The sequence below is a fragment of the Carassius auratus genome, chromosome 36, assembly GCF_003368295.1.
Source record: "Carassius auratus strain Wakin chromosome 36, ASM336829v1, whole genome shotgun sequence".
NCBI classification, from domain to species: Eukaryota; Metazoa; Chordata; class Actinopteri; order Cypriniformes; family Cyprinidae; genus Carassius; species Carassius auratus.
In genome coordinates, this window is record NC_039278.1 from 7,861,383 (window position 1) to 8,131,138 (window position 269,756).

The 269,756-nt window shown below is 37.8% G+C and overlaps 1 pseudogene; it reads right to left on the minus strand.

Moving 5' to 3' along the window:
• Window positions 1-78,303: 78,303 nt before the first annotated feature.
• Window positions 78,304-243,535, minus strand: LOC113055632 (bis(5'-adenosyl)-triphosphatase-like; annotated as a pseudogene).
• Between the last annotated feature and the right edge of the window lie 26,221 nt (window positions 243,536-269,756).

Below are 269,756 nucleotides of genomic sequence, written 5' to 3' on the forward strand. Positions count from 1 at the left end.
GAGGGGAACAGAATTAGATATTCTAAAGGCAGAATGGGATTTACATATGGTCTGTGACAGTCAGTGTTTGGAATAACGCCGTTTAAAAGAACGGCGTTAGGTAACAACGTTATTTTTTCTGTAATGGGGTAATCTAACTAATTACTTTTCCTGGATGTTAAATGCAGTTAAATGCAGTGCGTTACTATGCATTGATTTAATAAACTATGTAATCCGAACGCACCCCTGGCTCACACAGCGACTAAGGAGGTGGGTTAATAACGAGATAAGCAATTATTACTCTGCTAAGGCAGAGTCATTTGTTTCATGGTAACCAATCAGAGCCAGTGTTTATACGCCAGCGGCACCAAACACACACACACACACACATGCACGAACGCAACAGCTAAACAGATGCGCAGCAGCAGCAGAGATGGTGAGTCAGGCAAGAGATGAAATGTTGGCATTTTCAAGGTGGAGATATAAGCACTACTTCAAATACATTGCAGTCAAAGGCAAGAAAGTGCATGTAATGTGTACATGTAATGTGATACACACGCATCTACAAAGCTAGTGGCTAAAAAAAAAAAACTAAAAAAAAAACTAAAAAAGATAATACTTGAAGCGCAGGATAAAACTCTTGTTGTCTTGTTGACGTACAATAAATATCGAAAGTTATGTACGAACACCTGTCTGTTCTACTCATTTTAGCTGACTTGTGAAAACTGCAAAAAAAAAAAAAATTCTTTGACATATAGCAGCTTTTATTTTTTTTTATTTTTTTACAGTAACGCAAATAGTTACTTTCCCTGGTAACCAGTTACTTTTATTATAGAGTATTTCAGTTACTAACTCAGTTACTTTTTGGAACAAGTAGTGAGTAACTATAACTAATTACTTTTTTAAAGTAATGTTCCCAACAGTGGTGACAGTATCTTTTGATAAAATGTACTGCGAGAAAATACCCTCTCCGCTCTGAGGTCAAGCACACACATTATGGAAGCAATCATTCTAGTCCAGATGATAGAAATGTGTGAAAATAAATGTTTTATTTCGGTTACATTTGTATATGATGTAAAGGCAATTTTAAAGTGTATTTTTTATCACCCTTATTACGCCAGTTATTTTCAAAGTCTCAGAATAAAATGTGCTGTACAGTTTTGAGCTCACTCCAAGGTACTACAAAATATCTATTATGAAAGAATAAAATGATATTATGCCATCATTATGATGACTGCACAGAGACAAACGGATCAAATTAGAGTGAAATAATAAGAATAGAAAAGAAACTGGTCTGAAAGGGAAAGGAGTAAGTGAAGGAAGGAAGACAGGAAAGAGGGAGGGAGGGAAGGAAGGAAGGACACTGAATGGAGGATGCACAGGAAGGACAGGCATTTAAGGATAGAAGAAAGAAATTACATTATAAAGGACAGAAACTGAAAGGAAGAAGTAGTAAGGGGAGAAAGGACATTATAAAGGAAATACACTGAAAGGAAGGAAGTAGTAAGGGGAGGAAGGACATTAAAATTAGGGACAGAAGGAAGGGTATTATACAGAAAAGATAGAGGTTGATGGAAGGAAAATTAAGGAAAGAAGAAAGAACATTGAAATAAAGAATGGAAAAATACATTGAAATGTAAAAGGATATAATGAATAATTCTGGAAAGAGGACCTTATAATAGAATGGTGGAAGGAAGAAAGGACATTGAAAGAAAGGAAATAATGACACTGAAAAAGGAATTGAAATTAATAAACTAAATGATAAAGGATTCATGAAAAGACAATGATGGGATATTAAAAGGAGTGAAGGACAGTATAAATTAAAAGTACACAACAGAAGTACATCATCCTCATCAACAACACACCCAACATACAAAAAGAAGGAGGGAAAGTCAAGTCAAGTCACCTTTATTTATATAGCGCTTTAAACAAAATACATTGCGTCAAAGCAACTGAACAACATTCATTAGGATAACAGTGTGCCAATAATGCAAAGTGACAGTTAAAGGCAGTTTATCATTGAATTCAGTGATGTCATTTCTGTTCAGTGTCTGTACAGTGTCTGTGCATTTATTTGCAATCAAGTCAATCAACTAAGCAAGCCAGAGGCGGCGGCGGCAAGGAACCGAAACTCCATTGGTAACAGAATGGAGAAAAAAACTTTGGGAGAATCCAGGCTCAGTTGGGAGGGGCAGTTCTCCAGCAGTTTAATTCCAGGCTGCAGCAAAGTCAGATTGTGCAGAAGAATCATCTGTTTCCTGGTGGTCATCTGAGACAAGGTCTTTAAAGGGGATCTGTATCTGGGGCTCTAGTTGTCCTGGTCTCTGCTGTCTTTCAGGGATTTAGAGGTCCTTTCTAGGTGCCAATCCACTATCTGGTCTGTATACGTACTGGACTGCAGTGACCCTTTGATCTGGATACAGACTGGATCTGGTGGCTACGGTGACCTCGGAATAAGAGAGAAACAGACTAAAATTAGGATGCCATTCTTCTAATGATGTGAAAGTGAAGTGACATTCAGCCAAGTATGGTGACCCATACTCAGAATTTAACCCATCCGAAATGCACAAACACAGAGCAGTGAACACACACACACACACACTGTGAGCACACACCCGGAGCAGTGGGCAGCCATTTATGCTGCGGCGCCCGGGGAGCAGTTGGGGGTTCGATGCCTTGCTCAAGGGCACCTAAGTCGTGGTATTGAAGGTGGAGAGGGAGCTGTTAATGCACTACCCCCTACCCCCAATTCCATCCGGCCCGAGACTAGAACTCACAACCCTTCGATTGGGAGTCCAACCCTCTAACCATTAGGCCACGACAATGGTTAGAGGGTTGGCAAGTACATCATGTGTTATGGGAAGTATTCCTCGTTCTTGTTTACCTATTAAATGTAGCCTAAAAATCCTTTAACGGATTTGGAAATTAAAAGCATATTAGTATATTATGTGTAAGCCAGGTTAAAGAGATGGGTCTTTATTCTAGATTTAAACTGCAAGAGTGTGTCTGCCTCCCGAACAGTGTTAGGTAGGTTATTCCAGAGTTTAGGCGCCAAATAGGAAAAGGATATGCCGCCCGCAGTTGATTTTGATATTCTAGGTATTATCAAATTGCCTGAATATTGAGAACGTAGTGGACGTGGAGGATTATAATGTAACAAGAGCTCATTCAAATACTGAGGCGCTAAACCATTCAGGGCTTTGTAAGTAATAAGCAATATTTTAAAATCTATACGATATTTGGTAGAGAGCTAGTGGAGTGTTGACAGGACTGGGCTAATATGGTCATACTTCCTGGTTCTAGTAAGAACTCTTGCTGCTGCATTTTGGACTAGCTGTAGTTTGTTTACTAAGTGTGCAGAACAACCACCCAAAAGTATATAACACACTCACACAGTGCACCCTAATTGTTTTTTGAAATTAAAATTGGCCTTCCAACTTCTTCTTGTTTCACTGCTGTAAAAGATCAACTGCAGTTCCGGCCATTGGCTTTCTTGACAGCTCTTCCTGTCTTGTCAATGTCAGGAAACAAAAAAGCAATGTGGTGGTGATCATGGCTCGTTGTTTTAACTATTCCTCCCTTCAGTGCTTCCTTATATGGCATTGTAAACAGCTTGCTGCAAACATAGAGTAAAATATTGTCATGACTTGCCTCAGACTAGTGTTTCAATCTCACCACATTGATAACAATGATAAATGCAACCATTAGGCCATTAATAGAAAGTTCAGAATGCTTTCCATCTCCACAAGATAATTGACCTGGTATGCAATGCAGAGGTAAAATGGAATCAATGCATCAATGCATTATTAATCAGAGTCCTCTGTTTCTTTAAAAAAGAACAAATGACCTTTATGCAACATCTAACTGATCATCACAATATGAGCCCAATATGAGAGAATAAATATACTTCAATCTACAGTATAAACCCTGTGGGTTAAATGATCACTGGTCTCTGACCTCCAAATAGGGTGTCAAATTCTGCTCCTGGAGCAGGGATGTCCAATTTGTTCCTGAAGCACCACTGTTTTGTGAGTTTAGCTCTAACCCTTATTAAAAACATCTGAACCAGCTAACCAAGGTCACTGGAAATGTCTCAGGTTACATATGTAACCATCGTTCCCTGAGTAGGGAACTAGACACTACATCCTCTAGGGGTCGCTATGGGGAATGCCTCGTCATGACCTGTGTCTGAAGCATACATTGAAAAACACCAACAAGATGTTGGCCGGCAACAGCCCATGAGGTCACTACCAGTGCAACTATTGTATAAATAGGTGCCGAGAGAACACATCATCCACTTCTTTGTTTGAAGCTTGCGTCCGAAGTATGGCAGTAAGCTAGACAACGCAGTGTCTAATTCCTTACACAGGGAACCATGGTTACATAAGATACCTGAGACATTCCCTTTCAAGGGAACTTCGAACTGCGTTCTCTAGGGTCACTATATGGAATGGTAAATCCATGCCACCATGCGGAGGGGAGTGCAGGCCAGAACCATGGCGAGCACTAAGTACCAAATCTACCATTTCCATGGGAGTTGCCACTGGGACGTTAGACGGCTGTCCGTGGCATTATCCCAAAGGCCTAGGCTACATACTCAAACTTACCTGTTAGGGCCAGACTCATACTAAGTCTTGGCCTGTCACACAGGGGCTACTGCTTGCTCACGCATAAGCTTGCTGAAGGAACTGTCTCAACAGATCCTTAATAGCAACACCATGTTCAAGCAGGTATCCTGAGGTGGAGTGGCGCCCAAGATGAACGGGGCTTACCAGCTCAAGAAAGGGCATAAAGCAACCACACGAAGCCCTCACCATATAGGATTTTAGAAAAGAATGCAGAGTACTAGTGTGCAAACTAGGGTTGTAACGATATGAGATTTTCACGGTATGATAATTGTCTCCAAAAATATCACGGTTTCACGGTTTCATGGTATACGATATTAAACTATCATTATTATTATAATCATCAACAACAACAATGACCCTTGAAATGAAAACAGATATGGTTTTTTGTTGAACATGGTTTATTGTTACAAACTTTTTTTTTATGAAAATAAGAAAACTTTGTGGATGTATGAATCTACCCTTTGGAAGAAAAATAAAAATAAAGCTGTACATCTCCCATTTGAACAAATTACGTAATAGGTTCTTTCTCTTTATATTAGACAACAATAAACCAAACTGTCCTTCCTCTTTAATATGGGAGAGAAAAATGTGCAGGGTCATGTTTGTTAATATTTTCCTTAGATTATCATAGCAGCATTCATTTCTCTGCTTTTTTTTCAAGTCAGGTTATGATGAAGAAATGTAAGCATGTTGAGATTTTCAGGGCTCATTCTTGACCCCTGAGGTGAGAGAATGTGTCCACTTGTACTAAACATCCTCTCCGAAGGTACACTCGTGGCAGGGACACAAAGATAGTTTCTGGCCACATTTGCCAGAAGAGGCATTTCATCAGCATGCATTTTCCACCATGCAAGTGGGTCAGTGTCCATGCTGATGCTTGGAAGAGACTTGTACATTGTCATTTCCGACAGCACCTTATCACTGACATTCTCATTTCCTGAGGTTGCCTTGTTCTGCCTAGATGAAGTGATTCGCTGTAGCAAACCAGATAGACTTTTATCTTTCTTTTTAGTGGTGGTGGTAGTACTGCTGCTTCCCGCTTCTGCCCAATTTTCTCCTCTTTCTGCTTGAAGATGTTCTCTATCCAAAGGAACTACTGTTGCAAGATTCACAGCTTCTTCCACACATGCCTCAACTGTGTCATCTAGGTTTTTACAGAAGCTTCCCTTAAATCGTGCATCCACAAAGCTGGAGATTTGTAGCACTCGTTCCACCTACTTTGTGTATCAGTGAGGTCATAGAGTGGTTGAAGGAGCTGATTGATATTCTCAAGAGTGGCAATGTCATTATCTTTTGGCATGAAATGCCATGTACTCCTGTCACTAGCCAGGACTGCACAGACAGCCTGTTGTTGCTCCAGGAACCTGGAGATCATCTCATAAGTTGATCCCCACCTTGTTACCACGTCATGGATGAGGGCATGCTCAGGGAGTTCCAGGTCTGCCTGTTTTTTTTTTTTTTTAATTCTCTTTTCATTTTCCAACTCCGAGAAAATCCTTGAATCAAGTGTCTGCATGCCCTTACTGCAGATTCAACCCTTTGGATCTTCAATGCTTTGCTAATGGCCAGATTTAAATTGTGACCAAAACAAGTGAGCCAAACACAAGGGAACTCTGCAAAGGCCTTCTTCATATTGGTTGCATTGTCTGTGGTAATTCCGCACAGATTTTCTTTTGAAATCTTCCATTCCTGGAGCATATTATCAAACATCTCAGAGATGAGACTCCAAACAATGGCACTTAAGCTGCCAATCTGAGGAGAGGTAGTTGACTGTAAAACTTATGAATGGCTCCCCACCTCCACTACTGCTGGTCCACAGGTCTGTGGTGGCTGAAATCCACGCAGCTTCCTTCAGCTGTTCTTCAACACTGGCCCTTACCTCTTTGTACATGCGAGGGATTTCATTGGTGGAAAAGTATGTTTTTGAAGGTACCTTGTACATTGGGACTGCCTTCTTCATCAGGTGAAGAAAGCCAGGTTTTTCCACTACTCTAAAGGGCATAATGTCTTTAGCAATGAAATAAGCTGCAGCATGATTCAATTCTATCGCTTGTTTGGATATGGGATCTAACTTGATTGCTTTTGCAAGTGACTGTGTGACAGTTGGCTGAGCTGGATCAGGAAGCGTCTTTGCAGAGGTAGTTTGACCCTGAAGAATTAACAGAATTATGAACATGATTAGCATGTAAAAACTTCGCATGCTACTACATATAACCACATAATGAACCAACAACATGGATTTAAATAGGAACTGAAATGTGGCTATAACTTTGATGGGGCAGATTAATTCAAAATGTTAAAATACTGAAATATGTCTAATAAATTGTATTAAAAAAACATATTTTTAATTTATTAAGTATTATTTAAGAACAATAGAGTCTTTATGAAATGTATTTTACTTCCTCATAAATTCTGGGTTGTCTGATATAATTGGTCTGGGTTCTTTGATTGAATACAAAATAAATTATTGAAAATGCAATCAGATATAATGTAAAAACTTTTGTTTGTCTACACAAGAGAGGTTTACTAAATTAAAACATGGACAAAAAACACTATACACAATAGTAATATATTTCATTATTTCTTCAGGCTAAACCAAACTTTTTTGACAAGTTGTATTGATCACTTATGAGTTTCAGTCAGTGTTATTTGATGATTATTCTTTTAAATAAAATTATAAAACGCTCATTAAGTGTTCTCTCAGAGTAGCTCTGGATTTGTTCATCAGAATCAGAATCAGAATCAGAAAGAGCTTTATTGCCAAGTATGTTTGCGCATTCAAGGAATTTGTTTTAGTGACATAAGCTTCCAGTACACAGAGACACCAACACACAGACAAAAAAAAAAAAAAAAAAAAAAAAAAAAAGGAGCCAAATAAATAAGTGTATAAACAATTGTGCTATAAATGATAATGGGATAGGATTGAAAAAGATGCAGGGATGTACTAGGATGGGGAGGGGTAACAAATACATATAAGGATGTTGCACTTTTGTTTGCATAAGCATAAGTGGGGAACATTTAACTGTTCATGAGGTAGATTGCCTGGGGGAAGAAACTGTTTTTGTGCCTTGCTGTTCTGGTATTTGCGGCTCTGAGACGCCGGCCAGATGGCAAAAGTTCAAAAATGGGGTGACTTGGATGTGAGGGATCCAGATTGATTTTATGAGCCCTTTTCCTCACTCTGGATGTATACAGTTCTTGAAGGGTGGGCAGGGGAGCACCAATAATCCTTTCAGCAGTCCGAACAGTTCTCTGTAGTCTTCTGATGTCCGATTTTGTTGCTGAGCCAAACCAGACAGTTATAGAAGTACACAGTACAGACTCAATGACGGCTGAGTAGAACTGTTTCAGCAGCTCCTGTGGCAAGTTAAACTTCCTCAGCTGGCGAAGGAAATACAACCTTTGTTGGGCCTTTTTTACAATGGAGTCAATGTGATTGTCCCACTTCAGGTCCTGAGAGATGGTGGTTCCCAGGAATCTGAATGACTCCACTGCAGTCACAGTGCTGTTCATGATGGTGAGTGGGGAAAGTGCAGGTGGGTTTCTCCTGAAGTCCACGATCATCTCCACTGTTTTGAGTGTGTTCAGCTCCAGGTTGTTAAGACTGCACCAGACAGCCAGCTGCTCAACCTCTTGTCTGTAAGCAGACTCATCACCGTCCTGGATGAGGCCGATGACTGTAGTGTCATCTGCAAACTTCAGGAGCTTGACAGAGGGGTCTTTAGAGGTGCAGTCGTTGGTGTAAAGGGAGAAGAGCAGAGGGGAGAGAACACATCCCTGAGGGGCGCCAGTGTTGGTGGAGCAGCTGTTTGATGTGAATTTCCCCAGTCTCACTAACTGTTGCCTATCTGTCAGAAAGCTGGTGATCCACCGACAGATAGAGCTAGGAACAGAGAGCTGGGTCAGTTTGGTCTGAAGGGCTGTTGGGATGATGGTGTTGAAAGCCGAACTAAAGTCCACAAATAGGATCCTCACATAAGTCCCTGTTTTGTCCAGATGTTGCAGGATGAAGTGCAATCCTATGTTGATTGCGTCATCCACAGACCTGTTTGCTCGGTAAGCAAACTGCAGGGGGTCCAGTAAGGGTCCAGTGATGTCCTTCAGATAACCCAGAACCAGTTTTTCAAACGACTTCATGACGACAGACATTAGAGCCACAGGTCTGTAGTCGTTAAGTCCTGTTATCTTGGGTTTCTTTGGGATGGGGATGATGGTGGAGCGTTTGAAGCAGGAAGGTACTTCACACAACTCCAGGGATCTGTTGAAGATCTGTGAAAAGATGGGGGCCTGCTGGTCAGCACAGATTTTCAGACAGGCTGGTGTAACACCATCTGGGCCTGGTGCTTTTCTTCTTTTGTTCTTCTTGAAGACCTGGCGCACATCATCTTCACAGATTTCAAGAGCAGTAGGTGTGGAACGGGGGATTGCAGGAGGTGTTAATGGTTGTGCAGGGAGATGGTCAGAATGGGTGTTGGGGGTTTCAAATCTGCAATAAAACTCATTCATGTCGTTAGCAAGCCGTTGATTAGCCTCAGTGCAAGGGGATGGTGTCTTGTAGTTTGTGATGGCCCTCAGTCCTCTCCAAACTGAAGTTGAGTCGTTGGAAGAAAACTGGTCTTCCAACTTTTTAGCGTAGGTCTTTTTAGCCGCTCTGATCTCTTTGTTCAGTGTCTTCCTGGCCTGATTGTACAAAACCCTGTCCCCATTTCTGTAGGCATCCTCTTTGGCCTGACGAAGATGTCTGAGTTTTACTGTAAACCATGGCTTTTTTTTTTGGTTGTTGAATGTTAAATAAGTCCTGGTAGGAATGCAAACATCCTCACAGAAACTAATATAGGATGTTACAGTCTCTGTGAGTTCATCCAGATCGGTGGCAGCAGCTTCAAAAACACTCCAATCAGTGAGGTCAAAACAAGATTGTAAATCCTGCTCCGTTTCGCTGGTCCATCTCTTCACAGTCCTTACTACAGGTTTAGCAGATTTAAGTTTCTGTTTGTAGGATGGTATAAGATGAATCAGACAGTCATCAGAATTTCCCAAAGCTGCTCGTGGAACAGAGTGATATGCGTCCTTTATTGTGGTGTAGCAGTGATCCAATATATTACTGTCTCTGGTGGGACATGTAACATGCTGTCTGTATTTTGGCAGTTCACGGGAGAGATTGGCTTTATTAAAGTCCCCCAGAATGATTAAAACAGAGTCCGGGTGTTGTTGTTCTGTCTCTGTGATCTGATCAGCAAGTTTCTGTAAAGCTGAGCTCACGTGCGCTTGCGGATGGATGTAAACACTAACCAGAATGAACGAGTGAAACTCCCACGACGAATAGAACGACTTGCAGTTGACAAACTGCATTTCTAGATCAGGACAGCACATCTTCTTTAACACAGTTACATCTCTACACCACCGCTCATTGATGTAAAAGCATGTCCCGCCGCCGCGCGATTTCCCCGTGGATTCTGATTCGCGATCCGCTCTGAACAGCTGAAAGCCCGGCAGATGGAGCGCGCTGTCCGGTATGGCGTCATTCAGCCAGGTTTCCGTGAAACACAGAGCAGCAGAGTGAGAGAAATCTTTATTTGTCCGAGAGAGCAGAAGGAGTTCGTCTGTATTGTTAGGTAGAGAGCGGAGATTTGCCAGATGGATGCTAGGCAACGGCGTTCGAAATCCGCGCTTCCTGAGTCTGACGAGCGCTCCCGCTCGCTTCCCCCGTCTGCGCGTCCTGAAGCGTTTGATCAGCGCCGCCGCTCCTCCGATAACAACGTTCAGTAAAACGTCTGAATAATTTAAATCTGGTAAAAGATCTTGTGGTGTGTTCTGCCGAATGTTCAGCAGTTCATCCCTGGTGAAACTGATAGTGTTTGTTAAACAAAAAACAGGAAAAACGAACAAAAACAGTACAAACACTGGAGAGCCAAGCACTGAAGCAGCCATGCGCGGCGCCATCGAGTACATGAGACTCATGTGTTCACGTCTTCACATACATTGAGACAACAGGCGCTTTAAAAACCATGCGCATCATGCGTACTTGAGTGTGTACTACATCTACTAGATGAAATGGCGCTGCTCATTCAGAATACAGAGACACGCTGAATGTAGAATTAAGGGAGTCGCACAACAGTCTTTTTGCGCTGTATATTCACAGACATGCACATCGCGATTTGATTTACTGCACAGCTATATTTTAATTTATTAATCCATCTATCTATCAAACATTTTACGTGACAGTGTAATGACAGTGCATGACAGAAATAATATGGCCTTAAGTTATAAATGGAATTTACCTTTATCTTCACGGAGGGATGATGTTCCCGAATATGGGAGAACATGTTCGACGTGTTTTCTCCTTTTGAAGCCAATCGTCGTCCACATATCTTGCAAACTGGATATCCATCTTCAAGGAGAACCCCACGATCGTTTTTCGGATATCCAAAATATTCCCATACTGCAGATTAAAAAAAAAAATTCACCGGGGGATAGAGATTCGCAGTTTCTGTCTCTGACATTTTCAGCGCTGTACAGGTATGGGTGGAGTCTAAGCAGTCAAGCTGAAAGACGTTGCATATATGGGGCAGCGTGGGTGAAATCTGGTTTCTTTTTTTCACAATAAACAGCCATACCGGTATACCGTTACAACCCTAGTGCAAACTTAACACAGTGTGGATTTTAGAAAGTGCACAACATGGATTTTAGGGAAACCATTCTAAGTGGCTCTTGTGGCACTCTGAAAGAGAAGTTCATAGATGCAATGGTACATCCCAAAACCAATATGTTTGAGAGTCATCAACTCGATCTATTGTATAATGCTGGAGTGGCTAGCAGTAAATATCTAGCTGAGGGGAGGGGCAAACATCCAGTTCTCAAATCTCGACCTACCACATGTTCCAACGCTGGAACAGCTAGCAGTAATTTACTTAGCTGAGGGAGTAACACACCCAGTTCTCAAGAAGAGAGGGGGCACAACCTACATAATGTTCCAATACTGGAATGGCTAGCAGTAGGTTACCTAGCAGTGGGAGCATAAAGCCAGCTCTCAGCGGGAGAGGGGGCTTGACCTGCATGAATTTTAGAATCAGAAGGGTAAGCGTACTGAAAGCTAGCCAAAAACTCAGCGCATCAGAGAGGTGGATGAAGGACCTAGTTCACCTGATGCTGCTGGTTCCAGGTGCTTTGGAAAAAGAGAGAACTCAACTCTCATGTGAGAAGAGACCTCCAAATTCAGAAAGGAGTAGCACGTTCTTAGGCCACCTTTTTGGTAAAGGGGAGCACTGCTCAACTACCAAGAGAACACCCCATGGAGCAAGAAATTCAAATCCTCAGAAAGAGAGAGAACTTGAGCGCCCAAAAGAAGTGTAGTGATGCTTCAAAGTGTGTTAATAGACACACTGGTTGAGTGGAGCCCAAGGTACCGGGGTCTAACCAACTCAGAGAAAGGAAATGAAGCTAATATGCATAACCCTTAATGTACAGGATTTCAGAAAACGCACAAAGTCTTGCGTGCACACTTACCACTTATGTGGATTTTATAAATTGCACAAAGTGTTCAACGTGCACACTTACCACCATGTGGATTTCAAAAAGTACACAGAGCTTAGCATGTGTACTTAAAGCTTCCCCAGCATCTGTTCATAGATACCCAGAGGTACTGAACTGAACGGGAGAGGCAAGCTCAATACAACCCTCTAAGGTGAGGGGGGCACTGCCTGAGACAGCATCACACAAGAAGGTTCTTCGCAAATGCCACCTATATTTCATGCTCGATGCTTCAGCAAGAAGGGGTATCCTGGTGACCAGGAAGCCCCTCAGAACAACCTAGCCGAACATCCAGGACATTTTGTAGTGCCATTCCTGGGGCGTGATGATCAAGAAGGCTCCTGCAGAAGCATATGACCTGGCCACATGATCCATGAAGCATGAAGCTGGCTGGACACAATATTGACAAGTGAAGTAACTGCAAGTCGAGCGCCCGGTTTCTGAATCCAGCAAAGAGGGGTGCTCACAGAGAACCTACCTTAAAAAGGACAGAAACCCACAGGTCCTGGAAAAACACTGCAAATAAATCTCACAGAAGGAGTATACAAACTTAACCATCCACACACACACACACATATATTTATATATTGTGTGTTGAGTATCCCGGTTTAAAAACAGCATCGCCCTGGAAACGCCTCTCACACACTGATCACACAGTCACAACACATGTGCGTGATGAGTGGCGCACCTTGAGCTCGTTCCCGCCAGCTACAAAAGACAGAAGAAGAGGCTTTCAAGGGAGTTGCACTGAAGCTCCAGAAGGCTCTAACGCATCTCTTTTTTGCTCACTTACAGACACAGACAGCACCTCAGGAGAGCAACATTCACCACAGCACCGCAGCCCAGAGTGGACCACTTACCAGCAGTACTGAGTCTGTGTTCTCATTCACCCTGCAACAATATATATACCGTAATTCCTCAAATAAAAGCCGGGGCCTTTATTTTATTTACCTGAACTGCAGAAGGTAACAGGCTTTTATTTGAAGCAGGCTTTTATTAGAGGCAGGCCTTTATTTCTAATTCCATCTGTTTGATAAGTAATTGTTTTAAATAACCTGTTTTAAATTAAAAGCGATAGCGTTCCAGTGGACAGAGATCATAAAATTAGCACAAAATCAGTTCAGAATCAATGACCAAAAGAATCAGTTCGGTTCAGATGTGCTCTGTGTCAGTCTGCTTCACGCTGAATCACTCATGAGCAGTATCATCAGCTCCTCGGTTCTCGAATCGGACGCGACCAACAGAAACGCTTCTTGGTTCAGTGTACTGGTGATCCGGATACCGATGCAACCAGATCTTGACTCGAGTCGAGAACTAGAAACACTCCGGCAGTGGGCGTGTACGTTCATTATCTGGCTCTGCTTCACAAATTTTCCCCCGGCCTTTATTTGTCTGTGTTGACCATGCCCCTGGCCACTATAAGAGGCCCGGCATTTATTTCACTACCGTTTTTTATTTGTGGAATTACAGTATATATACAGTGCCCTCCATAAGTATTAGAACAGAAAAAACTAAATTGTTCTGTTTGCTGTTACGGTCAATAAATCTGTAAATATTATTAAAAGATGAATATGAGACCAAACTACAAAATGTTACATTTTATTATTGGGTAATTCAACAAAAATATGTTTTACCAGCTAAGAAGCACTTTTAGAGTTTCATATCCCTATCAGATGTGAGCATAAGTATTGGAACAGTTGCCTCACAAGTCTTTTTAAGTGTTCAGCTGTGTCCTGTTGCAGTAATTCTTCAGATATTAAAAGCAGTCTTATCAGTTACATCCATTGCTTCTGCATTCTAAGTCTTGCATTTGACGATGACTTAAGGAAATAAAAGGAAATAAATTAGAACTATAGGAAAAACAAAGGGCATGGATAAATCAAGAGTTGTAAACTACCGGCAACATCAGCAACCAACTGAGAAAAACAACATGGTTGATGACAGACAAATCATAAAAGCTGTGAAAATGAAAATACTTGTCTGTACCCTAAAATACATGTCTGTAAAATCACCAACAACTTCCAGAAAGCTGGGGTAATGCTCTGTCAATCTACAATCCACAGGAGAATTTTATTTGACACAGCAAGCTACACAGCAAGATGCAAACGGCACCAAAAATATATCAGCACCAAAAATATAAAGGCAATTCTTCACAAATGTGAGCCAGTAGAGTTTTGGAACTGAGCTGATGGACAGATGAGACATCAGAGAGAAGTTCCTTTATTTAATTGATGGGAGAGCAACTGCAAAATATTCTAAGTATAGAACCTTATCTGTAAAGCTTGGTGGAGGTGGTGTCATTGCATGGGCATGCATTGCTGTCTCTAGAACAGGACCTCTTAATTTTAATGATGAGTTAATGCATGATGGCATTTGGAGAATAAATTTGGAAGGGTAAGAAATCATCTTGGCTTCCAATATTTAAGAAAATGCCACCAAACTCATTAGAAAGCACTTCATATTGGATCAGGACAATGACCCAAAACACCTTGCCAGTTCAGTTAAGGACTTTATCAGGGCAAAGAAATGTAAAGTCTTAGACTGCCCAAATCAATCTCCAGATTTAAATCCGTTTGAACATTAATTTCACCAGCTGAAGAGGAGACTAAAGACAGAAACTCCCCAAAACAAGCAACAGTTGGAAATGACTGCATTAAAGGCTGGGGAAAAGCATTTCAAAGCATAAGACCAAGATTCTGGTAATGTGTATGGGTTGCAGACTCACTGCTCTGATTGCATGCAAGGGATCTGCAACTAAATATTAGCTTTTAATATTTTACATCTGCCTTAAATTCAACTGTACCAATACTTATGCTCACATCAAATAGTGCTCTAAAAGTGCTGTCCTTTTAATTTGGTAAAACATGTATTTGTCGAAAGACCTAATAATAAAATGTGACATTCTTTAGTTTTTTTTTGCATATTGAAATTTTAATCATATTTGCAAATATCTTGACTCCACAGCAGAGAAAGCAGTTTTGTCTTTACTGTTCCAATACTTATGGAAGGCACTGTATATATACAAAATGTATTTTAAAATAAAATACCAAATATCTTAATTTGTATCTATAGCAACAGCTTTTCTCTGTCCTAATCTAAATCTGACATATGCACCAGTTAACAGGTCGATATTTACATATCACTATGATCTCTCAGATAAAGGTTAAAGTAAACATCAGTTTAAAGGGGTCGTATGATGCTTTTTTTAAAGATCATTATCTTGTGTATTTAGTTTAACAGAATTAGAGGTCGACTGATATATCGCCAAGGCCGCTATTTGGAATTTTTCAAATATTGGCAGTTTTTCTGCTTGGCCGATATGTTCGAGGCGTGACTTTTATTTTGAAGGCATTGAGAAGAGCAGTGCCTGAGCACACAAGTGCTCACATTCTCCCTTTTATTCACTGTCAACATTAACAGTTTTGTCTAATGTGGAAAGAAGTCTGTCTAATAATCAGATAGAATGGTTGGCCAGTTGACCCATTTCGTTGTGATTGGCCAAACACTGCAAGCAATCAGGAAATGTAACTTTTCATAATTGCGAGATTCATCTTTCAAAATAAATGTAAATACAGTTGATAATTTCCTTCGTTTTACCATCAGTTTAAGCCTGAAAGGGGAACAGAGTCGCGTGACAGATAGTGTTGAAGATCGTATGTGTTTGCAGTAAACAAGCCATGGATGATTCCACTGTGTAACCCTTTCTCTCTCTCCCACACACGCACACACACACACACACACACACAAACACACACAAACGATGCACAAAATTTAGCAATTGAACATTCAATAGCAAATACTTAAACTAATAACAAAACATGCGTTGTTTTTTTGTTGTAAGTAATCTTACAGATTCCTAAATGCATCTACTTTCAGAAGACCAAATAAAGTGCTTTTGCTTTCTCCTAGATACACACAGCATCTCCCTGACATGGCTACTTCAACACTACTGAGGTTACTGAATCCACGGCTTCTTTCTTTGCATGAACATTTGGGCGGCATTAAGCAAATATTTCAAGATAGTGATGTAGACATGTGGGGGTGTGTATGAATGAATCAATGTAGGGGGGCATGGCAGAGTCTTAACTTTGATAACGAATATATATTTGGATTTGAGACTTTTTAACTTTACAGATCTTCTTTATGCACCAAGAGCTTGTAACACTCCAAAGAGAAAGGAAAAAACCCCTTTAACGTTTAACAGTTTGCAGAGGATTCATAATTGTATACTAATTTATGCCCCTTCCACACAAAAAGTGTTTAGCTGTATACGCATACATTTTGAATCATATAGGCGTTTCGTCCACACGGATCCGGCACTTGAAAAGTGTAACGGTTAATTTTTTTAAACAGGGACCCAGAGTGGATAAATCTGAAAACGATGCCTTTACGTTTTTATGTGGACAGCGAATCTGTATATTTTCTGAAACAATGACGTCATCAGCCCACATCTCACCCTTACTCAGACACGCTACATCACATAACAGCAACAAAAACGAACACTGAACAATTGACTTTACGGACCCACTTTATATTAAGTGGACTTAACTGCTATGTACTTACATTTTAATTCATAATTTTGTACAATGTACTTATTGTGTACATACATGTTTTTACATTGTACATATATTTAAAAAAAATGACATGTAATTACATCTGTATCTAATTTCTGTAATTACATTTATAATTACACTGTTGACCCATACTTTACACCTACTTAACCCACCCTTAAACTTACCCATACCTGCAACCCTCTCCCTAACCTTACCCCTATCCGACCTCAATAGCAGCAAAAGTGTTTTACAATACAATATGAACACAATAAGTACACTGACTTATTCTTTAATGTAAGTACATAGTAGTTAAGGCCACCTAATATAAAGTGGGACCGACTTTACATTAACTAACATTAATACAGATTAATAAATATATTGTTCCATGTTCGTTTGTATACCACGCGCAAGGTTTATGTACATAGTTCAAGTCTTCTTCTCTGTTTTTAGTCTATTTATGTGGCAGAATTACAGCGCCATATACTGGTTTGGCATGTATACTGCATCGTTTTGTGTCAGTTTTGTGGTTTCATGTGGACACAGGTATTTCTTGAAATGAGGGGGAAAAAAATCCGATAGGGAAAGCTCTGGCTTCGTGTTACTTGGTGCCTTTAGTTCATTGGTGTTTACTTGATGTTTGGTAGCGAAGTGCCTACTTTGCATCAGCAACACTGATTTAATGACAAACAAGTCATTTATGAGAAGACTGATTGCACCTGAATTCATAGCCACCGTTTCTAACCAATCAATTATTTGAATGTTAATCTTAAATAATATACCATGTGTCAGGTATGCAATGGTATGCAAAATCATGATCCTACTAATTAGCTACTTCAATTAGGGTACAATATTCAGCAATTTATCAGTCATTGGACACCTATTTGGAAGTTGAAACCAAATATTTTAGCTTTTAAACAATTATTAAATGATCAGTATGTTTTTTTAAATGTAGCCAGAAACGTCATCAGAAAGTAGGAACAGAACTTGTCAAGGAGTGTTAACCCAACTCCATCCACTGAATCTATTGAGAGCCACAGAAGTATAGAGGGCACATACACATTAATAGTGTAGTAAGAACATTTACTTATAATCCAAAAGAGAATACTACAGAGCAGGTATTCCAAAACATTTTAAACATTCTAACAGAAACAGCCAAACTAATTTGTGAGAAAGTAAATTTGAATGTGTGTGAGGGAGGGAATATATTGAATGAGTGTGTGTAGCCTGTGGACTACATTGTAGAGGTCTCGATCAGTCCAGCAAAGGGAAAAAAGCACTCTGCTGGATCTCAGGATGGGATGATCTTGTTAAATCTCACAAAAATGTACTTGGGGAAACCCCCCCAAAGATGTCAAATCCCTCCTTTTGTCAGTCATTGAGATCTTGGAAAAGAACACAACTGACTGCAACTGAGATCTCCTAAAGGAACAAAATTGACCATCATTGAAATCTCATACCAAACTATAACCAATTTAGATCTTGTAACTGAACAAAACCAACCATCACTGAAATCTTATAATGGAACAAAACTGATCAGAAAAAAAAAAAAAAGATTCATCTAAGAACAGAGGACACAAATTAATAGTGTAGTAAGAACATTTACTTATCCAAAAAAAGAGAGAGTGAGAGAGTGTGTGTGTGTGTGTGTGAAGAGAGTGTGTGTGAGTGTATTGATTGAGGGTGTATAGCCTGTGGACTACATTGTAGAGGTCTTTTTTTTAGCTACTGATTCATTCAAAAAAGTGTAGCATTTAGGCATTGTCAATGGGGCCGGTTGATCAGTCCAGCAAAGGAAAATAAATGCTCTACTGGAGCTAAGGATTGGATGATTGTGTTAAACCTCACAAAAAGGTGCTTGATTAGGGGATATTGCTCCACAGATGCCAAATCCCTCCTTTGATCCTCAAAGCAGTGCTAACACTCCAGCTCTGCCTCGCTCCGAGTTGGCTTTTGGCTTGGTATGATAGTTTTCAAAAACATTATGTAAATTGGTAAACTATTTAGCCTAGACTACTAAAATGAACACAACATCTAACATGAACTGTTAAAAATTATAGCAATTTATAAAAAAAAAAAAAAAAAAAATGATGGAAAGTTGGCATCCTGCATTTCTTACCTTGACCACCTTCCATATGCATACATTTTCTGTTCTGATCTCTACTCTGTTCTGAAGTCTGGGCAAACTAGCACATTAATTAGGCACCAATCAGAGGCTGCATTTTTATGATGTCATCATGTAGACTTCTTGCTAAGTATTTTACTGAATTTTAGCCATTTTCATCAACCCTATAAGATACAAATTGCAATCTACTATTTTGTATTTGAAATAAATATTTGAAATACATGTATCATAAATACAGCCCATCCTTGGCTATAATAATACATAAATTAACATATTTCACATTTATATGCATTTCTCATTGAGAGTGATTTTATTGTTAGTCAGGGCCACTGATTAGGGGGAGCAATTGAACCTTTTGTACTGGGCTAGAGGAGGATCCTGGAAAGAGATTTTAACCATAGAGTCCATGATGAGGGTATTGTACTGGGCCCAAGGATTTCTAAGGGAAGAAGAGCATCCGATTGTATTAGCATTAAGATCCACTGTCTATACTCCCATTGGTAGTCATTACACTAATTTGCAAAATAATAATAATAAAAATAATAATTAATTCTGCTCAGCCAACATTTGTTGTTGCTTATGGTGCCTTAAATTTCCAGCACTTATTGAAGATGAATAAGTAATGGTCACTTTGTTCCTGCAAAAACGAAGTGTGACTGCAACGGCATTAAAATGCATTTGCTTCAATGGCTGTTTTTGGGAACCTGTGGGTGTGAATAGCCGCCTTGACTCTTGTGAAACAGATTAAAACTCAGCAGTGCCCTGCCTTTCATCCTTGTCCTTTTCCTGCTGGAGAATCACTCACGACTGCACTTCACACCTCTAGTGAAAGCAAATCTGGATTTAGGCAGATCAAATCCATAAGTCAATTTCACATGGATAATTATTAAAGTTCAATTATTTTTGTTTATACACTGAATTTGAAATTTGGGTCAAGAAGTTTGCATCACATCTCACAGCTTTGACCAGCCACTGCAGAAATGAACCAAATGATGTACCTTTGCAAACCCAAGTGTCATATTTGGGAAAGATTCAACAGGTATGAATGTGAAATGCTCAGCACATACATTCAAGGGGAAAGCTATATCTGAAAATCCCCATTTCAGTCTTTCATTTTAAACCAAATCAGCTGCGGAAGCACAAACAAGAGAATAACACAATAATGCAATGCATGGTGTTGCCTCAAAGTAAAGGAGGAAATGGCTCACAATCCCGGCCACCATCTGAAGATCAGCCAGCATCCCACATCACACAGGTGCAAAGCAACAAATGCTCCCCTACATTTATATCTGTATGAAAAATCAGCCCTCTGCTTTTATTGCAAAGGCGCCCTCAGCGAGGTGTGAATGTTAGTGTTTTTATTTGAGTGATTTCCACATTTTTTAAATTTTTTTTATGCATCTGTCTTTCATACATGGTGAGATTCTAATTGTTTAATCACAGCAAGTGTGATTAATGCAAATTCCAGGATGTGAAATCATAACAAGAGTTTCAACACTATAACTAGGAAACTAATTAAATAAGTAAATTAACATTAACAAATTACTGTCCACTGTCATTTTTAACAGAAAATAATGCAACGAGGGAAATAGGAAGCTTCCAATAGCATGTGAAGAAGTGCTTGCTCAGCACAGTGGAGTGCATTGTTTGTTAACTTTGTGGTTTATTATTTTGAGTCATATGGGATGTGGTAACGCAGCCCTCTCACAATATACTGCTTTACACATCTATCACTTTAGCCGCTCAAAAATATTCACGTAATCATACAGCACCTATCAGAAGATCTGCGTTCCGGCGCGGTTAGAGCTCACACTCACTGATCTATATATAACTGAACCGTGCTCTGGCTCACTTCTTTCAACTGAGCCAGGGACTGCTAAATGGATGTGGGGGTTAAGATTGCCTAGTGTGAGCACACCCTAATTATTCTCACACATCCCGCACATACAAGTCTCTACTTCCCCATCAAGTGTTGTCCCGCGTGGCACTCTGCTGTTATGGGTCCCGCGATCGTGCAGGTCTGTATTCAGAAGATGCCTGTTACAATGTTATGTTTGAGGCTCTGGACTCTGAGCATAACTTGTTTTTCTATAACAAACTATAAAATATTTTCTATCAAAACATTAATGTCCTGGCAGTGACAAAAGCTTGTTTATATTTAATTGAATTACATTAATGTTACAAGTTAATATTTACAAGAAATATTTTAACTGCTTCAATGTAAAATGAATACTGCTGTAAAAAAGCACCTCATTTGTTTAAAGTGTTTGCAAACCAAATGTTACTGCACTTGTGTTCATTTAGCAGTACTTTTAAATGAAACAAGTGCACAATACACAACTTTTGAAAGCATTATTAGTTTTGTGCATAGCAATGTGATTAATTGCAGACAATCACGCAGTTAATTGCGAAAATAAATAAATAAATAAATAAATAAAAACTATCGTTGCCCAGCACTTTTTGTGCATTCAATAGATATGTGTGACAATACAAATCCTTGATGATCCAATGAGGTATCATACTGAATATCATAATTAATCTCTTTTGCATCCAATATAAACAGAATATGAAATGAACAGTGTGTTGTGTGTATGTCCTTTGGTATATAATTCACTTTGCAAAGCTCATTCTATTTATCGATACATGATATAACCAATGCAGAGAAATTAGTCCCGCAGAGTCTTCTAACCTCTGTTAAACTAAACACACTGTAAATAACTAATTATTTATTTTTTGATACGTAAACTAACAGAATTTTTATTATTAACTCTTTGGATAAGTAAATGACTACCTAGACAAACATACAAACAAAATATTAAATCGATAAATACTAGGGCTGTCAAAAATAGCATGTTAACGACGTTACTTAGCTGTTTGTTGTTATTTACGTCAAATTTTTTTACGCATTTCACGCATGCGCAGTGTGACAAATTATTCAGGTCAGGAAAGTCTCGTCGGTCTCTGAATTCTCAAGATAGTAAAAAACAGCGGCGAGTGCCGGGACGAAAGAAGCTTAAGGTTTGACCCCAGTTACTCTCAAATACATTAATGCCAAGCTCGATAAACAGAGACGACTTTGCTAGTTGATACGCTGGAGCTTCTTCCTGTTATAGCGTCCTGTGTTTCACAATGTGTGTGCGCAGAACGCCTACATGCAATGCAGCGAAAATTACAGCTGTTCGGAAAAGCATATGCATTTTTACTTGGTTTTACTGGCACTTGAAGCCTTCAGAACGTGAAAATATCGATCCTAAAGTATTGTGGCAGAGCAAATGAACACCTTCCAAAAACAAGAGTACCCAGAGTTTCTCTATGCATAATTTCATAGATATGTGGCTATATTTAGCCACTGGTTCACCTAAAACTCTTACACTATCTGTAGTTAAATGGCATGGTTTGATATAGTGCTCAGGTAAATTTGATCTAAGTAAATGTTAAACTTTTGAAATTCAGAAAAAAAAGAACCACATATTGATGAATCAATACATGAAAATTATGTATCTGTGTCCTGTTATTTATCTTTTGGTATGCATTTCAGAAAAAAAAAAAAAATGGTTAGGATTCAGGTGTAATTGCAAATAGTGATTAATCCTGATTAATCCACTGAAAATTCTGATTAATTTGATTAACATTTTTAATCATTTGACAGCCCTAATAAATACATTATAAATGCATTATACATCAGTCATCTATAGACTATATTTGCAGTTAATTTTAATTCCATTATTATGGCGACTTGGTATTAGAGGCCTGTCCCTGCACTACACAAGAAGAGCCATACACATTACTGATGGATAACTCTCTTTGATGTGTGGCTGGAATTCTCCCCTGACATGCTTTATTTTTCACATTTTGAAAGATTGTGAATTTATCCCTTCAGCACACATTCGTTGGCCAGCAGAAACAAAATAATGAAAAATGTGCTTAAGGTTCAGCGGCGTCAGAGTTGGCTGCGCTAGGTGGGGCAGATATAAACCAGCCTGTGTGCATGCCTGTCCAGCACCTATTTATGGAAAATAAATGAGTTTGACACTGTCCTCCAGCCAAATCCTACAATCTTTCACAAAGTCCTTTTAAGGAGCCACATGGAGAGCTGCTTGAAGTGGAACAAACCGGAAATACGCAGCCATCTGTGCAGAAACCCAAAGGCCCTCGTGTGATAAATGAATCAGTGGTATAAGCCAGGTCCAGACCATATTCTCACTTTCCATGTGCTTCGGACACATAGAAGCACAAAATTACCCACAGTCAGCGTATACACTTCTCAAAAGTGTTTCCCGAGGCAAATCACAGATGATATTTCATTGTAAGTGTATTCTACTGCCTGAGCCCTCACGATGCAGGAGATCTCCATGGCCTGTGGTGAGAACTCCAGTCCATACTTTATGCAGAGAAGCATCTGACGTACTCTGCTTCCTGGCAACTACTGAAATTAATGAATGCGGGGAATTACAATGGAGGAGTTGTGCTCTGCAGTGCTCAACCGGCAGAATCAAAGGCAGAGTTGCCTTGTCCACTTCATTGAGGCCCCAGACTTCCTGAAGTCACAACCTGATTGGGTAATCCCTCTTTTTTCCCTCTCTCTCTCTCTCTCTCTCTCTCCTCGCCTCCTGCTGGAAAACAGGTGAAGCTTATTTCACAAGAGACCTTTGCACATTTTGAAACGAACACATGCAGAAGGTCACATGTGTGAGAGGTTTGAACTCACTGACTACGTTTACATGCACAGATTTGGTTCATTCAGACTGAATTAATTCCGACTGATAAATCTGACTGTAGTGTAGTGTAATGTAGTGTTTACATGAAAGCTAAAACAGTGATTGGGTTGATGTTCTCGTTTATAAGTCACAAACTCCAAATGTGTTTTTTTGTTTTGTTTTTTTTTTCTCACAGTTTGCACATAATAACCACTATCTTCAACACCGTCATACGTCATTGTTCTAGCAGCGTTGGAACTGAAGTTTGCAGAATGGTGGGTGTCCAGGTGCAGGGTTGGATATCCCCATTTTATTTGATATAAGGCGAAAATAGACAAAACCTGTCTTGAAAAGATAAAAATAATAATAATTCTGTCATCATTTACCAACACATCCCATTCCAAATCTAGACTCACGTAGACAGAACTTCAGACTGATGGCAGAAAGTCTGGGAGCCATGGCTGCTTTGAATGGCCAGTCATATAACTGTAAGGTAAAGCCACCAATCAAGTTTTGTATTGTGCCATGTCATGTTTAGGGGCGTGAAAATGTCCAACTTTTTGAAGACGACTTTGAATCTGCTGAAGTGTTTCCAGCTAAGTGTGCCATATGCATCAGTGATGACTGAAGCTGATACTATTCCAAACCTGCATGCCTGCCTTTCTTCTTCAGAACACATAAGATATTAGTAACCAAGCAGCTTTGGTGACCTTTGACTTCCACTGTGTGGATAAAAGAAAATAAAAAATGAGACATTGCTCAACATATCTTCTTGCTGTTCAACAGAAGCAAGTTAGCCATAAAGGTTTACATGACATTTCAAAACTAGTATACTATTCTTTCATCTGCAGGACACAAAAGGTGATATTTGAAGATATTTTAGCTGGTTTTGTTCATAAAGTTGAAGTCACTGGGGTCCATCAGTTTTAAGCTCCAGAAATAGACATACACGTAACCTAAAAGTAATCTGTACAACTCTGTGAGGCTTCAGAAAGCAATACAATCACTTTGTATGATGAACAGACAAAAATTTAAGTGGTGATTCACTCACAAATCATATCAATGATCCACTCAAATTCGAATCAAATATGGTGATGCATCAGTAACATCAAACTTCATTGGTTCTTGCATATCATGTGAGACAGCATCATGGCATCATGACACAAATGTATTGTTTTGGAATTAATAGTGTGGCAAGGGGGCATGGTTTAGCGAAGTCTGCAGCGGGAGAAAGAGTCGGAGACGAACGGAGAGTGGGTGGGTTAAACACAAATAACCAACACCTGTGTCTCGTTTCAGTAATTGGCGTGGCGAGAGTATATAACACCAGGAGAAACAGGAGTGAGTGAGAGAGAGAAGGACTGCTGACGAGAAGCATCGCTGAAGAAGAAACCTCCAGTATGTGAAAATGGTGTATGTTTGGTGTAGTTCACATCGCCTGCAGAGAAAGAGTGAATTGTCCTAATAAAAGCTCGTCAGCTGTCAAAGTCGACCCGTCTTCTTCCTTTCCACACAAGAACTCATTACAAATAGGTTGCAAAATTTGATAATATTTGACAATGATACATTTTATCATGAGAACATTTTATAGACATTAAAAAAGGACTTCACAATGCATGTCGTAAAATGTCACAAACTTCCATATTGTGACATATTGGGAATCTGAATATGAAGAGGATAAAGGGAGCTTTATTAATTGCAATTCATTGCAATTTCATTATTTTAAATATGAATGTTTAGTTTTCATTATATTTATATCTGTGTTTCTCTTTAATGTTACTTTATATATTTCTTATCTTTAATTAATAATATTATTTTTAGGGCAGGGACTTTAACGCGTTAATTGAGATCAATTAATTACACAAAAAATAATGCGTTAACTAAGATTAAAATAATTACAGAAAAAAAAAATCCCGCATTTTTTATAACGTATTTTTGCACCGCAGAACGTTTCTCACTGGATGAGTTTCGGCGGACCGATTATACTGGAGCACCAACTAGCGTTCGCATATCACCGCAGCAGCACATCCGAGCCTCAAGTATCACCTCAACACAAAACATATAGCAGCAAGCGTGGACTTTACACTTTATGTTGAACTATGTATTATTTTGTTGATGCAACAGTTTATGTTGAACTCTTTATTGTTTTGGCCAAGGTTATTGAGAGTTGGACTTAGTATGTTATGGCCTCTGAAGCAACAGAGAGATGTTTTCTAATAGTCAGTGTTTCCAATGTTCTGAATGTAATTGACAGTATTGTGTTTTACTTAAAAAAATTAAAAAAAAAAAACACTTTACAGAAGGTTCCAGCACCTATAAGCTTCCTGAATTTCTGAAATGTACTATTTCTAAATTGTTTCTAAATATGCTATTGCTACACTTCATGGCAAAACATTGCACTGGTCTGCTAGACTTGGTTGAAACAAAAATAAACAATATTTTGTTGCTTAAGCTTATGTATTCAGTCATTATTCAATGTTATACTATAAATCCATGTGAAAAAAATTACTTCTCACTGTTCTCAGGTCAAAAATTTATATGCGATTAAAATGCGATTAATTTCGATTAATTAATTACAAAGCCTCTAATTAATTAGATTAATTTTTTTAATCGAGTCCTGGCCCTAATTATTTTAGTCTTCAACTTTAGATTACTGCCAAAGCAACATAATTTCACTTACCTGTGTATATTTTACAATTTTGGTTTGTCTTCAAATAGTCATTATTTTAGCCAAACAATTTAATATTTGGGGGTTAGCAAAACTATGTACTATACAGTTGGTCAAATAATAATAATAATAAAACTGATATGACACATTTGATTGTACATAATTTTGGCAGAAGTCATATTCAACTTTTTCCATGCGTACAACTTTTAAATGAGGACAAAATTACTGAGTACAGAAATATTATTAATATTATTATTTTTTCTGCCCACATGGCCTTGAACAGATGAGCTGAAAAGTAATTTCAGAAAGTCATTACATTTTGATTAAATTTTTGTTTTGCAAACTGTTGTGCACTGATGAATCTTACACAGCAACACCACATCCATATATTTAAAAAGTAAATAAAACACTTTCTTTGAATATATGAGCTTAACTTTTTAATATTTAATGTCATATAATTTGATGCTAAAGACATTTTGGGAGTACAAAAGAAAAAAAAATACAATAACTGAAGGCAACCCCTAAGGCTTCCTGTGGGAGAGCAGCACACTTCCTCACAAAACAAAACAGTGTTGTGGAGCTCTTTCCCACCATATGCTGCTGAAGAGGCACATTTACAGTGTACGTGAGACTTTGGGCACATCCATAAGTTTAGCTATTTTATTTTTTTTCTTCGCCTTTTCCTCCCATTAGTACCTGAGGTACTCAATGCAGAGATCAAAATGACATTTAAAATGCCCTGCAGACAGCCATGGGCAGGGAGACGTCACAAAGCTGCGAAAGAATGACACAGATACAGAATAAAACGAATGAGGGAGACAGACCAGGAAAGAAAAGAAAGGTCGATGTAAGGGTGTGATGTTGGGTTTTGGGTCCTATTGGTCTCTTGAATCTGTAAAAGCAGTGGTGTTAGGATACGTCCTTATTTATTAATTTATTTATTATTACATTTAGATATTCAGGATGGTGGAGAGACCAAATGTCCTGTTTTATTAATTGGTCACTGAAAAAACTGTTGATTGTACATTTGTTGATCCGAATATCCATAAATCAGCTGTGGATATGCATTGTTCTTAATTTATTTTCTATGTGCTAACTGTCATCATTTCCTCACCCTCTTGTCGTTGTAAAACCACTATGATTATTTTCTTATAACTCTTCAATAGAAAACAAAAGGATAAAAAAATAAATATATAAAAAAAAAATCGAGTTATATTTAATATATAGTGTTAAATATCTCTACTGTTAAATATATATTTAACAGTTGAAACAAATGTCCTCTCCTCAGCTGGTTATGACCTTGTATTGTTTTGAATCAGTGACTGAGTGATGGCAAGGAAATGCTTCAGATCATTTCCTGAAATGTATTTTCAACTGGCGTTACAAATTTATTTCATAATCTTGATTGAAAAGAGGTGAATCACACTGCTAGTGCTCATGCACTCCCATTCCAATCATGTTTGTCTCTTAATCACAAATGTTCTTTTCCCCAGTTCGTTCTGCTGTGCAGCAGTAGAACCTGGTCTACTTTAAAACGAACAGTTTTTCCTGAATATTTCAGCAATGCTACACTCAAATACAGTATAACCGACGGGCATAAGGTTGACATGTTACTGACATCATCTCTCACAGGCGTCTCCACTCAGGGAGGTTTAAATGCTCTGGGCTTCTTAGAGAAACCTTGTATAATCATTTCATTTCATTAGCCACAAGCTAAGCCCATTCTAACCCTCTCTGGGTCCACTCCATTAGCATAATGTGCTTTTAATTGGATTCAAAAAATATTATTGTAAAAAGCAGTCAACGATTACAGATACCTTAGCAGACTAAACCACATTTTTTAGGAGAGTGTAGTTATGATCATCAAGACGCCAACAAATTGCAACTTTTATTGTTTGGAACATACACGTATACAGAGGGAGAGAGAAAGAGTAATATTGATAGTTATCCAATGCATTCGCATGAAAAATATAATGGGAGTGTAATGTTATATTACGTGCAATCATATGAAATGGCACTTCCATTAATAACATTCTCTTTTAGCACAGAGATGCTTATGTGGGGAAGCGTCCTCTAAACCAGGGGCGGACTGGCCATCTGTGTGATCTGGAGAATCACAGAACAGCTGGTACTCCAGGACGGCCGGCGGGCCGGCCCACCACCCGCCTCGCATGTACATTATCTCGCATATACATATCGCGGCCACGGTTGAAAAAAAAACGGAAAGAAAAGGGTGGGGCTGAGTCGAGATAAAAAAAATTAGAGAGAAAAAAAATTGCGGAATTTAGATTTAGATACTGAAGCCGCTAAATGTCCAAAATTAACTGAAATATTTAGCAGCATTGTCAGCAGCAGTACCTCGCAGTTAAATATTAGCAGCAGTGAAGTGAGCCAGATAGCTATCCAGCAACATGCCACCAGTGATGATGATGAGGGACAGAAAGATGACCGGGTTCCACAGGCAGATCCTGATCCAAGTATGGAGCATGAGAGGAGAAAGACAGTTACTTGTTGTTAAGAAGTGATATTCAGGTTGCTACATTTTTAATGATCACAGTAGTTAAAACAGCTAAATTTCAACATTGTAGCTGTAAAATGTCACATGCAGTAGCTATTATTAAGAAATATGATGTGCTTTTACTTTTAAAAATGTTGGTAATGTTACAGTTAATGCTTACAAACTTTGAAGATTTTGAATACAGAAATGACATTTGCTATGGTGTATTTTCATTTAGATGTGGTGTTATTATTTGTGCAGTAAGATTAATTACTGCATAAATTAAGAATATTAAGTACTACATTTATTTTAAGACAGCATGGAATAGATTGTATAATATGCTATTATAACAGCATATTATATAATCTATTCCATGCTATCTTGGAATAAAACCTGTTTTTTTTTTTTTATCAATTCCATCATTTGTTTATTCAGGTTGAGCTTAGACCAAGAGCAGAGAAAGACACCCATTCCAGCTCAACATCTAGTCAACATCAGTGCTATTGCTATCATTTGGATGGCATAGTATCATGAGGTATAATTAAAGCCTTGTGACACTCATGCCAGGCGTTATTGTTGTTGTTGTCATCGAGTTTACACGCACCGGTTGCTTTGGGCAGGGCCGAAGTCCAGGGCCGTTTTTTATTCCCAGTCTGTCCCTGCTCTAAACTGTAATGTTATAAACAATCAAGTGCACAAGGTTCTAATTAAGAAATGACGAGGAGAAAAGAAAAAAGGGAGAAGCTCCGCCTCACTTCTTCTTCTTCTTCTTCTTCTTCAAAGAGGAAAAAAAAAAAACAGAACTACATGGGAGTGATTATGTAATAAAAATGAATATACCCAAATGCAGTTCAAATGTCTGAGGTCAGTAAGACATATTTAGACATACAGGTGCATCTCAATAAATTAGAACGTTGTGGAAAAATCCTTTATTTCAGTAATTCAACTCAAATTGTGAAACTCCTGTATTAAATAAATCCAATGCACACAGACTGAAGTAGTTTAAGGCCCCGTCCACATGGAGATGTGTTTTGCTGTATACGTTTTGTATAGTATAGGCATTTCGTCCACATGGATCCGGCGTTTTGGGAGAGTGAAACCGATATTTTTTTGTAACTGGGTCCCAGAGTGGATAAATTTGAAATGTCGCCTTTGCGTTTACGTGTGGACAGCGAATACGTATATTTTCTGAAACGATGACGTAATCAGCCTCGCTCCTAGTCAGACACCTCTACATCATGTAACAGCAACAAAAACATGAACACACACTGAACGATTGTCTTTTTATTTATCTTTTCAAAGATGTCTTTCCACTCGTGTGATTCTGGATGTGGTCGCATCCTGGCTCTGAAACAAAGCCCTAAATGTTTTAGCACCTCAGTATGTGAATGAGCTCTCATGACATCCTGCCTTTCCAGGAGAATGGTAACTCCACCCCGAGACTGTCCAGCTGATCTGGAGACACTATGGGGACACTCAGGTAGACCTGTTTGCCATCCCACTGCCAGCTGTTCTATGCAAGTATGCGTTTCCCCCAGTGAGCCTTCTCGCACAGACGGAGCAGGTCCTCTTAGTAGCGCCATACTGGCCCAGTCTGACTTGCTACCCAGAACTGATGCTCCTTGTGACGTCCCCTCTTTGGTGTATTCCTCTAAGGTAGGATCTCCTTTCTCAGAGATGGGGAAACCTATGGCACCTGCGCCTAGACCTGTGGAATCTCCATGTGTGGTCTCTCGATGGGACACGGATGTTCCAGGTGGTAACCTCCAGCGGTAGTAAACACTATTACTTCAGCTAGAGTGCCCTCTACGAGGCACACCTACGCGCTGAAGTGGAACCTGTTTGCCGATTGGTGTTCTTCCCGCTAGGGAGACCCCGTAGATGCCTGATCGCGGTTGTGCTCTCCTTTCTGCAAAATGGGCTGGAGGACTGTCTCCAAACAAAAACTTGCCCACTGGATAGTGGAGGCTATAGTCTTAGAATATCAAGCTTGTTGCTTACTGTGCCCCCTTGGAGTATGAGCACACTCTACAAGAGCTGTGGCTTCCTCCTGGGCTTTGGTACGGGGTGCCTCAATAGCAGACATCTGTAGAGCTGCCAGCTTTTATCAGGCTTTTATCTCCCTGTAGAGCCTATGTCCTGTCGCATACTCGCCTCAGATAGCCTGTAATGCTGGACCAGCTTGGTATCAGTCACGCTTGCTGCGCCATTCCCCTCTACGGACCGGATACATGCGCTTAAGTGCTTCTCAGTTCAGTTTCCCTCTTGGCGAACCCTGTAGAAGTTCCTCCCGCACCCTCAGTAGTCAGGCGTGGCGGAGTGCCAGACGCCAGGTCCAGCACTTGTGTGTATGCCCGAGCTCAGTCCTTGTGCTGGGCTAGGTGCCTGTGTGTAGTGATTGCCCCTTTGGGGTGATCCCACATGTGTATTCTTCCCTCAGGGTGAGCCTGTGTCTTTCCCTGGCAGAGATATCTCTGCCATCTCTGCTGTGTAGTGATCTCACCCCAGGTGGGCTGAGTCTACCACAGGGACTTCCATATGTAGCACTGCCCTATGGCCAGTCCATTTGTGTAATTTCCACATGTTATCTCCTATGCGCAGGATGTGGTTCCATAGCGTTCCCCTACTTGGGTACGCTTTCCCAGTGTAATCCAATTATCACTGTATGGAACAGCAGTGTGGGTTCCTCTGCCTAGTCCCTGTCCTAACTGGTGTGGGGGGACTTGCCGGCTTTCGCAGGGCACTAGAGGGGGTCAGCAATATTGGTGATTTCCATACGGATCCCAATTTCGTCAGTCACTGACGTAACATTGAACTTGACCGACTGAAATGAAACGTCTCGGTTACGTATGTAACCCCTCGTTCCCTGAAGGACAGAACGGAGATGTTGCGTTCCATCACAACAGTTGCTGTAACACCACTGTATGGCCGGGGCACAACGCCTCGACTCCTCAGCGAAAAACTGAATGTACAACAGCATGCAATCTCCTTTTATAAACTCGCTGTGGGACGGGGTGCATGATGCAAATCTCGCATGCCAATATTCATTGGCTTGTTTTGTTAACAATCGAAGGCGAATCGTCTCTCTATCGAGATGCAATTTTGTCATTCACTGATGTAACATACGTAACCAAGATGTTTTCAATTAATTAATTCATTAAAAATGCATTTTATTTATTTAATTATTTTTGCAGTAAAATAGTTATTTTTGCAGACTAAAATTTTATGAAATCTTTTTTCTTTAAGAACATCTGTAAAAACAACAATCTTTTTTTTCTTCTTTTTTTGACACCCCCATTGCAGTAGAAACAGAAACTGTCTTCAAGTGTCCTCTAAACATCATAATCCATGTTAATGAACAAGTCAGTCATAGTGTCCCTTTTAATATCTGGAAAAGAACAACTTAAAGGAAAAGAAAAAGAAACTAATGATCGTTCAGAAAACCGACTGTTTTCCCATTGTGAAATTTCTGAATATCTCTAACCTGAGACCTTTGTTACTCTCGCACAGATGGTTTGAAGCACTTTAAATAGCCTGCTAAGGTGACCACTTGCTCAAAAAGGGCAATAATGGGTATGTGTTTCACCACCCCACCACCTCCAACCCATTACATTCCCATCTGCAAAATGACAACGCTAATGATTAAAACAGGGGGTGCAGAGGAGGGAACATCACACCCTGACCCTCTCCACTCCTCCCAAAGCACAAATACTGACACACACCATCCATTTACCAAAACCAGCGAGGGGGTCTGCTGAGAGTCCATTAGCAGCAAATAATGTTGGTAATATATTCCTGCACCACACACAAAATGAGCTTTATTATCTTAATGCAGCATTGCACAAATGAACCTTTAGAGATGCCGATAAATCACAGGTGACACCAATGCAAAATGTAACCCCCTTGCATTTAAAAAAGAAGCCATATCCTTGGCCTTTTATTCATTATTGGCTTAATGCATTAAAATGTAACATATAACTTGGCTATTTTATTAACACATTGTGTGTGTTGAATACAATTCAGGTTATTCCAGGCTTTTGCCTTCTTAATTGTGCAAACAAATGTCTTAAACTGTGTCTTTTAATGCTGTGTACTTAGATCTTTTGACTAGGTATTTTAACATGTAACAAATACCTTATTTTTAAAAGAGCTCTTAGCTTAGTCTTTTTTTCTTTCTTTTTTCCTCTAAAGAACCAAAAGGCTAAGCTAAATAAGCAAACTGATTGTGACTGAGCTAATTGTAGACATTTGCACGGAACACTCAAAAACTGCTGATCTACTGTGATTTTCACGCACAAGCATCTCTGGAGTTTACGGAGAATGATCCGAAAAATAGAAAATATCCAGTCCGCGGCAGTTGTGTGGACAAAAATGCCTTGTTAATGTCAGAGAAGAAAGGGTTACAGATGATAGAAAGGCAACAGTAACTCAAATAACCTCTCGTTACAACCAAGGTATGCAGAATACCATCTCTGAACACACATCATGTCAAACACTGAAGCAGATGGGCTATAGCAGCAGAAGACCACACCGGGTGCCACTCATGTCAGCTTAACAGGAAACCGAGGTCACAATTCACACAGGCTCACCAAAATTGTACAATAGAAGATTATCAAAACGTTGCCTGGTCTGATGAGTCTCAATTTCTACTGCAACATTCAGATGGTAAGGTCAGAAATTGGTGTAAAGAGCATGAAAGTCTGGATCCATCCTGCCTTGTGTCAAGAGTTCAGGCTGGTTCTGGTTGTGTAATGGTGTGGGGGATACTTTCTTAGCCCTTTAGTACCAACTGAGCATTGTGTAAATGCCACAGCCTACCTGAGTACTGTTTCTGACCATGTCCATCCATTTACATTTACATTTACATTTATTCATTTAGCAGACACTTTTATCCAAAGCGACTTACAAATGAAAACAGTGGAAGCAATCAAAAAGAACAAAAAGAGCAATTATATATAAGTGCTATAACAAGTCTCAGTTAGGTTAACACAGTACACGTACACTGTAAAAAATTGCTGTAGTTTCTACAGCAAAATTTTACAGAATTTTACTGTATAAACATTTTACAAGATGCAGCTGTAATTCGCAATGCATTATGGGTCAAATAAGGTTTTACAGTTGTTAACAGTATATTTCCACGTCAACTGTAATTCATTTACAAGAAGCAAACTTACTGTAGTGTGGAATTATGGGATTGCGCGCGCATCATTCAAATTCAGAAACCCAGCCGACTGGAGCAGCCCGAGAACGATTGAAGATAAGAAGATTTATTCATAATTCCTGGTAAGTTCACTTAATTATACTTAAGAAATATAACCTTTTATATTTATTTAAATTAATCTATAAGCAATTTCATGTCACAATAGCCTCCTATGCTGACATTCAGTGGCCTTGGTAACTTCTGTGCAGTAAATTGGCAATTGCTACTACATAGTTACGCCAACTGTTTGATTTTTGGAAGTAAAATGTTCTTATTGAGAGCATTTAAAAGTAGTGTTTACCTAATGCGAACGATTGTCATAGTAACTAACGTTAATATCTATCTAAATAACTGACAAACAGCAACATTTGAAATTTCATTCGTTTAACGTATATGTGTTCAACTATCCCATATTGACTCGACGCCTTACTATAATAAGTGAAAGACATCTTTATATGCCCGACTGGACAAGTTAGCCTGATTTAAAAAAAAAAAAAAAAAAAAAAAAGGAAAGGAAAGAAAAGACTGAGGAAGCATCGAAACGCAAGACTGATTCTGATTATATTAACGTTTCATTCAACATCAAAACAAGCTTAACCGCACACATAAACTCACAGAAAATGCATGAGGTACATGTTCAACTGTTGAGTTTATTCATAACATATGATATAAGAAGCATCACAAGTGAGCTGTTTTGCTGAGTATCACGATTGCAAATACATAGTTCAATAAACAATTAGTTAACAAGTTACTTACTTTTTTAGACACAATATTAACTGTTGTTGTATTTCACCAACGAATACAGTTCCAAACAAAGACCAAAGCAAAACTATTTTGCTCATTCTCAAATCAAAACTCTCCAAACTTGAGCTAAATGATTCATCTTTTTTAACGGATCGGTTCAATGAATGACTCAGTTGATTCCCTCATTAAGTTATTTACTGCCACCTAATGGCAGATTAGTTTCAGGTTTAATAAGTAGCATTGCATTTTTCCAACATTTATTAATTGTATTTTCAAATTTAATATAATTCTGCACTCTTAATTATTTAATTTGATTGGTGGTACAGTTCTACAATCTAATATTACAATTTATAATTAGAAATTATATAATTTATAATAGTTTGTTTATCCTAAAATATATGCCTTTTGGGGTGTTAATTTTGGTCTCATTTACAGTACATAATGCTTTAAAGAAATCACAAGATTATTTTCTTTATGTCTTGTAGGTGCAAATAATAGCAGCTGATGTGGAGAAATGTTCGATGCTTCAAGACTTTGAAGCTGATTTTATTAGGTAATATATTATTTAAATAATTTGATAAACTTGTAATTTAGATTATATTTTATATTGAAATACTACATTGTAGGTTACATTATTGCTTATATTTATTCATTTCAGGTCCACCCAGTGGCTTTTGAGTATTTGAGGGTCAGATGGTTGTGAATTCATACCTCAACATTGTGCGTCCCGGGAGCAGGCATCTTTTGCACACATTAATTTTTTCAAAGGTAACAAGTTTTACTTAAGTAATTTCATTCGCGAAAAAGGTTACTTATTCAAAATGAAATGTAGTCATTCATCACTTTTAACTGTTAATGTCATTCCAAACCCGTAAAAGCTATGTTCATCTTCGGAACACAATTTTAGATATTTCAGATGAGAAGCGGGAGGCTTGCGTCTGTCCCACTGACAGCCAAACAATTAACAATGTCTAAGCCCAGAAAAGTATGAAAAGGATTGTCAGAATAGTCCATCTGCCATCAGTGGTTCAACTGTAATTTTACGAAGCTACAATCATTTTTTTATGTAAAGAAAACAAAAAGAACAACTTTATTCAACAAAGTTGTAATTTTTTATAATGTCAGCCGCACCACACGGATATGCTGTTTTCGTTCAAATCAAAGGGTAAATAAACATAGAAAGCATGTCCATGTGACCCAGCTGACACAGAACAGGCTATGTAGTCTGTGTCCAACAGATACTCTCCAAAAATGGCAATACACTGACACAGAGGAGACTAATTGTTGAATAAATCCTTATTTTAGTTTTCTTTGCATACAAAAAATATTGTCGTCGCTTCATAACGTTACAGTTGAACCACTGAGGGACTTTTCTGATGATGTCTTTCATACTTTTCTGGGCCTTGACAGTGGTATTTACTGGAGAGTCTATGGGTCAGTCATGATCTTCCCAGTTGCATTCAGAATATCTTAAATTGTGTTCCGAAGACGAACGAAGCTTTTACGGGTTTGGAACGACATGGAGGTAAGTGATTAATGGCAAGATTTTCATTTTGGGGTGGAGTAACCTTTTTAAGTACTGGTAAATGCTGATTGTATTGTATAAGTGGCATTTTGACATTTATTTTATTGAGCTAGTTTCATTTGATACTTAACTTTATCCTGATGCTTTTGCTTGTTTTTATGTGCAGATGTTTTCTTGGAATCACTACACTCACTGGATACAAGACGGACACATAGAGGCAAAACAAGTGGAAAAGTCTCACGTGTGTGCTCATCTCAGAAAGTTGATGGACTTTCAGTATGTATTTATTAAATTGTCTTTTGCAGGAATATTCTTAATTTAATAGAACATAAGCTCAAACAACAGAATTTGTGATTTAATGTTGATTCCAGCATTTTATTTGAATCATTTTCTTTAAAACATATATTTTTTTTAATTGTAACATTTTTTAAAAATTATACAAATTCTGTTGATTGACCTTCATTTTTATAGAAAGTTAATGTTCTACCCTGAATATGGCATTTTTTAAACAGTTATCCGTGATGCTATGCTATTTTTATGATAAGATTTAACTGTTGAAAGACTGAAAATTGTACTTTACCAGTAAAAGCCTTGCAATGTCTTTCTGCCAGTTTTAATAAATACTTATTTGCATCATCATTGACTTGGTTTTTATTCATTTGTAAATGTATTAAGATAGAGCTCATGATAATGCATTTATATCAGTAATTTATAGTTTACTGTTAAAATTATTCTTTAATGCAGTTTCATTGTAAAATTATTACAACATTATATTGTATTTAGGGGTATTTACATGATTTTATTGGCATTTTTTGTTGCCAGTTAAATACTGTTATTTAATGAAATTACAAAAAAAAAATGTTGTAAAATATATTTACAGGACTTTATTGGCAACTTTTTTGCCAGGTAAATACTGTACTTTAGTGAATTTACAGAATATTGCTGTAAAATAGACTACTTGTAAAATGCAATGTTACTGTAAAAAATACTACAAACTACTGTATTTCACATACAGCAATTAACTGTTATTTGCTTTGCAGTAATGTCCTGTAATCCATTTTACAGCAATTAACATCATTTTTACAGGATTTTATTGGCAACTTTTTGCCAGTAAAATCCTGTAAATTCTACAGTACATTTTTTTACAGTGTAGCATGGGATTTTAACTAATATAATAAATGAAAAGAAAACAGATAAAAAAAAAAAAGTTAGAGGTCTTTACACACACACACAATTGCATAATAGATGAAAAGAAAATAGAATACAAGAAGATTAGAAAGGTAGTTTAAATTTTTTTTAAGAATAGAATTAGAATAGTGAGTGTTAAAGTTAGAGGGTCAAATAAAGATGGAAGAGATGGGTTTTAAGCCGATTCTTGAAGATGGCTAAGTACTCGGCTATGCAAAAAATAAAATAAAAATAAAACTGAGCTCACAAAGTGATTTTAAATGTTTACGGCTTTTAAAACGTGTGTGGTCTAACAGGCACAAGCAAGTCTTTTAAAAAACAGCAACAAACATAAAATACTAATACACAAAATAAAGTAATTTTATGCAAATCCAGAGCCTTTTTATCTACAGATCAAGCATTATAATATGAGTATATAATTTTGAAGAGTTTTACCATGCATCCTTCTGTAAATGGACGAGGTGCGCGCTATTTGAATACTGAATGGAGAATGATTGACAGCCGTAGAGGAGGGAAAACAAGGTTTCCGTAAAATTTAATTTAATGATGTAAATAGTCTTCCTGTCCATAACATTAAGCTACGGAATTGCTTCAGATGAATTAGAAAAATTATAATCAGACCCAAGTCACCCAAACTGATGAGAAGAAAAAAAAAACGGGAGGTGCCGAAAAGTGCAATGTTTGCATCCCTGAATATGATAAAGTTCCTAAGTGTTTGGTTGTGCGGCACCCATGTAGAACGTTGCGTCACGTTAGTTCCGCTTTTGGCACTCGTGTGTAAAATCACATTCCCTTTTTTTTTCTCAACACGGGGGTGGCCACAGGGGTGGCCAGGGACATGTCTACAGAGACACGGGCCTTCCTAGGCCTCCGTGTAGAACCGCCACTGGGAGAGACCCATTTAAACCAGTTACAACCAGCTTAACCAGCATTTTCAGTAGATAAATTAGGCCCTCTGCATGCCTTTGCTTTTGGTTCTGTTTTGCAAGTTGTGTTAGATTCCTCAAATGTTCAAACTATTATACAAATTTCCTAAAAGAATCCCTTATTGACAATAATACTGTTTAAAATTTGTGGGCCTTTTTACAACGTAATTACTCTGAAAGGACTAGAGGCTGGTACACATTACCCTGTCAGAATTGTATTTCTTTTTCCAGATGAATAAGGGTCCAGTCAAGACCATTTTATTTCTACATTGATAAACTGATAAAAATCCTAATAGTTTCCAGCACCGGAACTGCTGGTAGACTAACTAAAGCCACACTCCAACATCAATGGCTTATTTGTCGCAAACACAACATCTCTGTTTATTTTCCACCATTATTATAGGTGGAAATATATAATAATATTGTACTATTATTATATATTGTATAATAATAATAAATACATTATTATATAGTGTCAGTTTTCAATATAGACTCAGCTGCTCGGATTGAGTTGGGAAGGTCATTCCACCAGGAGGGAACATTTAATTTAAAAGTCTGTAAAAGTGTGCTTCTTTGGGATGGCAAAATCAAGCGACGTTCACTTGCAGAATGCCAGTTTCTAGAGGGCAACTTGGTTATTGGATTGGTTAGGAGACTAGTTTAAACCAGATAAAACCAACATATCAATTATGATTGAACAATCAGCTGCTAGGCATAGATGGTTGAAAATGTTAACCAAAGTGTGCATCACATGTCCTGAAAAGTGCTGCAAAAACATTTGGATCAACCCACCACCTTCTGCTGTATGACATATTTTCAGAAGCTTTAAGGCTGATTTCCTAGAATTAGCAGAGTAGCGTTAATATCATTGGTAAAAGCACTGCTTTTATTTATTTTGGAGTCTTTTGCCACTTTATTAGAACTATAAGAGAAAAATGACAGAATCATGGACTGACAGGAACTGATATCAAGCCTACATCTGCCGCACAAGCTTAGCACCAATTCCAAAAAAAAAAAAAAAAAAAAAAAAAAGCCTTCTGCTCCATGTTAATGTCAAGCCTAATCACTCTTTCATAGACTGGACGGATGAGATGATGGGAACAGGACTCAAAAGGGATAGATTTTGGAGAGAACTGCTGAAGGAAATGTTTGATGAATATCTCATTCTATGTGGGACTGTGGGTGAAGGCCTGCATAACCATGTAAAAAGAATCAAAGAATAGTCCCGTGATAGGGCTCTCATGTTTGAGGACCTGAGCTGAAACAATTCCTGAAACATGCTTACATTATTAAGAAATAATTTTAAATCTGCCTGAGGACAACAAATAATACTGGAAAATGTATGTCCTTATACATCTGTAAACTCCACAGAGGTACAAACTATAATTAATATTGTCATTCTGACATTAATTTGTTGCATGAACATTACAGCTAACTCATTGACAAATTAGTTAATAACAACCCTATCAAAAACGAATTCAGATTTGATGTCCATGCTGCACTTTTCAATGGCTATTTGTATCATGCTTGAGGATTATAAGATTATTATTTACAATAATAAGCAATCTGAAGAAGAGGATTGTTAGCTGGCTTTATACTAGGTTTACCTAAAAAATAGCCTAAATTTAGCTTTCCGTACATTTGGAAGCATTTTGCCCCTGCAGCTAATATTTTGGATATTTTGGAAGCCTTTGTAAAACCAGTATTAGCTGTTGGTTTTGAGGGTTTTCTGTGCGCTTGTCATCTTGACCAGGCGAAGAGTCCGACTTAAACCAGTTACAACCAGCTTAACCAGCATTTTCAGTAGATCAATTAGGCCCTCTAGAGTGAAATAGTAACAACAAACTTCATGGGTAATGCATGCCTTTGCTTTTGGTTCTGTTTTGCAAGTTGTGATAGATTCCTCGAATGTTCAAACTATTATACAAATTTCCTAAAAGAATCCCTTATGGACAATAATACTGTTTAAAATTTGTGGGCCTTTTTACAACTTGGTTACTCTGAAAGGGCTAGAGGCTGGTACACATTACCCTGTCAGAATTGTATTTCTTTTTCCAGATGAATAAGGGACCAGTCAATACCATTTTATTTCTACATTGATAAACTGATAAAAATCCTAATAGTTTCCAGCATCGGAACTGCTGGTAGACTAACTAAAGCCACACTCCAACATCAATGGCTTATTTTTCGCAAACACAACATCTCTGTATTATTTTATATTATTCTAGGTACTCTATTGAGGTCACTTCAGCTTGTTGCGTCAGTTTTCAATATATGCATTAGTAGATTTCTTTGAAAGCAGTTTCTGGCAATTCAGGCATCAAGGCCAACATCTATTGTTTCATTAGCTGTATGGACGTCTGTAAAAGCTTGGGACTCATACAGGCAGAGCGTTTCAACGTTTTTAGTTTACCTAAGCGTGTTCTTGCAAGCACTAAACTGGTTTAAATTTACTTTATAGAACAGTAGACATACTACTACTACTACTACTACTACTACTACTACTAATAATAATAATATAGAATTAAATTTTTTTATAAAAAAATCATATAAAGGGTAGGATTTATGTACTGTATGTATGTATGTATTTGCAAACTAGCTTTTCAAACTGTTGGATGTTGGCAAAATGTTCTTTCCCCCTTCACTGGCAGTAATGTAGTGTTCTAGTGTCTTAAAAGTGTCACAACACAACAGCCATATTTTTATCCTCAGTTTTAATGCATATCATGTTATTTACTTGCAGTTATGCATTTTAGTATTATACGTTTTCTGAAAAGTAATATGCCAATGTGATATCTAAATACAAATCCACTAATATTTCCAGAACATCATGTTGGATAAAGACAGTTTTTTTTTTTTTTTTTTTTTTTCATTTTCTTGAATTTTCTTGAAATGAAATTATTTATTTATTTATTTATTTATTTATTTATTTATTTATTTATTTATTTATTTATTTTTGCATGCTTTGTTTTGGAAGCAAACTAGCCCAAAATGTCAAAACTGACCAGTGCTTTGTCTATAGTGGTTTGCCTTTATTTATATAGTGCTTTTAACAATACAGGCCTAATGGTTAGAGGGTAGGACTCCCAATCGAAGGGTTGTGAGTTCTAGTCTCGGGCCGGACGGAATTGTGGGTGGGGATAGTGGATGTACAGCTCTCTCTCCACCTTCAATACCACTACTTAGGTGCCCTTGAGCAAGGCATCGAACCCCCAACTGTTCCCCGGGCGCCGCAGCATAAATGGCTGCCCACTGCTCACAGTGTGTGTGTGTGTGTTCACTGCTCTGTGTGTGTGCATTTCGGATGGGTTAAATGCAGAGCACAAATTCTGAGTATGGGTCACCATACTTGGCTGAATGTCACTTCACTTTCACTTTCACTTTCACAAATAGGAAAATAGCATGTCAGTAATGCAAAAAGGCAGTTCGTCATTGAATTCAGTGATCATCAAGCTCAGTTCAGTTTAAATAGTATCTGTGCAATCAAGTAGATGGTATTGCTGGAAATTAAATGTCCCCAACTAAGCAAGCCAGAGGTGATGGCAGCAAGGAGCCAAAACTCCATCTGTGACAGAATGGACAAAAAACCTTGGGAGAAATAATCCATCATCTGGGCTGGATATGTACTGGATCGGGGTGACTGCAGTAACCATTAGATCTGGATACAGACTGGATCTAGTGGCTAATGTGACCTCAGAATAAGAGAGAAACAGACTAATATTAGCGTAGATGCCATTCTTCTAATGATGTAGCAAGTACATAGGGTGTTATGGAAAGTGTTCCTGGTTCCGGTTTTCCTAATTAATACAGCCTAAAATTCCTGAATGTATTTGTATATTAGAAGTGTATTAGTGTGTTATGTGTAAACCAGGTTAAAGAGATGGGTCTTTAATCTAGATTTAAACTGACAGAGTATGTCTGCCTCCCGAACAATATGAGGTAGGCTATTCCACAGTTTGGGGGCTAAAAAGGAAAAAGATTTGGCACCCGCAGTTGATTTAGATTTTCTAGGTATTATCAAAGAATCAAAAGTTTTGAGAAAGCAGCGGACGTGGACTATAGTGCAATAAGAGCTTGTTCAAAAACTAAGATGCTAAACTATTCAGGGCTTTATAAGTAATAAGCAATATTAAAAAATCTATACGATGTTCAATAGGGAGCCAGTGCAGTGTTGACAGGACCAGGCTTATATGTTCATACTTCCTGGTTCTAGTAAAAACTCTAACTGCTGCATTTTGAGCTAGCTGGAGTTTGCTTATTGCTTATTTTTTATTTATTTATTTTTTTTTTAATTGTGGTGAAGAAAAAAAAAATAATATATATATATTTTTTTTTTTTGCGTTTTTGCACAACAACCACCCGATAAAGAATTAGAATAATCTAACCCTGAGGTCATGAATGCATGAATCATCATTTCTGCATTAGACATTGACAGCAGAGATCGTCATTTAGCAGTTTTACAAATGCTAGAAAAATTCTAGAAATTGCTATAATTTCTCATACCAAGGTTCCTAACTGATGACAGAGAATAGACATAGAAGCCATCAAGTCTTAGACAGTGTTCTAGGTTATTACACACAGAGATTTTAGGGTCCTATAATTAATTAAGACCTCAGTTCTTTTTTTTTTTTTTTCAGATTTTAGCAGTAAGAAATTACTCCTCATCAAGGTGTTTATATCGACTATGCATTCCATTAATTTTTCAAATGTGTATGTTTCTCCGGGCTGCAAAGAAATATAGACTGAGTATCATCAGCATAACAGTGAAAGATAAAAAAAGATGATTCCATTGAAAGCATGAAAAGTAACTCTAATGAGAGCAGTCTCAGTACTATGATACAGTCTATTTGGTGTGAAAGCGCTACCAAATTAGGGGGTTAAATGTGACTGAATTACGCTGAATTACATGTCATCAGTGACTGGATGCTCCTACTAAAAGAAAATTCCCGTCTACTACTAATAATAAACTATCCAGAGTAAAAGATAATAATAATAATAAAAATAATAATAATAATAATTGAGTGCTCTAAACCTTTTAAATTGTTTAGATGTCGTACGGTATATAACCTGCATTGGGTAAAATTTGTACAATTCCCAGAGTTTAATCCCAAGTCATTTGAAAATCCTGAGTAGTAATACATAGGCCTTGTTTGAAAAGACAAACACATCTGTGTTAGAGCTTTGTGTGTGTCAGAGTTAATTAGCCGGATGCTCTCTGCTTGTCTACATTTGTTTTCCATCCTAAAGACAAACACAGTGTGCGCTAAGAAGTAATTTTTTTCATTCCATCAAATTGCATCACAGCGCCTTGAGGTTCCCCTTGAGGTTATCTCAATCTGTCCATAAGATGAACTTTGGGGTGGAATGTACTTTCCTATTTGTTTTCAAGGCTTGTAAAACTAAAAGGAAAAGCGTTTCTCTGATCTGAGTGATTCAGAGCGACATTTCAAGAGTAGATGCTCGTCAGTATCACATTTTTGCCCAGAGAAGAGAACAGAGGGGAGGGAAGTTCCTGGAAAAGAGCCGGAAATTCAGAATAGATCACGTAACATGTAATGTTGTTTCACAAATAGCATTTAACACCACTGGTTTATAAAACTTATTTTATATACGTGTCCAGAAATCCAGTCGCTTAGAAAAATATTAGCACACCTCTCAACAAAGTGATATGATTTGAGGTAGCATCCTGTAGTATTGCATCAAAAACATTACATATTCCATCTATAAAGCCATTCATATTGATATTTAGTGATATTAATGTGGTGAATGACAGTCTAGAATTTAGAGCAAATAAATGGCATTCATCTTCAAAAATGATTAGCTAGCTATCAAAGTTCTTTTGATCACATATTCAAAGAATGAAAAGGATTAGATAAGAAACAACAGTTGATTTTAAGCAGATTTTTAGGCTATGATTATAGGATGCTGAATTTGATCACCTGATTATTGTGGAAAACCACAAAGTTTATTTTATATTGTTGTTGCCATCTTCTACTTTAAATGGATAAATGAATGAATAAAAACTCTGTCACTCACCCTCAAGATGTTCCAAGTGGTATATATGTTTTTCTTCTGCTATATAGATATTTTGAAGAATGTTAGTAGCTAAAAAGTTTACAGTAGCCATTGTATGGAGCCGTATTTATAATACATTATAAGGGTATTCTTAAGGCATTATAATGAATGCATAATGCATTATATATAAAAATAAAAAAGTAAAATATGTAATATAAACTCACGAATAATCATAACAACAATTATAATACACTATAATACTTGAGTATTTGTGGTTATAAGTTTAAGAGTATGATTGTTTATAACACACAATGAACACCATATTAAATCTTCTTCATTTACAGTATACTTGACTGTGTCATATCTTGAGATTGTTTATTTCAGATCTGCACAGTATCTTACTGTATTGAGTGTTATTTGAGTGTTTTCGGTAGAGCTAACATTAGTTAATTGATGTGAGCTTAATATTCCAACTGAAAAAAAAAAAAGAAATGTTTTATACGGTTACATTTTATTTTGATGGATCCCTTAATCAATTGACTATAAGCAACTTTGGTTGAATCTAGTTTGGTAAAATAAGTTGACGTACTTGCAAAGACACTTATAGTCAGTTTATCTGTTGGTTGACTATCAAAATAAAGTCTTAGTACACTGTATATTTACAGTAGCATGCATACTACTAATACTCCCACTAGTTGACATGTAATTGCAGAGTTACTTATCAACAGTTGTCTAAAGGGTACCATCAAAACAATAAAACTGATATTTCAATAAGAATAGTTCAAATCAAATGTGTATATTACACATTCATCTGGTATGATATCTGATCTTATGTCTGTTTGAGAGAAAAAAAAATACTTATTACTACTTTTTGAGCGCTTTAAGTAAATAGGCATCAGAAAAATGGCATGATATAAGACTTATAATACATTACAACTATGATAAATATAATAAATTGTAAAAGTGGATGCAACGTGTTAAAAAATCATACTCTTAAAAGCTTTAACCACAAATTAGTAAATATTATAATATATTAATACTGTTATTATGAATATTCTTGAGATGATACAACATATTATAAGGTTTTTTATAATGCATTATGTATTCATTAAATTGCCTTAAGAATACACTTATAATCGTACATATATAACATCTCATTTTTGGATAAACTATCCCTTTAATATCCAGCATAGGTTGTTTTTGCATAAGCAGCTTGCCATATGGCAAATCTGCAAGGCCCTTCAGCTCTTCAGCAGACAGAAGACCAGCGTGTTCTTCAGACCATGTGAATATGGCGGTTTTATCTCGGCAGGGACCAGCTAGATCTGCATGGCTTCACACGAACAGCTGTATAGATGTCTAAACAACTGCTTTCCCGTTTACCCTGAAGGCATATGTGAAGCTCAATAATGCAGCTTCCTGCCGAGGGGACGGATTCCCTCACCGCCTCATCCAATACACTTCAGGAGCAGAAAGGGCCTTTGTACAAAACACACGAAGTTCGCCACCTAGTGTAAGAAAACAAATGGCAGATGTTGAGGCCTCCCCTTAGGCTCATGCTAATGTATGAATTTATGTGCTCATTAAAAGACACACATTAATGCAGAATGCGGAAACATAATGGTTTTGTGGCCACTTCTTGACATTTAACACAGCGAAGCAATAAAGGGTTTACATCTTGACTATCTGGCTGGCTCTTGACATCGGGACCTTGAGTCGCATTCAGCGGCTTATGAACGTGACACAGAAGGTCACCATATAATTATACAGCAGAACAAAAAGAAATTCAGAGGACAATCTTTTGTTCTCGGTTCAGGAAGAGGAGGCAAATTAAATAATTGATTATATAAAATGTGCTTATCTGTTCACTTTTAAGGATTTTCTTTTTTCCTTTTTTTTTTTTGGCATTAAGGGAAGTTATCAACATATTACGCTGAAACAAGACAACGAACAAAGAAATGTAGTTGGGTGAATGTCACAAATCACTAGCAGGTCATATTATAACATTATTATAACATTATAACATTATTTTCACAATAATTTAGAAATATTTTCCCCAAAATAATACTGTAAGGCATCTAAATGTATTTTAGGGAATTTTGCAATTATCATTATAGGCAAGCAGAGAGATAACTATGATTACAAACAAACAAACAAATTAACTAACTGTTAGGAAAACATTTTTAACAGTTACCTTTTTTTTTAAATTGGTTAATAAATATAATAAACAATGTCTTGCTTATTTTATTATATTTGCATTATGGTAAATCTTGGAATGGCATGGGATGATTTCTGTTCAGAAGTATTATATTTTCAAATGTATGCATTTTATAAATTCCATGAATTGATACAATAATACATAATATGATTGCTTTTCAATTAGATTTTATTGGACATGTGGGTGGGTAATTAAAATTAGAATATGGTACAAAATAAATAAATGAATTATACGTTCCCCTTACTATGCTTGTGGGAAGCTGGCTACACTTTTCTTTGTATATCAAATAATGTTGCTAAATGTTAAAAAGTGATTCAAAACAATGACAGCTGAGATGCATACAGTGTTACAAGGGCTGAATGTAAGTGATATAAAGCTGTTTTCTACTTTGATATGATCTTTCTTTGAAAAGATATAAAAGTATTTCATAAAGGGAGATGTCAGTGTGTTGTCAATCGTGAAATTAAATGTGGACCCCTGCACTTCTTAGATGCTTGACAAGTCATAATTACCAGCGTTCAGAGACCAGAAAGGTGTAGGGCATAAAAAGTGCATATACACTTCATCATTCTTTCAGTCTATAATCAACAAAGAAATGTTCAGCTGGCAGGTTTGTAATTCATAACTTAGAAACAAAGGTAGCATAAGTTAGACCATCTATTTTTACCAGACCTTTCTTTAACAGAGCTGACAGCACTGACAGTTGTAGTGAGCAAAAGCAGGAAATAAGTACTTCCCAAATGTTTCCGCCTGCTTTTCAGGGACAGTGTGACATTGGACGTTCATCAAAGTCCCCTGGAATCCTGCTCTTTCTCATATGGTCACTGCACACTGACACATCTCTGTGCAGTGCAGCCGCACAGGAACAGGTGTAAGAGACATTGTACTTCCGACTCACATTCTGTGTGACTTCCGATGGAAGCTATTTTGATGGCATCTAAATACATTTTAGCAGCTGGTATTGTAATTACCAGGCATAATTTATATTCACCAGATTGTGAGGAAAACATCCCTCGGTTGAAAACTTGTCAAAGCATATCTGTTAATTCAGCAATAAAGTAATTTAGGCTAATTAAGTAAAATACCAGAAGGAAACATATACTGTAACTCTAATTTCCTCACATTTTTGCTATGCCTTGTATTGTGTTATACAGTTTATGGAATTATTATTATTATTATTATTATTATTATTATTATTATTATTAAAAAAGTAATTAAGAAATTAAATATCTCAAGTTTAATATTTTTATTTTATTATTGTCACAGCCACACCTTCTACACTCCCGGAATCGGACACTTACGCCACACCCACTCGTCCCCAATCACCAGGAATTCTGAACACCTGTGCATCATCACCAGTGCCACATATAAAGCCATCCGTCACCATCACCCAGTGTCTGGTTTTGCACCGATCTCCTCACCCTTACCGAACCGCCTATCGGCTAACCTACCTGATCCTCTGAACCCTCGTCTTCATCATCTGTGTTCCTGTGCCCATCGTCTTCGTCTGAGTCATCATCTGTGTCACCATCACCTAAGGAAAGTTGTATTATCACTGTGTCATCTTCGTGTCACTGAATCCTCTGCGTCCTCGTCTGTGTCTGACAATTATTATATCTATTCTTAAATAAATGTATCATATTTTATTATTAAATATTAACACTTTTAATGACTTTTGTTAAATTTGTAACATTAAGCACATCAATTCTTTGAAATAAAGTTGATTTTACTTATAAAACAGGTGATAATACATTACCTTGATACTGATAAACTGGACCACATCTAACAAATACATGCATATTTAATTAATTGTATTGACAATTATACTGACTATATTTTACCATTCAGTGAAATATTAGCATTGGGTGTCAATTAGGGTCAGTAGGGGGGGTGGGCAAAGTGTGAATTCCTATAAGGCACGGAGCATGCCTTACACCATGCCTACACGAAATGTGAGCAACAAAACAAAATACTATAGAACCACTGATCTATAAACAAGATTCTTTACATATATATATACATATCAGTGTATGGAACTCATTATAATCAGTGATGCTGTCTATACGGGATGTGCTGTGGTGTGACAAGACAAATCCCAGATGGTAAACGGTTGCAACGTTCTATTTATGACGTGCTGACACAAATTTCAAATGATTTTCAGTGGTTGCTTTGTCAAGTCCAGTGTAGACAGACTTTTAGCTTATGCAGTGCGGCACGACAGGACAACTGTCACGTCCGGTGTAGATGTGGTGTAACCTGTGCCTGTTACATTACAGTACATAAACTTTCACTCACAACATAAACAGAGTAGGGAGAGATGACCAGGGTTGGGGAAAGTTACTTTTAAAAGTAATGCATTACAATATTGCGTTACTCCCTAAAAAAGTAAATAATTACATTACTTAGTTACTTTTTTATGGAAAGTAGTATGTTACATTACTTTTGGTTTACTTTCGCGTTACTTTCACCTTACTTTTGAGTTGCTTTTTAAATATGAGCAGGGCTTGATTGTTTTTAATATAAGAAGTTATATTTATAGCAAACGTTAAAGTCCTTTCACACCAAAAAGTGTAATGAATAAACCTCAGGCTGAAGGAAATGTAAATTCACGCCTGTACAGTAGAACATATTAGAAGAAGGACTGAAAAGAACACTCTACAGCAATAAAAAAAAAAAACAATGAAGCACAATTGTTAGTTTATCTAGTCATTTTTGCTTAATTAGTATGGTTGAACAGGTTCATCAAAGGTCAGCAGCAAAAAAATAGTTAATAAAATGGGATTAGATACATTTGTGTTATTTAACATTTAATTATTGCAGTTTTGCATCTTATTCCAAGTTTGTGGTTTTAATTCATTTTGATGAATACTAAATCTGTTCATCATCTGAGGATGATGGTGAATCATTTACAGATCTTGAGCACCACTGACAAATATCTAATCTTGTAAAATGTGTTGTAAGTACTGCTACTTCATATTATACATAGAGTAACTTTAATTGTGATCTGTGCATCTTGAAAGTGAAAGTAAAACTAAAATGCGAAAGCAGTTTCAATGCCAGGTGTAATAGCATTCCCTGATGCCTAAAATACAGATGTAGTATAATTACCCAATTTTATAACTGAGAGGGAAAATACTGAAATATATATTTTCATGTCATGATGTCTATCAGCCATCGGCCTTAACTGTCATAAAATATTACTTGCTCACTTTAAAAGAATGCCTCTTCTGTAAAGTGACCAAAATGTATTTTTATATAACTACATGCAGAATACTTCCAGTGAAGATTAATGAGACAGGAAGTAATCAAACCTCTAGGGAGTAGTACTACCGTATTTTTCGGACTGTAAGTCACACCTAAGTACAAGTCGCAACAGTCCAACAATACGTTATGACGAGAAAAAAAACAAAAAACATATAGAAGTCGCACTGGACTATAAGTCACATTTATTTAGAAACAAGAACCAAGCGCCCTCTTGCGGCTGTAGACGGTATTGTTTTCTCTTGGTTCATGTCAAATTAATTTTGATAAATAAGTCACAGCTGACTATAAGTCACAGGACCAGCCAAAGTATGAAAAGAAGTGCGACTTATAGTATAATAATAATAAATAAATAAATAAATAAATAAATAAAGGCATTTGAACAGCCCCATATTGAAACTGGATCTATCAGGGAGACAAAAGTCCTTCTCCAAAGTCAGGTCAGAGAATGGATATCACCGTATAAGGGCTTTTGCACCGGAGGAACCTTTCATAATTCCTAGAACTTTTGGAGGAAGTGCCCGCTTTTTGACATGTTCGCAATGCAGGAGCTAGAAACAGTTGTAGTTCTAACTCCGTTTGGAGGAACTAAATTAACTCCTACTTCAGAGTAGGGTGTGAAACAGTTCTATAGGAACTACCAGTGATGTACAGGAAGTGTACACTGATTTGCCAAATGCATATGAAACACCAGCTACCCGGCATTTTTAAAAAGCCAAGTACAAATACTTATTCTTTGAACATGAAAAGCATTGAGAATGGCATTTACCTGTTGTCTGCAGTTTTGTGTTCTGTTCTCAGCCTCGATATGCAACAGTAAAATATGTCATAGGAGATTTCATCTCTTAGTCTTAACTTTTTGCTCTTTTAGTCACATAAATGTGCATTTACATTCCATCTCCGTTATCATGAAATCCAGAACACATAACAAAAACACCTCCGATCATGGTGTTCTCCATTCACCGGTTGTTGATGTTTGTAAATGCCGCAAATAAAGACGCCATTGTCAGCTGCTTCAAAGTTCCTGCTGCTGGTGCAAATGCAACCAGGAAAATGGCCCAAGGGAGAAACTGATTCTCTAGGAGCCACCCTGCTGGCTAGTTCCTAGAACTAAGTTCCTAGAACTACAATGCGAAAGCTCCAACTGAGAGAGGAAATTGGACATGATTAACCCAATGCAACCCCATTTTCTTCTCTGGTGACTTTGTGTCACAGCACATTGAAAGATCATCTGACCCCCTCGATGGTCACTGTGTAATTTGCACCCTGATCATGACCCCCTGAAGTAAAAAAATAAAAATAAAATAAAAAACTTCCCTGTGTTTAGCACTGATTCCAGTGATTAAAACTAACTGAACAGTTCCTCAGATAACCGGAGATCAATGCTGCTATAAGTTTTTGAATAAAGTGACCTTTCCCTTGGTCTCTATGAAATTAACAGCTATTAATCAAATGTGAATAGACACAAATTAACCACAAAAAAATTTGGAAAACTAATTAAATCTTACAATGGTAAATTATTTTCTAATAACTACACTGCCTAATGCATTAGTTTGAAGAGTCACGAAGTAACCTTCAAGAATCAGACAATTCCTTTAAATCTGCTATTGTGGAGTTTCACCTTCTAGTGGAGTAGAGACTGACTTTCATTTCAATGCATTAAGACATTAAGTAACCTTTGACAATTTGGACAATCAATACAACGTCAAATCAAACAATTCCTTAAAATCTACAATAATAAAGTTGCATTTTCTCAAATAAATGTAACAAGACTACCAATTTTCTGATTTAAGTGTGAAGTCACAAATAACCTCCCAACATCAAGTTTTTCCATTTACAATTGTGAAGTTATGCCTTTTGATGTAGCCACACAATGCTGTCCAACCTGATCTCGTAGGTGTCACAATTTAGTCCAACAATGATGAAGAAGATTCAAATAAAATTCTTTTTTATAAAAGCAAAGTTAACTCAGGCATTTCGCATACAGGTAGGTACAAGACAAAGAGCATAGCACAAACAGTACTGGACCTTGACTGTGAGAAATACAATATCAGACAAACTCAGTTTTGCTCTAATTAGAAACATAATGAATAACCATGATAACTGAAGAATGAGATGCAAACAGGAATATAGGCAGACAGAACCCAAGAGAAACATAATGATAGTCCATGAAAACAAAACTAAAGTTAAACTTAACATAATGGTGAACTTTGTTCTTGTAAATTCATTCAAATATAGTTTGATTTGAAAAAAATATATAGTTTTGATTTTAAAAAAAAATTAGATGGATGGGTGGATTAAATGGATGAATCTTTTTTTATTTTTTAAGAGGACAAATATGGAACGTACCACACAGACTAACCTTCAAGAAAAGGATGGCTGGTCAAATCAACAACTGTTAAATTTGCCTAATGATTAAAAATGTGTCTAATTATAAAAAAAAAAAAAAAAAAAAAAAAAAAAAACATTAAATCAGATAAACTTTCTGGTGTAATTGTAAGAGGCTATCAATTTTTTTTTTTTTAAACACAAGGTCTCTTTGCAAAAAAACAACAACAAAAACAATGATGCGATAAATCTACAATCGTTAAGTTACATTTCTTAATATAGCTGTGAGAGGATGCCTCTGTCTGAGTCAAATTAATTTTGACGGGCCAGGTTTGAAATGCAGACGCCGCCACTTTCAATTACACACGAGTCACGTATGTGGAAGTCTCTGTTCTGAGGGAATGTAACAGACTCTTAAGAGCTCAACACTGGCAACTAAAAACAAACATACCCCAGGACGCATCATTAACATTTCACTACAGTTGTTCTTCCTCGCTCCTTTAATCTCTCATTATTTATCCTTTGTTATTCAAAGGCAAACACTGAATAATGATGACAGCGCTGCAGACAATAATCTATGACACAATAAAATGTATGATAGCTTATCTCAGGGAGACTAAAAGTTGAGATTCTAATATGACCTTTCAAACAATAAAAATGTGCATGAGTCTAAATAAACAGGATAATTCAAATACCAGCTAACTTTATAAGGATATCATGTGATTATAGGAATCACATAAGAAAATATGTTGAACTTTTAATCTTAATCGACGTCCATAAAACAGAATCTCAAAAATCTTTGTTACTAATTCATATCCATTTGGGATTTTCCTTTTTGATTAAAGGAAGAGAATCTGTATGCCATAACAGATGAATAATTGAGCTGGCGTGGCCCTTTTGACACAGGGTGTCTGTTATCACCATTTCAGTTATGTAAACCATTTTTTTTGGCCCTGCGGTGACACTGTGATATGCTTGCAACTGCATAATGGGAGTTGAAAGAAACTCTGTTATGCGGGGGTTGATAATATAATAATATAATTATCCAGGGTCAAACACACACACACATTGTGATTGTGGCATGGTACTGTGTAAAACTCTGCTTCATGAGTGTGACTTTATTCAAGTGTGTGCCGCAGTCAATACTTGTATGTCAGAGCAGTAATTGACCTGAATTGAGGCGGGCAGAGCCTTAAGGACCCATCAAGATTAATTACATTCTCACACATGCAAATCAATGCATTGAGTTGGAAGGCTGTTCTGTACATCTCTAGTCACCCTTGTTTTAGAGAGCAATAATTTATGTTGGGTCTGGAGAAAACTACTCTGTATTTTAATTATGTTGTTCTCAACCCAAACAGGCTGTTCTCTTCCAGCCTGGTCATAGCTGTTTTTTGGTCTTAGAAGGGCCAATACTGGCCAGTCTAAGATACCAGCGATTCAGAACAGCTTAGTAATCACCTATCAACAAAGCTAAGTTCGACTTATATCTCTGCCTGACATTGTTGAATGAAGAGCATGATAGTGAGGTGAGTGCCTTTTTGTTTTATTCATTGTCTCCTGGTTATGTTAGTAGGGAGGAAAGCATACGCATTTATTTTGTTCTCTTGTCTGGTTTCTTGGCTAGTTTTTATTTTTTATTAGTTAGCCTAATTATCTATACCTTAATATATTTCAGATATTTAGGAAACATCTTTGCTTCTCTGAAAACCAATGCTACGGCCAATTATTCTAATTTGAAATGTGTCTTCAGTGTCGGAATGTATGTTTTTGTTTTGGTCTTGGTGTGTGTGATTTCACCACTGCCAGTTCATTCAAAGTATTTTGACATCCTGGGTTACCTGTTGGCAGAAAACACAGCATACTGCAGCCATGGAAGCCAATGAACGAACTAGGTCAGAAATTGCAGGTTGTACTGACCTAAAAAGCCTCGGCATCCATCTACAGGTGCAATCTCAATAAATTAGAAGTTCATTTATTTCAGTCTTTGATTAGAATATGGTGACATGCCAATCAGCTTATCAACTCAAAACACCTGAAAAGGTTTCCTGAGCCTTCAAAATGATCTCTCAGTTTGGTTCACTAGGCTACACAATCACCGTCGGGCCAGAAGCTCTGTGCTTCACTTAAACCCGTCCTTTACACGGCTCTCAAAAACCATTTCATGCAACCTCATCATTTCACTAACAAAGAGAAGTTATCAGACACCAAATAAGAAATAAGTCACTGGAAATAGTGTGATCACAAAACGAACACTATAAAAGCGGACGTTTGTTTGCATGCTTTGTTTAAATCCAAAATAATAAACTGTTTTACTATAATAAGTGATACATTTATCATAATTAATTAATTTATCAGGATTGAAACTCTTGAGACGAGACTTATGACAGATAAAATATTTTCCTAAATAAATACACAACTGTGATAGAAAATCACAGTTCATTGCGAATCAAATAAGTCATTGCGATTGATCTGATTCATTTAAACGGTTCATTCATTCAGGAACGAAACACTATCATTTCGCTCAGAGATGCAAAACAGTAGATGTGTTTGGAATGATTTTTGTTTTTAAGAAATAGAGCAAAAAACAGGGAATATGTTGTCTAAAACGTAAGTCTCTTGATATTAAATTTGTGCTTATTAAACTGTTGTATAAGTCTCTTGATATTAAATTTGTGCTTATTAAACTGTTGTATAATATCAATATCACATTTGTAATTATGCTGACTTTTGGAGAAAAATGTCACTATTCGTGTGAAAGTAACTATATGAAATATATAAATTATAAAATGTAACATTTTCTGCCCTAAATATTGAAAAATGTGATCATTCTAAATTTCCAGTGAAAGAACGCACTATAAATGCATATGCGAATTAGTCTACTCTATCACGTGATGTATGCGCACACTCTGTGTTTTGTTTGGATGGGGGAGGGTGAGGGGGAGGGCAGCTACTCTTGTGGCGCCAATCTGCAATCTTTTTTTGGTGGCTGCTTTCACTTCTTAAACTATTGTGAATTTACATTCTGCATTTAAATTAATATAACCCACTTCAAATCATCCTGGTGTGGTCACGGGGGTGCCCCTGCGTGCAAAGTCCTATTTTCAGATGAGAGCAAGCTTTGTATTTAATTTGGAAACCAAGGTCCTAGATTCTGGAGGAAGGGTGGAGAAGCTCATAGTCCAAGTAACTTGAAGTCCAGTGCTATTTTTCCACAGTCTGTGATGATTTGGGGTGCAATGTCATCTGCTGGTGTTGGTCCATTGCGTTTTTTGGAAACCAAAGTCACTGCACCCGTTTACCAAGACATTTTGGAGCACTTTATGCTTCCTTCTGCTGACCAGCTTTTGGAAGATGCTGATTTCATTTTCCAGCAGGATTTGGCACCTGCCCACACTGTGGTGTAAAAAAAAATAAAAATAAAAATACCCTCTCTAATATTTTGCATTTGGACTGCAGTTCCCATTTCAAACACTAGTTTAAGTGCACTATGGAATATTGACTAGATGTCAATATTACATACTGCACCTTTAAGCAAATGCTTCACAACAATAGCCTAGAAACTTCTTCATAAACCTTAGCAATAATTTAGACAATATGGGATCAAACCTCATGCAGATGATTTTTATTCCCTACAAATGTGAGAATCTTGCTGTTCTGTTAACATGAAATAAAAAGTATGTTTTAATGTGTGAGAATGACTTTGACATGTGCAGCCATGGTTTGGGATTAATGTTTCATCTGGACTAGAAATCCTCAGGCTTGGCGCAGACAAGACGACGAGGCTGAAGCCTTACCGGAAAACTGACCTTCCTTTTCATCCGTCCCATTTCTCATTCCTTATTAGCTTTCTTCTTCTCTCGAGTAACCTTTAGCCTTCAGATGCCCTCTCACCCTCTCTCATTTTCTTTCTCTTCTTTTCTTGTGTAACAGTAATGATTTCCTTCTCACAACACTGTCACAAAGTGCCATTTCTCTTCACAGTAAAGCCACTTACCAGAGGGACTGGATTATACTGACAGACAGCAGCGTACCTCATTTGGCCCCTCAGGGCTGCTTCTCACCACGACTGCTGGTTTTTCAGACGTAACACGTCTCATCTCATTATCGGCATCAATGGTTGTTTGCCAGTCGCAGGTAATTAAAAGAATATTTGGAATTAAAGGGCTGAAATAATAATAATAATAACAACAATAATAATAACATTTTATTTTTGGGCACCTTACATGACACTCATAGACCCGTTCGCATACAGATAAGTCAAATAAAACAGTTACCAAGCAACAATAAAAGTCACAACCCAATCAGCTGAAGAAATCTCCTTGTCGAAACAATCAAAAGCAGACTGATAAAAAGCGACATTGTTTAACTTTTAATTGTTTGACTTTTAAGTTTCTTGACAACTGCTGTTGGACAGTGAAACAATGATTTCTCAGACCATCAAGAGAGACAAAAAAAAAAGTTTTAAAAGTTTTATTTATATAGCGCCTTTCCAGAGCTCAAATATATATATATATATATATATATATATATATATATATATATATATATATATATATATATATATATATATATATATCTTTAATGTGCGCTAGTACTGTGGGGAACCTGCACCATTACTGAATCAAAAGTTTGGAGATAAAGCCAAACAGCTGAAAACTAAAATAGCTAAGTAGCCCTCAGATGGTATATTTGTTATTTACAGAAAAAATCTTACACTAAATTGGTCTTGAACTGATTAATAGGAAGCAGTAATTAATCCACTACCTGTGTTACATAATTAACAACAGATCTATAGTATTAAACAATAGATATGTGACAAAGATACTATAGTTTCTGCGATGGATTATGGTTTCTCATTTGATGTCATTGCCATAAAACCTGTTATATAGTTTCTTGGAACAGCAATTTCTGAAATTGTAATGAGCATGGTTTTTGATGCTTACATTGCAAGTGTATGCATAGTGTGGATTAACCATATGGGCAATTGGCAAGTGCCTGGAGCACCATTCCAGGGGGGCACCAGGCAAATAAAAGTTCTGCATTAAAACAAGCAATGCAATATCTAGCCATGGCCTATACATAGGCTACCCTTTCATTAGGACATACTAAGTTCTCTGAACTTTATATTAAAAGTTTTTTTTCTTTTTTTTGTTTTGTTATGACAACAGTGTGAAACGTGTAACAGTGGATGTATGATCTATCGACAGATTCACACATAGACTAGCCTACTGCTTGAACCTGTGCACTTTTGTTTCGCATGATGTCACGCAACTTGCATCTCTTCAACTGAAATCCCTCACTCATGAATGTTTGAATCCACTAAGGAGCGTCAGCCTGGTGCTTTCCTGTTGTACTTTGCAGCCATTGGCAATCAAGAAAGGGGCAAAGTGTAAACAAGTGATTTTGTACGTTTTATTTTCAGTTCAAATCCTCACAAAACTATATGTAGCTATATACAGTGCTTAATTAATTTATTAGACAGCACGTCAAAAAACCTGTTAAAAATAATACATTGGTTATTATGTGTGATTAAATACTATATATATATATATATATATATATATATATATATATATATATATAGCATATTTTATTTTTATTTTGTATGGCCTCCATTGGCCTCGATAAAAGCTTACATTCTTGCTGGCATAATATTTATGCACTTTATCCACAGTCTCTGTTACTACTGACTTCCAAATAGTTAAGGTGTTCCCAAAAACTTGCTTTTGATTAAACTTTTGCACAATCTATCTTAGAATCATTCAATCCCAACAATAATTATATTTTAGAATTAGAAACACTACTGTAACTTAAAGATCTTACACATAGGTTACTGGTGTATTAAGTTAACCGTTATAGAAACATAACGATGGTAATTTTGGTAATCACCAATACTTAGTTTGGGCAGACGTGGAACAAACCTATTGGTTGGTGGCCTAATAAATGTGTTAAGCACTTTATATGTAATTGGAAACTATACCATGCACTCATTGTTGCATTTTTGAAAACACTCTTTTTACACAAGAGAGTTAAACATTAGAAAATGTTTTTTGTAAATTAAATGAATGAAAAATGAACTGACGGCAACAAAGACTCTAAATGATTATCCCCTCTTTCTTTCTTTCTTTCTTTCTTTCTTTCTTTCTTTCTTTCTTTCTTTCTTTCTTTCTTTCTTTTTTTGTTTTTTTTTATAGAGTCTGAAGTGATTAACAGATTGGATTATTGTTATACCTGTAACACTTGGCTTCACTAGTTATAACATGTTTCAATTTGCTGCAAACAGTTCAGATTTAAAAGTAGCATCCTGATTTTGTAAGGATTTTTGGATTTTGGGGGGCAGGTGTTGAATAATCAGAGGGTAGATGAACGGTTACTGAATTTTCAATTTTGGTTGAAATATCCCTTTAAATCAGGGAATCTTTTGCCAATACAGGTGGCAGCCAAACCTTCTAAAGTTTAAAGAAAACCAAGTGTGTGTGTGTGTGTGTTTGTGTGTGTGTGTGCACGCGTGCTTGTATCATCCCTGGACATGCCCACAGGCTGATGACAGGATATCTCAATGGACTATAGGACAATCTGCTGTGTGTCACAACATCCAGACGCTTTCTTGCCCAATGGAGACTAATTACTCAGCATGACAACATGTCTCCTGTCTTCCTCTCATCTTTCCTTTCTCCCAGAACGCACCAAACACCTACACTGGACAAATACTCACAGAAGGAGGGAAAAAGAGTTACTGACAGCCTGTTTCATTTGTATCTTCTGTTCAATTTCACTGTCAATTCAACACTGCTGACTTCTTGAGCAGCCGACATGATTGGGCTAAACTTAGTTGTTATAAACAGACATTTCCTAAGTGTGAATTCTCAAGGAAATGAAAGAATATATGTGTATCATGCTGATACACATCAGATAATTTTTTAGAGTAGTCGAACACATTTTTGCAATATTTGCTAATGCATTGTTTCACAAATGGTAAGACTTATTTCTCTAATAAAACTTAAATAAAATAGCTATTTTCATTTGTATTTTTATTTATTTATGCTAATTTCATTTCTTCATTAGGGTGATAGGGTGACACCACCAAAGTGTGGAAGGAAAGGATATTTTTTTCTATCACATTCAACCGCAGTGTTATGCTAGCTGTCATTGTAGACTGTTTGTTCTGCCTCTGGATATATAGTCCAATTAGCATCAAGTCACATTATGTGGAGTTACCGCCCCTTTTAGGGCTTTTTCTCTCTGGCTGAGAATCAGTGTTTTTTTGTTTTGTTTTCAAACTGCAGGGACTGCAAATCAATCTCTATAGCTATGTCCCAATTCAAAGGCTACACATTTTTAAGGACGATTGCATCACCATGGCTAAATGCGGCCTCCAAATATAAACCCTTTGTTTCTTGTGAAACGAAGGATACAACAGATGTATCCATTGTGGCCTACCATAACCCAGAATTCTCTGTGTGGTCCTGTTTGGTATTACAGCTTGGCTTGTAGTTATATGCTGTACATATATAAAAGGTCTTAACACATGTGACAATTTTTTTTTTTTTCTCACAGTTTCTGCTGTTGCACTGTATACAAAAATTGCAAACTGTGAAAAAAAAATTATCTTGAAAAAACCTTTGCAGAAAATATAGTTTTGTGAGAATCATCCTCAAACTTAATCTTGGTTAATTATCTTAATAATTATCTTTATTTAAAATGTTTAAAATATAATATATATCTTTATTATTATTATTATTATTATTATTATTATTATTATACTGTCATGTTTGCTAAAATTGCTTTGAAAATTTTGCACCAGCAGTAGCAGTTACTTTATTAGAATGTGATTTTAACTATTTCAGTATTGACATTTAGCCCCAGATGTTTAGTAAAGTACTGAAAATCATTTAGCAAGCAAATAATCTCTCCACTCAACATCTTCAACATTAATGGAATGTAGATGGAGTTCTCTAAAGCCACAGTCATTGGAGGGGCATCATGGAACTAAATGTTTCCATTAACCTTTTCATTGGCATTTAAAAGCCATGAAAGGACATCGGACAACACAGTATTGTCAATGAAAGACCATATACGAGTCCCGAATGGCAGACACATCATTCTCGAGGGCTAATCCAAACAGCCATGCCCTTGCCAGCTGCAAATGAATTACCAATAATTTGTTTCTAATCGAGCAAAATCCCAAGACTGGCACAGATTACAATGATTATGAGGAAAACTAAGCAGCACTATTAGGAGTGACATTTAAGTTTAGCCGTTAATTTTCTAATAACATGCCTGAACAACCATTAAGATCGATGCCTCAGGATAAACACCAGATGTCCAGACAGATGAGAAACCTTGGGAAGGGATCACAGAATATCCATGGATAGAAATGCTCTCCCACACACAAACACTTTGGATGTAATTGATGCTACAGGAGAGGAGAGCAGATCTCTAAGGGGGGTTTGAGTAGCAACAGAAGGCCTTTAATCATAGCACTGGAATAGAGACTCAAGAGCCTCAAAAGCTGTCGATAATTGAGAAAATCATGGAAAACAAACCCTCAGAACTCACTCATATGAGAAACCAAATTATATCGGACTCCCATGACGTGTATCGGAATGCAAGGGAAGTGCAAAACACAGTTTTATAAATTATCACAGACCACGGATGCCGCATGGCGAGAGCTGATATTTACCAGAAACAGAATGAGGGAAAACATGATGCATAAATAGTGGAAATATATGTGTTGATATTCAGGAGACATGTTTGCATAAAGACCTTCCATGTGGTGATGTAAAAGTCAAGTATGCACAACGCAGGTGGGTTTGCAGCGCACACCTCTTATCCCTGAACTCACGATGCCCACTCATAATTCCCATCATTCCTTGCAGCAGTAAATATGTAATGCTGTGTCGAGTGATGGAGTCAGAAAGGTCATGTGACAGCGCTTAAAATAAACCAGACGGTACTTACGCAGCTCTCACTGGCTACAGCTCATGAATATAAAGGGGACTGACATTTCTAAATTAAACATGAGGAAATCTGTCAACACTGTATTCACACACAATGGGGGACCGTCTGAACACCTTTGTCTGAGTAATTAAGTTGTTATAACTACTTTTCGTTGCTAGATTTGGATTTCACGCACAAATGCAGAGCACTGAAAAGTGAGCGGGTTTGAAAAAAACATTTGTCCCAAATTTATTATTAAAAAATTATAATAATAATTGCAAGGGGTGCTTTTGAAGATATTATTTGTTTAATCATTAACTGTGAGTGATTGTTGAGCTCGCTAATTTGAGAAATTTGAGAAAACAATTTAGAACTAAAAGCTTTCATCCTGTGCAAAACATCCATTAAAACAAAGAGACAGATGAATCAAATAATGTGATTAATGACACACATCAAAAGACATAAGATGATAAAAGACAGACATCTGTATCCGATGAACTCTGGAATGTCCTGGATTGGCTAATTTCAAAGGAATAGACAATTCACTCAAAATAATAAAAATTATAATAATTAAAAATAAATAATGATCATTTGTTTGTGTATGTCACATTACACGGGGTGAGGAGCAAGGAGACACAGGAGATTTCTTCATCATGGAATTTTAATTCAGAGATGTTGAAAACACAGGAACTCACGGAAGACATTTAAGACATTTAACAGCGGACAGAGAACTAGGAACTGAGAATACTTTAAATACACAGACACTGATGGGATACACCTGGAAGCAAATTAACAAAATGGGGAACACCTGGAATTTATAGAACTGAGGACAGGAAAAGGAAAACAAAATGGGTTGGGAGGGTGGGGGGGCTGACATGGAACAGGAGTCTGACATGACGCCCCCCTCCTGAGGGCGTGACATCAAACCACATAACATCCAAAGGGATGTCTGGAAGGCGCTTACGAGGAGCAGGCACTGGAGTGAGTTTTGGGGCTGGCAGGCTTGCCGCATTTATATTAGTTGGGTTTGCCATATTATTGTTCTTTTGGCTTGCCACATTAATGTCCTTTTGATCCATAGATGGTGGCGGGCCTGACTTGGTGGTAGCCGGCAGATAGTTCCCGGATCGGGATTGGAGGCTCTTCAGGCACCAGATGACTGCCTCCTTCCACCCAAACTAAAATCAGCACGAGTATGAGCAGCAAAACTTATACCTGGCCAGCACTGATTTATTATTTTCACACATAATATCTTGAAAAACAACTCAGCACACTTTCAGCAAACATGTTTTATCATGCTAATAGCTGCTACTTTCAGAAGACTCCTCTTCAGTGCTGATATGCTTCCAGTAATCCTGAACGACTCCCAGTTAATAGGCATAATAAATTAATCAATATTTGATTAATGAAGGTCTGGAGAGCTGTAGATCATCTGCTCAGACTTGAAACTGTCCAAAAACACAATAAAAATCAAATATCAATCTCTGTGGGCTCTAGCGAGAATGTTAATTGTGAATAATTGTGCCAGCAGGCTACTCAAGAGTGTGTGTCTGGTGTGGGTGGTTTGTTGGTGTCAGTCTCAATAAGCCACTTACGTTCTCAAAGCTCATTTCTCTCTGGGGGTGGTTTTAATATTCCTCATTCAATCTTTTGATCTCTGCACCGAGCACAACAGGAATAATACACTTTTATTCTGCTGTTTAAGTTCAGAGAGGCATAAAAAAAAATAAAGGCGTTTTCTCACTTTTGACTATGGCAAGGAACAAAGTGAGGACGTGTTTGTTTGCAAAGATGTGACAAACTGAAACACTGGTCTGAAAGTTTGCCAGTGTCTGGAGATCATAAACACCTACAGAGCATTGTAAATGTAACTGTTGATAAAAATAATTATGTACTGTATTTAATAATGTCCCCTGATGTGCAAGCATTTAATGTAAATAATGTGATTTTTATCAATTGGTAAATAAATGAATGAATGAATGAATGACTTGTTGAACAATATAGTTTTTTTATGGTTTTAGCTTTAGTTAATTATAATAACTAACATGTAATAATAATAATAATAATAATAATAATAATAATAATAATAATAATAATAATAATAATAATAATAACTAATACTGTTTTTTGTTATTATTATTATTATTATTATTATTATTATTATTATTATTTTTATTATTAATACTAATACTAATAATACAATTTGTTTTAGATTTTTATGCAGTTTCCTTAGTAACTATACTTTTGCCTATAGCTAAACTTTCCAGTAAGTCTTTGACTGACTAGGCATCAAGGTTTGGGCATGGCATAAATCATGCAAAACTGTTTTCAGCATAGAAACAAATCCAGAATCTGTGATAGTGTGAGAGAGGGCTTTGACTCAAATCTGAGCTGTCAGAGCGGCAATGACTACATTTAAGGGATGTTGTTTACTTATTAAGTGCCATTGATTTTTTAGTCACAATCACATGCTGGAGGCAATTTGGATTACATTCACTTCATTTATTCTGTCTCTCTCCATCTCCATTCATGGATTTGTTGTGACCTTGCTTTTTGTATGTGTGTCACTTGTCAGAACAAACGTACCGAACAGACATCGATCTTCAATCTGCAGAACAACGACCACACAAACAAAACTGTCATTCAAATACAGAAGTGAATTCGCTTACAGTAATGAGCATTTAAAACTTAATTGTAAGAATATTCTACAAAGTACACATATCACTCCTGTTATGCAGAACATTTGGAACTAGGGAGGAAAAAACGACAACACTATTACTAAGATCAACAAGCTTCCAATTGGCCAATAAGAGGAATTTATCATATACATAATACAATCTCCATGGGGATTTTACAACAAATATACTTCTAAAATATTTTATCAAATAAAAAATGTTTGAAAACCACTGCAATGACCACCAACCTAGAAAATCTATTGCAGAAATCTATATTATATGTGCTACTCAACAGTTTTCTTGACTTTATTTTATTATTATTTTTATTTTTTTATACATTAAGTGAAGTGTAATAGTAAACCTTGAGGGAGGATGTGAATCACGTTCCTCCAACCTCAGCTTCTCTCTGAGCTTCAGGATCTCTGCTGGATCTTCACTTGAGATGAAGGCTTCGGTATTGTGCACTCTTATCTCAAGGTATTATGTAAGGAGTCATGGTGTCTCTAAACATATATTCTCACCCATTTATCAGCTTGGCTAATAATCTAACAAACCAGGAATCTACAGAATCAGCAAAATGCACATAGAATGTAAATGTGTCGGTCAATCGAAGCAGTTAATTCAAACTGAATCAGAGCTGCTGTAAGCAAGTTTTGTACTACTAACAGCATCGAACCAAACTGCAACAATAATAGGCTCTAAACTAGTAAGTGTGAACACTTCCCCAAAGTCTTACATTATATAGACAAACTGGTATTTCCTGTCACAAACTCATGCCACTGGTTGAGGTTGGCAGAGGGCTGTGGTCAGTGTTTTTGGCTAATTCATACACAGAGAGTTGACTCAACACATAGCAGTACAACACATCCATATCACAACCTTTGTCAACATAAATGCCCTATACAGCAGTCCCACACGCTCACTTTTTTAATCCAATGTTTGCTGTTAGGTTTAGCGTAGATGGTGCATATTTTTAAATGTGATAGATAGCCTTATACTGTAGCATCACTCACTGATTTAATTTCCAATCTGCCACAAGACGTGCAACAACCAACATGAATAAAACATCTTAAGATTCACATTTCATCACACTGCCCTTCTACTTGATAGACAGAAACCTGTGAAAGTTATACTCTATTGGAAACCTCTGAGCTACTGACAAATAGTGATACAACTTTTAGCAGCTAGCAAAATAAACCTGTGTTTACTGGTCGAATTTGATTAGACTCTTCTTGTGATCCTCTTGCCCTAAACATCCCTTCCTTCACAACCTCATATACCTCCATCTTCAGTGACACAAGAGACACCTCCACTTTTAAATTACATTTTTTATTAGCTAATTTACTCTGTCAGCTGGTGATAGCGACATGCAAACTGATAGCAGCTAATTAGCATGCTAATTCATGGACTGTATTGATGAAGGGATTGAGTTGGTTTGTGGCACTGTCACCTGTTCAATACACCTGGCAGAAAGACACACTAGCCAAGTCATTTCATTTTGCTGTTTGGATGTTTTAGTCACTGAATAGTATATTTTAAGCTCCATTTTCATTCATACATGGAAGTATGACACCCTCTCTGCTGAAGGACGTTGATCTCTGTCGTAGCTGATTATTGTGGCCAGACTTGTGAGGAAGAAGAAAAAAAAATGCAGTAGGCTGCAATGCTGCCCTCTGTGGAAGTCATTTAAAAAGGTAAATGTTACTTTGTCTCAGATATAAATTTGCAGTTCTGACTTTTACTCGCAGTTGTGTTTACATCTCACAATTTTGAAAAAAAGTCACAAGTTTGCATAATGCATAATATAATATATAACAAATTATTTTTATTCAGTGCCAGAAACAAGCTTCCACAGCCATTCACTGCATCTCTTGTATTTGTCTAGCAAAGTATAGGGAATCAATCAATGACACTGGCACATGTATTTGATGCTCTGAAAAGAGAATAGTAAAAACAGTAAAACAACAACAACAACAACAAAAGACTAACACATCCCAAACAAATGAAAAAAATTATAATAAAAATCTGGTGTTGAAAATGCCTAAAAACAGAAATACACTCAAAGGATACATGCCCAGAACAAAGCAGATCTTTTTTGTCAGGGATTGGACAAAATAAAAGGCCAGTGGTGCCCTTGGCAAGGGTGGAGCTTTGCACCACGTCCCCATTGTGAAATCATCAGCCAGAGTTGTGTTGGGCTGGCCTTGGGCAGGAAGAGAGACCGCTACTTCTGCTGAAGCAGAACCAGAGAAGGCGTTAGGGGAGTTCACTGGCATCGGCTGATGCCCATATTAACATGCCTGGCTCTGGGGTGGCGGCCAGGGTGGGCAGAATGATGCTGACAGCACCATGCTGGCACTAAAGGCATGTCAGGGCAGGTGTCGGAAACAGTTAGGGCTGGGAAGAGATTTCACTCAGTGGGAAGAGACTTCGGCGAGGACCACATAAAGGGGCGGGAGAATGACATGCCGGCTGACACCCATTAAGAGTTCTCTGTGCTTTCCGTGCTCCCATCAAAATATAGCATATAATTACATTTCACTAGCCTTAATTCATAACTGTTTTTCTCAACATCAAACTGAACATTAAGAAGTAAAATATAAGGGTTAGGGTTATGATGTATGTTAATGGATGTATGTAAACATCTCATGGTAATTCATCAGATGGATGGATGGACGGATGGATAGATAGATTTATTACTAGACATATTGACTGTATAAGAACTATATTAAAGAATCACAGTGCAGCCCCCATAAATTCATTGTCATTTAAAATCTTTGTCATTGCCAGTCTTTGCCAATATCATTTAAACCACTCAGCTTTACACATTCTAAGCATGTTTTTAATCATTTGAAATATGGTCAAATTATGCATGATCACTTATTCTGTTACCATCCGAGTATCCATCACCCCCAATATAAATTAGTGGTCAAGCAGTATGAGTTATTCAATGACTAGGCCTATTATCCCAAGTCCTTAACTTGTGCCTACAAAAGACCAAAACTACAAGTGTATCATTGCTACCTCTAAAAGTACTACTTTACATCACAATGTTTAGAATGTATTCATCTTATACAGCATATAGTTTATCATTTGAATAGATTTTTCAGTCACTCTGTTGGTATCACTCAGTTTCGGCGTGCTCTGTTATAAATCACACATTATAACCGAGAACAACATTAATAACCCATGGCATTAAAAATATATTTACAACCAATACTTTCTTTTAGCTAAGCAAATATTACTGCACCATATTTTTGTTATTATCTTTGTGCATTCCCATAACCTTGTTGAACTATTGAGCGTGACAGTGTAAACATACTGTAATAAAACACTCATTAGGAAAGACATATTTTTGAGTACACATATTGCTGTGCAGTTTGGAAGCATTTTGTTCTGATTTCAATAAAAGCAACATTTAGGCATAAATTAATTGTGTTTTGCCAAGTAACCAAGTAAAATATTTTAAGACTTTGAATCAGAACATGAATATTGTCTTATAGTCCGATGAACACACACATACGCACACTCAAAAATAAATGTTTTAGCAGATGCACTGCAGTTACTACATTATGTAAAAGTACTACATTATTAGCATTTGATAACATTAGTGTACCACCACAATACTCAATCAGCACAATAGACAGGCCGCTAGAATGATTGGGGGAAAATCTCCTCTATTCTTTGCAAAACTTTAATCTAAATGTGCCCTAAAATTACGCACTTTTGGTAGAGATAGCACCTTCCCCATTATGAAGTCCTAATTGAAGGTTGGCTACATATGAGGAGTGCGATGAGAAAGCGGATCTGATAACAGCTCCGGCATCTTCATGCCTCTCTGTGCATAGCATTTAAAACTCTCCCTAAGTGGCCAGACCTTTGGCTCTCCTGCCACGCAGGTTTAAACACTTAATCATCTTTAATTACACCATTTCGGGAGGAAAATTAGTATGGGAGTAATACATCTAACAGTCCAGGAGAGGAGACTAATTATTTCTTTATTTATAAAAATGAAAAAAAAAGGAGAGAGTGCCTTTTTTGCTCACTGATCATTATGCTTAGCTAGAGTTTCTTTTGGATGGCGTTGCACATCTCCAGAGTGCCCTTTCTGTAGGCTAACACAAGTGACCCACGGGTTTAAAAATGCCTCTGAGCCGGTGCCATCATCCCAGAACAAAGCCAAGTTGGAGAAACGCTGCGCTTGGCAGAAGGGATGTCAAAAGTCAGGTGATTAGAATACTTCCACCTGTCCACCGCAGGTGTTTTTGTGGAGGAGGATAATGCTGCTCTTTTTTTTTAGGCTTTCTCCACCTCATTTCAATAAATCAGAATCAGCTCCAACACTCTTTAACACTTGACCTATACGTTTTCTCTACTTCAGCATATGCGGATTTTACAAATTAACATATTCATGAATTTAACAGGCAATTATGTTGTGGGTAAGGTCCTCATAGTGCAATTCATCTTAAGTACTAGCTTTTGGGATTAAAAGGTGGTTGAGTGAAATAGGTGAGAGAATAAATTATAACCAAAACTCTTCATCAAGTCAACTACAAAACATCCTTTGTAATCAGCATTCTTGATAAAATAATTTTAAAGAATGATTCTAATATAAATTTTTGTTGCTGAATTAATGTTTTTATATTTATTATTATTATTATTATTATTATTATTATTATTATTATTATTATTATTATTATTATTATTATTATTTATATAATTGGTTGACTGAATAATTCAATGAGCCATAAAGACAGTTTGTATGTAACAAATTGCATACATAGTAGGCATATCAGCTGATAAAGGATGATCCTTACGACGATTAAAAAAGTGTTATATAAAGTATAAATTTGTATAATATGGACTTTGCATGTGACTGAAAGACACATAGCAATGAGCAGTAAACACACATACACCATGAGCACACACCTGGAGCAGTGGGCAGCCATTTGCTGTGACACTCAGGGAGCCACTGGAGGTTGAGTGCCTTACACAAGGGCACCTCAGTCAAGGGTTTTGAAGGTGGAAGAGAGCAGAACCCATGACCTGTGGGTTACAAGTCCGACTCCCTAACCATTAGGCGACAACTGCCCCTAAACTGCCCTATTCACAGTAATTACGCTGGGATAGTAAAATGCCCACTGAACATTTATGTAATCTTGCTGAAAGTAGTATGTTTTTCATTGCCTGTTAATTAATTTGGACATGCTATTTTCACATACTGTTTTTCATCTACTAATAAATAAATAAATAATTACATAAAAAATTTAATTCAGGGGAGATGGTGTCGTCAATTTCTTTGGTGGGGAAGGGTCCTGTAGCTAGTTTTACCAAACGATTACAAAATTTGTCTCACTTTTAAACAGATTTTTATTTAACGAAAAAGTAGCTTTATTATTTATAAGCTATTTTCCTTCTGGGGGCTGACATTTTTGGTCAACGTTGGTCAAAAATAGCTCTACGCTATTGTATAAAATGAATAGCATAACTGTGCTCGCGCCCACATGCTGATATTCAGAAAAGTACGTTTTACATTATAAAAAATGTTAATAATCTAAACGGGATGGAAAGTGGAGATGGTGGTTGTACAGAGGCGATGCTTTTGTTTTTTGTTTGTTTGTTTTTTTAACCAGGGGATGCCATCCAGCAAGACTGTAAAAGCACATGGAGTGTGCCATTTGGTACTTGATGCAACCTACTGGTGTAACTATTTAACCTGCACAAAAGACTCATACCCACCACTCATTCACGGATTGACAGCCTGTATGGAACACGGCTACACAGGCCAGTGAGACAAAAAGTGAAAAGTCTATGTGCTGTTGAACTGTTACATCAGCATTTACTGAGAGTGGCAAGACCAGCTTCAAGGAGAGAAACTCCCTGTTCTATAGGCCCCCAAAATATATATAATGTAAGAGTCTCTTGAATCAGCTTTCTATTTAAATAGCCAGTGCGTCCTACCCATACTTGAATTATTTGATTTCAAGAGGGGACCTGGGCTTCATTTGCATGCTCTCTGTATAATTGAGCCACATGAGAATATATTTTTAGAACAGTGTTGAGTTACAGATCTACGTAAATGCTCAATAGCATATTTTTGAAAATGTTGTATGTTTTGTGATTTCTACCCCCGAAACTATTCCCATGCCAGTAGGGAGACACTATTGCAATAGGAAAAGCTATAAATATCTTTGTATAAAATAAATAAATAAATAAATAAATAAATCAAATGTTGCATAGACTTGTCGAACATAAAAGGGACCATAAGGATCCATTGATAAATGTATTTCAGTAGTTCCCTGTAGAAATTAAGAGGTAGATATGCTTATACGTGACCGCAGAATTTCCCACCGGACCCTGTAAACAAACCCACCTGCTCAGTTCATTATACATTCCTGCCAAAAGTCAAAGCATCTCATATCAGAAGGAAAAAAATAATAAAATAAAATAAAATAAACTAGGTATTTCAAAGAGAAACAGACGGGCGACTTTTTGTCTTGGACCGTGGAGTTTTCCGGAATCAAATTACAGTTATGCGGCCGGCACCGCAGGGAACGGCCTTTGCTGGATGCATCATGCAGCTCTCCCCAGGCAGATCTGCGAGCAGTGGACACAGCTGAGGAAAATGAAAAATGATTTCTGCCAAAGGTTAGCTGCTATCGTCCTCTCGGCCCATCTCTGCTGGCGCCTGTCACTCTCAATACAGCAGCTAACCTGATTCACAGCAAATAAAGACAGAACATATACTGTCTGATTTGGACAGACTGTGCTAAAGGTAAAAATCTAGAGGTAGATTGAGGTAGGCAAACTATATTGCTTTTAAATGTTGTTTATATAGTCCATGCCTTTCCTGCACCCTCATAAACCATACAACAGTACAACTGCCTTTTATTTCTGTTTTTATTTAAAGAATCTGTATATTAAGCCTCTTCTGATAAACATACGTTAAGTGGGAGAAATTTAACAAATCTGATTCTCCTTAAAGGGGTCATATGATGCGATTTCATGTTTTTCTTTCTCTTTTGGAGTGTTATGAGCTATTGGTGCATAAAGAAGATCTGTGAAGTTTCAAAGACTAAAGTCTCAAACCCAAAGAGATATTCTTTCTAAATGATAAGACTTGTCCAACCCCTCCTAAAATGCTTTGTTTAAAAACGGACCCACATGTCTACATCAATATTTGCATAACGCCACCCAAATGTCCACGTAAAGAAAGGTGTAACTTTTATTCTCGCTCGACCGATATTGGTTTTAGGCCGATATCTTGGAAAGCAGGGGGCCGATAGCTGATATAAAGCAGATATGTATGTGTGTGTGTGTGTGTGTGTGTATAAGACTGTAAAAGCACATGTGTATATATATATATATATATATATATATATATATATATATATATATATATATATATATTTGGGCCATATTTACTATTTACCACATGGGCCACCTTGTTGTTATATGACATGGGTTATATTCAGATTACACATTGCTGTGAACACCACATCTTTGCCTACAGTGGCCCACATGTGATTTGATCAATTTGGGCCATTTTTGCTGTTACATGTGGGCTACTTCAGGCTTACATCCATTTTGTACGGGCAATAAAAAGGCCACCAGTGTCGCATAATTGCCTTAAGGCAAGAAAGCACAAATACCAAAGAGGTCATTTTCCAAGGTGGGAGGTTTTAAAAGGAAAGTTTGCAGTCTAGCGACCAAGAGGGAAGTCAGACTTGACAGACAGATATTTGTTACTAATATCCTCTGTTCTGCCAGACACAGTTCTCTATTCTCTTAGATCAACACCTGGCACTGGGAAAGAAAGAGCAAAGGAAACAAGGCTGTCTCCATCTGTGTGATTACTTATGAATAAAACTCATCCTGCATTATAAATGTCTGTTTGCTACACAGAAGAAATCCAGTCTCTGAATTGCTTCCTCTGGATATAATTTTTCACGCTTGTTTCCTTCACTTATATGTAAGGGATTATTGCATTTTTCTAAAATATCTCCAGCATCCTTGGCTGACTCTTACAAATACAACCCACAATAAAGTACATATATTTTATTTTAGAACCAATTACCACAACAAGTAGCTACCAGTAATTTGTACACACTGGTGTAAAAATATATTTTAAATAGGAAAAAGCTATTATAAGCTTTCTCTCTATTATTATTATTATTTTATTATTTACTATTTGCAAGGATATTATTGAGAGAACAGGGATGAAGAAATGGAGCAGGACTGATTTTTATTCCTTAAAGTGCACCAATATTTGCATGCCATCCTACTGTTTTTAAGCTCCAGGGTTAATAACAAGATGTTCACTTTGTTGGTGTGGATCTATTAAAGTATCAACATACAGTACCTCTTCTATAATAAGCATGTTTAAGTTCTGAATTAAAACTGAATTTAAAACATGAATAAATTAGGCCTTTTATCTATTTATTTATTTGTATTAAATATTGATTCATGTGTGTACATAAGGATGATAATTCTATTTATTACTAGCAAGGGTGGGAGAGAGTGAGGAAAGAAAGAAAGAAAGAAAGAAAGAAAGAAAGAAAGAAAGAAAGAAAGAAAGAAAGAAAGAAAGAAAGAAAGAAAGAAAGAAAGAAAGAAAGAAAGAAAGAATGTTTTTTGTATCTGCACCTGATTTGAGTAAACCCGGACACAGACAGAGCTTAATCTGAAAGTTTGTACAGATTAAATGAACGCACAATTTTAAATGAAACTCTGCTCCCCATACAGCAAATATGCCTTTTATAATTAATAAAACTATTGATTTTATTACAAAAATGTCTTTTATTTTATTACAATATATACACGGAACAAAATTATGAACGCAACACTTTTGTTTTTGGCCCCATTTTTCATGAGCTGAACTCTTGTACACAAAAGGTCAATTTCTATCAAATATTGTTCACAAATCTGTCTAAATCTGTGTTAGTGAGCACTTCTCGTTTGCCTAGATAATCCATCCACCTCACAGGTGTGGCATATCAAGATGCTGATTAGACAGCATTATTATTGCACATGTGTGCCTTAGGCTGGCCACAATAAAAGGCCACTCTAAAATGGGCAGTTTTACTGTATTGAGGGGTCCGAAAACTAGTCAGTATCCGGTGTGACCACCATTTGCCTCACTCAGTGCAACACGTCTCATTTGCATAGAGTTGCAAGAACTTGGATGTTTTCAGGTTCCAAGAACTGTGTACATGTTTTGCTGGTTCCGGTTCAGATGTGTTTATTTGGTGGTTGGAGTTAAAGTCTACAGGACACCGGCCCTCCAGGATCAGGACTGAAATCCCCTGATATACTGCCTTCACTGCACACTCCTAATAGACACTGGCATCATGAGCACTCAATCACAGAAGGGTTTTTTTCACATTTACTGGTGCAAATCTAGTCACCAGAAAAGTCTTTTTAAAGTCTCAAACATAAGAAAGGGAGACACATCCACTGAGTGCCACGGTCACTCACAAATGCAAGTACTGCGCTGTAAAACAAAGCTTAAGTTCAGTACAGCATTCTCTGTCTAAATCCTGTTACAGTCAGTGGTACAAGAGCTATGAGGGGGTAAAAATATGAAAGCGACCACTGGCTCTAATGTTTTTCATTCTCTCGAGGAACAGCAGCCATGTTTCTGATTCTTCATCTTTATCTAAACTATTAGCGGAGACTTAAACTCTCATCTGGAGGAAGGGGGTAAAAAATGACGAGTCCTGGCCCTCTGATAAAAATGTTAACTGGGTGAGTGTCAGTGAGATGGATTGTGCGCTGTCAGGGAGAGCAGGAACATGAGAATACATTGATATTTCTCATTATGTTTCCATCTCCCCTGTCTTTGTTTTTCCTCTTAAGCTCTGGCGCGGAGGAAGGAGGTCCCGATGATAAATCACGCCCCAAATAACAACCGAGCCGCCCCTGCCCCCAACCGCTATGCCAAATATGATCGCCTACTCACTGTTCCGCCATACTTAGCAAGAAAGAGCCATCGATAATGATATAATGAACAAAGCTATCAAATGACATTGGTGTAAAAAAAGTATAGAGAGTAGAAAAGAGAGAAAGCATGAGACACTTGATTTCAAAGTGTCTAAGCTCCTCATCCTATAAAATGATAATCTCATCGAAATTGAGAGAAGTAGATAATGAAATGAAGGGGGAAATCTGTGAGATAAAAACACATTCAGAGATATATATATAAGTGTTCAGTGGCATATTCAGAGCAGAAGAGCTTTGGACCGAATATATGTAGACTTAATGTCTGAAACTTTGAAATGAACACTTTTGACTAAAACTAGTGACGCCACATGAACCAATATGTGTCTTAATTAGGAATTTACACATTTTTGATGCCAATGTCCCCAAATATGACAACCCTCTTTCTGAAATTTAGTAAATGTTGGTCCAAAGTATGTTATATAAAGTTAACTTTGAGCTACCTTATTTTCGGGACTATAAGTCCTACTTTTTTTTCATTGTTTGGCTGGTCCTGCGACTTATAGTCAGGTGCGATTTATTTATCAAAATTAATTTGACATGAACCAAGAAAAATGAACCAAGAGAAAACATTACCGTCTACAGCCACGAGAGGGCGCTGAAAACATAGAGAGAAATCAATAAGAACCTTATTTACTTTCCTTTAGCATGGAATTGGCTGTTTGACAAATTAATATTTGGTTAACCTGTTCGGAAAGCTGTCTGTTTTATTTCAATTATGTTTGTTGCCACTAGTGGGCATAATTTCCAATCTTTTCATAATTAGGTTCCCCTTCCCTCCTTTTTCTGAGCAATAGATTTAATTTAGATTTCTAGAGATACCTGTGCAGAATCCAACTGTCCTCTGCTAGATTGGCAGGCGTGTGATTATAATCCTCACTTTGACGGTTTAATATCTCCTCATTAAGTAGCCCCGTGGAGAGTGCTTATTCTGTTCCCTAGACATGTGGCTCTGCTCTTGACAGCAAAACCATTAAAAGTAAGTAGTCAAAAAAAAAATTGCAGAAGGCTGTTTTTACTGTACAGATTTAAAATGGCTTTATTTTCACAATCATTGCAGTGCAGCCAGAATATTATGAATCTAAATGATGACTGAATGCTAATTTATCAAATTAGATTTTAGATTTGAAACTGGAGTTTAATGTAACAATAAACAGGTAAAATTAAAAAGCTTACTCTTATTAAATAATTTGTTAAGTATCGTCATCTGTTAAATTTTGTGACATTGATGTGATGTTGATTTGAAACCCAAAAGACAAAAAAATAGTATTCCACTGATCAGTAAATGGTTCATAACCTTTTAAGAACCCTAAAAACGGTGGAAAATTATGATTTCAAAGCCTAAACTCTCATGGTCCTCTTTCAGATTTACAACTGTTAAAGTGCAATGCTTTTGTCTGTCTTCTCATGATTAAAAAAGGTCACAACACTCATTTCTGAAAACCACTGACCTTTATGCAGAGGATGATTTTTTGTTGTTGTTTGTTTTGGTTTTTTTCTTCATGAGCATGGTGGCATCTTTTAACACACCATTTAGCAAATTACCATGCAATGCATTAGGGATGAGAAATGAGAGACAGCAAACAAATAAAGTCCTGTTTCTTAGAATCAGTCCAGCATCAACATCCAGCGTTCTCAATGATCAGGTTGCAGCAGTTAACAGCTTATTGGAGGGGAAGATTATTAAAGAATAACTTAAAACTATTGCTCCTTACCCAAAGCTATTTGATGACTTTAGAAAATGTGGAATATAAGAGCATTCGAGAGTCGAATATAATTTTATGATGGATGAATAGTGTCCTGTGTCTGCTTGGAAACTTTAAAGCTTCAGTCTCTATTCACTTTGACTGCATTTAAAAGAGTGACCAGCATAGCTCTTTAAAATTTCGAAGCAAGAATATGGATTGGGAATAATTTGTGTGTGACTAAATAATGCTAGGATTTTAGTTTTCAGTAAACTATCCCTTTAAGTGGTTTGAAATGAGAATAAACTGCTTTCTACTGCCATTTGATTGATTGACAAGAAAAGTAAAAGAGAAAAATATAAAGATTGCAATAAAGAAATAAAGGGAAGAAGTGAAGGGAAGAAAAAAAATCACAACAACACAAGTGTGATAAGCAGTGATAGCCTTTTCTTTGGCAAGGTGACACTGCAAAGGAAAATGGAAATGTCATAAAGTACATCAGACAGAGCGGGAGCACAAGAGCTTCAGTAAAGACTGTATCTTTCACACAGGAGCTGTCAGGCTCTTTATGACCGCACTGTGCATCTACTATAGCACGTCACATTGTTTCACTAAAGTGACAAATAAAACCGCACACTGGAGTCCCATTGTTAGCCGTGCTGGATAAACAACCCTAACTGTTATGGCTGAAGTTGTGCTGCTTGTGTTTGGGAAAAGGCCTGTGCAGAACCGAAGGAATAGGAAGCTGTAAGGGCTGAAGGAAAAATGTCAAATTATCCATAGTTCAAGCATAGATGTTAAAGCTGAAGTGTGCAGCTTCGGCAGAATTACAAACATAATAGTCACGTTCCTGAATTCTCCCCACATCTAAGCCTAGATATATTCCACAGCATATCACCAAAACTCCATTTAGTTGTTCTTGTAGCATGCATGCAAAATCAACACTGACCAGTGTAATCTGATACAGAAACCAATGGTTGTGATGAGCAGTCTGATCAATCCTTTTGTGTGTGTGTGTGTGTGTGTGTGAGACTATTCCAAGCAGGTTAGTAGCACGGCTACTTTTAGTTTGTTAATCCACAACCCCCAACACTGATTTCTTATGCAGACTCTTGAGAAATGCTCCAAGACAAGCGATTCATCCTAAGGAGATCATTCTACATACATAGGAGCGAGGATTCAGATTAATGCTCTCTATCTTTATGCAAAAGATGTTCCCATTTTGGGAGGGTGGGGTGGGGTGGGGGGGGTTGTCATGTTGGTCATACCATATGGTTAAAATATATTGTACAGTAAAGTCATTGAACCCAGATTTCCTAAATCCATCAAATAAATAAATCTTAAAATAGGGGTTATGGCATTTGTAGATATCAGTGTTTAGTGTTTTCCTGTTAGCAATCAATTTAAATATTTTTGATTATTATTTGTGCGGTTTTGATTGTTTCCACTTTGAATACGCATTATAATTTGTGATTTAAGTATGCACTTTCAAAACAATGCCAAATGCTATTCACCTAATTGTATTTCCATAAGAGCAGGAGTGGCCATTTGTAAAAAATACTGGCATCCAGAATTATCTGCTTACAGCAATTTTTAGCTTTACAGAAAAACACATTCTGTTGCTTGATATTGCAAACTGGTGTCTTACATCCACTCTCCTGCCACTTACTAATACAACAGCAAGAAACATGGCCTGGCAGGGACCTGCTTGAAAACATTTCTTCGCTAATCTTCAGTAGCAGTGGGATGCTAAAATCCTGTCGCCTCTTAAATAGGCTTTATGAGAGAGCAAATGAATCTAGTTTAGCTTATGAAACATTTAACAGGGTAAGGTAAGTGGAGACAACCCTCACTTATTATTTATAGGAAGACAAAAACAGCCTAGAGGGGGAAAAATCTTACTCATTTACAGTGCAGGTCACTGAACATACAGCCAAAACTCCACAATAACCCTCATGACTACTTGCAAATTAAAAAAACAAGCTAATTTATCATGCACCAGTCAAGCACTGTTGACGAGGCCCTTCATTTCTCTCCAAGCACTTCTGGGAGAGATAAAAAGCAAGGCTTATAAATGGGTTGAGTGGAATATTCATATGAACCTTTTAGTAAAAATTATCATAGTAAGCCTGTTTCAGTCAATGCAGTCTGAGCCGGAAAGAGAATCGATTAGTTTGTCTCATGAGTCTTCAGGTTTTTCGAGTCGGTCATTCATCATGTGACAGACCCATAAGCTTTAACCTATGCAGTCTGAAAGAGAGTCAGAAAGAGACTTCATAATAATAATAATAATAACCAACTCTTTATTACCTTTGTTACAACATTCAGTGTATGAAAAATAAACATCAGATATTCACACATTTATAAACTGTTAGAAGTAAAGCTACAATTTGAGACTAGAAACATGAAACTAGAAACGACTTACACCTGAAAACTTGTCAGATAAGAGGTAAGAGGTGAGCTAATAAACTGAAGACCCAGGTAAATAACGAATTGATATTTTCTGTTTCTGATAGCATTATAGTTTTGTATTGTTTATAGCATGATCAGCGTTTGCATAAGTACTAGCAGTAACACATAACATTTTAATTATATTTGATTATAAACATACTTGATGAACAAAATTAATGAAACGACTCAAAAAAAAGATTCATTCATTTTGCTGAATGAGCCTCAAAGTTCACAGTCGGTAAAATGATCTGAACTTCTCATCACTACTGCATTGCTGTTTTGGACTTTATTGACTATTGTCATTTTTAGTTAAAAACATTTAAACTATCCATCAAAATATCGTCTTTTGCGTCACACAGAAAACAGAAACCCATTCATGTTTGGAATTACAGTACGTAATGTTAAGTTTTGGGGTGAGCTAAACCATAAAAATGTTACTTGCATTATCACAATATATAGTTAATTGCACTGTCAGAAAGTGTGATAATTTGTAGTACATGAACTGGAAGATGTAGGACACTTGAACATCACCTCATCATAGATGCTGTCATTCTTCTTAAAGTCTCCAGCCTTCCTCAGATGCACGTGAACGTGGACATGCTGTAACAACAAGGAGAAGAGAGAAACGGCTTATTTAAAAACTTTCATTCAGCAAAGCTGAGGTCACTGTCAGAGAAAGTAAGGACTGGTATGATCTACCACTTCCTTTTTTACAACACTGTCTTCTGTCTTCTTTTAAATCAGGCAAGAGTTACTGTAAATTCCAGCAAGTGTGCATCCATAAACCTACAAGACTACTACTTTTTAGGCTCTTAAAACTTTAATTAACTTTGTCAGATGTCCTAGACAAATTCCCTTCTGCATTATGTTTTCACAAACTTCGCCATCTGCTTGGTTAGTTTGTAAAATTGTGTTTTTCTTGGGTGCACATTAGCAACATCATTTGAGTCCCGGAAGAACACAGTCTGTTTTAATGAACAAAACATTTGGTTGTGTGTACACAGTGCCTACCTGTCAGCCTACTCTGCAGTGTCTGCACTTTTTTTTTTTTTTTATTGTTTTATTTATTTATTTTATTTTGGAGGGCTGGGTGCAGTGTATTGGGCAACAAGATTATGTATATTTGATTTAATTTGATTTATTTTGTCTAGAACAAAACTTAGTAAAGTAATGTGGTGTGATCAACAATGTCAAGTTATGTAACAAATATCAAAAGGAAATTACATCATAGAGGGGACCCTTGAAAAAATACTTAACTTGAAAAATATAATAAAAAAAATAAAAAATTTTGATGTGAACATTCACATGTATTAAAACTGTAACAGAAAAATATGTACAGAAATATTTTTTTACTTGATGCAGTTCCACATGGCATTTTTAGAAACGGAGGCTCCTCAGAAAAACATGCTTCTACTAACATGTTTATTAAAACAACAACAACAAAAACATATACATACAATTCACTGCACTTCCATCTGAAATCAACACTAGGGAGTAAAATTGCTGCAAATTTAATTTTTTTTATTTTTATTACTCAAATAAGGATTGGGGGCAAATCATTGAATAAAGGGTAATTTTGTGTGCACTGTACTGTTATGACCTCAAAGTACTTTTGCCATAGTGCGTGATTCGTAAAATAATGAATTGTGATGTTTCCATCACATAACCAGCTTCAAATGTAAATGTATTCAAATTTAGGGTTTAGTGAGGGTTGCATGTTATTTTTAAATTATTAACCTCACAGCAATTTTTCATTTTCCTTCACAAAACATACTTTGATGTTAATTCAACTAATTTAAAAGATTCATTCATTCATTTTTGCACAGTTCTTTCAGAAAGGGTTTTCAAAGTCTTTCTCTACCTCACTGAAACCTAAAAAATTACATATATATATATATATATATATATATATATATATATATATATATATATATATATATATATATATATATATATATATATATATAATCCATTTTTGTTTCACATTTGATGATCAAAAATGTAAAGGAACTGGTTTCAATGGAATTTCTATTGATGTAAAACTGTCGCTGTTCTCTGAAGTTCTCATATATATGTATATATATATATATATATATATATATATATATATATATATATATATATATAGTGACGGAGTGAAGAAGCACACAACACGAGGGTCAAGGTAAGTTCCACGAAGGGTGGATTTTATTAAGGTGGTGTAGGGAAAAATAGCCAACGTGAGGGGTTTTCCGGTGCTCAGTGCTCAGCCTTCTCTTCCTCCTTTGGTGGGCAGTGCTGTGTGGGTCCGTGAGGTCCGTGTCTTTAGCGGGCTGGTGGTCACACGCTGCTGTTTGGATGGGAAACACAGATAATTGTTAGGTGAGTCTTCTGGAGACATTTCTCCCCTCTGTGTTAGACAACGCTGCTTATAAAGCCTGGTTCTGATGGGTTGCAGGTGTGACCGCTCAGCACGTAATGAGCAGGTGCAGGTGTGTCTGCTCTGTTTCCAGGGCGACACTGATGAGAGCTTGGGCCACGCATCACAATATATATATATATATATATATATATATATATATATTAATGTTACACAGTAAAATGGATGCCTGTCGCCATCTTCCCCAAGTAGTTTTTAATGTATTATCATTTGCTATTATTGTTTTCGAGCGTTCTGCATGAAGACAAGTGACATGACAGTGTAATGTGGACAGCATACATAAAAACCTGGAAAAAGAAAAGAGCAGGTGCAGAGTGTCAGGGTGCGTACTAGACAGAGGACTCAGAAGCAGAGTAGAGAAAAGGAGAATCTTTATTCTCACCACAAAACACAAAATAACATAAACAATAATAACATGCTCTGGCGCACACAAAGATCTCCGAGCTGGCCGGCACACTGCGGACCACTCGCGCTGCCGGATCTCCGAACTGCGGATCCTTAGACGGGAAAACTGAAGGTGAGACTGAGACTTGGAACCATATAAAACATGGGCAAAGACAAAACAATCTACTCACGACGACAGACAGAAAAGCAGACACATATAAGGGAGTGGGGGAACGAGTGACAGGTGGGGAAGAATCAGCTAGTGATCTGCACAACCCCGCCACGATCAGTGCTGATTGCCCAGACCACAAGCTACCAAACAGACAGGACAACACAGACGGCAGGGGAAGCTGAGACGGCACCCTGCACCATGACATAGAGAAGATATGATTTGTGATATGATATCTCCTTAAAAATGTATGTAAAGTTTAAATGAACATGATTTCATGTCAAAGCCTATTGTAATTACTTTGTCTAGTCAGCAAGACTCTGTCTTTAGCCCGACATAAACCAAAACTACAGGTAAACAAACAAACAATATTATCATGTGTCATCCAAACCGTCAATGATTTGGTGTTTTTTGCACGGTGCTGAACTTTACCAGGGTAAAATAACCTAATTACAGTGCTTTTTAATCCATTTTTCATTAGTCTGTTGTGATAAACAGCTCAGGCTTGGTGAATAAGTATTTCTAAATGTTACAAACAACATAACATGTTTGGAGTCATCTGCTTTGTTGCAATGCATTTTCTATTTAATGAGACTATTTGCATAATGTCTGCATTATTAAACTCATCTACCCTGAGGAAAGTATGAAGAAACAGCACACACACACACACACACACACAAAACCATTTCATCAAGAAGACTGTTTAGAGGGCACTTAACATGGAGAAGGATAGCTCAGACCAGAGCGAGATGCAAAGGGCCACCAACTGAATAGTGGCAAACAGTGGAAAGATAATATGGGCAATTTTAAGAGCAACGTGACAAGCTGCAGTGAAATACAGACAAGACTTTGGGTTCAGATTCTGACATTTAATTTATCTAAGTAACTGAACATCAAAAATTAGTTAGACCACATATAAAGTTTAAAATTCACCCACAGTTTAAAATCTTGTCACCATTTACCTAAAATCATGTCATTTTAAAATTTGTTTGTGGAAGTTTTTATACAGGCCAATGTTTCCCATATGACTGATGTGAAAGGGGATGAAGCGGCAATACAATACATAACTAAATACATAAATAAGTCTACAATTATGCATATCCAGTATATGAAGTAATTTGAATACAGCATAGGAAATGGAAGATATGAGAAAAATTTAGCAGAGACTACCAGTAATTTAAGTTGGGATTCAGCGAATCAATATGGTTTTTTGGTCAAATAAATGCAGCCATCATGAAGAGACTTCTTTTTTTTTATTTTTTTATAAAACATCAATAATTTTACTGATCCAAAACTTTTGAATGACAGTATGTAATATTGAAATTATAAATAAATAATATTCATAAATATGTTATATATTTATTATTAAATATATTTCACGTATTTAAATGATCATTTTAACAGAATGACAGCTCCAGTATAGACAAGATATTTATTAAATAAATAAACAAATAAACAAACACTTGTTTTGTCATATGGTGTGAGTAAATAATGCATATGTGTGTGTGTTTGTGTGTGTGTGCGCGCGTTTTTGTGACATATCAGGACACAACTCTGTATAATGACATGGGTATGACACAGGTATTACAAGGAGAGGGTGACTTATGAGGACATAACCCATGTCTCCATGTTTCCAAACGCTTATAAACCATACAGAATCAGTTTTTTTTTTTGAGAAAGTAAAAATGCAAAAAGTTTCCTGTGAGGGTTACGGTTAGGTGTAACGTTGGTGTATGGCCATAGAATATACAGTTTGTACAGTATAAAAACCATTACGCCTATGGGTTGTCCCCACTTTTCACAAAAACAAACATGTGTGTGTGTGTGTGTGTGTGTGTGTGTGCGAGCGTGTGCGTGTGTGTGTGTGTGCGTGCGTGTGTGTGTGTGTGTGTGCGTGTGTGTAATATCCATTTAAATGCTGCAGGATTGTGAATTCCATAATATAAAATGTGCAGTATATACTGTGAATATGCCTAACAACAGCCTTTGGCTGTTTATTCCATTGTGAATAAAACATGTGGAATTTAATAAAGTAATAAATGTGCAAAACATAAAAATGTATCTAAAAAAAAAAAAAAAAAAAAAAGAAAAACAAAACACATATTGTGTTGTGCTTTAAAGAAGAACACTTATTTTGATGTGTGTACACTTTGACTAGTGTACTAAAGCAAATGTAAAGTATTTATAATTGTGTCTGGAGTACTACATTTAAACTATAATATATGACATTTTGAATGTACAAAAATGCAACTTGATTATTACCAATGTGTAATTACAAATATATCTAAATTGTTAGGTAGCACCCCCATTATGGGACTCACAGCTACATAATTTAAAATTGCAACAGTTCCTTACTTCAGTGTGTTACACAAATAATTTGAGAAAATAATAAGAAAGAAGACCCTTTGGACTTTGAAAACATTTTACCACACTGAATTGTTTTGAATTTAATAATTTTATATAAAAATGCATAAAATCAGCCCTGGAGCAATCTAGAAAAGTAATAGGTTGAAAAGTCAGTTTCTATTTCAAATCTGAAATCTGATTCCTGCAACCATTTTCACGAGACTATGTCTTGGCCCCCACCCCCCAAATATAAAAAAATATATATTTACCAACTGTATTGAAGGGTCTTACAAGCTATTTTAGTCATTAAACATACCACTGCATAGTTTTTTTTTTTTTTTTCAATTATACAACAATAGACAGAAACCATCATATAAGTGATTTATTTGAGCACTAGAAATATACAAAAATAATAATTTGAGTAAGAAAAAAATAAAATAAAAAAGGTTTAACTTTGTATGCCAATTACAGTACATCCTGAGATTGCTAGAAATGCAGCATTTACAATGAATTCCAGTTATAATAACTCAATTATCACGTGCTGATGTGCTGATGGCCAGTTATAGAGATGGTACTAATACAAATGCGCCATAAAGTCAATAAATCACACTCTATTAATAAAGCTGGCATTCACATACTGCGATTACACCGTAATAGCAAACCGATTTGTGCTCAAACAGATGGTAATCATGCAGATACAGTCACATTCAACATAAACACAATCACACATATATGAGAACTGTTGAAAAATAAAACAGATCGCTACTTCCATCAGATGACAGGTGCGTCACAGCGCTCGTCACGAGCCATCACAAGAGACCGCCGGAATTCAAATAAACAATCTTTCACTTTTTTTTCAGTGGATGATCTCATTCTGTTTGTGACACTGTACAAAACCATGCCGTTACTACCAAGACGCAGTTTCTGAGCATGAGTTATTCCATAACAGACACAAACAATACTGTCCCTGAAAAAATGTAAACATAAACAAAGGAATTACCATCCATATTACAACGTTATTGCTTAGTTGGACTAAACATGCTCCATGAGATTTTTTTTTTGTGAACCGTTACCTTCCTAACTAAACCAAGATTTACAGCTGTGGATATGTTTGTAGTGGTATACAAATCTGGTATGTACTGCATTTTCATTTAGTCCTAATTTTGAGGATGGTCCCCGAGCGAATTTCACAGCCTTCGTGGAGTGGACACTGGTGATCTCCATATCCCACCAGTTCCCAGGGACTGATCCCCAGTGACACTCCTGACCCAGAGCCCAGCCCTCCATCTCCACACGGTTTTGAGCATAAACCCATAGATGACGGAGAGCCAGAGCCCCACCCATCAGACCCTGTGCGACAGCCAGCTAAAATGCCCACCACAAGGTAGAGAGTTGCAGACGTTGTGAGTGCGAAGTAGACTCCGCCTCCTGCAACACGTCTGAGGGTGAGCCGAGTATGGAGCACCAAAAGGTCCAAAATGAGGAGGGGGTCTTTTAAATTGGGAATCTAAACCTGGAGGTTGAACTGTCCTCTCCTCTCTCCATTGTCTCTGCTGGTCCCATTCAGCCCTCCTTCATCCTTGGCTTCCTCATCAAGCCCTGAGGGGCTTCCGATCATCCAGTGCCTGTTCCTAGAAAGTGTCCTCGAGTGCCTGCTCCTAGAAAGTTTCCTCCATTGCATTTTGCTAGAAAATATCCTCCAGTGCCTGCTCCTAGAAAGTGTCCTCCAGTGCCCACTCCTCGAAAATGCCACCCACCTACCTGCTCCATCCTCCTCCACCACTTTCATCTGGCTGCCCCTCTACTCACCCTCAGCCCACCATCTATGCAGTGCGAGCCCCGCAGGGTGGCCATCCTCCAGCATCGCCGTGGTCTGAGTCTCCCTCATCTCCACCTCCAGCCTCTGAGGCCCACTGTAGCCTCTGGACTCTTCTACACTGGCTACACCTAGTTGCTTCATTCCACCTGCTCCATTGTTCTCCTTCCTCGCACCAGATACACCTTGGTCCTCAGTCGCTCTGGCTCTGACACAGATCTCTGGATCTCCGCTTTGGTCACCAGAGCCCTCGGCTCCACCCTGGCCCCCCGGATCCTCGACATCTTGTGGCTCATTGGCTCTCTGTCTCTGCTCTGGTTCCTCCTCCACCTGCTCCAGCCTTCTCCCAAGCTCCCACCTATGCCGCCTCTTGTTGTAGCCTATGGTGCAAGAACGCACCTTCTGGGAAGGGGGCGAAATGTCATGATTATGGACCTGTCTGTGTGTTTTTGCTCCATGTGACCTAGTTTCTGTCTCCAGTGGTTATGTTAATGTGATGCCAGGTGTGTCTTGTTTCTTCCCCATGTGTTCCATGTCCTTGTTGATTTAGTCATTCCATACACCTGTGTTTTATCCTGCCTTTAAAACCCCTAGTCCTGTTGTCCATGTTGGATTTATTCCGGTGTTGGATTAATATAGACATTATAGTTGTGCTTGGCTCCGTGTTCCTTCCAGCAGCGGAGTGTAGAAGCATTTATGTTTACCATAAATGTTTGTAGTATATTCAGCAGTACAGCATTACATTCTTTAGCATTTAAGTATATGAAATTTGTAAACACTATACAATATTATGATAACATTTTAATATTTTAAAGATGATGTATGTAAAAAGTTATATTTTTAAAAGTGTAAACTTTAAAATATATACATTTATGTTTTAATTGTATATTTTCACAAGGGTGTACACTTTGAAATTTAGTATAATATGTCTTATTGTGATTTTTATTATTTTTAATAAAAAATTTCTCTATGGTTCAAGACATACAGTTCTTTCAATTTCAGAAGTTTTTATCCTCACAGCTCATCAAGTTGTAAATTTTGATTTGAACTAAACTTAGAATACGGTTCGTCATGCTTAATTTCCAAAATAAATAAATAAAACGTTCTACAAATTCAACCAACTTTTACTGATAAAAAATGCCTGCTCTTCTAATTAAAACAGATGTCTTTTAATAAGCTTCTGACGATGAACAAATGTGCAAAATAGCCACACTGCTATTTATATTGTTTAGGTTAAATCCAGTCAGACAAGTAGACAAATGTATTTTGTCACCAACAGCTGGCCTCCAATTAAGATATAAGGTCAAAAGCAATGGAGGCTCACAGCCCAAACTACCTATTAGAGGAACAGACATCTTTCTCAGTCATCCACCAGCATTACATTGGCTCAAATCTTAGTATACTGCCTTGCTGGAAATCATTTTAGGTCATTATAGGTATGCTGTCAACACAAATACCATCTCAAAATTATAGGTACTGAATGTGATGCCGTCTAATATGACTAATTTTTGGCCAAAATGTAAGGCAATCTCAGAAAACACTGGACAAGAGCTCAGTCAAAAATAAAAATAAAATAAAAATAAAAAGACTAATTCAGTTCATCTTGGGGGTTTATGGACATATTTTAAAACTGGTGGCCTTCTCATGAGGTGCTGCTTAAGAAACATATCTTACTATTACAAATGTTAAAAGCGTTTGCCATTCATATTGAATTTAATGTGTGTGTGTGACAATGACTAAATTAATGCATTAATTATTATTATTAGTGGTGGTAGCATAAGAGCAGCACTATGGAACCTTGTTTTCGCAAAGGAATAAAGCAAATGAATGGAATTGAAAGATTTCAGCTCAGAAGTGTGTTGGAGGAAAAAGTCAGAACTGTGAGATAAAAATTCACAGTTAGATGTTATATATTGAATTGTATTCATGTGGCAGAAATGGACTTCCACACAGCACACTTTGGTTCTTACATGAGAATTTTTAATTAAATAAAATAAAATATTAAATAAAATAAAAACATTCAGTAAAGGCATTTGGTAAACATTCTGCATTTAGCAAGGCTGTCTGTTGGCACATGATAATGGTCCTATACTAGGATCCGAAAAGCAAACAACACTTCTGAACCAGAAATCTTTAGAACAGACATCCTAACTCACAAATGATGATGTAACAAGTTAGAAATCCATCATAAATGGCAAGCCCTTGTTTAGAACAGTCCAAACACAACTCAGTTATGCTGGTAATGATGAATATGCTCAGGAGTTTTTAACTCAGAAGCATCACACACTGCAGGCAAGATAAATAACCATGTGAAGCAAGACAAATGACTAAAGTGGTGTGGTGTTAGCGCAGTGGATAAGACACACGTCTGTGGTGTGGGAGACCCGCGTTCGAATCCACTGTGAGACACCAATGTGTCCCTGAGCAAGACACTTAACCCCTAGTTGCTCCAGAGGTGTGCGACCTCTGACATATATATAGCAACTGTAAGTCGCTTTGGATAAAAGCGTCAGCTAAATGAATAAATGTAAATGTAAATGTAAAGTCACTCCTCAGTTTGCTGTTAGAGTATACAGAAACCCAATTTCACCATATGAATACTTAGATCTATCTTCTGTCTTCATATAGCCACAGGCAAAGAGGTTAGTAAAAATGTATTCGTTTCTATAGAGTGCTGCTCCTTTATTCAATCATAGATCCTGTGTTTGTGTATTTTTTTTTTTATACTGCTGGAATTGAGCTACAGATTGAAATAATATGAGTGATAAATGGAGATAATGCTTTAGCATAGTGTATGTGCTATAAGAAAGCCATAATCTGTTTTCATAAAAGAACTAGGCAAGGTTCTAATTTTGAGTAACTTAATGTTGGAAATTAGTTTATAAATTATGGAAAGTGTGCTACTTGTGTGTGATTTTTTTTTTTTAGGTCCATAGATTCGTACAGTTTTAATAAGAACTGACTTTAGCTTTGTCCAAAATCACTTCCTAGCACCCATATACTGTAGTCTGTTACATAAAGTTTGCCTGAACTTTAGTGAATGATTGTATTCCGTATGGCCTCCATTTCACAGTTTTAAACCCATAATGCCTGATGATTTATAGTATTTTATATCTCGCTGAACAGTATATTGTCCATAATTCAATGTGGAGAGGAGCTAAATGAGAACCAAACTAAACAAATAAATATAAATAGGAAACAGTTTGCAGTATCTTTTGTTCCCTGTCTTTATTTGCAAAAACTATACCTTTTGTACAAAAGTTTGGAATAATGTTGATTCATTTATTATGAAAAAAGTAAATATTGTTACTTTTTTTTTTTTTTTTTTTTTGTTATGGGATGCAAAACTGACTTTTCAGCATCATTACTTCAGTCTTCACTGTCACATGATCCTTCAGAAATCATGCAGTTCTTTTGAACCTTCTATTTATAAAGGAATTCAGAAAGAAATAAAAAATCATCCATGTTTGGGGAGGGAAATAATCTGATACCATCAGTTATTAAAATGGAACATTCAAAAAAAAAAAAAAAAAAAAAAAAAAAGGATTAAAAGAGGCTCCACAGAGGCTTTTTTTTTTTTTTTTTTGTTCACCTGAACACAAGTTCTGTTTGGGGGCATTTTTTTCAAGGCACATCAAATCAGCCTCTAAACTGTCCTGACTGCGAGACTTTGGGGCAATCAATAATTCATGGTGCTTATTTTATACATGACTTAGAAACTGCCAGGCAAGATGGCAGCTGGCCTCTGAGCTGAATTAAAATCCTCACCGTCTGCTTCAAATGAACGATCTTCATCCCAGATCGACTGTAACAGACAAACTTAACCACACTAGAGCTCGGAAAACCTTGGCCAAACTAAAGAACCTGAATTCCATTCTGCAGTGGCGTTGTGGGCAGAGGTAGTGATTTAGAGTGGGTCTTTGGCGGCGAGCTGGAACTCGAGCATTGCCATTAATCGAATGACAGCAATGCTGTTTTTTCTCTGCTGGGGAGGATTGATGTTCCCAGCGTGCTGTGTGGGGCTAATGAGCATGAGGGAGATGAGACGGAGGAGAAAAAGCAACATTAACAACACCAACAAATAGACAAGGAGGACCAACAGCTTCCAAACCCATCCATTAAACACTAGTGAATATTTATGGTGCTTCCCAACATCTTTTCCCCCGTTTTTGCTCTTTTATTCCCCATTTTTGTGCTTAAAAACAGCCTTTTCAAACCAACTGAATTTAGAATTTTATGGCAAGACTCTCAATGAATGTAAACTCTAAAATGCCAAATCTACAATAACTAACAAATTAATGGTTGGATGGATGGATGAATGATCCCATTTAGTTTGCTCTAATAATAGCTGCTAATGGCTGCAACTTCATTTTATCCAATTAATTCTGAATTCTGTTTACACAAACCTACCCTGCCAAGTCATGTGACCTCGAGTAAACCAATATGATGACTTCAGTCATACCAATTTGCACAGATGAATGTGGGTAAGTGAGAAGTTCAAGGAAATGTAATTAGCAAGTTGTTGTTGTTTCCTTTTCCTGTAAATTGTTTTTTTTTGTTTTTTGTTTTTTTCTGAAATAACTTCAGCTCAACTTTGCAATATATTTTCTGTCAGAATTATTTGTAAGTTATTAATATTATTATTATTATTATTATTATTATTATTATTATTATTATTATTTTGTTTATTTATTCATTTATTCATTCATTCATTTTTTTGTTTTTTGTTTTTACCCAGAATGTCTGTTTTTGTTTGATAGTGTTTGATTCCACCCAATACCAATTTACTCAATAGAATTTTAACACCCCGGGTTGCCAGTTGGTGATGAACACAGCATATTGCAGCCATAAAAGCTTTAAAACTTACTGGTTCAGAGATTGCAGATTCAACCCAGTCTAAAAGCCTTAGTATCCATCTAAATATCTCTATGGTGAATAAATCAACTCATCAACTTACAGTATATGACTAATCACCTTCTATTGTCAGTAAATCATGTTAAGAATGTCATAAATTTTTTGAAAGACATTCATTGATGATGGAAATGGGAGTGAATGTCTGATTTTGTAGCTTAAATGTGGTCACATTAACCATAGTTTGGCAAATTTTCAACAGTTTTGCAGAAGGGCAAAAAAATCCCCCAAATTCGTATGTCTATTTCCCGCATTGACCAGCAGAAAGCTGCTTGGTTTGATAATGACTTTCCCTTGATGTATGGCTTATTAGGATCGGACAATATTTGGCCAAGATACAACTATTTGAAAATCTGTGGGTGCAAAAAAAATTAAATACTGAGAAAATTGCCTTTGAAGTTGTACAAATGAATTCTTAGCAATGCATATAACTAATCAAAATTTAAGTTTTGATATATTAACAATAGGACATTTACAAAATGTCTTCATGGAACATGATCTTTACTTAATATCCTAATGATTTTTGTCATATAAGAAAAATCTATCATTTCGACCCATTCAATGTTTTTTTGGCTATTGCCCCAAAAATATACCTCAGCGATTTAAGACTGTTTTGTGGTCCAGGATCATATATAAGATAGTTAAGTAATTTGCTAGGACACACAAGCAGTGTGTTCCCCAAAAGTTGCAATAAAAACAACACTATCTCACAACCAATTTCGTACGTATTTTACGAGATGGCTTATTCGTATGAATTTGTACGATCTCATCTGAAGGGACTTTTCTGGTGTTTGCTGCTGTAACTTTCCCTCTTTAAATATAACCTTAACCTTAAATTGTCAGCCTGCAATGAATGCTGATTATAGTTGCTGTGATAATAGCCTTCAGTGGCCAGTCCATACTGCAAAACCTTACCTATAATTAAAAACACTAGGCCCTTACACATAGCAAATACTGATGAATATCAGTGTAAATATAAGCCTGCACTTTTAAATGGATGCCTATCAGCGAAGTGCTATGCTATTGACTTAAACCTGCTTGTTAAGGATGAGAAATTCTATCAGCTCTTTTATTTTCTGAAGAGCTGGTTCTCAGACTGAGGAAAACATGCCAACAATTTATTTTAAGTCCTCTATTATAACACTCGAATGAAAAGACATTTTTAGCTGTGATTGAAGTGACACATTTCAAAAGAAGAAATTTGAAAGATGTTTTTAACAGAGGAGATATGCTGATGGAGTTTCTCTCTTTAAATGTGATTTTTAAGCCAACTAATTTGCTCTACTGTTCGTAGGAGAAAAGGTTGCTCATGTTCCAGAATCCAACAAGAGTCATTGGTGTTCTGTCAAGAGCCATTGGAATTCAGTCCAGTCCCACCGCAATTAACATAATTAACACTACTGCCATTTTAATACAGCTCCACACCTCAGGCCACAGCCAGACTGCTCTAGCGGAAGCTGCTATACATGCATAATTAATACGCCTTACCACATGCAATTAAATAGGACTTCACACATGACAGACAATGTAACTGATGTATTCAATTAGATAATTTGCACAAACTAGTACAGCAAATGTGGAAAGGCCACAAAAATCACTCAAAATCACCAGCAGAGCTGCTTGGGCTGTATGGGGAAAGACAAAAGGTTGTAGTAATTTGTTTTGTTCTTAATAAACCTCCCTGGAGTTACTGTGCATGACTCAGTGCACATTATTAATTGCAAAAAGTCTGTCTTTGTAATATTGCTTGTCATCAAAGTATACAATTTTACTCTGACTCTGAAACAACTTTCTTTTCTCAGCCCTACAAAAATGTCCCATCTTACTTTTTCTGTTGTTGTTGTTGAATATTTCACTCCGAAAAATGTCAAATGGAAGTTAAAGCTTCAGTCGGTAACTTTTGACGCTCTAGCGGTTCATAAACAGAACTGTTTGCGTGTTGCGGAAGGACATTGTAGCCGGAGCTACTTCTCTCGGTTTATGCTTAAAAGTTATGGACCACAGCTCTGATTGGTTGTTTCTCTTACCGCTCCCGGTAAGAAACAACCAATCAGAGCTGTGGTCCGTAACTTTTTTTTGTGTGTTCAAAGTATACAGAATGTATATAATAAGCAAGTACACAATGAATCCATTTTCCAAACTGTGTTTTTAGTCTGTCCTGAGTCCCTAGGATATACCTATAATAAGTGTTTATATTCAGACTATTTTAAATTGCTTCAGGGGTACCGCGGCGGAGTAACCCAGTACCTTTTTGATTCTTCATAGACATAAACAGAGAGAAGTAGCTCCAGCTACAATGTCCTTCCGCAACACGCAAACAGTTCTGTTTATTAACCGCTAGAGCATCAAAAGTTACCGACTGCAGCTTTAATGGAGTTGAAAACACTTTTGATTTATTTTATACTGAACATAAATAAATTGTTGTACTTCACCTATACAAGCTTTTCTGTAGATTTTATAAAATTGTATCTAAAACAGTTTGCTGGCATATTAAAGTCTGTATAATGTCAGTATATTATGTACGATGTTTGAGTTATAATACAAACATAACTAAAAACTAAAAAAGTACATAAACAACCGTTTTTATAAAATTTACAAAAATATACAACAAAATGAGCATCAATATGATGCTGCTAAAAGAACATTATTTTGTGTATTTGGTGTAATGAAATGTGTTGATGTGGTTTAAGGTTCAAAAAGGCATTGTTTTCCATATACTGTACATTATTGTTTCTCCTCTATGTTATGCCCCTTAACATATTGTGATGTCCCTTTCCAGCCGGAGTGACTATACATAAACATTAACCCCCATTATAAACGTGATCTAAACATGATTTATAGTTGTGTCCTCTTTAGGAATGCCAAATAAAGTAGTTTTGCTTTCTCAACGAAACAGCGTCAAATACCGTGGCCTAGAGTTAGTGGAGGCCAGCTTGAGTGAGCGGAGGCTGTCTTGAGTGAACAGAGAATGGCGCGGCTGGTGGATTTTAAGGAGCTGGCGGCAAACACATGACGACTCCGTGCTTGGAATCCTCTTCGTCCACAGTGAAAGCTGATCCGGAAATCCACAGTGCGAAGTTGATGTATTTCCTAAACAACCAGCACGGATCAGCTCCAGACATCACAAAGTGGATATCGTCCTCTTTTGGAAGGCCAAACTTGGTAGTTTTGTCTTTCACAGTGAAACACATAACATCTGTACGACATGGCGGCGGCAACAAAAATACAACAATGAGAATAAAAGGTTTGCCTTCTTTCTTTCGTTTGCCTTCTTTCTTTCGTCAACATCTGGGCGACATTATGCAAATCTTCCTACATAGTGATGTAGAAATGTGGGGCCGTGTTAGAACAAGTTGTTTTAGGGAATAATATCTATTTTGATTTGAGACTTTAGTCAAGTCAAGCCACCTTTATTTATATAGTGCTTTAAACAAAATACATTCAGTTGCTTTGACACAACATTCATTAGGAAAAAATTGTGTCAATAATGCAAAATGACAGTTAAAGGCACTTCATCATTGAATTCAGTGATGTCACCTCTGTTCAGTTTAAATAATGCATGTGCATTCCTTTGCAATCAAGTCAACAATATCGCTGCAGATGAAGTGAACCCAACTAAGCAAGCCAGAGGCGACAGCGGCAAGGAACCAAAACTGCATCGGTGACAGAATGGAGAAAAAAACCTTGGGAGAAACTAGGCTCAGTTGGGGGCGTGAAGAGTAGCTGCCTTAGTACTGAGCCTTGAGGTACTCCATATTGCACTTGTGATCGATATGATACCTCTTCATTCACTGCTACGAATTTATGTTGGTCATATAAGTACGATTTAAACCATGCTTATGCACTTCCATTAATGCCAACAAAGTGTTCAAGTCAAATGCAAAAATCTATTGTGGTCAATTGTGTCAAACGCAGCACTAAGATACAATAGAACTAATAGAGAGATACAACAATGATCAGATGATAAGAGCAGGTCATTTGTAACTCTAAGGAGAGCAGTTCCAGTACTATGATACGGTCTAAATCCTGACTGGAAATCCTCACAGATACCATTTTTCTCTTAGAAGGAATATAATTGTGAGGATACCACCTTTTCTGGTATCTTGGACAGAAAATGGAGATTCGAGATCGGTCTATAATTAACAAGTTCTTTGGGGTCAAGTTTTTTTTTTTTTTTTTTTTTTTTTGGACGAGAGGCTTAATAACAGCCAGTTTGAAGGTTTTGTTTAGCTTTAGTTTTTGAAACTGTAACAGCTTGTAACACTCTGAAGAGAAAGGAAAACAAATATCTCATAAAATGACCCCTTTAACTAAAATAATAATAAAAAAACATTAAATAAACAAATAAAATATAATTCAAAATGTAAAGAAATTATTTGAAAGCACATACTGGACAAAAGGAAATCCAGATTAGATCTCCAGACTTCACTAATGACCACAAGCACAGCTCTGGGCAAAGAACTTTCTGAACATGCAGTCAGTCGTCACGGTGCCCACAAGATATGGACAAAGCATTTTAAATCAGTCTCATCCATAATTGACATGCTCAAAGGGTTTAGGACTGTAAATGAAATACAATTATTATTTAATACGAGATAAGTGTCACAGAAGCCTCATGATAAATTTAGAGGGAGTGCTTATTATGACCCTACCTACACCATCTGCCCTGCCTCAGGTCCGTCCTATTGGGAACAGAAGCAGATAATTAGTTGGGAATTCAAGAATACCTCTGTCAATAATTTAGTACTATTTTAATTTAAAATGAATCGCTGCACTTACATGTGACAATGTGAGTGTCAAGGTGCTTTTATTGAACACATTTCTCCTGCTTTTGAGCAAAGTGATACTTAAATTATGCTTTAAATTTAAATATGTAAAATTGTTAGGATTAAAGATGTTTCAGAAGTACAAATGGTGTGAATATGCTTTGAATATAAATAAATAGTAAATAAATAACAGTAATTATTTGTCAGTCACACTTTAAGGGTCCAATTCTCAATATTAACTAACCATTAACTATGACTTTTGCATCAATTATCTCCTTATTTGCTGCTTATTAATAGTTTATAAGGTAGTTGTTAAGTTAAAGCTATTGGATAGGATTATGGATGTCATGCATTATATGTACTTTATAAGCACTAATAAACAGCCAATATGTTAATAATAGACATGCTAATAAGCAACTAGTTATTAGTGTGAATTGGACCCTATACTAAAGTGTTACATGTAGGGTGACTACCCGTCCAGCATTGCGCGTGCGCGCACAGCGTTTGAAGCCCAATTCATGGGTCCCGCAAATTGAGACACGCGTAATCAATGCTTGCTCAAAAAAAGTTGGTCGCTCATCTATATCTGGAGTCATCAACCCGTCGATCAAAATCTGAGAAAAAAAGGTGCGAGCCTCCGGTGCGAGTTGGGAGGTGCAAGCCTCTGCTGACTGCGCACGCACCTCCTGAAACAGACGAGACATTTATACTTGATGCAACTGTTTTAGACTGAAAACCAGACCATACAACTGATTTAGACGCGGGTGCCAGTGTGATGAGATGAACTAATATCCGTCTGCTCGGGCATGATTGTTTTAGGCCTGTAATTGATTGATTGTTGAGGTAATAATATACCATGTAAGGTGGTATGTGCTAGAAATTGGTAAACCACTATCAGTGAGTCTGCCCATGGGGTGGGGGCACCACCGCGCAGGGCAGTGTCCCACATTGTCCCTCAGAAACATACCCCTTGTCCCCCCTTGGGCTTATTAGCAGGTGGTCACCCTACCTATATGTCATTATAGAACTTTATACACTGTACTATAATATATGCTGAATTAAAGTATACATATAATTTAGCATTATGCCATGCAAATTAAAAAAAAGAAAAACAAAAAGAGAAACACAACTGAAGAATAATTATCTTAAACATCACTTTCTTCATGGCAAAAATAGCATGCCAATTACATTGGCAGTCTTAAACATCCAAATAAAATGTAAAAAAATTAAATAAAACACCTCAGATGCATCACCTTTTTGGAAAAAGTTTTATCTGTAGAGCAGACATTCACTATTTCATGAAAGCAAGTAAATCTAATCTCATATCATCTCCTGCATCAAAGGACATTGATTACATTCTTTTGTCTGATAAATAAAATGATTTCCTTGTTGGATTGTGTTTTGAAATAGCTAACCCTTTGAAATAAGCAGACAAAATGTATCTGTTACAGTGTCATACTGAGCAGGAAAGAAAAAGCACTTTTGAAAATAAATAAATAAATAAATATTTAGTAAGTCGCAGATTAAAAAAAAAATAATAATAATAAATATAAAAAAGTCACTTTTGATAGCTGTAAGAAACAGTGTCCAAAAAAGTTTTAGCAAACATTTACTCATGAATGAATGCCTCTGCATTGTACTTTAAACTACTATTTAGCCAAATATGAAACCGAGAGCCATTATTTTTAGGGTGTACAGTCTGACATATGAAATAACAGTCAGTTTGCATATGTGTTTTTTTGTTGAGTATCACATACATCAGGCTTTTGTAGCTTAAATAGTATGATGTATTGCAAATATGGACCTTATACTCAAAGCTCAATTTATTTAACTAAATGGATTTGTATAAGATGAATCTCATCATACCTGTATGGTGATAGTTAGGGAGGATGCCTGGTAGTGTTTCTCAATCAGGTTGGCTATTTTCTGTGTAGTCATGAACAGATCTGTCACCTCATCAGGATGAAGATCTCGAAATCTCTCGTCTATGCAAAGAGGACAAACTAGGACCTCTGTAGGGGGAGTTTGTCAAAGGGAAAAAAAAACATTGTAATTGAGAAAAATGCAAATAAATATATCAACAAAACATGACTTGAACATTATGGGTTACATACAATTCAAGCTCAATTAATTAACAGTGACATGCTGTTGAATAACAGAGTATGAACAAAAAGACAAAAATGTGAGCTTCAAATTTCTGCTTTTATCTGCAATTATTCCTCCAGAATTTCTTGCCCCATAGATTTTCCTTGAGAAGGCATTACTTTAAGTAAATGTTAATGGAACAGTCTGTAAACACTAGTTGTATTTGCAGTAAGACAGAACTTTCCCCTAAATTCTTTGTAATAAATTCACCTTTAACCGACAATGTGATGCTGTCAGACACAGACGAGGACACAGAGGATTCAGTGATATAGTGTTTAATGTGAATCAGAGGTTTCAGACACAGGTGAATCTTGACACGTAGATGACACAGAGAATAACACAACTTTCCTTCAGGTGAATGGTGATACAGGTGGCGACACAGACGAAGACGATGGGAACAGGAATACAGACGAGGATGAAGAGGGTTCATTAGATCAGGTAGGTTACACGAATGGCGTTCAGGTAAGTGAGGAGATGTGGCACTGGTGATGATGCACAGGTGTTCAGAATTCAGGTGATTGGGGATGAGTGGGTGTGGCGTAAGTGTCCGATTCCGGGGGTGTAGAAGGTGTGGCTGTGACAGTACCCCCTCCTCCACGGGCGGCTCCTGGCGGCTGGGATCTTGTGAGACGACGGGGTCTACCTTGGCCACGGGGAGCGGGGCGGTCTGGATGGTCTCGGTGAAAGTCAGTGAGAAGGTTGGGGTCCAGGATGTCGTTACGATTAACCCAGCAACGCTCCTCCGGGCCGTAGCTCTCCCAGTCTACAAGGTACTCCAATTAAGGACCCCGTCGTCGAGAGTCGAGGATAGCTCTAACCCGGAAGATGTCGTTATCCTCTTCGATGGCTGGAGGAGGAGGTACGGCATCATCACCAGGCTCTGTGGATGGAGGAGACAAAGGTTCAGTGAAGGGTTTGAGGAGTGAAACATGGAATGAAGGTGAGATACGGTACTGTGCTGGTAGCTGGAGTCTATAGGTCACTTCGTTCAGTTGCCGTTCAATAGTGAATGGTCCGATGTATCGAGGACTCAGCTTACGTCAGGGCAGCCGGAGCCAGCTTGATGGCCAGTAGTTCACGGTTACCAATGTCATAATTCTGCTCCGCCGGGGATAGCTTCTTCGAGAAGAAGGCACATGGATGGAGTCTTGGAGAATCCCCCTGCCGCTGGGAGAGTACTGCTCCAACCCCAGTTGATGAGGCGTCCACTTCCACAATGAACTGTTGGTTGGGATCAGGGTGGACTAGGATCGGAGCGGTCTTGAAGGCTTGTTTAAGTAGGTGGAAAGCCTCAGTGGCCTCGGGGTTCCAGGACAGAGACTTGGGCCGGTTCCGGAGGAGAGAAGTTAGAGGGGAACTGAGTAAACTGTAATCCTTGATGAATCTTCTATAAAAGTTGGCAAAGCCCAGGAAGCGTTGGAGTTCTTTAATGGAACCAGGTTGAGGCCAGTGTGTGATGGCGTTCACTTTCCCCTGGTCCATCTTCACGCCACGTGGGTCGATGATGTATCCCAGGAACTGGACTGAGGGCGTGTGGAACTCACACTTTTCAGATTTAAGGTATAGGTGGTGTTCCCGGAGTTTTCGGAGTACGAGTATGACATGTTGGATGTGTTCCTGCTTGGATGTGGAGTAAATGAGGATGTCGTCAATGTAGACAATTACGAACTGGTTAAGGTATTCTCTGAAGACTTCATTCATATAGTTTTGGAAGACAGATGGACTGTTGGATAACCCATACGGCATGACCCTGTATTCATAGTGGCCGGAAGGAGTGATGAAAGCAGTCTTCCATTCGTCCCCCTTCCGGATGTGGATCAGGTTGTAGGCACTCCTCAAGTCCAGTTTAGTGAATATTTTGGCTCCGCGTAGTTGTTCTAACGCCGCTGGGACCAGGGGAAGAGGATAACTGAATTTGACGGTCTGAGAGTTGAGATGGCGATAGCCGATGCACGGCCTCAAGCCTCCGTCCTTCTTGGCCACGAAGAAAAAGCTGGAAGCGGCAGGGGAAGTAGATGGTCGGATGAACTCCTGAGTGAGGGCTTCCTGTATGTACTCCTCCATGGCCTTCTGCTCCGGGATGAACAGTGGATAGACTCGTCCTTTTGGAAGGGTTGCTCCAGGCAGGAGGTCAATGGCGCAGTCCCATGGCCTATGAGGTGGAAGTTTCCTTGCCAACCGCTTACTGAACACATCCTGGAACGCCCGATATTCAGGAGGGATGATATGATCCACCTTAGTGTCGGGGCTTTCCACTGATGTGGACTGGACCGGTAGGGATGACTTCTTTATGGAAGGAACGACCATGGGAATTTTAACTGGGGGAGTGATGCAGGTATGATGACAGGACTTTCCCCATTTCAGGATCCCACCGGTGGGCCAATGGATGTGAGGTTGGTGTTGGTTAAGCCAGGGGCGTCCCAGGATGATGTCTGCGGTGGATTCCTCCAGCACCATAAAATGTGATGTCTTCCTCATGCAGGAGTCCCACGCGGAGGATGATTGTGGGGGAGAAATAGTGGACACGACCCTTGCCCAGCGGCTTCTCTGTATCGTTGTTATTTTGAGTTCGACGGGGCTTCGATGAGGCTTGGCACTTAGACGAGTTAAGGTTTGCCGGTTGATGAAGTTCCCCGCCGAACCGGAGTTGATGAGGGCTTGTACTGAAACAGAAGAATGGAGATGTCTTAGAGTAACCCAGGTTTAAGTCAGAGGAGCAGTTAGAGGAGGTATATGGATGGTACTCACCTCTGGGCGTGGGGGCCGAACTTGACAGGATGGTAAGAGGTGTCCATTTCCCCCACAATAGAGACACACCCCGGTGTTAATCCTCCGCTGATGTTCCGATGTGGACAGATGGTTAGAATCCACTTGCATGGGCTCAGGTGCTGGAGGAGCGACAGATGGTATAGCGGGCGAAGGAAGTACAGCGGGAGTGAGCAGATGACAGGCAGTGAGTCTCTGGGCAACTCTAATAGATTTCTGGATGAGACACTCAAGTTCCAGTGAGTCTTCGTACACCACAATCAAACCTTGTATTTTGTCACACAATCAGTGGCGATATGCTGTAATTAAGGCAGTTTCATTCCAGCCGCTTATGTAAGCGAGTGTACGGAAGCGTATGGCATAATCACTCACAGATTCATCTTTCTGTTGGCGAATTGTAAATAATTGATCATGGACAGACAATGCAGAAGTTTGTTGACCAAAGACGGATTTTAACTGAGAACAGAAGTTAGTGACTGAACCAAGGGCAGATGAGTTCGAATCCCAGAGAGATTGAGCTCATTGGAGAGCTTTACCTGAGAGCAGGTTGATGATGAATGCGACTCGACTGCGTTCAGTGGTGAATAAATGAGCGTTGGATTCCATGTAGAGGGAACACTGTAGCAGGAACCCGCTGCAATCATCCACGTGCCGCTGTATGTCGCTGGTTTGGCCATGGGACTCGCAGGGGCAACTGAAGAAGTGACCGGAGTTGTAGCGGTGTTTGAACTGTTGACAGCCGGTGAGGAAAGTTGAGTTTGTTGCATTAGTGAGGACCGTACAGCGTGAACCAGTTCAGTGAAGGGATCCGCGGTGCGGTCCTCGCCTGTATCTGAAGAGCTCTGCATGAGGTCTGGTCTTCTGTCAGACACAGACGAGGACACAGAGGATTCAGTGATATAGTGTTTAATGTGAATCAGAGGTTTCAGACACAGGTGAATCTTGACAAGTAGATGACACAGAGAATAACACAACTTTCCTTCAGGTGAATGGTGATACAGGTGGCGACTCAGACGAAGACGATGGGAACAGGAATACAGACGAGGATGAAGAGGGTTCAGTAGATCAGGTAGGTTACACGAATGGCGTTCAGGTAAGTGAGGAGATCGGTGCTAGACCAGACACTGGGTGATGGTGACTGATGGCTTTATATGTGGCACTGGTGATGATGCACAGGTGTTCAGAATTCAGGTAATTGGGGACGAGTGGGTGTGGCGTAAGTGTCCGATTCCGGGGGTGTAGAAGGTGTGGCTGTGACAGATGCAATGGAAAGATATTGCAGAATTCAAGTAGAACAAAACTTTTACCACACCTGATTTGAAGACAAACATTACGGAGTGGCCAATATCACCTAACTTAATCTGTACAAATGGAAAACTCTATAATAACCACAGGAAGACAAAACAGGAACAGGCTAAACCTATGAAAGGAGAAAAGAGCTACAAAACCATATTCGTTTCTGTCCCTGCTCTGAATACTAATAACATGATATATACAGCACACACACACACATACAAGGACACTGATGTAAACCTACACAAAAACCCACATCCTTCTATACAAGCAAAATAGAGCAGACCCTCCATGCCAGACAAATTATTGGAATATCAATGGTTTTGATGTGGGAGAGATAGGCCCAATTTGGATTGGAAATGGATGAATGAATCTGAAGCGAAAGCTCAGGGAGAAGATTCCTCCTTCACAATTGCCCTGTTTGACTCCAAACAGCTTTTATTAGAAAAGATTCATATCACCCAACAATTTTTCGATTGTGGTTTTCTTCTTGCCAAACACTTTTTCTATTCTATTCTTCCTGTCCTCTGTCCTCTTCATAACAAATTACTAAGTATCATAAATGCAAAAAAATGGAGTGATACACAGAATTAAACACCTCTTAATACTCTTTGCCAATTAATATGGCCACAGTGCACAAAGCAAGGTCCATAAAGGCATGGATTTGTGAGTTTGGTTTTTAAGAAATTGACTTGCTGACACAAAGCCACTGGACACCTTTTAGGATGAATTGGAATGGAGATTGCAAGCCAGGCCTTCTTGTCCAACATCTGTGCCTGACTTCAAAAATGTACTATACGAAAGGGCAAAAATTCCCATAGAAACATTCCAAAATCCTGTGGAAAGCCTTCCCAGAAGAATAGAAGCTGTCATAGCTGCAAATGAGGGAGCAAATCTTTATTGACGTCTATGCATTATGCAATGTCTGTTGGTGCAATAGTCAGGTATCCCAATACTTCTGCCCATATTGTGTATCTCCAGTGTGAAGACTTTCACTCATACTTCATTACACAAATAATAAACAGCTACTTTTTCTGAAATACAGAATACACAGAACAGTTTTGACTGTATATGGATTTTATGTTGCTATGGGTGTTGAGTAGTGATACACAGATCATTTGATGAAGCAATCAGAGCAATGCCTTATTGTAATTAAATTAAACACAGCTATTGACTAATTAGTACTAATGGCCAGAACTATATGTTTTATAATTCCATTAAATTCCATCAGCTTTTGTGAATTCCACAGGGCACAAATTTGCAAAGTCAGTGAGGTCACTAAACAATTTGTTCAAAGAAGTCTGACAACTCATAAATTCTTTGAAATGGTGGATGGAAAAATAATCAAAGCCCATACCTATTGCAGGAAAAACGAGGGTTGCAGGTGGTACCCTAACTTCCCTCTTTCTGTCACGGCATGGTAGGATGCGCAGGAAGAAACAGGGTTTGGGTCCAAATGCAGGGAAGAAATTTCTTTAATATAAATGAAGAACTGTGTGCAGACGTCATCGCCGCCTCAGGGGAACGGAGAGCGGACGCCGCACCGGGGTAACTGAGAGCGGACGCCGCCTCGGGGGAACTGAGAGCATAACGGAAGTGGATCGGGGGAGGGCCAGGCCAGTGTAGTGGAAGAGCCTGGAGAACGATGTATAAAGGTTCGCCCCAGGGGCACCGACAGCGGATGCCGCTGCGTTGGGGGAACTGTGAGTGGACGCCGCCGCCGCCTCGGGGGAACTGTGAGCGGATGCCTCAGCCTCCGCCTCGTGGGAACTGTGAGCAGACGCCTCAGTCGCCGCCTTGGGGGAACTGTGTGCGGACACGGGCGCCTCGTGGGAACGGTGAGCGGACACCGCCGCCTCGGGGGAATCCTGAGCAGTCACTGCCGCCTCGTGGTAATCCTGACCGGACACCGCCGCCTCGTGGGAATCCTGAGCGGACACCGCCACCTCGTGGGAATCCTGAGCGGACACCGCCGCCTCGTGGGAATCCTGAGCGGCCACTGCCACCTCGGGGGAATCGTGAGCAGCCACTGTTGCCGCCTTGCGGGGAACATCCTGCAGAGCCAGGTTGATATAGTCCTCCAGAGTCTCCTCGGGGTGCCAGAATGGTATAAGGGACCTGAAGGGCTCGGCTAGGCCTCCCCAAAAGCACACCATAAGGCAGGTCCTCTCCGTAGCCGACAACCCAGCTGCCCACACAAAGTCTCTGGAGTAATTCTTGATGGCCCGATCTCCCTGGTGGACATCGAGAAACCTCCCTGCTGGACCCATGTTTGCTGGCTGTATTCTGTCACAGCGCGGTAGGACGTGCAGTAAGAAACAGGGTCTGGGTCAAAATGCAGGGAAGAAATTTCTTTAATATAAATGAAGAACTGTGAGCAGACGTCGTCGCCGCCCCGGGGGAACTGAAAGCGGACGCCGCGGTCGCCGCCTCTGGGGAACTGAGAGCGGACGCCGCAACGGGGTAACTGAGAGCGGATGACGCCTCGGGGGAACTGAGAGCATAACGGAAGTGGATCGGGGGAGGGCCAGGCCAGTGTAGTGGAAGAGCCTGGAGAACGAGGTATAAAGTTTCGCCCCAGGGGCACCAGGGGGGATGCCGCTGCGTCGGGGGAACTGTGAGTGGACGCCGCCACCGCCTCGGGGGAACTGTGAGCGGATGCCTCAGCCTCCGCCTCGTGGGAACTGTGAGCAGACGCCTCAGTCGCCACCTTGGGGGAACTGTGAGCAGACACCGGCGCCTCGTGGGAACGGTGAGCGGACATCGCCGCCTCGGGGGAATCCTGAGCAGTCACTGCCGCCTCATGGGAATCCTGAGCAGACAACGCTGCCTCTGGAGCTCTCTGAGCGGCCACTGCCACCTGGGGGAATCGTGAGCGGCCACTGTTGCTGCCTTGCAGGGAACATCCTGCAGAGCCAGGTTAGTCCTCCAGAGTCTCCTCGGGGTGCCAGAATGGTATAAGGGACCTGAAGGGCTCGGCTAGGCCTCCCCAAAAGCACACCATAAGGCAGGTCCTCTCCGTAGCCGACAACCCAGCCGCCCCCACAAAGTCTCTGGCGTAATCGTTGATGGCCCGATCTCCCTGGTGGACATCGAAAAACCTCCCCTGCTGGACCCATGTTTGCTGGCTGTATTCTGTCACGGCACGGTAGGACGTGCAGTAAGAAACAGGGTCTGGGTCCAAATGTAGGGAAGAAATTACTTTAACATAAATTAAACAAAAAGCAAACAAGACAAAAACAAAACCAAACAGATATCCAGGACAAGATCAGAATAAGAAGCAACCGCAATACACGAGAAACATTAACATACAATACAGCCAGACAGGGGGTGTGTGAGACAAGAATATATAGTCCATGACAATGAGCAACAGCTGTGTGTGTGATTGAGAGACAGGTGTGCAGAGTGAAGGTAAATGAGTCCGGGAGCAAGGGAGGAACACAGGTGGAGCAACTGAACAGTAATGAGGTGACAAGGTGGGCGGGGTCAGAATAAGACAGGAGAGAGCACATGGCACCAAACAAACACAACACTCACAGAAGACAGTGACAGAAAGACAGAAGACTGTAACTCTCTCTCTCTCTCTCTCTCTCTCTCTCTCTCTCAGTTCATGAGATCAATATCCATATGGTTTTCCACAAACGGTCAAATATTGTTAAAAAACAGTTTTAATTAACTCTGTAAGCTGCTGAAATTCAGGTTCAGAGTTGAAAGAAAAACGTATTAGAAGCAATATTAAACATGATGTTGTGAATACTGCACTAAGTAGATGCAGAATTAATACTTCAAACACATTTTTCATACATTCATACTGTATACCAGCACAGAGTCTGCAAGTTGCATACCCACAAAATGGGTACATAAATCTTAAAACTCTCACTGTGTATATTAGACCACTCACAGGATAATGGTCACATCAGAGCTGAATTCATCACAGGATCTGTTTCCTTTGTGTGTGTGTGTGTGTGTTTATAGACTATCATCAAGGTGTTAGCTGATACAGTTTAACACAGTCGGTGCTGGTCCCACACTTCTGAGGACCCTAAGCAAAAAATGTGTCAGGGGCCACTACGTTTACATGTACATTTATTCATTTGGCAGATGCTTTTATCAAAAGTGACTTACAGTTGAGGAACACAAAAAGCGATGTACCATAAGATGGCGATAAACAGGAGAAGTGTAAATGTTACACGTTCTCAGTCATCATTCAAAATAGTAAAAAGCCTGGATGATAGTAACGAGAGAACAGAAAAAGTGAATGTATATAATTAATATATATATGTTTTAATTATTAAATTATTAGGGACAATTAAATGGTCATGGAAAAGATGAGTTTTCAGTTGTTTCTTGAATATTGTGAGGGATTTGGCTGTTCAGATGGTGTTAGGTGGGTCAGTCCACCAACAGGGTACAGTGAAAGAAAACATCCTTGAGAGTGATTTGAGATTTTGTTCCTCTCTGCAATGGTACCATGATGCACTAATCATTTACCGACTGCAGGCTTCTGAAGGGGTTGTAGATGCATATAGGAGAGAGTGGAGGTAGGAGGGTGTGGCAGTTCTGTAGACAAGCATCAATATTTTGAACTTGATGTGAGCCACAGCTGGAAGCCAGTGCAGAGAGATGAGAAGCAGTGTGAGTCCTGGGTTTATTGAAAACAAGAAGTGCTACTGTATTCTAAATCATTTGCAGAGGTTTGATTACAATAGTCCAACCTAGAAATGACAAGGGCCTGGGCGATGCTCTTTTAGGAAGGATCTGATTGTTTCTGATGTTGTGTAGTGCAAACCTGCAATGTGATCTTTAAAGGTCAGCTGGTCATCAAAGGATTGCATGTCTGAGATCTGATCAGGTAGCATTGAATCATCTGGTTGAAATGAGAGGCAGAGCTGCGTGCCATCAGCATAGCAATGATAGGAAACCTATGCACCTGAATTATGGGTCCTATGATGTAGTTTACATAGAGAAGAAGAAATGCCCAAGAACTGATCCTTGAGGAACCCCAGTGACCAGTTGATGTGATTTGGATACCTTTCCTCCCCAAGCCAACCTTAAGTACTTACTTGTGAGGAAAGACTCAAACCAGTGGAGTGCAGTTCCCAGCGATAAGAGGCTGGACAGAAGGATTTGTTGAATGACAGTATCGAATCGAGCAGATAGACACTATACGCAACAAAGCCCGATAATTGGAATTTTGTGTCAGTATGTCATAGAGAGAACGAGCCAGAAGTTTACTGTCTGGGATTTCTTGTGTCATGCCGGGACATTTAGTGTAGACAGAATCACTGATTATAATGCATTCTACAGTAGGCTATTTTTTTTTGCGTCGTGCCGTTCAAGTACGGTGTAGACACAGTGTTAGGCTCACCTCAAATGCTCTCATTGGTTAAGATGCATGCTGTTGCCCATCCCAAACCAGACTGATCAACATTCAACCCCTTCTGTGACCTCATGATGTGTCGGTATCTGTATTCAGAGCCAGTGAGCAACGGACTTTCAAAATAATAATAAATAAAACTGCACAATAAAATAATTTTCTGTGTTAATTAATTAATACGTTAACACAATAATAATGTGTTAACTTGCCCAGCCCTACTATATATATATACAGTGGGGATCGAAAGTTTGGGCACCTTTGCAGAATCTGTGAAAATGCAAGTAATTTTCAAAAAATAAGAGAGACCATACTAAATGCATGTTATATTTTATTTAGTACTGTCCTGAGTAAGATATTGTACATAAAATATATTAACATTTAGTCCACAAGACAAAAAAAATGCTGAAATTATTAAAATAACCCCACTCAAAAGTTTGGGAACCCTTGGTTCTTAGTACTGTGTTCTGTTACCTGATGATTCTCGACTGTCTTTCTGTTTTGTGATGGTTGTGCATGAGTCCCTTGTTTGTTCTGAACAGTTAAACTGAGCAGTGTTCTTCAGAAAAATATTTAAGGTCCTGCAGATTGTTCAGTTTTCCAGCATCTTTGCATATTTGAACTCTTTCAAGCAGTGATTTTATGATTTTGAGATGCATCTTTTCAGACTGAGGACATTTGAGGGACTCAAACACAACTATTTAAAAAGATTCAAACATTCACTGATGCTCCAGAAGGAAACAAGATGCATTAAGAGCTGGGGGTGAAAACTTTTGAACACGATGAAGATGGCCAAATTTGTCTTATTTTGTTGAAATATATTTTTTTTCCATTTAGTTCTGCCCTTCGTAAGCAACAGAAGATACTTGTATGTTTCCCGGTATACAAATTAAGTACAATTTACCTTGATCTTCAAATTCCAAAAGTTTTCACCCCCCAGCTCTTAATGCATCTTATTTCCTTCTGGAGCATCAGTGAATGTTTGAATCTTTTTAAATAATTGTGTTTGAGTCCCTCAAATGTCCTCAGTCTGAAAAGAAGCATCTCAAAATCATACAGTCACTGCTGGAAAGGGTTCAAATATGCAAAGATGCTGGAAAACTGAACAATCTGCAGGACCTTAAATATTTTTCTGAAGAACGCTGCTCAGTTTAACTGTTCAGAACATACAAGGGACTCATGCACAACCATCACAAAACAGAAAGACAGTCAAGGATCATCAGGTAACAGAACACAGTATTAAGAAATAAGGGTTCCCAAACTTTTGAGTGGGGTTATTTTAATAATTTCAGCAATTTTTTGTCTTGTGGACTAAATGTTGATATCTTTTATGTACAATTTCTTACTCAGGACAGTACTAAATAAAAAATAACATGCATTTAGTATGATCTCTCTTGTTTTTTGAAAATTACTCATATTTTCACAGATTCTGCAAGGGGTGCCCAAACTTTCGAGCCCCACTGTATATATATACCACTAACTATATATGTAGCACTAATAATGCAGACGCCTCAATTTAAGGGGATAAGTGTAATGTTTCTAAATCTATTACAGTTTTTTTCAATCGCTAACAAGCGCTTAACCATACTTCAGATACTTTTTCTAAACTCTTAACACAGACTCTCACCTACAAAACACAATAGGCCAAATGGATAATTTTCTTCTCAAAAACACATTTTGTTAAATATATACTAAATCTTCATTTCAAAATAGAACACATCTTTATCTGCACACACCAACTTTACCAAAATACTGGAAATCTGACTCAAAATTAAATTATTCTGTCAAAGAATAACACTTGTTTTCACCTCACAAGGTACATACAGTCAATCAAAGTACACCGGGTTTCAAAATACTGGCTATTGTTGACATTACTAAAACTGCATTGACTTTTATGTTTCAGTTTTACAGGTATTTGCATGCAAAACATATAATTCACTGTTTTACACTAAATTTCTTGGTTTGGAACTGTATGCCCAAATGTACAGTAATGTTCACATTCAGAAGCATTCCAGTAAAAAGCTATTTTTCCCTTTACTGTTTACTGCAGGAGGCAGTACAGTAGAAACACGGTATGATAGAACAGAACAGGTTCGACAGTATTGCTTACAGTGAACAAAATATCAATGAAACACATAAGAGCATTCTGAACATAAAACAACAACAGCAAAAAGCCCAGATTACAGTTTTTTTCAATCGCTAACAAGCGCTTAACCATACTTCAGATACTTTTTCTAAACTCTTAACACAGACTCACACCTACAAAACACAATTGGCCAAATGGATAATTTTCTTCTCAAAAACACATTTTGTTAAATATATACTAAATCTTCATTTCAAAATAGAACACATCTTTATCTGCACACACCAACTTTACCAAAACACTGGAAATCTGACTCAAAATCAAATTATTCTGTCAAAGAATAACACTTGTTTTCACCTCACAAGGTACATACAGTCAATCAAAGTACACCAGGTTTCAAAATACTGGCTATTGTTGACATTACTAAAACTGCATTGACTTTTATGTTTCAGTTTTACAGGTATTTGCATGCAAAACATGCAATTCACTGTTTTACACTAAATTTAATGGTTTGGAACTGTATGTCCAAATGTACAGTAATGTTCACATTCAAAAGCATTCCAGTAAAAAGCTATTTTTCCCTTTACTGTTTACTGCAGCAGGCAGTACAGTAGAAACACGGTATGATAGAACAGAACAGGCTCGACAGTATTGCTTACAGTGAACAAAATATCAATGAAACACATAAGAGCATTCTGAACAAAAAAACAACAACAGCAAAAAGCCCAGATAAAAGGGAGTCTGTAAAAACAATCTCTCACTGCTCCTGCTCCTCTTACTGCTCCTCTCACTGCTCCTGCTCCTCTCACTGCTCCTGCTCCTCTCACTGCATCTATAATTTCTCCTGCTCCTCTCACTTCTCCTGCTTCTCTCACTTCTCCTGCTCCTCTCAATGCTCCTGCTTCTCTCACTTCTCCTGCTTCTCTCACTTCTCCTGCTCCTCTCACTGCTCCTCGCACTGCTCCTGCTCCTCTCACTGCTCCTCTCACTGCATCTCTCACTGCTCATGCTCCTCTCACTGCTCCTGCTCCTCTCAGTTCTCCTGCTCCTCTCACTGCATCTATCACTGCTCCTGCTCCTCTCACTGCATCTCTCACTGCTCATGCTCCTCTCACTGCTCCTGCTCCTCTCAGTTCTCCTGCTCCTCTCACTGCATCTATCACTGCTCCTGCTCCTCTCACTGCATCTCTCACTGCTCATGCTCCTCTCACTGCTCCTGCTCCTCTCAGTTCTCCTGCTCCTCTCACTGCATCTATCACTGCTCCTGCTCCTCTCACTGCTCCTGCTCCTCTCACTGCTCCTGCTCCTCTCACTGCATCTATCACTTCTCCTGCTCCTCTCATTGCATCTCTCACTGCTCCTGCTCCTCTCACTGCTCCTCTCACTGCTCCTGCTCCTCTCACTGCATCTATCACTGCTCCTGCTCCTCTCACTGCATCTCTCACTGCTCATGCTCCTCTCACTGCATCTCTCACTGCTCATGCTCCTCTCACTGCATCTCTCACTGCTCATGCTCCTCTCACTGCATCTATCACTGCTCCTGCTCCACTCACTGCATCTCTCACTGCTCATGCTCCTCTCACTGCATCTCTCACTGCCCATGCTCCTCTCACTGCATCTCTCACTGCTCCTGCTCCTCTCACTTTTCCTGCTCTTCTCACTGCATCTCTCACTGCTCTTGCTCCTCTCACTGCTCCTGCTCTTCTCCCTGGGCCCCTTGCTCTTACTCTTCCTCGTCCATACATTACAGTGTTTCTCTTTTTCTGTTTCTGTTTCCAAAAACATCACTCTTCAAAGTCCTCCTTTTATTGTATAAGTTTATTGTTTAAAAAATAAGCCCTGCCATTGAGTCTAAGCCAGATTGGAATCAGTTGTGGTTGGCCCAATTTACACAACATAAATCAGCTAAGATATATTGTTTTTGAAACTGATATCATTGCAGAAGCAGAGGTTTTTATACTGTATCTAAGGTTTGGAACATTGTTTTTGCTATTGTGGGATGTTGTGTGTTAACATTTGTAAATACTACAAAAACGATCCATAATTTTGTTGGGAGGTATAGCTTGTCTGTTCAGAATATGTAAGCATTGTGGAAATGTGTTCAATGACTCCATATTGTGTGAAAACGACATGAAATGTGTGAATGGTATGGCCACAATAGATAGATGCTGTGCTAATTGTGTTTAGAGTTTTGAAAATGTGACAACTGCTTGGACAAATGCTTGTTAGCGACTGAAAAAAACTGTAAAAGGGGGGGGGGGGTGTTAAAATAAAAACAATCTCTCACTGCTCCTGCTCCTCTCACTGCTCCTGCTCCTCTCACTGCTCCTGCTCTTCTCACTTCTCCTGCTCCTCTCACTGCTCCTGCTCCTCTCACTGCTCCTCTCACTGCTCCTCTCACTGCATCTCTCACTGCTCCTCTCACTGCTCCTCTCACTGCTCCTGCTCCTCTCACTGCTCCTGCTCTTCTCACTTCTCCTGCTCCTCTCACTGCTCCTGCTCCTCTCACTGCTCCTGCTCCTCTCACTGCTCCTGCTCCTCTCACTGCTCCTGCTCTTCTCACTTCTCCTGCTCCTCTCACTGCTCCTGCTCCTCTCACTGCTCCTCTCACTGCATCTCTCACTGCTCCTCTCACTGCTCCTCTCACTGCTCCTGCTCCTCTCACTGCTCCTGCTCTTCTCACTTCTCCTGCTCCTCTCACTGCTCCTCTCACTGCTCCTCTCACTGCTCCTCTCACTGCATCTCTCACTGCTCCTCTCACTGCTCCTCTCACTGCATCTCTCACTGCTCCACTCACTGCTCCTGCTCCTCTCACTGCTCCTCTCACTTCTCCTGCTCCTCTCACTGCTCCTCTCACTGCTCCTCTCACTGCATCTCTCACTGCTCCTCTCACTGCTCCTGCTCCTCTCACTGCTCCTCTCACTTCTCCTGCTCCTCTCACTGCTCCTCTCACTGCTCCTGCTCCTCTCACTGCTCCTCTCACTGCATCTCTCACTGCTCCTCTCTCTGCTCCTGCTCCTCTCACTGCTCCTCTCACTGACCCTGCTCCTCTCACTGCATCTCTCACTGCTCCTGCTCCTCTCACTGCTCCTCTCACTGCTCCTGCTCCTCTCACTGCTCCTCTCACTGCTCCTGCTCCTCTCACTGCTCCTGCTCCTCTCACTGCATCTCTCACTGCTCCTCTCTCTGCTCCTGCTCCTCTCACTTCTCCTGCTCCTCTCACTGCTCCTGCTCCTCTCACTGCTCCTCTCACTGCTCCTGCTCCTCTCACTGCTCCTCTCACTGCATCTCTCACTGCTCCTCTCTCTGCTCCTGCTCCTCTCACTGCTCCTCTCACTGACCCTGCTCCTCTCACTGCATCTCTCACTGCTCCTGCTCCTCTCACTGCTCCTCTCACTGCTCCTGCTCCTCTCACTGCTCCTCTCACTGCTCCTGCTCCTCTCACTGCATCTCTCACTGCTCCTCTCTCTGCTCCTGCTCCTCTCACTTCTCCTGCTCCTCTCACTGCTCCTGCTCCTCTCACTGCTCCTCTCACTGCATCTCTCACTGCTCCTCTCTCTGCTCCTGCTCCTCTCACTTCTCCTGCTCCTCTCACTGCTCCTGCTCTTCTCCCTGGGCCCCTTGCTCTTACTCTTCCTCGTCCATACATTACAGTGTTTCTCTTTTTCTGTTTCTGTTTCCAAAAACATCACTCTTCAAAGTCCTCCTTTTATTGTATAAGTTTATTGTCTAAAAAATAAGCCCTGCCATTGAGTCTAAGCCAGATTGGAATCAGTTGTGGTTGGCCCAATTTACACATCATAAATCAGCTAAGATATATTGTTTTTGAACTGATATCATTGCAGAAGCAGAGGTTTTTATACTGTATCTAAGGTTTGGAACATTGTTTTTGCTATTGTGGGATGTTGTGTGTTAACATTTGTAAATACTACAAAAACGATCCATAATTTTGTTGGGAGGTATAGCTTGTCTGTTCAGAATATGTAAGCATTGTGGAAATGTGTTCAATGACTCCATATTGTGTGAAAACGATATGAAACGTGTGAATGGTATGGCCACAATAGATAGATGCTGTGCTAATTGTGTTTAGAGTTTTGAAAATGTGACAACTGCTTGGACAAATGCTTGTTAGTGACTGAAAAAAACTGTAACTCGAAACATTAAGAAAAATTACAAAAATATATATAAAAATATACAAAAATAAATAATAAAATTAGTGAATTTTGTTTATAGAAAAAAAAGTTTGATGTCTTCTGATTATTATTATTATTATTATTATTATTATTATTATTATTATTATTATTATTATAATTATTATTATTGTTGTTGTTGTTGAGGTACAAATGCTATTATTTGTGTCTGAATTGTTCACATAATAACAAATTTTATTTCTTGTCTACACTATGTTAAGTTGTTTTTTTGCGGCAACATCAGGTCAATAACGTTATTCTCAGGCATTGTGGTCATTTGACTGCTTTACAGGTTTACAGTCCTTTGCTGATGTGTCCCTTCAAACATTTACCCTTGAACTGTACAGTAACATTGACAGATCTCTGCTTACCCTTACAACTGTGTGGGCAAACTGAGCACCTGGGCACTGCGACTGGACAATATCCACATAAAGAGGAAGGCAAGTTAATAAAAAAAGTAAAAATTGGAATCACCGTTGGATTGCAAATCCCCAATTAGCCCTCAAAATCACATTCTAAGCAGCTTGCAGAAAATTTACATGGCAATAGCCATGGCAGCCAACAGGGTGCAATTTAATGTGACAATTAGCACTTAGCGCAGGGAACGGGACCTCTCTGATAAACTATGACTGTGAGCTCAGGATCCAGTTATGTGTACTGAAAAGCAGCTCAGGAAGTCAATACAGTGCTAAAAGTGACCAAGTAGGAACACATGGAATCCCCACCTCATCATTATAAAGGGACTCAGCAGCATTTGACTTCGCTTGCGGTGATCTTCTGTCCTTATGCCAAGTATTTTTTTTTTACTCATGTGATTGGTTTCCTTTTTTTCTTTCTCTGAAAATAAGGAAAAAAGATAATAAAAAATAAGGATGTAAAGGTGTAAAAGGTAAGAAAGAATGAATTTCTCTCTCTCTCTTTTTCCTTTTTTTTCTCCTTCTAACTCAAGTTTTGACACTTAATAGGGCTATTTTGGACACAAAAAAAGCAGGACTCGAATGAGCAATACAGACAGTCTTCTAGCCTGTGATGAACCCAGCGGGGGAAAAATGAATCAAACTGCCTTTATTCGCTTCACACCCTAACTACAAGACTGTCAGAACAAAGAGATCTCGCACACAGCTACGAATCCAGCCTGTCTGCCTTATTACAGGCCGCCTCAGCCGGCCAAAACATGCCAGCCGCCTGCTAGAGTGACAGAACTGCTGGAAAAGGGCTTTTTTTAGCAAACCATATTTCCAGAATTTCAAAGATGCCCGGAAAAAAAAACCATGGTAAGATGTAAATGTCACTATTTTATTTACCAACCCGCCAAACCTGCTTTTCGACATGCCAGTAGAACTTACCATCATTTCCTGTTGTCCTCATAGAAAAAAAAAAAAAAGGTCATTGCAGACAAATGGATTTTTAATTGCCGTAAGAATCCCTGTAATCACTAGCACCTAACTTTTACGGCGTCAATCATCTAAACATTTTAATATGAGCACTGACTAATTCAAAAGCCTGGCGTGGTCATTATATTTTATGTGCCATTCGCACCATACAGTTCTGTCCACCCTCTGCACAGATGCAAACAGAAGCACACAAACAGTAATTACACCTATCAAAAAGAGCCAGCGCAATTAAACAGCATGCCAGGCAAAAGAGAGAGACAGTTCATGTTCTGGCAGGGGCGTAGATTGCATTTCAACTTTATGGGTGGGACAACAAACAGGAAATTTGTTTTATAGTTTTGATTACAGTATTGACAATTTGATGTTTTTCTGAAATTGGGAGGAAGCTGTCTGTCTACCAAAATTATGAAAATTTGTCAGTATGCCATTATCACAAAATAAATCAGGACCTTCATTTCAAAATAATGGCTGCCTACATCTACATTTTATGGGTTAAATTAAACTATTTTATTATGTATGTAAAAATAATAATAATAATAATTATTATTATTATTATAATTGTAATTAGGTAATAAATAGTAAAAAAATATAGTAAAATATGAAAATTTTACATAACATTAAATTAGATTTTAAAAAATATATAAAATTATAAAAGTAACCATACAATACAAATTTATATATATATATATATATATATATATATATATATATATATATATATATATATATATATATATATATATATATATATATTACATCATGGGTTGAAACATGATGTGTATTTAAGGAGAGAGACTTTCACAAATACACACAATCTACAGTACAACCCAAGAGATATAAAACAAGACTAACAAAATTGTTCCAGCCTTTATCTATTCTTGGGCATTTTGATATATACTTCAGTCAAAGACACTATAGCAAGAGTAAATAGGTAAATTCTGCTGGGTCTAACCTGGGTGGGTGTCTGCCATAAAGTCTTAAGGTCATAAGGAACTTTTTTTTTTTTTTTTTTAAGCTACAACATGCATTATACCTTAACTAACAAATATTGTGGAACTATAAACAAAATGGCCTTAACCTGTAAAGAAAATGATTTCCTGTTCTGATAGCTAATCCAAAAGGAACCATCATTCAATGTCAAAAACGAACTCCCAATATGCCACTTCAGAAGGGAAGAGAGCCGTGTAAATCTCATTTGTGAGAGCACATATGGGACATATCTAAAAATACAGAGATTATTAGACAAACAGGTGACAAAAGCTCACTAGCATTCAGCCATCAGAGAGTAGGAAACACAGCTCGCCTGAAAATGCAGCATCCTAATTCCAAGGTGGATTTTTTTGAGGCTCTGATCCATGAATTGCTCATCATCACTCTACACACCTTGCTGCACCTTCAGGTTAATGGCAGTATTCACACACAGGTACATCCACGTGTCTCTGTCCTATTACGCTGTGACAGACGGTCTCTCTGCGGCCTGCAGAATCATCCTTCACACTTGATTAGCAAGACAAATAGACAGGAACGGAAGCATATTGTAGGAGAAAGACTTCACAAGTGACACCTTGAAATGGACGCCACCAACACAAGGGAGAGTTTAACATCAACAAAACCCATTTTCCTGTGACACGTAGGATGACAGGAAAACAAGAATTAGGAAGGGATATCAATGGGATGACAGAAAATCTCAACAGTGCTAAGGCAATTGAGAATGGTTAGCAGTACCTGCATGGAATTGTTACCGACTGGTTATTGATACAAAAATGTTCATGACAAAAGGAGTATCCCACATGACTGGCCGTAAATGATAGGGAAATTAATGTCTAATCAATTATAGCATATCATATCAATAAAGCTGACAATCATGAAACTGTTGCTTCAGGTAACACATACTTTGGCAAAACTGACTCAATTTTCAACAGTGGATATCAACTTAAAAAAGTAAACAAATACTTGAAATAGAAATATTTTGGATCATAAATATCTTTATTGTCACTTTTGATATGTTTGATGCATCCTTACTGAATAAAAATATAAAAAATCTTAAAGATCCAAAATTATGTAATGGTACTGTGTTAACCAATTAAACAATGACAAAACTGAAGATTATAGATAAAATATTTGGTGCAGCTGATTAAAACATTTTCATATATACTCATATTTCAACATATATAACATCTGGTATTTATATTAATGTGGTTTATTATGAACAGTTAAGCATTATATATATATATATATATATATATATATATATATATATATATATATATATATATATATATATATATATATATATATATATATATATATATACATACAACTTGTGACTTATATGATGTTGAAATACATTTGAAATCAAATAAAAATATCAGGTGAAAGTTTTAAACTTGCCAAACTTAAACCTAATGTATAACTAGAAAGTAATGGAAAAATAGTAAATAAATGGAAGAAATACAATTAATAAAACTAAAAGTTAAATAAAAATGAAAGATAAATGAAAAAAAAAAATGAAAAAAAAAACAACAACAAAAAACAACTAAGAACAAGTTATACAAACACAACAAATGTAGGAAAACATAAAATGAACACTTAATATTTGTAATCAGACGCTGATAACATAAATAAATAAATAAATAACTTTCACAAGGCTGTGTGAATGTTAGCTAAAGCAAGTCTGCTATAGTGTTTGTTTCTACATAGTTCCGTTTAGATGTAAAAATCCCCAACAATTCAAAAATCAAGCATGAAAATGTATCATCAGTGTCTGAAACAGGATTTAGGACAAGGATTAAAAAAATAATAATAATAATAAAAATACTTGCAAAATATCCACACAATTAAATATTTTATGCTTGACATAACTATAAACATGCATATTCATTATAAAACTACCCATGCAGTAATAAAATTGTATTAATTTACAAGATTTCCCCAGATCGAGAAATCACTCCTAGGCTTCCTTATATATTCAGTTGTTGAGTGGGTGAATTGAAATAAGAATCATCTAGATTTTTTATTGTTTTGGCTTATTTTAAACAATGTTGAGTCCCCTCTGGACGTTTGCTGAGGCTCCCTGGTAGAGAATTATTGACTTAATAAGTTGCAAATTAATCTACTTAAACAACTAATGATGAAAAATGTACAAAGGTTGTTTTTGCTCATACCGTTCTGTTTTTTTTTTTTTTTCTCTCTTACCATCTATAGTTTTGACTTCACAGTGGGCTCAAACCTGAATTCCCATCAGCATCAGAGTGGCAGTGAAACAGTGGGTGCTGGCGTGATGAAGACTGGCATCAGTGGGCCAGTTAGCGCTGATAAACCGACAGCCGAGGCAGGACAATACGGAAGACGCACAGACTCCTTTCAGAGGAACAAAGCCATGCTTTAGCATCCCCGGCTGTGAGGCAGGAACAAAACGTCGAACCGTTTTAACATCCAGCCTGGCTCATACATCATCTGGAGATGTACAGAAGGAACGGCGAGGCCCAGGGAAAATCATGCATCTCATTTTGACAGATTCAGTCGTTTGTAAGGCATTTAAAAGCATCTGCTTTCCATTTGAGAGATTCCAAAGAGGACGCTTGCGTGTTTCCACAAGGGCACGGATCCATGTCCTTTCATTTCTCCAGGAGAACAGCTCTTTGACTGACTGATCTCATTTCACTTAAAAAAAAATATATATATAATTATAAATAAAGGCTTGCACAATGAATGATCTATCAAAGTGGCAACATTTTCCATGAATGGTGGAAAACAAGCAAACAATTAGAAGGTGATTTATTTTCTTTCTAAATCAATCACAGCTAGCCGGTATAACGCTGCCTAGAATTAGGACATTGTGATGAAATATTCAAGAGAGACGTTTCCACGCCGTGATATAGCAAAGAATATCACTCACACAAACGCACACCTGAAGGATAAATAAACAGATGGGCAATGGTTGAAATTATGTGTGCATGACTTCATATTTATTCCATAAACCTGACATGAGCTCAATGGTACAAGTTTACAGCTGGCTTTCCAACAGAGCATCTAGCGCAGAACCTTTCATCGAGTAACACACCCCAGGTGTTTCTATTGTAAACCTCTCCTATGACGCTTTCCTAGAAGTCCTGCCTGAATGCTGACACTTTTATTTTTGGCCTTTTTGCTATTTTATTTATGAGGATCATGATTGAAAGGGCATGAAATGGTGCCGGGAAGAGGGCAACATGGCATTGGAAAAGTGGCGCAAGTTGAATTCAAACCTACATGGCCCACAAAAATGCAATGGCTAAACATGTTGTGGCATCTGTGCTAATCACTAGGCTTTGTCTTCGACAGAACTTGTTTTAGATCCATTATAAAAGACTGTGTAAGCATGCAGTTTGTTGGTCAAAATCGATGAATAATAATAATAATAATAATAATAATAATAATTAAAGCTGCAAGCAGCATTTACGGGGTTCAAGCACATTAAGGCCTCTGAGGTGGTCTGAGCCAACCTGGATGTACGGATGACAGTTAAACACATCCAAAACAGAGAATAGGCTGACAGACAGACACACGCACTGAAATTAAATGATTAAACTAGTTTTAAGAGTTTGGATGTCATTTTCAGGTTTCACTGTAATCATAATGTGGCAAAATTTTAAAAACTGGTAAGTCTGTATGAACAAAATGGAAAACTTTAACTCAGTGAGATTTAAAATGTTGTAACAGTGTTTTTTTTTTATTGTTTAGGCATGAATTCATAAATCTTCTCAAAAGTACTGTTTCAATTTGCTGAATGAGCCCATTAGTGGTCTTCCGCTGCCATCTAGTGGTTGCATTTACTCAAACAACACTGTTTTTAAACTGTTATAGTGTAAAGTTTTTTGCCCAATCTCTCTTAAATTTTGCATGCTTGTTTAGAATGAAATTAGGCTTTATTTTACACAGTTTTGATAGTTTGTGGGCTTTCTGTTTGTATAAATAGGCCTTTGTGTACACTGTGAAAAGAACATATTATACAATCACTGGTTTATAGTTGTCCAAATGCAATTTTTCAACATGTTTTTCATTATTATTGACCTTCAGAGTCTAGAGAATTGTACTTCAGTAGTTTTATTGATTTTCAGCTTAAAGCCTTGGACTACTTTGCCAAAGTAACTTTTTTAAATAATCTTCAATATTTAATTAACAGCTTTATTGACAACATTGGTCCCAAAAGTTGTTCAGAATGAGGAGATCTATCATATGATATGAAGATCTAGTGTTTATGTGAATATATGAGCATTTTCAGACAATTTGAGGCCATTTACCATATCAATCTTATGTTTTGAGACCTTTTCTACTGTCATAGCGCCACCTGTGGTCCGATCTCCATGAAAATTTGCATGCTTGTTAAGAGTCACCTGTTACATGTTTTCTTCAAGTTTCATAAAGTTTTGCGTTTTCGTTTATGGTTTTATATGCTTTTGGGTATTTTGGTCACGCCCCTTTTCTAATTTAGCCAGTTAAAGCTAACCAAAGGACAAAATTCAACATTTTTTTGATAATTATTGATCTAGAGAGTCCAGAGAAAATTACTGCAGTTGTTTGGTTTCGATCGGGTAAAAAATCTGGGACTAGTTCGCAAAAGTACGTTTTTAACATATTTGTGAATAACAATTGAACGATTTGATTGACATCTTCGCTCCTTGAGGCAAAGTTGTTCACAAAGAGGAGATCTATCATATGATATGAAGATCTAGTGTTTGTGTGAATGTATGAACATGTCCTACAAATTGTGATCATTTTCTATTGAAAATGTTTGTTTTTGAGGCTTTTTCAACTGTTATAGCGCCACCTATGATCCGATCTCCATGAAACTTTGCATGCTTGTTAAGAGTCACCTGATACATGATTCCACGAAGTTTCATAAAGTTTTGAGTTTTCCTTTAGGTTTTATAGGCTTTGGGGTATGTTTGGCCACACCCCTTTTACTAAACTACCCCTTTACAGCTAACCAAAGGACAAAATTCAACATTTTTTTGATAATTATTGATCTAGAGAGTCCACAGAATATTACTGCAGTGGTTTGGTTCCGATCGGACAAAAAACCTAGGACTAGTTCGTAAAAGTAGGTTTTTAACATATTTGTGAATAACATTTGAACAATTTGATTGACAGCAATGGTTCTTGAGGCAAAGTTGTGCATTATGAGGAGATCTATCAAATGATATGCATATTTCGTTGATATGTGAAACACCACGTGATTACAGAGCCATAAAACTCGTTAGCGCCAACTAGTGGCCGATTTCTTTCAAAATTCTTACAGACCTTAAGGTTCATGAGTTGAACGTACCCAGCGAGTTTTGTTCCGATCAACATCCGTTAACCCTTTCAAATAGGTGCTTAAAATTGTTTGGCCAATGGCGGCCATGTTTTTTTGAGATATGCAAATGTCCTCATAGGTACTTGTGCCCCTTCAGACCAAGACACTGCATACCAATTTTCAAGTCGATCGAGCCAACGGTTGCCTAGTTATAGCCATTTATGTGTTTTTTCGATCTTATAGCGCCCCCAAGTGGCAGAGATGCGCATTTTTTTTTGTATGACCAAAGATTGAGCTCATACATATGTGTACCAAGTTTGGTGAAGATATCTCATTCCGTTCAAGAGTTATAGCTAAAATAGCATTTGGCTAACGTTAGCATAGACGCTTTTTGGTGTACTGTTTCGCGTAAGAATTGAAATTTCAACTTTTTTTTGATAATTATTGATATTGAGTGTCCAGGGAATATTTCTGAAGTGGTTTGATTCCGATTGGTTAAAAATCCTAAGACTAGTTCGCAAAAGTAGGTTTCGGATATAGCTCGATTTTGCGAGAAAACGGTGCGTCGTAGAGCAAAAAATGCAGCTGTGCACTTTTGTTCGGGCTAACCCAAGGATTGCAACGATGCCTTGTTTTTGAGTCTACGGCTAACGGTTTACGATCTGCGGCCAAAAATGTCCAAAATTTTAGTTTTTTGCGCTGTAGCGCCCCCGTTAGGCCGATTGGGCTAAGACTTTGATAAGTTCTCCCCAAAATGAGCTCTACGATCTGTCCAAATTTCAGCTCTCTAGGCCTTACGGTTTGGGCTGCACGTTCAGTTCTAGGGCGGAAGAATAATAATAATAATAAAAATCCTAACAATTACAAGAGGGTTTCAGCACTGCGTGCTTGAACCCCTAATAATAATCTGGTGATGCAAAGGAGGACACACACTTCAATGCAGAGTATAAGATGAACACTAGACAAGTATGACCTTCATGTTGGGGCATCCCGCCAAATGCCACTCTTGACCAAGAACATCATAAAAGTCCAACTTGAACATGTTAAAATTCATTTGGGTAGACCTGTGGAGTTCTGAAAAAAAAAATAAAAAAATATGGAGAAACGTTACCAAACTGGAACTTTTGGATTCTTGGATCAGGGGTATGTCTGGTGCAGAATAGGAAAGGCTTATAAATAGAAGAACATGGCCTCCATGGTCAAACATGGAAGAGGACCAGTCTTGTTATGGGGGTGTTTTACTGTTGCAGGAAATAGAAATCATGACTGCATGAAGGACATTGTAGACTCTTTGAAGAATCAGGGCATTTTAGCAGGAATTGTGATGCCTTTGTTCGAAAAGATGGAAGCAGATGATCAGTGGACTTTCCTGCAGGACAGCCATCCCAAAGCATACATCCAAATCTACTTCTGGTCTTATCAGGGGTAAGTCGTAGAATGTTCTCGAGTGGCCTGTTCTTTCTCCAGATTTAACTCTCATTGAAAATATTTGGCTGAATTTAAGAAATGTTCTCTAATAGATCACTGATGCCCTTGTTGAATTGTTTCCTTAAAATGTTGTTCTCTGCAACAAAATGGTCACGGGGGTTGAAAAATTTTAATTGCAACTATACGTAAATTCAATATATATACACACACACACACTTTATTTTAGGGTCCCTTAGTTGCTTATTAGCATGCACATTACTGGAATATTAGCAGAACAGAAACTCTAATAAAAAAAAAAAAATGAATTATCTCATAGTGTGAAGGTTTTTTTTCTCACGCTCTAAATGGAGAGTTTGCTTCTAGTTCAGTTCGATGACGGGCGCTTCACTTATTTGATAGTGAGTGTCTTGGGTGAAGTTCTCCAGTGCAATTATCATTAAACTGTCAGGTAGGATTAGGGCCTCATATGCTTTGGTGAGCGATCAGCAGTAGAAGCCCTGAAGAGATTCAGATGAATTCCAAGGCCTTATACTATATGGCTGAAATGAGGAGGTGAGTTAAAGCCCTGAGACCTGCTGGGATTGTGAATACAACCTTTCCTTTACAAAACCTTTCTCCTAAGAATCACCATAAGCTTCCAGGATACAAAGTACGGATGTAAGGGCTTTAATAATCCCATTAAAAAGTTCCATCTCTGACAGGAAAGAGGGCAGTACGTCATTGCAAAGATGTCTATTTGGTTATTGGTTAAATTTGTTGGATATTGCATAATACTTTGGACATTTTGGGATATTTTGGGATATTCTTTTTACACAAATAATAATACCTAGAATATCAAAATCAACTGCGGGCGGCAGATCCTTTTCCTATTTGGCGCCTAAACTCTGGAATAACCTACCTAACATTGTTCGGGAGGCAGACACACTCTTGCAGTTTATATCTAGATTAAAGACCCATCTCTTTAACCTGGCATACACATAACATACTAATATGCTTTTAATATCCAAATCCGTTAAAGGATTTTTAGGCTGCATTAATTAGGTAAACTGGAACCGGAACACTTCACATAACACCGTACTTTCTACATCATTAGAAGAATGGCATCTACGCTAATATTTGTCTGTTTCTCTCTTGTTCCGAGGTCACCGTGGCCACCAGATCCAGTCTGTGTCCAGATCAGAGGGTCACTGCAGTCACCCGGATCCAGTACGTATCCAGACCAGATGGTGGATCAGCACCTAGAAAGGACCTTTACTGCCCTGAAAGACAGCGGAGACCAGGACAACTAGAGCCCAGATACAGATCCCCTGTAAAGACCTTGTCTCAGAGGACCACCAGGACAAGACCACAGGAAACAGATGATTCTTCTACACAATCTGACTTTGCTGCAGCCTGGAATTGAACTACTGGTTTCGTCTGGTCAGAGGAGAACTGGCCCCCCAACTGAGCCTGGTTTCTCCCAAGTTTTTTTTTCTCCATTCTGTCACCGATGGAGTTTCGGTTCCTTGCCGCTGTCGCCTCTGGCTTGCTTAGTTGGGGTCACTTCATCTACAGCGATATCATTGACTTGATTGCAAAATAAAACAGACACTATTTCAACTGAACAGAGATGACATAACTGAATTCAGTGATGAACTGCCTTTGACTGTCGTTTTGCATTATTGGGACACTGTTTTCCAAATGAATGTTGTTCAGTGCTTTGGCACAATGTATTTTGTTTAAAGCACTATATAAATAAAGGTGATTGATTGATTGAAACTCATAGCTTGCTTCAGAAGGACTTTTTACCCTCCGGAGCTGTGTAGAATACTTTATTTTTTATATTTATGATGGCTGGATGCACGCACTTTTTTTGGGCTTCAAAATCTTAACCCCCATTAACGTCCATTTTAAGGTTTGAAACAGCCAGGATACACACACACACACACACACACACATATATATACATTACTGACCATTACTGATCTGTATTCTGTGGTATATTACCATCAAAAACAAAATTACTCTACTGAGTCCTCAGTGGCTCTGTTTTTGAGAGTAAAAGGAGACTCTTATGCCTATTTCACTCCGCAAGTGTGAGCTTCACGTCAGCGTAACGTCATCGTCACTGCACCTGCAGACTCGTGATCAGTGTTGGGGGTAACGCATTGCTAAAACTGCCCGGTCCTGCAGATTTGCTTTATACAACATTAGGAAGATCAGGCCCTTTCTTTCAGATCATGCAACCCAACTCCTTGTTCAAGCTATTGTTCTATCCAAGCTGGACTATTGCAATGCCCTCTTGGCAGGTCTTCCAGCCACTTCTATTAAACCTCTAAATTCCATCCAAAATGCCAATGCAAGATAAATTTTTAATGAGCTGAAAAAAAATAAAACAGACGTCAAATCTCTGTCAGTCATTTTGAACTGGCTACCAGTAGCTGCTAGCATAAAATTAATGGCATTAATGTTTGCCTACAAAGCCACCACTGACTCTTTACCCCTTTACCTAAATTCATTACTTTGGAGTTATGTGCCCTGTGGATGCTTGGGTTCTGCAAGAGAATGATGCACTATCGTGCCATCTCAAAGAGGCACAAAGTTACTTTAACTGACTTTTTCAATAACTGTTCCTTCCCGGTGGAATGACCTGCCCAACTCAGTCAGAGCAGAAATGACTAAAAACACATCTGTTCCATTTTTATTTGACTCTCTCACTCAAGCACTTTTTATTCTATTTTAATTCTACTTTATCTATTTACCTTCTTTCTTTAAAGGAGGGGTACAATGGTGTTTTGTGTATTCAGAATCAGAATCAGAATCAGAATGAGCTTTATTGCCAGGTATGTTTACACATAAGAGGAATTTGTTTTCGTGACAGAAGCTCCGCAGTACAACAGAATGACAGCGACAGAACATAAAACACATAATAAAAGAATAAAAAATACAAATAAGTAGATAGTGAATGACAATATACAAAATGACAATTGTAGGCAGGTATATTACAAAATGCAGTTATGTATGTACATGTGTATTATGTGCAAAATTTAAGTGTATACTAAGTATGTGTGTTAGATAAATAAGTGTATGTGTGTATAAATATAAAGTGTAGTGTGTTCGCAGTTATTATCAGCTGTTCATAAGATGGATTGCCTGAGGGAAGAAACTGGTCCTGTGTCTGGTCGTTCTAGTGCTCAGTGCTTTGTAGCGTCGGCCAGATGGCAACAGTTCAAAGAGGGAGTGTGCTGGATGTGAGGGGTCCAGAGTGATTTTGACAGCCCTTTTTCTCACTCTGGATAAGTACAGTTCTTGAATAGAAGGGAGGGTTGTACCGATGATTCACTCAGCAGTCCGGACTACCCTCTGTAGTCTTCTGTGGTCAGATTTAGAAGCTGAGTTCAGAGTGTATTCAGTTGTTCACAGTGTTAAAGAGATTGATTCTCATGCTAAACATGGCCAATGTGCCAAAGAAGCTCTTCTGATTGGCTGAAATTCTCTAATCTCTAAACAGTCCCGCCCACTACCTCTACAGATGCACAAATCACTTTTGAACCAAATATCTCGGTGCAAAAGGGAGAGCGCGAAACTTGTCACTTGAAAGCGAAAAACAGTGTTTGAGATTCATCGCAGCATATTCAAGCAGCTGTAGTTATGTACTTTGTGTTTGTGTTAGAAAAATATACAAGACATTTCTGAGAAAATATTCTACAAGTGTGCATCTCTCATTTGATGAATTCACGTACTGATTTGCGGATGTTCAACATTTCTCCACAACTTCACATCTCTTGATGCGGGTGTGTAAATGCGTTTTGCACCACATTCACTGCAGCAATTGTTTCAAAAATGTGAGCGTACAAGTTTCTAAATGTGTAATTTGTAGAATAGGATTTGTGCACCTGCAATGAAGAATTTGAGAAGGTGTAACTGTTGTGTTGTGTTTGTGGGAGAGAAAAAAAGGCTACAGGTTTGCAACTCTTAAAACATTTCTCTCTGTGACTTCAAATTTACTGATACACATATGTGGCTTTTCTCTACAACTACAAATCGCACTGCCACAGATGTTCAGTTTTTTTGAATCAAAAATAACTTCATACAGTTATCGCGAGACTAGTGACAGAGCTCAGATTGGGAATGTTTTTTTTATTATTATTATTTTATTAATAACGCAGGTTAAAATATGTGAGATTTACGGGAAAATACTAACACGGGAGGACGACGGGAAAGAAGGGTAAAATACGTGACTTTTTTTCCGGCCAAAACGGGATACTTGACAGGTTTGCCCCATTCACGTAAGTACAATTGCATCAGATTTCTGTCTTTAGTTGGAAATCAGCACATAAGTGAATGTATGTTAATGGAAACAACACAAAACATCAGTATTATAGCTCTGCTCACGGCACGCCTCCAGGAGCTTGGCTTTTTCCGCAAACAATCGTAAAAGCTGTATTTTTCTTTTATAAATATGATCAAACTAAAGACTTTTTGGATATATGAAGTATGCAGTTCTATTCTATAGGTACTCAAGATTAACAGGAGATTAGGTGAAACTGTGTATGTTATGTACCCTTTAAAAAAAGAAGAAAAAGGAAACACTAGCTTTCTATTTTTTCTGTTATTTCTACTTCTTTCTTTCTCTCTCTCTCTCTCTCTCTCTCTCTCTCTCTCTCTCTCTCTCTCTCTCTCTATATATATATATATATATATATATATATATATATATATATATATATATTAGTGCTGTCAATCGATTAAAAAAAAATAACTAATTAATCGCACAATTTTTAAAAATTAATAGCGATTAATCGCAATTAAAAGACTGAAACTTTTTGGATATGAAAATGTAAAACGTAAATAATTAATGTAAACTCAAGACAAAGAAACTATTTAAATTCAAAATATGATTGTTTATTGGAATTTTTGTTTAACTTGTAACACAGATGTTGAATTCTAAGTTGACTGCAAAAAAATTTCCAAAGTATAGTCATTGCAAATATGGAAATTGGAAAATAATAATAATAAAGGAATGAATACAAACAATTGTACTCATTGTAACGTTGTATTGCTGAGAGTTGAGAACATTAATTATAAAGTAGAAACTATTTTGCTTAGTCCTCCTTTACATTCAGCCAGTTGCTGAGACAGACCAGTCTGTTGACATTATCAGGGGACAATGTGGCCCTTTTCTTTTGAATGATGTGACCTGAGAGTGAGAACAGTCTACCACAAGGCACCGTTGTAGCAGGGGTTGACAGATACTTGCATGCTATTGGTGCCAGCCTTGCATGTGTTGCTTCTCTCTTTTTCCACCACTGTAGTGGACAACCCTCCATGTGCAATTTGGGCTCTGCTTTGTAGCGGTTAAGACACTGTTCTATGGACTCTTCCTCTTCATCTGACTCTGAATCAGAAGAAACCAGCAAGACGGAGATCCTTCTCTTCTTTGGTGGCTGTTAGTCTGTTGTCTCTTTAGACTCTTGTTTTCCAGGACTCTGTGCCATTAACAGCTTGCTTAGTGAAGCCCACACCTCATTCCTTTCATCTTTGGGAAGACACTTTAGGTCTTTAAACCTTGGGTCAATTGCAGTAGCGATCTTCAGCCATGTGAGATTAGTGCTGTCCTTCCTTTTAGATAGGTCTGAAGTAAAATCATTTTTGAATTTAACTACATAGGCTGGATCATCCTCTGTGGACTCCATAATTTTGAACAAGTGGCACAAGGCTGGCAATACCACTGAGCAGGAGATGTACTGCTCTCCTCCCAGCAGTTCAGTTACATATCTGCAATGGAAAGCACAAGATGTTGCTATTAAATGCAAAGAAACTAATTTTGTGCCAGTATGTAACATGTACACTTACACTCTCACACTCACTCATTCTCTCTCTCTCTCTCTCTCTCTCTCTCTCTCTCTCTCTCTCTCTCTCACACACAAACACACACACACACACAATTGTATTTTATTTACATTACATTGTTCAACACCATATTTATTTCTTCTTCACCTTTTTAATAATGTTTTACACTAGTCTTAACTTATTTTTATTTTTGTTTTACGCAGCATGCCTTGGCAGCGGGCACACACGCACACACAGATTGGGGGATAGTGAAAACAGACAAGAGACGGAGAAAATAATATTAATCTACCTGCAAGGTTCAAGTAGTTCCTCCAGCTTTTGCAGTTTGGCGAGCTCCTGTGTAGTCAACATGGCAACATTGCTCTTTTGCTGAGCCAGGGTAGTGGTCAGTGGAGATTTGTTTCGCTGAATTCGCTTGACCATCTCTAGGGTAGAATTCCATCTAGTCGTAACGTCCTGAACGAGAGATTCTTGTTTCTGTCCACATGCAACTTGCTGTTCCATTAGTTTGTGAGCGTTGGATGGACTATGCTTAAAGTGCCCAACAATCTTGCGACATTTAGCTAGGACACTTTCAAATCCACTGCCGTGAATGGAAACTGTGACAGTTCGTTGCAAAATGTGGGCCGTGCAGGGCAGGTGTTCAAATGGAAGTAGTCTCGCGGCAGCAACCATATTACGAGCACTGTCAGTGCCAAGTGTGCTTAACTTGTCCTCGATTTTCCATTCTCTTGCCACATCGAGAAAATGATCCGCACATGCCTCAGCGTACTGTCGTTCCTCAGTTTTAGACACGGTTAGTGCGAATGAATGCAATTTCCATTCTTTATCAACGAAGTGCGCTGTGATGCCTAAGTAGTTGTCATTACTCACAGAAGTCCAGTGGTCCCCTGTCAGTGCGATGTGTGTCGCTTGCTGTAACGTGTTCATCCTCCGTGCCTTCTCATCGTCATACAAAGTGTGTATTTTTGACATGATGGTTCCTCTTGAGGGCAAATTGTATGAGGCGTCTCCGGATGCAGTTCTAATTATGTCCCGCAGTCCATCGTCATCTACTATGTTAATGGGTCGGCAGTTTTTAGCTATCCAAATAACCAAAGCATTCATTACCTTATCACTTACAGATCTTGTCATTTTACCACGAACGCACTCCTGCAATTTACATTGGCGAGGCCCCGTAGAGATGGTTTCGGTGGGGTGTTTTGCTTTTAAGTGATATGCCAAATACGAATTACTTCTGTGGTAATTAAATTCGGCTTTGCAAAATGCACAGATTACTTTTCTTTTATCCACAGAACCATCCGGCAGAGTTTTATACTTAAACTTTCCGTCTAAAAGTCCTTCCTTGGTCTTATCCATATTTCTTTGCACGTTGAACACACATGGGCCACAACCGGAAATAAAAAAAAAAAAACTGCAACCGCGTTAATTGCGTTAATTTTTTTTAACGCATTAAATATTTCAAATTAATCAAATGCGTTAACGCGCTAATTTTGACAGCACTAATATATATATATATATATATATATATATATATATATATATATATATATATATATATACCTTGCAAGGTGTGTGGCATTAGGCTGACATTCTTGTCATTTGCACTTACATATTGCTTTTTGCTAGTTTTGATTGCTTCTATTGTCCACATTTGTAAGTTGCTTTGGATAAAAGCATCTGCTAAATGACTAAATGTAAATGTTAAGATTCACTTGGGCTCTCAAAAACACATTGATTCTGCCATGTTCATTTAAATTCTCTACAGGTGCTCCATTAAAACATTCATCCTCAAAAACAAGTCCACAGACAGGAATTGATAGTTTTGTCTGACTCAATCAATACCATCAATCTGGAGCCATCTTAAAAATCTGATATGATTAAACAAGAAGGAGATGGGGGGTGGGGGGGTTGACGTGCACCTAAATCGATAAACTGTGGTAAATGCTTCCAAGGTTCGTAGCCATGAGATGAAATCAAAGCACCCTCACACTCTCTCCTCTGAATAGCACCACTCTACAAAAGAGCAGCTTGTAGACCCTGTTTGTGGATCAAAGGGTAAAGGGGGAACGCACAAGAAGGGACCATTGAGACAGAGCGATGTCAAAGCATTAAGACTATGACATCTCTAATAGGATTTCTCTAAGATGGCCTTCCTCCACAGCCCAAAGAAAGGGTCAGTCAAAATAATCTGCAGACATGGAATGGACGGCAAACCAGAGGTACATACACATTATTGTCTTTGTTACTTTGTCAGTTTGTGTTGCATATATTAGCTTTGGTGAGCTGTCTAGCTAGGCTGCATTTAAAATCAAGGTCATAACCTTTTTTTGTCACATATATAATATTATGTGTATATGTATTGTACATGTTAATTTGGACAGTTATGGTCAAAAGTGATTGTTGTTATGTTTTTGAAAGAAGTCTCTTTCAATCAAGGTTCCATTTATTTGATCAAAAAATCAGTAATGTCAAAATCTCCAGCTGGAGTCCCTATACAAATGTAAAACCTGGTTCTACACACACCAATGGCTCAGTATTGTTTAGGCTTTGTTTTGCCCTAGTTCCTGTGTTCCTTTTCTTGTCTTGCCTTGTTTTTTGACCCTGGACTTCTATATTGTGTATTCTGATTGTGTTGCTGCCTGTCCTGGCTGTTGCTTGTTTTTGTTTTTTTTGATTACTCTTTTGTTTTCACTGGATTATACCTGTTCACTGCTGTTTGACCATGCCTGTTTTTAGCATTCTTGCAATAAAGCCTGCACTTGGATCCTCAAATGCATTGTCACGCTCCCTACATTACAAGTAAAAACAACAACATTACTACATATTATAATAACCTTAAATATTGAATATACTACATTTAATATATATATATATATATATATATATATATATATATATATATATATATATATATATATATATATATATATATATATATATATATATATTTATTTGATATTTAGTTGTAATTTTCAAGTTTTTTATTTATTTATTTATTTTTGGAGATATGCTTATACATTAATTAGTATTAATAATTTTATAAAATTTTTAAAAATATTTTATTTTTAGTACAACAACCTAAACTAGTTTAAAATGATACATTTCGTCTTTCCATGTAGCTGAAATAAAAAGTGCTTTATTTTATTGTATTTAAGTTTGTTTTATTTCAAGTAGATTTTTATATTTTTACATTGTATATTGCTGTTTTTTTATTTTTATTTTTATTTTTATTTGCACTGTTAGTTTAAAAACATAAAAAAAACACTACTATTGAAATGAAAATAAACGAGTTAAAAGGAAATAACTGATTGCATACAATAAATAACACAATGTAAATATTTACCTGACCACAAAGTATTATATTCTGCTTGACAAATCATTGTTTGTGCATTAATGGAAGTAAAATTAAAGATTTTTAATGTGTTTTTGCCACTGCTTCACTATAAGCTTAGAACCATGCTAACAACAAACTCTATTGCATTCAGTTGTGATTCAAGTTTCCTGCATGCTTAACTTCACACAGAGTTGCTGTATAGGAAGAACGTTCTACATGATCCGCTTTTACATTCAGTCATGGTTAACAAACTGCGTGGCAGCCCCAAATGTATGCAACACAGAGCAAAGCAGCTCACTTCGAACACACGCAACAAAGCTAATGTGTTTTCCATACTAATTATAAGCACTGGGTACACATAAAGTCATAGAAGAAAGAGATGATAAGATTATTAGACTGTTAGGCAGCTGAGGTGAGGCGAGACCTTGAGCTGTGTTTAACAGATCCCTGAAGGCAAGCCTCCAGGTATGAGACCGCCACTGAAGTTGTTTGTTCTTAAAAGCTTTGTTAGAAAAGCAGAGCCGCACAGTAAGATTACGGCACTGTCTATCCCGACTACATGGAAAAACATTCCCTGCCAATTTTGCGTTTGAAGTCAGAAGGTAATAGCCTGTCGAGACAATGTTTGTGTTTGTTTTTGATAACAGTTGAGAAGCATTACAAAATGTTCTTTGTGTATTGTGTCTTTGGCCACCTCGTCCAGAGCCGCGTGAGGAGAAATCGGGTAATATCAGTTTGCATGTATAACAAAAAGCACCAACATCTAATTTCCAATTTGTCTTCTCAGCAGCTCTTTGAACCTGCAACCCAAGTCGATCAGTTGGCATTCATATTTGTCTCATTTTGCGACAGCAATGTCTGAATATCACTGCAATTAAATGTTTTCGTACTGCTATATTTCACTTATATGCTGAAAGCACTAAGTTAAAAGCCACTGTGTACTCAGATAACTTTTTATAGAGTTTGTATCCCTTATGACAACACTGTGTTTTTATTGCACTGCCAATCCTTTAATGGATACTCCCTGACTGCTTTCGAAAAAACAACAACATTCAGTTCTGACACAAATAAAAGATGTAGCACTGCCCGGTTATTTAGTTTCTTTGAGATCCACCTTCTATACAGCCTGAAAAACGATCTGACAATTACAGGGATAAAAGAACGGTTTGTAAATGTTTATGAGAAGCAAATACGTGACTTTTAATGAATTTACACTATACATCTTCAATTCAGTGGAGCTTTTTAAAAGGTTACAAAATGGAAAATGTGCAATAATATAAAGAGCTGTGACTATTTCTAAACACTGAAGAGTCTGAATGCATAACATAAATACAAAAATAAAAAATAGTATATATATATATATATATATATATAATATAAAGAAATCTTTGAACAATCCACAGCAGATTATTTTTAACATTTTAGCAGTTTTTATTTCTGTCTGACACATTTAAAGGACAATTCTGTAAAACTTATTTTGACACTTAACATAAATATAACTGATTTTACACCCAATATTTGTGTTTTGTGTATTGTGCTTTTTAGACTGTTGCATTGCAACTTGCTAAAGCTCACTCTGTTCTTCTCTTACCAGTGGCAGCTTGTGGGTTTTAAAATAGAGGAGGCACACTAATTGTATTGGTCTGAGGATCCCTGCCGATTGTTATTATTATTGTTATTTGCTTAAGCACTTTAAAATGGCTTTCCGGTGGCTTTAAGTCAGAAAATGTAAAGAAACTGACACACAAACATTAAGATAATATAAATTAACTTACCTGTCCTATCACTTAAAACAATCATGCATCCATTCTTAAAAGTCTGTGGTAAAAGAGAGTTGCCTGTTGTGTTGTTTAATTAGGCTTACTTCTCTAGCCTATAGTTCTAGGTCCCTTCATTTTTAATTTGTATGTATACTTTCTGAATGACAGCTGTTGGAGATCAAATTTTCAATATCGCTACTTATCATAAATTCTTGGTAAATTATCAGCCCAGTCGCTATGGGAGATGTTCAAACTAATAGCATGTGATTTACGTCTCTATGATGATTGGTTGATAAACCAGAAGGGAGGCTAGCCTCCTCTATGATGTTCCTTTTCTCAACACTCCTCAGCACTTAAATTTAACTCTTGATGCTGATTGCCAATTTTTTTTTTCTCATCTCTTCCCCAACCTGATACCCCCCCCCCACCCCTTCTCTATCACTTACATATTTGCTACATTTGCGATGGTATTACAATGGTGCAACTGTGGAGAGAGTGAGCAGCACCAAGTACCCGGGTGTGCAATCACAGAGGCCCTCTCCTGGACTGACAACATTGCAGCACTGGCCAAGAAATCACAGCTGCATCTCTACTTCCTCCACAAACTGAAAAGAGCCAGAGCCCCGGCCCCCATCATGTGCACATTCTACAGAGGCACCATGGAGAGCATCCTGACTAGCTGCATCACTACACTGTGTGGTATGGTGTCTTCAATGCGTCCTGCCGGAAGACTCTGCAATGCATGGTGAGAGCAGCTGAGAAGATCATTGGTGTCTCTCTCCCCTCCGTCCAGGACATTTATGGAACCGTCTCACCAGCAAAGCCCTCTGTATAGCAGGTGATCCCACCCACCTGTCATGGTAGATTTCACTTATTACAGAATTTGATTACAAAAACAACTGTTTTAAACATGGTAATGGATTAAAACATACGTAACAGGCTTGATGTACATTACATCTTAACACCTATTAAAAAAAAAATACAAAAATAACAGATCATAGATCATATATTTTTTTAGCAACCCTTACGAAAATTAACCATGGTTTTACTACAAATAAAACCAAAAAACATGGTTGCTATAGTTAAACCATGGTAACCACAAAATAACCACGGTTTTGCTTTAACCATATTTTAACCATGGTATTTGTAGTAAATCTGTGGTTATACAAATGGTGGTCAACACGCCAAAAAACCATGGGTTACTACAGTTTTACTATAATAAAACCATTGTTATTTTTCATAAGGGAATCCATTAAATGACATGAGACTCGACTCAGACTCGTGACCAAAGACTCGAGATTTGACTCAGACTCCAGTAACTTAATTCCTACCATATATCCGATATTATCTATTAAACTAATTTGACTAATCTGACCATTCTATTTAAATTTAATTTACTAGTCTACAGCACGTTAGCATTCATTAGCCAGTTAGCTTGACGTTCACATTTCCATCCACATTTCTTTTTACGTCTATTATTGTTTCCTTTTTTTCTTTTTTTGCCTCGTTTCTCTTCTCTCTCATGCCTATTCATTGTTCAGTTCTGGCTTCAGCCCCTTTGCAGCAGGGCAACTGGGTGACTGTGAGTCAGCATAGTCGCAGGTCAAAACACCACTCTTCAGTTTCGATCAAAACATTTAACAGGTTCTCCCTATTCAGTGACGCACTCGCTGAGAAACCTGATGAATCTAGTTATTGGCGATTCTGTTGTACAGAACCTGAAAATAGACACCAGCCACCAAAGCCCACTGTTTACTGGGATCCAGAGTGCCTGACATCTTGGCAAATTTAAAAGTGCTGGCTTATGCTAAACATAAAGTAAGATTGTTATTCATGCCGGTGCTAATGATGTTTGACTTCAAAAGTTGGAGATCACTAAAAAATAAAATTAAAGGTGTGTGAAAACAGATATGGATAAACAAATGATAAAGCTTGGATTATTGAATAAATTATTAATTATTAAACTAGCAAATTATTAAAGAATTTGCTGGTTTTATATACACGAGTTAACACTGGCTGCGGATAATGTCTTGATTGTTGAGTATTTGAGTGAGGTCTTATTGAACTGTAGTACTCCACATCCACTTCATTCTCAAAACTCTGGCAATTTGGAAACTTTGGAATAACCTAGCTAACACTCTGTCAGTTTAAATCTAGATTAAAGACCCATCTCTTTAACCTGGTTTACACATAACACACGGACACATTTCTAATATTTAAATCTGTTAAAACATACTTAGACTGTATTAATTAGGACAACCGGAACCGGGAACGCTTCCCATAACACCCTATGTACTTGCTACATTGTAAGAAGAATGGCATCAACACTAATATTAGTCTGTTTCTCTCTTATTCCGAGGTCACCGTAGCCACCAGATCCAGTCTGTATCCAGATCAGATGGTCACTGCAGTCACCCGGATCCAGTACATATCCAGCCCAGATGGTGGATCAGCACCTAGAAAGGACTTCTGCAGCCCTGAATGTCAGCGGAGACCAGAACTACTAGATAAGCCCCACAGACAGATCCACAATTAAGACTTTGTCTCCTAGACGGCCACCGGGACAAGACCACAGGAAACAGATGATTCTTCTGCACAATTTAACTCTGCTGCAGCCTGCCTGGAATTGAACTGCTGGTTTCGTCTGGCCAGACTACGAACAGTCTAAAAACAATTAGAACTCCACTTCTGTGGTTGCTACACATAATAGGGTAACAGATTTGCATAATGCCTGTCTGTGTTCTATGTTGACCAGCCTCCACACAATGTATCTTGTTTCTGTTGTTAACATCACGTCGAGAAGATGCTGTGAAAGTACATTAATTTTATGTTCACTTCCAAAATATGAGGCTGCAAAGAATCAGTGGTTAAAATTTATTTTTTTAACTCTGTCATAGCAGTATAACCCTAATCTTTTCTTGTGTTCATGTCATTTTACTTAAGACAACTTCCCTAATCTCGGGGAGTTCAATATGCGATTCACAAAACACTTGCTCTTGAAAGATGGCCCAGTACACAGTTTATTTGGATCAGCTAGCTCCACTGAATCACAACCTGTAAGTTTGAGAAACAAATTATGTCAATATATATTCAAAATATAGATCTAGGGCAATTGGCATAATGTTTCTGACATATGTGAAATGGTAGACCAGACAAAACAGACTGGGCTATCTGACCAATCATAGCAGAGTAGGCTCATGGAATTTTTCTGATGGAAAGTGTTACCAAATGTATTACTCATATAATATCCACACATGCTTCTCTTGGTTATCTGAATATCACTGACATTTTTTAAATAATAAACTTCAGTCAAATGTTTTGCTTGTCAGGCTGACCAAAGCCAAGCATTGAGGTATGTCATGATGAGATGCATAATTAAATGTATGCTTGATAAATTTTGAATATCAGTTAAATTAAAAGACAGAAGTGTTGCCATGACTTCCTTTAGAATGAAAACAATTTATTTTTTGCAGGTAAGTGGTTGAACTATGTATGGATAGCAAAAATCCATTAACGTTTGCTACAGAAATGTTCTTCTCATCAAGGGATCTCAACCTCTGATTCAAATAAACCACTTCAGCTCATATTTTATTCAAACCAAAATTCCATCTACAAATTAATTAATCTGCGCAAGTCGGTAAATTGAAGGGTTGGGGAAAAGATGGCAAGGTGAAAAAATAACAATGAACGTTCTGTATGTTGAAAAAAAAAATGTTTAATATAGCTAGGAACAGCACTTCATTGTTTGAATCATTTCTATTAAGCAGTAATAACATCAAAGAAGGGTAGAAAGAGAGAAACTTTTTTTTTTCACTATGTGTGCATAAAAGCATCCAATAAGAATAAATAGTTCCGCATTCATTAACCAAAACAGTCCGTCTTATCTCCGATTTTTTTATTATTATTTTTATTTATTTATTTATATCTTTGTCTAGAAATGAAACAATTGCAGTTGAACACATGCACAAATTCAAGCTGCCATATCCTTTCTCTTCATCTTTTGTAAAGATTTCTTGTGAATCCACTTTCTATAATAATGCGTAAAACAAACTCAATGAATAACTAAAAAAATACAATTATATATGAATTTTGGTTTAATTTTGCACTTATGAAATAAACTTTTAAGTAAAAATTTGAGTAAAACATTATATATATATATATATATATATATATATATATATATATATTATTATTATTATTATTTTTTTTTTCACACAGAAAAGGATACATGAATGGACCTCACCTAAAGGGGGCATGTTTACAATTATACTTATTGTAATTTTAGGCCACTAAGTAGGTTGTGGAATAAAACTAAAGTGCATATGTACATAAGGTAGGAGAGGAGGACAGAGAAATGTGGATATGTGTGACCATTCAGCAGGCTTACTAAAGCCACAGTTGGGTGAATACGGACTGACGCTTATCTGCCACATCCCTCACCTGGGGAATGCTGGCACAGCGCTGGACCACCCCTGATAACAGCTTATCAGTCTCGGCTATTTAAGGACAACCCCTATGCGGACAGGATTTTTAATTTGCCATGTAATCATGTACACCGTTAAATTGGAGCACAGGGCTAGATTACATTTAAAAGTCAAATTATTTGAAGAGGACAAAGTTTGTGTGTTGTGATTTGTGAGATGATGATGATGATTGATTTTATGCATTCCTTCATTGCCAACTCTGCAAACTTTTTTGGGAAATTGCTGTCCTGCAACTTTGTAGATTGGCTTGACATCGGCACAGTGGGCGGCACTTCAATCAAGACAAACATGATGTTGTCACTGTAACGAATGTTCTGAAAAGACCCTCTCTATATTAGCATAACAACAGATGCAATTGTTTGAGACCTGTCTGCTCTAATTGGTAATGGTAATACAAGTATAAAAAAAAAGAAATAAAAAAAAAACACTTAATGAATAAACCATTAAGACATATCCATTTCTTATTTGCCTTCTTGTGAGTCTGTCTAAAGTGGTTTTACAGCCAGAATGCAGTTTTCAATCTTGTTTATATCAGTGTTAATTTTGACACGAAATTTTAATTTAGTTTTAGTCTTAGTCTTTTGACTATAATTCTTTTTAGTTTTAGTCAAGTTTTAGTCATCTGATTTGTTTTAATTTTAGTCCTATTTTAGTCGACTAAAATTGCTTGGTATTTTAGTCGACTAAAATTGCTTGGTATTTTAGTCGACTAAAATAAGACTAAAATCAATAACAGATTTACTAGACAATTTTTTACAGCTGGTATAGGAAACAAACTTAACCAAAATATATAAAACACAAATTCAAATTTATTTCAACACAACTGTGTCTTTATTTCGATTCAAAAGCTTTTATGCAGCAACAAACACTGTCATGATAATGTAAACAATAACTAGCTGCCAATTGACCATCAATAAAAGAAAAATAAAGTTAGGTCCAGGACCTTAAAGCTTACAGCTGAGCTGAACAAGGAGTGCATACATTTAAAGTATATATTTAATAAGTTGGCAGCTAGGTGGATAAAAAAAAGTAACAAGATTTTATAAGGTATTCATTTGTCTAGCAATATTGTATGTTTTAAATACTACAATATTGCTAGATTTGTATGTATAATGATAGGATGTGAACATTCATGTTTCACATGACTAATATAGAAATATTTGTGATATTGTCAACAAGTAGAACATTATAAAATATACTAAACATTAGTATTAATCAAATGTATTTTTCATGATATTACGTATTAGTATTGTGCTCTCATCTAACTTGAAGAAGGGGCTATTTTACAGTACTTTTCAGTTCGTAATATTTAATGCTACAACATCTACGCACTGCACTATTCCAATTTTGCTTAGCTCAATAAACAAAAGAACATCGTTGTGAAATTACATTTGAGAAAATGTCCGGGTGGCTCGTCTGTAAATGTCTTTTCAAATTGGTTGTGTTCTTGCCACGAATGAGCGCTCCGCGTGCTTTACACTTTGTTTTGTTTTGTTCGTTGTCAAACGTGAAGTGAGCTGTGGACATTTAGTCGCTTTTTTAGACATCACCTCTTCGAATGCCGTCTTCCCGGGAGCTCATTTAAAAAACTGAAAATCTTCGCTTCACGTCTCAATAAGTCAGGCTCGGATTGGTTCTCTTCTCTCATGCAGTCTCACCTGTTCCGTTTTGCTGGTTCTTTTGTTCATTCCTCGCATCTCTCCCGTCTGCTGATTTGATTTTCGTCACAGTCTATTTTTGTCTCGTCCTTTATTCGTTGACGATAATGTCAATCAATTTAGTCATAGTTTTAGTCTCTATCAGTGCCTTCTATTTTAGTTTTCGTTTCGTTTTCGTCTGCAAAAATATATTCGTGACGAAAATAATGACGAAAATATTTAGTCAACGAAATTAACACTGGTTTAATATCCATGAAATTAGCAGCTAAATGTGGATATTAATTCCAGTGGAAAAGTGAAACTCTGAATATCAGCTCTGAGAAAAAAAATAAAAAAAAATAAAAAATAAATAAATAATATATATATATATATATATATATATATATATATATATATATATATATATATATATATATATATATATATATATATATATATATATATATGGGGAAAGTGGAGTTAAATCTATTCCTGGAAATTATATGGATATTTTGTGGAGGATTACTGGGAAGTTACTGTACAGAAAGCTGAATGTGGCTTCCATCTGTTAAATATGTGCCAGAGGAACAGAAAGAAGACCGGTCATTCTCTGTCACATGCCTGATAACAGGAGAGAAAACTGCAACACTTACATCAGTCATATTAGAAGCCTTAGAAAGATATTATTCCACAAAATCATCTGTTGATGATAATTGCTTTGACAATTTTGTGATGCTGCATCCACACTGCTGTAGGTGTCAATACAAAATCTAAGTCCACTATGGTATTAACCAATAAAATTAAAAAAATGTTGTGTACAGTAGGTAGACAGCCTAAATGGGCATTACCGCCGTGCGTACCGCGGCCGTAACTGTAATACCGTAAAACTGTAATGTTGTGTGTTAAAATCATTCACAAACCTACCGCCAGAGGGATGGATTGCGAAATGAATGTAATTGTAAAATGAGATAAAAGGAGGAAGTAAAACAACAATAACATTATGATATAACATTGTAAAATCTTTAAAACATTTACAGTGAGTTCATTTCAAAACGTAGGATAGTCTTAGGCTACAGTCTACTCCAAATAAGACCTTTAAACAAAGGATCATATGAATGCTATTGTTATTAAACAGTAAATAAATATAAGGCCTATGCATGTGATGTGTGTGTGTGTGTGTGTGTGTGTGTGTGTGTGTGTGTGTGTGTGTGTGTGTGTGTATATATGCAGACAAAAAAGCTAAATGTTTTCATTTCATTTCGGTTTATAATTGGTGTTTAAAAAAAAATCTTCAGTTTCCATATGCAGAGTGAAATGAGAACGGTGCAGCATTTAGCAATAATTATTATTAACTCTGTTATTATTGTTGATTTTTTCAAACTACTAAAACTTAGCATTTTTGAATTATGCCTTATGTGTGACCAAAAATGTAGTATTTTCTGTTGCAATTGTTTGATCGTGCTTGTGCCTCGCACAAATATTCACTGGAAACACCATTAGCAGCGGTCAACTTACTCCACATATTGTTCATTATGATTTTTTTTTTCCATCGATACTGAAACACACTTGAACTACAAAGCCTCATGAATAATAGTTAAGCTTCAAATGGGCAACATCTCCAATATGGAAACATTTGGATTTCTCACGAGTAAATAAATAAATAAATAATAAAATGTCATAAAAAATACCATTGGCCTGAGTAAATTTGACCATTATCGAATTGTTACTTTAAAGGTTAGGGATTTAGGTGGTGAAAATACTGTGAAATTACAAATGGCATTGGATTTTAGAGCATAACAACTTAAGGTTTATGATATTTTAGCCAATAAAGCATTTTTTTTTTAAACAATGGAACTTAAAGTTGTGAACTAAAATATAATTTCAACCATACAGCATGTGAATAAATAAAATGCATACTTTTCATTACATTTCATTATTCATAAAATGCATAACGTTTCTGGTGTTTGGATTTGTACTTCAATATAATGAGCTATCTCCCTCTCTCTCTTTATCTCTCTCTCTCTCTCTCTCTCTCTCTCTATTTAACAGCATTAGCTCAATGAAATATGTCTTCCTGCCATTAGAATGAATGTTTTACTGCCTTGCTAAATGTTGGGATCATGATCAATAAGTTGTATTCGCCTCAATCTGATTTAGTAAAGTCAAACCGCAGACAGTGAAGCTGCGTCAGTTATAGCGGAATCCCGTGCGCTGAGAGGGGAGCAGCTGATGAGGATTACGCTTGGTCTTAAAGCCTTCCGCAACACCCACGATCACATATAACAATGATATTCAGAAAATAATTATTAGTAATTAATTGATCATTTGTTATTATCATTATGGTCTTGTGAAAATAATAATATGGGCTGCAAGAAAATAATGAATACAAAGAGTAGTGCTGCTGAGTGCAGGCATGTTTCAGCCCAGTAACACACCATTCATCAGAGCCAAAACACAGACCGAATTCAGTTCAGCTAGAGGGGGTTGGATTTTTAGGGGGTAGTTATGTATGGCTTGTGGAGGTCAAGATAAAGGTGTGAATCTCTTGCTCTTTCATATGGACAGTGTCTTATGAGGCTTTCACTTGCTGAACTGGTTTATATAGGACTGTTAGTTTGGTTATATACCAAAAAATGGTCTGCCCCCACATAAGATTTGTCTAGTTCTAGTCGTTCATTTGTTATATTCAACTAATCAGAGGTTTATATTAAATTTACATAATCAAGTCTTAATATATTCTGCGCTCAAGCACATGCATTAAGTTTGCCACAAAGCACATGCAGAAGTAGCCTAATAATTGTGAAAAATTTTAATTATTAATAAACAAAGGTTTTCTTGTCGGCTGAAAGATGAAATTCACAATGCTGGCTCTCTACAACGAGAGAAAAATGCAACATTCGCAGACTGTTATATGTTGAATATTAGTGCGCCCTGTCATTAATGTGCATTAATATTTTTTGCACAAACACTTGAATATTAATATTAATTCACATTTTGCCTATGCATTACGTATTTTTTTTTTTTCATGTAATTATCCAAAATAAAAACAAACAAGATTTGTAATTAAGATAAAACAAATAAGAATACATTCTGCACATCTACACAGTAAAAAACGTTTGGTTGTTGTTGTTTTTTTACCCAACCGTTGGGTTACACATATTGGGTCAATGTGTTGGGTTATCTTAAAATTTCGTCGTTGGGTTATTTTTAGTTATAACCCAACTGTTGGGTTAAATATGTTTCCCGCTTCACTCCGGTTAAAATTTTAACGGTCCAGTCAGCGACTCAGCGCAGACATCAGCGGCAGCCTGCATGATTATGAAGGTACATAACTGTTAATATAATCGTATGATGTATATAACTGTTATAATCTTATAATAGCATCTGATACGTGAATTATTATTTTTTTATACGTTAAAAACGTTTTTATTCCATTTAGTCCGTTTGTTTTCCACAGAGAGGAATCATATTCCTGTTTGTTCGCCAGTATTAATACATTAAAAGATTAGCTGCAAAACTTTTTAGACAAGTATTACTTAAAGTTGATAAAAATGTCTGGTGAAATGTAAAAGTTTGATGAAATCATTAGAATTAAGCTAGAAAAGCCACACGGACCATTTATCGGATCGGACCAGTGAAAGAAGCTTCTTGAGTGACCTTTGAACTCACACATCAGTCATGCAACAGACAACAGACTCTGCGAGAATCGTTTGAATGAACCTGCAATTTTCTGTTTTAAAAGTTCAAAACCCAGACGAAAGAAAAGCGCGCAGTCTTGAGGCAATCCGCTCTTTCAGCGGAAATTTATACCAGTGCCCCAAATTTACATAATGTTAACATTATTCTTACAAACAACGTTTAAGAGGGGAGCATAAAACAGAAGCCATATTCGTCTTAGCGCACCAGCACTAATTAAATGTACAGTAATAGTGTTTTTATGGTTTACTCATACTGAATATTGTTATGCATCAATCAGAATACCCTATAATTACAGAAATTTTTCTTATGAAGCTAGATTGATTGACATGTCTTTTTAATGTGTTGTACTAAATGTGTTTATACTTATGTTTTAGACTTTTTCGTAAAGGAAAAATTGCAACAATAGAATTTCTGCCTGTTAATTGAAACATTTCAAGGAAAGTAACCTATTTAAATTAATGGTACATAAGTTTTCAATTTTACTTAGACCTATGACTTCAAAAAATTATGAAAAAGGACAAATGAGGTGAAATAAGTGTATTGGTTGCATTCCTTCCAACAAAGCTTCCTTTCATTTACAGTGTACTTTTGTTCCTCCCTACAAGTCCAAATCAGTCAAAGGGTAAAGGCTGGTAAAATTTACTCACATTAGCCGCAAATATTGCCTCAAATTTTCTGGAGGGAGTGAAAACTGGTTTAGTCTGTCTCTTAGTGCAAATGATAGTAGATCCCCACAAAGACTGTTAAAATTTAAACTTTAAGCTTAGTTATATATATATATATATATATATATATATATATATATATATATATATATATATATATATATATATATATATATATATATATATATATATATACTTGTGCTTTCTCTGTACTTTTGTCATTTAAAGGCCATCGTGCAAAAATTGTCTTTAAAACCCTTCCTGACATCTGCACCATACCACACAAATGGAAAATGGTGTACACATCATACACGGAAATCAAGCGGTCCTTCATTGACATTCAACCTGTAAGTAAAAGCAACACTTAAAATTACAGTGCCCTGTAACTTTATTTATTTTGTATAAAACACACGTTGTAATACAAATCGTTCCAAGAAGATATATTGAAAAAAAATGATGACAGAATTTTAACTTATGGGTGAATTATCACTTTAACCAAATTAAATTTGCTATAACTTTTAACTCAGTTGTAAAGTGAGTGTATGAATGAAATATCATCACAATGAATGTTAACTGAACTTTTTTTAAGGTTGGCACTAATTAGTGCTGTACTTGAATCATGAGACAAGCCAGAATCCACATGTCCTGGTGCTTGGTGACAAGGAAAACACCTCCCAAGATTTTATTATTTTAAACGGGGAGGCGATGGAACAAAAGACTACATTACTACAAGCAGTCGATCTGTGTTTCAAACTTTCCTTTATATATGACATCTACTACCCAAAGTGTGTTTTGTAACACACAGTATTTAATAGTTTCTTCTGCACACTGTCTCATCCTTAAAAACGTTGTATTTTGTAATCAGTAAAAAAAAATTTTATTTTATTGATCATCAGTAAGTCAGGCAACTGGTATATTTGTATTATTATTACTTGATTTTATGATTTTTTTATTTTTTTATTTTTTTTTATTATTATTATTATATGTTGGGTTCATTTTATTTGTAAGTCATAATATTTGCCAAGTATGGTAACCCATATTCGGAATTGGTGCTCTGCATTTAACCCATCCAAGTGCACACACACACACACACAGCAGTGAGAAGTGAACACACACCCAGAGCAGTGGGCAGCCATTTCCAGGGCCAGGGAGCAACTGGGGGTTCAGTGCAATGCTCAAGTGCACTTCAGCCATGAGTATTGAGGGTAGAAGAGAGTGCTGTTCATTCACTCCCTCCACCTACAACTCCTGCCAGCACAGAGACTAAAACCTGCGACCTTCGGGTTACATGTCCAACTCTCTAAACATTAGGTTACAGCTGTGAACTGTATTTGCACGTTTGTGTGTTTTGATATGAATATGAATTGACACATTTGTACATCTTGAAAATGTCAGGGTTTTTTTACACATTCTTGTACATTTTAATAAAATATTTTAAAATATATTTGTAAATGTGTTATTTGCATATTAAAATAAAATTAGTAATTTACAACAAAGTAGTTTCAAAATATGATTGTATTAAGTCATTTTTAATAAAAATCTGATGTTAATTAATATAAAAAAGGTAACTTTTAACCCAACAGGATATTAACCCAATAGGTTGGGTTGAAATAACTCATAGATGGGAAGGTGCTATACCAACCCATAGTTGGGTTCCAGGTTGGGTGCAGTGCAACGTGCAGTGCAAATCTTGCACATATTTTACACAACTGCATTTGTTTTTAAAATTAAATTATATGAAAGCAAGTAGGGCAACGACGCACCACTCAGGGCTCCTGTAGTTCCGAGTGGGTCAACCCTCCCCGCCAGTCTGAGCAGAGGATGATCTGAGTGGTGTGATTCTGACTGGAGCGAGGAGCGGTTATTAAGAGTCTGAGCGTCGTGGTCGTGGTTCACTTGCTTCAAGAGCCTCCATCACGAGTACAATTCGTGCCAACAGCCCGTAATATAACTGCATATTCAGCAAGAATTCATGTTAAACATATTTACCTATGGCTTGATCCAGTTATAATGACTGCAAGAGTCGAGCGGGATGTTAAAGGCTAAGGAGTTTGTCTGTTTGTCTGTGTACAGATATTTAATAAAAACATTAAAAACAAGCAGGGCTGTAACATAACCCATTAAAAACGCACGCCAGGTCTACACCGGACACAAGTGGTGTGATCTGACAAAAGACAACAGAACACAGTGATGGATAGGCTACACTGGACACGATCCCCATCAGTGAATGATTTGTTCTGTTTATGACAAAATGTTCTGACACTGTGTTCTGATGATTTGACACTATAGTGTGATGTCATCAAGTTTAGACACACTTTTAGCCCAGCGGGGCACGGATGACAACTCTCACGTCCGGTTTAGACACAGGCAGTGACTGCTCTATTTACAAATAAGTTATATATATATTGTGGCGAGTGGGGCGGGGCCGAGAGGCGTGGGAACGAGGAGTGAGGCCAGGTGTAGTGATTGGAGATGAGCTACACCTGAGCCCCACCGCTAGTATCGAGTCCCACGTAGGAGATGGAAGGATATAAAACTGGAGCGACGACCGTGAAGGACGAGAGAGGACCAGGCCTGGGATATTATTTTATGTTTTGGCTTTTATTTGTGCGCACCAGTCGTCCGTGAGGGGCTGGTGCGCCGTTTTGTATTTATTTTTGATTATTAAAATGAGTTTTTGATTGTGCGCCGGTTCCCGCCTCCTTCTTCCCGATGAATATGGAGATTTGTTCGTTACATATATATATATATATATATATATATATATATATATATATATATATATATATAAACTAAAACAGCAGCATAACGAGATGGAAATATAGACTAGAAAATATATTTCCACTTACTATGTCCTCCGTCCATGAAACTTACTCACTGCAGAGCTGCAGTTTGAATCTGAACAGGTCTTCACAATGAGTGGATTTTAATTTGATTTGATTTGATTTATTTAATTATATCAAGAAAGCCTTACGGTAAACATAAAACAAAAAGGCATCAGATACAATCGAGGATAAAAACACAATAAAGTCCAGGACATATTTCCATTGTGGTCATCAACACATAACATCAGGACAAGACAATTGCATATTGTGTAATAATCAGTGACATAACATACTGTACAAACATTTTCCTTAAATAAGCAAAAATATAGACATTAACTGGCCCCTGGTCCTATTCCGCTACCCTCTCTAATAACCAGTCCTTAGTCCTCTTTTTAAAAGAGTTAATACTTGAAATCACTTTAATTTGCCAATCTAACTTGTTCCACTCAACTGCCCCTATATAGGCATATGTTTCTTTCCCTAGCATTGTCTTGAATGCATGAGGACAAAGGTCTGATATACTGCTATGAGTGTAAATAGTGTGTGTGTCCTTCACCTTATTAATAAGACACAACAAATAATTTGGGACATTACCGTACAATATTTTATGGGTCATGGTCAGTCTTGACATAATAACACGCCACTCAACAGGAAGCCAGTTAAGCTCAAAAAATTGTGACCTACCTATATGAGACCTATGGCCCATGTTTAAAATTACTCTTATTAATTTATTTTGTGCTGCTTGCAACCTCCCTTTAAGTCGTTTTGTTAGGCCTTCAAACCAGGAAGTGCATGCATATTCAAACTGGTTTAAAATTAAAGCGTTAGCTAAAATTATCATTGTTGACCTATCTAAAAATGTAGAATTTCTGGCTAAAAACTTTGTAAGCCCAGTGACTTTACTCAGAACCTTATTGGCCATCTTTCTGCCATCCAAGTTGTTTTCTAGGATGCAACCCAGATATTTTACTGACGTTTTTATACTGACCTCAACATTATTCAAAATAACCCTACATTTCGAGCATCTATTTAATTTATATTTTGAGCCAAACAAAATGGCCTCAGACTTTTCAAAATGTAGAGACAGCATATTATCAATCAGCCAGTTGTTTACAGAAGATAACTCAGAGCTCAGGTTACTCTCTAGAGTGGATTGTTGTTTATGAGACATTAAAAGTGCAGAGTCATCCGCGTAAAGAAATAATTCACATGAACATATCATTAATATATGTTAAAAATAAGGACGGTCCAAGAATACTTCCTTGTGGAACTCCACATTCAACTGTACAAGGGTCTGACAATACTCCCCCTAAGACCACTAATTGTTCCCTCCCTGATAGGTAAGATCTAAACCATCATTTATAACAGGCAGTTAACAATCACTGCCTTAAAGGCTACTGTAGATACTCAACACGTTACATGGGCGTAGGTTTAGGGGAGGGACGCTAGGTACTAGTCCCTATCAATATTTTGAACTGATATTTGGATCTTTACACTGCTATTTGGATCAATTCTAACGGCCAGGAGGACGACAGTACAAGAAACGCCGTAATTTGATTGGCGGTGGGGTATCTGACATCCTACACGCGCGGGCCGGGACTACTTTTGTGCGTGCACTAGCAGCGAACGGGTGGTTTGTGTGCGCGCGCATGTTGACGATGCCGACGGTAAGTTACAAGGGATGTCTCTCTGCCACATACAAAGGCCATAGTAAAAACTTTTTTTTTTTTTTTTGCCCCTTTTTGTACTTTGTAGATGCCACCCAATAATAAGAAAGGGGACATAATAAGCTTTTTCATAAAGCAGAGTCAGAGTGTAAGTAGGCAAAATAACTAGTTAGCCACAAGCTAGCAGTAGTGACTGACCAGGCTTTCAAATGCATATTCTGTGGAAAATAGTATTAACTGGTGATAGTATTACCCAGATAGAATGCTACGTTAGCAAGTAACTGAATGTCAATTAGCCTGTAAGTTACCTTAACTTAGAATCTTACTGTCAACATAAACGTGAGTGTCCTGGAGGGTAAATAGTGTTTATAATAGAAAAAGGTTATTATATTTATTTATTTAGATTTGTTTCCTTGTGGCATAATATTTTTTGTTAGTGTAAATACTAATGCACATGATAATTTATCTTAATAAAATGTTTGGTTGTTCAGCATTACACAGTCTCAGATTTTTATTTTTTGAGAGTGCATTTTTGAGATTATACAGTTATACTAAATCACCATTAAATCACTGGTATCTTACAACAAAATAATTCCTCATGGGGGTGTCCCCACCAAAGCTGAGGCCAAACCTACGCCCATGGCCCATGACACGTTATATATTTCTGCCCTTTCTATTCACATTCCTAACACATTCCTAAAAGACTGTGCTTACATGTGTCTCAGTGCATTTACCTGCAGACCACAGTTTCAATTTATTTAGCCATGGTCCATGGTTCCTCCCCCTCATTTAATTTTTTTTATTGTCTGTATTGAGACGTGAGTACACAATTCATAGGTCCAATTTGTCTCTGTGCAAGCTTCTATAATTTCAGGAAACCAAGTTTTTGCAAGAGGATGCACATTATCAACTTGAAGAATCGCTGAACTAATGGACCTTAATTTTATTTAATTACCAAGTTCATTAAGAGGGGCAAATTAAAACATGTTCAGCAAGAGAGCTAGTCATTCCTTCTCTGAGTTACTCACTACTTAGTGTGATTTGGTTAATATCGAAAGAGAGATCATATGTTTGTGTGGGTACTTAGATTGAATTTGACACCAGGGGCCCAGTTCAATAATAAGGTTCAACTAACTCTGATTTAAAACTTGAACTCTGATTTTACTTACTCTGAGAAGTCTGAGTTTTCAGGTTCATAACAGCTGAATTTTGTAAATTCAGTCAACTCTGAGTAGGCTGACTCTGAGTTTAGCACGTGCACCATGACTATGAAAAGCCATGATCAAAACAGCTCCGAAATGAGGATTCACCATGGCAACAGCTCCCGCCAAAAACAATGCTATTTTCACTTATAGTGAAAATCGTGATGTATTCTATTTACCATGTAAAAGTAGCAGTTATTTTCAATAAGTGTAAATAATAATTAGATGCTATTTATATTTATACTGGTACATACTATTTGCACCTCAAAATGTTGTACAGTAACTGGATGTAATAATAACAGAATGTAAATAACTATATTTATTAAAATGATAAAAAGTGTATTATTATTAAACACTTGTTAGGCACTTCCACTTTTTGGAAAATGTTCTTCATTTTTACTGAAAATAAATTCTAAAGTGATGGGAAAAGTGAGAAGAATGATCCTGTTATACAAACTTGTCCTATTTAACCTTGTGTGACATTGGAGGGCAGAGCTACTGTAAATTTGCACTTAGACACTCCAAATAATCTTGTTTTCCATTTGCATTAATATTATTTTTTATTACCGAACTGGTAGATAATTTTACTTTATATATATTTATAAATAATATATATATATATATATATATATATATATATATATATATATATATATATATATATATATATATATATATATATATATATATATATATATATATATATTTATAAATAAAATATATATATATATATATATATATATATATATATATATATATATATAACGCTCATTGTAAAATGAATAAAACTGCTGCGCTCTTATGAAAACTCTGGAAGCGGGCTTATTCATTGTTGAGAGCCAAATGAATACGACGTATACATAATTTTGATGAAATTAAACAATTTCATAAAGAATGATGATGGAGATGAGATCGTTCAGATTTAACGATTCTGAGGACAAAAATGCTATTGGTGTCATGGTCTTGTCATGATCCTGTCTCTATCTCTCTCTTTTTCTCTCTCTGTCTCCCCCTGTTGGTTTATCCCCTCCTGTCTCCCTCGCTCTTCGCTTCTGTGTCACAGCTGTCTTCACTTCTCATTAAGATAATTTCCCCTCCACCTGGTTCTCATCTTGCCTCGTTATTTGGGCTACTTCTACCCTCTCGTTCCCGTGTCTCTTTGTCAGGTTGTTACTTCCGAATGAAGCCGTTGCCTTTGGCGTCTACGTTAGCAATTTGTCCTGTCCTGTCCTGTCCTGTCCTGTCCTGTCCTGTCCTGTCTAGTCGGGGGAAGTTAGTTTTCTGCTATCATTACCTGTACATCTCTGTGCTCACCCATTGCACCCCACAGAACCTTACCTGCTGTTCTACGCCGCGACCGCCCCGCTCTGCGAGCTCTGATCCCCGGTTCTCCCCTGAGCCCGGTCAAGCCTCCACCTCGCCAGCCTTCTGGTCGTTCCAGCCACAGAGGTTTCCTGTGTTAGTTAAACCCAGCCTTCGGGTCTTCCTTGGTTCTCATATTTTGTACTCCTTAGTTGGATTTTCCTGTGGCTTTCCTTTGTTTAATTAAAGACTGTCATTTTGCCCTCGCATTTGAGTCCTCTCTCTTCAATATCCATCACAATTGGAAGTTTTCCAATGGACGCTTAACTTTAACAGTTTTCCTTAAGTTTTATGGACTGGATTCTTCTTGCGATCACTGTTTTATGATGAATATATAATGTCTTGTTTTGATAACTTTCCACATTGATTACTTTATAACTGCTGCTGAAGCATTTCTATTATAAAACAGAGAGCAGATACTTACACTAAACCCATAGAACTCTTAAAGCATGTATAATTTGTCAACATTCACAAAATTAGTGAACAGTTGTCTACAGTATATAGCGAATGTGAACAAAGGTAAATCAAGTCAATTCTGTTTTATTGTATGGACGTGTTGGATGGTCTTCTCTGTCAACACGGAGACTTGAACACTGGTATGTTTTTATATATAAGGCTATTTTAGGTCTTCTTCCATCCTACCTTCTGACCTACATCAGTGTAAAAAGTACTGGGATTTACAATCGTCGGTCCCAGGATCTTGTTCTTCTGTCTGTACCAAATTTTAGAACTGAGCTGGGGAAAAAGGCGTTTAACTTTGCTGCTCCCTTTGCATGGAACAAGTTACAGAAAAATTTGAAACATAATAATCTCGTCTCATTGGTTACTTTTAAAAGGATATTAACTGACTTGGAAGCAGCCACATCTGGCTGTAGTTGTTCTGCATGATATGCTAAGGATTTGTGGTTGTTGTATCTGCTATTTTAGTTGTCTTATGTTATTGTGTATTCTGTGTTGTATGTATGGTTGTACTGCCTATCTTGGACAGGATACTCTTGAAAAAGAGATTTTTAATCTCAACGAGTACTTTCCTGGTTAAATAAAGGTAATATATATTGTCAATTCTTCCACATGTACAGCACATACAGTACATACAGATAATTGAAACTGCATTACTCTCAGACCCTTGGTGCATACAGATAACACTAACAGTAGAGCATAACATACAGATAGATACAGATTAAATATAAAATACAACTATACAAATAAGGGCATGTTAAAAGAGTGCAAACCAGTGAAGTACACAAAAAGTACAGAGACAAGTATTATAAAATTATTGTAGTGCAAAAGAGCGTATTCAGACTGATTTAAATTGACAAAAAGCTCAGAGAGCAGTTTTTTATTTAAACTGACTGAAGAGGTAGTTAATTAAGGTAGTGAGCAGACCAATACTGCACAAAATGTCTGGTGCAGGTCAGAGTTTGTTAGTGGGAGGGGGGATTGGAAGGACCCGGGGATGTGGGAGCTGGGTGTGGTGGGGGTTCAGAGTTCAGTGGTGGCTGGGGCAAAAGAGGGGAGGGGAGGCAAGGTAGGGAGGGAGTTCAGCCTCCTTACAGCCTGATGAATGAAGCTGTCCTTCAGTCTGCTGGTCCTTGCCTGGAGATTCCACAGTCTCCTCCCTGATGGCAGCAGACTAAAGAAGCTGTGTGACGGGTGGGTGGGGTCACCTGCAATGCAGAGGGCTGCAGGTGAGACGGGTACCATAAATGTCCTGGAGGGAGGGGAGAGAGACACCACCAATCATCTCAGCTGCTTTCACTTTGCGTTGAAGTGACTTGCGGCAGGACGCATTGCAGGCACCATACCACACAGTGATGCAGCTTGTCAGGATGCTCTCGATGGTGCCCCTGTAGAAGGTGCACATGAGGGGGCCCAGGGCTCTGGCTCTCCTCAGTTTACAGAGGAAGTAGAGACGCTGTTGCGATTTCCTGGCCAGTGCTGCTGTATTGTCAGTCCAGGAGAGGTCATCTGTGATATGCATACCCAGGAACTTGGTGCTGCTCACTCTCTCCACAGTCAGACTGTTGATGTTCAGAGAAACAAGTTGAGTGTGCATTTTCCTGAAGTAAACAACAATCTCTTTCATCTTGTCCACATTCAGAGAAAGATTGTTGTCACTGCATCACCCGAGCAGGCGGCTCACCTTGCTCCTGCAGTTTGTCTCATCTCTTTTGCTAATGAGACCCACTACAATTGTGTCATCCGCAAACTGAATGAAGAGATTGGAGTTGTGTGATGGTTGCACACAACTCATGTGTAAACAATGGAGTGTAAACAAAGTGATGCCGTGTCCACTGGCGAGGATCAAGCACGTCAATACATTAAGAGAGGGAGTGCAAAGAAGTTTCAGATTAAGTACATGGTCAAGTAGACACAGGCTTCCCTCCTGATCCAGGGCTCTTTAGCTTCTTTTAGCAAAAAAGTGTTCTGTGTACACTGTTAAAACATATTCCATCCTGTTGCACTCTAAACATAAAAAATGGAGGGAAAAGAAGGGAAGCAGTCCTTTTCACAGCCGTTATTATCATGCCTCTCAAATTAACATAACAAAGTCCCCAGGAAGGTATAGCGTAGAAACAAAAAGTGTGTAGGGTCTTTGCTCTTCTTAGGAATCTTGAATATCAGGGAGTGCAAAGAAGGATTTTATATAAGGGTCCAGCGGTCATATATACAGGGTGGCAGCTTCTTTGTAAGCATCTCAGTACCTTAAGGTCTTTTGAAGAACAATGGGTATGGCAACCCTACTTCCTTGCCCAGCAGTGTGTTTAGATTTCACTGGTGCAGGATTCACTCTCTTTGGGAACCTTTTATGTATGACAAGGCATCGCTCTCTTTGGGTGCACTTCATCACACATCAACACTTCAACACACCAGTGCTGTTAACTCGCGGCACCCCTCCTCTTTTGTGCCAGTACCAGTTTGGAGCCTGGCCGCAGGGTGGCAATTGAAAGGATGGGAAAGCACTCTGTGATAATGAACCCAGAGAAAGGAAACAGAGGGGCCCCATCGAGGGCTAATGAAACCAAGCAAAACTCAACCCTTAGGCTTGGAACAGCAGTGAGAGACCCCCAGTGCAATGTGGGATTCTAAAAGCAGAGTACTTGCAGAGTATCCTCTAAGATCACAAATGAATTTCAACAGTGAATCATTTTCTTTTTTCATATGTGCTAGGATGATATCTTTAGCTTGTAAATAGATGGATGATCAATAAATATATATAAAAAAAATAAAAATAAAAAACATTATTTGGAAATATATGAGCTGGAGGGTAAAGAAACACTCTTCATAACACACAGGACAAAAAGAAACCAAGGTTCATGAAAAATCTAAAAATGGAAAGTTCACTCCCCAAGGCCTATTCTCTTCTGCCATGCAATATTCTACAGATCTAAAAGCAAGGTTTTATTGGAACATTTATAATACAGAAATAAAGTAGGGGACAAAACCTATTATATTTGAGAATCAGAATTTTCCCCAACATGAGACAAAGAAGCAACTAAACCGAACACACACACACGTTTGTTTTTTGTGAAAAGTGGGGGCATCCCATAGGCGTAATGGTTTTTATACTGTACAAACTGTATATTCTATGGCCCTACACCAACCCTACACCTAACCCTAACCCTCACAGGAAACTTTGTGCATTATTACTTTCTCAAAAAAAAAAAAAAAAAAAAAAACTAATTCTGTATGTGTTCTATAAGCGTTTTGAAAAATGGGGACATGGGTTATGTCCTCATAAGTCACCTTCTCCTTGTAATACCTGTGTCATACCCATGTCATTATACAGAGTTGTGTCATGATATGTCACAAAAACAAGAGCACAAACACACACACACGCACACACACACACACACACACAAAACACACTACTCCAGAGTTGCCATCTGAGATGAGTCCACCTCAGACAAGTCCATCTCTATTTTAGTAAACTAATGAAATGTAAATCACTTTAGGAGCACTTTTAGATTAGGGTAACCTGTCTCAAAGGTACGAACCTCAATTTCAGGCTTTTTTAATGTCCTACAGATTTCAAATTTACACTTCTAGATCTTTGGTCCTGCTGGCATCACATTTACACAAATGTAATCTCATACATGTGTGCAATGATAACAATATTGCATTTAACTGTTGTCACCAAAAAAACAAATATAATAATAATAATTAGATATTTCTTCCTTCCACCTTTTCAACCCGACTAGGATGACACCTCAGCACTTGGCTGTGTTAATAGTGACTTTCACTGCTGAATCACCAAAAGAAAAATATATTAATTGTATTTTTCATTTAAAAATATTATTTTTCACCACCCGAAATAGACCCAACCTCATAGGCTGTTTCGAAGCATTAGAGAAAATTATGTTTCTTCTCCATTTGTATTATTAGAGCTGTGAAACATCAGCCAAATAAATAATTTATTATTACATTCATCAAACAGTGATTCAAAAGAAATGTAATCAAGTTTCGGATTCATATGATTTGGACAATCAGTACAGTTGCGCTTTGGTGCAACATCAACTTAAATATGCAATAAGAATCTTAACTTGTGCACCCAACTGTAATTGTAGATATTTATGTCCACTCACACCTGAGTTCACTAACTATCTCATCCAGTTCGGTCAAATCATAAGTTTAGCTTCCTCTTGAAGAGTTAAAGTTTTGCAGTGAGTTCACTACACTACACTCTTGCCATAAAAAGTGACTCACCGAGTCGAGACCTTCTCGCTGCGCCTTATGAATTCCATGCTTCATACTACACGGCTGTCCTCCCCGGACTGTAAATTAACCTCATGGTGAGGCCAGGCGGTCTCTCAAATCTAGAACTGCACTCCATGATAAGTGTGACGGTAATTGAGATTTCTGCTTCAACAAGGGTGAGTTACTCTTAGGGGTCAGGTGGTCAAGGCCCAATATTTGAGCTTGAACTTTACTGTTCCTCTTGCTTTCATCCCTTTGTTCGTCCTACTTTCTCTCTGGCACCAGAACCCCACAGCCACCATCCTCAGAATGAGTAGGACATGATAAAGATCAAATATTTTCTTAAAACAGGAGCCTGTTCTTTAAGGCATTGATAATTTCATGTGCAAACCTTACTAACCAATCTGCATTAGTGATTTATTAGGTTGGGGACAAAATGTATGCATCATGATTCTTTCACAAAATATCCTGCAGATTTGAATTTAGAATCAAATTATTAAATTAATTCTTAATTATTGGTTGATTGAAAAAGCATAACATTTATTCTTTTAGCAGATGCTTTTATTTAAAATAAATTGTTAATTTCTATCAGTATGTGTTGAGATATCAAAAACAAAAGATATCCACGCCCCAAAATTTAAGCCAAAATTTAAGGTAATTCTAAAATAGAATTTTATTTAAACAATAGGATGAATATTTGTAAATAAATAAATACTTAAAGATATTCGCCACACTGCATTAAAAATAACTTTAATTTTGACATTTTGAGACTCCCACTATTATGAGAAACAAACATAGCTTCAAACCAACACATATATAGATAATTATTTTCTTAAAATAACTGAAAATTTCACATATGGAAATTCCTGTGACATTATAAATGCTAATTAAAAAAAAATTGTTTTGTAAAGATGTTTTGCCTCAGAGTCAGTTTATGTTGTCAGTCAGTCAAGTGGTTCCTTAAGAACAGAGACATCTGTAATATTCAGACTTTCTTTGCTGGACCGTATCACCACAAACCCAGGTGAAACAGATCCGAGTCCCTCAATAGCGGCATTTGAATGTAAAGAAAAAACCCTCATGAATAAAGTAAAATTAGAATAATCCTCTTGCTGCACAGTGCCACTAAACATTCACTTCAATAAGCCGACATTTGAGTACTTCAATCTGTCCTCTTTATGTCTCTGAAGGAGTCCAAAAGGAGACGAGACCTCATGTGAGAAAGGAGGAGATTGACGGCTAAGCTGAAACAAAAAAACAATAATGACCACTTCCTGTTATGGCTCATTAACATGTTGAGAAAAGAATGTCTAATTAATTTAGCCATTAATGAAGAAACCTCCAACATTTTACAGTGGGTTGTATCAAATCCCGCCGGTCAGACTTCATAAATTAATGTTTTGATGAGGTCAACTGCAGAGGAGGAAGAAAGCAAATCTCATCAGATTTTATGTGTGGCCTCTTCAGGACTCTACACATAACATTTGAAATACTCTTCTTCAAAACACAACACAGATCGGTCCAAAAGTAAGAAAAGGAGAAAATCTTTTAAAGTCTAGTCTTGGTCACCACATCACTGATACTATAAAGTAAATCTCAACTGCTTGATCATTATATAGTTAAAAACTTTTCTCACATCACAACTTATTTAAAGTTGCATATATAGTACATCCCGTGTTACCTATGTACATACAGTACACTCACATGAAGCAATATATACTTTGAAGTCATCCGCAAATCTCGGATACGTGTTTTTACTGACATAAATTATTGCATAGCTCTATATATTAAGTTGAATGTATATCCAAATTTGTTCGCTTACATACAGTACTCTCACATAAACCTAATTATGAGCAAACCTCATTAAGACTGATTGGGTTTGTAAAATCAAACAAAGAGTACATTTATGGCAATGCACTTCATGAGGCATTTCAGAAAGTTTAAAACCAAAAATTGTGCCATGGTCCACAGATTTCAGTTACATGATTTTACAAAAAAGAAAGTCAGAAGTGCAATCCATACAACTTTTGAATCCAGAACATTGTTTAATAGGCGGCTGCATATATGAAAAAAAAAAAAAAACACCTAACCCTAAAAAAATTCTTACAAAAGGTGTCATAATAACATACTAAAAGTTTACCAAAGTTTGACCACTAGAAAGGTTTAATTTTCAAGATGGTGTCCAAGATGGGCAATGGAGCCCTTAAAATATCCTAACTCTTTCATTATTTGAACTCCAATGTTTTCTGGGTCTGTGAATCCAATGGACTTGTCTAAATTACACTGACATGATTACATACTTATGGAATACATGATTTTGTGAGAATACTGTAAGGTTTTATCATTGTTTGGGGTGAACCAGACATGTAAACAATTTAGTCTATGTCATGTAACTCCTACTCAGTACATGTTTTTTGCTAAAACACAGACTTTACATTCAATGTAAAAGTTATTGCACCCAAAAGTAACTTAAATTGAAGTTGTATAACTTTGATCAAAACAACCCTGAATTAGCCCGAACAGAGGCCTGTGTGTGAAACCTCTAAAATGGTCACTCATTTCAATTTTAATAAGGTAATGCATACATAATGCATCCTCTATAGATGTTCTTTATTTTGTTGTAATTTAATTTAAAAAAGTAAATGTTTGTATATTCTAGATTCATTGCACACAAACAGAAATATTTCAAGAGCTTTTTTTTGTTTGTTTTTTTATTCTGTTTGTTACGACTTACAGCTTAGGAGGAAAAAAAATCAGTATCTCAAAAAAATAGAATATTCCATTTTGAGCTTGATTAGTTTTATTAATTATGAGTATAAATACTGGGTACCTCCTAGGCTAGTTCAGAACATGCAACCACAATTATGGGGAAGACTAACAACTTGACAGTTGTCCAGAAGACAATCATCAACCCCTTCCACAAGGAGGGTAAGCCTCAGAAGGTCATTGCTGAAAGGGCTGGCTGTTCACAGAGTGATGTATCAAAATATATTTATAGAAAGTTGACTGGAAGGGAAAAGTGTGGTAGGAAAAGGTGCACAAGCAGCAGGGATGACCACAGCCTTGGGAAGATTGTCAGGAAAATCAGATTCAAGAACTTGGGAGAACTTCACAAGGAGTGGACTGAAGCAGTGCATCAAGAGCCACAACACACAGACGTCTTCAGGAAATGGGATACAGCTTTCCTTACCTGGGGTAAGGAGAAAAGAACTGGACTGTTTCTCAGTGGTCCACAGTCCTCTTTTCAGATGAAAGTAAATTTTGCATTTTATTCGGAAATCATGGTCTGGAGGAAGACTGGAGAGACACAGAATCCAAAGTCCAATGTGAAGTTTCCAAAGTCAGTGTTGATTTTAGTGCTGTGACGTCTGCTGGTGTTGGTTCATTTTGATTTATCAAGTCCAAAATCAATGCAGCCATTTACCAGGAGATTTTGGAGCACTTTATGCTTCCATCTGCTGACAAGCTTAATGGAGATGCTGATTTAATTTTGCAGCCAAGTCTAGTCCAGTCACCTTTATTTATATAGCGCTTTAAACAAAATACATTGCGTCAAGCAACTGAACAACATTCATTAGGAAAACAGTGTGTCAATAATGCAAAATGATAAAGGCAGTTCATCATTGAGTTCAGTGATGTCATCTCTGTTCATTTAAGTAGTGTCTGTGCATGTATTTGCAATCAAGTCAATGATATCGCTGTAGATGAAGTGACCCCAACTAAGCAAGCCAGAGGCAACAGCGACAAGGAACCGAAACTCCATCGGTGACAGAATGGAGAAAAAAACCTTGGGAGAAACCAGGCTCAGTTGGGGGGCCAGTTCTCCTCTGACCAGATGAAACCAGTAGTTCAATTCCAGGCTGCAGCAAAGTCAGTCTGTGCAGAAGAATCATCTGTTTCCTGTGGTCTTGTCCTGGTGGTCCTCTGAGACATGGTCTTTACAGGGGATCTGTATCTGGGGCTCTAGTTTTCCTGGTCTCCGCTGTCTTTCAAGGCAGTAAAGGTCCTTTCTAGGTGCTGATCCACCAACTGGTCTGGATACGTACTGGATCCGGGTGACTGCAGTGACCCTCTGATCTGGATACAGACTGGATCTGGTGGCCACGGTGACCTTGGAACAAGAGAGAAACAGACAAATATTAGCGTAGATGCCATTCTTCTAATGATGTAGAAAGTACGGTGTTATGGGAAGTGTTCCCGGTTCCGGTTTACCTAATTAATGCAGCCTAAAAATCCTTTAACGGATTTGGATATTAAAAACATAGTATGTTATGTGTATGCCAGGTTAAAGAGATGGGTCTTTAATCTAGATATAAACTGCAAGAGTGTGTCTGCCTCCCGAACAATGTTAGGTAGGTTATTCCAGAGTTTAGGCGCCAAATAGGAAAAGGATCTGCTACCCGCAGTTGATTTTGATATTCTAGGTATTATCAAATTGCCTGAGTTTTGAGAACTTAGCGGACATAGAGGATTATAATGTAAAAGGAGCTCATTCAAATAGGTGGTAAACCATTCAGGGCTTTATAAGTAATAAGCAATATTTTAAAAATCAATACGATGTTTGATAAGGAGCCAGTGCAGTGTTCACAGAACCGGGCTAATATGGTCATATTCCTGGTTCTAGTAAGAACTCTTGCTGCTGCATTTTGGACTAGCTGTAGTTTGTTTACTAAGCGTGCAGAACAAACACCCAATAAAGCATTACAATAATCTAACCTTGAGGTCATAAATGCATGGATTAACATTTCTGCATTTGACATTGAGAGCATAGGCCGTAATTTAGATATATTTTTGAGATGGAAAAATGCAGTTTTACAAATGCTAGAAACGTAGCTTTCTAAGGAAAGATTGCAATCAAATAGCACACCTAGGTTCCTAGGTTCCTGCAGCAGGAATTTAGCACCTGCCCACAGTTCCAAAACCACTTCCAAGTGGTTATGCTGATCATGATATTACTGTGCTTGATTGGCCAGCGAACTCACCTGACCTGAACTTCACAGAGAATCTATTGGGTATTGTGAAGAGGAAGATAAGTAACATCTGAAAAACAATACAGAGGAGCTGAAGACCACTCTCAAACCCACCTGCAGTGCCACAGACAGTAATTGCAAAAGGAGCCCCTGCCAAGTATTGAGTGCATTTTTAAACCTACTTTGGAGATCTTGAACATTTCTGCTTTGTAAATCTCTTTTTGATTGATCTTTGAGAAGATATTCAAATTTTTTGAGATCCTGAAGCTGAAAGTCGTAACCATCAGAACTCAAACAAAAAACTCTTTAAATATTTCAGTTTGTGTGCAATGAATCTACAATATATTTTTTTTTATTTATTTTTTTAAATTACAAAAAAATAAAGAACTTTTCCATGATATTCTAATTTATTTACATGTACCTGTACTTAAGGGAAATTGTACTTATTTTTCCCATAAATATAATTGTAACAAATTGCTTTAATATATAATTGGATTTGTAATCACTTATCTATCATGCAAATATGTTAATTAGAATATTACATGGCCAAAACATGTATCAGGCACCAATATTTCTGGTCTAGGAGGAATACAAAGGAGCAATGGTCATTTTAAGGACCTGGCGGCTGCCATTTTGAAAACGGGGCCTTTCTTGCAGTCAAACTTTAGTAAACTTTAAGTATGTTTTTAAGTACATTTGATACTACTGTTCACCACTGAGAAACCTTTTGTTAGAAATTTTTTGGGGTCAAGACCTATTTGCAGCTGACTATAAAGAATCATCCCTGTTTAATGCCCTATTAACTGACATCGTTACACTGCACCAGTACCAATAACATGTTTGGCCCAGATGGGTTAAGTATGGGTTCCGTGGTTACTGTGTGGGCACGGGCTTTGGCTGGGTGAAATCAGCGGGTCCCATGTAGGTTTTGTATTATGAGTCCCACATACGAAGCCCATATGAGCTGATTACATGGGCCCCATAAGGGACAGGCATGGGCCAATTGGGCATGGGTTTGAACTGAGAACACATATATGGGACCTGCATAGCATATTTATGGGCCAAGTAGGCATGGGATTTGAACTGGAAATGCATATATGGGTCCAGCATAGAATTTTTATGAGCCAAGTGGGCATGTGTTTGAACTGGGAACACATATATGGGTCCTGCATGGTTTATTTATGGGCCAAGTGGCCATGGGTTTGAACTGGGAACACATATATGGGTCCTGCATGGCATATTTATGGGCTGAGTGGGGATGGCCGGATGGGTTTGGTCTGGGAACGCTTATGAGTCCTGCATGGCATATTTATGTGCTAAGTTGGGTTTGAACTGGGAACACATGGGTCCTGCATCGCAGAGGCGCAAAGTAACTATGTTGGCCTATTGAGTAATTACTTACTGTACAATTTTTGGTAACTTGTAGTAACTCTACATGTAGGCTAATCAAGCATGTTGAGATTGTGTAATTGTAACTCAATACATTTTAAGTCACGCTAGTCACCAAAGAACAAACATTACATACATGTAGATATTTTGCCAAAACAATCCATCAGTCATTTTTGCTAGTCGTGCAGAAAATGAAAAATGTAACTTCCCAAAAAAAAAACAAAAAAAAAAAACATCAAAATAGGTCAAATTTTATGCTGTGTTGAATTATGCTGATTAATGGACTCTCAGAAAGGTCGCAGGCCTACCGTAACACTTCAAATAATAGTCCAGTCCCAGACACCTGTCCCTTGGGGCAGAAACACATATTTGGACAACTAGGGATGTTCAATATTATCTGGCAATATTGGCTTTAAAATTCTATATCGGTAAATATGGGTTTAAAGATCCTTACAGAGCCATATTTAAGCCCTTGGGGCATTCATGGTTGAATCCTGGTGCAAGGCCACTTTTCCTTTTTTTTTTTTTTTTTTTTTTTTTTTGCCTAAGACCTCTGGACCAAATTTCCTCAGTGTACTGAATGTATTTAAGACCGTAATCAAGAAACACATACTACAGGGCCATGAGATAAGACTGTGATTAAATCCATGATGGTTTTAGAAATGGTTTTAGAGTAATGGCAAAACATAATAAATGCAAATATATTCATAGACAATCTTCCTAAATGTTCTGTAATTTACTGCAGTACTATACACATGTGCCACTAGCTCACTGGCCTCCATGGTAGTAAAACTCGGGGAGCAAGTGTGTTTGAGCAAAACAATGTGTCAATCTTAAGTGTCTTAAATTGAGCAGTCAAATTCAGAGAGTTGCAGTGGATGTGGTGGGTAATGGGTGTTTGAAATGCAGAATGCACACATAGCGCTTCAGCTCCAGATGGGACGAAGAGTGTTAGCTGAACATCTATCAAATGCTTATGTTACCACAATTATGAAAAACTAACTGGAAACTTTTCATTTTGTACAAACTCATGTTCCAAATAACAATCTAACTTCAGATAAAATAGACTAGAAAAAAAATAAAAATAAATAAAAATAGTTTTTTTTAATGGTTTAAAATAATTACACTGCTAGGTTTATTTTATCCCAAATCGAGACTGATATTAAATCTACAGATCTTGTTGATTTAAAAATCACTTTTACACACACAGAATGACTATCAAAAGGTAAATACTTACTTAAAGCAAGAGAAAACTGTCAAAAGTAACATGCAAAAAATGCAGAAAAGTATGGCATCAACAGCTAAGGAGTTTATAAATTAAGCATTTAACATTTGTTGAATATAACTTTTCAGGTGAAATTTAACCTTTCTATATAGCGTGCAAAAAAAATAAAAAAAATAATATATATATATATATATATATATATATATATATATATATATATATATATATATATATATATATATATATATATATATATATATATATATATATATATAGTTGTACAATTCGTTAATACTTCTTTACAAATTATTCTCACATGACAGTAAATAAACCACAACATTAACACTGATTTTGTGAAAATCCCAGTCTATGTTCCCCTGTCTTGGTTTTGTGGACTCTAATTTTGAAATGTTCTCATTCGCCATTGTTTCTGCGTTCCCTTGTTACTTTGCCCATATTGTTGGTTTTAATATAATTAATTATCTCCTCCCTCCTTGTTAGCTCTTTATCCTGTCAGTATATAACTCAGTCTCACACCACCATTTACTGCTGAGTATTGTTTAACCCATGTTGTCTCACATCCTGCCTTGGCTTACCCTTGTGTTTTGTTCTTGGATTGTCTATCTGGTTTTTGATTTTGGCTTTTGTATTTCTGGATTACCCTGTCTGAATATTGTTTGCTGGAGATCGAACACATCTGTTTTTGGGTTATTATCTAGTCCAGTGGTTCCCAACCTTTTTCAACTCGCGGCCCACACAACCAAACACATATGTTTGCGCGGCCCACTTCAAAAAGATTAACTGACCCCGCTATTGTTGGGTTAATAACTTAGTACTCCGAAGCTAGATTTTAAACTGTATTTATTGAATAAACTAGGGCTGTGCGATATGGACAAAAAAAAAAAAAAAAAAAAAAAAACTATCGCGATTTTTTTTATCAATTTTGCAATTGTGACACACATCGATATGCTTTTACAGTCATAAATGCATTCAGGATTAATTTGAAACATATTTCCAAAAGAAAAGCAATCAAGCTTTATCAAAAAGTCATCTCTAGAACAGACATAAGTCGAAATTATCACTATAGTGAAGATGTAAAAAAATGTATAGACTTGTGGCAAAAAAAAAAAAAAAAAAAAAAAAAAAAATCCTGTATACAGGGACTTTTTTTTTCTTTTTTTGCCATGAATTGTTCATAGAGCTAATTAATTGTAGCGGTGCCTCAGGTGTTTGCAGTGAATGCGGTCAGCAGTGAGAGCGCATAAATATAACGCGAAAGCACATTAAAATAATGCACGAGTGCGAATCTATCTGTTCGCAGCAGATTTCCTTTGCTCTGTCACAAAACCGGTCGTGCTTGCTCAGATACACGCTGCTTTGCGAGGAGAGAGTGTGCACACTTAAAACGTGTCTCCTCTCACTTAAACTGCATCCTGTTCACTAACAAATTCACTCTATGCTCATGTGTTAGACATGAATTATCGCACGTTTTTATTTCTAGCCTTTTACCGCAGTGAGAACGCTCTGATCCGTCAACATTGGCTCAGAAAAAAGGCGCATCACAGACAGTGTGTGAACCTGGAGTTAGGCATATGTCCAGTCTCTGTTCTCGCGCTAGGCGCAATGCATTCTGATGGGATCGGATACGGGAGGTCAGGGCCGTGGAAAATTGTGGTATAAAGCGATTTAGAAATCCCGCACACTCAAATCGTGATTTTAGGACGTTTTCTTTTAATCGCACAGCCCTAGAATGGACTGGAAATGAACAAAAAATAATTGGCGGCCCACCTGCAATACCACAGGTTGAAAACCACTGCTCTAGTCTCACCCATACCATACCTGTCTGCCATTGTTTCGACCCTGCCTATGTTTTTGACTATGTCTAAAAATAGAAGCTTGCACTTGGGTGAAATTTCCATTGCAATTAAAATTATTCATGGCGCAATTACGTAAATGTTCAAAGCGCCAATTCATTGTTTAAAGTTCACTTAGGTTTTTCTGCGTACTTAAGATGTTTTTTTCTCTACATGTTATATTAGCGGTTTTCCCCATTATTTAAATTTTAGTTTTAGTACAACACTATAATGCCATGCATTTATTATTATTATTATTATTATTATTATTTATTTATTTAAAGAAGAAACCAATCTGAGGTATTTGAGGTTTAATACTATAGAAAAGCACACTGTTCTTCAGTTAGTGTTTTCAGGTTGTTTATTTGCATACAAAAATACGGCATGCAGTTGCATCAAATAATGGTATAAACATCTTTCATTGTAAATTGTGATAACCATAATTAGTAATCACAATTAAAATTTCAAGGGAATAATCAACCTTTTTTTTTTTATAATCATGTCGCCTATGTCTCTGGCTTTCAACATCTACAGAAATATGCATTTACTCTTAGTCAAAAAAATAAATAAATAAATAATGATGGAAGTTTATATACTATAGTACTGTTTCAGTTATCATTAAAATATGTCAGGTTTGTATGTAATGGCAAAGTGATTATATTTAGTTTCTTTTTTTAAGTTAATTTTGAAATAACATTTGAAGCATTTTTTGTTTGTTAAATATAAGTACTTTATTTTTTTTTATGTTTTTAAAGTAACGACCAAGTGGCCAGCAGCAGACAGATAGCTCTGTATGTTTGAACAATTTAGCCTAATCAAATCATCACGACTTGCCTAAAATAAAATCCAGAGATATAAAACAGTTCAAGCAACTAACAATGTTTAAACGTTAAACCTATAGTTAAATTAGGCTATATCTAATAGATCGTGCATGTTCACTTGCATTTTTTTCAGTGGATACAAAGTCCTTTTTGCTCATAAATGTAAGAGTAATACATCATTCGTAACTGAAAAAGGTCTATTCTTTTATTTGTGTGCTCTCGCAATATCAACAAAATGTTGTGCTTTTATAAAATAAAAAGAAAGTCTAAAACAGGCATCCGAACTATGACGTGAAAATTGTCGTGAAGCCCAGCTTGAGGGGCGTCAGAAAGTCAGAGCCTGTCAGGCTCTGGCTGATATGCAGGGCTCTACTGTCTGTTGTTGAACCACAGGGAGACTTTCAGAGTCGCTGAGACTTTTTTTTTCTTCGAATGGCTGGTCGCACTCTAGAGCCCTGGATCTGCAACTAAATATTAGCTCTACTCTTTTACGTCTGCCTTAAATTCAACTGTTCCAATACTAATGCTCACATCAAATAGTGGGATGAACTCTAAAAGTGCTGTCCTTTTTTGGTAAAACATGTATGTGTCGAAAGGCCTAATAATAAAATGTGACCTTCTGTAGTTTTGTCACATATTAATCTTTTAATCATATTTGCAAATGCCTTAACTCCACAGCAGAGAAAGCAATTTTGTCTTTACTGTTCCAATAATTATGGAGGGCACTGTATATGGACTACCTTACAACAAAGTAGTCTTTTTTTTACCCAACTTTATGCTCTCATAGTACCTATCTTATTAGTTGGACACTGAGATATGTTTGATTCCATGTCATATTTTCATGAATGACTTTTTGGACCTCACCTTGTCTGTCAAACAAAGATGCTCTCACAGCAGCAAAAAAGTTGCTAGTCAACCGTTGGAATCCTCCTCACACAATGGACAGATGGACCTGAACTGTGAATTTGATGGAACTCTCGATGGAACTTTCAACTTCTCGTATATATGGATCTAATGTAAAAACTGTAAATGTATGGCTTTCAGCTTTTAATGTTGTGTCAACTTTTCTGAAATCTTTGTAAAAATATTTTGTTATTTATGTATTATTATTACTTTATTTTTATTATTATTTATTTATTTTTATTATTTTTTTACCAGGGGGTGGGACGGGTCGGGATGGGTTCTAAATTTCTTTTTTGTTCTATACTACTCCTCCCAGAAGAAAATTTCACACATTCAGTTTAACCGCAAAAAAGAAGATGACAAATTAACATTACATTAATTAACAAAATTAACTAATTAACTCTTAAGGCCTCAAAATATTTTATATTGTAAAATATTATGTAAATATGACATAAGACACTCACTGACATATTAAAAGCACCTCTTCCGTTCAGTTAAAGAGGCCGTTAAAACAATTTCTGAGGCGAAATCAGTGTCCAAGTTTTTTCATCATAAGCTCTTTGCCTGCCTTCCATGAAATCTCAAAATACTACCAAACTCAAACTACATTTTTAATATTTACTTACCATAAACCGTATTTCACTCGCTGAGAAAATGACAGCTTCTCGCACAGGTGTCATGTGAATTTAACGGGATTTGTGTGTTCACGTTTCATTTTATATATATATATATATATATATATATATTTTTTTTTTTTTTTTTTTTTTTTTTTCACTGAAGCAGTGCTTTAGCAGCATTTTTTATGATGCTAATACACTGCTCCTTTCAATCAAGAGGACGTTTATTATCACCTTCCTCTGAACAGATCAAGTGGTGTAAAGGTGCCCATAATGATCCAGACACTGACTGTATTAACAAGAAATGAAAAAAACAATACTAAGATACAGCATCTTTGACAAACTATTCCTTCAACATGCTCCGCATCAAAAAGCAATGCATTGTGAGTGTTTGCTTTTAAATAAATAAATAAATCTGATCCTCACTCAAGTTCAGACCTGTAAATAGCATGCATAATTCAAAAGAAAACACCTGTAGGTTGAATTTGTCACACAGCTGGATTTCCCCAGGGAGATTGGGCCTACAGAATCGGGCTCCCCACCAATCCCAAGAGAAGATTTACAGAGTCTCTTGAGCCATAGTTTCTTGCTAGTCTCATTCTCCGACTATACTGCTTCATTAGCATTTCAGTCATTCTCTTTCCACCAGACTTCATTAAAATCCCTCATAAGGGCGCAATGCCCTCGTGCTCATTTCTGCCCATCAGTGTGATGCAGTTTGGCGTCTGCAGCTAACAGAGTTAATTCCAGACAGCATGCAGAAGGTTTTAATTGTGCTCATATCATGTGGTGTACGGCTGACATGCTCATACATGCACACCACCGCAGCTTTGAGGAGGAGCACAGAAAACATTTGGTCTAACAGGCTATTTTCATATCAAATTCACTAAAATGTTATCTTCATTTACATCAACAAAACTACAGATGTTCAAATGCTGGTTGAGCACTCATAATAATGTCAGCCTCTTCCCTGTGGCTCCGCATCAGTGTTGGCTAGCTCTTTCTCTCTTATTACATGGCAATGACCTCTTCATGGGCACCAGTGAAACTCGGAGAGGTGGCTCCTAACCATCCACCCTTAAAAAAATATATACATTTAAACTGCAACAGCGCTCAGAAAGAGCTCCTGTCCAACCAAGGTCAAAGGTCATTCTCAGCATGCATTGCGATTTCTGGAGAAAGAGAGTGACACTGCTTTCCATTCGAAAGGGTTCATCCCTATGCCCTAATCCCTTCACATGGTTTACCGTCCGGAGTGAGAGCTTTAAGGATGTAGGGGACCAAGCAACTGTTTCTTGAAGTGCCCTTCTGTGTCATAATCATGTGCCCACATGGAGGCATCCTGCAAAGAATCTGCACAAAGGATTATGAGAGCAGGAAGTGTCTATCAATATGGCGGCCATGATTGTTTTCATTTAGAAGTGCCCTTGCTTCTCGATGATTTTGTCCGCACTGCCACCTGTTTTATTGCAACATTATCTGTGAAGCATACATTGCATATCTGTTGTATGCGTCAAGCATAAAGGTGGATAATTTGTCATCTCTCTCTCCCTTCTTCTTTCATTCTCTGCCATTCTGATCTGTATGCATGATCCCATTACGTCTTTGATCAAGGCCCTCAACACAAGTATCCAAAGGGGGATTACGATAGAGATACGCGGTTGCTCTTGATCAGAGGTAATCAAATGAACCAGGTCTTGCGTCTCCCATGGTTTTCACCAGGCTAGAACTCTGATAGATCAAACAGAGCTGGGCCTTGATCAATAGCAAAATCATCGTTGAAAGCACTCCTCAAAACACAACCTGCTGCAACAGATGATGAGTCCCTTAATTCACATCATCATTCAGTCCAATAACACATAAAAGGAAGCTGCCAAGTGAACATCTCACTGATATCAGCTGTGTTAATATTGTCAAATGATTAAGGCTTGTGCAGAAATTAGAGCTCATTTTTTATGCATAAGAAAATTAACATGTTTGACTAATAACTTGCGGGATGTAAGTCCTTCAAGCAAGAAAATGTGTGCGAGTCCAACAACATTTGGCTCGGCTATCTAGTATAGTACCGTTTCTCAACAGGGATGTTCAATCAGCTTTTCTGTAGAGCAGCTGCCGAACTTCACTGAAAACAGCAGCTAGAATTCAGGCATGATAAAGCACAGTATGCTTTTTTTCTTGTTCTTATTTGGAAAAATTAACTTGAATGCTTCTTGTTTGTTGACTGGCTGCAGTGGGTTTGAATGCCACATTTCTAAAGAGTTTATTTAAGCAAAGTGACAAGTAGCCAAGTATGTTGTCCCATACTTGGAATTTGTGCTCTGCACATCTAAGTACACACACACAGCAGTGAGTAGTGAACACCCCCCCCCCCCCCACACACACACACACACACACTAGGAGCAGTAGGGTCTGTGTATCATCCAATCAATCAATTATTCCATTCAATCTGGTAACTTAAAAACTGTAAAATCTGTCAAAATAAAATTTTTCCATTTTTTTCTTTATGAACCAAGATTTAAAAGCTGACTTTATGTGGAGGAATACACTTGAGAAATGGAAAGATGGCTAATTGTTTCGATTTGTTTAAGAAATGGAACATTTGATTTTGTTTATTGTTTACAAATTTGTTTATGGCTTAAATCATTCACACGTGTGTTGTGCTGAAACACCTCTTTCATTTGATGTTCTGTACTGCATTACAGAATCAGTAAAGTACTGCCAATATTTAAAAAAAAATTCAAATACTGTCACACACCACCAATCACTGTTAAGTGTGCATGCAATTTTAAGATGAAATATGTTGCTGGGCACAATTACATCAAGATAAAGTCGATAACAGTGACGTACAGAATTATTACGGTCCATTATTTTTGGTGCACAAACGAACCATGTGCAAATGCTCTTTGTGCATCAAACGCTATACCAGTCATCAAAAGTTATCTTGCGGGTGTTTTATAATGGATGCTGGCTAAAGGAGCATGTTTTACAGTATGGGTCGTAGTTATGCAATCAAGGTAGGCCAGTAGGTGTATTGGTCCTTTGCCATCTCCCTGTGGTCCTGTTTGGTATTTTACTATTTAGTGTCCAATGTCCCGTGCGAGCGGGAATCACAACAAGAAGACCAGTCACTGTTGTCGTAGCACTACCCACTTAGTGAGATTGGATAACACTGGCAAAATGTCTCTTTTGCCCTTGGAACAGGGAAATTGCGGAAGCCCCATCCTTCGCGAAGGAGGTTTCGGAAGCAAATACCGGCCTTCCAACGATTCTCAAGGATTCTTCGAGTGAAGGCCTGGCTCCGGACGTTCCACTGCGTCTGGCTGCCGAGGGGAAGAAGTAGCTCGACAGGGTCTATAATAATGACTCTCTGGAGCAGTTATAGCACGCTGATTGTAACCTGGGCCTCTCAATGTCTCTACCCATTGTGGCGAGAACACAGGAGGATACTGGCTCCACACAAAGGCTATAGAATCTTATATAAATATAAATAAATATATTTAGCAACTCTATTGAAGGGTTCTACAAATTTTAGTCATTAAACATAAAAATGGATAGTTTTTCAATTAAAAAATAATAGACGAGCTTAGACGTCATATAAGGAATTTATCTGAGCACTAGAAAAATAAAATAAGAATAATTTGAGCAAAAATAATAAAAATAAATAAGAAAGTAAAAATAACTACGTATGTCAATTACAGTACATCGTGAGCATAAATTACAGAGGATTAGTGTTCTGACAGTAGAAAATGGTTAGCAACCCTCTGTAGTAATCAAACACTTTCACTAAAAAAACAGTAAAGCTGAAATCTTGACGAATTTACTGGCCTCATGAAAATCATTCATTGTTTGCTGGAATACAAATCAAACATTCTGACATCTCTACCATCTATTGTAGGCTAAACTCTACACCTCTGAATATGAAGGTGATATGAACAGCACCAATGCCTCTCTATTAAATTCTCAGATCTGTAACATCCAACAAATCATATGTTGATAGTCCAGTCACGTGTGTCACAGATCTCGCATCTCCTTTTTTTTTTTTTTTTTTCACCCCTCAGAAGATTCACTTTGATTGGCTTGATTTCCCTCAGTACCTTTATTCAATTTAGTCAAATGGAGGGAACGTTACAGTACAGATTGAATATTTCTGGTTTCAATTACCAAATGCAGAGGTCACACTACCTATGTAGACAATACTCTAGAGGTGCGTCTATTTCCACGAAACGCTAATGCTATGAAGCAAGATACTCTCACCCACACAAGAGGACTGAGCTATGTTTACATACCACAAATTGCCATTGATTGAACGACTGAAATAGTTTCTGCGTGACTCTGTTTACCACCTTACTACCATCGATTTTAAGAGTTTTATGAGAAAGACAGCTGTCTTCCGAGAGGTTTGTGACATCACAGTGAAGAGAACTCAACATACCAGTAAAAAATTAAAATAAAAAGTATGTTCTTCAGCACAACAAAACACTAATTGAGCTGTGCCGTTTCCTATGGATGATTGGTCAGGTAAGTTTGGGATTTTTCGTCTCCTTTGGGAGCCAACTAAGTAACTTTCATGCATGGTATTCAAGTACTCCTTGGCAGCTGCCTGTTTACCTCAGAAAAACCAAGAGAAATCCGCCAGGAAAAAGATAGCAAGTCATTATTGGTTAAAGACAATTCACTTGACAGTTGTTGCGGTTGGAGTAAGGATAATTAAGGAAGCCAGTTAATGGTCGTGCATAATTTTCAGATAAAGAAACAGTGCCTACATCACTGTCTTCACAGAGGACAACAAAAGTCATCAAACTCCCTCAAAAGTAATGGCGGACCAGTTAATTATCTTTTCTGAAATGGTATTTACCAAGAAGCTAACTGAGCTTTTGTCATTAAATCCCAATATGCATTAGTAAATAAATTCAGACATTAACTTAAAGATAAAGTGACGAACAGTAAATTAAAGAAAAGAATAATGCATTCAAATTAAATGGGCCTATTTTTCCAATACAAAGAAAGTAAGTATTCAAAGCACAAAGTAACAAATCTCTGTCTCTGGTTTTAAAGTTTTTGTGGATTCAGTCCCAAACGTGGTACTTGATAACTGGTGGCCACCTGCCACCCAGAAGCAAATATGGCTCCAATTCATGTGTGTAACACTGCTATATCTGCTGCTGCATTAAAACACACTCCATGCCTTTCTGTGATTTATCATGGGAGGCTGAGCGAACCATATGGTCTAATCTACCTCTCACTCACAAAAAAAAAAACATTGATCATACAATTGCAACTATAGTTTTTGGAGCTCTTTGGGTGGTGCTGTGTAACTCAAATTTAGTACTTGATGGATATTTTTAGATTTGGTTTACTGCTGCTTTAATTGTATGTTGGATGCTGACGGGAAGTCGTGTGTCATATAGCTTGCGATGCAGTGTTCAGGTGCATTTCATGCATAAAAACTGCTAATCTATCTCTTTTGCCTTCGAGGAAAGAAAAATACAGCCGATGGAAATGTGCTAAGAGCAAATCTACATTTAATTGCATATGCCATTAGGCTTTGTTGTTTGCTGTAATGTAAAGTGCTTAAGACAGCTAGAATGTTTTTCAAAAAAAAAAAAAGAGAGAGAGAGAGAGGAAAACACAAATAAACAAGGGTTAAATTTGCATTGGTTAATTCAGGGTTGCGTGAAGCCTTGTTATCATTTTGGTTACTGACCACTGTTATCAGTTGAAATTGGATGTTTAATTTTTCTATAATTCCCCAGACTCTGATTTTTAGATTTAGATTACTTTTGCTGTCAAATAAAAATGCTTATAAAAAAAAAAAAAAAAAAAAAAACGCAGGCAGGACATTATCCCTAGAACACAATAAAATTCAATACATAGTTAAAAATAGATTGAATACAATTTATTATATTTTTATATGTTATGAGCCATAACATTTAAAAATACTGTAATTATAATTATAAAAAAAATACCTTATCGGTATATTAGATTATAGGTATTAATCAGAAGTTTAATCTCAGTGCATTACTCTCACTTTAAAAATTTTATATATATCGAAGAGGTCTCAAGGCACATTTTATGTGTACAACTCATAAACAACAGCTAAAGTATTTGGTCTTCATGAGCACACAAACCAATAACTGAATATATCAAATTGAATATATCAAATACAAATATACGTGTCCACGTTTGATGTTGACATTTCACTTAGCATTAACGTGGCTGCACCTCATTTGCAAGTAATCAAACAAGGGAAATATACAACCCCTCACGAACGTATTCAAACCATAGTTAAAGTAACAATTTTTTTTTTTTTTTTTTAAAGAATGGATCACTTCGCTCAATGACTCTGAAAAACTCTGAAAAACTTCTGGCTTCTGTGACAGATGGAAGATGAATGCCAAAATATGTCCATATAATTACAGCAGTAATGCTGTTTTGATTAATTGATACTAACTCCAACTATTGTTACTGCACAGCTATGTCGAGACTCTGTATTGTGTGCTTTCAACAACAATAGTGGTATTTCAAAGCATATTTATTGAGCACAGTGCTTCATTCAACTGGATTGTAATGAAATGCCTCATCAACCGTCAGTCCACTTCTTGTTATTGTTCTCTTAGATATCAATGAAACTACTTCATTCCTATCCCACATTTTATTGCTTGATAACACGGCTGATTTAGTGAAGCATCGCTAAATAATTTAATCATCCACCTGCTAACTGTGACTCTTCCACCCGATGCCCTCCTGTTTTTGGTTGTTGAAGTTTCCAGAATGAGAGACAGGTAAATGTAGTCGCTCAGACAATCCGTTACCCTTTGGGTAAGACTCTGTACAGCTGGATGAGAACACAGTGGGGTCAGCAGCACCACAGTGGGGACCTTCCCTTGTGGCCTTGTACCATGGGAACAAGGAAATTTCATCATAAACAAGCTCTCGCTGTCAGTCTCTCTCACTGTCTGACCTGCTCCTTGTCTATCAGAACAAGACCTGTGTTTTCCATTCTATGTTTTAATCTCTTATCAAGTGATTTTTATCCCTCAGTCAGTATTTCTATCAATAGTACAACCACAGCCTCCTGAACAGAAAATGTAATGAAGTGAGAATGTGCTGCCCTTTTTTTCTTCTTTAGCAAATTCATGTATACATTATACATGCATAAAATAGCAGAATAAGATTTTGGATTTTGGAAGATATTCATGACCATAACGTATAATTATTCATGAATTATTGAAACAAGCTTAGAACGCCATTAATCAAAAGCTACAACACAGCAACATCGAAACTGTAAATTAAAATGTATGTCCTTATAATTCTGAAATGCAAGTGCAGCCAAGTGTACCACAAGCAATGCAGTCTTTAAACAGTCAATCATTAACATGCACAATGACTCCAGTCAAGGACATCTGGTAGTGCAGTTTCAGACAAAATTAAACAGCATGAATATTCTACTCATGAAGGGAATTTCTACTATTGGATGCAACCAAAGCTAATTGGCTAGCTGCTACACGAATATCTGAAGGACTTGGCAAAGTTTAAAAGGTTTGTGGCTTCAAATATCTGAAAGACATTCAGAGGTAATTGAAAGTGAATTACTGTGATTTCACTGATTTAATTTATGTTTAACAGCGTATCATAGAAGTACAGGGATAGACATTTCTGTTAATACATTTAGTGTAAACTTAGTAGCAGATCTACTGCAAATGTTTTTCAGTGCAGGAAATCCATTTAACCTTTGCTGAAACTTTACCGTTATCATGGGAAGTGTAAGTTATGGTTGTTAAGCAATGGCAGACACAACAGGAATGTAAGCTACTGTGCACTTTGGAAAGAAGGAGAAAGTGGAATGGCTAGCATTTTCCACTCATTTTTAGGCACAATATTTGAATGGTCCCTTCTATCGTTAATACCAGGCAGAAACAAAACATTATCTGTTGTTGTCCTTACAATAAAATCAATAGGGTCCAAAAACACTGAATAAATTATATAAATGGTGACATAATTTCCATTTTTGGGTGATCTATCCCTTTAATAAGTTAGAAGATCTCTTCCTGTCTAGTTGGCAGCTTATGATAACAATAAGCTGCAAAGTAGAACAGACTTTGACAAAAGTCAAAAGCCTGAAAGAATACCTGCATGCCTGACTTCAAACAGTTATTCTCTGGCCTCTTGGATTTGCAAGAGTATGTTAATATGCCTTTCAGTTATAAGGTTTAGTCTGAAAACCCAAAGTTACTGCCTTCCTTTCCAACACTGCAGGGTTAGAATAACTGTACAATCTGGAAACAGGGCAAACTCTATTCTTGTGCCACAGGTCTTGCTCCCACTCAGCAAAACACACAAAAATCCAGAATTTGCCTAATCCCCAGGGCTTCCCGTCTTCTGCTAAAATCAAACCTTGTTGAGAAGATGACAAGTCCGAGAGTTGAAATGAGGTTCAACATCGCAGTTACTTGAAAAATCGTTACGGCACCTCTAAACTTCTCTGTCACACCTGTCACATTAACTGGCTGTTAGCTAGATGGGAATAAAAAAATAAATTTAAAAAAATAAAAATACAAAAATAAAGTGACTTCAGGATGGTTCCGCACATTGTGACAGCAGCTGTAGTGCTTAAGAAAACAGATGTTGAAATGTCAACAGCAAGCTGAAGCAGATACATTGATATAGATGATCCACACAGAGACTAGAATTACCCCAGAATACATGTTCAAACAAGCTTGATTATGTTTAAGCTGCTACAAACACTACAAAGCTGATTCAACAACAAGCTCATCCTTGTTGTGATGTCCCGCAAATGTTTAATAGGCTAATCTGTGAACAGGTTAATAGTTGAAAATTCATTACAAAACTCATTTTTGTGTCATCTGAGAATTTCTGGAGCTTGACGGAGGGTCTCTTACAGTGCCTTCGCTCATATACAGGAAGAAGAGCAGTGGGGAGAGCACACATCCCTGAGGGGCACCAGTGCTGATAGTGAGAGTCCTGGATGTGAGTTTCCCCAGCCTCACTAGCTGCTGCCTGTCTGTCAGGAAGCTGGTGATCTACTGGCAGATTGGCGAGAGTAGAGAGCTGGGTCAGTTTGGCAGTGAGAAGGTCAGGCATGATTGAATTGAAGGCCGAACTGAGGTCTACAAACAAGATCTTTGCGTAAGTCCCAGGTCTATCGAGATGCTGCTGAATATAAATAATGTATAATATTAGAATATGTAGAATAAATACAGATAGATAGATAGATAGATAGATAGATAGATAGATAGATAGCTGTATAGATAGATAGATAGATAGATAGATAGATAGATAGATAGATAGATAGATAGATAGATAGATAGATAGATAGATAGATAGATAGATAGATTTTTCAGATTTTTTCATATAGCAAGCACTATGTGTGCGTCAGTTACATTTTATGTTCTGTGAGTCTTATTTACTGTTGTTTGTCAAAGTAGAACGATCAGCACACATAAGCTCAATATGTCAAAGAAGGCAGAGAATAAAACTAAGAATCTAAAGGGCGAGAGCGGATCATGTTACAGATTGTGTGCTCCTCCCTGCCAATGCTACATCATGAGCAGGTATACAGGTGCATATCAATAAATTAGAATGTCATGGAAATGTATTCATCATTTTTATTCATTTAATTAATTCAACTCAAATTGTGAAACCCGTGTATTAAATAAATTAAATGCACACAGACTGAAGTAGTTTAAGTCTTTTGTTCTTTTAATTTTGATGATTTTGGTTCACATTTAACAAAAACCCACCAATTCATTATCTCAGCAAATTAGAGTACCCCATAAGACCAATATAATAATAATAATAATAATAATAATAATAATAATAATAATAATAATAATAATAATAATAATAATAATAATAATTAAAAAATAAAAACCTTTTGGAAATTATTTTCATTTACTGCACATGTCCTCAATACATGTGGTAGGGTCTTCTTTTGATTTAATTTTGTGGCACTGCTGAGGTGAAATGCAAGCCCAGATTTCTTTGACAGTATCCTTCAGCTTATCTGCATTTTTTGGTCTCTTATTTGTTTCTCATTTTCCAGAAGCTTTTCAGACCAGAATCTATGGGGTTCAGGTCTGATGAGTTTGTCTAGTGAGTTTGCTGACCTGTCAAGCACACCAACACCATGGTCATTTAACCAACATTTGGTGCTTTTGGCAGTGTAAGCAGGTGCAAAATCCTGCTGGAAAATGAAATCAACATTTTCAAAAAGCTGATCAGAAGATGGAAGCAGGTGCTAGAAAGCAAGGAAGCAAGTTCTCCAAAATTTATTGGTAAACGGTTGCAGTTACATTTGGTTGCCAATGGACCAACACCAGCATTGCAACCCAAATCATCACAGACTGTGGAAACTTAACGCTGGACTTCAAGCAACTTGGGCTTTGAGCTTCTCCACCCTTCCTCCAGAATCTAGGACCTTGGTTTCCAAATTAAATATAAAACTTGTTCTCATCTGAAAATAGGACTTTGGACCACTGTGCAACAGTCCAGTTCTTCTTCTTCTTGGCCCAGGTAAGACACCTCTTATGTTGTCTGTGGTTCAGGAGTGGCTTAACAAGAGGAATACGACAATTGTAGTCAAACTCCTTGACACGTCTCTATGCCTTGACCCCCAACTCCTTGTAAAGTTCACTCAAATTCTTGAATAAATTTTGCTTAACAGTCCTTATAAGGCTGGGGTTCTCTTGGTTGTTGTGCATCTTTTTCTTCCACACTTTTTCCTTCCACTCAACCTTCTGTTAACATGCTTGGATACAGCACTCTATGAACAGCCAGCTTCATTGGAAATTAATGCGTGTAGCTTACTCTCCTTGTGAAGGTAAGTTTTAAAATTTGAGATGAATTACTGAAATAAATTTACTTTTCCACGACATTCTAATTTATTGAGATGCACCTGTAGATTGATGCCCTGGGTAGAACAGACACACGTGAGATATCTTACACCTGATGAGGCATCATTTTTAAAGGCCCTGATCTTACCCTCCTGGCCACTACGTCACCCGCCTACGATGTCTTGCTCTTTCATTAGACTGATTACACATGAGATTCAGAGCATGGTCACACTGGGGGCATTATTATAGTGTTTCTGACACAGTATCTCATTCCCTTCAGGGAACCATAGTTACACATGTAACCTGGAGACTTTTTTTTTCTATTAAATAAATAAATAGTACAATATTTTGTTTTGTACTATATCGGCAAAAATCAGATTTTTTCTTGTAATGTAAAAACGTACAAATCCAATTCCAAAAAAGTTGGGACACTGTACAAATTGTGAGTAAAAAAGGAATGGAATAATTTACAAATCTCGTAAACTTATTTTTTTTTTACAACAGAATATAGATAACATATCAAATGTTGAAAGTTAAACATTTTTAAATGTCATGCCAAATATTGGCTCATTTTGGATTTCATGAGAGCTACACATTCCAAACTGGGACAGGTAGCAATAAGAGGCCAGGAAAAGTTAAATGTACGTATAAGGAACAGCTGGAGGACCAATTTTCAACTTATTAGGTCAATTGGCAACATGATTGGGTATAAAAAGAGCCTCTCAAAGTGCCAGTGTCTCTCAGAAGTCAAGATGGGCAGAGGATCACCAATTCCCCCAATGTTGCTGCGAAAAATAGTGAAGCAAATAAGTTATCATCATCTTCAGTGCATAATATCATCCAAAGATTCAGAGAATATGGAACAATCTTTGTGCGTAAGGGTCAAGGCCGGAAAACCATACTGGATGCCCGTGATCTTCGGGCCCTAAGACGGCACTGCATCACATACAGGAATGGAACTGTAATGGAAATCACAACATGGGCTCAGGAATACTTCCAGAAAACTTTGTCGGTGAACACAAACCAGCGTGCTATTCACTGTTTCTGGCTAAAACTCTATAGGTCAAAAAAGAAGCCATAACTAAACATGATCCAGAAGCGCAGGCATTTTCTCTGGGCCAAGTCTCATTTAAAATGGATGGTGGCAAAGTGGAAAGCTGTTCTGTGGTCAGACTAATCAAAATTTGAAGTTATTTTTGGAAAACTGGGACGCCATGTCATCCAGACTAAAGAGGACAAGGACGACCCAAGTTGTTATCAGTGCTCAGTTCAGAAGCCTGCATCTCTGATGGAATGGGGTTGCATGAGTGCGTGTGGCATGGGCTGAAAGGTATATCCAAGTTCTACAACAACATATGCTCCCATCCAGATGTCGTCTCTTTCAAGGAAGACCTTGCATTTTCCAACATGACAATGCCAGACCACATACTGCATCAATTACAACATCATGGCTGTGTAAAAGAAGGATCTAGGTACTGAAATGGCCAGCCTGCAATCCAGATCTTTCATCCATGGAACATTTGGTGCATCATAAAGAGGAAGATGTGACAAAGGAGACCTAAGACAGTTGAGCAACTGGAAGCCTGTATGAGACAAGAATGTGACAACATTCTAATTTCTAAACTTGAGCAACTTGTCTCCTCAGACAAGTTTGCAGACTGTTATAAAAAAAGAGGGGATGCCACACAGTGCTAAACTTGGCCTTGTCCCAACTTTTCTGAGATGTGTTGATACCATGAAATTTAAAATCAACTTATTTATCCCTTAAAATGATACATTTTCTCAGTTTAAACATTTGATATGTCATCTATGTTGTATTCTGAATAAAATATTAACATTTGAAACTTCCATGTCATTGCATTCTGTTTTTATTCACACTTTTTACAGCCCCCCAACTTTTTTGGAATCAGGTTTGTACATTGCAGGCTTGATGGATGGATAGACATATGGTAAATACAGTAAATTATTTCCTGTTGACTTTACAAGCATATTGGATTTTCAAGATTTTCTTGTGGAAGTGAAAAAGCTTGGATTGAAGGTGCTGAATGGATCTGGCAGCACTGAGTCAAGCTGCTCATGTCAATAGTTAAATGTTATGTGAAAAGCATCTGCTACAGATAAAACTAGAGTACATCTGACATGAACATAAAGCAGGTGGAAATTTCCATCAGAGAGCTCCACCGGTGAGGGGGTGGATGAGTAGGGGGAGGAAACATTGTGCATCTCCTCCGCTCTGCTCATACAAACACATACCATACAAGACAGTGCTTCAGTCACAAACCATCTGCTCATTTGCTCATTTTACACATTCCCTGAGCTCTACTTCATCAGCTGTGTGACGACACCTGGAGAATTCCCTACAGTCCACACTGCCCTTTGTCATCTATGGGAGAAAACATAGGTAACTTTTTTTCTTTCTTTCTTTCTTTCTTTCTTTCTTTCTTTCTTTCTTTCTTTCTTTCTTTCTTTCTTTCTTTCATGACTGTATCTCTAGCTAGGTGTTATGAATATGGTAGATTCCATGGAGTTCGATCCATGTGAATATTGCTTTTAGGTAGTCCTGCCACGTGGAAAGAAAAGAAAAGAAAAGAAAAGAAAAGAAAAGAAAAGAAAAGAAAAGAAAAGAAAAGAAAAGAAAAGAAAAGAAAAAAAGAAAAGAAAAGAAAATGATAATAAATTGGCAATTTGTTGCAAGGACATTATCCAGTAATTTTACGTACTGTATATTTCCTTTAACCCTAAAACACAATGCAATAGTGGAAAGTGAAAAAAAAAGAAAGAGAAAAAACCTGTTAAAACACATGTAAAATAAATGAATTAATTAATTAATTAATGAAAAATGTCCTATTGTTGATGACAACATTACTATGTGTGTGTGTGTGTGTTCATTTGTCTATATGAAAGAAGTTAAATACAATTATTTTTTACTTTTCTGTACCCTTTATTACAATTCTGTTTATGACAGTGGTAACAACTATGTCTTAACTACTACTTTACTACTTACTACTACTTTACTACTTACTTTACTACTTAAAAAAACTAGTTTTTTCTAATAGCAGAACTGGGGGCTTTAGGCACTGAAATGTCCGATGAGACAGTATTTTTGTGTTTTTACAGTGAGCTGACAAAGTTTGAATGACAGCTGCAGCACATGATTTCACATGGAGCTTTGATAGAGGAGAAAGAAGCATCCACTTTCCTTCTGTTCTGTACTGACCAAAGCTCATTCCACACTAAATGGGCAACATACTCATCCTACAGTGGACTCCTGGCTGTCAAACAATAGAAGAAAAAAAACAACAAAAAAAAAAACAAACAAACAACCAGAGAAAGAGAGAACAAGAAGGTATTCTGAAAGTTTTAGAAGACCTACTGAAAGTGACAGCCTCCATCAAAATATTTCAGTTCAAAACCTTCTTGTTATAAAACAATATGGTACCAGTTAAAATACAGTAAAGATACAGATATTCAGTCTTTGTTATTATTATTATTTATTTTTTTTTTTTTTTTACATTTGTAGGACCTCAACCCTTCTCATCCAGGGCTTTATAATAATATCAACAACAATGACAATAGTAATTAATTTGATTATTATTATATAAGTTAGTATTGCAATTATCATGTTAAAAAAAAAAAACATAATAATAATAATAATAATAATAATAAAAAAACTGCAGTCCCAATTAATATCTATTAATGTCTACAATATGCGATCACAATATGCTAAGCATTTCTATGGGGTCTCAAACTGTTTTAATTGAGTAAGAAAGAGCCGTTATTGTATCATGACCTGTATATTATAAAGCAGTCACATTAGAGGCTTTATAGTTGAAGTGATTAAGGTATGACACATTGACTTCCCTCTGTGCGGCAAAAAGCCCTGGATACACATGCAAGCTAGACCTCAGCCACTGTAATTCCACTGGTTGAGCAAAACTCATTTACTTAATGTATGAGGGCCATTAGTTACCTCCACTACAAGACGATGAACACAAACAGCGAGGTCTGGAAGTTCATTAAAGATGATATTTCTGGGGGATCATTACAGGACATACTTTATAGCATCCAAAACAGTTGTGATGATAGTGCTTGAGCCTTTTATGTTACCCTAAATATTCAATTTAGAAGGAAAGTATTAACTACAAGAAAAATTAATAAGGAAATCACCCGCACTTAAAGGGACAATTAACACCAAAGTTGTTTATTATTATTATTATTATTATTATTATTATTATTATTATTTGCTCAACTTGAATCAACATTATTATTATTATTATTATTATTATTATTATTATTATTATTATTATTATTATTATTATTATTATTATTATTTATTTTATTTTATTTTAATGAAACAATTTTCACATTTATTTGGACAGAATAGGATATTTAAATCATTCTTGAATAATTAAGACAAAATAATACAATAAATAAAATAAACTATATTTATGATATGTACAGTCCATCATTTAACATCTTGCAAAGCGAAAAGCTTATGTTTATAAAAAAAAAAAAAAAAAAAGAGATCCATCATTAAGAACTTCGGTTTAAACGGTTTAATATTAAATATCAAGTGTTAAAAAATTTTTATGAGCTGCTCATTCTGATGGCACCCCATTTACTGCAATTGAACATTTCTGAAATCTCAGCAAACTTTACATTTTGGGCAAACTATTCCTTTAAGATTGATTTTGCACTATGAGTTTATTCATTGCCAATCCAAAAATAATGTATCATTTCCATAATGGTTAAGTGCTAATGATGATGCCAAATCCAGGTAAAGGGACACAAAAAAAAGAAGGGTGGGCAATCTATGCCTGTTGTGCTGTAAAGTTCCAATCTAAGGTTATCTAGCTAAATAAATAAATAATAACAAATCAAACTACGGAGAACTTGAAAAACCTGCACTCCCAAGAGTAATCAATTCATTGTGCAAAATTACTGTGCAATAACTGATCAAAGTTAGTGCCTAAGCACATCTCTCAGGCTTTGAAGAACTTTAATAAGACACCTACATGCCTACCAGCCCCGCTTACTTATCAATTAATTTGGGAGATAATGAGCTGGGAAGATTATTGCCTCCTGCACTCTCCATCTCAGGGGGATGTGTATTGTGCTTGTTCGAGAAAAGGACAGGTGTGAAGCGACATGTGGTAGTGTGGTAAAGCTATTGCAAAGCTTATTTATGTCAGTAATGTCTGTTCAGAAGCTGCATATTGAATAATCAAGATAAAAGCTTCTGATAAATTACTATTACTATTGCTCAAACCTGATGTTCTCTTCAAACCCCTGAGTATTCAGTTTTAATCGAGTAACTCGTCCGATACCATTTATGCTACAAACATGAATGTCATGATCTCAAATCAATAATGAGTCTTTCCTGGCAAGTGATAAATCAGGTAAAATAAATAAAAAAATAAATATAAAAATTAATTAATTCATTCAGTTTAGAAGGGAAACTAGCCATATTTAGAGAGAGAGAGAAAGAGAGAAGGTTGGTTCCTTTGTCCTGTTATTTATTATAGTATCATTGTATAATATCTAAAGTACTTGCAATCTGAAATTTATTTTAAAATTATAAAATAAAAATAAATATCCTTCATACACTAACATTTGGGGTAATTAAGAATATTGTTTGAAAAATATTATTATTATTTTTAATTTATTTTTCTAAGCAAAGACATTAAATGGACTGACTGACTGATTGACTGACTGAATGAATGACTAACTGACTGATTGATTGATTTAGTACACAAATGTTTTCTACATTGATAATATGCAAATCTGCATATTACATTAATTTCTGAAGGATCATGTGACACCGAAGACTGTGTCTTATGAAGTAATGATGCTGAAAATTCTGCTTTACCAAAGGAATTGTAAAATATATTAAAATAGAAAATAGGTATTTTAAATTGTACTAAGACTGTGTTTACTGTATTTTGCATAAAATAAATGCAGCATGTAGTTCATGTAGTTCTAATATAGTTTTCATTATCATTGCATGCAGTATGTAACTTAACTTTGATATACTGCTGCGCTCATTATGATGCTCTATTAAGGATATGAACAACAAGGGAGTAAATACATAAGAAAATATATATAAATAAACCTCAACTCCACAAATGACCCTGACATTATTTCTTGTCCTTCTTTACCCTAAAATGACAGTGGGGTCTCATTTTCGTTTCAGAAATGCACTGGATAATTACCTATATCACTGACAGAGGCTCAATGCAGTGCGCTCATTAATTTGAAACATGGATGAAAAGCAGCACTGAGACCACATAATTATGAAAACAGCTTTTTATTTGACATATTCTAGAACTATCTCTCCAAACAAGCTCACACCATAAACAAGAGCCATGATTCTGACCATCACATGCAAGATGTGACACATCTTGGTAACTTGGTCATTGTTTTATTCAACACATTGAGTATTAATGCAGCTGATAGCAGACTGGCCATATTTATGCCCACATGGAACCTGTATACTTTCTGCACTGATCAAATAAGACATACTGTGGACTGTAAATTTTATTTTAAAGGTACATTTTGTAAAATATTTGCAGTAAAATATCCAAAAACCACTAGGCTAGTGTTATATATTTTGTCCAGCTGATTACTACTTGTAAATCATGAGAAAACCCATTCTAAACAGAGATACGGGCAGTGCAGTCGCCTGTCAATGACATTAGTTACACTTTGTTACCGCCTTTACTGACGTAGAAACCACATGACCACAGTGTCGTGGACAAATGTGGAAGTAGTGTCTAGCGTCCAGCAAACCACTAGCTTGCTTCCAGCAGTTCCTTACTTACTACTTCTTTCACGTTTTATGGTGGATTGTGTTACTTATTTATGGAACATAACTACTGTTTACCGTCTGCCGCTGGTTCTGTCGACAATGACAGCTCCCGTAAACGAAAGCATACGGGCCAACCAAACAACCCAAGAAGAGTTTGGGACAAGAGGAGAAAAAGAGCGAGGATCAATATCGGTGTTGCATTTTCTAGATGGAGAGAGCTTCGCGACAAACTTCAACTAGAAAGAGATGCTGATCTCGCTTGTGTTTTACTCGACAGGTGAGTTGTTTTGATTTGTATATTTACAGAAAACTTATGCTATTATAACATTCAATAAGATTAGTATTATGGGGCATACACGCCAAACGCGGGGCATCACACGTTTCCATAGCCATGGTCCATAGTCTGATCGCGTCTGTGCATTGACTTTGTATGTATTCTACTCATGCAAATCTTTGAACTCACATTTGCTATGTATGCTCAATTATTGTGTTTGAATGTACACGAGTGTATTTATTTGTTGAACAAGTGGTAATCATTTTCTTATCATCTGACTAAACAGTAATCAGTTAATTTGGTCATTTTCGGGTAGAAGACAACAAATCACATCATTCCACGCTCCTCCTTAGCGTCATCAAACCACACAATTGTAATTGTTTTGGTAGTTCACCCTCTGGTGGCAGGTCCTACAACCTGTAACTTTAAGTATGGTAATACGTATAAAAAAGACACTTATACATTTTTAAAACTCTTTTAAAATTGCAGCTTGACTTTTTACATTATATGAAGAAAATGTGGGTGGTTCTTGACCAAGATGCTGAAGTGAAGAAGATCAGATGAAGTTGCAATAAAGGCTATAGTTAGTTTGAGATAACTTTAAGTGATTAACTGATTTAATAACAGTTCTTCAGAACAAAACAGATCTAAATGATATCACTATTAAAGGGATAGTTCACCCAAAACTAAAAATTGTCATTAATTACTCACCCTAATGTTGTTCCAAACCTGTGAAACCTTCATTATGTGACATCAGTGGTTCAACCGTATTGGAGTCCTACATCAGAATGTTGGCTCCTGTGTCAGCAGCACACACATGTGTCACAGTACTCTTGTGGATACATATTGAAGACTGACTCGGAAGATAAAAAAATGCTGAATAAAGTTATTATTTTAGTTTTCTTTGCACAAGAAAAAAGTATTCTCAAAGCCTCATAAAATTATGGTTGAACCACTGATGTCGCATGGAATATTTTAACAATGTCTTTACTATATTTCTGTGCATTGAAAATGTTCATTGCATTGCTGTCTATGCAGGGTCAGAAATTTCTTGAATTTCATAAAACAATATTTTAATTTGTGTTCCGAAAATAAACGGAGTAGAGGTCTACACGGGTCCATAAATTTGTACCTGAACCCGAAGATAATTATTTGAAAGATGAACCCAAACCCGGCCGCGAAGACACAGACCCGACTGGACCTGATCGGCACATATTCCACAGCAATTTGCTATTAACAAGTTGACAAATAAGTTGTGGAAATTAAACGTTTTGTCTTATCTAATATAAGAAGCCTTTTTCCTTGTACCTGGCTGTGATGCACAAAATCCTCCTAACCAAGAAGTTCCACAAATGTCAGTGCTCTCTTGCCAATTGAAATGCTTAATCCACTCATTATTTCAGCTTCAAAAGTCCACTCGCTGTCATGGTGATGGATGACAAGTGCAACTTTGCAGTTTTGCATTTTTTTGGATCTCAAGTCGACTTGCATAATAATTTATACTGTTTGCCCATGTATTATAATAATGATTGCTTGTCCAGTGCCATAGCTACTGACGTTAGCTTTACTGATATGCCATCATCTCTGTGCTCTCTGAGCCGAGTCTGAGCAAAAATTTTAGATAGCCTATAACAACAAGACAGCTCATTCATAATATAATTGTAAAAAATTAAGAAATTGCAAAGCGCGGTATGGCGGAATAAGTCCCACATTCTAGAAAAGTCATTGCAGGTTTTTTTGTTCTTAATTTCAAATTACAGACTTACACTTTTCTCATCCTAATTCTACAAGTTGAAGGTTACAAAACAACACACTCACAGTGCTGACTCACTCTGATAACATCCGGGTGTTCTCCGAGTCTGATCGGACAATGTTAAATAGACCCAGGACTGAAAGTAATAGATTGGGACCCGACTCTGACCCGGCTGACAATTTAAAATATTGCCCCAAACCTATATATAATTATTTATTTATTAATTTATTCATATATTAATTTATGGCAAAGGAAAATGTGGTTTATTACTGCTGATATTAATGTAGGAAGTTTAAAACATCAACCACAGCAAAATAAAACTGCAATGATTTTGGCACAACTTTTTAAGACTGCTTTTGTTAAAGGTTTTAGAGGTTTTTCATCTAATTCCTTAAAGGTACACCATTCAAAGTGTCAGGATCCCAATCTATGTTCCCCGTCTTGGTTTTGTGGACTCTTAGTTTGAAATATTCTCATTCCCCATTGTTTCTGTGTTACCTTGTTCCTTTGCCCATATTGTTAGGCCATGTCCCAAATGGAATACTCCACACACTTGTGGACTTCCTCACAGTCCACACTTTGGTGACGTTTTGTAGTACAGACCTAAAGGGCCCTTGAAGCTAGGGTTTTTTTTTTTTTAAATAATGAATACAGTTGTAATAATACATAATTATCCATTTGAACTAAGATTACAATTTTAACACATAATAAACATGTATGTGATATTTACATGAATTTACAGATTTAAATATAAATACTAGGTTTACATATGACATTCAGTTCTATTTATTTAGTGAATCATAATGCGATCATATTATTCAACGCGCTATTATTATGTTTGAGATAACAACCCCTGGTCAATGACCATAATGTTTGTATAAACTGTAGGTAACAACTGGTAAAATGTACACCTAGGTCATAAAAACCATAATGATACCTAGTGTACACTTAAATATTTTCTTCTCAGCCATGTCATCAATTGCTCTTGAGCGAAATCTCCTTCCATCTGTTGTCTGACTGGTATTTCACAAGGATTCCTGGGTAGTTAAAGTGTGCGGAGCCTGCATCTATGCGGGCTTCGCGGAAGACCGCTTCAAGGGTACAAAGGGGGGCGCTACTGAGCACAGTTCAGAGCTTTAAAATGCTGAATGGGACGGCCTACGGACTCGTAAGACTCGGTGAGCACGCGCAATTTAAGTCCACGAGACCAAAAGTCCACATGAAGTGTACCATTTGGGACAGGGCCTTAGTTTCTATGATAATTGATTACCCCCTCCCTCCTTGTTAACTCGTTATCCTGTCAGTATATAACTCAGTCTCACACCACCATTCATTGCTGAGTATTGTTTAGTCCATGTTGCCTCGTTTCCTGCCTTGTCTTACCTTCGTGTTTTGTTCTTGAATTATATACCTGATTTTCAATTCTTGCTTTTGTATTTTTGTATTTTCCCTTTTGATTACCCTCTCTGGAAATTGTTTGCTGGAGATTGACCAAGCCTGTTTTTTTTTTTTTATTATTCTCTAGTCCCCCCCATACCATACCTGTTGGCCATTGTTTCGACCCAGCCTGTGTTTTTGACCATGTCTGAAAATAAAAGTATGCTCTTGGATCCACTCGCCTTATGTCTCATCGGCTCAAACGTTACACAAAGGTTTGTAGTAAGGAAAGATTATTATACAGTAAATATAGCCTCTTATACTTTCTAATGTTGTATTTATTTAAAAATACAATAAAACAATAATATTGTGAAATATTAGTAAGCATTTAAGTAACTGTTGTCTATTTTAAATTTTAAATTCTACTTCATTCCTGAAATGACAAAGCTGAACCATTATTCCTTGATAATTAGAAAGTTCAAAAGAGCAGCATTTATTTGAAATATGGCCTTACATTAGACTTAACTGTTACTTTTGGTCAATTTAATATAAGTTTGCTAAATATTCTAAAGGGATCTAGAACAGTGGTTCTCAATTCCAGTCCTTGTAACTCACTGATTTGCATATGTTATACTGTAACACACATGATTCAGATCATCAGCTCGTTAGAATAGAGCTCCATGCATGAACTGTGTATAGTTCCCTAGACAGGGCCCCATCATAGTATTCATTGCTCCCTACTTCCTGAGCATGGGATATCCGTAGATGTTTACTTAACTTCGGAACATTTATTCATGGGATTGTGCTATGCCACGGCCTGCAGCATCTTCACAGACGCTGAAACTTACTGTACTAGAGAATTGTGAAGTGTGACATAATATTTGTCAATATAACTATTTAAATAATACTATTTAAATTCACGTCTCACACACTTTAATGATCTTTGAATGGAACATATACACTCCCTTCTAACTGGAAGCATGAGAGAATATCCTGTGATGTCCACTTCACAAAATGTGCAGAGTGGTGATACGTGAGGACTGGAATTGAGAACCACTTTTCTAGAAGACAAAAATCTTAAGAAAACAAATAGCCCAACACAGAAACAGTTGCCCAAATGGCACACGTTTGGGGCAGATTCTCTTTTGTTCAGCCAATGACAGACTGCGGGATGCTTACTTTTGACAAAAGCATTATGTCGCTAAAGGTGCAGAAACACATAATCTTTTAATCTGTGAGCTTCTTGTCACAGCAGATGTATTGAAACAGAAATGTGTCAGTCATTAGACGTTTGGTCAACAGAACAGTTACAAGTTGTTTACTTGTCCTCCTGACTTCTCAAAGTGACTCAGGTGAGAGCGGGTGAGCCGTTAGCGGTGCTGAGTGATAACGCTTGCTGTATGCATGATAGATGTTGCTGTCTTCTGAAGTTCTGAACGATGATGTGTGTGTGTTTCTTCTCCTGGTGGAGCAAGTTTCTCTCCACAGTGTTAAAGCATCATTAAACATGTCCTGTCATTGCCCATCTGTTTAACATTTATCCTGAAAATGGGGATGGAGGGAAAAAAGAGAGACACCAAAAGCTCCCCCATTTACACACAAAGCTGAATTAAATGTTCTATGCTATGCAGATCCTAGATATTCCTGGAGGGCTGGAGTCAGAAACACCACATAACCACCCTTAGCCTTTCAGGCTATAAAAACAGAATAACAGCCAAATAGATCTGTATGATGATTGTTTTTAATGCACCTCAGAGATGTGCTGCTGAGTCTGAGGGCTCCAGCCCCTCCCCCATCACACATTTTTCCTCACAGGCAATATACAATTCAATTTTCTTTATCTTGTTTGCTTTTGCTTTATTTTTTTGCATTAGGAGTGCTCAGCAAACAGGTACCACCCTCCACTCTCTCTTACTTCCCAATCAACCCCCAAAAGTTTACCCAGAATCCAGCTGAACATGTTGGGTCACCGGCTTCAGTATGGCACAACAACACACCCTCAGACAGACTAGTGCAAAACAAAGTCAAGTAGTTGATTATCTTTAAAAATGGCTGTATAATTATGATAGTTTAAAGACAATATCAGACTTTTTTGTGATTAAAAGTAGCTGGATACAACAGAATGTAACAGTTATCTGTACAAATTCAGTGCAATCTGTACACAAGACCATGTGGAAGTAAACATGATCCGAAAACAATGTGATGCAATGGTACACAGTGCTTTAACTAGACTCAGTAAATTTATTGTTGATTGGTGTGGATTTGTCACTATAAAGACACAAAAGTGCTCCAAAAGAGTTTAGAAATAAACTTTTAGTTTAGAGATGGTTTTAGTATGTGGACAGTAACTGCTAGTATTGTATATATGCTAAATAATATTCATTTATAATAAGAGCACTACACATTTTGCACAGAATCATAAGATCATATAGAACCCCATTTCTGTTACGCAGTGTAAAAGGAATTATGAAATAGTAGAAATGGTGAGGTAAATCTGAAATGATGACATAAATTGAAATTATGAAATTATTTCAAAATCATAAATTACTAAATCATAATCTTGATATTAAAAGTCAAAATTATGAGACAAAAAATATATTAATTTACACATCAAGCTCATTAAGACTTAGTATATCGTATTTAGAAAATTGGCTTTTTATCGCATAATTTTATCTTTTATAATTTCAACCCTTCATCACAACATTAAGATGTAAATTCATGCTAATTAATCTGAATTTTTTTTTTTTTTTACCTTTTAAGAGCTGTATGAATCAGAGGGTTATTATAAACTTAACTGTTTGAACAAGTTTGTATGCATATCTGTGACAAATAAATAAATAAAATACAGCAATTAGCAATTTTTTAAGCTGTACCACTTCTGTTAAAAAATAGCTTGCTGAAGTAATTTTAAGTAGTGCAGTGTGCTGCTATTAATCAGTTACTTCCAAGCAACTTTATTAACTACATTCTTCTCCTGCTCTCTCCCTCTTGTGCACATGTGCTGGGTGAGTGAGTGAAGTGCTGAGGGAGAGCATGCGGCTATAATATATGGATTCGCTGTCCACACGCAAAGGCAGCATTTTCAAATTTATTTAATTCTGCCACAAAAGTAAATTGGTCTAAGAGTGAAGCACTAATGGTTGGAAGCTGGCTTAATGTAGAGCCAAGGCTCCCAGAAGAGTTATCTTGGACTAAAGAATGTTTTAAGTATTTGGTAAAATTCTGAAGGAATGTCGCCTTGTTAAATGGAAGTTTTTGCTCCCTAAAATGTTGTATAAGGGCGAGTATTGATTATAAATAACCAAATTGCATCTTCTCTTTGGCATTGATTAATTTTTGTGGGCCTTCCAAGAGATCTACTGCCAAGACTGCAATCCATTTTAATGGACTATTTTTGGGACAAGATGCATTGTGTACCCAAATCTGTTTTCTACCTTCCCAAAAGATGAAGGAGGACATGATTTTATGCACATGCAGAGAAGAACAGGAACTTTCAGGATTCAATTTATTCAAAGGCTGCTGACTGGTCCAGTAGACTCAAGTTAGAAGTTTGATTTATGGATTTATGGATCACGCATGGATTTCGCACTTCTCCCACACTTCTCAATGCTGGAGTTTTAACATTTGGACATTTGTTTAAACTGGCTGGATTGATCTTTGATAATGTTGATACTTTCACTGAATTTACTGAAGGTTTAATTGCCCTTTTTTTTCTGATTATTTTTCTGATTTGTATTTGTTAACAGATTTAAAGAGCGTGAAGCTGTGTTTTTACAAGACATCATAAATGGGAAAATGTTTATAAGAGTTGTGTGAAGACACTTAATACGAATTTTCTGCAGAGTTGATACTCCTTGGCGGACGGTTTTCCAGAGAGAATGTTAAACCATAATGGAGAGCTTTGTACAAATTACCTTTTTCAAAGAAAGTAGGAGACCTACAATGGAGAATCCTTCATGGCGCTATATTGTTTCAATTATAAACCCAGGTAGTAGTGATGAATGTCCTTTTTGTTTCCAGAGGGAGACTTTACATCATACCTTTTTGTTTTGTAGTAGGCTTGATTCACTGTTTCAAGTTATAACTGGTTTATTCAAGTGTTTTGATGAGATAATTCTTTCAAATTCTTTCTCTCTCTCTCTCTCTCTCTCATTGGAATTCTCCTAATTCACTCTCATTTTAACTGTTATTATTCTCATCTGTTGTGATGAGTCTGATAAACCCCCATCCATCCCCTCATCTGCACTCTCTGACAGGTTGCGTACATGAGGCCAGAATCGGGTTCAAGTTTTCCCCAGTGAGCTGATCTCTCACATCCCTAGAGGTCAGATTCCTCTGAAGGGAAAATGGCCCACCCTTCCTTCCCTGGCTTTACTGGCTGGCCGCACCCTCCAAACATTTTAATGAGCCGTTTGGGCATCTTAGCACTGCCCTTCGGTGGGCACTTGCCAGCTGAATGTGCTGATGAGAGAGAATATTGATCAAGCTGTCAAAATGACTCTGGCTTTCAGACAATATGTTTAACAACTCCAGACTTCATGAAAAGTAGCCTCGCTATGTCTAATGTGTACATGGCTCGTGTTTGCTTGCCTCAGTGTGAAGTTTTCCCGCCAATAGAGCTGTGCAGTTTGTAGTCAAAAACAAATTCCAATATGTTCAACAATATAAATTGTGCATCAAAGCAAAACTAAAATAAATTTAGTCAAATATTATCCGAAAGTCTGCGATAGCTTTAAGTTGAAAGTTTTCAATTTGAAGTAATTTGCAGTAGTTTTAAAGCTTGATGTTCAAATGTTTGGAAGGCTATACAGTAAACCAGATAAAATATAGAAACAAGCTCACTTGCTTGATGGATCAGACAACAGTTGTAGTCCTTATGTAATAACCTGCCAACAAGCAAACCACTTAAAGCCCACCAAATATTTATGAGGACGCCAAAGGTGAAATCAGGTCTATAAATTGACAACTGGACGCCTACTATTTGCAAAATTAGCTAGGTATCTAATTGCGCTCAAACAAGTACCAACTTTCGGCAGTAAAGCACTGAGAGTTCACTTAAAAGGTATTTATTGGATGCACACAGGTTGAAATTATTAATTCATGGCACACAACCAACACTTACATCTATAATACAACTGTAAGTCTATTACAGTTGCTACCTCCAGATGTTTCTTGTCGGATTTAGTCTCCTGGGAGTGAGGAAGAGTAGATTTGTAAAGCGTGTAAAGCTGTGTGTGGAGATGAAATATGTTAGGAGTCATCACCACACACTACGCCGCTGTACAGATGTTGCACTGCCTGCTCAAGTCTGTCTCTACCACTGAAATCTCTCTCTCTCTCACTTACACCTTCTTCAAATTCTCCCGGCTCCTTTCCATGTGTCCCCTGTCTCTCTGTAATACATTATCCAAGCCCCCTCAGCCATCTGCTCTTATGCTGTGTCTCCAGAAACACAGCTCCCAAATTTTACAGATAATTACGATACATTTGTGGTCCACTCTTGGGGTGCTTTCACGGCTCTCTTCCACTCCCACATAACCATTTATAATCATCCCGGAATTAAACAGAACACACCATGAAGATGAATGGAAATTATGTTCATTAACAAGCCACTGACCCCCGTGTTCACAGTTGAGATATTAATGAATTTGTAACTTTACTGCAGCCTTCTTTGTACAAAATGTATTTTTAAGTTATCCTGGAGGGTGGAAAAGCCTCACACAACCTAATGTGATTTGTTAATTTTAGTTCGTTTACAAGCTGGGGTTAGTCAAGCTGGTCAACTTCCCTGGCTAAGCCATTGCTAAGCTTATTTTGGATTCCTCCCCTGGGGAAGCTAGTGTTCAGTTTATTTATATTGTCTTCTAGCCTGCCCATGCTGTTATTCTACTGGTTAAGTTTACAGCTTACCTGGCAAAGTTGGTGTTTAGCTAGTCTATCTGGTCAAAATGGTGTTCCAAGCCTAAGAATTACCTTAGTAAGTATGGTCTGGCATCAATGTTTAGGCTTACAATGTTTTGGGCAAAAGCAGCCAAGGTCTAAGTGTTCTCCTAGATCCTGGTCTAGATACTATGTAGATTCCAGCACTGGTCCAGCTGGTGCTCATTTGGTCTAACTGGTCTCCTATTCTTGCAAGCTAATGCTTAGCTTGTCTAGACAGTCCCCTACCCTTGCAAGCTGGTGTTTGACTTGTTTAACTGGTTTCCTACCCTGGCAAGGCAATGTTTTGCTGGTCTTGACACAGAGCTGGTGTCAGGGCAGCACTGACGAGGGGGCGGATGAGGTGACGAAAGGGGGCAATGACATAATACAGAGTAAAAGTGAAAAAAAGGGGGAAAAAAATTGTGGCCCATTCACATATTTGATATTTGGCACCGACATTATTACAACGATTAGAATACAGGGTTCACACAGATAGATATTTGATTGTGAAGCAGGTCAGTGGAAGATTTTTTTATTTTATTTTGAAGTGCAAGGTCTAGAGACATATTTTAGAAGCTGAATGTCTCTTGAACACCGTGTTTTAGGATGATGTAGGCTATTATGCACAATATTTGTGCGCAAGAAGCTGCTAAAGAGCTGAGACGAGAGCACAGCATTCAAGAAGATCGGTAGCGCATTTGCATTGAAATACAATGGAAAAGAACAGCAGTGGAATGAACAATGTGTTCTGAGTAATTAGCTACTTGGCAAAAGCGTCAGCTAAATGAATAAATGCAAATACATATTGCAGAGTACTGAATAAAACAAAATCGAATAGCCACCAAATACAACAATCTGACATCCAGGAAATAAAAATGTGAGCAGTTGTAGGCAGCAGTTTTACCACAAATACAGACAAGTTATACCAGAAACACTTAAATGTGTCTGCTTCACAATGAAACACAAACTCATTGCGATCAATTCCCTGACATAATACATTCATTGCGACCCATTTAACAGAAGCCTCATTTTAAGTTAGAACAACTTGAACAGCGACAAACAATAACAATACAGCTAAATAATAAAACTAAGATAATCTAGCCCTCTATTTAACATAAAAAATATATATATTTCATCATGGCTTACTCAGTAGTGCTGCTTTCTTAGTTGCACCGCTTGCACGGGAATTTGTGTCAGAGTAACAACTGAAGTGCGACTTTGTGAAACACCGTCCTAAATTGTTGCTATAGTAGCATCATATTAATGATAGAAAGTGTATGCATTTGGCAACTATAGTTTTTTAAATAAACCATCATATTTCATAATTGAAATCTATTTTCACACTCATTTTGGATGAGGGAGGGGGATAGTTCGAGTGAGGGGGCGATGCAGTTAAAGTTAATGAAATCAATTATGATGATGGATTCAAACAAAAAGGAATTTCACACGCACACACATAAAGACACTGTAGATGTAAAAAAGTTTTAAGTTTTCATAATTAATCCTGCTGTTGTATTAATAAGCATGTTCCTCAACTGTAGCAGCAATTATAAGATGTTCAACGGCAGTCCATGCAATGCATCTGCGTTTTGGATCACACTGCTAATTTAACAGAAACTGTTTGTAATCTATCCTTTGGAATTACAGCTTCCTTTAAACCCTCCTCTCAGATCAGATGCTGAGAGAGCGGGAGAATCAGACCCCAGTGTTAGTTCACCATGAACTAATATGACGTCTCCCACCAAGTGGTTGTCTCATTAATCATCTCAATAATCGCACTGGCTGTAAAACTTTTTGGAAAACCAACATTATTAGAGGGCTGATCAAGGCCGCCTGGCATCTCCTAGTTATTAATAATTCAAAGGCACGTTGCATTGCGGTGGCCTGCAGGGAGGTGTCATGGGAGAGAGAAGACACCTGGTATTAAATATCTTATCTGACTGAAGTTGGGATTTGTAAATGGGCTGTCAAGAGCTTTGAGAAACCACACACATGCCATAGCCACATGCACAGAGAACAGCAAAGAGATACACAGTTCAGAAAAACACACATACAGTACAACTCTGTGAACTGCACGCAGATCAGAGAAACAGAAAGAGCACAGGATTAAAAGAGAGCTGGGTGACATTAAAAAGTGTCTCGGGGGCTGAGTAGATCACCATCACTACAAAGAGACTAAGTGTTACGAACTAACAGGGAGATGGAGAGTGACGCCTACTCTTGTCTTTTTATTATTTGTTTCTCATATCAAAGAATACTATCCTCTCACAAACATCACATGCACTAGACATTAAGCCAATGTTTATGTATTTTGTCCCTCATATTTAGATATGCTGGACCTATTCGGGAAACAAACATCACTGTAACCTCTAGTGATATTAATGCAAATCTTATTCCGCTGGGGTTACCATGACACCTGTGAAATATCATTATAAGAAAGTATTGCTGTCTTTGCTCTTTCACTGTTAATTAAAACGAATGTCACATATGAAGTCATGTTGGAGCTGAAGTCAAGTATTCACAAGATCAAACATCCAAAAATTGAGATACTGCTCAAATAAGTTCATAAAAATGCAGCTTTGTCAAATCTATGGTACTATACTGTTTGAACTTGTGCTTTAACACTAGGTAAAGGAATAATAAGAAATGTAATGGTTCCTTATCATAAATTAATAAAGGAAATAAAGATATAAATATATATATATATATATATATATATATATATATATATATATATATATATATATATATATATATATATATTACGTTTGTATGACAAGTTTGTGTGTGCAACATTTGCTCTCTTTTTTAAATGCATCACTTTTCTTTTAACTACAAAATCTTCAGAATCTACAAAAACTTTCCAATCTTCAGCGAACTTAACACAATATGGCAGTCTGCCCTCTATGGGTGAAGAGTCTCTCTCTCTCTCTCTCTCTCTCTCTCTCTCTCTCTCTCTCTCTCTCTCTCTCTCTCTGTCCCTATATTATGACAGCAGAGAACAGTAAAAAACAAAGTCGATTAAATTTGCAAGCAAAGAAGCCATCAATCTTGATGTTCCCAAACAGCCACAAATAATTTGCATTGCATTGTCCAATTAGTCAGCTATTTTTCTCTCTCGGCGGTGAGGTGGACCTGTGCACTGTCTCCACATTAGACTTAATCAATACATGACCACCCACTCCTGCTCCCTCACAAACTCCAGCTTCTCCCTTTCTGTAGATGCTCATCTCTCAGATGTGCTCATCAGAATAGCTGAAAGCTGCATTATTTTTTTATGAGAATGAATCATAGCCCTCTTGTACCACCAGGACACAGTTAACAACAGGGCTCTGTGTCCTGGGAGGGCTGCGAGACTCCAGAGGGAGGGACTCGAACCATCTGAAGCAGCAGCCGGTGTCTGACTCACAGCCGAGGACTGTGACCAGCTTCAAACATGTCTGAATGTACACAGAACACCAAGAGACAGAAGAGGTCATCTGTCAGGATAAAGAACAAGGAACGAGTGGTGGAGGAGGGTAAAGAGCAGTTCGTTATAACACTGTTTCATAAGAGCCATTAATGTTGAATAGCTTTAAAATATTAATAGTTCACCCACTCACTCACTTGATCCAAATCAATATTATTTTATTATCTTCCATAGAACATTGGAGATAGGATAAATAGATATATTTTTTTTAAACTTCAGGCCTGTGACATGAAACTTTGAAGACTAAAGCAGTGCGATGCTCTAACTGGCATTTTGGAGACAAAACCGGAATCTTTTTACCCTGTCAGTATTGTGTCTCTCCAGCTCTCACGCAGGTGTGATCACAGCTCTGAACAATGATGACACATAAATCATTCCCATCTGAGGGGTGAACTCTCAGCCCTGTTTCTCTCTCTCACACACAGGCTTGTAAAAGATCAGTCTACAGAAAAGAGAGTGGTAAAACTCAAAGTTTCATTCTCTGTGCTGAAGCACACAGGTGCAGGCATGATCGCGGCACTATGCCAGCTGAACAGAGCCAAAGCAGGTGTGCAGAGCTGTTATACCTTCACAAAAACACACCGATCTCAGTTCCCAAACCTAAAGACACAACTGCCAAGTGATTCTTTCATGTAGCAAGACCTCTGAAAAATGGCAGTCTATTTTTGTTTTGACCGAGAACCACCCACTTTCACAAGCTGAGACTGTCTGACTGTTATGTAAGGCAAATTGTTTCATTCTATATGACGTCTAGGAAGGATAAATAAAAAAAAAAACAAGCTTAGATCTTTGAACAAAACAGAACATTTATGGGCAATGGTGGCTAATAAGTTCATAACAAAACTCTTCAATATACATATACATGCATATGTTATAAAGAGCCTGTCCTCCAACAAAAAAACACCACATAGGTCGTTTGTGCAAGCATTTATTACGACCTATATTTACATTTTAAAGTTACAAATAATGACAGTATCGCGTTGCGTCTTTCGTCATGAATTGACGTATAACGTCATTACCAATCAAACCGCATGTTTATTTAAATGCAACGTGTGGGCGTTTTACACCGATCTCACAGTATTTACTACATATTTTACTACTGTAGGTGGCTTATTCGTTTGAATGACCACACCTATATATATATATATATATATATATATATATATATATATTTAGGCAAAATATTAGGTTCCTCCCACCATCGTCTACTCCTTGGACCACTTTTATGGATATGTCCTGGGTCCTGCTTTGCTCCTCCTGCTCTGGGTCCCTCCTGTCTCCTCCCTGGTTCCTCCCACCATCGTCTCCTCCATGGTCTCCGCATGTCATCCTCCTCCCAGATATCCATCCTCCTCCGGAACCTCCTCCTTAGTTCCCACCCGTGTCCTCCCTTCTCTTTTATCCATGGTGCGAGAATGCACCTTCTGGGAGGGGGGTGATATATCAGGGTTCTGGACTGTCTGTGTGCGTTTTGCACCCCGTTTACCCAGGTTCTCATGTTAATTGTTAATTGAATTGATTGTGTTCACCTGTGTTCCCTTGATAGCCCGTATGTTGTAAGCCGTAGTCCTTTCAGTTTGTTTTTATCGGAGATTATACGTTTAACAGTGTGTGTCCTGTGCTCCTGTTGGACCCGTGTATTCCCTTGAAGGTTGGATTAAAGTATTATTGTTTCGTGTACCTTGGTTTCCTCGTTCCTCGCTGGTAATATGCACCAGGAACGGTCCACAGGCTTCCCATCTGAGGATTTTCAACTGCAGTCAGGTGTGTTTGGCGAACGACAGACTCCTTCTTTCTATTCATGCATTAAATGCTGCACCAACAGCCAGAGGATTGGCTGCTTCACTTTTCCACCACCCCTTTTCCATTCCATTCTCTCGCTTCCAGCCTCCATGAGTCACACATAGTCTCTTATCAATGTGAGTTATATCAGATAACCTCTGATCAGTGCCACAGGTAGTCCAGTCACAGACAAAGACACATCTGTCTCTCTTCCTCGACTTGCATTCTATTTTCTTACCATTCCATCGGATCCCAGCCTTCCTTCTTTCACTCACAATCTATCGTTCTATTGTCTGGCATGTTGTCTGTCAACATTGTGTCCAATTGATTTCATTCATGTCAAACTGTCCTGCTCTTGCTATGCCCATCTCTCTCACTAGTATCTACCTCCACCCCTTACTTTTTTTTCATCATCCTTACCTGTGTGTGTGTGTGTGTGTGTGTGTGTGTGTGTGTGTGATGCCAAATCGTACTAAATCTAGCCAGCTTAGAACACATACTTGTTTTGGGGACCCAGGAACAGGTTCTTATTTAATGATGTGCTTTTTTTTTTTTTATCAAACTCACAAACAAAGTAAAATCAGTCACTTTTCAGTTCACCACTTAAAACCAGCTCTCAAATGTATGGGTTATTATTAGGTTGAATCAACCTAATGACTCACTAGCTGACTGAATCAATGTCAGTTGTCAACCAGAGATCAACCAGAATCTGTTCACTGACCATCTGATTCACACTGCATACAAAAACTGTCAAGAACTGGCTGACATCACCGGATCCAGTGTGACTGGTCTTGTAATTGGCCTAAATTAAGCTGCGATCAGAATATTACTATGTAAGAAAATGCTTGTGACATAATATTATTTTTGTCAGGATCTATTATATATATATATATATATATATATATATATATATATATATATATATATATATATATATATATATATATATATATATACAAAAAAATATATAATTAACTTATATAACATAGAACTTTGTGATATCTCTTGGGGGAAAAGACAACTGTCTTGTCTCTGATTTATATATATAGGGCAAGATTTGAATAGCTCTGCCCTACAGCACCCTACAGCATACTCCTACAATATGGTATGCACACACTGCACTTCTCCAATATGGTTCAATACTGGACTATATGTACATATTGCACTAAATACAATAATGTATCTGCTACCATCGGATACCATCCAATGCACATCCATGACATTTTGAGTATCCAGTAAATGTATGAGCTGTTGCACCTTTGCATATATTATGTGAATTTATGCCTACATAATGCAGAATGTGTACATACTGTGTATAATTGTGTATTGCCTACTGTAAGTATGTCTAATAATATACTGTGTTTACTGAGTATATGTAATGTGGTGATGTGACAGTAAAAGTTATTTTATTTGATAATTAGCATTTATTTGATTGCAGTGCATATTACATACAGCTCTGGACAATAAAAATAAGAGACCTTTCTTTTTTTCTTTTTTTTTCGACTTTTGCCTTGCACCAGGCTCGTGGCATCTTATTTTCCTGAAGAACGTGTCTGGCAATGGTCTTTGGACTGATGGTTGGTTTAGACCAAGAAGGAAAGTGATGGGGTGCTGCGCCAGATGACCTGGCCTCCACAGTCACCGGACCTGAACCCAGTCGAGATGGTTTAGGGGTGAGCTAGACTGCAGAGTGAAGGCAAAAGGGCCAACAAGTGCTAAGCATCTCTCGGGGAACTCCTTCAAGACTGTTGGAAGACCATTTCAGGTGACTACCTCTTGAAGCTCATCAAGAGAATTGTACTGTACATTGAAAATTGATTCCAGAAAAATCTGAAATCTGGTTCCGTCCTCCTTGACCTAACTGCGGCTTATGACATGGTCTGCCATGCTGGTGTCCTGTTGAAGCTAACAAGCTTTTTTTAAGCGTTTTAAGTACACATGATAGACAAAAATAGCTCTTGGAAAAGACAAGCTAACAGACTCCCGCATAGATCTGTCCTGTCTCCAAGTCTCTTCAACATCTATATTAATATAGTCCCGCAAATCCATCTATGCCGATGATATCTGCATTGGGACCCAACACTGGACATTTGACAAGGTCGAGTACGTACTGAACAAGGTCATGGATCTGATGGTGGACTTCCTCAGTAGGTGTAACCTTAAGCTGGGGTCCAAGAGCCCAGACATTTAAGACTACTGCGCTTGCTCTGTGTCATTCAACAGCCGAGTACTGTGCACCAGTCTGGTCCAGATCATCCCAAACCAAGCTAGAAGATGTCCAGTCTTCTACACATCTACTGTATGCGTACGATTACTGGAACTCTGCGTTCTATTCCTCTTCCCTGGCTGCCTGTTCTCAGCAACATACCACCACCACATCTCTGATGACAGGAGGCCACTGCCAAACTGCTGACTAAAGTTCAAATGAACGACAAGTTGCCACTCAGTATAGACCTCTCTGTCAACATATATATTAGCCTACATCTATGCACCCAGGATACATCATCAGCGAGTTCACAGACACTGTGCAGAGAGAGCGAGAATGGCAGACAAACATCAATAACCCGATCTTCCTTCCTGTTATTGTAGTATTTTAAAAGTTTTCTCACCGGTGAATGACACATGAAGTAGCCTAGTGGTACCTAATTCCAGTCCTCTCACCCCCTGCTCTGCATATTTTGTATGTTTCTCTTAGTTACACCTGATTCAGATAGCCAGATCGTTAGAAGAGAGATACACGCATGAACTGTATTCTGATTGATATGATCCCTACACAGTGTTCACTGCTCCCTACTAGGGTTGTGCAGTTAATCACATTCAATTGTCATGCACATTTTATCAGTAAAGCCGGTCCCATGATTAGTATTAAATCATCATCAAATACTTTCAGACTGAATGGCATTCACTACACAGAGCCATAATTCACTGACAAGCTAGGCAATATCATGTTCAAAATTACATGCAATTAATCTTAGATATTACCTAAAAATATTACCTTCCATTACCTGAAAGCAGGTGGTGGAAATTTACTTCTAATCACAGGAGTGGCTTTGCTGACGAGATGTGCATTACAATCCAATATGATCGATTGCCCAACCCTACTTCCCTACTCCCTGAGCAGGGGAAATCAGTTGAAGTTTACTTAACTTCGGAAACATGAACTGGAATTGGGAACCACTGATGTAGCCTATTCTCGTAAATGCGTTCAGGGGTAGTGGCTTTGGATGGCGATTACAGGAATATCGCTTTTAGTGCTATCAAGCTAAAGTTAGCATTTTCCAAGATGCATCTTTAACACTGATAGCTTATCATTAAGGCAGTAATCACATGCTGATGTGCGGTTAAACAGATGGTAATCATGCAGATTTTTTGGGGGGATGGTCTAATTCTGCTTGTGGCACGGTATGCTACAAATCCATGTTGCTTTTTATTGCCAAGATACAGTTTTTTGAGTTTAAGTTATTCCATAACAGATACATACAATAACTGTTCCAGAAAAAATGAGAAGTAAACTAAGTAATTACCATCCATATTACAACATTATTTTTTCAATGGAGTAAAAGTGCTCTATGAGATGTTGTTCAGTGGACCCTTACCTTTCTAACTAATCCAGGCTTTACAGCTGTGGATGTGTTTATGGCTCGTTATTATGATGAATCCGGTACATACTTCGTTTTGATTATGCATGCTTTGTTGTGTACTGCTTACCCAAATTTAGCAAATACATTCTTTAAAAGCTCTCCATTGAAAAACAGCAATTTATCGTCATTGCTTGAGGCTTAGATATTTATAATGATATATAGTTTGTCTAGATTAATTATGCCCCTTTTCATTTAATCCCATTCGTTAACATTGACGTGCAAACAAAGTGTGTTCACTGTTCTGGCGTCCAGGTGCGGGTTAACAGGTGAAATAATAAGATACCAATTACCCCATTACTCTAAAGATGATAAAGAAAACACCTGGTCTGGAAAATACACCAGCATATGGACGTACACACTCTCTAAGCATGCACACAGCCGACCCGGCCTTAGAATTAATATAGTTCATTGGAACTGGCAGGCGCTAGACTATTTGTTTATTGGGAGCCCGAAATGGCCGAGCGCATGGGCATTGATTGGTTGAACACAGGTTTAATCCATGATGACATAATTGCGTTGTGTGCTGGCCGTCGCATCATAACATGCTGAGCTGCTCCATTACTGAAACTCACTCATTAGAGTGCAGATATTAATTAATGGCCTAATAGGCCCCAGAAATGAACTCCTTGATTTGCACACAATATCATTCACTGAAGAGGCAATCAGGTGGTAGTGACGAGAAAAGTGAGCGAGGGATGTCAACATCTGTGTATTGTGACCTGTGCTGCTCACTGTTGGGGCGAGTATTGCTGGCATGTTAGTAATTATGCCACACTGACCTCATGTTCACACAGAAGGAAGGGAAGGAAAACAGAAACCGAATGTGGAATACGGTAAGAAGCCATCGCTCTTATTTGCATGCTCCCTGTGTGGCTGGGGTCAAAAGGTTGCCCCGACCTGACAGCGTGCCAAGACGCCAACAGCTGTTGACCATCCTAATGACTGGCCCTCTGCCCCATTCCCATTCCCCATGGGGGACTCATTCTCGACCTAGTGGCCATCTGCGCCTGTGCGCCTCTGCAAACATAAAACACTCCTAACCAGAGCCGTCAGTGCCATTGGGATGGCTGATGGCAGTTCCGTTTATTCAGCCAGTAATTACGCAGGTCAAAGCCACATGGCTCTCGTTATCAAATATTAAGTGATGAAAGATTCATAAAGAGTTTTACGAACACCAAGGGTTATAAGAATATCTCAGCAATAGTACAACCTTCAACCTAAAAACTGTGAGGGACCAGTGGTGGAGAGTAACTGTACTTAAGAATATTTTTCAAATATCTCTGTACTTTACTGGAGTAGTTTTATTTTTACTAACTTTTACTTCACTACATTCCAAAGCAAAAAACTTAACTATATTTTTTAAACTTATTTGTTAATCTTTATAATATATCACATGCTCTGAAATGCAGAAGCGGTTTCATGAACAAACTAATGAACTCGATTTAACCCATTAAATCGGTTCACAAACCTGACCAAATGATTCATTCACTCACGAATGGACACTTTTCACAAGACATCTTACCAGCTGCTGGAACGTTAGCAGTAAAGTCTAAATATGTTTATTCAACCTCCTAGATAGAAGAAAGCATGTGATATTCAACCGATGTTCAGAACATTTTACAGTAATTATCAAAGTAGGAACTGTTGCCCTCTGGTTGCATTTGACCAGGGGTGTTTTTACACCACAAGGTTTGAGAAGAAAAAAAATCATGTTGAATATCTTATTTTATTTTCCCTATTATATTCATTATTTCCTTATTGGTTATTTTGAGCAAATTCCAGGTATTTTGAGTCATAGGACTATAAAAAAAAAAAAAAAATTGGCTTTTATAAAATTAAATGATACAAGTAGTCTAAATAAAACTGCAAAATAAACATTTACATTAAAGGGGGGGTGAAATGCTCGTTTTCACTCAATATCCTGTTAATCTTGAGTACCTATAGAGTAGTACTGCATCCTTCATAACTCCAAAAAGTATTTAGTTTTATTATATTCATAAGAGAAAGATAGTCTTTACCGATTTTTCCCGGAAAAACGCCTGGAGGCGTTACGTGTGGGCGGAGCTAAAGAATCACGAGCGCCAGTTAAGTTGAGAGCGTTTGGAAGCTGTGACAGCTGTGAAGGCTGAAACCGAAGGAGAGCAGCAGCAGCAACGACTCGCTCCAAGCGGTGCTCGAACCCGGGTCTCCGATGGGAGGCGGACGCACTAACAAGGAGGCAGAGATATTTTAAGCAGTTTTACTCACCGCCTGCGGTTCCAACACACGATCGTGACCCTTTTTCGTTGGAATTGCATCATCCTTAAGAAATAAACGATACGCAAATCCGTCGTCAAACTGGGCCTTGTTTGTAAAACAAGCATTTTAGAAATGCAGGGAACAAACACAAACACTTGCACAACTCCGTTGATGCTCTGTAAAAATAAACTCCATCCACTGGTCCCTTAATTCTGTTTTTTCTTTGGTAATCTGTGCAGGGTTGGCTTGCCCTGGCAACCAAAAACACTCCTTTTGTGACATTTCGCGACGCTCTCGCTCTGATCAGTACAGATTGTCTGTGCACAGCCTTTCTCTGCTCTGCTATATGGGAGCGCGCACTCTTCCGGCAAACGTGCTCTCAGGACCCATATAAGGAAATTCCGCTCCATCTAACGTCACACAGAGCCATACTCGAAAAAAACTTTCCGAAACTTGTGACAAACCGGAAGGAGTATTTTTGGAACAGAAATACTCCTTCAAACGTACAACTTAATGTTTGAAACTTTGTCCATGTTTAGCATGGGAATCCAACTCTTTAACAGTGTAAAAAACTCAGTATGCATGAAATAGCATTTCACCCCCCCTTTAAGTCATTTAGCAGATGCTTTTATCCAAAGCGACTGACAAATGTGGACAACAGAAGCAATCAAAAAAATAAATAAATAAAAAAACATTAAAAAAATAAGTAGTTTTGTACTTTCACTATAATAAGCATGTTTAATATTTTCATTCGAACACATTTAGTTTTCATCTGTTATACGTGTCCTAGAAAGTTTGCTGTGTTTGGAACAACCTGTAATCTGATCCTCAGTCTTTTAGTGTTTAATGTCCAGTTTTTCCTGTACAAACATTTACAAATTAAAATTATGAAGTCGGTAAGTTTACAAATTTAAAAATCATCTAGCATATTCCAGCCTTTATGTGCCATATTTTGAGTCTTCTAAAGCATTAAGTGTGAATTGCTTTACAACGAGTGAATGAGTGAATGAGTGAATGAGTCTGCCAACCAATCACATGCATTTAAGCAAAATTCTATTCATGATCAACCTATTTTATGTAGTTGGCACACATTTTAGCTAAATGCCCAAAGTAGCATGTTGAAGGCTGTCCCATTTCAAAGGCACTTTCAAATGTGGCCTCGAAATGTGTCCTTTGTTTCCCTGGTCACAAAGGATACAACAAATGTATGCTTCATGGGCCAAACTATATTCAATGTGTGCTGGCTACATATGGATTTTTTAAAAGAGAAAATCCTATATTACAATTTCAAAATTAAGTGTGAAAATAGAATCACTCGCCCAGCTTTTTGCATCCTGACTGGATAAGAGGCAGTGTAACATTGACACTGTTGATATATTTGTGTTGACACTTGTAGCCCTTTATTATGGTTTCAACCCAAGCATTCACAGATCAATTCTGGAATTGTGTGTTTGTCAGAGATAATGAGAGCACTGAAGGGGACATGTCAGGTTACAAAACTGTGCTATTTGAACAATAACAACGGCCTATTACTATGGAATTCAAGCATTCCTCCTGAAGAGGAAAACAACAAATTCAGCATTAGTTACTATTCTATGACTATGTTTCTTATTTACATGAATACAACAGTATTTCTTTCTTGATATCTTGGTATACAGTAATTATTCGTTCTTGTAGAAATTAGATTTTATAGCACGTGATTGTTAGTGTGATTTAAGAAAGTACTTTAATATGACATTCTTGAATATATGAAATTCTTAAACGCTCTCTTAATAAGATCTCATCAAAGGTGGGGAAATCTACATGGACATCTAGTATTAATTTGTCAGGTGTGAAAGGATCATTTGTCAAAAAAATAAATAAAAAAAATTAATTACCTTTCACTTTAACAATGTTAGACAGGAAGCAATAACAATTACGCACACATCTGGCATAAAACATTTTACAAAAGTAACCCAGTACTTCTTTCATCACATCTGGGTCTTTTGTCTCTATCTGTTCAAATTGACACTTTTATGTAAGTAAAAAAAAAAAAAAAAAGAAAGAAAGAAAAAAAAATCTTTCTCTAAGAACCTTTTCTCTAAGAATGATTTATAATAACGAGCACTTCATAAAATTGTATATATATATATATATATATATATATATATATATATATATATATATATATATATATATATATATATATATTAATATGGCTTGCAGCATAAACACTAAGTTATGTTTAGATAAGTTGTCTTTTCTATCAGTAAAAAATAAAATAAATAAAAAAATAAAATAAAATTAACATTAATACATGATTTATTCTCAGATAATTTATTCCCATACCAAAACAGATACTAAATCAAGATGGGTTGTACAAAGGGCATTCTATAGTTCCAATATATGTTCTGGTACCTTAGCATTCCTTAGCATTCAGCATAGAAATCAGCTTCCCCTTCCTCTCCATGAACCCACAACTCCCCACCCACATTCAGGAAGGCCAAAATAAATGGCGCAAAACAACAAAAACCTAAACCGGCCCAGTCTCTTCATTCCCTGTAGCACACAATAAAAAAAAACGAAAGAGTCTCTACACTTCCTGTTAGCCTGAGGTGGTAATACGTTTGGAGATTACATGTTGATTTTCATTATACCGATTGTCAGGCTGCTTACAAATCTGAAACGGAAATCTGGATCATTTGAGATCTTCCATTTTCTTTCAATTGTTGTATTTCTATCCATTTTCTTTCAACTGTTGTATTTCTATCCCCTATGATGTTAAACGTTACCTCCTACTGCTGTAGAGCTACATTAAAAAAAAAAAAAAACCTCAAACCCATTTCCTTGCTTTATGCCCAGCCTTCCCTTCGTATCTTAAATAATAGTTGAATGAACAAATGCAGCTGCCTAATACACTATCATAAATCCCTCCATTTATGATCGGCTTATCTGAGGCATACACACACAGTGGAGGCTTAATACTCCCGGAATTTATTTGGCACAACTCAAGCATTAACGTCTCCCCATGCAAAGGCAATCTGCCCTGGTGCCTCTGTGACTGCCTGCCGCTGCCGTCTGGATGCTTTGTGCTCGTCCTCCAGACGGGTTAGATAACCCACTTCGTCTACATCACTCCGTAGGTCCTGTATCCCACCATTTGGTACATTCTTTGTCGCCGTCTGTCCCAGTGGCCTCGCGGTGGAACTTGCATCAATTTTCAAAGGGTTAGCTTGTGAGAAACTATTTCAAAGGGACGAGAATTTCAAGTAAGTTTTTGTTCTTGTCCAATTTCCCAGATGCTCAATGGGGATTCCCAAACTTTTTTGTCAGCCGAACCCCTTTGACCTAAAATAATTACTGAAAGTACTTCTTGGGGTTTTTTGAGCTAATACTTCAACACATCCACAAGTGCACAATTCTATAATGCTGGTTAAAGGAATAGTTCAACAAAAAATTTACATTTCCTGAAAATGTACCCTCAGGCCATCCTAGTTGTAGATGAGTTTGTTTTTGCATTACATCACTTGTTCACCAATGGATCCTAGGCAGTGATGAGGAGTGAGTCCAAACAGCTGGAAATATCATCACAATAATCCACAAGCACACAACATGACTTAATTCTAACAATTAACGCGTTGAGAAGCAAAATCTGCATATTTGTAGTACAAAAAAAAAAAAAAGGCATTTTAACTTCAAACCATTGTCTCCAGCTAAAATACAAGTCCCCTACCCATAATGTAGTGCTGTCTTTGATACATCAATACTAAAATGTATCGATATCACTGCACATATGCTGCAGTGGACCACGCTTAATTTGAATACAAGAGCAGCCTTTAAACAGAGTAGAAAAGGTCAAAGTTTCTAAAAAATAATGAATAGAGGCTACAACAAGGTTTTATTTGGCCGCAGAGAAACATGGCCGGGGTTGCCAGATATAAAGATATGCAATCCCCAAAACAGAGCTTCTATGTGTGTTACATAATGCGTCAAAGAAGTGTATAATATTTCGAAATAACAAACATGAGCGATGTAAGATGTTTGATAAGTTGATAAGAAGTTAAATGTGTTGTTTTACACAAAAATAAATGTGTAAGCTTTTAGGAAGACCAAGAATAAAAATAAAAAAAAAATTACTTAATGTTAAATCTGATTTACAAAACTTTTTGTGCTGTTTTCTATCAGTTTAGATTTGAATAAAGAAAGAAAACTTGCACTTAACCTTTTCACAGGCATTTTGTTTTTATTGTTAGATATCGTGATGTATCATTTTAGGATTGTCTAGCTATACATACATACATATATATATATATATATATATATATATATATATATATATATATATATATATATACATATGTATATATATGTGTGTGTGTGTGTGTGTGTGTGTGTGTGTGTGTATATATATATATATATATATATATATATATATATATATATTTTGCAGAATCGCTGTATTAATCATATTATATACTATCATGAGCCATCTATTATGATTCGTATCATATCATGAGGTACCCTTCGATTCCCACCTCTAATGTGCACACACACTCTCTCCACTGTGGATAAATGCGCTTGCTTTCTGAACACACTAGTTAGCTTGCAGTTCAGCGATCTCCACTATTCTATTCTCAGAAAAGTATAATTTTCCAAGTGTTTATTTATGAGAGAGAGAGAGAGAGAGATTATTTTATTTTTAAAACCCCTTTTTATTTGACATTGTAACATTAAACAAAAAAGGTGTTTCATATAACTTTATAACTTTCCCATAACTGCCATGGAAAATGTACTTTTCATCCTCCATCAAAGAAAACAAACTTGTGCTTAATCACAACTTTATTTCAAAACTTAACATATCATCATTCATTTTATAATATTCATATTCTAATTTAATTCTAGATTTTACCAAAGCTTTAAACAAGGCTAACACAGTATATTAGCAGCTTTCTTTCATTTTGAATTGTATATGCCTTCCAAACAGATAATTTTGCTTGAACAATCAAAACATTTACAATGTTCTCTTTGAGAACGTGAATATTTACACCCAAAAATAAACAGTGTCTAGAAAAAACCCAACCCAAGACTTGATAACATACCCTCTAAAGAGCGCAGTCTTTGACATTCACAAAAAAGTATGAAACACAGTTTCTAATACATTGCAAAAACTACAAACTGGTAATATATCAGGAGTACATTTAAACAGAAAGATTTTTGTTGGCATTGCACAATGTAAAATACGCCACTGAAGGTCTCCTAACTGTTTAACTGACTTTTCTAAAACAACCGCCATGAAGGTGACTGTTTGTGAGATACAGATAAGAAACTTCTCCATTTTGTATCTTTCTTCTGTATTCACGAGTTCACACTTACATATGATTAGCTGAAGTATTATAATGCATTTCTGGTGTGCTGTGTGAGCTCGGGAATGGCCCGAACCTAGAGTAACCCCCCATATATAAAAGTGTAAAATTAACTCTAAGTGGAGGCGATGGGTAGGAGGGGGGATGCTGATCAACCATCAATGGAGACAGGTAAGTCAGCTGTATTTATACCCAAGTGTTGCAAATCTCGAACATATCCTATTAATGAAACTTAATTTAGTTGTTTAGAAAATGTCATTTTATCACATACAATATACAATTGTCTTTTATTTATTTCCAGAAATGATTCCTGTTCTAGCTCTCGAAAGGAAAGGAGCTGTCTTTCTTCTTTATCATCTTGATAATTCTGTGGAGTAATAAACACCTCAGGAAAGAGGCATTGCTTTAAACCAGTAGACAGAAACCTTTCAATAAACTGTCTAAGTGACACCGGTAAGGATTCTTTAAGCTTATTTAAGATGTTCCCAACAGTTCTCTCAGATTTTCCCTCAACTTGTCTACAAATGTCACTGAATTAGATTTTCTTTCTCATAATCAATTCATTATTCAAATTTTGAAATACCTGCTGAAACAAAATTCTTAATTTCAGTATCTGACATATTATCTTTTTGACAAAACCATGAATTATTAAAAAAAAGTGGTTCGTCAAACCCAAAATGCTCTTCTCTGTCTGTTTTAAATTGATTCCAGACACTTACAGTAGAACATTCTTATAGAAACTAGTAAAAGATAAATTTTAAACATTTCATTTGACATCAGCAATAATTGTCTGTCAAGTCCTCTTCCACCAGTGCTCCGTAAAATGGCTAAACTGAACATAATCCATGGCTGGGGGTTTCGATCATAAAGCAGTCTTTGAGCTATTTGCAATCTCATTTTCTTAACTTTTGAGCTCCGCTGTGCAAGATGGCCGCCAGTCCTGTGTCGCTGCACAAAATGGCCGCCAACCCAGCGCCACTCCGCGGCATGGCCGCCAACGCACAAGATAGCCGCCAGTCCAGTGCCACAGCACAAGATGGCTGCCAACCCAGCGCCAAGGAGCAAGATGGACGCCAGCACAGCGCCAAAGCACAAAGTGGCCACCAGTCCAGCGCCACCGTCCAGGATGGAAGCCAGCATAGCGCCAAAGCACAAAGTGGCCACCAGTCCAGCGCCACAGTGCAAGATGGCCGCCAGCTCAGCGCCAACGCCCAAGATGGCAGCAGAGACATTTTTGGATTATTTCTCCAGGCTGTCAAAAATCCTAGAGATTCCCAATACTGTTCACGTCACTTATACGGAGCCAGCACCACTGCACAAGATGACCGCCAGCCCGGAGCCACTGCAGAGGAAGGCAGTTACTGTGGACTTTCCTAAGTTGAGTCAGATTCCTGTTGACTTTCCAGAGTGGATTCAGGTGCCAGTTGACTTTCCAGAGTTGAGTCAGTTTCCGGTTGACCCTCCAGAGTCGAGTCAGGTGTTCATGGACCCTCCAGAGTCAGGGTTAGTCACCGTCGACATTCCAGAGTCAGGGTTAGTTACCGTTGACCCTCCAGAGTCAGGGCTAGTTCCTGTTGACATTCCAGAGTTGAGTCAAATTGCAGTTGACTGTCCAGAGTCAAGTCAGGCTCTTGTTAACCTTCCAGAGTCGAGTCAAGTGTCCATTGACTTTCCAGAGTCGAGTCAGGTTCCGGTTGACCCTCCAGAGTCGAGTCAGGTGCTTGTGGACCCTCCAGAGACAGGGTTAGTCACCGTTGACCCTCCAGAGTCAGGGTTAGTCACCGTCGACCCTCCAGAGTCAGGGTTAGTCACCATCGACCCTCCAGAGTCAGGGTTAGTCACCATCGACCCTCCAGAGTCAGGGTTAGTCACCATCGACCCTCCAGAGTCAGGGTTAGTCACCGTTGACCTTCCAGAGTCAGGGCTAGTTTCAGTTGACCCTCCAGAGTCGAGTCAGGTGTTCGTGGACCCTCCAGAGTCAGGGTTAGTCACTGTCGACCCTCCAGAGTCAGGGTTAGTCACTGTCGACCCTCCAGAGTCAGGGTTAGTTGCCGTTGACCTTCCAGAGTCAGGGTTAGTCACCGTTTACCTTCCGGAGTCAGGGTTAGTCACCTCTGACCTTCTAGAGTCAGGATTAGCTACCATGTACTTTACAGAGACAAGGCTAGTCACCGTTGACCTTTCAGAGTCAAGTCAAGTCACTGGTAATCTTCAAGGACAGAGTCAAGTCACTGGTGATCATCAAGGACTGAGTCAAGTCACTGGTGATCTTCAAGGACTGAGTCAAGTCACCAGGGATGTTCATGAACAAATGAAAGTCACCAATAATCTTCATGAGCAGATTCAAGTCAGCACCGATCTTCTGGAATCCAGTAGAAACACCATAGGATTACCAGAGGTTCGTCCTCCCATTGGTCTGGCCACACGGATGTGGTGGTCTTCTGCTCCGCCCTGGGAGGCTTCCGCCCTGACCACACGGTTGTGGTGGTCTTCTGTTCCGCCCTGGTGGGCATCACGTGATGTCCTTCATGGACTTTTGTTATTGTGTTTTTGTTTTATTTTGTTTTTCTGTCTGTTTCCTTCTTTGGACCTGACCCTCCATCCCTCCCCCTGATCCTCCGCCGGTCCACCACCCTCCTAGACTCCTTGTTTTGTGTTACACTTCTCTTGTCTCTGTCTTTACAATTTAACTGGTTGTCTTGTCTCTGTTTCCCCATTCTACCTGGTTGTCTTGTCTCTGTTTCCCCATTTTACCTGGTTGTTTTGTCTCTGTTTTTCCATTTTACCTGGTTCTCCTGTCTCTGTGTACTGTTTTCTGGTCCTCCGTCCCTCCCCCTAGTCTTCCGCCGCTCCCCCTCCCTCCTAGCTTCTTTATCTGTTGGGTTTCCCTTGGTTTCAGGTGGAGCATCTGGCAGCTGCTCCGTGGAGGAGGGGGTAATGTCACGCTGTCAGTCTATGTTTTCCTGGGTGTCCATTAGTGAGCTCACTTCTCCTTAGGCACTTCACCATAGGCACTATAATTCCTCTAGTCTGGTCCTGTCTTCACAGTAATTGCACTCCAGTTAATCGCACAGGTGAAGGCAATCTATTGTCATTAGTTTCCTTATAATTACCTGTCTTTCCCTGTTGTTTGCATGGAGTCCTTGCCCTTTGTGTACTAAACTTCTCATCTCCCGAGACTTACCCTTGCCTTCTCGTCCTCCGAGGTCCCTGTCCATTCCATCCGGTTCCCTCTTTTGTTTTGTTTGTCTCCTTGGACTGTTTGTTTTGAATTACCTTTTTGTTAAATAAACGTACCAGCAATGGGATCTCTCCCTCTGCTTGTGTTTCCCTGGTGCACGATCGTCACAAATTCTATCAAACTTGGCTCCAGATATCATTTTTTAACCCATTTTTAACCATGTATATTGTTTTTCTTTAGGAAAGGATTCTCTCCACAACATCAAGTGCATGATATATCAAAACATTTATAAGCACTTCTGATGATTTTGGTTGAGGCTCATCATGGTTCCTATCAACTGTTTGATCAATAGTGCAATTAAAATCTCCGGCTACAACTATTACTCTTTCTTGGGAAATTCCATTAATCACTTCTTTAATTTTCTAAAGTATTAAATTCTGTCAGATCCGACATAGGGGCATAAACATTAATAAATGAAAAAGATAAACCTTGCAAAATAATATCTACTTGCTGCATTCTACTGGGTATAATATCTATCATATTGAAAGCTTGTCCTTGAAGTTAAGCAGATATCAGAATTGCTACACCAGCACTAACATTTGACCCATGGCTAAGAAAAACTTGCCCTTTCCACTCACTTAGCCAATCTATCTGGTTATATTTATCAGTGTGAGTTTCCTGCAAAAAAAAAAAAAAAATAAATAAATAAAAAATATATATATTACACCTGTCATCTTTAAAGTTAAAAAATTAAAAAGAGCAGACATTTTTCCTAAACTACACCATCCGTTAACATTTAACCCCTTACCAGTCTCACCCCCCATTTTTTGGCATGGAGACAGAAATGACATACCCAAAATAAAAAGGTTTCTGGTCATGATTCTTTCTGACTAGATACATAATCAACATTTGTTCACAAAGCTGACACTTCAAAGTTTATTGTTCAGGAATCCGAATTACTCCGACTGTTATGATAATAGAGATATATAAGCTCAAACATAAAAACAAAAATAAAAATATTAAAAACTTATTTTAATTTTGTAGTAAAAAAAATTGTTGATTTACTGTAGGATATGAGTTTATAAACACAGTGTAGCTAAAGCCACAAGTCTACCAAAGCTTCATTTGAAATTTCATAATCCAATCTGTAAAACTGAATTTTATGAAATATTTTCTAAGGTCATGTCATGTGTGTTTTTGGAGCAGGCTAATCTGATTCATTTATAGCACTTGTCATCTCTATAAGATCTCACATGTAAACATTCCTGTGCTCTCTCTATGTGTGTCGGCTTTGAAAACTCCCTGTTTTCATGGTTCTATTGTTCTCACCAAGAGTCTTTCACACCTCCGCCAGGTATGACACATCATCCGCATTATTCTTTTATTGTTATTATTTTGTTTTTATTCCACCTTTGTTAGCCTTTGTTGTGGTATTTCAAGCTTTACAAAGCCACCAAGCAGCAATCTCGCTTCAGTCTCAGTATGCATTTAGCCCTTATTTATCAAAAGTATAAAAAAACAACAAAACATTTTCTTACGACTTACGTGAATTATTGTGACAGAAATGCATTATAAAGAAGAAATGCACCTGCTATTAATAGTATTAGAGCTAATGTTAGCATCAAGCTACATCAGACAATTTATGAAATTATTAGTACACTTTTACTCAAAACTCACTTTGAACACGATCGAGTGTTTGTAATAACATCCTTTTGCAAGCACGGGTGGAATTTTGTCGTTTACTATTGTAAAACTATGCTATTTATAGCCTTTTACATAACTGCACAAGTTAGCATTTCAGATGTACATTTTTTAAATTGATTATTATTTCTTTTTTTATGAAAATGCCCCAGATCTCAAGAAAATCTCATACCAAGCTTTACTATCATAATCGCGGGTTTATTATTCGGATATTTCATGTGTACAGAGGTGTATCAGTGTTTTTATGGGCAGATAACTACCAGGAAGTGTGCAGGAAGCATGTGACACGATGTGGCGGTGTCCGGTTATGACACTCTAAAGATTGAAAGGCGAAGGACCAATCAGACTCTGTCTGACACACAGCACGAGCACACAGGACTGCACACTCACACAGATCGCTGGGAGGCTATTTATCATCAGATCACGTCAATCAGTAGAAAATGAATACAAATTACGATTCTGTCTGAAGAAATAAGAAGTAAAGTATCTCAGTAGATATGCATATTTGGTCTGTAAATCCTTATTGACGCTGTTCAGTGAGTCTATGTGAACACAAATAAACCGCTCTTGACGTGACTGAATATGAATGGTTGGTGAATTTCTATTCAAAATGTAGCATAATACGGATTTATTATTTTGCACTCCTAACATAAATTAATAAATAGTTGTCACTGCAACAATGTTTTAACAAATTTTGTAATAGGTTTTATTGGTTTTGTCTCATCCAATTATCGAATGAATCTATTTAACCAGATCTTCTTTTTGAACCAGTTGAATCAGTTCACCAAATCGAACTGAATCATTTGAAATGGTTCGCATCTCCAGTATGCACTAATCCAAAAATTACTTAAGTTATTTGCTTTATAAACGTGCCTGACACTTCCTCTGATGCAAAATAAACCAATATCCAGAGTTATTAAACAATGATGTACATTATATGGAATATATATATATATATTTTTTTTTTTACCTTAAACCGCATAAACACATTGCATTTCACCAAATACACAAACTGATATTCCTTATATGAAACGTCATATGACCTATTTAATAAAACCTTAAAGTAAGGTTTTATTAAAGTACCTTAAAGGAAACTTCTTTCCAAGTTCATTTTACCATATGCATTGATCAGTGATTATATGTAAATAAATGACTATATTAAATCTGTTAATATGAACCAGCTTAATTCATATGGATTACTTTATGTATTTTTTTTTTTTTAATGCATGGAAGTTTTTGGTAGAATTAACTTTCAAAGGAGAGACAAAAAAAAAAAAAAAAACATCAATTTATAAAACCCTATTCTGGGTGTATTGCATAGATGTTGTTTTCTTGCATAATCCAATATCTGAATGAATTATTACTAAATCAAAGTTAAAAACATAATCGATTCACCATAAAACAAGATTTATGAGACTTTATATCCAATTATTCAATTTAGGCCAAGTGTAAAGTACCTCGAGCCAAAAAGGCTTTCTTCCTTAAGAACAAAATTCATATAGATTGCTTTGTTAGTAGTATCCAGTATACAGCAGTTCAGAATTAAGTAGTGTATAAGTGACATAACATTTTCAAATGGCAAAAGAACTATCATAATATATATATATATATATATATATATATATATATATATATATATATATATATATATATATATATATATATATATATATATATATATATATATATAATAGTTTTTGTCAAAAATGCAGGAAGGAGCCAAGTAACTGTAATCCATCTAAAATGTCTTCCACCACTTTCACGAAGGATAGGTGAATAAATTTGGCACAGATTAAATTAAAGCAGCAAGGGAAAGTAAAGTATCTCAAAAGTGAATTGGCAATGTCTCTTGGGAGAGGAGAGGAAAGGCCAGGCCTTCTGGACCAGAAAAAGATGCACAGATTGATTTTGATTTCTTTGGCTCTCTCTCATTCTGAGCATGTGTGCAGTTCCAATGGTTGCACCAAGTCCGAACAAGTGCCTTTTCCTTTTGTTCATCCATATCCAAATATTCTCAGCATCACACATTAAAGTTACTGCTCTGTTAGGTAAGAGAGAGAGACTTTAGCATAAGAAAGGTCTCTGAAGGAGATGGCGGTTATCATCCACGATGACTGTGACATGATCCCCAATCATTTGCTTGACTAACTCCTCTATCTGTATAACATTCCGGTTTTGTCTGCATTTCTGTCAATCACGTCGCTTTACAACTGAAAACATTGTGCACATCTTCTGACCGTTTTTTCTCCATATCCAGGTACCATAAATGGATTGTATTGCTCTGGAACATCATAAACGGTATTACAGAAGGCAATGGCTATAAAGAGTGAACAGAACTAGAAAGGAAAGCCAACCAAGAAATCCAACATGCAATAAAATCTATGACATTACATAACTTGATGACTCTAAGATGAGCTCTTAATAAGAACTGGGACTTGTTGCCCTCTAATGTGGCATAAAGTGTGTGTATATATAATGATAAAGACGTGGGAAGGTTTTGCCCCCCAAGTGTCTTCCTCAGTGTATAACCAAAGTAATACACTAACTAAAATTTAGATGTATTTACCCAAATAATTTTTAATGTAAAATATTACTGTATTTTTTCTCTGATTTTCCTGTCCATAAGAACATATTTACTCATATTTGTTACCAACAACAGTGTAGACCTTGATTTCAAAGAATATGCAAATTCTTATTTGATTATGGTACAATAAAGGTATCTATATAGTTTATTAGTAGTAGTAGTATATTAATACATTTATTAATTCATTAATTTATTCATTCAATGTCTCTTTACTTTTTCCCAATTCAATGTCTACACAAGAAAAAGTAATTTAGAATGTTAGAAATATTAAACACATCAACAAAGAAAGCTTTAACTATAATAATTTTAATCTGAAATAAATTCCTATAATAACATTAACCATTTATTTATTTATTTATTTATTTATTTATTTATTTATTATTTTTAATATTATTATTTACATAAAACCATAGATCTTTTATTTTGGTGAAAACTTTAGAAAGATCTTGTAACGCCACGCCAGCAGAGGGAGCCCTCTCCCGAGGACTGACTGTGTTCCGCTCCCTCTGATTCACCTGTACTTCCTGTTTGTTAGATATTTAAGCATGGCCGCAACCTCTATCACATTGCGAAGTATTGCCAGCCTGTCTGCCTTACCGAGTGTTTTTCCCATTGCCATTGTTTGCCTTCTTGTGTATGATCTTTGCCTGGTTTCCCTGTTTCTGTCTTTGGATTTGCCCACTGCCTACTGTTTGGATTTGTCTGCTGTGGATGTTATTAAACTGCACATGGATTCTAATGCCGCCTCCGCGCCATTACAGATCTTAGCTTCTGTTTTGTGACAACAGATTTATAAACCCTTCTCGTTACAAATGTATGGAAGTTGTTTCATGCATGTTGCATTTATTAATGAATGTTATAATAAGCACAAGTTCACTCCAAGACACCAGACCATGTGCTGTTCATGTGTAAAAGACAGTGTTGCACTTCGATTAGGATTGTTTATTTTATTATTATTTTTTCTTATGGACCCAAAAACGCAGATTTTCAACTGTAGAGAAGGGTTAGAAAATTAAAATAGAAAATAATCATTCCAGATGTAGAAATGTTTCTTTTATGAGCAGAGCAGTATGAGCGAACCACTAGGTCACAGCCTAATTTCAATTCAGAGACATGTTTCTTCATTTCTTACTTTTATTTGCACTAGGGTTGGATATGTCAACAACCCCATTTTTCTCAAGGGCAAACATCTCTCCCATGATCAGATGGAAGTTCATTGTAAGTCCAGACCACCTCCTTTGACATCAATAACAGTTATCAAAAAAAAAAAAAAAAAACTACTCTAGCATAGCCGGATAAAATATTGAAATTCATATGAAGCCTTGAGAACAAATGCAACTTTAGTGCATTTGGCATTATTATGGGGAGGCAAATTTCAGAGAGGAGAATTGTGCAGCACTCGTAGTGATGAGGCTCAAATGGAGCCTGATCAGTGGATTCAGCGTCATTCACCGTGGCCTTTATCGTACGCCACCGACGTCCTTCTGCCACACAAAAGCCTTCCATTCAGCCCGGGCCACACTCGCTTTGATCACAAGCTACTTCAAGAATCATTTAGGCTTGCAGAGACCACTGCCAAGAAGTAAAATCCACTGCCTGCAATTTCTGATCAAATATTGTGCATGATTCAGTAGCACATGTAATGCATCTTGTCTGCTGAGACGAATACAGATGAAACGGTAGATGGAAGACATATTCAGCTTTTCTCTTCAGATCTCTACAAACTGACTTTCAAACCCCCCTCAGGCAAAAGCAATGACAGAGGCCCTTTGTGTTCCATGCACAATCATCTCACAGCACATTTGGGACTGAAAGCATTTGTGTTTATTATAGTATTTGAGAGTTTGAAGTCATAATATCAATTGATCGCATTGAGGAGGCAGAAAACCGCTTTATATATAAAGGCTGCATTTATTTGCGTTGACAAAATAGAGTACACCAGTAATATTGCAAACTTGTATTATTATATGTTTTCCATTTTCATTTATTTTATTCATGAGGTTCCAGAAATCATTGTGATATGCTGATTTTGTGCTCAAGAAACATTTCTTTTTAATGTTAAAACCACAGAAAACTTAAAAAGTTTGGGGTGAAGTTGAAAGTTATTGTTCAATCAATCAATCAATCAATCAATCAATCAATCAATCAATCAATCTATCAATCAATCAATCAATCAACCAATCAATCAATCATTCAATCATTCTTTCAACCATTCTTTCAATCATTCAATAAATCAATAAATCATTCAACCAATCAATAAATCAATCAAATAACTAAACTACAACATTTTAAGTAGCTATTTTTATAGCTAACATTCTACATTTATACTTATATTCTGAATATATTCTTTGTTTTTTTCTTTAGTTCATCTCAAAAATGCTCTTCTGCATGACTTTGGTCCTCTTGGTAAGCAAACGCCATACAAATTTTAAAGAAAAGTTTAATAGTGGTAAAATATTGGCTATGATGGAAAAGTGATACAAATGTTGTTTAAATATATATATATATATATATATATATATATATATATATATATATATATATATATATATATATATAATGTATACTTAATTTTGATCATTTAATTGTTTGCAAATAATTTTGCAATTTTATTTTTGTATTTAATTAAAATTATTTAATAGAGTATTATGTGAGAATACATATATTCATAAATGCTATACTCCATAAGAATGCAAATATTTTTGTGAAATGTATTTGTTAATGTGGTGGTTAGTTGATTGTGTTTATGGGGAGCCGTGTAGCATAAAGAAGCATAAGACCGCACACTCACTTGCAGGTGATTCTTTATTTATTTATTCATTTATTTATTTATTTAAAGTGTTCAGTCTATACACCACTGTTGAGTTTCTTGTTCTATGAAGCCCCTCCCTCAGAATTATGCAATGAGCTCTGATTGGTTATTGATTGGCCCATAGTTGAGAAAAACACTCTGCAAAAAAGAAACAACAATAAACAGAAAAAGGAATGCGAAAAAAGGCTTAATATCCAGAATTGCAATTGTTGTTTTTTTTCTTCCAAACAAGCACTTACTGTACATTTAAAAAATTGTACATTTCAGTATTCTTTTTTTTTTTTCAGTTGTGCACTTAGGGCCACAGATACGGCAAGTTACAGGGTGTCAGAAGTAAGTACACAAAATTGAAATGCTTGCCAGAATAACACAATTAAAAATCAGTTAGATTGTCAGGGCCAGTTATTTCCTAAACACCAGTTCAGCTGGACTGCAGGGAAGATCAGTGTGGACAGGCGTAATGGAGGTTGCAATCAAGTGCACAAGTAGACAAACTCATGAAGTGAACAATAATGGCCCATTAATTATTGAGCAAGATGATTCTACATCGGAGACACACTACATCACCAACATGCCAACAAACATGGATCCAAACAACCAACACTCTGCCAACTTACTGATTATAGTAACTAATCGTAATACCACCTGAGTTTCCATGGATCTCTTTATGATTCTAATGACCAGGCTGAGAGCAGTGGATAAAACAGTGGCATGTTATGTTGTTTTGGGTGGAAATCTGTGAGATTATTTCCACAGACCTTGCGTTTATCAGTTTCGCCCCCTCCCCATTTTAGATTGAATTTTCCGTTGATTATCCTTGCATGATAAATGGTGCAATAGGTCAACTAGTGAAATCTAGTATAACAACAAAACTACGCAAGAAGCTATCTGCATATCTTTTAGCTATGCCTCATTAAAAATGCCATTTGAATGTCCTTGGGTAAAATACTGACAAAATTATCCTTCTGGTAGAACTTACCTGGATACTCAACTCATATATATATCTCTGTGGACAGGCATCGTCAGTCTTCATCTAATAAACATTCCTTTTTCCCAAGTTCTAAAGTGTCTTGCATTAGACAAAAGTCACTCAAGTCATGTATGAGTGACAACTGTGAGGTAGAAGAGTGATCGATTTGTCTCAACAGATACAGCGAGCACAACCGAGGAGGAAAAATGGACTCGAAACAGGTTGTAGAGTTCCAAGACGAAATAAACTTGAGCTGACGACAGCTATTGACGGGGTTGAGAGGAGCTGTCGGACCCCATGTGTGCGTTGAGATGGATGACTGTGTGTATATGTGCATGTGTGCGAGCCTTTGACCTCTGTGGTCGAGGTGGAGCTGTGTGTTTGTGGTCTTCTGGTGTGTTCTGACAGCCTAATGAAAGAGGGGCAATCAGAGGAGTTCACCCCCCATGGACAGCCCTCACAGCAGGCACACATTACACCAGCCGCTCCTGATTAACCGCAGCCATAACCTCTTTAAAAGACAAGCCGCGGGACCACAACACCCCTCCCCGCCATGCTGTCCCATCACCCTGTCCATAGTTTGTCTCTTACTTTGTATCTTCTCCCCTCGCACCACATCCACACTTATTCACAGTCCTCACAAACATGCCCTCAGATGCTGCCTTTTTTTTTTTTTTTACTAAAATGTGTACTTCCTGTACACCTGCTTGACTCGCGAACAATGCAAGGAGAAATATTCACACTGAATTGCACTACTTGTTTGTTTGTTCAGTGGTTTAGTTAGTTTTAGGTGAATGGTACTCTCCTGCTGACTCATATTAAACAAATTCAGATAAAACTTTTGTTTAGGTATGTGTAGGTTTTGTTTAGTATGACTTCACAGTCAAATAAAATACATCAATAAAATAATACATAAAAAATGCAACAATAGATAGATAGATAGATAGATAGATAGATAGATAGATAGATAGATAGATAGATAGAAACTGCTTACCAGAAAGTTATCAGAAAAAAGTAAGCTACTTTGTGATGTTTAGTGTTAAATATATTAAAAAAAAAATACCTTGACTGTAGTTGAACTAATTAAATTTATGAGATAAGTAGCTTTCCAACAGCGAGGGTTTTCCTGTTTTTGGCACTGAGAATGGGCTGATTTGGGCCGTGTGAGTTTGTGATGGGAGCGCTAGCATGTGGTGTGTAGGTGTGGTGAGATCAGCCCGCTTCCAGACACAAACTCACCAAAACACAACCAAACTACTCAGGGTGACGCGGTCCAACTGAAAAAACTCCAGTTTGGTAACAACTCATTTGCATAACATGTTAATTAACTTCATTATTCTTAAATCGTTCTCTGTTTGTTAAGCACATAAAACTATTTAGTCAGTCGGTCTATGTTTATCTACAATACCAGTCAAAATGTTGAAAAACACACTTGACTGAATTGATCTAGCTTTTGATTTTAAAATCCATTTGATGTAAAGGCATGCTTAAATGATTGTAATGATAGCTGTGATTAGTTTCAAATTTGGACACTGCATAAATTCTATAATTCCTTTCTCATAGATTTAACTGAAGAAAGCAAATCATACAAGTTTGGAAAACATCAGCTTGAGAAAACGATGACATCAATTTTATTTTGGGGCAAACTGTCCCTTTAAATGTCCAAATATCATTCAAGGCTGCTGTACATGTGCTAGGCTGTCATAACATAACATCCAGTGCGTTGTGATTGGCCGAATGCCTCAAGCGTGTGACGAAAATGTTACGCACCACATGATGACGTAGATATGTGGGGGCATGTTAGAACAAGCTGTTTTAGGAGGGAGTGGTTGAACTTTTTGTAAAGAATATCTCTCTGGATTTCGAGACTATAGTCTTCGCAACTTTACAGAGCCTGTAACACTCCAAAGAGAAAGGGAAAATTTTAATTGCATCATATGACCCCTTAAAGAAATTACAATTTGCACTGTATTTCCATTACAAGCAGTAGCAAGACGTGTTGTACTGAGAGTTTACAATACTCAGTGTCCATGCCAATCCATTGATATACTTAGACTTATTCAGAAACTGAATTAACTCACTCAAGTCAGGTAATAGCTTCAGACTATTTCTGAATGTCGGTGTCAGATGTGTTTACAGCACAAAAACTGCTCATGAAATTTCCTCATTGCATTAAGAGATTGAACTCTTCATTGTTTGACTGTCTCTGAGATCTGATTATAAGGAACGCACCAAGTTAATCAGTAGAGCTGAATAAAAAGAAAAGAACCAGTTCATTGTCTGAGATTGTCTTGTCTCAGATTCATTAGTGAGGAGCAATGGAGAAAACGTTTAAGGTGCCCACTTAATAAAATTAGAAATTGTATTAAGAATTGCATTGAATTAATTCAATAAAAAAATGTATCCTGTTGATTGTGAAGTTAATGAATATCTAGAGAAATAATATTGCTGCTATTCTTGAGAGTAATCCACTTGCTGCCAAAAGTCTCAAGTAACAGGTAAGGCTAAGTGAGCAAAAGACATCAAAAGAGATGTTTGTTTTTGTGAAAAGTGGGGACATCCCATAGTCGTAATGGTTTTTATTCTGTACAAACTGTATATTCTATGGACCTAAACCTAACCCTCACAGGAAACTTTGTGCATTTTTACTTTAAAAAAAAAAAAAACTAATTCTGTATGATTCGTAAGCGTTTTGAAAAATGGGGACATGGGTTATGTCCTCATAAGTCACCCTCTCCTTGTAATACCTGTGTCATACCAATGTCATTATACACAGTTGTGTCCTGATATGTCACAAAAACAGGAGCACACACACACACACACACACAAATTTCATTTTATTTCTTTAGGTAAGAATGTGTTGTTTTTGAAGAGTGCACAAGTCAATATGTGCTCAAGCCCTGGGAAATTCCATAAAACGACAATAGAAGGAACCCATGATTTTATGAAACACATGGAAATAAAGAAAAACACTGGAAAAGACAATTAGCATCCTCCATCATCAGATCCCTTGTTAATTGTTTACAGTAATAATTTGACATTGTATTAGTTTTGAACTGATTAATTAGCAGAAGTTTTTACTGCACCATCTGTGTGACATCATAGACCTATTATAGACCTTAGGGTTATGCCATATTATTATTATTCCATAATTTGTAAGCAGCATAAGGCTGATTATAAACTAAATAATGCTTTTAAAATAGACTTTCAAAACAGGCTTGTATTTAACTTGGTCCCACAAAATCTGATGTCTGCATGTTTCTACAGATAACGTGGAACTTCAAGTGAAGACGGATGAGTCCAGATGTTCACAAGAGATGGAGAGGCGATGAGAGATAGTAAGATGTTCTTTCAACCCTCCTGTCTTTCACAGAAATACAGAATTGCACATACTGTACTTCCATATGCTATGAAACTTTCATAAGAATAGCCATGCTGGTAACATCCTGTATGATGTCTTACATGTAAACAACCTTTATAAATATACAGTATAGCTTCATGTACGGTTGAAAACTTTCACAATCAGTGAGGGTGAAAGGTGTACCATATATACACACAGTACATGATATACTATACATACACACTAAACCATTTAAATATATGAAGAGTGCATGATGTTCTATATAAATGATGAATTGGGTAATAATTTGAAGCATGTTGGGTCTTTCAGTATGTGCCAAGAGATTTCAGAGGAGCGATCATTATGCTGCAGTTCTAGATGTTTCACCCAATCTAATCACATGTGTGCTTTCTAACAATGTTTCCAAGTGAGCGCCGGAGCACATTACCAGAACTGTCTTTGCATATCGAATTAACTCTGGATATTGTTGGAGGAGGTGGGTAAAATAAATCCTAAAATCTGAAATGACCCATGAAATGGTTCTTTCACTCCAGTCCATTTTCAAAACAAATTGCTGGCCTTTCTAGGGCCAAGTCACACACAGCCATCACAAAGGCATGTGATTAGCACTAAAATGCAATAATTCCTCAAATCAGCAATTCTTATTCAACTCTCTACGCAATCAAAGAGCGGCTGCTCCTGATTCCCGGCTTTAATTCACACTGAGTGATAGAAAGATTTTCCCCGCATAATGTCACAAACTGATAATTGTAGTTATTGTTTGAATGCACCGTGTAAATAGACTAAAATGTGAATTTTAATCAATAATTTGCTATTTGGATCACAGTATGGTACATAGCATGATTTCCTTAAAATAAAATTACAATGATTTTAAGAACAGCTTCAGTTAAAAAAAAAAAAAAAAAAAAATGTTATATGGTGTAACCATCAAGTGAGAAGTAATAACAGTTAATTTTAATTTTATTACGAGTACATATCCAAATGCATTTATTTAAAAATAAATATTAGTTATAATAATAATACATAATAGTCCACATTAATCTGACACTGTGAAGTTAAGATAAAAGTAATTCCACCTAATGTTTTTTTTTTTCTTTAGAAAAAAGTTCCTACCGACAAAATAAGAAAAAAGAAAAACTCTTTTCAAAACAGATCCTTGAAACCGGGTGTCACAAACGTAGCCTTCAGATCAGGATCAAACAGTCCTTTGCTTTGACACCACTCTCGTTGCTACGACTTATTCAGCCGAGAAAAAGCTGAACAATTATTGATTCCCCTCTCTTTCTACATACTGGAAAACAACCAGCCACCCACCATACCTAGTGACCGACCAACAATTTTATTTAAACTGTGAAAATGTATACTTTATATTGAACTGCATCATTCATATATTTATTCTTCTATTATGTAACAAACAAATTGTCCTATGTTAAAATTTGTCATAAAATGCAGTAAAGTCACAATGGTTTAAATCATACAAATTAATTCTGAAACAGTATAAATTTAAACCATTAAAACATTTTTCTCATTGGTAAACTATAGTCTTTGATTGATTGATGCTAACTCTCCATGTGGTGACATTTGGTTCCCAAAACATAAGGAATACCAGGTACACACACACACATGCACTCACACATGCACACACTTCTCATAACCACTAACAAAGCTAACACCAAACCACGGTCAATAGGCAACCAGTGTAACCACACAGGCTCTACCAGCGCTCCTGAAACACAGACTCCCTGACAGGACTGTGTCTCATTACACAAGCTCTTTCTGCTTAAATGCACAGCTGAGTTCACTTCCCCTCTGCCATGCAGAGTAATTATGCGTAATGACATGCTAATGGTGCCCTGGTACACCGCCGATGCCTGTGCTATCAGTAATCACTCACTGTCAGCAGAGGTCAAATATTTGCAAGTAAGCAGCTTAAAGGCACCTTAGTTAATTTCACAGCTCAAACTACCAAAATAAAAAAAATAAAAAAAACTTTCTAGCTACAGAGGTTGTGTAATGTGCAGGTGTCTACTAAAGGCTGAGAGGTCTATAATTTCATCAGGAATATTTCTGAGTTATGAAACGTTGGCTTCTTGTTGTGAATGGCATCCGGTCTCAGGTGGTAAGGCCGCAGATATTGTGCACAAAATTGGCGACAGCCAGATGAAATAGTCCATTTTAATATAACTGCCTGGGTTTTGTGCAGCTTGCAAGAGTGAGGGTACATGTGGTTTTATCACAAACTAATGTTTACAATGTACTGGCCTGATGCACTGAGTGCATCTGAGCCCCAATGACGGTAATCACCGGATTTAACATCGGTTTGCGGCAACAAATCTTTAAAGATTTGCAGGCACAAAGCTGTCACAGGTATGGTGCCCTATGGTACTGTACAGAAGCTAAGAAGTACATATTTATAATAATATGCAATAATACAATACAGCAGAGTTTGTAAGCTCATGTTTTAGTTGTGTGTTTTAATGTTTGTTTGGTAGTTGAAGTTGCAGTTATACATGCAAGTTGTTTTCTCTATCGTTCTGCGGTAAGTGAATATGGAGTCTGTAATAACCCTAACATGGATTTTACTGCTTATCGCATGTCTTCACATAACACCTGTGAGATCTACCGCGAGGCTTCAGTATAGCCGTGAATTTCTGCTTCAGTGGCACCGGTCTTATTTTGTTCGATACCCAGTGGATTTTTATAAGATCAGAACATCTTGTGAATCATGGCGGCTTTATGGAAGATGTTACCATGAACAATGATGGATTTAAAACACGGAAACTGTGGAAGAGAGGGAAGAGGGGCAGTGTGCGGCTATGTTTGGTTTAAAAGCATTTTGAAAAATGGGGACATGGGTTATATCCTCATAAGTCACCCTCTCCTTTTAATACCGGTATCATACCCATGTCATTATACAGAGTTGTGTCCTGATATGTCACAAAAACATACACACAATTATGCTTTACTTGATGAAGGCAGGGATAGAAACTATAGTCTCTGTCCCTAATATGAGATAAGACATCACACAAAATAGCATTTACTGAGAGTGAATATATGAAAGACAAGGAAATACAGCACAAATAATTATTTAGTGAGGAAACTTTCACTTACACACACACACACACAAAGAGAGAGAGAGAGAGAGAGAGAGAGAGAGATGTATAAAAATCTTCAAAGCAGCTCAAAAAGAAAAACACTATGAATACAAACTTTTAATTGGATATGTGCTGCTGCTTCTTAAAATATTCAGAAAAATTTAAATCAGTGAAATTATCCTGCTTTTTCTGCTTTTGTGCTCACATTAGTTTCAAAGAGACACATTTCTGAGAATGCCTTTGTTTTCACAGGCACTATTTAAGACACCATTGAAGCTTTGAGCTCCTTCTGAAACGTGTGATCCATTAATTTATGTGAAAAAGAAATAACACAATCACATTAAAAATAGAGTAGAAGAAGTAATATTGTGAAATATTATTTCAATTTATATCTTAAAATGCAGTATATTTTCGAGAAGCCAATTATTATCTATCCATATTCTTCTTATAATAAATATTAAAAAGTTAAAATTGTATTGTATTATAATACTCTGAGTTAGTGATCTGCCGTAAGTATGATTAATACTTGGCTTACTGAATATGATATATGTTAGAAAAAGGTCTGTTAAGCATAACACACTTGGAACGAAATCAAACGGGAAGAAACCTTGACACTGCTGGACAAGGCTCATCTGCTTGGAAGCACTTTGCTTTCTCCATTACCAGCAGCGATGGCCTCGACTGGGCCTGACCTTCCCCTCTGACGGGATACTTTGAGTGGGTCACGCAAAAGCCCGGTGGGGTTTGCTACCAACATCACTCTCCCACTTGCTGGAGTTTTCCTTGGACATAAACACTGATGAAAAGGTTGATTCCTCGGTTCTGCATACACAATGACCTGGTTTCCCTTCCTGCTTGCTGGAGCAGAAACACAGTGATCCATGCAGCAGACAAGCATCTGGCTGAAGCAAAACGAGTGGAGCAGATCCAGCCCGAGGGTCTGTCTTATACTGACCCATCATCAGAGTGAACGGCTGTAGAGTTTAATGACGGGCCCGTATGGCATGCAAAGCTACAACACCAGCACACAGATGCTTAAGAAGGTGAAACGGACAGATATATAAAAACAGATAGATAAATAACACTTTGGAAACTTTTTTTACTTTCTAATCATCAAAGTGTCAACACTGTTTCTGTTCCTTGAGCAGCAAAGTTAACATATTAGAACGATTTCTGAATGATAGGTCAGAAAATGGTTATTTTAAATAAAAAAGGGTAGTGTTTCATAATATTATTATTATTATTTTTTTTACTGTATTTTTAAATAAACAATTGCAGCCCTGGTGAGCAAAATATGCCTATTAAAAAAAAAAAAAAAAAAAAAACATTGTAAAAAAAAAGTAGCCATATATAGTCATATTAGTTAATATACAACCATTCACACCATTCACAACTCCTGCATCCAGCCCTGAATGCCTCTCCAAACAAACGTTCACACCATTAGCAGCTCCTGCAACCCATCCTGAACACCTCTCCAATCAAGCACTCTCACCATTCACACCTCCTGCATCCCCCCTCTCCCCCACACCTGCAATTCAGATCAGCGAGGATGCGGTGCGCCAGGTCTTCCAGAAGCAGAAAAGGAAAAAAGCACCGGGCCCAGATTGTGTTACACCAGTCTAAAATCCTGTGCTGAACAGCTGGCCCCCATCTTCACAAAGATCTTCAACAGATCGCTGGAGCTGTGCGAAGTCCCTTCATGCTTCAAACGCTCCACCATCATCCCCATCCCTAAGAAAAACAAAATTACAGGACTAAATGACTACAGGCCTGTGGCTCTAACGTCTGTAGTCATGAAGTCATTTGAGAAACTGGTGCTGGCCCACCTGAAGGACATCACTGGGCCCTTGCTGGATCCTCTTCAGTTTGCCTACAGAGCAAACAGGTCTGTGGACGATGCAGTAAACATCGGACTGCATTATGTTCTGCAACACCTAGACAGACCGGGGACTTATGTGAGGATCCTGTTTGTGGACTTCAGCTCGGCCTTCAACACGATCATCCCAAACCTCCTCCTGCCCAAACTAAATCATCTCTCCGTGCCCACCTCCATCTGTCAGTGGATCAACAGCTTCCTGACGGACAGGCAGCAGCTAGTGAGGCTGGGAAAATAAACATCCAGCACCCGTACAATCAGCACCGGAGCTCCCCAGGGCTGTGTTCTCTCCCCACTGCTCTTCTCCCTGTACACTAATGATTGCACGTCTAAGGACCCCTCTGTCAAGCTCCTGAAGTTTGCAGACGACACCACACTCATCGGCCTCATTCAGGATGGTGACGAGTCTGCTTACAGACAGGAGGTAAAAAAAAGCTGGCTGTCTGGTGCACTCTCAACAACCTGGAGCTTAACACGCTCAAAACAGTGGAGATGATTGTGGACTTCAGGAGAAACCCCCCTGCACTCCCCCCACTCACCATCATGAACAGCACTGTGACTGCAGTGGAGTCATTCAGGTTCCTGGGCACCACTATCTCTCAAGACCTGAAGTGGGACAATCACATTGACTCCATTGTGAAAAAGGCCCAGCAGAGGTTGTACTTCCTTCGCCAGCTGAGGAAGTTTAACCTGCCACAGGAGCTGCTGAAACAGTTCTACTCCACCATCATCGAATCCATCCTCTGCCAGAGATGTATAGTAACGAAGTAGAACTACTTCACTACTGTACTTAAGTAATAAAAGGCAGTATCTGTACTTTACTAGAGTATAATTTTTTTCTCCTACTTCCACTTTTACTTCAGTACATATTTTCGCTGAGTTTAATACTTTTACTCCGATATTTTTTTTATGTGCTGCATCGTTACTCGTTACAATTATAAAAATGTTACGAATCATTCCATTACAAACCACTGCCAGAACTGTAGATGGCAGGTTTGATGAAGCTGGCACATCATTGAGCGAATCAAGCGATTGAGAAGACTGCGCATGCTGACTGAACTGCTGTGAAGAGAGAAATGAACACCGAGCCGAGCCAGATAATGACTCGTTCACGAGTCAAGAACCGGTTGCATCGGTTCTCGGATGACCAGTAACGTTAGTTCTTTCTGACAGTTCGATTCAATAAACCAGTTGAAGAAAACAGTTCTTCTGTTTTCTTCTGTGTATCGGTTTGCTTTACGCTAAATCACACATGTGCAGTATCATCAGCTCCTCGGTTCACGAATCGGATGCGTCTGACAGAAACGGTTCTTGACTCGTGAACGAGTCATTATCTGGCTCGGCTCGGTGTTCATCTTCAGTTCTCTCTTCACAGCAGTTCAGTCAGTGTACTGTTTGAGTCAATGAATTACTCCGGGATATTGGTTTGTTTTAACTCAGAGGGAGTGTCAGACACATTAAACAAGTTAACAGCTTAATCCATTTGTGGATTAATGCGTATTGGAGACGCGAACCATTTAAAACGATTCAGTTCGATTTGGTGAACTGTTTCAAAAAGATCCGGTTTACATCAAATGATTCGTTCGCAAACCGGATATCACAAACTGCTTTGTTTTGAACTGTCTTACAACAGACACTGAAGAGAAGACAATGCTGAATAAAGTCGTAGTTTTTTGCTATTTTTGGACCAAAATGTATTTTCGATACTTCAAAAAATTCTAAATGACCCTCTGATGTCTTACGGGTTTGAAACAACATGAGGGTAAGTTATTAATGAAAATATTTAGCAAATTGAGCTAACTAACCCTAGTAACCGTTTTTTGTTTACAAGAAGTTACAGTCAAAGGAATTGTGATTGTCCTTTAGGTTAATCATTTGAAATAGTAAAAACAATATGTTCAAACTTTTGACTACTTTCTTTAATAACTACATAACACAATACTTCTACTTTTACTTTCAGTACTTAAGTAGTTAATTTTAAAATAGACTACTTGCAATACTTAAGTACAAAAAATGTTGAATACTTTAGTACTTCTACTTAAGTATGGTGCTTAAAGAGCACTTCAACTTCTACTCAAGTCACTTTTTTGATAGAGCACTTGTACTTTTACTCAAGTATGGGTCTCTAGTACTTTATACATCTCTGTCCTCTGTACTTCAGTAACTGTCTGGTTCAGCTCAGCTTCTAAATCTGACCTCAGAAGACTACAGAGGGTAGTCCGGACTGCTGAGCGAATCATTGGTACAACCCTCCCATCTATTCAAAAACTGTACTTATCCAGAGTGAGAAAAAGGGCTGTCAAAATCACTCTGGACCCCTCACATCCAGCACACTCCCTCTTTGAACTGTTGCCATCTGGTCGACGCTACAGAGCACTGAGCACTAGAACGACCAGACACAGGACCAGTTTCTTCCCCCAGGCAATCCATCTTATGAACAGCTGATAATAACTGCGAACACACTACACTTTATATTTATATACACATACACTTATTTATCTAACACACATACTTAGTATACACTTAAATTTTGCACATAATACACATGTACATACATATCTGCATTTTGTAATATACCTGCCTATAATTGTCAATTTGTATATTGTCATTCACTATCTACTTATTTGTATTTTTTATTCTTTTTGTTATGTGTTTTATGTTCTGTCGCTGTCATTCTGTTGTACTGTGGAGCTTCTGTCACGAAAACAAATTCCTCGTATGTGTAAACATACCTGGCAATAAAGCTCATTCTGATTCTGATTCTGATATATTATGATAACCATGAATGAACTTTAAATGCTGTTGAACTAAATTTAACAATTTTAACCTTATTGTAAAGTGTTACCATGACTTCAAATTTAATGTAAAGATGTCACGTACGGTGATACAAGAAACACGGGAGAGATCCAAATGCAGGTAAAAGGTTTATTGAGGAGCAATCCAAAAGGGTAAACAGTCCAGGCAGGGTCGAAACCAGAAAATCCAATAAACATAAAAACAAAACAAGAACACATGGGAAGAGCAGACTCTGGAAGGTATTACAAGTAAGACATGGACTCCGTGGCACAGACTCAGACAGACTGGGTATAAATACACAGAAGGAAAATGGGGAAACAGGTGAGGACAGGTGGGGAATAATCAATTAACTAAAACAAGGAGGAAGGTGACCAAATAAGGGAACAGGAAGTGATAAGGTGACAGACACCGTGGGAACGGAGGACACCTAGTGGAAACCCAGGGAACACAACCCAGACACTGTGACAGAACCCCCACCCCCCCACCCCCCTCAACGGAGCGGCTCCCAGACGCTCTATGATAGACAAAACAGAGACCAGGAGGGAGGTGGACAGGTGGAGGCTCAGGGGGAGGGACGGACGGCCAGAAAAGAAAAGCATGGGGAACAAGTACCAGAATGAAAACACAACACAGGGAGACCAGGAGGGAGGAGGACAGGTGGAGGCTCAGGGGGAGGGACGGAGGGACAGACTAACAGAGGGGAACAGGGACAGGAGTGAAGACACAAAACAAAAAACAAACAATAACATGAAGCCCCCCCAAGGGCGGAGCAGATGACCACCACATCCTTGTGGTCGACGTCGGAGTCCCCCAGGGCGGAGCAGAAGACCACTACACCCCTGTGGTTGAGGCCGGAGTCCCCCAGGGCGGAGCAGAAGACCACCACTGCCATGTGGTCAAGGAGGAAGCCCTCCAGGGTGGATCAGACCTCCGTGCGGCTGGACCAGCAGAACGACAAGGCTCTGGTAATCCTCTGGTGTTCTTACTGGATTCCAGAAGATCGGTGCTGGCCTGACTCTGTTCGCAAAGATCAATGGTGATTGGCACTTGTTCATGAAGATCACCGGTGACTTGACTCAGTCCTTGACCATCACCGGTGACTTGACTAAGTCCTTGACCATCACAGGTGACTTGACTTGACTCTGAAAGGTCAACGGTGACCAGCCTTGTCTCTGGAAAGTCCATGGTACCTAGCCCTGACTCTGGAAGGTCATCTGTGACTAGCCCTGACTCTGGAAGGTCATCAGTGACTAGCCCTGACTCTGGAAAGTCATCGGTGACTAGCCCTGACTCTGGAAGGTCATCGGTGACTAGCTCTGACTCTGGAAGGTCCACGAACACCTGACTCGACTCTGGAGAGTTCACCGGAACCTGACTCGACTCTGGAGAGTTCGCGAACACCTGACTCGACTCTGGAGAGTTCACCGGAACCTGACTCGACTCTGGAGAGTTCACCAGAACCTGACTTGACTCTGGAGGGTCAACTGGCACCTGACTCGACTCTGGACTGCCTGTGGAGACGTGAGGTGCCTCGGCTTCGGGCACCGCCTCTGGAAAAGCCTCGGGCACCGCCTCAGACACGGCTTTGGGAGCAGCCTCGTGCACCGCCTCGGCCTCCGGAACAGCATTGGGCACCACCTCGGCCTCCGGAACAGCATCGGGCACCGCCTCGGCCTGCGGAACAGCAACGGGCCCCGACCTCCTGGACGGCAGCGGCCTGCACGGGAACGTCCTCCTGGTGGCCATCTTGTGCTGTGGCGCTGGTCTGGCGGCCATCTTGTGCTGAGGCGCTGGCTCAGCAGCCATGATGTGAACCGTCTTGGGAATCTCTAGGATCTTAGATAACATCTCGAAGTAATCGAGAAAGGTGTCAGCGGCCATCTTGGGCGTTGGTGCTGAGCTGGCAGTTGCACTGTGGTGTGAGGCTGGCTTCCATCTTGCCTCGTGGTGCAGGGTTGGTGGCCATGCACCGCAGCGGCGCTGGGTTGACGGCCATCTTGTGCTGTGGCGCTGGACCTGCGGCCATCATGGGCAGTGTCGCTGGCTTTCTTCTTTTGCCCTGGTGAGACGGCGGCTCTGGTCCCTCCCACGTGAGCCCCGAGTCGAAGGGGGGCCATGGTGGAGAGCGATGCTGAGCTTCCTCTCGCCCATCTCCTCCTCGGCGCCCTCCCCTGGTCCCGCGAAACACGACCAGGCCCTCAAACCGATCGCTTCTCTCCCACTCGGTGGTTGGGGAAGAAGCGTTAACCGACATACTGGATCTCTGCGTGACGGAGTCCTTCAGGTGGAGGCTCAGGGGGAGGGATGGACGGTACAATAAAATAAAGTAAATGTTATTATTATTATTATTATTGTTGTTGTTGTACTTAATCGATGTACGTGCATGTCTTGTATATTATTCATTTAGAAATGCAATAATAAATGTGTGTGTGTGTGTATATATATATATATATATATATATATATATATATATATATATATATACCTAATTCACCTAAATAATCTATTGTATTTATTTGAAGTAAATTTTACAGTAAAGAATAAAGATTAAAAATTACAGTAAATATTTACAGCAGTAAGATAATCAAAATAGCTCCACAGGATACCAAATGCTATAGAAAACACACAAAATAACACTCAGAATGTGCCTTGAAGGAAGCGTGCTTTTCTAACAGAGCTGAAAGAAAATGTCCTGCCAGGCAGGAAGTGAAACAGATGGAGCATGTATCCATAGAACTAGAAAGTGAGAAAAGAAATCAAATGTTATGCGAGAATCTTCACCGCATGTCACAACTGGGCGTCAATGATTTGTGCCGTCAAGAGCGGAGAACGGTTACCTCATTGCTGGTCTCTGATGCCTGTTTACATATTTGGAGTAGAAATCTCATAAATACAAAGGGAACAAAAGCATATAGTTGAAACGCCGATCATCGACTCAAACATGCTACAGCTGCAGACTGAGGAGCATTTCAATAAAACGTTAATCTCTCAGTGTGAGGCTGAAGCTGTGACTGCAGATCTGACGATAATGCCATGTATTGTTCTAGCATCACTTTCAAATCTTCTATTTATTTTATTAATTATCTCTTTCATTTACTACCTTAGGAAACTGGCAAGAATATAGCTAATTATGAATTTTAATAGGATTAGGGGATCTGTTGCCATCATCTCTTCTGAGTATTGTGGAGCCTAATTCATTCAGCAGAGAGACGATTAATCAAGTGATGTGACTTGTGAGTGTTCTGCTTCATAAAGTTTCTCAGAATTCATAGCCCGGCTCATTTTATTCAAATAATGTCATTTGCGAACCTGCGGTGGAATGTATAATATGAAAGGCCATTAGATGCAAGTTCGACCTTCACATCGGCTAGTGAAAAAACTCTTGTTCAGAATAATTAATATTTTACAGCAGCGCTCAGAAGATTCAACATACAGATGCTATTTGTAAGAGATACAGCTATTTGAAAATGAAATAGATATAGGCAAGAAGGTCTACAAAGTCACAGGTAAGATGTACTTGAATAGATATTATGTAATATAGGAAATTACACTCTAACTTCTCAAGGGAACAATGCTAAAAATAAATGCTTTACAACCCTTACCAAATGCTTTATTTTACAGGTATATATATACATTATCATACTAATCCACTTTACTTTGATGCTTATGTTTACTGTACATGTTCAGCAAATATTTACCTAAAGCAACATTATTTGGCAGGTGAGTAGACTGAGTCTGCTGGATAATGAGGGATAGAGCGCTCTTTTTTTCCCTGAGAAATCAACTGGGACAAAAACTCAAGGCAATTTTAGCTTAATATAGACATAATGACTGACAAATGCAGGGGATGAAAAAAAAACCCTGATACATGCTTCAAAAGATTAACAAAACTGCATTCAGTGAATTACCTGGAGAGTGGTCTTTACCTTTGATTAAAAGTGAAATCCACCAGTGTGTCAGCAAACCCATTAAGACCAGCTTGCCTGGCTTATAGTTCATTAAGCAATTGATTTGATGACTGTTATCCTTTAGTGCTTTATTAGTTTTAGAGTTAGAGTTGCACAATCATTTTATGTCTGAAATCAAATAATGAAGCTAATCTCCTTGGCTGGAATTGTTGTTTCTGTATCCAATAATAGATGTTAAACCAATACTTCTAAAAGGGTGGGGTCAGACTGGAGTAGTGGCTGCTAAAAATTCAGCTTTGCATCACAGGTAACAAATTAAATCTTAAAATATGTTAATATATAAATAGGTTGCTTTTAATTGTAATTATATTTCACAATATTTTTTACTTATTTATTTTTTACTGTATTTTTATTATGTAAGTATTCATTAGTCAAATAACTAATTATTTTGAATTAAATTAAATTCACATTTATTTGTATAGTGTTTTTCAAAATGCATATAGCAGCTAACTAGATAAAAATGTAGAATTAATGAATTAAAGTTTTAAATAAATTAAAATGTATTTGTTACAAGCAAGGTGTGTGGAAACAGGCAGGACTATGAAGATGTCATAAGTCCAATAATCGCTTTAATAATCCGCAATAGATAACGGTAACATTCACAATACTCGACAAAACATAACTGTACAGATATAAATGAGGATAATTAATCAAACTCAGGTGGACATAATGACACAATCAGACACATGGAAAAATTAAGGAGCAATGGAGACAAAAAATGGTGAATTGAATCAGGAAGATGATTGGTGGAGGATCCCAAGGCGGAGATGAAGAGCTGATGAGCCGGGGGCGACACAGAGGATCCAGAGGGCCACGGCGAAGCAGATAGTTCTGGTGACTGAGGTGGAGATGGGAATCCGGAAGGCCGTGGTGAAGCCGGAGTGACAGAGGTGGAGCCGCAGGGAAGGAGGAGCCAGACAGAGCCTGAGGAACAAGGCGAAGCCAGAGGAGTGTAGTCCAAGGACGGCGGATGGTTGACGTCTCACCAAGATGGAGCTGGAGGGACGATGGAGCCCAGTGGAGCTGGTGGACCTGGAGACGAGGGAACTAGGAGCCAAGTTGAAGCCAATGGATTGAAGGAACGCGGTGGAGTCCATGATTCGAAGGCTGGAATCGGAGATGAGGAATCCTCCAAACTTAAAACCAGTGGAGCAGGAGATAGGCAGACCAACAGCGAGTCCACACCACAGATAGTGAGCTGAGGGTGAGCAGAGAGGCTGACTGGATCCAATGGAGAGGGTGTTGAGAAAGGGAACAAGTCCATGAGGAGGTGGGAAAGGGAGGTTGGGTGCGATATTTTTCCAGGTAAACAGGTCAGGTGAAAACTAAAGGACGGGTATCTCTGAATGCAAGTCTATTAAATCTCCCAGGTTCAGTTTGTGCTCACCCCCAGTGATGGTGCCATGGGCGGGGCTTTCCATTGCCAGCTCTAGCCACAGTCGCTTGTGCTACCGGCTCTTGCACCTGTTCATTTGGGGCTCAGGCTCCAGGGCGATCATCAGCTCTGTTGCTCCTGATGGCGATTGCTCTGGCTCCCTGCGGCAGGCTCAGGTACTCCGTCTTAGGTGAGCTCGAGTGGTCCTTGACTGGGCTCTGGGTCCAGATTGGGGCTGGTGTCATTGTCCGATGAAGACATCGATGCTCTCTCGGGGACCATCACTGGACAACTGCGCTTGTGTAGTGTTATTAAGTCCAGCTAGATAGAACGAGCAGAGGGAGCTGTCTGGGTAGTGTGTCAGGTTAGCCACCTCCATTTGTCACTTGATGCATCAGCAATAAGGGATATCCATGCGACCAAGAAGCCCCTCAGGGTGATCTGGCCAGACATCCAGGAATTTCCTTGCAGTGCTGTGCTGGGACTGATGATCAAGAAGGCTCCCACAGAAACCTATGATCTGGCTGCCTGATACCGGAAGCATAAAGCCGAAACAGAGCTATCATACCGGCTGGACATAATGCTGATGAGTGTTTAGTAAACTCTTTGATTGAGCACTGCAAAGAAAACTCACACACATAACACCAGCAATTTAATATAATAATAAGTATATATAGTATGGATCATACTCAGCCACCCTGGTTCCCGCGCTGGAGCCCGCTCAAGAGGAGAACCTAACCTCAGTCAGGTGGAGTGCTGGTGCTTATAGGGGAGTTAGGAAGGGGAAGATAAGGGCAGATGTAAAACCCCCAAAGTGAGTGAGTACATACTCAAGTATCGCTCTGATCTGGATGAAAGTGATGATGCCTTGTGTGGATTACCTCCCTTTACCTATCTTCCTTTGACCCGCGATTCCTCGTTTTTAATAGCAAACGGCATGTTTGAGGATCGGCAGACGGAAACACATTGTGGTGCGTCAAAACAGACTGTATATATTTATCTATATATATATAGATCTGCTAACACAGCAGCATTCAACAACAAATTTACTTTTTGTTCATTTAAATTAACGACAACACCTTTGGTAAGACAGGTTTTAAAGTCCCCCAGTAAGATAAATTCTTGTAATTGCTCAAAAGTAATGGTCTTACTGGAGAGACACCATTTTTCAAACATTACTCTTTTCTCTCTCGCAAATTCTACATGCATCTGTCTCTCTGACTTTGCATGCATTTGAAACTTTTGGCGATAGGCTTCAGGAACTAGTTCATAGCCTCTGAGAACAGCGGTTTTAAGGATATCATAATCGAGAGACTGCTCAATTGGTAACAACACGCAAATCTGAGCTTTACCTGTTAAGCTAAATTGCAGCAATAATGCCCACATATCACTCGGCCATTTAAGATTACCCACGATGCGCTTTAAAGCGACAAAGTAGGCATCAACCTCTGACTTGTGGAAGGGAGGAATTGTGGAAACACATTGAGTCAAGTCAGACATTCGACAGCCATAATTCCTGATGTTAACACGCAGGGAAAATGTGTAACAAATGCCTTGTAGATACAAACGGGGTAAATAATGTTTTTATGTTTTGATTAAATGATAGTTAACACTAAGTGTAGTTGAAATCCTAACAATTAAAAATGTTTACAATAGTGCTGTCATTATAACGTTAGCCTATATGACAGTAGTTATTAATGTTCTGCATGTCTGTTTTGAGCTGCGCGCTGAAGATGAGCAGTAGAGTGACACATTTGATAGCTAGTTTTTAATCATTGGGATTAAACTAATAATTTCATGTAGAATACGCTTTGTTATTTATACAACATAACATTAATATTAGGACTTATAGGTTATCTGCAAAAAGAGCCGAATGCAAATGAACGTGTCTGCGTGGCTCTGAATGCAAATTTTGTGGACTCATTCTTCACGAAACAATGTGCAGAAACACAGCAGCTAAACTCTAAACATTCACAGCATTTTATTATAATGGTGTTTTCATTATAATGGTATGAGTGTGACAGTCCAGTCATAGTTATTAATATTCTGCATTGTTTGACCTGCTCGTACTCTGAAGAGATATCACGGTAGTACTACAATGAAGCGATTGACTCAAAACCAAATGCGTCTTATATAAGGTAAATAATATATTCACGATATATATACAGTGAGAATAGGTTTCCTGCTCACCTCCACCGACCGTACTGCTATAGTACGGAGTTTAACCTCTCTATCAGTTTCTGCCTCTACCACTCTGAGTTTTAACCGTAAATTCTCATTCTCCTGCTTTTTAACTTCAAGGTCTAATTCCTTTAGACGAATGGATAAGGCTGGATCAAAGCTCGCACTTTCAATAGTATTTACACCAGAAGCAAGCTCTTCAGCCACCGCATTTGTCGCAACCGCAGGCTGTTTGCCAACTTCTGGTAAAATACAACTGTATACGAGCTGTTCAAACAAATAATCCTTAATTTCCTTTTTTTCTAAATAATCCTTATAATCCTTTAATTAATTATCTTCTTTTACTAACTCTATATTAAAGAATTCTGCTATCAAAATCAGATCTTTTTTTTTCTACATTTATGAAAGATCTCTGTTGAGGGAGATTTGATTTTGATTTGATTGTTTTTTCAATGTATGCTTCAGACACGGGTCACAACATGGTGTTCCCCATAGCGACACCTAAAGGATGCAGTGCGAAGTTCCCTTGAAAGGGAACTATTTTTATATGACTTATTTATCAGTGATTTCAGATGCCAATAAATAAATAAACACACAAAATAAACTTTGTAATCTTGCAGAAAAAGGGTAAAAAACAAACAAAAACCGCAAATTAATTAATAGTACATGTATTGTACATGGAAAGTACATTTATTTATTTATTATTACTTTTTCATCATTTATATGCAAAAAAAAACAAACAAACAAAAAACCTCAATTAGCCTCACACAACAAGACTTATTCTAGCAAAAAAAAAAAAAACACCCACTAAGACAGGAAGACACAGTCTGATTGACAAATGACCAGTAGTTCAGTCACTGTTCAATTTGTTGTAGGCAAATTTACAAGCAGGTGATTCTGATTCTGTGTAGGTTTGGTCAATGATATTCAATATGGAAATTGGCAACAAACTACTGTACAGTAAGAACAATCCCCCATCCCCATATCAAACCCTACCCATGATAAAATAAGACAGAAATCTTGTGGGAAATTGTTCCACATATCTATAGAAGAAGATGAGTGTGTGTGGAGGAACAGAGCTCTTTCATGTGGTGATGTGTTGGGATGTGGACTAACTTAAAACACACCAGCTAAAGCCACTGGGATTTAGAAGCATTGCCCCAGGGACCCACTCCCCACATAAAGCCCCTTCACCCCTCACTATGTGTTTCAGGTGTGATACTCGTGTTCAAGAGATGTGGGGGAGCTTTAAGATCTTTGCAAAGTACTGTCTACCTCTCCAAACTCTTCTGAACTGATGCATGTACAAAGTGAACAGCTTTGGTACGAAACAAATTCTGCTAGCCCACTGAAAGGTGTAGAGAGCTCAGGAAACAGCACAGACTTCCTCAGCACATTCACTATGGTCAGGTCTTGATGCCCAATTCCAATTTGTTGACTATATACACCATATCTGCATTTGCACTATGCACTTTATGAATCAACCCAAGGCAGACATTAATCAACATTAAGCCACCTATTCTGTTGATTGAGCTTAACTTGTATTGAATCTGGAATAGACTTTTAAGTCTAAACTAAACTAAAACGCTTAAGTATCACTTCATTAATACACAATATGAAACCACATCTGTAACAGACTCTAGACTGGAGTCTATGAGAATATTGTTGATAAGGCAACAGATAGTTAATTACACTGATAAAGATGTCACTGCTCTGATGAAATATTAACTCTATATGTCTCTCTTATACACAAGAGCAGCTTTATCCTTTAGCTCTCCTGCCGTTGCTACTTCCTGGAAGCATCATAATGTTTCATGCTGCTCTGACTGTGGGAGTTATAATTAAATAATGCTAATGCATTGCTTATGCCCTCCAAACACTGCTGCCTAAAGCAGGATTTTAGGATTGTGCTGCAGTGGCCTATAATGCTGTGAATAATGGCTTTCCATCAAAAGTTAATCTAAACATAGAAGCTTATGTAAGACAGAGCAGCACTTGAAGATCTTTTTGCCGCAAAGCCAAGGACTTATTGCTATTCGAAAAAAGAATAAGGACATTATTCATACAAATCAGCAATGGAAATCATGCAAATGTATGCAACAACTGCATTTCCACACCGAGCAGTAAGATTAATAGACAAAGAAGTATCTGCTTTCTTTTTTAAGCAAAGCATATAAAGCAGAGGATGCGTTATGGAGCATCTGATGATGATTCATGGCATTTGGATTTTTGAAAGAGCACAATTTGCGCCTGCAACATTTAAAGAAGTGCACAAAACAAAGCAAATGTTTTGCGAATTGAATATTGAAAGTGTTAATGTAGGCTGTCAACTGATTGGAAAATGTTCATAAAATGAATTGCATAATATGGCAGTTAACCTACACAGTATTGCAGTTAATTCCATATATAAATATAAGCTGAGGAAAAACCGGTAACACTTTATTTTGATAGTCCACTTTAGACATTCTACTAGCAGTAAGTAACTTTGCAACTACATGTCAACTAGCAGTTAGTAGAGTCTTAGCAGACTGTCTGCTTAATATCTTCTAACACTTTCTTTGTCAACTAACTGTCAACTTATACTAAGCCTAAACCTACCCCTAACACTAACCCTAAACCTACCCTAACAGTCTACTCTGAGAGTTAGTAGACATGTAGTTCCAAATTTCTGAGATTTAGTTGATATGTAGTTGACATGTAGCTACAAAGTTACTTATAGTCAGTATAATGTCTAAAGTGGACTATCGAAATAAAGTGTAACCGAAAAACCTGTCAAATGTAGATAATTCACGACATTATTGTGTATATAAATTTATGATGAGGAAAAACCTGTCAAATGTAGATAATTCATGACATTATTGTGACAAAAAAATGGCTTTAGAAGTCAGTATCTTCTTATTTTTGTTTTATGCAAACTTGCAAATTCATGTAGGTGCTAACTTTGAATTGCTTTGATGGTATTAAAAAAGTGAATTAATCAGGCACATGATTATCTGTGCTTAATGTTTTTTGTTTAATTATTTGAATAATAATAATAATAATAATAATAATAATAATAATAATGATAATCATCATCATCATCTTCATCATCAACATTTCAAAAATGTATAAACCTAATCATTCAAAGTAGCACTTGTTAAAAAAAAAATCTGTTTGTGTGTGTATATACAAATTTGAGGAACATATATATATATATATATATATATATATATATATATATATATATATATATATATATATATATATATATGTTCCTCAAATTTGGATTTGTGGCTGTGATTGAATATATTTTTTTGCCAACCATCAAAGAAGATCTTGCATAGAGCTACATGGTAAACATCTGGTGATATGGTCCTAATATGAAGATCAGGCCAAACTTTATAAAGAGCAAACTGTTGCTGAGCAACTCTTCAGAGTGCACTATATTTTACAGTAAACACAGACAGACTGAAAATCCTACCTGCTCTCGTTCCACCTAAATGTGATACCCCAGTCACGACGGTAAACCTAAAAAAGGGATACGACCAGACACGACTGGCTTTTGGTTGGCTGGTGCGAAAGACAACTCCATCTTCAAATACACAGCCGAGGACTTTATGATGTGCTGCCCAAAGCGTAACGTAGAAATAGTGGACATTAATTCCTGTAAAAATAAAAACCAGAGCCAAAGACAGAGCTTAAGCTTAATGGTCAATGATAAATAACAGTGTTCACAATATATATATATATATATATATATATATATATATATATATATATATATATATATATATATATATATATATATATATATATATATATATTAGTTGACTATATTTATAGTTTTTTCTATCTCTCCTGTAAAACATGCTCCAATCATATTAATTTGAGTTTTAACTACTGAAAAATGTACAGTATATTTATGAGTTGTTCATATAATGTATTTTTGAACACATTAACAGATCCAGACAAATAAATGAGCATTGTGTTAACGACCCAATAGTTAAAGTTATATACTGTTATATATTAGCAAACTAATATAATCACACCTCCTGTTAAGTGAAGTTTTTCTTTTTGCTTTTAATTGGCTGAGACAACATTGATCCTTTCTATAAAGCTTCTGCTCTCCTTTAAGTGCAGGTGAAGGCCTCTCATATAGCAGACAAAACTGATGGTGAGCTATTTTAGAACAGATGTCAATGATAACTTGCTGAAAACAGCAAGAGTTCAAACAAAGAACAATCCATAAAGCAAAAAACAGGGATCTTGTCACGCTGGGAGGGCTTTTCGATGGCCACCATTACAAACAAGTATCCACCAAGATCAGCGTCCTCTTGCTAAATTTAGACATCTTCTCCAGGGAATTTCAGTTTGCATTGATCAGCTAAAAAAATTTATTCACATTATCTATCCCAGGTGGACTTAAAGTAACAGTTTGTCATAATTTACTCACCCTCACGTCCTTCCAAATCTATTTGGTTTTCTTTCTCTCATAGTTGATGACAGAGCTGTCATTTTTATCTGAGCTATTGTTGTAAACTGCTTGTGAATACATGATCTGTCCTATTTACCAAGTGAAATAAATGTAAATCAATCAGTGCTGCATTCAACATGATAAAAAAATTAAAATAAATAACGCCATAAAAGTTACTCATAAATGTAATTATATATAATAACCAAAAGGAGTTGGGGTTTTTTATGGGCATGAATCATTGTAACACACACGCACACATGAAGATTTATTCACAGGCATACAAAAGAAAATCCTATTTTCTTTCCTTCCTAACACACACATTCATACAAAACACATACATTTCAGAAAACAATGGCGAAAAGGACCCATACTGTGCATTGGATGGTGTCCCAGAGGACAAAATCCAAAAAAAAACAAAAAAAATGAAAAAAAAAATGAAAATAAAAAGGGGGTTGGGGGGAAATAATGCAGAAAATGTGTGCATACCAGCTGTCTTGGGCATTAGCCTCCTAAACAGATTCCAATAATTCCACAATTAAGAATCACAATGCAGCAATTAGCATTCCACAGTTTGCAATGATCTAATTAATGTGCATCTCCCGTGTGCTTAACGACACGTATTTGGCATTTTGTTCCATGTCAGGTACGGTAATACACACGTGCGTGGATTTAAGTATGTTGTTGTGCAAGAAACGGTCGCATGTTGCTACTCAGCTGTGATCTGATATCAACATTTTCATCAAATGTGCTTGTGACTCTGCTCGCAGCAGTGACGGTCACGCATGATTCACTGGACGTGCGCTCAGCCTGCATTCATGTGGCGTTATTGCGCTGGGTTACATGTTTAATCCTTATCTGTAACCTTGACTGCACAGATTGCTGCTCCAGCATGTAATCGGTGAAATCCAGAAGCCTGCTCACCGCCACTGAGACATCATTTACCGGCAGATACAATAATCCCTAAACTAATTCAAACACACACACACAGTCACAATGTAAGGTTCATCCGTTTAAATTCAGATGAAATATATATTTTTAAATATATCGACATGGTAAACATTAATGAGAACAAATAATTATGGTATTTTATGTCATTTGTTTTCTTCATGTACTTAATTTTTAATTTATTCTCATTAAGGCTGTGCAATTAATCAAACTAAAATCCATTAGATCATAATTACTATTATTTTGGCTTTTTAAATAATTACTAGGGTTATACACTATAAATACAGTTAAATGACACATCATATGGACCAATTGGAAAGCAGCACAAGGAAGGGCCAATGAAGAAGGCAGAATGGGCTGTGCAGCAAAAAATGAAGGAAAAAAAAGGAAACCTAAATGGTTATAAACACATAACAAAGTACTGCAAAACCAAAGTACCAAATAGCTGCTTTATTTAAACATTTGAAACAGGACAAGAATTTATATGACCCACACAGGACAGAGAATTTTGATGCCTCTATGATTCATTCTACCGGGATCTCGATGGAGGTGGTACATACAGAAAGAGATGCCGGGGAAAGTTTGGCTGGGATAGGACAACCAGTGATGCAGCCCTGGAAACAGGAGTCGCCCCACTTCAGGACTTTGCCCGTCTTCCATGAGATGACTGGATTATGCTGTTCAAACTACGGGCGCCCTAGGATGACGTCAGCGGTGGATTCCTCCAGAACCAGCAGGTGGTATAATCCAGTCATCTCATGGAACACTGGCGACATCCGTTTTCGCCAACACACACACAGAAGAATCGTAAATGCATTTTCTGAATTAAAACACAGCAGCGCAGATTACAGTTCACTGGAGTGAGCCAGACATTTTATTTCATTTTATGGACACTACCTATAACATCTCGAAACAAAAATGTAAACTTAAATATTAGGAGTGAAATTTTTCAGGTGTACTCTAAAATAAAATGGTTATTTTTCTTAAATACTTAATTTCTTAAATACTTAAAAAGTAAGAAGCAAAGCTTTTAAAAAGCAAAACACACACAACAGAAGTTAGCAGGGACACCTCAAATCATGAAACACAGACATGACCGAATCAGAATCAGAAGAGTTTTATTACCAAGGATAAAACCAGGGCAACCTGGAAGGAATTTGACTTTATGACAGGAGCTTCCGGAGAAAGCATAGTGCAGACATACAATAACACTGAAAGTATGGAGTTTACCACGTGCGACACACCGGAGTGGAATGAGTTTTAAACCGCATTGCATTACACCACATACACAAAAAAAATGTTATTTTTAGCAAGTTCATATGACCCCTTTAATAATCTTTTGTAAATTCAGGCTTCTAGATTTGAATTAATCTAATAAACTAGAAGTAATAAACAACACATAAAACTAAAAATGAGTTCAAGTCGTCAGATAAAACAACTGCATGAGATTCGGGCTAAAGCATATAAAGGAGGACAAAAATCAATAAAAGCAATCAGTAAGCAATCAAACATTTTATTTTCCCCAATGCAAAAAGCACTCCCGATGCCCTCACAGACTTCCATTCAATGAGAAGCGCATGTAGCACCGCAAAGAAATTGTCCAAAAACAACAATTGTCCAAAAATTGCTCCATTAAATAGAGTGCTCCTGTGTTGTTTTAAATCAATCACTACTGTATATTTTAAATCACACTCATATTCATGCAAAGCTTATTTGCAGTTTTATTTATTTATTGGTCTATTTTTTTGGATTCAATTGTCCTCTTTTTCTTTAATCAAAACGTACATTCAGATACCAGTACTCACAAATTCGCTGTGAAAGTGCATTTCTTCTGTCTGTAAATATCAGACAATCCTAAAGCTCTTTATATGTCAGAGCTTTGCTTGCAGCCCCAACATGTCATGACCCCTTAAAACAAAAGGTTGACTGCATCGCAACACCTCCTTGTTTTCCACAGTGGCCTGTAAAGAGATATCGACCACTTCCACCCTGTGGAATTGGGCTCAGGTGTTCATAACTGCAAAACCACTGAAATCCCTGTGACAGCATGAAACACATACAGGAAACATTATATATTCTATCACAACACAACACACAAAATAAAGGTCTTAAAATCTAACTTTACACTCAGCTCTGGCCTCATAAGCACAAAACAAAATTCTAATTATGTGCAAGCACTGGACATTTTCTCTACAGCTACTTTTTACTTGTATTCAAATGTATGTTTACAAGGGCTGCAATTAAACATATCATTTTACAAGTAAAGGGATAATTCACCCAAAAATGTTTATGTTTATCTGCTTACCACCAGTGCATTCAATATATAGGTGACTTTGTTTCTTCAGTAGAACACAAACCAGGATTTTTAATTCAAACCGTTGCAGTCTATCACTCTTATAAAGTAAGTTGATGGGAATCATGGCTAAAACATACAATAAAAAATATATATAAAAAAAAAAAAACATACACAAACAAAACCAAATAAAACCCTGTGGGTCTTGATGATAAATTGATGTGTAAAGACACAAAACGATCTGTGCAAGAAACTGAACAATATTTATAAAAAATATTTACCTCTGGTTCATGCAATGTCTGAACGGTTAGAACTCTCCTGAGCACGTCCTCCTATCGGTGTTCTCAAGCAGACAGGTGAGGAGACTACTTCTTCTTTATTGCAGACTTAAAAGTGCATTACCGCCACCTATCTCTCAAGTGGACCATTAACACTCCTAATTGAGATTATAGATAGCGTGTCAATGGTCCATTTGAGAGATAGGTGGCGATAATGCACTTATGAGCCTGCTCCTCATGCGCCTGCGTGAGGACAAGCTCTGGAGAGTTCTAACAGTTTGGACTGTGCGTAAGGTAAAAAACAATATAAATACTATTCAGTTTCTTGTACAGACCCATCATTTTGTGTCTGTACAAATCAATATATCGTCACGATCTGCAGGGATTAATTTGGTTTTGTTTGTTTTATTGTATGTTTTAGCTGTGATTCCCATCTACTTACATTATAAGACCGAGAGACTGCAACGCTGAAAATCTCAGTTTGCGTTCTACTGCGCGAAGATAACCATCTCAGAGGTGTGAACCAGGCTCTGATACCTTCAGGGGGCTGAAGTCCCGTTGCCGATGCTGCAATCTGGGGCTCGTTCTGGTGGCCGACAGATGAGAACCATTTCCGACAGTAGCGCGTGTGGTTTGAACCAACCCTCTGGGGACCATCACTCCTCTTGCACCTCCGATCCAGACCCACAGAACGTGCTTGGCTCTCTTTAAAGAGCATACCAGCAGTATCCAGTGGGCCTCCCCCCGACCAGATGTCAATCTCAGCATCGGAGGGAGAGCTGTCTGATGAAGATTCGGCCGTGCTGCCGCCCTCCAGGACAGTGGGAAAGCCTGAGTCAGATCCAGAGATGGCAAGCTCAGCTAGAGTGGCACATCAATTGCCTAGAGTTGTTAGCAGTGCACCTTGCCTTAAACCGTCTCAAAGGTCACTTATGAGGCAAGCATGTACTGGTCCCAATGGACAACACATCGACCGTTGCATACATCAACCGACAAGGTGGTCTGCTCTCCTGTCACATGCCGCAACTCCCCCGCCACCTTTTTCTTTGGAGTCAGAAGGATCTGAGGTCACTTTGTGCCATTCACATTTCAGGCCTGCTCAATCATACAGCCACGAGCTGTCTCGAGCAATGCTCCTGGGAGAATGGCAACTCCATCCCCTGATGGTCCAGCTGATTTGGAGTCAGTTCGGAGTCGCTTTACATGTTTGCTTCTCCAGAGACCTCTCACTGCCAGTTGTTCTACTCCCTGACAGCCACCTGGTCCCACAGCCACCTGGCACTTAGCTAGCTGAGGGACCTATGCAAATATAGGTTTCCCCCAGTGAGCCTTCTCACTCCTTTGGGAAGGATGGGGCTTCCGCAGCGTCCCTATTCCAAGTGGAACGGGTACGTTTTCCCAGTGTTATCCAATTCGCTATGTGAACGCCCTTCCGCATGACTGACTCTGAATCGCATGTGCTCACACTGGACACATCCAGTTAAGCTTCTGCTGGTCAGCCTCCTTGAAAGGAGATGGAAAGAAGGCATGTAGCATGATAGGCTGTGGTGTAACAGAGTGGACACTAGGATTATACCTTGCATGAGGGTAGAAAAACACTTTTGCCATGCCTGGCATAAAGTCAAGATAGGAAGGGGCCACCGAGAGGGCCAGAAGATCCCCAACTCTCTCTAGAGAATTAATAGCCAGTAGAAAGGCAGTCTTAAATGAGATAGTGATCATAAACTTCTTCAATAGGCTCGAATGGAGTCTTACAAAGAGCTTCTAGAACCACATCCAGGAGACTGAGTTATAGTTTCCTGGTTGCTACGTCACCCTGCCTATGACATCTCACACATCCATTGGACTGATTACACATGGGCTTCAGAGCCGGAAGTTTCTGAAGGGGAACATCTTATGTATAATATTATATTAGAGCTATGCATTAGAGAAGGTCTCTCTCTCTCTCTCTCTCTCTCTCTCTCTCTCTCTCTCTCTCTCTCTCTCTCTCTCTCTCTCTATATATATATATATATATATATATATATATATATATATATATATATATATATATATATATATTGCCATCACATACACATATGTAATTTGAATTATGTTATGAAATTCCAAAGAGCCAAATTAATTTCATGCATTGCAATAACATGTTTCAAAAGCAGACCTTAGGCTACATCCATGTGAGATCTGACCTCATGTCCAGTTTGAGCACAAAGGCAACAATAAGCCACTCGAGGCTGAGATGTACCCTGTTTTATATATATATAAAATACTTGTAATATAATATATAATACTTGTCTTTGGCTAGTCCATTGGAAAAAGAATATCTCGTTGAGGCCCAGCAGTCAAAAGTTTTTTGAGATTTCTTATGGCATTTTGCATTCATATCCTTAGGTGATGTCAGTGAAACAACAGACTAATCTAGTCTGGCTCAGTGTACAAACACAGAAATGTCTCTTCTTTATCAGTAAGGGTACAGAGTGTACAAATACTGTAGCAGTATGGCTAGGGTAGCTCTTCCATTCTGTGTATTTATTACTCTCTGGATGGTTCTAAAAAAAAAATAGTATGCAATGTAAATATTTTTACAGTAATGGCCCAGTAGGAAAATGGCGTCACATTAAACTGTTTTTGGAAAATCCAGTCATTTCAATACAAATTCATAAAATTTTGCACAAGGGTAAAATATTTATATAAGTGGATTTCACAATGGGTTCAAGCTGGTCACAAGGATCCACCATGCTTCATGGTTTGTAAATACCTTCTGTGTCATTTTCATTGCTACACTTTCATCATTACACTACTGACAGTAGACCCCTTTTCACTAATGTGATGGCACTTAAATCAACACTAATGGAAGTTAATAAATACTTGTTTTCATTCAGTTCCCTGCACAATACAGCGTTATGACCTCAAAACACTTTTACCATTGTAAACCAATACATTTTGACATTTGAATCACATAACCAGCTTCATATATAGCTATTACTTAGTAAACTTGCTCAGTAGTGCACCTGCTACAACGTTGTGATGCAGAGTGCTAAGTCTCATGAAATGTAAGTCATCATAAAAGAGAATTTTTAAGACTCGTAAAAAAGCTAAAATGGTATGGTTGGATCCAAGAACTGGATATTTCAGTTCCAAACTGCTGCGGTACAAAACTAACAACAAGCAACATAATAAAACTTTGCCAGATTCATGTTAACCTGTGTCAGATAAAACTGAACATGTTTTTTTGGGACATGGGACATTTCTCATTTAAAGCGTTGCAAAATTGTTAAGAAGCAACATACTGTAACATTATTTTGCAGAAATGTCACCACAGGCACATGAGGTTGAAAATAATAGTGATGCTTAGCAACCAACACTGCTAATTATGCTAGACTGCCCTCTAAGGGTGTACTCACACTAGCCAGTTTGAACCGTGCCCGAGTGCGTTTGACCACCAAAGTTTGACTAGTGTGAGTGCTCCGAGCCTTGCCCGGGCGTGGATCGATTGGCCGGCCCTGGCCTGCTTGGAAGAGGTGGGCCAGGGCACGGTTCAGTTGGACTCGGGCGCGATTCGCATGCAGTGTGAGCGCTAACTGTGCTGGAGCACGGAAAAGGACACGTTGCGTCACGGTTTTGCGACGCTCCAAAACCAACATGGCAGGGAAAGGGTCGCTTTGGTCTACGGCAGAGGTGCAAAACGCATAAAAACTAAAAACTGCAAAGTCCTTGCTGCACTTCAGCTGGTACCTTGCAAACATCCTCATATGAGCAGCACGATTACGTGAAAATTTTCGCGCCACTAAGGCGGCACAACTGTTTAACAACAGGCTGTGGACCAAACAACACAAAATTATCCACAAAGAAAACAGAGCGATGCACTCCATTGTGTTCAGAGAGCGCCGCTCTTCCTGTTTATCCCGAAACCGTCGCACCATAATGACGTAAGCGTGCTCCGGCACGAATGCTGAAACCCTATATGTGAGTGCAGGCCAGAGGGGGAGTGGGGAGGGGGGACAATCGTACTCGGGCCCGGTTCATGGCACCTCTGCCGTAGACCAAAGCGACCCTTTCCCTGCCATGTTGGTTTTGGAGCGTCGCAAAACCGTGACGCAACGTGTCCTTTTCCGTGCTCCAGCACAGTTAGCGCTCACACTGCATGCGAATCGCGTGCCTAGTGTGAGTACACCCTAAGATGTATCATATGATATCAGAATTTATAATTCCACGTTTCCTTTAAAGATAATTGCATTTGAGCAAAAAGTTCCATTCTAAATGATGGATGAAACAGAGGAAAATGTACAGTATGTGTGCATAATATATTGGATTATATATTTAATCAGCAGTGAAATATACTGATATAAAAGTGTTAAATTTTTGTTGTGCTTATTATGTGATTTGTTTAGCTATAGGTTAACATCATACTAAACTGGAGGAGTAAGTCGAGTCTCTCATGTGGTGCATATGAGGAGCACTGATTGTGTAAAGTAGTATCTTTAATCACTGGCTTAAAATTTGCACCACCTTTGTCAAGGACAAGACCGATTGTAATGAAAAGAAGCTTGTTAACATTATATTACAATGTAATAACAAAGCTGTTGCACTATGGCAGTGATGAATGAACTAACAGCAGACTCCTGATGGAGTGTGGTATTGCATAAAGTTAAGTATGATGAATAACCAATGATTTACCACACAGAAACCACCTCAAGGTGAAAAACACACACTTTAATTTCATTTTCCATCCAAACATGGCCTTTGGCATACTGCGTTTCATCTACCTGAGAAGAGAGGAAAAACAGCTCCAAAACACACCCAGAGAACAGTGGGCTTCAGCTGTCAGTTTAGCTTGCCGATAACTAGAGCTTATTCAGGGAGCAGATGCATCCAGACTGAGGGCTAGAGGGAGTTCCTGTGTTTTCAAATGCTATCAGAAGCAATGCAAGTGTTGAAATGTTGTCTCATTAAGTTTGTTTGCAGGAGTGGTTTGGTAGCAAATAGGATCCCACAAGTACAGCTACATCAATAAGGCAGTGATGAAAGATTTCATCACCAGTTTAATGCTGACTGCCGATCTCTCATGGGTGCGCTGACAGTGATAGAATCAGACGTGCGTGCATGTGCACGTGGGCACATTTGAGTCTATGTGTTATTATAATAATGACTAATTAAATGTGTTCACATCAAGAACCTGTGAGATACACAAAGGGAAAGGCAAGGCATCTGGATGTAACATGCTGCTTTGTTAATTAGAGTATTCATAACCATTTATAACTACATAAAAAAAAACAGATTCATGTTTGAATGTGCTATAAATGTACTGTAAATGACCTTAAAACCTTTTCTCAAATTCAGCAGAATACTGTTGTACAGATAAAAAAAAGTTTTACCATTTTAAATTCAAGCAACCAAGCCATCTTAGTTATTTCTAGACTAAAGGTGCACTGAGGTCCTGTCCAAAACGTTGCCATAAACCATTTACGGCCATCCAACGAGTATCTGGGAGATGTGACAGTTAACTTATTTACCGACTAAACAACATGATCCAATGAGAATAAAGTCAAAATGTACATTTACTTACATTTGCACATAAACTAAAACATAAAATACTGCCGTATTTATGGCATCTAAATGTACAATACCGACGTATTGACGACAACTAATACGAAAATGATCTATGTATGATTGACTTTACAAACTTAGAAATAAATTTGCAAATGAATCCTTATGAATATGGAGACTGTGGCATTACCATTTTATTGTTAAATTGTGTATCATAATTAACATTATGCTTTCAATTGCATTATTAAATGAAGTTTACTTATTTACTTAATATGAAATATGTCATTCTGTTCTATGTGATTTCTGCTGCCACCTCGTTTAGAAGAATACATAACGATAAGCAAGACATTTTAAACCCTTAAAAGGAACAACATTTCTGCATTCGTTTAACAACTAATTATGTTGTCACTCCCCTGGAACAAGTGTGTCAAGACTGGATCCAGACTCTTATGGAAAAACTTACACATTTTTCTTATATTGTAATATTCATCATTACATCATTACATCATTGATTTAATGTGTTCTTTGTTTCTGCTTAGTAAATATGTGACACTAAATAAGTGCATGATTTGTTGATGTTGTCTCTTGCATCTTGCATCAAAAAAAAAACAACTCATACAGGCTTTGAACAAAATGAGGGTATGTAAATTATGATAATTTTAACTGTATTAAGTATTTAACTGTAATGTTGAAACATTTATTTTCTTTAAAGCTGCTTTGAAATGAATTGAATTCCTGCACCAGAAGCCTCACAAAGCAGATTGGTGAATTTAGACACTGAGTGCACCGGAACTGCTGCTGTTTAATAATTATTTTAATCTTAGCTGAAAAACCTCATAAGTAACAAAACAATATTAAAATCAGTTATGGAAATTAGCATGTTTAAGTCCTAACTAATCAATTTAATCGAATAAAATGGGTCTTATTTGTACAGATGCAGGAATAATAGTGAAAGCACCATTGTCTATGTTCAATAGAGTAGCAATTTATGAAGCACAGCTTACACAAAGTCACTGTCCAACCAAGCAGTTGTGAGATCTATGTAATGAATGTGTATAAACAACTGAACCTGTGAAGCAAAATGTCCAGACAGCATGAAATGACAGTTTTTTTTTTTTTTTTTTTTTTTTTTTTACGAAAACTCAAACAATGGTGATTGTGAATTGTGAATACAGTTAGTTGGACAAACAAGTTATTATTATTTTTTTTCTTTCAACTCTGTAAGGCGGTACATTCTACGATTGTAGCTATCGAATATTTTAGTAATCGAGTATTCTACCGAAAAATTCCATCGATTAATCGAGCAATCGGATAAAATGTGTTTTATGCTTCAAGAAATTCTAACTGACCCTCTGATGTCACATGGACTACTTTGATTATGTTTGTATTACCTTTCTGAACATGGACAGTATACCGTACATTTATTTTCAATGGAGGGACAAAAAGCTCTCGGAATAAATCTAAAATATCTTAAACTGTGTTCCGAAGACGAATGGAGGTCTTACGGGTTTGGAACATCATGAGGGTGAGTCATTCATGACATAATTTAAATTGTTAGGTGAACTTACCCTTAGGTGAGGCTCATCCAGTCTGCCACAACAAAAGAAAACGCCTGATAAGCAGGTGCTGTTGGAAGAGGGGGGCATTGTATTTAAGCTTGTTTTAATTTGAAAAACTCTTACAATGTAGCTTAGATCACCTGTGTCTATATAGAAATCTTATTTAGATTCAATTTTCTGATCAGCACTGGCTTACCGGTAAAAGTTTAAGGATGCTCTAAAGTTATCACACCATCATCTCATTCACAGCCATAAGAATTATCATCTAGAGAAACTATCAAAGGACGGAGCCCTGATATAGTCCTCTTTTAAGCATAGACTTTAAATGGAACATGTTTTTGATTGAAATGTACTCTGATTTGTGCACAAAGGCGCATCAAAAGCCAAGTGTCTTGCAGCCTCTAAATGCACCCTCGAGATCTAAGCAGCTTTCTCCTGATGGGTAGCTAGGAAGATAATAAAGAATATGGTTGCATATATGGGCATTTAGGCCTATGACAAAATCAATCAGCTGGTCAATGCAGCACTGAGATGACTTGGCTTGAGTGTCTGCAGTGTTCTGCAGTTCTTTTAAATTTAGTATTTTGCATGGAGCCTGTTCACAGATAATGCTTACAGCCTATCTGCAGCATGTGGGAATTCTGATCTTGGATTCTATGAACGAGTGTCAACTCTGCTGACTTAAAGGTCAAAAGCATGAAGGCTCACAGACTACAAAGAGTTATCACATCAACAATCACCCAAACCTGTATATGGAATAACTGCTCATGGGGCCAATGTATCACATGCTGACCTTTGACCTGCAGATAGTCATAAAGGTTGACCCGTGGTACCAGTGTCATGATTGCATCTTGAACACTAGCTTGTATGCAAACAAATAAGACACATACATTTTATAAAAGCCAAGTGAGGATGGTCATGACTTGACATACATTTTTTTCTTTGTTCTACAATTTTAAATGTAATCTAAAACTGTTTTGACTCACAACAAAGAAAGATATAAGAAAGTGGATTTCATAAAAATATATCATATTCACATTTCACATTATTCAAAATAAATTATTTCTATAATTTGCCATAAATCTGCAGTAAAAAAAATGAAGCTTGTATTCATTACTATTACGATAAAAATGGCTAAATTATTTTTTTAACTGAAATTAATTTTTAATAACTATTTAATGTATAATACAGTAATATATTTGATTGACTGATTGATTGTTTGATTGATTGATTGATTTTCCCCCACATACAATTTTTCATTTTGTTTCATCAAATTTGGAGTAAAATATGGTCCCAACCTGTTGTTTTCAGTACTATTACGATAAAAATGGCTAAATTATTTTTTTAACTGAAATTAATTTTTAATAACTATTTAATGTATAATACAGTAATATATTTGATTGACTGATTGATTGATTGATTGATTGATTTTCCCCCACATACAATTTTTCATTTTGTTTCATCAAATTTGGAGTAAAATATGGTCCCAACCTGTTGTTTTCAGTACTATTACGATAAAAATGGCTAAATTATTTTTTTAACTGAAATTAATTTTTAATAACTATTTAATGTATAATACAGTAATATATTTGATTGACTGATTGATTGATTGATTGATTGATTGATTTTCCCCCACATACAATTTTTCATTTTGTTTCATCAAATTTGGAGTAAAATATGGTCCCAACCTGTTCTTGACAGTATTTGTGAGTTTTTTCCAAGGAATAGCAGAAACAGCTTGATGAGGCATTTTGCTGTAAATAACTTGAAAGCAAAAGCACTTCACACAAGTCTTGAAAAGGCACTTTGTGTGATCATGTCCTCCTATCCATCTTCTGCTGAAGGTTTGGATATATCAGTGCAGGACATGTAGATCTGTCAGTCACATACATTATCAAAGGATCCATCTTAGAAATGTAGACATCTGAAAAAGGAAGGAGGATGTAGTACTTGTCAAATCATCAAAATGCACTCACCATTAACAAATGAAAGCAAAACTCATGAACGACCATACATTTCTTGGTGTCCCCATAAATACTGAGTTACTTAACAGCAAAGAAACAGCTTAAAATAGTAAGGCAGCAGATACGTTTAACTGCCCTTAATGTCAGCAAGACAAACAAGCTCATTAGCTTCAAAGGCCATACAAGGATTCAGTTTGCAATGAGCACGTAGAGCTGTAGTCAAGTCCAGCTTTGTCGAGTCCAAGTCAAGTCTAAGCCCAGGACTAGTCGAGACCGAGTCCAAAGATGTTCGAGTTCAAGTCAAGTCCAAGTCCAAAAGTTTCAAGTCCAAGTCAAGACCGAGTCCAAATGAGTCTTCCTCAACTTCTCATCTTCTTCTTCAAGAGCACATACTTAACTACTGATATTGTATGTGATCAGAGAGACAGCATATCTCCTATTCTAGGAAAATAATTTTACAATATTATTTTCTAATGATCAAAAAGCATGAAACAACCCTGTAAGACAGGGGTCTCCAAACTAGATCCAGTGCCCTGCAGAGTTTAGCTCCAGCTGGCCTTAACACTATCTGGAAGACGCTAGTGTTTCTAGTAAGAGCTTCATTAGCTGGTTCAAGTGGTTTAATTAGGGTGGGAGCTATACTCTAAAGGACACTGGCCTTCTAGGACCAAGTTTGGAGCTGTATGGTCAAATTATTTTATGTACTTTATTTACATTTTATTTACATTATAATGCTTCTGTCATGGTTGCATAGCAACAGTAGACTCCACGGGATCACGAGCATAGATTGCAGGCTGCTGAGTGCTTTGAAAAATGTCTCAAGTCCGGACTCGAGTCCAAGACCGGACTTGAGTACTACAGCCCTATGAGCACGGATTAAAAACTATTAAAACACTGACAATGGGGCACAGATGCCAAATTACCTCATCTGAACTCTGAGCGGAGAGTAAATAAGTATTTTATTATATTTTTTAAATATATTTAAAGCAGAATCTCTGATTAACTACATCATTGCAGACCATGTCCCTCTATTACATTTTGTTTTCTGAATATCTTATTGAATATCTTATACCATTTAGATATTAAAATGCACAATGTGTTACAAATGCCATAGCATAAATGCAAAATGCAAAATGCAGAATGAGATACTCAAATGCACCTGTAACAGAAGGCCAGCCAATTCATGAATCTCAAACTCCAGCCCCAATACATCTTACTCAGACTTAAAATACAATTGTTACTTAGTGCAGACTAGTAAATAAGAGTCAGGGTTAAAGAACTCAAGAGATCCAATTTGTTGGTGTATGCAAGTCATTATTTCCAAGTGATCTGTCAGCATACTTTTCAGGGGCAAGGCATTAGTTGCCAAAATGAGATTAGGTGAACAAGCAGAGATGGATAAGGGCCATCTAAAGGAGCACAGAAAGGATTAGACCAATGGCCGGACAGCTGTTTTCAAGCCTACAGGGCTCCCAAAGGGGCCCCAAACACCCTATTGATGACTTTGTCGCTATGACCTTTCACGTGATGGAGGGCTTGTAGGATACTACACACATTTCAATGGCAGCACTAATACCCAGCCAGCAGTCTCCTTTCCTGTGAAAAATACAGTGCTTTCATGATTCATAATTCAAGGCCATGACAACAGGAATACACATAGTCCTTCATCAAACAAATGAATTAACAGCAGACTTTAGACTCCTGTGTGTGTGTTTTGAAGGTGACACTTGAGATGTAGCACATGTGCCAGACACATGCGATAATTGATTTAAGAGGAACAAGATTTTTTATCAGGGACATGAGAATTGATTGTGATGTCATAGGTCATAATCACTGAACTTCTGTAAATATTGAATGAAGATACTATTCATCGCTCAATGGTCTCTGTCTTCAGTTCACCATAATAAACCAAATCAAATCATGCAGCCTCTAAGATTCAAGACGCTTCTGTAATCTCATTTAGAAATTGATTGTGGGTGCAGTCCTCCATCAACTTTTGACCAATGAACTCCTGTGGTATTTTATGATGTTTTTTTCTGCTTTATTATTACTCTATGTGTACTTTACATCCACAAGTGTTCCACCAAGAACCTTCGTGTTCACCTTCTCTCACAAAATTGTTGATAATAAACATGGATAAAAGTATTGGTTCAAAGCTTCATGCTAATAGCTTTAAACCCCAAGTTTTGAAGCTATAATAGACTAGAAATATCCATTTCAGTACATCCCAAAGGTATTCAATGGAGTTTAGGTCAAGGCTTTGGTTCTTCTGAAACCAAACTCATGCAACTGTCTTTATGGACCTTACTTCATGCACTGGGGTACTGTCATTAATAGAAATGGGCCTAGCATAGTTGCTAGCGGTTCACAAGAATGTTCTGGTAAAAATGTGTATAGATTTGACATTTTGTTATTTATTACTTGTTAATGATTGTTCTTATTATACAGTATTTTTGTTATAAGTGAATGTATTGATATAGAGTAGCAATTTTGATGATTTCATGTTAAATTAAAGATTGCTCTGATCTGTCACATATTATGGGTTATCTCCATAGTACTTTTCCACTGCTGCAGAGTCCAGAAACACTGTGTTTTACACTCTTCATCTGATTAATCCCTGTGAAAGTTTGGAACTTTTCAGCTATGAAATCTGCAGATCGTTGGTGACTTTACACAGTCTTCCACTTTGTGGCTGCTGTTTCTAAATGGTTCTACTTTCCAATGATACCACTTAAAGTTGTCCATGAATTATCTAGCAGGGATGAAATTTCACAAATTGACTTATTGCAAAGATGATATCCTATCACTGTGCCATGCTTGTATTCACTGAGCTCTTCAGAACACATCCCCTTTTTTTCAAATGTTTCACTGTCAATTCAGACTACACTCGTACTGCTAGACTCATATAGGAAAAAAGCCTTTTTTCTCCTGAACTGAAGCCTTTTTCATTGATGCAGTGACACTGTATTGGTTTGTGCAGTGTATAACAAAACAAACCAATGGCCACGCAGCAGAGCTGCATGAACCTATGGTGATGAATCTCACCAAAGCCTGCCAAAGCCCGCCAGAATGGCCGGGGCATCTTTCAACATAAGCGGGCGTTCGCCACAGGATTTTCTGATTTCTTCTCCAGCAACGACTACAGGCTCATCACAGATCCTGAAAGCCTGCTCATCATTGACACACCTCGCAGCTGGACTGAGACCTCCCTGCTCAGCTGCTGGCTCTTTTTGCACCTCAGTGTTGTAGCAGTTCCGGTTCTGTTCCTCTGCTGCAATCCGGTGATTCTGAAAGAGCTTATTTCTAGCAGGTAAGCCCTAAGAGAGCAAAATCTAGCAAGGTTGTTGCAAATGTCAGGCTACGACTGTGGCTCATGCAGAGAATCTTGCACGATGCACAAGAACAGCTAGTGTGTCACCTGTCTGGGCAGCCCCCATGCAGAGACTGCTAGCTCACTGAGACTAGCTCTTCTCCACTCCCGGACCACCTCCACTTAAGGCAGACCTGCTTTCACGTTTCTCCTTCGCATTTGTGTGTGCGCTGAGCTCCACCTCCCCTGCTCTTGTGTTTCTCTCCTCCCAGTTACTCTGAGGTAGAAATGGGTATGAACGATCAGGCTTGGGTGATTTTAATACCGGCAAAGCCCTCAGTTGTATCACTCTCCAGGCAGCTCTTTGATCTGGCGGTATATGTTTACAAGTGAAGATCAGTGTCCCTAATTGTCGAGTGGCTCAATCCTCCTTGGTGGTTTGGTGCAGAGCACTGTCATCATTGATTTAATATCACTAACACCTTTGAATTAAACGAGCCTCTTGCCTGGGCCACATCAACACTGAGGCTACACTACTGAGACAGACTGTTCTTACTACGAGAGTTGATGTCTCGCTATCCTTTTCTCTTGGCTTGCGTTCTTTAATGAAGATGGCCCCACCCCTCCCCCCATTTGCTATGAGCAGCCTGGCAGACCATCCCTGTAATGTCAAACTGGGTGTTGGAGACAATAAAACAAGGTTATTCACTGCAGTTCGCTCAAATACCCCGTTAATCAGCTGCTTAGTTCCAACCTTGGAAAGCTGGGTGTCGATGTTACAGGAGTAATCAGGGAGCTCAGCCCATCTTAGCCTTGGGTAGCTGTTAACTTCTCTATGGGCACTGGATGCTTATGGATGTTTGAAACTTTTAGTCCTTTTCCACCACATTAGCATGGCATGATTGTTCGATGTTCCCATATGCTTCTAGCAAGATACAGTATGAGTGTAGTATCGAGGAACGTACTCAGTTACGGCTTTGTCGCCATAGGCTCATGCAGGTCCGCTGCGTGGCCAATGGTTAGTTTTCTAATATACTGCACGAACCGAAGGCCATGTAGTTTCACTGCGTGAATGAAAAAGGTTTTAGTTCAGGAGAAAAATGGCTTTTTCCAATATGCGTCTAGCAAGGCGCAGTACCCATTCCCCTTTCTCAGGGAACGTCTTGGTTACGTACGTAGCCCATGCTCCCTGATGGAGGGAATGGATATGTTATGTCGAACGACATATGGGGTCTCATTTGGGAGGCCAATCATCTCTAAGTTTAAGAGAAAACTGCAATAAAAATTGGCTATTGGATTTAACATACATGAGCCACTCCCGGTGCCAATGGGTATAACAGTTTATGGTCGGTACCTGGGGAGGCATGACCCGATCGTGCAGGTTTTACGCTGAGGAGCCGAGAACGTGTCCCGGCAACAGTGACCAGTTCAAGGTTGTGGCATAGAGACATAACGTCTCCGTTCCCTCCATCAGGGAACGAGGGTTACGTACTTTCCCGAGACATTCCCTATCTGTCAGTCACTTGAAGTTATGTCGGGTCCTATGGAAAATGCCACAACCTGAACACCATCACAACCCTGTGGCGCTGCATTTGTCGGCAAGCCGTGGCGTGCCCCAAAAGCTACGCTTAAGGTCGTAATCTTCCCAAAGCCCAAAGCATTGACTTTGGTACTGAAGGGGTTAAAGGGTGAGTACATCGCTGCTGGAGAAGGCCATGCTGCTGTTCCGTCCACACAAAGTTAGTGGAAGGGATTTCAACCTTCGGTGAAAGATTGCTTCAAATATTCCCTATTTGTTCTTTCAGCTTGGCAAGACAATGGGGAAGCAAGCCTAGGAACAGGCCACTATGGAAACCACATACTACCCGTAGGGAGGTGACATGTGGAGATACTGATATGGACTGAACCAGGGGGCAGTACTACATATGGAAAGGGTCTCTGAGGCAGGTCTTACCATAGAGTAGGGATGGAACAGCAGCCAGAAGAGACTGACAGAACGGGTCCGTCAAGGGAAGACACGGGTTTGCCAAGAGGCAAACCTTACAGAGGAAGAAAACACGTATGGGATTACCTGTAGGGAATCAAGCCATATGGACATCTAGCCCATGCTAATGCCAGTACTGGGCCTGGTGACAGACTGCTTTGCCAAATGTGACTGCCGAGGGTGCTGGAGGATGCTCAAACAGGGTACGCCAACTGGGGAACTCTACTGGGAGAAGAAAGGCGCTCACATTCCCGTGTTTGGGAATGGTGCAGCAAGTGTGACACCCAACCAGCCCTTACCGCCAATTACCTGTTCCCCAACACACAGGAAGAAACTGGCTCTACACGAAGGTTGTAGAACCTCGCGAAGGTGTTAGGTTTAGCCCAGCCCGCAGCTCGACAAATATCTGCCAGAGCATAGGAGGACTGAATCCAGCGGCTCAAAGGGAACCCTATGAAGTCCCGCCAGAAAAACAGAGAGGTCCCAGGAAGGAACATGGGGTGTCCTAGGAGGATTTAACCTTCTGGCACTCCTCAGGAACCTAACGATCAGGTCATGCCTCCCCAGGGACCGACCGTCCACTGCATCGTGATGGGCTGTAATGGCAGCCACATACACTTTCAGGGTGGAGGGTGACAGTCTATGCTCCAACCTTCCTTGAAGGAAAGAAAGCATGACTCTGACTGAGCATCTCCGGGGGTTTTCTCAGTGAGAAGAACACCAATTTGTGAACAGACTCCACTTCAGAGCATAGGCCTGCTTCATAGAGGGGGCTCTAGCTTGAGTGGTAATGTCTACTACCGCCGGTGACAGATAATTTAGGTCTGATGCGTCCTGTACAGAAGCCACACACAGAGGTTCTAAAGATCTGGACGCGGGTGCCAAATGGTGCCCAACCACTGAGTAGGTCCCTCCTCAGTGGGATGAGCCAGGGAGGATCTGTCACGAGGAGCATGAGTTCCGAAAACCAGGTCCGGGTGGGCCAGTAAGGCGCAACCAACAGGTCCTGTTCCTCGTGCTCCCTGACCTTGCACAGCCTCTGTGCGAGCTGGCTCACTGGGGGGAAATTCATATTTCGCCAGAGGCCAGCTGTCTGCCAGTGCATCCGTGCCAAGGGGGCCTGGGACAGGGAACAGTACAGCTGGCAGTGGGAGGACTCATGGTAAGCAAACAGGTCTACCTGGGCTTCCCTGAATCGACTCCAGTTCGACAAGGTCAAGGTCCGACCAGGGGCTGAATAGGCCATGACACATCGGTGTGAAACACGATGTTTACCGTGGTGCCATGCCCATCTCGGGACTCGGGAGTGCAACCAGTGCTGAAGTGGCCTCATATAGTAGTAGTAGTAGTAGTAGTAGCCCTTTATTGTCACTAGTCACAAGTACCAGCAAAATTATCCATCAACCTGTCCATACATACACAACATACATACAATGGGGTAGACAGAACAGGAAGACAGGGAATTGAAGAAAAAAATACAGCATAACATTAGGAAAGTGAGGAGAAAAAAAAACAACACCCATACTATGCTCCTTTTGGGAGTACAGTATGAGAACATGAAAAAAAACACCTCAGCAGCAAAAGCACATACACCAGAAACACACGACTTTGCAACTGGGGATGGAAATTTGGGGGGTCGATGTAATCCAGTGCAGGCAGCAGCCATCCTACCCTGCATCTAGAAAGCGCTGGTCACGGACCCGCTTGACAGACTGCCGGTACAAAGCAGCGAAGGCGAGGGATGGGGGTGGGGAGGTGAGTGCATATCTGTATATGTGTAAGAGTTTGTGTATTAGTAGGCCTGGAGAGTTGCGATTCTCTCTAGATGCCTCAGTCCGCAGATTATACAGTGTCACAGCAAGTTGCCATGGAGACAGCCTTGGTCAGGTCCTAGACAGAGTCAACAACAGTCAGCAGGTGTCTTGTGGGAAACGGGTTGAGGAACGCAGAGTGTCTCGTTGCCATGTTTGCCAAGGGGAAAATTTGTTATCCAGCCAAGGCCAAGCTGGGAGTGAAGCCGAAAGAAGATAAGATACCAGTTTTTTTTTGGTCTAGTAGCCGCATTCCAATTTAACGGTCACTATGATTGTCTTTTTCGGTCTCCAAATCCACCAATTTCCTTTCCAAAGCCGAGAGCTTCACCGTGATGTTATCCATATTGTGTGGTTAATAGTCTCAGTCTCAATGCTGACTGCTCTGCCCACTGCTTCAATCATGATGGGCAGTCTTGTGAGGCTTTGGACAGCTGTTCCCCTCTTCTGCACTGGGCACGCTCTCTGGTGAGCCATGCCGTCATACTCACTGAGTCTAACTCCACACTGAGATAAGAGATTCTCTCCACCAGGAAGAGCTCGCTCTTTTCTCAGTTGACCTGATGCCCCAACTGACTGAGGTGCCGGAGCACCAAGTTCCTGTGATCGGACAACTCCTCCGATAACCTTGACAAGAAAGAACATAATCTCTGTAGAAGGTCACCTCACACCTCTCTGCAACTGAATCAAACACTACACAATACATCATTCCTCCTGCATTTGCCTGACCATCTCAGCATTCGTTTTATGTCAGAGAGCCCACAAAGACAAATTCATCATCCTCTACTCAAAACTACATTGGCCAATCCTCATCATGCATCGAAATACCTAAAACTGCTGCAGCTGTCCGCAAAATATTGCATACAAAATCAAAATGACAGCATATCATAGAAAATATTAAAAGTGCCCTTGAAAAGCAACCCTACTGTAAACACTAGTGTTAAACAACTGCCATGTAATGCTGCCTGCTTCCATCCCAGTTTTTGCTCTAGTTTAGAAAAAATAAAAAATAAATAACCTAATTGATAAATGAGCCAGAGGACAAGCAATCTGTTTAATCAGACATGTTTTATGAACCTGTGGCCCTTCTCTGTGCCTGTCCTTCATAAAATAAACATATAGACAGACATACTCTACACTATCAAGTAAATATTTTCATTATCATATAAATGAATTATGAAAATTAATGAGTATGCACACTGGAAAGATACAGCAGTGTACTGAATGCTTACACCTCCAATCATAATTCCATTAATACATGCCAAGGTGGACCATCATATATCACTTTCTTTTGAGAAATGCATATAGAAGAATATATTGTTTCTCACTTCTGTTTTTTCCAGCTTTCATGGCTTTGAATTGCACGACTAGCCTTTCATTCATAAAGTAAAGCCTACAAGGAAAGCCTACAAGGAAAGGAGCAATCCTTAAAGCGCCAACTGATACAAATTAAATGGCACGATTTATGAACATAATGGTTTGTGAGGTGTGGAAGAATTGCTATATGCTGAAGGGATTAACAGGTTTCTAACAAGTTACACAGTGAACAGACATGTCCTTGTCAAAAATAAGTGTATATATACGAGCCACTTTATTAGGTACACCTGTTCAATTAATTTGTAACACAAATTGATATTCAGCCAATCACATGGCAGCAACTCAATGCATTTAGGCATCTAGATGTAGTGAAGACAACTTGCTGAAGTTCAAACCGAGCATAGGAATGGGGAAGAAAAGGGGTGGAATGGGTGTTGGTGCCAGACGGCCTGGAGTATTTCAAAAAAAATTGCTGATTTACTGGGATTTTCACGCACAACCATCTCTAGGGTTTACAGAAAATGGTCAGAAAAAGAGAAAATATCCAGTGAGTGGCAGTTTTATGGACGAAAATGCCTTGTTAATGTCACAGGGTAGAGGAGAATGGGCAGACTGGTTAGGGATGATAGATAGGCAACAGTAACTCAAATAACCACTTGTTACAACCAAGGTATACAGAATACTGTCTCTGAATGCACAACACGTCGAACCGAAGCAGATGAGCTACAGCAGCAGAAGACCACAGCAGGTGTCACTCCTGTTAGCCAAGAACAGGAAACAGAGGCCACAATTCACATAGGCTCACCAAAATTGGACAATAGAAGATTGGAAAATGTCTCAATTTCTGCTGCGACATTCAGATGGTAGGGTCAGAATTTGGTATAAAGAACATGAAAGCATGGATCTACCCTGCCTTGTCTCAATGGTTCAGGCTGGTGGTGGTGTAATGGTGTGGGGGATATTTTCTTGGCACACTTTGGGCCCCTTAGTACCGAATGAGCATAATTTAAATGAGTAACAATCATTAAACCTGAGTTGTTGCTGACCATGTCCATCCCTTTATGACTACAGTGTTCCCATCTTCTGATGGCTACTTCCAGCAGGATAATGCACCATGACACAAAGCTCAAATAATCTCAGACTGGTTTCTTGAACATGACAATGAATTCACTTTACTCAAATGGTCTCCACAGTCACCAGATCTCGATCCAATAGAGTATATTTGGGATGTGGTGGAACGAGAGATTCACATCATGGATGTGCAGCCAACAAATCTGCAGCAACTGTGTGATCACTGAGGAATGTTTCCAACACCTTTTTGAATCTATACCATGAAGAATTAAGGCAGTTCTAAAGGCAAAGGTGAGTCCAACCCGGTACTATCAAGGTGTACCTAATTAAGTGGCCAGTGAGTATGTATATAATTTGTAATAAATTGTATAATACTATAGAATTATAATAATGGTTCATGAAACAATCTTGATGTTCACAATCTAACATTTTTAAACACATGTCGGCTAACCTTTCATACACACAAGTATGCCTGTGAAATTTGACGAGAGTGACCTACACTGACAACTTGAAGTGTAAATGTTAAGATTCACAAGTAATGTGTGAAATGTGTGCTTTTTTATTAGTGGACAGAATGCATTTGTCTAATCTAGCATAAAAATATGAAAAATATGAGAAGAACATTTCTGACAAGTGTGTTTTTAACTATTCAGAGTCTGTCAATGAAAAGAGTTTTGCAGTATCTACATTAAAGTGTCTGGCCAGACAAAAGGAGACAGCTTAGGAGAAAGCTAAGAGAAAAATAAAATAAAAAAATAAACCTGTGTCAACTACCACAACAAAGATTTGGAACAGAACAAGTTTTATGCAATAAGATAAAAATTATAATGACGGTTTTTAAAGATAATCTTTTTATTTTTGACAGAACATACACACATGCATTGTGTGTATGTTCACTTAGTTTTGTCATGGAGGGATATTTTTTATGCATTATTTTTATTCTTAAGATTCCTGGTATTATGAATAATTGAATAACAATAGCTTTGAAAAGAACGGCCTGAATTTCCCTTGAGGACCCATAAAGTATGTGTGCAAACCCATATATCATTAACACCTATGCATCTTAAACAGGCTTAATACATTTCACAAATATCTAATACAGGGCACAAAGCCTATGTTAAATTATTGACATACAATACATTTGTGTACTGCTGTTTCTTTAGCTACAGGCACTTTTATCACACATGGTTAATTTTTATAAAACAGATTTCTTTCTTTCTTGTTTGTAATATGTTATCTTTTTGGCTATGCACAATAGACATTGAAAAAAAAACATCATGAAATTATTATTATAAAAAATAACCTAACGAATTATGAATTATACATTAGTTGTGGCAACATTTCCACTATCATAAATTATTTCTGCCATTATTTTTTGGTTTTATTTTATTTTATATTTATTGACTGATTGACTGACTGAGTGAATGTCAGAGCTCACAGCTGAAGAATCACCCACATACATTTACCAAACTCCTTGTCCTTTCGCCAGGTCATTTCAATCAGGCAGATCTGCTGTGCTGTCAAAAAGTGATTTTTGTAAATGGAGCTTTACAGCAGTAGATTCAACTATTCCATGGGGGCACAGGATAGACTGGTTTGTCGGTTCGTAGGCATCCAGTGTTGCCCATCTACGAAGCAGTGGGGCACATAATTCAACCCATGAGCTGTTCTATAGAGGCGATTTGAGAGGTAAATGTAGGAAGATCTCGGTCCAAACTGTCAACCTGGAGCATCTCTTAAGTCAAAAGACAACACAAGACTGAATAAAACCACACTGCACCGCAATAATAACCTAGAGGATAAAAAAAGAAGCTTTTTCAATGTCTTTAAATACCGGATAATAAGCTTGTATCAAACCTCGACCAGTAAGTATGTAAAAAACCTACTATACCATGAATAAACTCCAAGAAATCACAACTAAACTATACTTCAGCTGTATACAGAACATGACCACAATTCTAAAAAAATAAAATAAAAAAAAATGAGACGCTATGGTGCCCGGAAGATGACATGGTTGGTTCACTTAGTTTTGCAATGGCCACGGCATAATAACTCATGGAAATGTGATAATATGTCATGGCCACGAGATATTAATTCATGGGAACTTCATATTAACTCAAGGGAACATCATTTGATGTCGTGGCCACGACTTCCTATGTTGAGGGAACAACATATTTTTCTCATGGTCATGAGTTTCTGTGTAAACAAATCTGCGTGACCATAGCAACCTGGGATTATCCGAGATGGATTCATTAATATTTGATTTTGAATTAAGAAATGATTATATTATTATTTATTATAGAAATTATTACATTATTAAATTATTATATTGACCATAAGCCTTGGCTACCGCACTGTATTTCGTGCAATAGTCAGCATTCAAATTAAGTTTATCATGAATACTATTATTTGTTTATATTTATATATTTGTTTATTAATTTTTCCCTTCATTTCAATCTCTTTACTTAATGTTCTGAACGTTTTTGTACATAATAGCCTACAGTAAATGTTCGACACACCAATAAAGTTTTGCTTTTTCTGATTGGAATTTTTGCTGGCATGCAGTTTAAATTTAATATATTTTATTTTATTTCGGCTAATTAATAGACCAAACTTATAAATAATATAGTGTTTCATTGAGGAATTAATCATTCATGTAGTTTAATTTGTAAATGAAAACACAACACGGTCATTTATCACCACAATTCAATTCAATTGAAGTTCATTTGTAGCAACCCTTACGAAAAATAACCATGGTTTTATTATAGTAAAACTGTAGTAACCCATGGTTTTTTGGCGTGTTGACTACCATTTGTATAACCGCAGATTTACTACAAATACCATGGTTATACTATGGTTAATTTAGCAAAACCATGGTTAATTTGTGGTTACCATGGTTTAACTATAGTAACCATGGTTTTTTGGTTTTATTTGTAGTAAAACCATGGTTAATTTTCGTAAGGGAATATTTGTTAGTTCTGTTTGTTGATTCAGGGTTAGCATCATCTAAGGTCCTCTGAGGGTCAGCATCATCTCTTCTCAGGTGTTCTGGATCCAGACGCTTGTGTAAATCCTAGAAACAAACAGAGACATCTTTAGCATAACTGCTGTTCCAACAAATTAAAATTAATTAGTTTAACCCAAGTTAAAGAATAAAAATGCAGATATGATCAGATGCAACTACACTCACAATTTAAGATACATTTTTCAAATGCTTGGCGAAAGAGATGAGTTTTTAATCTAGATTTAAACAGAGAGAGAGTGTCTGAACCCCAAACATTATCAGGAAGGCTATTCCAGAGTTTTGGAGCCAAATGTGAGAAAGCTCT